Raw genomic sequence first — 265671 nt, 5'->3', positions numbered from 1 at the left:
GGGCAATACAATGACAGTGTAATGGCTCTCGATGCTAAGTACAATGGAGCAATACAACTGTTCTGTTGGGAGGGCAATCAAAACCCGCTGAGAAATAAACAGGAACAACTAAGAGCTGATTTTGTTTATTAAAGACAAATACAGAGAGTTGTTCTATGAGTGATGGTGTTTGAGCCGGCTGTCGGGAAATTTAAAACGAGCATCAGGATCAAGAGTTTGTCCTGTTGACATTGGTGCAGAGGCGTATCAGCAACGTAGACATTTACAATACAACCGGACGTTCTGGTACCAAAGAGCACATGGAGTCCAACTTCAGAGTGTAAGACATACTTGGAGATCATATACTTTTTTTTCAGAATTTCAGCCTTAATTGACAGCAGATAATAGAGACAGACAGGAAATGTGGGGAGAGAGAAGAAAATGTTGGGACATCCCTAGGCAGAACCAAACTGCAGATGTTGCAAACCGTGAGAACCACATAATAATACTACAGTTCTAGTTTCATTCAAATTATGCAAAAGTCTGAAGAGAATTGAAATGGAAACTGAGAGTTTGGCCAAACGAAATGTGGATCAGTGCATGTTCCCATCAACAATGTTGGTGTCCATTATTTTAGGAGAACATTACAAGATTATATGATATTAATACAACTTTGATCCACGTGTACAATGTTGTGTTTTTATCAGCAGTTATGATGATAGAAAAAGGGGATGGCATAGAACAATGTCAACGGACCGTAAGATACACAACACTCTTTTTATTCTTTATTTATTTTATTTTTTTGCAGAGGACATAGCTATGTTATGGTGAGTGGCATCAAGACATGACTACTTTGTTCAAATGTGTTGTTGTTAGCGTTTATTGCATTTTGAAAATGTGTAATGTACAAATATTATTTGTATGTATATACATATATATATGTATGTATGTATGTATGTATGTATGTATGTATATATATATATATATATATATATATATATATATTTTATGTTTTATATATATACTGCTAAAATGTATAACCATGAGTGAATGAAAAATATATTTCATATTCATATTTAGAGTTTGACCACAACTCTCTTCAGCCTTTCCAGTAAACTAACAAAGAGTTGTTCTTTGGCCCGACTCACTGATATTTTCCAATAAATCGTTTCCTGCCTCAGACAAACTGTTGTGTTACCAAACCAACGAGATGCTGCTTTCAGAGACTTAGAATGCAACTTTTTCCAGTCGGCATCGAGTTAGAAGAAAGTCGTTTAGAAAAACTTCAAAACTGTGCCAGTGGTTTGTTTTATGTGGAAAAGTGGTGCCCATTTAAGTATCCTCTTTGGTTTCCCTCTTAAAGATCAAAGGATCTGAGCTAATCTATTTGACTGGGCCCTGCTGTCTCCATGACAACAAGATCACAGACAGGAAGCCTGTCCTTCCTTCACGGGACCTTGTCATCAACAATGCAACCACTCAGCAGTGTCTGACTCTCCCATAAGTCACTGTGTATGTGCATGCATGTCTGTTTGCATCTCTGGGTGCACGTGTGTGTAATTCAACTCCACAAAGCATCAGAAGCTTTCCCATTTTTTTTTTTAAGTGCGTGTTTGTGCATGAGGGCATGTTTGAAGAAATCTTTTAGTTTTGAAGTGATACACAATCTCTGTTACCACCTGTCTTCTTATTTTCAGGTGTGTGTGTGTGTGTGTGTGTGTGTGTGTGTGTGTGTGTGTGTGTGTGTGTGTGATGGAAGAGTGTTGAGTTCTGCTTCAGTGACCCAGAAAGCACCTTCTTAGATCACGGTGGAGCCCCCTCTGTGTGCCCAACACATGATTAGAAACAAAGACTAAGCTTTTTTTTTCTTTGAATCAACCAAGGGACAATGTTTTTTTTTTGGAAGGAAAGTTATTTATATTATGGGATTCTTGCATAAAGCTTTCTTACAAACTTTTTACAGACTATGTGCTATTTTTTAAGTCGTTTTCTGTACTTCTCCGTAGTCTGCTGGGGAGCAGCATTGGAGCCGGAGACACCAACAGACTCACTAAACTGGTGAGGAAGGCCGGCTCCATCATTGGCTGCAAACAGGACCATAAGGAACAGGTGGTGGAGAGGAGGACACTGAAGAAATGATTGTCCATATTGGATAACCCAGACCACGGCTACGGCTGATAACCGTTCAACTCTGGCATCTTCGCACTACCGTTGCGTCCACCCTCTGGTTCCCCCCCCAGGCTAACACTGTTAACTGACAACTGAGTTTGAAAAAAACCCACCAAATTGGTCTGTTTGAATATATAGAGGACGGATATACGATTATAGAGGAAGATCTTAAGTATCAAGCACAACCTTGTATTATTAAAGTGTATAGTAATGCTAATGTATTTTCTGTAACTAAGCAACCAATCTAATTACTGTTTACATCGGCACCCACAAGCCCAGTGTACGTGAATAGTAATGCGATATTCGCTTTCAGGAGTGTTAGAAATCATTTCTAAAATGGTGTTGGACCCCCGAGATTGTTTTTTGTATTACTGTGGATGTGGCCTAAGTTAACACCATGTCTTTTTTATTTTACAATTGCTGCGTAAAGTGGCCATGGATTGAATGGACCTGTACTTGTATAGCGCTTTTCTAGTCTTCTGACCACTCAGCGCTTTAACACTACACTACACTACTATATGTCATCATTCACCCATTCACACCCATTCATCCAGTGATGGGCCACATCAGCCATAACTAACATTCACAAACATTCATACTCCGTAGGCACAGCTACGGGAGCAATTTTGGGGTTAGGTGTCTTGCTCAAGGACACATCGACGTGAGCTAGCGGAGCCGGGGATCTATCCGCCGATCCTCTGATTGAAGGACGACCCTGCTCACCACTGAGCCACAGTCGCACAGTTGAAGGTTTCTGAAAGATGAGAAAACTGTCAGAAGCAGATCCTTCAATGCCAATCTCTGTGCGAGATTTGACAATCCGACAAGCAGTTTGTTTGAAGCATTTTGACACCTTCATGGAAAGGTTTAGACTTTTTCAAGTTTATCTTGAAGCAATAACACATGCCATACATTGAAGTCAACCATTCCAGTAACCTTTCATCTTCTCCATACTGGTCACGAAGCGATGCCTTTGCACTGAAAGAAATGGAGGACAAAATCCACAGTCCTTGTTTGTACAAAAAGGCAATCTGATATTAGCCAATGGAGTTAGTCTTTACAACAGATTGCATTCATAATCAGAATCGGGGACAAGATTTTGGTATTGAAGCGTTCTGACTTGCTAGTAGTGTTGGCCAATAACGTCTGAAAAGTCTTTGGTTGTATGCAGGTAAATAGTTTATGTGGAGAGCAAAACGAGCTAAACGCAGTTTTTTTGCAATCTTCTGACCAATGATTTTATTGGTTTAAAATGAAACTCTTTTTCTGGCTTCTTATGAAACAATCCGGTTGTACAAGTCGTCTCTAAACTCCAGCTCCAGTCTCGCATCTCAAGTTGCTGATTGGACTATAAACAATGACCAGCGTAAGGAAAGGAAGTCTTGGCCCATGATATTAGCTGGCTGCTCCGAATCCACATAGCCAGTTACCCCCAGAGGCTTATTCGACGCACTGATAGTCAAATAAAATATGTTGTCAACCCTGAACTTATCTAGGAGCTGTTTGTGAGAATGCAAATGTCCGACTCATTCAGCCGGACATTAAACAGAAACTGAAACTGCTCCAAATTAAACTAAATGGAAGGCTTCAGTAGTTAACTACCAAAACGTTTACTAACCTCATCCAGCCATGCAACACAACTAATTTCCTTCCCCAACTCTTTTGAGCTCCTCAAGATTTACAGTTACCAGTGAGAGTGTGTGTGTGTGTGTGTGTGTGTGTGTGTGTGTGTGTGTGTGTGTGTGTGTGTGTGTGTGTGTGTGTCACAGACTTCACATTCTGTCATCTTCGGACTGTTTCAAGTTGAACGTGAACAATATGATTTGGATGCCTGTGGGCCTTTATGGACTTGGGGAATGTGGAGTCTGTGTCCCATTAAGAATCAGTTATAATGTTATGATTGAAAGATGGAGTGAGGCTGTGAAAGCTGGGGGGATCAGCTGCAGCACATTAGACTTAAATCTTGACAGATCTTGCTCTTCTGGGTCCAAGAAATAGATTCCATGCTGTCCAACTAAACAGATTTGTTCCCTCTCCACTCCATCTTGTTTGCATAACACCAAGGGCTGGGCAAATTGAAAATATAATCCCTATTCTTTTATGCATTACTGTGGGGTATGTGGGACTTTGTGCATTGAACATTGAATGCGAAGCAGAGGCAGTGGGTGTGTGAAGAGGACATTCAGTGGAGGCCCCATTTGTGAGCTGGATCAAACAGCATCCACAAATAGTTTTTATGGCTTTTTGTACAGTACAGGGTGGTTTTCATTTTCATTTAAAGTATATACACAAAGTCATACATTATAAAAGGTGTATAGGTTGGTAATAATGGTTTTAAAAATGGTTAATTATGATTTACAGATCACCAAAAGTCATTAATAAAAACAACATTTGGGTTGCCAGGTTGTAACAAAATCCCTTTGAATGAAAACCTTCATCTACAAAATATCAAAGTAGTTTTGTTAAGTTTCTATGTTGCATTTAGGAGCCATCTATTGACATAAATGGAATGGAATATTAATATGTTTTCTTTAGCATATAATCACCTGAAAATAAGAATCATTGTGTTGTTCGTTACCTTAGAAGAGAAATACCAGAGAAAGATTAATTAGGACATTCACATCGGAAGTCATGAGACAGCGTCCGGCCTCTGGATATTTTTTTTTTGTACCAAGGACTTCTCATGGAATTATTTTTATACATATAAAGTATTATCAAACCTATAACCTTTGGTTAACACCACCTTAATTTCTTGGAAATGATTTGGGTATGATTTCATTTCTACTTCAAAACAACTGGAGGTTTGTGTCAGCAACCTCACACTGGCTGCCCATCAGAGAGTTCCCTCACCGTCACCATCTGAAGTGAAATAGTACGTAAAGTCTGGATGTCACTTTTAGAAGACGCTGATTAAGCAAAGTGTCTCAGAGCCTCGGACTCAAGTTTATTAATGACCAAGCCAAAGTGTTGTATGACTCTTACAGCCGTTAGAAACCTGCAAAGGATTTGTCAAAGAGCCTTAAACCACATCACATTCTTCCCCCTCCTCCTCTCCAACGCGCTCTGTTTCAAACACTTCATTACTGATGAGTTGTGAGGTATGGATTTTCAAACATTTCAACTGACTCCATCGGGCCGTCTTGTCTGTTCCCTTCAGCAGGTTGGAAACAGATGGGAGGAGTGACCCAGGAAAATGTCGGACAAATATCTAAACTATCTCAAACACTTGCCTCATGATCTGTCACAGTGCCTGGAAACCAAAGTGCAGCTGCAGATCTTAGTAACAGTTATACTTAAAAGCTTATTCAGATTAATGCTTGTCCAGCTCTGTTCATTTGGACTTTAAAGCAAAATAATATGTTTTTCTATTTTCCATGATTAATGGAGGGCTGGTAATATGCTTCAGATTTCATTTCATTTTATTAACCGTGCAGATTTTGTAGTTTTTCTTCTTCTTTGTTTGTTTGTTGCGTGCAGTTTGGAGAAGGATATCGGACTGATTTACATATTTCGGTTACACAAATGCGAGTGGGTTGAACCAAGCGATTCAACATCTACAAACATTTGGTTTTCATTTTATAAATCATATCAGATGTATGTAAAGCACAACAGAGTCCACAACATTCAAGTTACTTGTGCTTTGCTTAAGTATATAGAATTTATACTACTTTCTTCTTCTACACCACTACATCTCAGAGAGTAATATTGTCCACTACATTTATCTGATAACTTGTTGCATTTCAGATTCAGGTTATTAATACAAAATGTAAACTAGAAACCATCTTGCGATGAGGTCAGACCAGAGACCCAAACCCGCTTTTCGTATAGTACACTATTTTGTGTACATGATCCAAGAGAAAGTGATGCATGTCAGCTGCAAATAGTTTTTTTTTAACTAGCTGTCTGTGTAGATAAGGGTTCAAATAAAAACATATGTATGTGTGTATATATATATACATACATATATATTTATGTCTCTCTCTCTCTCTCTCTCTCTCTCTCTATATATATATATATATATATATATATGTAGAGCGTGTTTACATTAGCATACATATACTTACATATCTTGAGGTTTATGGAAATGATATAGAGTATAAATGTCCTGAGATTTCAAAAATATTCAAAGTAAATTCCTTAAAGTTTTCAAGCCTGATTGACACACTGATAAATATTTTTTTTTCTGTTCTTCTCTTTTCACAGTATCACAAATTAATGGACACAAAAACTGGATTGACAGCAGGCCGTCTCCATTCTGTTTCATTAAAAGATATCAGCGCTCAAAGGGAGTTATATTTAATAAATATAAGTCTCATCACATTCAGCCTCCCCTCAATTAAACTGGATTTGTATGCAGAGTTCTCCTTGATAATTAACAGACATCCTAATCACTGTGCTTTATGTAGTAAAAGTCTACTAAAAGCGTCTCTGTCCTTCACAGCATGACTGCTGCAGGGCTTCAAACACTGATCCAGAGTCAGTCCAGCATTCACGCTGTCATCACGCTGTCATCACGCTGTATTTCCTGGTTGTTTGACATCAACATGTCACATTCTTCCAGAAAGGAAACGGCAAGTTAATCTATTAATCTAGGGCAAAAGGCACGTAAAGGTCTGGGTCCACCAAGGCCAACGTACCCTTGAAAGGTTATGTTTCAAAATGCAATAGTGTTTATGATATGTTAGCAAATGTCCATACAGTAAGTGGAATTGGTGACTTTACAGGAGGTCCAAACAGAGTACACAGACCATACTTTATCTCCTTGTCTTTGAAACTGATATTGTCATCCTATAAATACACAAAACAAATACAGATATTCATTACCAGCATATACATAATGTTGTACATTTCAAGCTGTTTATTAACAGTTACAGACTCGTTTTTATTAATTTACTTCATTTATTATTTTACTAATAATTTTCTGATCGAGGTAATTGATTTGTGAAATTCTGATGACGAATGAATTGTGTCTTTTTGACTGCATCCATCACAATTTGCTTAAAAAATATATACATACACAAAAACTGATTAAATCTTTGTTACAAAAAATGCTTAAAAAAAATAATTTGAACTTTCTTTTAAAAGTATTTGTAACCTTTCATTTTCCCTTTGATCTTTATTTTGCAAACAATACTGACAATATTTAGAGGATTATAAAGCAAGGACACGCTCTGATGTTTACGCTCAATATTAAATCATGTAGTATAAAGATGCATTTTTACAGCTTAAAGGCCCATCATGTGAGTTTGGAGGTGGCGAGGTTTGGGTTTTGAAGGCCATATCAGATAATGAGCGTCAAAGCAATCTATGTGAGCTCAAGGCAAACTTTCAGCATTCATCATTCTGGGGCGGACCACCCAAAAAGAGCCCCATGCCCCCCCTCAATCCCTTGTAACCCTCCCCTCTGTCTCGGGTTACAAGGCATCGCTGGTCTCCAAAAGAAAATGTCACAAAAAAGGAACTTGAACTTCAAAAGGCGACTAATCTGAAGTAGCCTGAGTTAATCGTGTGCATCTGTTTCACCCTCAGGAGTCTCGCTCTGCCGGCTGCTTCCCCGCACGGTGAGCACCAGACACTAACCCAAAGACTCAGGGTTAGGACCAAGAACCTCTCTAAATGTTGACAAAGCCACATGGAGAGGTAGACCGTCATCTGGAGGTTGGCTGATGTTTACTTCCAAAGACAATTAATATTGGTAACATAGAAACACAACGACAAATAAACGCTACTGTTTTAGTTTTAATGGGTTTGCAAAGTGATACGTTCAATGCATTTGATTGAACTTATCACACACAACACAACCGCACAAACAAGTTCAGGCCTGAAATGCTTCCCTAATTTCAAAAATACCATCCTCTTGGTAAACAAAGCAGAGACACAGTCAAAGGTTTGCATGAAGGAAAGCCGCAGATAATCTTTTTGGTTGCCAACATATTTCAGCTCTGAGATCGGAGTGATGAGATCTGTCCTGACGCTGCTGCCTCCTCCTCCTCCTCCTCCTCCTCCTCCTCCTCCTCCTCCTCCTCCGGACGATGCTAAACAAGCAAACTTGTTACAAACAACTCTTCTGTATTGCTTTCATCTTATATTTACACAAAATAGCCAAATGTAGACAGTCTGGAAAATAATCTTTGCAACTACAGTCAGCACAAATTGTTGACTCTCCTGTCAGTCCCTCTGAGTCTTCTTCAGAGGCTCAAGAACATTCAGCAGCCGGAGACATTGATTGTAGAAGACATCATTCACCGTAATGTGAAGCCAGCACAAGAAAATATGTTGTGTTTTGAGTTCTTTCAGCACAACTTTATTGTAATCAAAACATCTGTATTCCACAACAAGCATTCTGGGAAATGTAGGATATTCACAAAGTTACAATCTTATTTTATTTTAATTTTGAGCTCATCATTGAATAACTTCTTAAATATATAAGGGTGGATTACCTTAAATTGAAATTAAATGTGTTTTTCTCAAAGCTCCAGAAAGTCATGCTTATATTCTAGTGGACATCTCAAAGTTTCCAAAGACAACAAATATGTCTGACTAAATTACCGAACATGGTGATCTTATCTTGACTCCGGTTGCAAAAGGTGTCTTTTTAATCTGACCAGATGTTCTCCATCTCTGCAGCGGAGCGACCCAACTGCCATCATACGATATGACACACAGGAGCCAGACGTCACTGACATCAATAATTAGATTTCTCTTTATCTGGTACGACAGACCCCCAACCAAACTGTCTGCATTCCTCTACGTGGGACAGAGGAAAAGAAAACTTGGCCTGGCAGGTATAACTACAGCACCATGTGGCCTGCCATTGAAGACTACCCAAAACCACATGTGTGAATCCCCCACCCCTCACACACTCACGCATGCACGCACGCACACACACACACACACACACACACACACACACACACACACACACACACACACACACACACACACACACACACACACACACACACACACACACACACACACACACACGCACACACACACACACACACACACACACACACACACACACACACACACACACACACACACACAACCTGTGGTCGTTGAAAGGGGGTTATTAGGGGGAAGCCAAAATCAAAGGTACACATCTTGCAAATTAAAGGACTTGCAGACCAGCCATCTTGTCCTCTCTCACGCAGGAATGCTTCTCATTAGATGGCTGCCTAAATGTGAACCAGCAATCTGCAGATTGGATTGGGTGGAATGTCTTCAGTGTGTCTAGATTGGTTTATATCTGAATGTAACAGGATGTGTTACAGGATCAAGGTGATCGCTGTTGCACTAGGATGGGGAGTTGCAGACAAATGAAATCGATCTATAACTAAAGAGTTATTTCACCTAAATCACTAAAGGCTAAAGATATTCCCACTTAACACTAGTGGTTTCCTGCCATGCAACACATTTTGTAAATGCCATTTTTGACTCATAAAAAAGTTCCAAGGTCCATGGCTGCTTGTTTTTTTTTGTCTCTCAAAACAAGAGAGTGCTGCAGACGGATGACATTGGTCCAGGACATGTCTCTGCTGGAGCTTCTTTTCCCCCCGTAGGGCTACGACTCACCAGACAATCTGTCAAACCTCTGAATAGAGCAGACATGGCCAGACACAGATTACGATAACATTTTGTATTAGTTCCAACTTACATAATGGGAAATGCAATGAAGCTGCAACATTGCTGTCACAGTTTTCAAAGGGACTATTTCTTCGGTAGAATGCAGCTTCTTCCCACATGAAAACAAGCTGGATATCTCAAAACCTCTTCAAAGAAAACCAATTTGCATGAACTGACCTCATATAATCAATTGTAGCAATACGGACATGAAAAGCATATTATTATTTGTATTAATCTTATTGTTTAACTGCGATAGGATTTTTCGAGCAGTGGTTGATTAAAGCAACAGAAGGTTCAACTGAAACCAACTGACGGAGATAGACTAAAGCAAACAGAGCAGGTTGATAAAAGAGCTAATAAAACAATAATTAATGACATAATCAATCAATCTAGTGTTAATGACCAGCCTTGTGACAGAACCTAATTTGTCAGTGTCTAAGTTAAAAAGATAACGCTGATTCATCTCCGGAGGGGATATTTTCTTACCTTATACCTGTGGAAGAAAAACAAAAGTCCCACATCTGAACATGTGACGGCCATAAAGGGGTTGTCAATGAATCGCAAACACCCGCCCCGTCTTCCTCGTCCCTCTGTGTCCGCGACATGATGGATAGGAAGCACTTGAGAGGGAAGTCAACACATAAGGTACATCCACTCTCTTCCTCCGCCTCGAGTTCAGTGCTCTTAACTCGCATTAACTTTATCGTGCTGGTAAATTATTCACCGCAGGAGCCATTTAATCTTCTGACTTTATTTGACCTTTCAGAAAGCCCGCCCAACAGCCAACAGGGCCGTGTCGTAGGTGTGTGCACACTCCAGGGAAAGGCATGCGCTAAGTGAGTCTGTGTATAGAATTAAAGTCAGCGGCGCACCCTGTGTACATTCACAGGCTCCCACTCATTAGTAGTCAGGTGGAGCTAATGGCCCCTCGCTTCACTATGGCATTGCTTTGGAGCAGCGTTAGCTTCAGCTTTACTTTCTTGCAGATGTGTAGAGAAATAGGAGCACATGGCACCCCATGTTAGCCTGATGGCACCGTCATCGCCACTCCACCTGTTCCCTTTTGGGCGTTCATTTTGTGCCGAAGAAGCAACTGTTGGGCCGGAGGGGGGGTCGAAATCCCTCTGAAAGCGGCCTGCCGACCTTCTCCCCACGAGGTGTTTATGGCAGCCGGTTTGATTTTAGGCCCATGAGCTATCTGACCCCACATTCATATGTAATAACGGTCCGTTCATTCCGGCAGGAGCCCGTGCCATCGCTAAGCCACAGTTTGTAATCTTATATTGTGGGAATACGGCAGAGAAATGTCCACCTTTCATCCTCGCTTACATCTAGAAGTGTAAAGGACTCAAAGGCACTTCTGGTCGGATGGGGATGAATGTGGCTTCAGATGATTTTACAGGAAGTATATGTGAACGTAACAACTGCTCGTATCTTACCGCTCTCTTTGTTCTATTTCAACCATTCAGCGGACTGGCAAGCGCTAGCTACCATTTCCTTTGAGCATGTCAGCCACAACAACCAGTCTGATTGAATAATCACTTCTACTGAACCACCACATTACATGATGTCAGGCGGTTGTTGCCAGATAGTGAGTTCAAAAGTGCTGTTGACCACGTGTGATGGTTTGGAGACAAGGCCTCCCCCTGTTCACGGGGCGGCTCCATGTGCATGAGGAGGCTACAGCTGCTGATAGCGCCGGCTCTGGACTGATTTGAGTCATGTGTGACAGGATGAAAGCAGACGCACTGAGGGTGAAGTTTAAAGTGGTAATCTCCGGATTCGTGTTGCTTGTATTTTAGTGACATCTGTGGTGCAAAGCGGTCATTGCTGTGGTGTTTTTTTTTTAACCACATTTCCCAGCAAACACATGTCAAACAGAGGCTTTAATTCTGTGATTCACTTAAATGCTTTTGATGTTGAGAGGAAAAGTATGCCATTGTTTTATTAGATCTCTTGTTGGTTTTTTGGGGGGCAGGGGTGGGTTGTCTCTACAAAGCTGTGAGAATATTTTAGCTGTATGCTAACTGCCCAGCCCCAAACAGCAGGCAGACACAGTTAGCAACTGGAGCTTTGATTCTCTGCACTAACCTAGTGCAGTTTGTGATATGACTGAACATTTGGTTGCATATCCTTTAGAGAGATATTGGTGTGTAAATGACATTACTGAGTAAGTTCATAGCTCTATGTATGACTCTTTCCCTCTTGTGCTATCGTACACATGTAAAGTATATGTTTTCATATCAGATTCCAAAGAAACGTGGCTTTAGTTAAAGATGAATATTTTCCGAGACTCCCACTAACCTTGTGTGTAGCCAAGTGAGGGTCCTGCGGTCTGAGGGTCCGGCAGACGAAAACAGAGGCCCCTCTCATTGAACACCAGACCCCAACACGGCTGGCTGACATCAAAGTTTGCCTCCGCACTCAGACAGAGACAAGGCAGAGAGAGAGCCCAAGCGGACAGAAATCGATGTGATACATGTATCATGTATTTTCCCTTAGCGGGGACGTCTTTAGATTAAGCAGCAAAATATAAAAAAGCCTCCTGGAGCCACAGACTAAAGAAACAACCACTGATAATCGATATTTGAACACCTGCTGAGAAAAAAGGAGAGCAAGGCTCTCAACTTCAGGCCAACTCATATACAGTTAAGTTTGATCACAGCTCTTGTCCACCACTCCTCTACCACAGACTGACTTAACATTCAGCTGAATGAGAGGTTTTCTCCCCTTCATCTCTGCTTCGATAGGCCTTTATGATAATGTTGCCAAGACAGCGAGAGACACTTCTGAAAGTAGAGGCTGACTGTGGCCCTCTTCCCCCCAGGTCAAACCAGAGGAACTTGTGACGGTGGAGTCATGATGTGGGAGAAGACAAGAAAGTGGTCTTTCTTTACCTCAAGATATTTCTGGGGACAATTACATTTGGAGCACATTTGTAAAGGTATCTGACTCTTCCAAGAAGCTTTTCTGTGAAATGCAATTTGTATCATTTCTTATGGCATGCATTCAATCAAAGCTGTCTACGGAGAGCACACACATCTTTCACAACTGACTCTGATGTGAGGTTGAAGGGACAGTCACTCAAGTCCTGTCATTGGTTGAACTCACTGTGTTTATGTGCTGGGTCAAAGGCCCTATTTGGAGTTCATCATCGATTCTTTCTAAGTTTCAGTTGAAATATGTTTGACCTGTTTTATATGGTACATTTATTTAAGATGTTAACCACCTGCTCTAACAACATGGAATAGGATGTATGAAAATGTAATTGTGAGGCCAAACAGGAAGTAGATCAGATAGCTCCTTTATTTCAATTAAAATCCAAATGAGATTGAATAAAATTCCAACGCAGTGAATAATTACAACCCTTGTCATATAGCAGCATTTAACATTCAATTAAATACTTAGATGTGGCCAGGATTTTAGAAATATACACAAGGTTTAAAATATGTTGTGGAAATAGCTAAATGTTCCTAATTTTTTATTTTGTCGGATAAGGATATTACAATTTTTTCAAGAAATCTAAAAGTAGTCATTGCTGTGGTTGAATATCAGATAACTGCCCAAACTCAACTGTCCTCCACTGGGCGTGTCAGGTATCTACAATGTCTTTTATCTGCTAAATGTGTTGGTCTGAGTAACAGATTCCAGGTTGGGGCAGATTACAGATAACATTTTTTAATAATCAGATTACAGCAGCTATTCCTTTTCATGCCCTCAGCTACTCCCCAGATGTGCTTTCCCAAAAAATGCTGCCTTTAGATCCGTCTGTGTGATCACTGGGGGAATTTCATTAGAGTAAGACCTCCATGACTGACACTGATAACAGCAGAGAGCAGAGGAGGAAGAAGGGGGAAGAGGAGAACAGTGTGGACTATGTTTGACCAAAGACAGCACTTAGTTGTTTTGTGTGAGGGGGGTGAGGAGAAGAGAGGAAAGGAGAGGAGAGTTGAAAGGAAGCTGGGGAGGAGAGATGGGACCAAAAAGAGAGAGGAAAGCGAGAGGGGAGCAGAGTGGGGAGAGAAGGGAGGGGAGAGAAAACATGAGAGGGATGGAAAAGGAGGGAAAGGAGAGCATAAGAAATAAGGCAACTGGGAAAGAGAGGGAAGAATGGAGTAAAGATGAGAGAGGAGGACATAGGAGAGAACAGGAGAAAGGAGAGTTGAGATAAGAAAGAAGGGAGATACAAGGAAAGGGAGAAGGACAGGGGAGAGGAAGGGGAGAGTCACAATATGGGAGGATGGTAGGGAAGGGGGGATAAGAGGATAAGAAAGGAAAGAGGGAGACGCAAATGAGAGGAGTGGATGGGGTAGATGGAGGGGAATATGACGAAAAAGCTCAGAGAAGAGAATAACGTTAAAAAGAAAAGAAAGGAAAGTTAAGGAGGGGAGGGGAGAAAGGGAAAGAGGAGGAGGTGAATGAAATGAGAGTGGAGAAAAAGAAGAGAAAAAAGAGAGAAAAGAGTAAAGGACAGAGGAGAACGGGAGGATGAGGAGAAGGCAGGGGAGTGGAAAATATAGGAGAGGATGGTAGGGAAGGGATGGATTAAAGAGGGGACAGAGTGAAGAAGAGGAGAGATATGTAAACGCAAGGTGAAGAGGAAGAGGGGGAAATGAGGAAAGGAAAGAACAGGAGAGAGGACAGGGTGAGGAGACCTGGACTCCTCACTGAGGAGTGATGCGATGGTAATCTCTCAGCTGGAGCATCACAGCGATCCTCTAGGCCCTGCAGAGATAGCCCGATAACCCGCCTGCACCGGTCAACGCCATGCCGATCAACGCCATGCCGATCAACAAAGACATACCTTGCCTGTGGATGCACCAGGTCACGTTTAATAAACCTGCTTCTATGTGGTGTCATGGGAAAGGAAGAAGCTGGTCAGGGAGGAGCTGCCGTGCCGAAGGTGATGAGGGACACATTCCTCACGGATCCTCCCTGCATTAATGTGACTATCCCTCTGAAGATGAGCCGGTAATCGAGTGTTATGTTACAGTTCTGTCATACTCTAAGTGCTGCCATATAAATCAGTGTAATAGCCCGAGTGTGTTCGTACAGTAACTGGAGATACGCAGTTGTAAGGTGATTATTGCTTTGTCGTTTGTTTAGGTTTAAGATCAGATCAGGGATATAAAATGTCTCCTGAAAAGACATTGAGGGACAGAAAAACACTGTGACCATGAAGTCCTTAAAACTGAAAATTTTCCAGATGGCGCTCAAGTGGAGGACGACATCACAGGAGACTGTATGCTCATGAATGTTAGCAGCTCTGATTAAAAGCCATTCCGCTGGGGGCAACAAAAAAAGACTGCTGGCTTTTCCTTTCATGCCCATTTATCACATGGAATTGTTTGTATACAGTTGTTTTATTCTCCCAGTGTGTGTGTGTGAGTGAGAGAGAGATGAATGTAATTAAAGTTTTTTTAATTAGACGCTGTTCTTTTCTGGGAAGCCTGTGGCAGCACTGGGTGGAGCCAGAGCGGAGACAGGAGGTTTGTGGTCTGGCTGAGGGAACCACGCCGGGCCGGGGTAATGGAAACCGGGTGTTCACTGTACATATACACACATATGCAAACACACTCGCTCCCACGCACACATAAACCAAAGCTGAAGAGAGAATAAAACACACACAGAAAGCCACAGAAAGTTATGCAGACATGAATCTGAACGCACAGCCCCCACAATACTAATGTATACCACACACGCACACACACACACACACACTCGTGTGACTACCTGCATTATAGAATTCAGCCTGATGACACGTAAATTCCCTAAATACTGATGATGTGTGCATTTGCATGCACACACGCAAGCTCATGCATACATCAAAACAAATATGGGCCGACACACACACACACACACACACACACACACACTCCTCCATACTGATGCACAATCCTCACGCACAGGCACGGATGAGTACACGCAGGGAGGCACACGCATGAATGCACATGCACGCTCACCTCGCTGCCTGTCACTCACTCATGGACGTGCATGTGCACACACACACACACAACTCATTATAGATGTATATATCGCACACCAACATATACACACTATCCGATGCAAGCACATCCACGCGCATGAATGCACACTCACACTCTCAACCCCGACCCCCAGTCATTACACATGCATACACACTCGCACATGCGTGCACACACATATAAAATGCACTTAGGCACAGGCTTAAGCTCACACATACAAACACAATAAGCCCTCATCACTCAAATCCCATGGCCCGCACACAAACACACACCAATATATAGTAATTAATGCACACAACATGTCAAACCTCTACAAATACACAATCAGTCACTCACGACACAAAAGGCACACAAACTCAGCCCCAATCAGTCCAACAATGAGATGCAAAACCATAACCTACATCATTCACTGGCTGTAATGCACTCTCTCTCTCTCTCACTCTCACACACACACACACACACACACACACACAGAAAACGGATCCCGGGCATCTACTGACATCAGTGAGGCGAGGCCCGCCTTTCCCATTAGACACTGACGTCCGTTTTCCACAAAACTATTTTACCCCAAACTACAGACGATCAAACTCTTCCTCTGTTGACAGTGAGGAAAAGAGCAATCTGGAGATACACGAGGACTCTTCTGCAAACGTTCTCCCTCCCGACCGTGCGGACAAACTCTCGTAAATAGGCATCGCCATCAGACTGTCGGTGCAAACAGAGCGCCACTAGATGTATGTAAATATATGGAAAACAGTGAGGTGTGAGAGGGCATACATTTCACAGAGCCACCATATGTGCTTTTCAGTGAGGGGCGGCTCCCTTGAATAAACCCCAGTAACACTTCTACTGTGCGATCAGCTGCTTCGGTATTCTTTGAGTCGGTCAGCATGAGCGGGTCACATTGGGCAGGAGCAGGTCACTCGCTATGAGCAGGGCCCCATCTAGTGTCGCATGCGGAGTATGAGAGAGCTTCTGCTGCTTGACGCTGAAGCTCAGCCATGTTGGGCGTGTGTTGGACTTCTCACTTTGATGTTGCCGTGCAAAGTGTTTCTGTGAAACACTGGGGTCACCGAGAGGTCAGTTTCATGTCGGAGTCAAACGTAGGAGCTGAAACGGAGCTGAACAAACCCAAAAGGTGCAGCAGACTTCCGGGTTTGGGGGAGAGGGGGGGGGGGGTGGGGGGGGGGGGGGGGGGGGCAGCAGATGTGGCTGTTTGCATAGGCCGGACTAACAAACAAACCAAAGGCCGAGGCACCGTTTCATCTCTGGATGGAAGAAAGATTCATGATTAAGAGCTGCAACTTCCATCATCAACGAATCTGCCGATTACTTTCTCCATGCATCTTTTAATCCTTAGTTAATGCTGAAGAATATGCACCAAAAAAAAAGATATTCGGTCTACTTTCACATTATAAAAAGTAACACCCCAAAACGATAAGGAAGACAGAAATTGATGTATTTCGCATTGATATTTAGTTTCATTTTAATTCCAAGTCAATCTTTTCAGCTTTTGCTCTCACAATCTTTGTTATTGGAGCTGCAACGATTAGTCCATTGACAGAAAAAGTATTTGCAATTGCTTTTATAAATAAACAAGTGATGCATCAGACAGAAAGATTGTCCCAGTTTCTCAAACGTGAGGATTTGCTGCTTTCTAGCGTGATATAGCTGAATATTTACAGTCGCTCAGACACAGCAAACCTTTCCCCTCTGGGACTGAGAAACTGAGATGGATATTTTATGGACCCAACAATGAATGAAGGAAGTAAATGATCATCAACAGCGGCCCTGGTTACAATATTGTTGTCCCATGTGCATCTTTGTCTGTTTCACTTCACAAACACTTTGCAAGTCAATCAGTCTGCTGCTGCACACACACCTGTCATCCCCTTAACAGACCATCATGGACCTTTTAATTATTAAATATATTGTAAAACCAGAACGGTTTAACTTTACATGTTTAGTCTTACCCAAGTGAACACTTGCCACCGCCAGATCCGTTCATGCTTTAAAAAAAGAAAATAATTAAAGTCCACAAACCTTTTCACCACAACAAACCCAAGACCTCAACATTTGACGAACTTAATCAATGTGGCAACTGCAGAAGACGGATGTCTCTGAACACCTGTGATATACAGAACAGAGTAATCTTTCAAATCTGATACCGAGTTTTCGGGTTCCTTTGGGTGCAGCGCAGAAACCGCCACTGATAGAAAGAGAGACTCTGGATGGTAGAAATAATGCTCACTGAGCTCTCATCAACAATAACCAAACTTGGCAAAGACAATAAAACACAGCAAATGGTGTTTATTGTCAAAGTGTAGGAGTAGGACAATGTTATATGTGCATATTTTGTTATTGTGTACTCTAATTGTGCAACAAACTAAGCTACAGTATATACAGACATCATTAACCGTTGATAGCTGGATGACAGTTATACTGTATAACAGTAAATCTAGTTGGCCGGTTGCTTGAGCAGGACAGCCTTCAAAGACAATCCGTCAAATGCCCAAGACTTTGGTATCATCTGCATCAAATGCAAAATGGTGACTCTTACTCTTACAGTGTAATATCAATCAATACAACTAAACACATCCATTAAAAACATCCACATGAATATACTCAATGCAACAAATGTTATGCAGAAAAATCTCTTTTCTCCCCCCGCCCCCTCCCATCACTCGGTTTCTCTCTTTTATCTCCCTAAAATCCAGTAAAGGTTAAACAAACATTTAAATGTTACATATCCCATAAAACATAAAAGAGAATTAATGTTATGAGAACCCCCAATCTACATAGCGACAATGCTTTGTGAAAAATATACGTATAGTAGAGTGAACTAAACATTTACATGATTTTACAGGTGGAAAGAAAACATCGTTTTGACATAACTCTTTTGAATAATAATAATAATAATAATAATACAGCCCCACAGTCTTATGAACATGCTATGGTCTCTCGTTACTCACTCCGATCATAGTCCATGTGATGCCAGGCCGTCAGCCTGTCACAGGGTTGTGGTTGTCAGTGTGTACACATGTTTTTAAGTGACCGCTGTGGATGTACGCACGTCTATGTGTCAGTATGAGTGTGTTTTGGTGCGTCTGCAGGCTCAACAGTCCCCTGAGTTATGCGAATGTGGCCCGGTCTCCATTTTCCAGTCTCTCTGGTCGGTGGCCTCTGCCTGGCCGTGCTGGGAGGCAGCGGGAGACAAGGACATCTGTCTGCGGGGGTTGCCGCTGTGCATGGTGTTCCAGTGGCGCTTCAGATCCGACGCTTTGATGAAGGCCTTTTCGCAGGAGCCGCAGTTGAACGGCCGCTCGCCCCGGTGCTGCCGTTCGTGGTCCTTCAAGTGAGACTTGTGCTTGAAGGCTTTTTCGCACAATTGGCATGCGAAGGGCCTCTCGTTGCTGTGGACCCTCTCGTGCCTCTTCAGGTCGGGGCCCCTGATGAAGGCCTTGCCGCACACCACGCAGCGGTGGGGCTTGAAACCGGAGTGGATCTTTAGGTGCTCCTTGAGGTGGGCGGCGGTGGTGAAGGCTTTGGGACAGTGCTCACAGGCGTAGGGGCGGTTGGCGGTGAGCAGCCGTTCCTTTTTGGCGTTGTGATCCATGGGCTTCGCCCCCGTGCTCTGGCAGGAGCCGTGGTCGCGGTGGCCGTACAGCAGGTACTCCAGCTTCATGTCGCTGGAGGAAGAGGAGCCCCAGCCGTGGCTGTGAGGATCTTTGCTCATGTTGGTGTTGTAGTTGTGCGGTTGAGACACGTGAGAGCCCCCGGGCCCCATACTCTCCATCCCCTGATCGTAGAAGCTGTTCTTCCTCACTTCCTCCATGGCCAGCTCCTTCAGGATGGCGTCCTGAGCTCGCATCCCGTGGTCCCCGGGAGCCTGGTTCTCCCGGGTCTTCATGTTGGTCAGCTCACGTTTCTGGGTGCACAGGTTATCCAGGAAGTTGATCCCCAGGATCTGGCCAGATGACATCATCATATTGATGTCCTTCTTCCTCACAGCGAGCCTGGCTGTGTACATGTAATTGAGCACCTCCTCAAAGATATCGGAGCGGATGAAGTCCAACTCCACGATGGAGTTGTCCTCGTCGCTCTGCTTCTTGAAGAGCTTTTTGAAGTAGTTGCTGCAGGCTGCCAAGACACAGCGGTGAGCCCTGAACTCTATGTTTTCCACCACCACCACCACATCACAGTGCTCACCTTCCATCCTCTGCTGGTTGAGCATCTTCAGAAAGGTGGCTTTGTGGTCATAATCGATATATCTCAGTAAATCAGACATGTTGCAGGTCAAATTGGAGCAACCTGCAGAGGAAAAACAGTGAACAGTCAAATACTTTGCACAATTAGTCGAGCATGAACATAACCAGCACAGCTGAGCTCCACTTGCATGCTTCTTATAATACATATAGGTTGCTTACAGGTTGCAAACATTCACACACACAATTACAGCAGTAACTTGCAAACTAACGCGGTGTCGCTTTTGCTGAAAGACGACCGTTAGAAATGCAGAGTAAACAAAAGTAGCTAAATCAATCATGCAGAAATTCTTATGAAAAGAAGGGGGAAAAAAAAAAAAAACACACACACGCGAAAGGCCCGACAGCAGTAAAAGCCGCAGTAACGCTTGTAAAATTATATAAAATCAAACAGAAACAAACAGATGGGACTTTTCTTAACTTAAGCCATGCGTTTTAGCCGCTGAGGTCGCGTGACAATCGCGTCGCGTGCAGAAAGGATAACCGTAGCAGGAATATTTCACATTTCACTGCGCCCAGCCATTTTGGTCAGCAAGCCTCCATTGGCATGTTTCTGGTGTCTTTAAAGCAGTTCACAAACAAGCGGAGCGCGGGTCGGCGGACGGGAGGACGAACGGCGGAAATTAAACCGCCGCGTGGTTTCCTGCTTCGTCCCAAGCGACCGAAGACAAAGTAAGAAATGTTAATACCCGAAGCCCTGAACGCGATCCTTGTGTTGTCACGCAAGGCAGTCGACGACGATCCAGAGCTGTCGTTTTTCCTCTTCCTCCTCTTGTTGTGACTATTGGGCTTCACAGGAAACGGCGCGTCGTTTTGCTGCCACCTACAGCACCGGAGCGGGTACTCCGCGAAGATCGTCTATGTCGGGGAAGATGATACGATTTTCGTTTTCTTGATTCGACCGACACATTTAAATATGTCCCTCGATTTTTTTTTTTTGACAAACTTTTGACGGAGCGTTTTGTCAGTGGCACTATAAAATAAACATGTTTTAAAGCGGGGAAATTGAAATCCATTCTGATTGATTCCGTGCGTCTAAATCCTACACAAAACGGCGGTCCATTCTTAAAACAGAAATATTGTTTTTCGGACTCAATGGAGGCATTACTTTTTATATTGTAATGCATGCTTGCATTCTTATACTTTGTACTGAAACTGCCACTACACAAATTTCCTTTTGGATAAATACTTTTCTGTCTCATCTACAAGGATCACTTGGGCATATAAAGTACATATTATATTATATTAAACATTCAATACTAATTTCCATTGCACTCTGCAGTCTTGCACTATTTACAGTGTTTATCTGTTTGTCTATTTTTATCACTTGTGTGTATACAGTCAAAGTCCTCTTATGTGTGCACATACTTGGCCAATAAAGCTGATCTAGATTCTGATTTAAAATGATAACCTCATCATGTCTTCCCTTTATTTAATAACTGAAGAAGCAACTAATGCCATTCGTAAAGCGCCAAATAACCTATAGTTTAAAGTCTTGAGTATTCATTAGTATAAATCATTCTTGAGCATGACGATACAAAGTTTGTTAAAGAAACATGGAACTATGCATTACAGGTTTAACACTCAAAAACTCAGCTAAACTGTTTCATCAGGATCATGGGGGTATACTTTGATAGACAGTGGTCTAGCAACACAAACAAAGTTATTACTAAATCCTAATCCTGATATTTTCATCACTGGTTGCACACCGGTAAGAAAAACATGGACAAAAGCAGCACATACATTAATCTCTATGGAAATAACTCCAAACTCTACAATCTTTGGCAGAAACAAGTGACTGCAGTCACTTGAAAATGAATATCCTGAAGGTTGTTCATCTGTATAACTAAGGTCTAGACTAGAGGTCCATTTCCAAAATAAAACGAGACAATTTTTGCCAAACGGCGAGATCACACACAACTGTAAAATTGTATTTTTTTGATTTAAGCTCTAACATTTGATCAACATTTGTATTTACAGTTTAGAGACATGTTGGTTACCGAATACCTACAGATATTACACATACTCATGTGTGTTGCCATTGTTAAGACAGCTCATGCAATGACTGAGAAATATCCTAGTTATTATTTGTATTGCACTGCAGGCCACTGAGGCAGACATGCCATCTCCTCTCATTTGTCAGCACGTGTACAGTAGGTCTTCATTTAATCCCATTAGTTAGACACAAAACAGAGATGGTTTGTGGGAAAGGGATTTGATTAGAAAGATCCGTGTCCTCCCTCCTTGCGTTGACCCCGTCGCACCCAGCAACAGAAACAGAGTGCGACATCACCTCTTTAGTTTCTCTTTGGCACACACGCACGTTCACAGCGGGCGGAGCTTTAAAAGCCTGCGTGCGTTCAACATAATTACCTTTGGCTGTAAAAAAATCCTGTCTTAATTACCCAGAGGGCGCTTCTTTAAGTGGTTTAATGAATAATAGATCGACTACAATTTACAAATGTAACCACCTCCCATCTATATTTATATATTTTTTAAATTCCCGTTTAAGCTTGAAGATTTAAATGATCACGTGTTGTCCATCAGGATATTTCAGTGCCTGAGGATATGAAATCCGGGTTAGCTCCTTTAGCTCAGGTTGATCCCGAGATAATATATTCTAGCGTATCTTTTATGGTTTTTTAAAAGTAAAGATTGGACCAATGATTATAAAAACATATCCATATTTAAATAAAAATGGGTTCAGTGTCACAAGCTACAGTTTAATAAATAATGTGTAGGCTATTACGATATGAAGCCATCAAATAACTAGTGCCTTATATAATGGTCACAACCAGTAACTAAATCCCTTATTTGAATCATCACTCAGAACACTGACTCAATATCTCAGTGTTAAAAGACATCAATACTCAAATCAATGGGCCCAATGGTGGCACGTTTCAGTACTATGGTCAACGTGTTAAGAGAAAAAAACCCACTAGATTAAAACAAATGCATTTGCCACTTTTATTTCACCATTTTGAGGAAAACATGGCTGTACACAAACAATACGCAGTTATTCAGATAGAGTTGAACAGATGAGGGAGGCATATAGATGACATGTTCTGGAAGGGGGGGGGGGGGGGGGGGGGGAGAGGAGGAGGAGATGGACAGATCTCTCTTGGCTTTGCATCTAATTTGAGCTGAGCTCGGCAGTCTGAGCCCTTCGCCTCACAGTCACACAAACCTGGGCCTTGTGGCGCTGCAGCCGATCGTCCACCCTGGAGAACATTCAAAGCCTGCACAGGCACATTACAATATATTTCTTGCACAGAAAACTTGATTCCTTGGCATCTGCCAAAACGGACCGTGGTGGAATCAAATCGACGAGGAAAACGACAAAATACTGAAATGATCATAAAAAGAAAAATGCAATTCAAGTAGACGTGAATAAAATCAAGGGTGAAAGATAATTTGCTATTCTCCTAGGAAAGCGTTGATATGTACAGAACTGGGCTGTAGTGATTTCTGTAGTAGTGGCATCCCAGACGGAAAATCATCGGCTTGTTGGAGGAAGTGAGGCAATGCTTGCTGGCAAATGAGGTTGGCACTTTTACAGCTAAGTTAAATAGCGTCTGCTGCCTAAAATATACAGCGATTTAAAGTTTCTGGAGTGATGGCTTTATTTCATAAATAAAACGTTGCTACAATAATTATTCTCAATAATCATAAAAATGCATCAAAGTCATAAGGCAGTGTAAGCAAACAGTTTGCTTGCTGCACACACGGAGATTCGGCGTGCAGGTGGATCGAGAACCACGTTTAAAAACGTATGTTTTTCTGTATAATCTGGCCATTTAGTATGATAATGCAACATTGCGTCCTTCTCATGCAAGATGCATTTATTTAATTTGCAGGTGATGGCTGCGACTAGCGGCGGGCTGCAGCATTAGGAGAGTAGGAGCCGTTCTAGTCTTCTGAGAGTCCCGGAGTAATATGTGGAGTTGTGGATGTTGTAATGTGGGGAGTTGAAAGGAAAGCAGCCCACAGTGTTACTCCTGGAAGAACAGAGGAAACAGCAGTTAGTACATCCTGCTCATTCCATCACGTATGAACCTTCAGCGCCACAGTGCACCCTGCAAAACACTGAAAATGGGCCTGATTAAAAGATTACACTAGTTTTAACACCATAAATAGATGCACTGAGGGACTACAGAGTTACAAATAAAGCACACACACACACACACAACATAGATACACACAGGCTTCTTGGGTACATTCAGGCTATAACTCACTTACTAACAATGTTCAACTATTTTTAATTGTGACTACGGGCAATGAGTCACAAAGGCTGGAGTCCCCACTGAGGGACAAACAGAAAACTTGTACCAATTTGATTTCAATTAAAATGTTAGTGCATTAAAATAAAACACGTCACACAACTCTCCGACAGCGTGCCATGCGTCACAAGACAAATCTGCTATCTGGCCCTCATCACAGAGGGGGATATTTGAAGGAATTGCTTTTTAACAGCGGCATTCTGGATTTCACAATCAGCACTTTAAACAAACAATTAGAAATTCAGTTAATGTGTTAAATTCAAAAGCAGACCGACTTTGAGATTAGTTAGGGTTATTCATACACTATCAGTGATTGAAAGGGATTAGAATCTAATAAATGAGGCTGAAATTCATTTGTTGCCGAATATAAAAAAACTGATTTAACATGTTTGACTCATTAATGGCCTAAATTCATTGTGTACAGTTGAAGGAAACCATGAGCCTGATGCCGGAAAGATGTTTGAAGACCTTTGGTGAATAAATCCTTTAAATTTGGACTTTAACTGGAGGGGACATTGGTCTGCACCTCACTGCGTGTGTGTGTTTAATTAAACAAAACCGGGTTTATTCCATTTTAATTTTTGACATTGCTACTCCACATTTTCCTGACACTATCTAGCCCCAAACACTCTGTGTGTATCTATTTCAAAAGAGGCAAGCGTCCAAAAAACCAGAGAAGAAGCATTTAGTATCATGTTAATAGTGCTACTCACACACAAACAGACACACACACACACACACAGCAGTTCTGACACACAGATATTAAACAATACGCACACACGCACACTCAAAAGGACTGAGGGCAAGGCTGCAGAAACAAAGCCAAGCATTCCCATCTGGTGAGTCACGCAAGGGCACACATGCACGCTCGTCATCCCGAACGCCTTGGGATCGTTTCAGTTAAAAGCTCGTGAAATAACAAGCGTTCGAGCCGAAAAGGTGAATTAGAATAAAACTGGACAATTCCAGTATCCAGATTGAAAATGCTTTGGAGAAAAAAGGGGTCGAGGTTTTAACGATGACATTCTGCTCTGGATCCGATGGGATGAGAGGTTCCCTCACACGGCTCCACGCCTGAGATGATCCTCACAGTGCTGCCAGCGGACAAGTTGAAACACAAATGGCTGCATTTGTGAAGGTTGCAAAAAGGACTGCTGGTCTATCCCCCCCACAGAAAGGAAGAATGTAAACTGAAAAAACAAGTTTGGAAAATGTCAGGGATTCACCTGATGCATAAACATGCCTCCCTATCAAGACTGTCCAGCTCGGCTGCTGTATGGTGCACAAATATTCTTATTATTTGTTCTTAATCTGTTTCGCCTGGCTAAATAAAGTTTAAATAACTTTAATAAAAGTAGCATGAATTGACATTGGTCAATACCAAGTGCTCATTTACAAAGCTGCCCAGTTAGAGGATAGGATTTGTCTTGTAAGAACAGAGTTGAAAATAGACCGATAGCAGATCTGTGTTCACTCAAGATCAGATTTCAGTCAATATGGGTTCCTTTGCAGACACAGACTGAGCGCTCTGAGAAGCAGAAGCCGGTTCAGCCGGTATTTAAAATCGCTCATCACTGCCGCGGCCCTTTGTGAGGCTGCACAATATATATATATATATATATATATATATATACATACACACACATATATATATATATATACACATATATATATATATATATATATATATATATATATATATATATATATATATATATATATATACAGTCGCTCATTCTCTTCTCTCCCTCCCTCATCTTTTAAATATATAATATAGTGTGTGTGTATACACACACACACACACACACACACACACACACACACACACACACACACACACACACACACACACACACACACACACACACACACACACACACACACACACACACACACACACACACACACACACACACACACACACACACACACACACACACACACACACACACACACACACACACACACACACACACACACACACACACACACACACACACACACACACACACACACATAGATATTTAAAAGATGAGGGAGGGAGGGAGAGAAGAGAATGAGCGACTGATAGAAAGAGGTCTGTGTTACATGTTCAGTACACACATCAGCTCTAACAATGGAATTGTGTTTCTTTCCAGCAGGGGGAGTGTTACAGTCAAATTACAAGAGCTCACATGAGACAGCCAGGAGCATTGCTGTACAGGGGTTTTAAGCCTCGTCATTACGAGTTGAGACTATAATATCCGGTGTGTGCGCGCGCACGATGCATTAGCCGTAAGTGCTACAGAAGCCGGGCTGTCTGTACCAGTGAGAAAAAGTGCTGATGGGAAAAGCAGCATGCCCAAGAATGGAGACCAGCTTGGAAAAAAAAAAACAGTCCGACCAAATCAAAACCAGACCAGACTAAAACGGACAGGGCCGGGACCAGGACTGGGACCTTGTTGTCTTACCTGGGTCAGTCCTCCCCCTCCTCTGGTGTGATCTCTGTCTCTTTATGTACCACTACTTTGGTCACTGACATGTCAGGATGCTGTTCTTTAGCCTCCTTTATGGCCTGAGCCAGAGCCTACATACGGGAGTGTAGTGCCAGAAGAGATCACCAGGGGGAGACAGAAAGTGGAGAAGGCAGGGAGGGAGCAGGGATGTTTCATTGTGAGTCAATATGAGCCAACAGGGAAGCCACTTTTAGTCACATTTGTCATACTTCCAGTATTTGTTAAACTCACATCACAAGTTAATGCTTTGTGCAAAATAACACATGCTAAGCCCGTCTATATCATGTGGCTATGCTCGCTAAGTACAAGATAAGGTCCTGAGGGGTCACTTGCATTTTACTTGTTCATGTTCTTTGCTCAAATCCATGTAATGATTTAACAAGCAAAGAAAAATAACGAGGATAGAGGATAATAAATGAGAATCAGTATGAAAATCTTAGAGACCTGATCGTGGTCGATGTCTGTGTCTCCTGTGATGACAATCCTTTTCTCAATTCTTGTCTCTGATATTCCTCCTTTAACCGTCTGCCCAACAGAGAGCAGAAAGACGACTTAAAATTCAATGCACACACAAAAACATACGGCAACAACCATCTTAAAGCGTGATCAAACACAGTGTTTAGGTTTTATCCTGCTATATACTTATTTATTTGAAAGTAACCTTTTTTTTTTTAACCTTATGTTTAAATCCTTGAATGGGGCCAGACGACCAGAATGTTGTGTGAATGTAAAAACAAATAACATCCTTTCTGGTCGTGCACAAGTCAATTACAAAACAAATAGATTGATACATATTAAAAAGGGGTGACATTTTTGTAACAAAACTCCACAAGTCTCAAAACTACAAAGATACGCACACTTCCTCTCCTCACTCTCAAGAAAGGCTCAAGCAGACATGCACAGAGGCTGCAGTCCTGCCTGAAGCTTCAAGTGTTATGAGAACGAAAGGGACAATAGGTGAACTCTCACCTTTGTGATGTGTGTGGTTGTCGTGGTGCTGGTGGTTTCCGAGGTGATTGTCTGAGCACTCAGCAACACCCCAGGGTCTACGTCACCATTAGTGTCCACCTGTTGACAAGCTAACCACTCAGTACTAGATAAAGTGAAACTACCCCACGATAACAGACTTAATGGGTTCCTATGAAATATTATTCAACAGTAATTTGTGGTAAAGCTGCATTAACTGATTTTTTGGCCACTTGTGGAGAGAGAAAATAGACAGTGTTTTATTTCTAGCCACCCGCGGAATCCAATAGTCACTGTTTCCTTTGAGTATTCTTCTTTTTAGCTGTTAAAAGCTGCACTGTGTTCACCAGCAAGTCACTCACGTGTGCTGTAATATAAGAAATATGAATTAATACTTTAAAGTGTCCATCTTTCATTCTCACTGCTCTCAGTGTTGTTAACGGCTACAGGAGGCAGCAATTTTCAGAAAAAAAAAAAATCCCACATTACACTTCCAGCCACAGAAGAACCGGTTGAACACAGTGAAGCATTTAGCCAGAGGATTCCTCCAGGAGGAACTCTAAATAAATACTAATAAAGCTCAGAATCTGCTGTGTGAAATTATTTTTAAGGGCAGATTTCTTAAAGAAAAAAAGATTACAGACACCATTCTTTAAGCCTAACCATCTGTCATGTTATTCAAAATAGTGCAAGATGTAAAATGGAGGTAATGTCATCTTTTGTACCTCTGCAGACTCATAGGTGATAGTCTTTGTCTCTGTGTGGACGACAGGCACCTCTTTGGTTCCCACCTCGACGACGTCAATACCCTAATGGACAAAAAGATAAAAAGGGCACAAATAAATGCATGCAGAAGGAGTACAGAAGTACCAGCTAAATAAAAAGTGCTCCAATTCAATTAACTGTCACGTCGAAAACTAATTTCGGTAAGTGTTCCCTGTTAACTTTGTTCTTAGAAAAGCTCCACCCTGTTGTACACAAAATCAAATTAACACAAATAAATGTTGCATGCTAATAACTAAGCCAAAGGCCGTCATTGAAGAGCTTAAATCTAAACGAGCATGCAGTCATGCATTAGAGTCCCGGATCCAGTGAAGCGGTGGATGCAAATCACAAGGTTTCAATCAAGTGTGTGCACCACGTCTTATTAAAAAGGTCCCCTGATCTGCTCCGCAGCAAACTGTGAAGTTAAGACGCATTTCCATGCTTTGGGTCAAGTCTCGCCCTTGATTATTAGTGGCAGATTGTGTTGGCAGGAGGGGAGGGTGGAGGTGAGGTTGCAGGGCGGCTGAGGCCACCGGAGCTGATGCAGGGTTACCTCCGACTGAGACACGGCTGGAGGCGGTTGGCTGAGCCGGCCGTCTGAGGGAAAGGGTTCAGTCAGAGTCACTTTGTGTGGGCTGGACTTCTGCTCTTGTTCCTCTTTTTCACTTTTTTCTTCAGCTTGGACTTTTTCTTCTTCCTTCACTTCCTCCGATACCATATCTTCCAAAACCTTTACGTTCAGTTTCAAATTCAGCTCTTCCTCATCAGGCTCCCCCTCCAGTTCTTCCTTCTTTCCATCTGCTTCTTCGTCCTCTGCTGTCTCCACTTCATCTTCTGAGCTGTCTATCTGTGCATGGTAGTATTTCTCTTTTTCAAAGGGCAATGATTTCAAGATGTCTGGAAAGCTCTTCTGACTTTCAACCCCTGCTGGGGAACATTTGTCTGTCTCTTTGTCCACCTCCTCAATACCATTTTCTAACTCGGAGGGAAACACTTGTTTCTCGAAATACTGCACGTGGTTGGAGAACTGGACTCTCTTACCGTCAACGTCTGTGCGCTCTCTCTCCCCTGTGTTTTTTAAATGTAATAATTCCTCTTCCAAAGCCTCTAAACAACTCTCTGCAGCTTCCTCTTCATTGTGTTCCTTGTTTGTTAGAGGCAGCTTCTCTTCCTTTTCAGAATATCTGATGTATGTAGGAGCAACAGTGAATCTGAAACTACAATTTTCCTGTTTTGACATAAAAGCCTCCCCCTCCTCACCTGTATCCTCTCCCTCATCCATCACTTCCTCATGTATTTTTTCTGCTGCTGAGGTCAGCAATGCAGACAGAATCTCCTCCACCTCTGAATGTGTTGCTACTGGCTGCATTTCTTCTCTAAGCTCTACAGATGCACAATGTTGAAGTGGCTCTGAAAACGGTGCAGTGCCTGGAACACCAGATAAAGCTGGTGGGTCTCCTGAACTGATGCCACTAATATCTTCTGGTAACACATCTACATTATCTCGCTCCCCCTCTGCAGGCTCTGCTGACATTAATCGGACTGTGAGCTCCGCTGTAGTGTGCACTGGCTCAGCCTTTGCAGCCTCTGTGGACGGGATATTCACCGTAGGCCCTGTCGACTCGGCCGGTGCCGCTTCCGTCTCCGTGGCAACCACCATCTTCTCCTCTGGTTCAGCGGATCCCTGTGAATGATAATCGTACCATTAGAGGATGTTTCTGCTTCACCATTACACAAATAAAGTACACTCAGCACAATGCTGTTTCACATCACACCTGATAGAGGAAAATGGTTGTGATGGTTATACATTCGCAATATAATTACATTCAATAGGCATTAATATATAAAGACATTTTAGGTTTCAGTCACAGTTACAGTGTTGTATTTTGAAATCTGTGAGGACCAGAGGGGAGTGGTCACCTTTTCAGAGGAGGAAACCCATCCCAGCGTAGACTGATATGACAGAAGGATGGACGGACACAAGAACAGAGAGAAAGGAAAAGAGAGGAAAGTCAAAAGTCAGTGAACACCAGACAAAGAGTGAAAGGAGGGAGGGTGGATAAATGAAAGGACTGAAAAGTAAATATTGTATGGAATACCATGGTGGAGCAAATCCTAAAACCTCAAATTAAAATCAGATCGCTGGCTCCACCACCAGCAAATTTCACCTAATCTGCTTTTGAAAAACAGTTACTGAAGAAAAGTGAAATCTTTTTTCAGGTAGACCCATACAATTTCTTTTCCTGACTCGTTCTGGAGGCAGAAGGGGATTTTGGAGGATGAAGTTGGGAAAGCTGCAGCTGTGGCACTGAGCCAGGGCTATTAAGTCACTGCTTTCAGGGAACTGATAACAGACCTGAAAGAAAGGAATGGCGCAGCAGAGCAAAACGGTAGAAAACAAACAGGAGCCAGACATCTCTTTCCTTATCAGCCGTGGGAGCCAGCTGCTAAGGCAAGGCTACCACTAAAAAACAAACCGTTGTATCAAAAGTGAAGCAGCGGGCTTGAATGCAACAGAAACCGACGCTTTGGGACATGTGAGCGTAAACGCTGGGTGTTAAGGGGCCGTTAGCCATGCAGAGCGCTTGGTTACACTGTTAGACTGGTTTGGCTGCTGAAGAAAAGGCAATGGGGTAGGCTGAGGGTGGAGATATGGAGGGAAGCAGCCAAAACAGAGCAGTTGCTTTTAGTTTTCATACAGTACCACTGCTAAGGATGTAGTTGAGGATTCAGAAACTGTAATTGGAGACAGGCTGGACTTTGACTGCTCTGTTTGGACCTCTTCGAAGGTGAAGATTTCTTCTTCCTGCTGCAGGGCGTCAGAAGCTTTTGTCTGTTTCACTTCCTTTGTTGACTCACTGATGACCTCGGACTTCACCACTTCAGATATCCAGGATGCCATGGCCTTTTTAGACGAGTCAGTACCTTTAATCTGAGTCATGGCATCAGTTTTTATCTCCATCTTCGGACTCTGCGTCTTGACTGCAGTGGTTTTGGCTTCGACAACAACAGAAGTGTCTTCACTGATAGATTCTTTCTCTTTAGAGGTAGACAGCATTTCGTTCTCCTCAGCTTTGGCCTCTTCAGGGATAACAGGCTCCTCTTCTTCACCTGCACCACTCGTCTCTTCGCCCTCTGTGTCTACTTTATCATCAGCCTCCTTCAAGATAATGAGCGTCCCTTTCTTGTCACTGATAGCCTGGAACACTTCCTGTCTGACAGCCCCGGGGCTGACCTTCATCTCGGCCCTCTCCGACACCTCGTCCACCTCCCTGAGGGTCCCGTCCATGAAGACATCATCGTCCATAGTGGTTGACAGGCTAATCCCGTGAGGCCCAGAGGAGGTGGCCAAATCTGTTGCGATACTATCGACCACATATTTCACCAGATATCCTGCCGCCTGGGGAGACACTTGGCTTATTGAAAATGGATCGATCAAGTTAATAGACAAAAGGGCATCACAAAGCCAAGACGACCACAATAAGCTCAAGAGACTATTGACATAGAAATGACACATACAAAGGCTGAGCTCCATAAATACTAAGACAGAGATGCACTGTTTGGATCTAGTTTTTAAACCTAGTTTCTCTCCACATATGTGGCTCTAACAGAGCCATGAAAGGGACGTTTTCTGTTTTCTGTCTTATTGTTTTCTGTAATGATACTTTTTTTTTATTGTTGTCACCCCTCTGACAAAATTAATTTCCTCTTTTGGATAATATTGATATTCTTATGTTTGGGCTTTTCAAGCTTCAATTAAAATGTCAGCAATAGAAAAAAGAGCAGATAAGGAAAACAAAGTGGAGAAATTGTACATGTGAAGTAGTACAAGGCAAAATACTGTGCCAGTGTCTAGATGTGTCTGGAGCGACATAGAAACAAAGGGAAAAACACAAAACACCCCCACAAAAAAAAACAGAGTAAGCAGTTTACCTCAGTGGCTTCACGTTCCTCCTCTTTTGGCTCTTCTCCTGCAGGCTGCTCATCTTTAGTCTAAAGAAGCAAACAAATAAACAAATGAATGAAAAGGTCACAGAGATCGAGACAAACAAGGACACGTTGAAACGGACACGATCCAGAACCCAAAGCGGTTCCAGTGAATCTGCTACTTTTCATTTCAGTCACATTGATGCCAGTGATTAGTCCTCAGACTTTAGAGCCGCTCATTTGTCCATTCATATAATGTAACACAAGAAAAGAAAAAGGATGAAACTGCTAACTCCAGCAATTAATGTCAATGAACAGTCGTATTACTGATTGATGACGGCACCATCCACTACAGAGACAAATTAATAAGTTTATTATCAGCTGCTGTCGAGATATAAGGTGATAGTGGCGAAGAATATAATAAAAAGAATAGGCACTCGAGCTAATTGTCATATGAATGCACTGCACCAGACTTTTTATGATTATTTAATTTACCGCACTATGACGCAAACACTGATTGACGTCTTTGTTTATGCAAAAATCTCCTGGATGATGTCATCCTTCACACACACATGCCGTCATTCAGTCTGCTGAGGACTGCAGCTTACATCCTGCAGCTCCAGTGGCTCTATCATTGGTGCTTCTTCTGCTCTGGGCGAGCGCGCAGGGGACGAGGAGAGTCTCTTCTCCCATTCCGTCAGGCCTGCCGCGCTCTCGCCCGTCTCTAGGAAGGAGCGCTTCAGTTCGCTGATGTTGGTCTGGTGTTTGACCATCTCTTCCGGAGGCGAGGTCTCCTACAGTAGCCGGTCAACCATGATACAAGGAGGTGAGGCCAGGAGCAGCGCGGAGGGAATGACGGCCATGCTTTATGTACGCAACGGTAGCTCGCATATCCAATGAATTACCCCAACTAAATAAAAAACTTTGGGAACCCTTAAATGCAGTTCTGAAAAAGTCTGGAATCAACCAATGCAGACTTAAATGAACTGCATTATAAGCTTCATTGTATATTGTTCGCTGCAGGCTACCACAAACAGCAACACAATGGCAAAATGTCCACTCACATTGCAGCTGTAACTAAGAGTAGCAGCTTGTACATACATGCTAAAAGGAGCATTTAGGACAAGCTTAATTCAATGAAAATAAAGGATATTCATGCAGTGATTCACATATTGAGTTTTACAGGTTTAGTTAAGCACAGCACTCCCAAATCTGATTAGAAGTTAACACATCCACAAAAACTGACTTAATTCAGTTTTATTTGTGTTGCTTTATCCCTTACAAAAATGTATTTGGATGCTCACAGCAAATAAATATGTTAGATAAAATTGTAACAAGAACTCCAGAAAACAGAATGTAATACTGGCAGAGTTACTGGTACGTTAGACGTATTTGTTATCAGTTACTCTTCTTACAAAAAGCACCTGCATGCATATTTCGTTCATGCATTGTTTTCTTACCAACCTCTAGCATCAGATTACTATGCTTGATAAAAACGTTTTCTCCTTTTACTCGCCTTATGAAACTATACTGTAAAGACAAAAGAGGGGAGATGAATTGTAGTTAAAGGTGCTGTGTTAAATTTAGACTCCTGTTGGGAGATATTAGGAGCTTTGTCTACTACAATATAACTGTAAATGACCCGATGGCTTTAGTCAACTCACTATAAAAAAAATCGGACTCTTGGTTGCAGCAACAGGAAAAGAAACACGACTCAACCATTTACAAAGAGTAGCACTTGAAAATGAGCTGGAATGATGTATTTAGAAGCAGCGACAGTTTTGCAGCTGAAGTCTGTGTAGTGAATTTAGGCGAGAGTGAATGTCAGTCTGGTGTGCGGCCTTGAAAGTGAGCATGTAAACAGAAGCGGTGGCAGGCAAGCCGAGGTGGAGAGACAGCACAAAGTGACAACGCGGCTCAGTGCATCTAACGGCGGTGGTGGAGCGATGCACTGAGCAGGGCCATGAAGCGAGCCCAGTGTACCTGAGTCCGCATCTCAGAGTCGTCATCCGCGTCCGACTGACGGCAAGCAAAGAGGGGAGGACAGAGAGCGTGAGACAAGGAGGTAAAGGGTCATTAAAACAAGAAGAAACGCATCGGGGTGAATCAGGTGATGGGAAAGGGAACGTGAGCAAAAAGGAGCAGCAAGCAGAAACATACGAGAGGGTTAAGATGGCGGGTGAATTAAAAATGTAAATATGTGAGCCTTCACTAAACTCCTCCCCCAAACAGCATTTGTCCAATCATAGCCGTAGCAACCACAACTAGGCCTGGCAGGCCTGTTTAGCTTCAATTTTCCCTCTCAGGTTGAGGTGGTGTGCAGAGTTCAAATAAAAGCCAAAAGCAGAAATGTAAGGAATAGATTAGACAATGCGTTTCTTTGCTGCAACCGCTAGCATGTGCAGCTAATTAGCTTACTACCAGTTGAGGAGCAGTAACAAACTATATTAGGTTGTGAGACGACAATCCACAAAAAACAACCGTGCACAAATTTTTTTCTTCTTTTTACTGTGTGGATGCCAGTCTTCGTTGCTATCAGAGTTTAAGGAAATGTTATTTGGGAAAGTTTACTGCAACCAAACTCGTGATAGTGTTGGGTTTGTAAAAACCTCCTCAGTCTATAAACCTTTACCGTAACCTTTTAAAGTGAAAACAAACTGTTTAATAATACAAACAAGTATGTAAGATAAGTGGCTAAACAGGTTAGCTGATGTTACAATTAAATTAGTCTGATCCAAGTGTTTTCCTTTTAATACTTATAATAATTATCAGTATGCTGATTTGCTGGGACATGCAGCTTTAGGCACAGCAATATGAATAATAATAATATATATATATATAAATATATAATAATAGTAACATAATACTAAAAGACTAAGCATCTCAGAAGATTCTCACAAGAAAACTGAAGCTTGAACGTTGTAGCAATGTTCAGTAAGGGAGCGATGTCTAGCTTTTGAGCCAAAGTGAAAGGGTCGTCATACTGTAAGGTCGTCGGTGGAAAAGACATAATGATATACACAGAAAATGTGTGAATACATAAAAAAAAAAAAATGAACAAGAACTAAATGGGCATAACAAGATGCAATGCATGTGTTGCATGCAGAACTTCACAAACACAAATTCTACTAAATGTTTCAATGGGCATGACATCGATGATTCAGCATTCCTTTATTTCCCTTTTTCATGCCTTTAATATGAAGTCTTTCCCTGATGTACAAACCTCTGTGGCGGTCATCTCTCCATCATAGGCAAAGTCGGTTTGTTCGCTGTCAGTCTGCTTTCGCGAAACAGACCAAAACCGTTCCGAGTGGCAAGCAAGAAAACAACAAGAACCCAACTTGTAAAACCCTTGAAAATGCATTCATCGTCAGAGATTTTTTCATAACCACAAATGGAACCAATAGAAATGCACTTCTTGTTTCTGTAAACTACACATTATCAGACAACACTGCAGATAAGGTTGGGGAAAGAAAAACAGAAGTAAAAAAGCAAATGAAAAGTAAGCAAGCAAAACAGACTCAGAGGAAGGTAAAACCCTCGGTCAGTCACTTTGACGTTTAAGTGTAACATTAAATTTGCTCTGGATTTGGACATGCCTGAATCCTGGTAAAAATATGTGCGTGAAACATTTGCTGTGTGCTGATAGTAAAAAATTGATATGACGAACAGCACCCTGACTTTCAGGCCCTCCTCCCTCCTCTCCATGCATGTTGACACTAGGGGTGATCTGGATGCATTCAATCACAGTCTCTCTGCAACACAGCATGGTTTACAGTACATCTGTGATTCAAAAGGGTGTTTGTTGCTTGCGGGGGAATAAATATCTTCCAGTCTACAGTCAGCTGCCTTTAGCCCTTTTCAGCTGTTTAAATTTAAATCATTCATTCTACTTTGTGCTGCTTTGCTTGACTCAGACAGCAATGCAGAGAGACTGAGTGCATCGTGCTTCCATGCAGCAGCAGTTGATTTTGTAGCAGTCACTTTCTACACTGTGATACCATGAATGTGGATGATAACACTGAAATGGGTTAGGGACAAAGCTATGCTTTAGAATATGATATTTGAATTAATGAAGATGGAGTTTTTCAAATTATCATTATTAATAATGAACACGCACAGTCTAATATATAAATATTTACACAATTAACTGTTTTACACTGTGCATGACAGTTATTTCATGGTGATTTGTTAGTGATGCTTAATAAAGCTTATGGATACATGTTGTTAATGTCTAAAGAAGATGACAACATTTAGGCTGATGCGAGTAAAAAGTCTCCAATATTTGTGTGTAACCAGCTCGTTAAGGTGAAATTAAATGCCAGCCAATCAAATATGAAAATGGTGGGACTTGCAGGTTCATCTCTGTGTGATGCCGATGAGGACGTAGTCTACAGGATGAGAGTGTGACCGGGCAGAGATGAGGTTCTGAAAGTAGGAGAACTGACAGACACTGGGACAGACAGTCTCCAGGTCGGCTCTGAACTGGTGAAACAGCAGAGCGGGATACAGGACAGGATAATAGGGGTTAACTGTTGTAATGAACTATCAATCTAAGCCAGAGGCAGGTACTGCAACATACAGACGTACGCACACACACCTCCTCTTCCTCTGAACTGTCATGGTCATGGTAGCCCTGGGCTATGGAAGCGGTCAGGGAGGCTGCCTTGGGCTCCAGGTAGCAGAGGCACAGCGCCAGGGGGAAAGAGAGGGTGAGGGCGTAAGGGACGGAGAAGGAGGTGGATAGCAGGAAGAAGAAAATGAAGAGGAAGCAGGGGATGAGGGACGGTGACTTAATAGGCAGGAAGTTCTGCGCGCACATAGGGAGGAAGCGCATCTCTGACATATCGGGAAAGGAGATGTAGCCGTCCTCATCCAGCAAGGTGGACATGTCGGGCAGGTGCAGGGAGAAGGAGAAGAGTGTGCCGCCGCGGCTCTTGCCCTGCTCCAGCCTCTGCTTGCGGGCCGAGAGTAGCAGCACCTGCTCATCCAGCAGGGCGGCCTTGCGGTCGGCGTGGGCTTGCCGGCGGCGGCACCCAGCGGTGCTCTTGGCTGGACTGACAGACGAGGCCCGTTTACGCATGTTCTCCCTGCGCCTTCGCCGCACTTTAGGTGATGAAACAGGAGATGAGGGGAGTGAGAGCTCAGAGCGGAGGGGGTCGGTTGTGTACACATGGGAGGAGCACTGATGGAGGGATATGTCAACGAAGAGTGTATAAATGGAGATGTGCGAAGGGGAAGGGGGCGAATACGCATGAGCAGACACACACAAGTATAGTGTGGGGTCAAAGGAAGGACAAGAAAAGAAAAGCTAATTAGTAAAGCGCACACAAGATGAGAAGAAGCACTTAGGCCTTGTCTGCTGCAGTGGGTTAAGCTGAAAGCAACTGGGAAATTCTCATCAGCCTTTAAAACGTCTAATAATAAAAGAAAACGTTAAAAGATCAAAATCGCAGCAGCTTCTAAGAAACATATTCTGTTTCTTTGACAACCTGATAGCATATTTGCATACATTCACTCATCATCACTTTCTTTGAACCAAATACAAAAGACAATTTAAGCCTCTAGAAAGTTCCTTTGTCCAAATTAAATGCAGCTCTACCTGTACTGAACCGATAAGAAGGCAGTTTACCTTTGTGTCATGTCTGAGCGGTGTTGTGGCAGTCGGTTCCTGCGTCTCAACAGCATCCATCCGAGCGTCCTCCTGCTGCGCCTTCTCTTCCTCTGCCTTCTTCTCCGTCGTTACCGTGGTGATGATGTCTCCCTTGGTGATGATTTTGGTTGCCCCATCAGCAGCACTGTCCTTCATGAGAGTCTCATGGTTCTCCATAATGGGTGCTGGAGGACAGGAAGACAAAGCTGGATGTGATGGACTGGAACCAGAGATGTTTAGATACATAATGATAATAATGCCAGGGAAAAGTGTGAGCAGTGGAATAAAGGGTTTGATTTGCTCCTGCACATTGTTATCAAATACCCATTGTGGCTTATGCTGCCATTCACACCAAAAGCTTTACTCGCGTGAGTTTACTCGCTGGACTATTTGTGGTGTATTTGCTTCATTCGCGCTAGACCCGCCAGGTAGGGGGCGTGACTTATCTCTGTGGAAACAGTTATAATTTCCACCTTCCGCTTTTTACTTGTTGTGGAAATCCAACAAACGTCGGAATATCAAACTCTCTCGTGTTTGGGTTCATAACATCATCTGTAGGCTCACACAGCTCGGTTGAAAAATGTCAACTTTTTTCTATTTGCATCATTTGCATCCATTCGCGTCTGTGCATTGGAATCTACTCGCGCAAAAAAATGTAGACGCTTTTTGGTGTGAACGTAACATTACTGCATTGCATAAATGTCCCAGACATGTTATCTTTGCAGGCTTTCAGGTGCAAAGCACATTTTTCTTCAATTTCATAGAAATAAAAAGAGGATCAAAAAATTCAAAATTCAAAAACAGAAAGTAACAGCATCTTTCAGTGACAAAATATTTCAGAAAAGACACAAACAATCACAACTGATATAAGGAACAAATAAAAATAGCGTCTACAAATTTCCACTTTAGTCAGATATTTATCAAAACGCTCAACTGCTCCTCACCTCCATCTAAGCTGAGGGACATGTTGTAGCGTTTGCTGGAAGAGCGCTCGAAGAGCGGCGCAGGTCTGATGATCATGGAGCTGGCCCTGCGGGTCTGAGCCTGCGTTCTGCCGCTGTAGCGAAACTTGGAGCCGAGGCTCAGGAACTTCTTCGGTAGAGACTCGGGGGATATGAGCCTGTCAGAAGTTACCAACATTAACATTAATAAAAACAGAAATGACACAGTTCAAGCTATGCACTGTAACACATTGGTACTCCTACTCATTTGAATGAACTCCAGAGGGCCCTCGGACTTGGCTCGCTACTCAAAAGAACCCAAGAGACTAATTTTTGCTTAAAGCAGCACAAATCAACTTCACATGCTGTCCAAATGACAACAAATACCAACACACTGAGCAGTGCTTCTATTGCACGACAAACACATCCTCCCAGATGATTATTAGTAAACTTATGTTTACAGGAGTAAAGACTGTGACCAATCTGTAACAAAGCATGTCAAAGACCCGGGAAAACAAAGTAGCTTTTGTTGGCGGGTCCAACTCTGGAAGAAATAGCATATTTTTGTCCTTAAGGGAAATGCTTTTGAATCATTAATTACTGCCAGTGGAAATAAACCTGATACCAGAACAGGACAAACAAATGACATATCAGTTATGAGATACAATGAGATTGTTCTGACAATATAAAACACTTTATATTAAGCTACATGCAGCAGCTTCAAAAGCTCTTTGCTATCACAGTGGAAGGTCCTCTGTTTCTTACCTGAAGAAGGTGTGGTGCTCGACACAGACCTTCCACAGCCTTTTGGCAGCGCGATGATTTGGAAGCTTGAAACCAATTGTGCTTTCAAACTGCTCAAACTGTAATAGGAATAAAACACTGTGGTGAGATTCACTACATACTACATTGATGCATGTGTCAATGTCTACATGTTAACATGTTGTTTACATATGTAAAAAAGTAACTGCTTATATAAATAGAGAGCCAGTGTCCCAGTACTTTTGCTACAGATCTTAAAACCTCCCCTTTTCATATATATATATCCAAAATTCATATATACTACATTAAAACAGCTCTGCAACATCGACATAGCAAATCTAAAACAGTTTATATAAAATATGCAGCATCACAGTATTTCCTTTATAAAATATCAGTCAAGTGTGTTTATGTTGGATCCAGAAAGACAGAAATGTCAAAAATTCAGAAGCAAATTTCAATCAACAGCAGCACTTTAGAGGTTTGGTGCACCTGTAACAGTCTGCTGAAATAGAGGATAAGGATTAGCTCAAACAAAGAATCAGAGGTGGATCAGGCTGTACCACAGATACCTATTGAATGAATGCCTATATTATCCCCCAGCTCCGGTCATATACTACATGGAACAGTTATTTTCAATGCTTGTTTTTGTTCTCACCTCGCCGGGCCGGATTTTGATGTAAAAGTTGTTCCTCTTGTAGGAGATCTTTAGGATTTTGGGCCAAGCGAACCGGTTAATTCGCAACCTGTCTCTGTAGATGAGCAGGCCACTTGAACAAACTCCCAACATGATCTCCACTCCCTCAGAGTCCTGAAACAACACACACACAACAAGAAATGGCAAAAAAAAAATTCCTTCACAATGTGACAATTTGGTAACAAAGGATTCCTGGAAATCTCAAAGAAGAACATTGTTCTTCGTTTTAAGCTTAAACTTAAGCTTCCATTAACTCTACAGTATGTACAAGAGGTCCAGGAGCCAGTGCACAGCAGGGTAAAGAATAATTTAACAGAGCCAAGTTTGTGATAAAAACAGCGTAGAGCAGGCAAGTGGAGAGTGGAATCAGGCATATGGTACTCTTATTTTCTCAATGCAGGCTGTGGTTACATTATATAAAGACGAATAAAAAGGCACTGAATGGCTTAAGCAACAGTGAAGATTTGGGAAATGGTGAATGAAGCACAAAATGATGCTCTTCGCTGCACAAAGCGCGAGATGAGCAGGTGAAACCAATGTTTTGAGAGGGAAGCGTCGGTCCAAAGCAGGAACAATCGGTCTTAGTGGGATGTTGAAATGACAACTTTGTATGTAACCATGCACGAGTAGAAACCAAAACACACACACACACGCGCAGGTAAGCACATGGGATGCAGCCTCTTACCTCTCCCTCAGCTGGAGCCAAGCATTCATAGAGACTCCCTATCAACTTTGCATTTAAGAGAGGAGACAAAATAGGGATGCTGGTCTGATACGTACATATTTTTCTTGTGTATCAAAACTGACTCACATATCAAACGGTTAGCATTGATGTCTACTCAGTTTGATCATGGCCGCTTCCTCATCTCTGTCATCTCCTCTATTCTGATCTAAATCTGTGAAGGCAATATCCTCTCCATCGCTCATATCTACACCCATTCTGACCTTCAAAGCACTTTTGATAACGGATTCATATCAAGACTGATGACTGTAATGTTCTTCTATGAAAACAGCGGTCCTGCAGTTGTTGTACAGCTCTCTCTTTGCTGCCTGTGTTCTAATGACGTGTTTGATCCCATCCGGCCGGCGGATTAGAAATGGCAAACAAATAGAAATAAAGTCAACCCCTCCAACCTTCAGACCCCCAGATCCACAGAGGCAGCATTGACAATGTGTCAGTCAATCAGCGAAACAGAGGCATGTTAAACTGAGGCGTTACTGTGGCAGCCGGCATGTTTTTGAAGCAGCGGTGTTGTGGAGGCAAGCGTCACTTTTGACTGCGTGAGTGGAATGTGTTAGTTTCATCTCGCATGAAAAGAAACATTTATGTTTAACATATCACTTGCACACTTCTTAAAATACATAGTTTGGACACTCTTTTTGGTGGGCCTTTTTTAGGTGGCAAAACTACGTTTTGCTGCGGCCCCCCCCCTGCCCCTTAGCAGAACATTGCTTTGTTCCCGAGCTTTCTACAAACTGTGGGTGACTGTCATTCACTGTAGTGATACAGCGAGTATAGGCAGGTAACTCAAACAGCCCCACTTCAAATAATCTGAATTATCCCTTTAACGCATCCAGGAAACAACTAATATTACTGGAGTCTTGAGTGCCATTCTAGTATACAACATAAAAGAATAGTTCAACATTTTGGGAAATAAACATTACATAAAAGAATTTCACCTCCTTGTCAAGGGTGAGATATAAAGAACGATTTCATGTCTGTACTGTAATCATGACGCAACAGCGAGCAGCTGGTTAGCTTAGCACAAAAACTAGAAACAAGGGGAAAGATCTAGCCTGGCGGTGTCCAAAGATAAAATAAAGTTAATGAGTGAGCTTTAGAGGTTCTGGTATACAGAGCTAGGATAGATGTGTTCCCCTTTTTCTTGTCTTTGTGAAAAGCTAAGCAAACAGACTCACTGTTTAAAGTACAGACATGCAGCAATAAAGTGAACACGTGTAACTCTCGAAATGTCAAACTATTCCTTTAAAGAGAACACAGACATGTATATTACTTTCATTACATATACATTCTATATGTACTTTTTACGAACCACTTAAACCAGTTCCCTGACAAACTAGTGAAAGGAAGTAACAACTTCAGTAAAAAAAATTTTAAAAGGATTTCCCAATATGATATTAATTTTGAAATGTGGAAAACAAAAACTTGACATCTACAGCACTGATGAGCTGTATCCAAATCATTGTTCATTTTCATTAGATATTTAGTTTGACTTTTGAGAAACAAAGTCTGTAGTGACTCGTTACCTTAGCGTGGTGGAGGTCCACGCCGTACATGGACAGCTTCTTGGCATTTTCCAGGAAGTGTATCTCTGCTTCGGCTGGTGTCATCCCCCTGATAGATTAGAGCAGAACAGGTCAGACAAGGTCAAACATGAACAACTATAGCAAAGAGATTTGATGCTCTCTGACCAATGTCAATATGCAACACTTGAGAGATAAGAGACCAATACGATCTAGAACAGGGATTATTCAGTTTTATCGCATAAGAGCTTTTGGTCGTTTTTATGGATGCTTTTAACTGAAGCGCGACAGAGTAGCTTGAGTGCAACCATTTTTAGCAGAGATGGGTCTTTAGAGAGACTGTAATCTATTGCCTTGCTCCTTCCAGTAGGCTATGCAGGACTGCATCAAATAATTGGAAGACAGGGACAACGAATGGCTCAGACAAAAAAACAGCCAGCTATATCCATTTATAGGAAAGCATGAATCTAATGTTTGGAGACAGGCTGCCTTTCAGAGTATTATTCCAGGCTGTAATCATTCCCTTATGTGCTCTAACTGGCTTGGTATACTCAGATTCAGGGCTTAAAGGCCCTAAAAAACTATTTATCAATGTCATTAAACTAGATAATATCTCAGATTTTGGATGCCGTTTAGTGGCTGGCTGGATATATATATATATATATATATTTATGGGGGAATAATTAAAACTGAGGAACTTCATATTCCTCTCACTTTTTAAATTCATATTTTTATCCCATCCCCACTTTTTCAACCACAAAAATCCAGATGAGAAAAGCTCTGAGGTGATACTAATGTTGATATACTCATCCGAATGGCCTTCTATTATTATCGTTCTCACATCAGTAACCTTTATACATTTTTAATTATGTCTAATATCCATTCTTTTTTCAGAGGCAGCACAGTGCATAGCTGAAGAGGACATTCTTGATCCAAAGTTACGTCCAGCAGTTCAAGCTCAGCATAAAAAGAGATTGGGTAATGATGCCAAGACTAACTTGTAGGTCTTGTGGAGTTCCATGACTTTCTCCTCGAGCTCTTTGGTTTGGTTGGGTGCAAAGCGCAGTTCGCTGATGTAGTCGCTGCCTAATTCCTCGGGGTCGTAGTCTCCCAGTTCAGACTGCACTGTGTAGGAGCCCAGCACCGTGTGGGTGGCAAAGGAGCAAGGCAGACGGCCTGAAACCACGTCGTCCCTCAGCTGCAGACACAGGTAGTACCTGAGAGAGGAAGAAGAGGCCAATGTATAAGTTTTTTTGTTACAAAATAGAACATCTGGATATTCTTAGTAAACCTTCAGAGTTTAAAAAGAAAAATACAATGATCTGCATAGTTTTAGGTTCTCCTTATTAAGATGCATGTTTAGGCATTCAAATAAATCAATGCCAATGAAACTTGAAAGAAGGATTAAAGGATTTTACAGCGATACATTTTTAAACATTAAATAAGCAAATATCCTTCAGACATCACATACTACTCATCAATTCTAGATTAGCCGCTGACTCACCTTGTGATATCCTCAGTCAGCTGGGAGGGGTCTGGAGGGTAAAATTTGACATTGAAACCAAAGTTCCAGGGACCGGCTGAGAAGTAGAAAGAACATTGAGTTATCAAAACAGCATTTTACCATTGCATACAGCTCGTTTGGCTGTTCAAGACTAAACACTCGAGCGGCTTTATTAGATTACTAGACTTACTCCTGATCTGCTTCTTTAGCTCCTTGGAAGGGTCTAGCCAATTCTGCAACAGACAACCACAGATGAGACACATTTATTAACAAATTAACACAAAACAATGTTTCTCTTCTTCAAGTGCACTTTAAAAAAAGTTTACACATTATTCAATAACCTTTAGCATATTTGACTCTTCCATAACCTTACTTGTATTATACAAGTCTTACTGTAAAAGTAACAATTTCAAAAAATAATTGATAATTAGCACATTATAGATGTTCCTTTACCTTCTGATTCTCTACATCTCTGCATGTGATACCAAAGTAGTCCTTCTCCAGGAGATTGAGGTGGTCACATATTTTATCAAAGAGAACTTGGCCCTTTGCTCGTTTCTGTGAGAAAAAAACAAAAAATCAACATATTTAACAAAGGGTACACTGGAAGTCATCACATCTTTTACACCTTTCATGAACAAGACAGTATCATTTAAAAAAGGATTATACCACCAGCATCAGGGGGTTATATTGAATAACAAAAGAGTTTTCCCAATGTTATGGCTGTTAATATTTGTGAACTTACACCATATTAACAGTTATGAAGACAAAACACATAAACAACAACATCATGACATGAAAACTAACCAAGACAAAATAAAATAAAACAAGAAAACATAACCGACTGCATACATTTTACTATCTGTTATCTAAAAATGTCATTGGATGTATTACCCTGAGATAATTTAACAAAACAAAAATCAATTGGATGTCTCGAGCTGAGTGCTGGATGTCAATGGCTGGAGCGCTATCGTCTCCCCAGCTGGAGGCGGTTGGACTTCACAGACTCATTCGGCCAGCTCACATAAGATATTTTAATGCCAGAGTTAAAGGCAGCTCCTCATGGCTTGATTTATTGAAAACCACTGCCAGCTTATTCTAGACCTTCTGTCAAATTCTTATGTCAAATGTAGCCCATGCCATGAGAGTCCAGATGAAAATAAACACACATATGTTGCTGGTATATAGAAGTAATCAACAACACATATGGTACATTTATTCCACCGTCCACCCACCCTTTCATCCCACGTAAACTGGTCATTTTTGTGATGAGGACTCTGTAGTGTCTCTGCGTGATTTATAACAGAGCCATAAAGCCGCTGGTGGCAGAGAGTTAATCCCACCAGAACATCTCTCAGGGAATTAGTCGTGACAGACTATTGCTGGCCTGCTGTGACAACGCAACACTTTGACACACGCACACGCGCCTTCCCTCGGGTTGTTCAAGAGATTGATATCAGAAGGAAATTGGAAATAAGAAAAGAATCATCAATCTTGATCAAATTAGGGATTTAATTTAAAAAACGCAAACAGCACTGGTAGCTGCAGTGAGTTTGGATTCACAAGGATTAGATAAACTTGCATCACCCAACCAACTAAAGGTACTAGAGGTAGGGGAGGTTCAGCAGTTCTATGTCACAGAAAAGGATAGGGCACGATTAGTGCAGACATCTTTCAGAGTTGAGCTGAGAAAACTACAAGGTCACGGGATAAAAGTGTCAAATCTTAACTTTCTGGACCAGTTTCAAATAGGATTGGGAGGAGGAAGAGGACTGCAATTTCCCGAGAATCCTCTGACCTCAATTGTATCAGTGTAAAACACCATAAGCTGACCCATCTTATGTCTGCTGTGTTTCAGCCTCAGGACTCTTTCATGCAATGTTTTTTTTTCAGGATGGCACTCCGACATGTCGTGAATGTGCCTTACTTGTTGCTATGACAACTCATCTGGTAAGCAAACAAGTAATTAGCTTTGTAATTTTACTGTGATTAATAATTGTATATATATATATATATATTTATTTTAAAGAAACCCTCTCTCCTCTCTCTCAAATCCAGTGATGTCAAGTTATCTTATTTCTATTTTACATTTAGATAAAAGAATAATGAGTGATAATAATAAGTGCACATGAAAATATTAATTGGAGTGCAGCTTCCTGAACAAATGCATCTAACCCATCAGCACTGCCAATATTTCAAGGGCAAGAAGTCCAGACTGACCCCAGTTTCTAGATCTCTGTCCTTAAGAATCCTTCCTTGGCCACAGTGGGGCATCAAGTAATCGTGCCAACACACAGACTCAATGACACCGATTCCCTCCAACAAATGCTCTCATTTCCCAGTCTGAACCCCCTTACCACCAACACGAGAACAGACAGCTAATCCCTCTCTCCAAACCCCTGGTGGGGAGGAATCTGCTCAAAAGGAGATTTGAGAAGGAGCGTCTGGTACTCCCTGTTCAGCCTGCACACATTTTGAGAATGTACAAAGTTTAAAGACTAAGAACTTTGAGAAAAGGCTAGACTTTCCATTGTGAATCACAGAAATAAGTCAAAGTGAAATGTCAAATAAGTTCGCTATTCAGATTTTTCCCTGAATTGATAATGATAATGCTCTGAGAGAAAGAATGACTGTTTGAAGGCAGAAAGAAGCGCCTATGTTGTGGACCTCGGACACAAAAATACTCTACTTGTATGAGTGGGGTTACTTCTGACCACTGGAGACTTAAATCTATAGACAATCAGAGTAATTGTTTCACTTAAGGCTACATAGTGCTGCTTTGGGGGAAAAGTAGCCTTACAAAGCAATTTGAGACACGATAAATGTATATGGGTAGTGAAATCCACCAAAACCACTGTTCTATCCCGGTTTCCACGCTTCAGTGAACTAACCATCTTGGTCAATTAAAATGAAAACATTTCACTTTTGATACCTCTCTTTTCCTGCAATGGCCAGGGCATACAATAATAAATCTATTCAACACCTCACCCTTCTCTCACGTTCTGACCCATAATGATTAACAACCAACTCATGCTGTAATTCCTCTCTCCACAAAACAAACCATTTCCATATTTATTTTTTCCACATGAGGATAAAAGCCTTGCTGCTGGGGTGGCTGTGTTGCAAGCCTAACATTTACAACACAAAGACACATGTTTTTCCACCAATTGTTGGCTCTCCTTTCCTCAGAGGGTTTATTTCTGCATAGCGGATGAGCTTTGAAGTTAGAACTAAACATTTAAGAACCGTTGTATGAATTATTTTCTCTCTCTCTGAAGACTACATGGAGAAGATTTGGAGGTAAGGCAAATTCCACACAATACAAATGTAAATGTGTAGTGAAATCCAATAAATCCAGACTGCGTAGAAGGGCTGTCGAAATAGCCGTTAAGGGTGCAGTAGAAGCCGAACAGCGTTAGTGGCTCAGCTCCTTATGACAACGTCTTTGTGATCACACTTTTGTTTTTACATCTTAATGCAGTAATCAACGTTGCGGCCGTCTGTCAACCATCATTTTATGTTTTGTTGTCTGTTTACTTAAATGATTATAACTTTTCCAGGAACCCTGTTCCACCCTTTTTGCAAAGAAAAGTGCTGATAGTTTTGCTAATAACTGAATATGCCTTCAGACTCCAGACAAAGCAAACAATTTGAAAAGTGAATGTCGTTGCAAACTTAAAATCTGTTTTATCCTGAAATAGGCTAGATGCCTTATATGGGTTACATTCCTCCTTCCCATGTGACAATGTTTATCATAACCGTCCCTATTAAATGGGTGGCACTTGCTTTAGGATACTTCTACATGTGGTCAGGAGGAGTTGGGGATTGAATCACCACCCTGAAGTTAATGGGAGAAGAGCAAATAAAATTGATACAGAACAAAAACCCTGAAAATACATTTTAGTAATTATAATCATTGTAAACTGACACAAATATCATTAGTGCTGCTGCACAACAACTAGCTGAAGTGAAAAGTGCTCCTACTGCTCTTTTCCCCTTCCAGCACTTACTACCTTCGAACCAAAAGTAACCCGCTTGCTCTCACCTCCACATTGAGTGTGAAGTCGGAGCCATCCAGCAGGGCGACTTTACACTCCATGATCTTCGTCTTCTTCACTCCTTTCAAAGGAGACCTGGAGAGACGACTGGTGGACGATCTGCGGGATACCTGGTCCCCCTCCTGCTGCTCCTGAGAGGAGGAAAACATGTTTTGTTTCACAGTAATTTGTTGAATGATGAATTACATTTTTCCACATTTCTGCATTGGACTTTTCGGTTGTCTTTGTTAAAACGCAGCGAAGGACTGAGACGATTCTGAGTTTATTTCACTGTATGAACTGGCATTTAGTAGATTTAAAGTGTTCACAAATCAGAAATGAAAAAGACCTTCTGTTCACCATTTTCTTACCTAACTGCCTCCAACTGCCCTTAATGTCAGTTACTTAATGTAGTTGTTTTTGACAAATTCTTTCACGTGTCCAAAACCTAAACTTGGAGACTGGGACACTGTAAGTGTAATCTGGTCCCACTGAGTTGGAGGTGCACTGCCATTTTGTTTTAAAATAGAGAAAATCAAATTTTCTACTTTGCTGAACACAAAGCCAAAAAAAACAAAAAGACGCCTTTCATTTAAACTTACGAAAAAAGTGGATTTAATGCCCTGGTTCATGTATATATTGAACATGTATTATTTTATCGTTATTGAAGAAATTGTACTTGCTTGATTCTTGTTGTTCTGAGTTTGGACTCATGGTTTAATGCACTTATTGTAAGTCGCTTTGGATAAAAGCGTCAGCTAAATGACATGTAATGTAATGTAATGTAATATTGTCCTACAGGCTGTATCCCTTACATTGCATCTATCTAATGGAGCTCATGTAGACCCCTTTAGAACTAGTGCTTAACCCAAGAAGAACATTTCAGTCCCTTTTTGAGAACATAAAAGTAAACAAATAAAAAACAATAAAAGGAACAGCCGAATTTTAGATTTGATTTAGTTAGAAGTCACAAGAATTACCAAATGATGTATTCAAAACCTTTACGGATTATTTGTGACCGATACAATACAAATGAAGTGGCCCTTTTACAGTTTATTACTGAGATTTGATACATGTGCACCCTGCTGGACCAGAGAAATCTCTCAGCCTGAGCATGTGTCTCAGAGGAAACACAAGGGTGCTGTGATTTCTCTCAGCTTTGTTCCTGCCAATTCACACAGCTCTGACGATGGCAGAGCATCATCCATCATCCGCTGTGACACGATGAGGGCTGTTTATTGTAGCTACTGGGATGGATTAACTTAATGGGGGACACCTTAAGTGACTAAAGGAAGTAAATTAAACATTAAAAAAAATAGTTTTCAGCCATGCCAAGTGGCTCTAGGGAGGTCGGTTGGTTGAGCCGACACTTTGATACCGATTGCAACATCTTAACAACTGCTGAAGGGATTACCATGATTACCATGGGTGTGTGAGTGTGTGCGTGATAATCGTTGGTTACTGCACAACATGCAGCATATGAGTGTAAATTTGATCAGCAAAAAAGTGGCTATATCTGAGACCGATTGACCGGTCACTGTGTTACCTCAGTATACAGAGTATGGAAAAGTCTCTGATGTTCACAAAGTTGAATAATCTCAAGGGAATGCATCATCATGTCGGCCATGCGCAGCTTTCTATATTTTTCATGAAAATTGTGGTTGGATTCTTTTGCTACATTGCTCAGCCAGGATGTAATGAATCTATCCATCACCTCGCCCGGCCTCTGCTGCTCTCTCATTACAGTCCATTAGGATTTGTGTGTCAACTCATGCTCTATTTCTTCTCCTCATCAAACATTTCCATACTTAAATTTTTCCACATCGTGATAAAAGCCACACTGCAGGGTCAATGGGGCTGTGAGCCCGAGCCTGCTTAAAATGCATTTACATGCTCAAACACGCAGCAGATGACAAGAAAGGCAAACATTTTTTACTGCCTGTCCACATCTGGCTGTGGGGACTTTTGACGGCTGATTGTAAATGACGTTTATCTTTTTTCCAAAATTCTCAAATATAGATCACCAGCTACAAGCTTAAGGAATAAGCAGGAATCTGCTTCAAGTCTGAGACAGCCCTACTGCAGTTTAGAAACACTGGAAATTCAATCTGTAGAGTGATTAGATAATAGATTATTTGGGCCAAGCACTTTAGTTTTTAACCTGAACTGGAGGTTTTTCACTTATCCATTCGGCCTCGCCCATTATTCCCACTCCTGCGATTTAAAGCAATTGTTATTTGGAAACCTTCAGTAGCTTCACTGTAGCGACTGGATGGTTTTACATATACGTTTACACATCCATCAGTCATCGGTGACTGGGAGGACAACATATGAAAATCACATTTGAGCACATTGTTAATTACTTTAGTGTCTCTTGGTGTAGATGGCTCGGATATAAGGACCTACAAAAGACCGAAGCATATCAGCACACCCGGCAGGCGGACTTGGCATACAAAAGCAGTATTTTTTTAATTATTCACTGCCAGGAGGGTTGAAAAGGTCCACACAGAGAGTTGAAATTGTCTAGAGAGCGAATTAAACCAACCTGTGTGACCGCTAATATCGCCAAAAAGGTTGTTCTTGATTACATTTTTGATTTTGTAATACCCCATGCAGTGTGGACCTGAGTCTACTCAAAGTCTACTCAACTGGAGATCTCAAACCATGAATCGCTAAAAGCCTTGAGGTTTTCGTCATCGGTCTGTTTACTCATTCTTCCCACGGCTGTGTGAAGTGAATCAGTAAAATCAGCCTCAACCGATTTTCCAAAATTTAAGCGTAGAGCACTGACTGAAAGAAAAGTTATCTTGTCAACAGATGCATCTTTTGTGTGGCTACAAACGCCACTGAGAACACTGGGGTCATGTCGTCAGTTTTTATTTTGTTCATTTACATTTTACACACAAAGACACAATTCATTCAGGAGTGGGATGAATGGCATGTATGTTTTCTCAAATTCAAGCTAATATGAAGGGATACGCACAGTGTTTACACCATAAAAAACACCTTCAAATATAGGACTTAAGTGTTGGTTAGTAGAATATCGAAAAAGTGTGTTTAAACGGTGACTGATTTTCGCTGAATTCAAGCTGTCACTGACAGTGGGGTGACTGTAATTACGAAGAGGCTGAGAGGCTGACCTGTTCTTCTTTCCTGGCCGGGGTGCTGTGTCCGGCGGCGGCGGGCAGCTGCTCCGGCTGGTTCTGAGGCGAGGTGGGTTCGGCGGCTGCTTTAGCTTTAACCTTCTCCGTCTCCTTGTTCTCCTGCGCCTGCTTGGCCTCCGAGTCTGCGCCTGATTCAGTTGTCATGGTAAATCATGCTGGGGGGGGAGGGGGGGGGGAATAGATAATAGGAGATGAGTCAGCTGACTAGTTATGAATTTATGCAGTGTCGCTTTTTTAGCCCTGTGCAATGATACGCTCCTTTCTGATGCAAATGCAGAGATGTGGATATTGTATGACAAAATTAAATTAATGTAAGTGGCTTTGGGGCACTCAAGTCTCGTTTTCAACAATCTCAACAGCTGATAATGTAAAGTGCTTAGACTGCTGGTGCCCTGACATCCAGTTTCTACAATATACTCTTTCCCTCGAGGTTGAATGCTTTTTGGGGGGTGGGAGGGTTGTTTTGTTATTGTTGTTCTGACTTGAGGGGGGCGTTCATTTTCCTATTCAAGAACTCTTTTTCCGACACCATGTTAGTGCAGTGTTAACATCACACTTCCCGCCTGAACACCACGGTTGAATTTCAGTGTGTCTGCACGTTTTTTGCAGCATTCTCAACATTGTTGAAACAGAGCAGTCAATATTGGTATCGAGAGTGTTTGAATGCTATCTCACTGTCCACATTTCCCCCCTCGGTGAAACAGAGATCAAAAAAGAGAGGAGAGTAAATGGCAAGTAAAGACAATAAATGGCATAAATAGATACATCAAATATTTACTTATTTAGTATTCATTCTTTCTTGTATGTCATACACATAACTGGCTCAAAACACTCACATGGACTGTAACTAAGGATCATTGTCATTAATGGTGTTCTCTATTAATTGTTAGGCCTCTAAAATGGCAAAGAAATAGTCAAACATATACGTATATGTATTTTCCTCAATGCAAGCTTAGGTCTTATTATGGTCCAAAACCCCAAAGATATTCAGTTTGCAATGGTATAAAACAGAGAAAAGCGCACCTGAGAAACAGAATATTTAGTGTTTTTGTTTCAAAACATGATGTAAACCATTAGTAAATTATTGATATGTTGATGGACTATATACATAATGTTTTGGCTTAAAAACAATCAATTAAGCAGGAAGGAAAAAAATCCTTAATGAAAACAACATGTCTACCAAGGACATAAAATACACTGGCGAAAACCCTGCAAACAACCATCCAAAGTAAATGGTAAATGGACCTGTACTTGTAAAGCGCTTTTCTAGTCTTCCGACCACTCAGCGCTTTAACACTACATGTCATCATTCACCCATTCACACCCATTCATACCCTGATGGGAGGGGCTAAGGTTCCACCTGCACATCAGCAGTAACCAACAGTAATACACATTCATACTCTGTAGGCACAGCTACGGGAGCAATTTTGGGGTTAAGTGTCTTGCCCAAGGACACATCGACATGGGATAGCGGAGCTGGGGATCGAACCACCGATCCTCTGATTGACCACTGAGCCACAGTCGTCGTATATGAACTGCACCAGTAGCACACGTCTTTCACAGCATGACCTTCCCTCTGTGAATAGCAGCATACCAGCGACAGATGCCGTCCCAAGGGCCTAAAACTGTGTGACGAGAGGAAACATCTAATAAATAGCCAGTTTCGCCAAACGAAGATGACAGATGGGACATATTGCACTGGGGGCCCCTGTCCTCACCGTACCCACAGACTTTGACATTGGGATGTGGGGTCTGGAGGGCGTGTGTGGGTGTGACAGCACACTGGGCTTCTGCTGCAGGGGAGTCTGGGATTTGTAGTGTGGATGCCTGTCATTCTGCTGTTGGCCTGCTTCTCCCTGAGCTCTATTTATAGGGCTGTGTTTACTCCGGGAGGATTCAGGGGAGGCTCCCTGACTTCCAGCCAGGCACAGCCACTGGATCAACAAAAGCAACACTGTGGGCTGAGGTGATCCCCAAAACGACGGCCATGTTAAATTAAAAAAACGAGGATAACTACAACGAGAAACTATGCCTATAAAAACAAAGCAGCAAAGAAAAGAAAATATCACTCGGTATTGATTGTTTTGAAACAGCTCAAGCAAGAATTTGCTTTAGGGGGTCAACATACATTCCAATTTGTAATAAGAAACCTGTCTCAGTCTTCAAAAATTCTTGAAGCTTTTTCAAGGACTAAATTCGTCCCACATGCCTAACTCCACGTGTCCTGTTGTGAACAGGACATAACTGGATTTATTAACAGTCCATGCACTCATCATGCCTGTGTGTTGTTTTGTTCATCTTACATTCTGACCCATGCATTGCTTTAAAATACTTTGAGCTGAACTAAAAGGAATGTTTTGTTGTCTCCTTTCATGGGTGTGATTATTAGCATGTAGCCTAAAACAGCATTACATCTGGAACATCAAGGATCCCTGAATGCAACATGCTGATCAAACGCTTACTAATGTTTAAACTTCAGGAACTTCATGCGCCATGAAAAGGCCGTAAAAATGGGCAAATGTTGATTGCAGGCTTGAGAAGCGGAAACGTGAATGAAGCCACAAGCCTACCAACCCTGGCTTTTAAAAGACCATGTTTTCCAAATGAGGCCAACTAATGCTAAAGCACCACAAAGGCAAATTCAACTCGAGTCCTTTTAAAACCGCTCTGCTACTTTTTTGTGTGGCAGAGTTGAGGAGCGGCGCCGTAATCAGTGACGGCTGCACAGCTAACCTTTGCTTCTCTTAAACTCGATATGAAACAGGAACTATAGGAGGAGGGGAGGAAAGGAACATCTTTGCACCATAGAAATGGAGGAAGAATACGTTCAGTCACTGGTGACAGGCACTCTTCACAGGGCCACACAACGGCCCACACAGTTGCCTTGTGTGTGGCCCTCACCATGGACTGGCACATACATTACGCATTCAGAATGCTGTATTCACAACTCATTTAGTGTCCTGGATTACTGCTGGTATACAGGAGCGGCTGCTTATTGTACCAATGCAGCCTTCTCATGTTGACCAAGACATTCAGCTTGAGACAAAGTCTTTCAAATCAAATCTGTCAAGGGTTTCTAATAAATAAACACGTGCTTTACTGCTCTATTGCTGAAAAATCTTGAGGAAAAGAGATTCGACATCTCAGGTCAATAAAGCTTTTACATTTGCGGTCAGAAAGAGCTGGTGTTTGGTAAATTAGTTTTACAACAAAAATACTCATGCACTCAGGACGGTATTGAATCTACTTATCAAATACGAATAATTTCAAATCTATTATTGGGTATACCTAAATATACAAAACTCAAAGATGTCTAACTACCTTTTGTTGGCTGAGAAAGCAGAAACAGCCTAATTACAACCTGTACCTACAACCTAAAAATCAGAAGCAGCTACCCATGACAACAATTAATCAAAATTGTACAAAATCAAAACATGTTTTCAGAGTTGTACTTGCAGATATAAACGGAGGAGAAACCATATATCTACTTGTCTTCCTCCAGAAACAAACTTTCCTCAGAAGACCAATTACATAATTATTAATACACGTCCATTTCTTCTTTACAATATAAATCAAGTAACCGGCAGTAAATGTGCCAATAAGCAAAACAATTTAAATCAGAAATCAAATAACATTCAGACAGACTGCAGGGACAACCCATTGCCATGGATAATGATGACAGGCTAAAAGCTAAGCTGGGGTTTAAAGAAAGAAAGAAAGAAAGAAATGTACACTTTTATTGATCCCATGGGGAAATTCTTCTTTGCATTTGACCCATCCTTAGTTATTAAGAAGCAGTGGGCTGCAGTGAAGCTCCCGGGGAGCAACTTGGGTTACAGTGTCTTGCTCAAGGACACTTCGACGTGGGGAGAGCGGGGATCGAACCGGGTACCTTGTGGTTACGGGACGACCACTCCCAATGAGCTACAGCAGACCCAGTCAATATTTATCAATATGTAGCTACATTACATCATTGATCACTGACAATAAATACTGTGGCGCTGTCCCATGGATGCAAACTTCCATTTTAAAAAAGGTCCATTTGTGATTGTAATGCATACTGTTGGAAACTAGCATACACGCACACACACACACGCGCGCACACACGGACACACGGGATTGCCATCTGCGCTGAGTGCCATTAGCCAGAGTAAACCACAGCTGGGCCCATCCCCGTCACCCCTGCCCTCACACCCCCTTGAGGAGCTTATGGAGGTTACATGCAGGGGAATAGTTGGCGTTTTTTGACAGGTCTAGGCCCATCCTGAGTGGGCCCGCAGTTTATGATGAGACCCCTCTACATGACAACATTAGCTCTGCCTGTGAAAGGCTGTCCCTTCTCAGTTGATTAGTCAACTAATCTGTTGTTGGTTTTAGTCGACTATTATCTTTTTAGTCAATTAGAATGACTTAATCCCAAGGAACTAGTGAGCACATCTCTGGTGAACACAAGATTTAAAGTGGTGCTTTTGCGTGATTCTTTAAAGAAAAACTCAGGTTTTACAGATCTGTCTATTAAATCAACTAACCAATTAGTCGACCAAATTGTATGAGCATTAATCGACTAACAATTTCTTTGGATTAGGTCAGCCCTAATAGAGAACCACCATTGATTGAAACTTTAACGGTAGTAATAACGGTCACAATAACTGAGTAGTTTAACGGTCACAATAACTGAAATTACTTTTGAAAAACTTTTATGATGAATAAAATGTCCTTGTCTTACATTCTAGTAAATTTAGTCTGCATTTTGGATTGTGTTTGGTTTGTTGGATGATCAAAACAAGACATCGTCTTAGACTTGTGTAATCATTTCTGATTGTTTTTGGCTGCGTTTAGTTTTGTTAGGCAGTTTTCTACTTGATTAATCAAGAAAATATTAATGAAATCAATGCGGGAAGTAATTGTTACTTGCAACCCTGGAATAAAGTTTGACTGGAATGGACATAGATACATTTGAACTGGATTGGACAGCAGAAGGGGCGGGAACAATGACACTAACTGTTCGACTTACCTGGTTGTCAATCCACCTAAACTGGTGTAACAAGCAACACCAGAAACTAATTATTAGCCTGGCGCTCTACAGAGAATATTATGGTTTCTCACTGAAAAACAGAAAAAACAAGTGACTGATCTAACGAACAAGCTACAATATAAGGATAGACAATTTGACAAAGTTGATTTAGGCAAACGACAAGCATACAAAATGTTTCTCAATAACATCTCACAGCTTTGCAAAGTTTAGTTCCGCCTTTAAAAATGCAGGAAATATAAACAGCCCAGATCTGTTCTCTACCTCGGTGGGTTCAGCCAGACTATTCTCCGGCTCTGGTGCAAATTAAGTGTAGAGACAGTTCTGGCAACTAATATTTAACTTAGAGCCAACAAACAGGCCAGCCAATAACACGACCCTTGATGAAAAAAACTTCCTACGAAGCTACACATTAGAAAAATGGTAGCATCAGTGACGGAGCAAAACATCTAAAGACATATGTGCCATTGTTTTTATCTTTTCTTAACATTGAAGTAGGGTTGGGATAAAGACACATTTCAGACATCCAAATGCCAGTTTATTAGGTACACTTAGTTAAATGTGAACATCTCTATTAAACAAGAACTGAACATATAACCTTCATGAAGGTAGAATATATTGAACATCTGCTCTATTAGGCTGCATTTGTTTTAGATAGCTGTACCTAAACTGGCAACTGAGTACACAAGCCATTAATATCATCCACTGCTTAACTGATGGTTATTTTCTAAAAAAAAAAGTACATGTCTCAAAACAGCTGCAACAAATGTGTTTTTGCACTTTTTAAAATGTATTTAGTAGCCATGTCAGCGACTTTTCAAAAATCTTTTAGTTGAACCCTTGTCGGCTGAACAAGACTAGACACTCCACAGCAGCAATTGGGGAAGGGAGACTGGTCACATGAAGGTGACTCCAGGCTGAGAGCATTTTTGCTGAGGAGGCCATAACTCGTGTAAGCTTGCTGCGTTTACATTCTTAGCATTACGGTCACTGGCAGCGAGGCGCTCAGGGATACAAGAGACAGACCAGCTAACTTATTGTTATCTCAACTTGTGCACTGTATTATTTGCCACATTTGTTGCCGGGCAGTCGCTTAAGGCCAGAGTTGGTTTCCTTGAAAGCCTAGCACAAACATCATCAATGAGTCTGACAGGGAAAATACCTGCAATTCATGTATTGCAGCACTCCGTTTAGTTGCACATCACATTTAATAAAAGGAAAATCCCTTGTTAAATTCAAAAGATCAGAACTAAATCTTGGAGCTAATAACTTCGGGCCAACAGGGATTAAGCATGTAATGCGATTAGCTATAGGTAATCAGTAAATTAGCTGTGACTTGATAACCAATAATGTCTGCAGTAGAGCATCATGTTAAAATGGGTTGTTGACCTTCAGCTGGGACATGTCATCACAACATGTCATCACATTTATAGCCATTTTGGACAGTGTATGCTCATTGGAAAATACTCCAGCCTCACCGAGGGATAAATACTACTGAAATAGGGCCGAATCTAATGAGTATCACAACTACCCAGAGCCAAAGTTGACATTTTCAAATGGCTTGTTATATAAAACCTGCCGTCCAAATAATTAGTTTAAAGTCATACAAGACAAAGAAAACCAGCAAATACTTACATTAGAGAAGCAGGACCCAGTATTATAAAAAAAATGTGGCTTAAAAAACAAAAACAAAAAACTTAAAAAACATTAATTGTTTAGCAAAATCCTTGTCAGTTTATTTACCTTCTATTGGCTAATAGATAAATCGTTTCAACTCTATATTGTATTATTTGGAAGTCTTTTCTGCCGTACAAAAAGCAGTCACAGCTTGAGTGGTGGATGGTAAAATGTTGACCATTTATAGAAGGAGTAGAACATTTAATCAAGTTTGTTGACCTTTTACAAAGAGACCTAATTTAAATAAGCTGTTGCTCGTTTCCTTTATGCGAGACCACTCTGTCTTTGGGCATTTCCATTATCAGTTAATCTGCTAATCATTTTCACAATTCATCAGTTGATGTCAGAAAATAGTCACGAGTTGATGTCATCAAATTCACCCTTGTTGACCTTTTAAAAATAAAAAACAATGCAAGAGGCTGTTACCTTTAAGTGGCCCCATTGTGTCTCTGTGGTGTTCAGTAGTAGGTTTACTGTTACCCAATCACATTATTTGTAGTTTTTCCTTATCACCGGTTTAAGAAAAAGGGGTGTCATATGTTCCAGAAAACCAAAAGCTCTAAAAATAAATAAAAAGGTCATTTGGATAGAATGGGTGGTTTTAGCCTGTAAAACTTCACTATGCCTACATAAGTTGGGTTTTGCAAAAAGATCATCCTGAATATGTAAAGCATGTCAGCTGTTTTTAAGAAAATGTGTGAAAGAAAGACAAATCATCTTCATATTTTTACACACCATTAACAGGTTAAAGACAATTCATGCTGGGATCTAAAAGACACACTCTTAAGGCATACACTATGAAAGCCTGAAAACAAGGCCCATGATTTTGCTGCCTTCAATGCTACTGCAACAACAGCTTACTGTGCATTCTAATTAAATCGTCAAGTCAGACTCCGGCCATTGCATTTCGTGCTTACATCCTCGACGTGAGGATGCTAAAAGAGGATCCAGCCCGTATCATCCTGCCCCTAACCACGCCTACCGCACTGCAGATCAAAAACACCCAAGAATGTCGTCTTAACCTTCCGACAATTCAACAATTTAAATCCATTAACTGTCCTCAAATATGACCGTGCCTGCCAGTGACTCAGCACTGTCCTTCACTGATGTAAAACACGGGGGGTTTAAGGTTGACGAAAGCAGATATATCCTCCTCTATTCACCCATTTCCCACTTTCTACTTCGAAACTGGAGCACATTAGCCTACTGTACCCTGAGCGGCGTGTTGCTTTGAACTATTCGACTTTTAGCTACAAAATAACGGCCCCTGCACGCAGCTCATTCAGCGAAAAAAAAACGACATGTCGCGAAAATGTTACGCAAAGCCTACAATGCAAAACAGCGGGATGAAAAGGTTATGTTTCGGACATGGTTAGCCACGTCCACTCGACTTTTCCGCCCGAGTGAATACAGTAGAAGTATATTTTAATGTTAAGTATCTGTCATCGGCCGCGGCAGTTGTGGTCGGACGACCCGAATGTGGCACAAGAGGACATTATACGGAGAACGGAACCAACCGGGACGCGTGCACGTCTCGTAAGACCGCCGTCGTGTTAGACACGAGGAGAAAAGCAGCAAAAGAAGAGGTTTATTACCAGGTACACCGTCCTCGTTCAGCTGGTTTACGCGAGTTGCATTCGTAGTGGGCTTCTGTTTCCTGACAGCGGTGCTACTCTGCTGCAGTTCCCCCTCTCCACCAGCCTCAAACTCCACTACACCGGGGAGTAGAATTGTGGGATATCAGGACAGCAGGGGCATTATTTGAGCAGCACACCCCCTCAAAACACACGCATACGCTCGCGCGCACGGACGCACATCACGCCAATTAATGAAATGAGGTCTGTTGTTTCACTAGGGCAGCGCATGTGAAATGAAACTGAATCAGTGGTGAAATGTAAACATATGCATTTACTCAAATGCTCAAATGAAATATGATGCTATAGATTAAGGTATTCAACAAAAAATAGCTCACCCTGTACCAGCCACAGAAAAATGCACTTTAAAATATTTAAATGAAAATCATAATCCAAGACATATTAAAACAAACAATAGTGAGCACATGAACACACGGTTGTGTGTGCGCAAATACAGACATAAAAGCACGTTTTTAATTAGTGTCTGGGTTGTTCCCTTTGGGGATTTTGGGCTTTGGCCTCCCGCCTCCCAGTGGGAACTTGACCCAACTCGGTCACCCATTTGACTTTTCTTTCATCTAATTGCTTTCATACTCAAGTAGGATACCACATGCCAAAACAGTACAGTATATGCAAACACACAGTCATGCACATTACTGCTTCAGAGAATTTTCTGCTGCAGTCATTCATGAATTTTTTAAATAGTGACAGACACATAGCAGGCGTGCTTTGCAGATAGAAGATGGGGAAATGAAATAACGCACACAGTGAAACTCTTATAGGCAGCATGACAACTGGCTCCTCATTCAGCCTGTAGATTATTGTAACACAGCTCATAAAAAACAAGCTCACCAACAGCAACAACAATGAATGGGTTACATTGAAGACATATAATCACATTACAGTCCAAAGGAATTGAGCTACTGCATGTGCAAGTTTAAATTCCTAAAACACCAATTCTACAAACAACCATCAGCGAGGAGAGTGAGATTTAGAGCTGCAGTAGTTAAACAAAGGATGTAACTAAATATTCCTGCAACTCTCGATGGCAGTGAGGAGGAATAATAGCCGACGAAGGCTGTCAGGGCGATAGTGTTTTCACTGTGACACGGTAATAACTCATGGCAGTATTTCTGCTGAGTCTAATGTCATAGCTCCAGTCACTATAAAAGGTCTAAGAATGTGTTTTTACTTAGGTGACAACACAAGGAACGGAAGCTTTATAGCTACTTTGCTCCAAGTTTTTGCTACAATTCAATACTAATTTCACACCCTGTTATTCTAACATTTCTCTAAATAGGTTATTTTACTCCCCCCCCCCTCAATTTCTTGTGTTTTTAAGCACGAACATGATTATTGTAATAAACTTTGCGTAGAACATCACTGCAATACATCTCTCTGAGACATTAAGCAGGAACAAATAAATTAGCGGTCGTCTGCACAGCCAAACAATAGTTATCTATATTTAGAGCCGGTGGAGTCTGGCAAAGTATTGTCATGACCAGACTTATTGTCTGAGACATTGCTCATCGTGGCCCGTCTGGCCAGTGGGTGGTGACTGTGCGCCGCAATGCAGAGAACAATCGTAAATTGTATATGAAGGATTTGTTTATCTCCAAAAGGAAATGTCAATCCTCCCATATTGGCTAATTGCAATGGAGCTTTCATTTATCAATTCGCTAGAAGTATTTGTCTGACTTTACAGATAAAGTCAGGACACAAGACGGAAAACACGTACAAGAGAGCACACACAGTAACACACACACACACACACGCACATGCACACGCACACGCACACACACGCACACACATGCCACTTGTATTGTATTTATGTTTGATGGAAGTAAATAACAACATAGACCTCTGCTTTTAAATGTTTTGTAGTCTTTATCTTTATTTTTTGTAATGTAAAATGTTGATGATGATATCCTGAGGAAATAATCTGTGCTTTACAGGAGTTGATATGCTAACCCACTGTGCTTGATTGACAAATGATCTTCAGGAAGTTTAGATTAAAAGGGAATACCTTCCAGATAATTAACACTTTAAGGAAATGTTTGCAGTAAAAAAAATAAAAAAACTCAGGCCCACACCTCATCAAACATATCTAACACTGAGTTTCTATTGTCTATGAGTTCTCACTCTCTGTATGTATAGTGACTTGCAGATAAGTGTAAGTGCAAATCTCCTCAGAGCCTCCAGAACCGCCCTTGGTCAGCAGTATGATTAATACAACACAAGACAGACAACATGTGATCTCTGGACTCTACTTAGCTCATGTCTGCTTAACTCTTCACTTTTTTCTGCTGCGTACAGACACTTAGTTCCTGTGCAGCTCATCTGCTTTGAAGCCGACCTTGAACTCCGATAGCCTTGAATTCTAATGTCTTTCTCTCTCAAGTAGGAACAACATGGTGAAATATACGGTTATATTGTCCTTTTTCACACAAAGTTAACGAGCAACGCTGCCACTATCTCTCTCTCTTTTTTACGTGATTTACAGGAAGGAAGTTGCATTATATTAATCCCTTGCTTACACAGCAATTTGGCATTTAGTGATTCAAATTAAATTAAAGTATATCAAATGAATGGATTTCAAATTAGTGGTGTATTTAAATGGTAGTGCTGCAAGGCTAAGATCTGGAAAAAACTTTAAATGCTGGTGTATACACTCTAAAATCAGTAACAGTATGAACCTCATTACAGCAATCACATTTCCAGTGCTGCGGTCAGAACAAGCAAGCTGGCACTTCATCAATACATAGTCATATGGAGACGTCCCTTACAATACTTGGCGAAGGATCCACGTGATCCAATTAAAAAAGGTCAGGGGGAAAATAATTACTGGTCAAAAAAGGTCTGTGCCCAAACACGGAATTGCATTTCCATTTTGTCTTTCGTAAACAAACAGTGACTTTACCAGGCATTTTTTACACCAACCTATGTTGTTCTGAAATAAAGTGATTCATTATTAGAGCACTCTCAGGGTGATGTTTCAATCTCAAAAAGTTGTACTATTTTAGCATGGAGACTTCACAGTTATGTTAATGATGTGTTTTTTTTTAAAATTAGTTTGAACTCAATGAACTCAGAGTGAATTGGCTTCAGCTCTGCTTTCTGCTTCACCTTTAACTAACCAAAGCTACCATCCCCTGCTGTCCAGCTCCACTCAGCTGTAAATGCCTGCACTCCCAAAGGGCTACAGGTCAGCAAGCATGCATGCCAAATCAGTCTGATTTTGACACCCCCAATTGGGCCAAAGCTCCCAAATCGACTCCCTATCTTGAGCACACTCTCTCTCATCACACGTCACCCTCCTTTTTCATCTTTGGCTCCCTTTCATGTAAAGTCAAGGGTACATAGTGCAGATTAATGTGAAAAGGAATTATTAATAAGATAATGAGCAGCACTCCCCTTCTTGTTTTTTTCGTGTAGGAAACAAATCTTATCTTGAGGAATCGTAAATGTGTTCAGTATTTGTAACCTTTGGAAAGCAGTAGGCTAATGATTGTGCCCGTCAAGTGATTGTAGACCAGGCATTTTGAGAGAAAGGGAGGGGCACATATGTGGTTGGTGAAAAAAAAAAAAACTGCAGCAGCATTTTAGAATCATTCTTCCCTTTAAGAGCTCTCTATGGATTGTCAGCATTTTAACTAAGAGGAACACTTTAAACAGTCCAAGCTGCAATGTTGAGGTAGTAACATGATTTCATTTTGACAACACATTCTCTTTTCTTTCGAAACCAAAAAGGACACTATATGTTCAATCTGGCTTGTTATGACTATTGTTGTTGTGCGCTTAACCTAAAAAAAACTAAATTGAAATACAACAATCAGTTCAGTATTTATTTTAATAATAATAAGGGATGTTACACATCGGGGAAATGATCAGGGGCATGAGCTACACAAAAATGCTAAATACTTGCTAGTGAATATTTTATGTCCAGGGCTTTTATTGTGAAAGGTAGAAACGGGAGGAGTGAATCTGAGGTCTTTCTCATTTCCTGATTTTGTGCCTCCTCGATTCCTTACTCCTCTGGCATGTGACACGGAAATCAATCTCGGAAGGACATTCAAATTCCTGAAATGCATCTCGAGGATCAAGGAGGCTCCTATGAGCTATGAGCGAGGGATACACAATGTATCCTTTGCGGACGTGTTTTTGGCACCTGTGAGGTATAAAAGACACACAAACATCAATACCAACATTGACTAGTATGGTTGGGCTGTAATGCATCTGTATGTTTTCTATGGTTAAAAATGGTTTCTATGGAAAAAAAAGAATGTGGTACTTGTAATAGTTTATTTAAACTAAGGCGAGGACAAAGGGAAGCTCAGTGCCTGGATGTTCATCGGAAAATAGCACATTGGAACCAGAGCTACAGAGTTTTTGGCAGGAGACTAATGTTCCTTGACAATAGCATGTTTGTGGATGCCTGGTCTGAGGCTAACCCCTGCTCTTCCCTATAAATACCCTGTGACTGTCATAGTGCCATCCCATGAGCCGTAGCTTTATAAGGCAAAGCAGCCTCATGTTGCTCTCAAGTGATCAGGCGACACTGGAAGATAACAAAACTCCCATCATGCTTATCTCCTATCTCTCACTCGACAAGATTGAGTCGCTGTTATCTCTGCCAGCCCCCGAAGGCTGCACTGCACTCACGTGTCGAGTTCAGCTCACTTCAACTGACTGAATGACGGCACACCTGAGGGCATAAAGAATCTATGTCGATGGTTTCATTTGCATTTTGCACTTCGGGTTGATGCAGTTCAGTGTGTCGCTCACGTCTGCTGTTGGTGTAATCCAACTTTCAAATTCACAATCCTGATCTCACAGAGTGCACTCTGTGGGAAGGTTGAGGGCATAACGTAAGAACTCAATATTCGGCTCAGACATTTTAGACCAAAGAATGCCATGAGAAATTACTTTACTTCAACCTTTACATGTCTTATCACTAAATCTTGACAATGCCAGAGATTTGCTGATTATTTCTTTTGACCTTTAACCTCTAGTTCTGACTCACATGGGCACTTCCATAACCTTCATTCTATAAAACACAGAACAATAAGTTGTACCAGCAAAGACTATCGTGTAAAATAATGTCTTCACCTCCACTACAATGCCAGCAGCGTGATTCAAAAGGCAGAGATAGTCTTCATCACTGGCATCACTACATCAAAACAACAGTAGGAAATATCTCCTATAGAGACATGTCTGCAGCAGAATGAGCTTTAATTATGATGAATGATCCGATGATGAACGATTCTGAGAAAAGGTCATTGGGTCCACAAGATGCCCTCTACTGTAAGTCACCAAAACTGATCTTTCAATTGGAACAGACACTTTTGTACATTATGTTGCATTCCAGTCAAAGTCAGAGTTTGGAAATTCCCTGCTGCTCACCCATAATTGCAACCCTCCTGAGCTCAAGTGGCCGGGCTTTGACAAACCAGACAAGTAAGATGGTCACCCACAAAATTAAAATACACTTTCCCCATGTTACAGCTGGTATGACGCAATTTACAGGAGATATATATATATATATATATATATATATATATATATATATATATATATATATATATATATGACAGTGTTTGCTGGCTGTAATCAATGAGTGCAACTTCCCATTTGAAATTCAAAGCCATTTCTCTTTCAGTCTGGTTTCTTCTCACCGGCTCAGTCAGAAAACCTGATGTCAGGTACTTCCACGCACCAATCAGGGTGACAGTTGATGGGGTTGTACAGTCACTGTCAATAAAATCTGATCAAACCTTGGTGGCGCAAATAGCGTATTGAATCCTAAAACCTAGGAAATGAGTCAGCATTTTTGCATTTTCAGTTCCCTTCTTTCAAAGTCAATGTTTTTTTGGAATGGGTTTTGGTTAGATGCCTGGAATAAAGTCTGTGGTTAACGAAAGCTCAAGATATTTTAATGTTTTGTTCACAAAATATGTAAAGTTAACTTCCCACTCGTGAATTTAGAATCTTATATGCGTCTTTAAGAAAGGCAGTTGCTAACAAGTGGAAAAAAACTTCATCTCGCCTTCAGCTTTGTGGTGGTCAAGTCATGTGATCTTGTAGCATCAGCTTTCACTTCACACTTTAAAAATCATAAAGGTAGTGTTCATTTGTGACGATTATCTTGCTGGACAAAATGTCTAAGTATCATAAACACTTGTTTGTTTACTATAAATCAATACTATTATTACAATGCATCAAAATGATAATGTCTGATGTGCCCTCTTACTGAGAATGATCCCCCATAAGCAGCTCTTGTTTCATAGTGAGTATCAGTTCATTGTTTAGCTGTAGCCCACCGTGCACTTGCTGCTTGGCACCAAACAGCAGACAGACAACATAGTGGAGCATTTAGCTGATAAAGAGACAGATATTTCCCTCAGACATTAGTTTAAATTCAAAGAAAAGCTATACAAAAGATAATATCTGACCTAAATTAAACACAAACAGACTCCAAATTAGTGATAATGTTGCCCTGTAACTGCTGGATGTGTAAATAAAAAACAGTTTGCGAACAGGTTTAAAAGGTGATGATCACATGTCAATTTTCATAATTAGTTTTCACTGCTCCCAAGAAGACAAACCACAATGTTATTGTAGGTTCAAGGTTTGAGGTCACATTTTCAGGGGCTTTTTAGGGGCTACTTTGTTGTTATTTCTGACTATTATATCTCTAGAACGCTTGGGTCTTTGGGCTTTTTGAGAGACCGTTGACTACATTGAAGAACAATTTTAAGGAGCAACCAAACACTCTTCTATCTGGGAATCCACTGTCATTTATAATGAATCTTTAAATCTTCAGGCAATTACAAATAATATAACATCAGTATAGAAGGAAATAACACTACCTCCCCTGCTTATATTGCGCAATATACTGAAAGTGCATTTTGCATACGAAGAGAAGTAAAGTCAGTCATGGTGACATCAAAAGCACCAGCTCAGCAAATGCTGAAAAAAAAAAAAACATCTACTCATGAACGCTTTGCAGAGAAACATGCAGGGCTTACATAGTACCACCAGCCAGTGAATATGACAAGTCCCACAGACTTTGCCCGGCCTTATCTCCCCGGTCCTGTACAGTCACCTTCATGAGGCACTATAAAATGCAATAGTCCATCTCAGAATATATATTGCGAGTTCATTACAGCCATATGGATCTTGGGTCATTACAAAATGTTTACAAAAAAAATCATCACACAGTTAAGTTTAGGTTCCTCTTTTAGTACATGTGTACAGTAAAGAGTATTACATCAAAGAGCTCTTCAGCCATTGATTCATGCACATTTCTATCTCTTTGGGGAGAATACAAGCGGAAACACACATGCTGTGATGACTTCCCATTTCCGAACTATCTGCCTGTGCCCAGCAACGTTTTGATCAGGTGTGTGTGTGTGTGTGTGTGTGTGTGTGTGTGTGTGTGTGTGTGTGTGTGTGTGTGTGTGTGTGTGTGTGATTCTAACTTAGGCTACCTTTATTACACATTACAGGCTTAAGATCAGGTAATTTATGAAGCCTTGTCCAATTGGCGACAAAAGATGTGTCCCCATTTGGGAAAAGGATGATTTCGGGGTAATTGGTTAAGATATGGCCAGTTAGGTTAAGTCTCACGTGAATTAATGGAAGGTCCCAAAAAGTGACCTAAGTGAATATCGTTGAGGGTTTGGTTTAGTTATGTTATCAACAGAAAGTCGAGGAGTAGTAGTTTGAACTTTTCTTTTACTACACCAACCTTTTGCACGACCCAGTCGTTTAAAGAAAGTTGGTAATGCAACATCTGTGATCCCAGTGACCCTTGATCCTTAAAATGACACTTTGGCCTCCTGTTTGACCTTACAGCCTTAATTAGTGGCGCTGAAACGGATGTCTCTCTTCACATGCCCAGTCACACATGTGTCTTCACCTATTATGTGTGAACTGCCTCAGTGTTTATGGAACACACTTCCCACTTTCGTGAATAAACGCTTGTACTCACCATTGCACAGTCCAAGTCACACGCAGGGGAAAGTAGCAGCAGGCGCGTCAGTGTGTTGGAAACCCCGGTGTTTGAAACAGAGAGACAAATAAAATAAAATAAATGAAACGAAACATTTATTGAGTGGGTCCCCGCGTATCAGGTTGTGGAAATTAAACTTAAAACGGTGTCAATGGCCGCTAAATGAGTGTCAATGTTGCCCAAATCATGCAAAGCTCAGTTAATTCACTGTGAAGCGTTGATACGAGGTGAAGTTGAAGTGAAACAACTGAAAAACACGCGTTACCTGAAAGTTATGAGAAGAACCAAAAGAACCACACTGACACCCGTGTGTGTGTGTGTGTGTGTTACCGGAGACCAGGAATCCTGACGCGGAGCTCGTCCGGGTGAAAAGGACCAGACACCTGTAAGCGCCTACTTTGGCAAACCTTCCCAGAGACCGGATCGAGATAACCCCGCCCCTCCTACGTAGTACTTGTAAACGGCCACGCCCACGATGACGACGCGGGGAGCAAAGTCCCCAGTGCCACCTGGTGGAGAGGACGCACGTTTGATAGTCATCTCTGTGTCACATGACCACTAGGTGGCCTCGTTAGCTTGAGCTACATTTAGATGCTTCATGATTAAAGTCTGCAGACCAAAGTCAATGTTCCTGAAAGATGACTTAACTTAATTAGAGCGTTTGAATGTGTGACATTTAGTGGTGGAAGAAGACCTCAGATGCTTCACAAGTAAATGTACACCATTATGAAACGCCACAACCAGTGAAAGCTTTGTATTCATTGTTACAAAAGTAAGACTATTGTAAGCAAATAAGCTGTAAGTATCACAAGTAAAAGTACTCCTTCTGGAGCAGATTGGTCCTGTTGGTGTTTGTATTATTGTATTATTTTTTAGTGATGAATATAATAGCATTGTAATGCTATTGTTGGTCAAAGTGGAGCTATCTAAACTGTTTTATACTTTATGTTTGTACTAGCCCATAAGGTAGTTTAAGTCTGTAGCATCACACCCAGTTGCCTACACAGCAGTGCTGCGATAAATCTTGAACCTGACCCTCCAGAGGGTTTGTTTCACATGTAAATGTGATCCCGTAGTTATCAAGGTATCTTGACTACAGTGCACCTGTCAAGTTAATGTAATGGACTAAAAAGTACATTGTCGACTCTTAAATGTATATTATTAAAGTAGCAACAATTAGAAGTAATCCAGAAATGTATCATACAATTCAACCCAAGTATTACTTGGAAACATGTCCGGTTAATTTCCATCAATGAAAGCTATGAGGAATGTATTTGCATAACAATACACACAAGTGCAGTAAAACCATGAAGAACAGCTGACGAATTAAAGAAAACTGCTGAATAAAAAGAGCAGAAACATAATGATTGCAGATGTTTACATAGGGTGTATAAAAAGTGAACCATACGCTTTTGCCGTCGCAGTCACCAGATCTCAACCCTTATGAACCTCTGTGGGAAATGTTTGGTGTTGTTCTAAAAACACTTTGTTAAGTACAGTATCTGAATCAGCAGATAAGCTTCTGTTAATTTCCACTTTTTAACTGTGAAGCAAATTATTAAAAGTGCTGTTGTAAATGTCACCCATATCTTACTGCTCTCAGTTCAGTTAGCACGGACAGTGTAACATCAATACCACTGCAGTCTTTCCCTGTAATGAGAAGAAGTGCTATTGAAGGGCACACAATCTAAATCTATACCATCTGCAGGATTACCACACACTTAACCACTCATAGTCCCACAGCTTTACCTTTTTCAATTTTTTTTCTTTTCTAAAACCTATATGGAGCAAACAAACTACTTGCAATGGCTGTACATAATCTATTATCAAACAAGGACAACTACGAGACCCGGCAGGAGGAGTGTTACAGTCAAGTTTATTCAACCATAAATGTTTCATATAAACAAGTGTGCACAGGGAAGACCCTGTCCTCAAGGTCCTGATCCTAAACCAAACGTCTACCTGAGATTCAATTCAGTTCACCTATTCACGTGGTATTCACATAACGATGTAGAGAAACAATTCTAGACTATTTATTTTTCTGTGGCATATTTCAATGCTACAGTACAACATGTCAGACAATAGTTCTCAGTGACAGTTTTGGCAATTCTACAGGCTACATTGTTTGCCCTACTGTTATACAAAAGAAACATTTAAACTCATCAGATCAGATTTTCTTTTTTTGTTACAAATCTTTACTAAATCTTCTTACAAGTCTTTAGTATTGCTCTTGCTACATTGAAAAAATAGAAAAATTACATCTGAATATTGAGCTGTGGATGTGGTATTTATAAAGAGCCTTGCTCTTGTGTATTCATGGCTGTTTTAATAGTCCTTACTCTGCAGATGTCCATTACTCTGTGATGGCCAGCTTCACATCAGCAGTCAGAGAAGAAGGTGCGAAGCAAAGAAGAAGACATCAAAGAGTTTTCAAAGGCTCTTCAGCAAAAAGTCTAGGATTCTGCAGCGGTGATGGATGTCACCAGATTGTCCTCTCCTTGAGCTTCTTCCCCCGCTGCTGCTGCTGCTGCGTCTGTTGCTACTTCCTGTTCGGTTGCCACTAAAGAAGTGTCCGTGTCGGGGGCTTCGAAGGACTCGCCCCCCAGATCAGCCAGTTTGATGTAGCCCTTACTGTTGGAGCGCTCCAGACGGGGGCAGCTGAAGCGCCTGGCTCTGTCGCCTTGACGACCCACAGACACAGACAGGCTGCAGCGGCGTGCAGACCTGGGCTGATCTGTGAGGGAGTTGAGCGACATCCGTGAACCCATTGCCCTGGCAACAGGTGATGGAGGAAACAGCTGGGTCCAAGGTGGCTGAGGCTGAGCCTGTTGCGCCCCTTGTTGGTCAGCTGTGCCTGTGGTTATGTCCTCGAGGCTCTGATGAGCACGGGGGGAATCCGTCGCTGAGGCGTCCTTCTCCTCGGCGTCAGTACCAACCGTCGGGCCGCCACTGGTTTGTCCTTCCTTGCTAATGGTTTCAGCTGCAGCCTCAATGACGACCCCTTCCTCTGAGCGTCCCTCTGCTTCTGCTCTCTCAGACTCCTCCACCTCACAGTTGTTCAGTTTGATCACAGGGAGGGTGAACGCGTTTACAGAGGAGGTGACGATGGAGGTGGTCTCCCACTGCCGGGGCGGCCGGGGCTGTGGGGCCTGCTCGCTGCTATTGCTATAGTCTTTGTAGATGCTGTAGACGGTGTCCGTGAATGTCTGGACATCTCGGGACCAGCTCCGAGGCCTGCTGGCCAACGACGGGCGTCTGAAAATGTCATCGCCGCCTGACTCACCCTGCAAACCGAGGCCAGTGGAGGGCCAGGAGCTGCGAGTAAGCGTCCCACTTGCAGGAAACGAGCCCGACTGGACCTCAGCACTCCTCGACTGAGTGTAGTTCACCAAACCGTTGAGGGGCGAGTACTCCTTCGACCGTATGCTGTGTAGATCTATAACTGTGGAGTAGATATCCCTCAGGTTGATGATTTTGGTTTTCTTGTCTCGGTTTTCATGGAGGACTGCATTGGCGCAGATGAAGAGGAAAATGCCGATTCCCATCACCAGCGGCCCAAAGACTTTCAGATTGTCTGAGTACAGGTAATTATTCAGGAAGTCGCACAGGAAGCCACAGTGAGGGGAGGGGTCAGGGGCGCTGCTGTTAGAACGGCTCTGGTTGAATGAACCGTTCTGTCCAGAGGGAGGCTTATTGTGGGTCAAGTTAGAGGAAACAGGCAGACTTTTGGAGTAGCTCATCCTGTTGGATTGGTATCCTCCAGTTCTGCGGCGCTCCTGGTACTGCTGCTGGCTTTGGCTGGGCCAGTAGCCCAGCACCGCCATGGAAATCCCCACCATGAGAACGATAACTCCCACAGCTGCCACAAAACCGGCAGGGGAGCAGAAGTTGAGCTTCCCCTTCACCACCACCACATCGTTCTTCTTCCTTTTCTTGGATTTCCGCTTCCTTTTGTTTTCCGCCCGGTTTTTAGAGCGGAGGGAATCCTGGCGCCTGTTCATGCGGAGCAGGCCCCCAGTGGCTATCATGGTGACGATTGGACCGCAGGCTTGTCACTCAACCTGAAAAGAGAAAAGAGAAAAGAGAGAGCATTTGTTTAATGATTTGAGAATTATAAGAAAAATGTTTAGACATTTAGAGCCACGGAGTGAATATGTTCATTTCCCTGAGATTACACATGTAATCCAGATTTATTATACATACAAGGATTATCAACCAGTCAAAGATGGCAACTAACCCTCAGGGACCACGGAGGTGCCAGGTTCACTTTTAGACAATTATGTCTAGCGATTTATGGCATACAGATCTAGTTCTGGTAACTTTTGATGCCTTGAGAACCTATTTTCTCAGTCAGCTTCTCACAATAGTGCTGGGGTCCAACATTAACAGACATATTTCTGAGAGACTATTTCCATATTTCATTTTTTGGTTTGCTCCTCTTACTGTTTGACATGGTATAGAGACTCAGTTGGAAAAACACAATGGCACGTACTTCTGGGCACCAATGCAGGGTTTAGCAACATTTTAATACAAATCTGATTGACAGTTAGCGGGTTGTTTGTCAACCAAATCGGATAAAACAATAACCACACAGGCGTGGAGCAGTTTTTGAAGAGTTTAAACTTTCAACAACTCCTGTTTGTTGTTTTTTTTTTTTTTCTTTTTACTTTTTTATCATGAATATTTTATGTCGAAGAGAAATACTTGAAGTTAAGGTTTCAGGGGCTTTAATATTCCAGCGTGGGAATATTTTCTGGGACAAAAAGGGTTGAAAGAAAAGGGGAGGCGTTCCAGGATCCACGAGCGAATAAATCCGGCCCTGTATCTGAGATTGAGGTAGACTATACACTGCTCCTATGCACCAAAGGCAGATGTAATATTAGTCATCAGATGGTCAATAAACCAACAGATAACATCCATCTGCTGATGCTGATGCTGGATCTATAAATACAATGATGTAAGAGAAAGAGAGACAAATACCCAACTTGACAGTGGAGGACGAGGAGTACTATTTATCTATATTCAGCTGTGCCGGTGCGATATCAGCCTATGAAAATGTAATGTGTCCAGACAGGAGGCCAGCGGGCATGTTCTCTCCACCTCACTCTCGCTCCCACTCTCCATCTCATTCTGCCTCTCCTCTCTCGCACCAACCTCTCCTACCCACACTCTCCCATCTCCCGCTCTCCACCCAAATCCACTTCACCATCAACCAAACACGGCCGCGCTTCAAGATGACAGCGCCCTTCACATATACAGCACCTCACAAAGGGCAAATATGAGCCACGATCCATTTGTTTACACACCAACACGTTCCGGGCCATGCACGTAAGATGTTTGCCGTTGTTTTATGATCATGCAGCACAATATGGAGCTTCAGTCCAAAGGGCAATGAATGCACAAACACTAATCATGATTGCAGACATCAGCTGATGAGTTCCAACCACATGTGGTGAATGATAATCGGAAGACAAGGCTGATTAATTAGAGAGACTATAGCATTCCCTCCTTGATTGTGCTGATAGCAAGGTATTTAATTTGACTAATCACGCCTAATTGTGTATGACTTAGGGCTTATGTTCATGAATAACTTATTCCACAAATTCCTTTCAGAGAAGCAATTAAAAATACGTTTTTATAGGTTGCTCTGGGTGTTGCTCTCTCAACCCTAACAGTGCTTGACATCCCTTTATGATCCAAGTTATTACAGGCAGTTCCCACGGAAAGTAGAGCACAGGGCTCTGCACCTGAGCCACAGCAAACAACCCACCGGTACTCGGCTGCCGTTTATAACGACTTTCTCTGTATATCGCCTCCAGTAAGCACTCGAATGTCTCCCGGGCGAGAGCGCGTCAAACTGCTCTAAAACTGATAGCGCGTAGGCGGACCTGTGTCTCCGCTTGAAAGGAGAAGGGCAGCTGTAGCGTGGACCAGAAGTGGGTGTGGACGAGTCGGACCGTGTCTCTGTCTGCGGTGCTGAACAGGAAGCCGCCAACTCCTCGGTTATGTCTCCCTAAAGAAGCTGCTCGTCTGGCAGGATGGAGAGGAGGCCGGTGTCGACGCTCAGTCCGTCCAAGCTGCGGGGGCGCATATTTTCGCGCAATGTTGCATGAGTAATCGACTGTTGACATTACAGCGCATCTGTTTCCCTTCTGTTGGAGAAGAAGAAGAAGAAAAAAAAAAAAAAAGCTCCGTGAAGCAAAATACGATGTGCTGTGGAGGTTGGAGATGCCCCTGAAAATAGCCAGAGCCCCAGCGACGCATCTCGCTCCAGCACCAAACCAAACACTGTGTTTTTTTTTTTTTTTGTGGAAGCTCACAAGGTGCAGACAAGATGACAAACATCCACAGCTCTTCCGCGGCCTGACGAAGCCCATTCTTTCATAACGGTTGAGCTGTGTGGTAATAATTACACACCTTTATCTAAACGCACGATGCCGGTCAGTTCACTCATCACCAATCGGTATTTAAATGCAACGTCAATGTCGTGAAAAAGTTGAACTGGATAAATAGACCCGCCTTTGGAAATATTGCTCATTCCACCACCTTTTTCACTTTCTGTGTATCGCATATTGGAAATATGCAGCCAATCAAATATCCAAGACAGAGCGATATATCACCATAAACTGCAACAGCATTCATTATGTTAATCTCACGGATATACACTAACGCCACCCTGACATCAAAACTCTTGTCCGTCAATGTATTCTAGATCAAAACAACTAAACCTATTCTGTTACACAATTCTAGACTTCCCAAACCCTTCTCTCTACCTCGATACATTCTGTTAGGAGTCGATGTGGAATCAGACTAAACACAAAAAGGAGCTCGGATATTCAGTTGTGCGTTAAGACGCAGGAGGTACAACATCATGAAATCATAAAACAACATTACCAGAAATTGTGTCTCGACAACCAAGCATCTTCAAAGGCGCACTCCTCGTTCAGCTGTGCATGTCGTGGTGCGCCACTTTGGTGCGGAGCCTGGAAGAGTGGTCTCCAGTGAAACGCGTACTCACAATAGACCGGCAGGGGCGGGCCAACTGCATTTCCATTGGTGGTGATTATTGGGCAACGTGAAAAAGGAGGGTTGCTGAGGACATGTATCATACTGTGCGTTACACCCTTCCAGATCCTTATTTACTTACATGTTCGGACACACAATTATGAATAACCTGCTGATTTAAACTAATAATCGCCTATTATACGAATGTCAGTTGCATTTTGGCCACAGTCTATAATTGCTGCACTATGATCTCGTAATTTTCTATGGCAGCAATGATAAAGTACATGCACAGGCTCCTGCATATGCATCGCTGTGAGAATTAGATGGAGAATACAATGCATTAATAAAATAATAACAATAATTGCATATAGAGTTTAGGTGAGGTCAGAGAAAGGCACAATTTAAAAACACAAAATTAATCATCTCTTACAACATTCACCTTCCTCTCCGTACCTTTCTCACCTGGGTTGCATTGCTATAATTGCTTGTATGCTGAGTCCCCATGTTTAACTAAATAAAATATGACAGAGTCCAGATGTGTCTCAGTGTTGTGAGACAGGGGACAGAGGCAGCAGCTACACACATGGCAGGAGGGGGAGCATGTATTACAAAGCTAGCTGATTCTCCAGAGAGCTGACTACGAATTTATGACCCAGAAATATATCACGTTTATGGCATAAATTAGAGGAAAGGAACACAGAAGAATTGAAGTGTGCATGCTGCAGTAGGGAGTCAAAGTATACACGGTCATGGGGAATAATCCTGGGGTTTAAAGAGCTGTCTTTAATCCGATGTGTCAACCACGTTGGTCTGGAGGTCTGGAGCAGCTTTCAGTATAGCTCTAAGCTCATGCAATATAGGAATGAACTGACAACAGATGTTTCTGAGCTGACGGGACTTAATATTTCTTTGAACTCTCTTACTGCGAACAAATACTGCAAAATATGTTGTTGTAATATCCTGGAGAGAAAGACAGCAGCACGTATTCCAACATCATTGACTAAGATTGGTTCACAGTTTGTAGAAATACAATATTATATACTCAACTGAATATAGGCCAAGTGGTTGCACATGTGGAGACCTCATACCTTATACCCGCATCTCACTCATTTAAAGTAGCTGTGGATAAGCAGCTTGGTGCCAAATAGGCTATTTTTACTGTATAATTTGAATATTATACTTTCTAAATATACATTTGGAAATAAATGCAAAGCCCAAACCCAAGCATACAAGTCGACACCCTTAGTCACATCATCTCGGCATAAATCCCCCAATCTCATATTCAAGATAACCCTGCATATCTTGATTCCAATCACTTAATCAGTTTGAGAGCACACTCACGTGACATATTTACTACTTCCTCAGTATTTCAAACAAGGTCTGATTCAATTTCACCGCCCACAAAACGAGGTCTTGGATTCAATGTGAGCTTCCTAAAATTGATCTTTGTTGACATTGGTTAATGTGCTCTGTGCCAAAGACACCTGTTCTGCTTATTAATGAAGTTAATACATTAAAGAGGATGTATGGCATTGGAGAAAGAAGTATGTAATGGGAAAAATGCAGGTGTTGTGAAGTATTCACGTTATTGCCATCTCATTGTTATGTGAAGTATAGTTTCCGTGACCGACAGGTGAATGGAGCTGGATTGCAGACTCATTAGGAGATTAGCATGACTTTCTACAGACTTTCCAACTTTCCCTAATGACTTTACCCTCAAATACTTAATAATTTCTTATTGAGACATCCCCAGGTATTAAACTCACCTAGTGCATGGTGATGATGTGGGCATTCTCAGTCATGGAAAGAGAAAGAAAGGCAATGTAAAAAAAAGGGAAAAGACGGGCGAGTGACAGAGAGGGAGCCACAGTAGAGATTCTGAGCTTTTTTTTTATGTCACACATTCCTAATACTGGGTATTTTTTAATTGTGAGGGGAATTCCCATCCACACGGCAGCAGTAATTAAATAATTAAATTTAAACCTCAGTGATCATCTGTCACAGTTATTTAAAACACCTGTCTCCAGTCCTGTCCGTCTTGTATGATATGTCTGATAAACAGTTTGGCTCCTATACCATTTATTGATGCTTTAAAAAGAAAGAAAAGAAGATCATCCCTCACACATCCATGCTCCCAGGGGACGGTGCACCATGGTAGAGCTCACAAATACTGTACTGTCAAAAATAGTTCCAGTAGATCTCCTCCTTAAATCTGCACAGCCAGAGCACAGGAGGCGGCCTTCATTTTGCCCCCTGGCTTCCTTTACTTGTCAGACACTCTTTCTATGTGCAATAATAGCTAATATATATATATATATATATATATATATATATATATATATATATATATACAGTATATATATGAAGCAGCCTCAGGGGCTGCAGGGGGTTCATTTCTTCAGCTATGAATATATATATATATATAGTATATATATGAAGCAGCATCAGGGGCTGCAGGGGGTTCATTTCATTTCTTCAGCTTGGGCTGTACTGGCTAATTGGGGATGTGGAAACTTGAGATATGGGCCTCAGTGAGAGATCAACTCCCTCCGGGACACTTTTTCATCATTACGTCTTATTTGCTGCAGGAGTCAGAGGTTTTTGCAGTAGAAGAGATAAAAGTGGTGCTTCCTTCAGAGGCCTTAGAAATAAAGCCACAGCAGCTGAGAGCTTTTACAGATTTGAGGGAGGTGATGGGCCATAAGTTTAACTGGAAACAACCAATCTTGTATGAGTAATTGAGGAGTGAAAAATGTGCCTCCTGTCTAATTAGATGTGCAATCAGTGCCCTCAGAAAGAGGCTGGCATATATTTTCCTTATGTCAACAAAGCCCATGAAAAGACTAAAACCCAACAATGCATCGGCCCATCTCTCAAATGGTTACTACTACCCCGTCTGTAAGGCACCAACTGAAGCTTGAACAAGAAGTCACACATGTTAATTTATAAAGTAGGCTGATACATTAACTGTTGGGCATTGTAGTTTTAGAAAATGTCTCTCTAACAGGAATAGATTGTATATTAATAAGGGACTATTTTCAGCTGCAGATTGATACACATTTGCTGCTAGTGAGCATTGCATTATCAATGGAGCTCTATAGCACAGAAGATTACGATGTGTCAGAAACACACACACAACTTCTCAGTGAGATCAGTTTATTGCTGGTTTTATTCACACTTATCCTTTAATAGAACCCATTTGTTATACCTGATCTATTTTACAACATGGATTATTCGTTAGAACTCCATGAATTCCCCAAAGGATCACATGATCAAACGCCATGCATCCTCCTGCATAAATCACAACAGATGATATCAGTGCACAAAACAGGGTCAGGAAGAAATAAGTAGTCTCCTTCACTAAGCCAGAATGCTATTAATAATGATTTAACGAACACACATCAATTTATTGACCTTCAGTTTTGGACTATAGCTGCACCATGTTCATTATCTTGAACAATGGCAACTCAAACAATGGAATGGAGGACCTCCTCATAAATCACGCCAGTTTCCCACTGTAAGCATCATCTGCACCATTGTCTGCTACTGTAGAGAGAATACCTATTTTTTATAAATGGCCATTACGATCAATCTGCAGTGTCAAGTTGTATCCAATGAGATAAGACATATGGGCATTCCTGGTCCATCCATTTCTATGTCCGGCCGCCATGGTCTCTGACATCACGCGGAGCACTGGAAATGGAACGAGACACCCAGTTGTGCACATGACCCAGAAGTTTGGTTACCAAGGACAAAGGATTAGGAGAGGGTGCACGAGTGGGAGTGCAGAGCAGCAGGTGGACACTTGCTCCCAGCAGGTAGCCAGTTTCCACTGGTGACCTTGTTTCAGTTCCACAATAGAAATGACTGATGAATGGGCAACCAAAGACCTGCACAGGAATAGAGGCCAGCATTACCTCACATATTATTTGCTGGTAAAACTAATGGGAACTCATGGGTAAAATATGGAAAACGTAATGGAAGATTGCCCTGCATAGAGAACTTGGACATCTCCTTTAAGACCGAGGTTGCGCTGAAGTTTGCCAAAAAAGTAAACACTTTCTAAATTTCCACTCCCTTCTCTGAAGATGCCTATGAAGAGGATAATAGATAGCGATGAGCAGAGTGTATATTATCTAAAAAGAAAAAGACAATTACAATCGTCAACATCAAAAGCTTTATTGCTCCTAAACTGCGGGATCATGAATCCTGTCGGCTGAACAAAGAAGCAGTTTCCCACTGTTTAGCTCCATGGCCACATTTTGCACTGCAGAGAGCCAGTTGTGCAAACAGAGCTAAATCTCTGGGTTTGTAAGATGCTAGCTTCATCTCAAGAAAGCCTTCTTTGATCTCCCATTCTAGATAATATAGGTCATCTCTTCAGGGAGAAACAACAAAGACCAAATGAGGCGGTAAATACCATTGAACCACCTCGCTGGAGCAAGAAGCAAATAGTCCCAATGCAGCTTTACAGACCACAGCACGAAGCCTCACAGACCCGCTTTCAGGGTCATTTTAACGCAACTGCTGATCAGACCGTGCGCTGACGAGAGAAAAAGCTGTTTTCTTTAATGTAAAATATTGCATCTGTCATTTCCTATTCTGCTGCCTTAATGTGGAGCCTGTTCAGACTGGGTCGCCATGGCAACCGTTTTATAATACCTCGTTTTTATCTGGGATGGAGGGCTGGTACAGAGGCAGTGAAGAATCAAATGAGAGGGTAGAAGTGACAGCTGACGGGTTTGTACATAGCATTTGTTTTGTCAGCTGACGTCTTTGTAAGCTGCACCGTCAAAATGCGTGACTTTCAGAATGGCAAAGGATATGGGAAATAAAGAAAAGAGCGCGCCCTGAGAGACTGGAGGAAACATGATGAAATAAAATAGTGTCAGCTTTTATAACAGGACCACATGTCAAGGGATGATCTTTCGGTTGCATATTTAGAGGTTCTGCTAAGAAAGATGCCATCATTGCATGTGATTCACTGAGACATTCTGGCACGGACATCCACTGTACAGGAGCACGGTCTCTGGGTCCTGGAGGACGATTCCAGTCATGTGGAATTCAGCAGGCATGAGCGTGATGGGAGGGAGGCATACTGCCAGCTGGGTCTTCTGCAGGGGTGAGCAAGAGCCCATGCCAGGAGCTGACAGGACCAGAGCTCAGGCCTCATCCATGCATGCTAATCAGCCTGTCAGAAGAGCCAGGGTCGAGGGCATCTGCAGGGGTTCATTGCCATGGATACAGCAGCAGTCACATGATATTACCTGAGCAGGTAAACCAAGTGGAAGGAATGTTTCGTCTCGGCGTTGGCTGTATGACCTTCGGTTACGTCACAAAAGCAAAGATATTGACATTATTTGGGCATTTTCTCGGATGCCTAGTAGCTGAAGCATTCCTTCATTAATGAAGGAAAACAAAACTGAATATCGTTTCAATTTTTTCTCTCAAAACAAGACCATTGGGTCTGCAAAAAAGAATAACACTATAACGCAGAGTTTAAGAATATGTAGGCTATGACAAAATAAGTCGTGCATCATTTCAGCACAACCCTGTAAGTGGATTTTTGGCAAATGTGGCCAGTTTGTCTTTTTCACAGCTTCACTACTATTTCTATTTTCAGTTGTGTGACACATATGGTGTTACCTCAACTTTGTGTTTTTGGAGACTATAGGTGGTTTGATGGGAGACCAACAAGAGAGCTCCCCAGAGTGTTTTCTTCTTTTGGTTCTTAAATCATATTAAAAGGCTCCACTTAGTCACCAGGGTGAGTGACACAAAGACATCAGTAAAAGATAGATGGATGTGACTGCTGGGAGTATTATCTTGATTTTGGAAAGTCAAATATGCTTTAAATTTGATGACATGGGTTCTCTCCAAAAACTGATTTGCTTATTTATCAGACAATACAGTATTTTTTCAATCCATATATTTAGCACATTAATCACTTATCTCCATCACAACATGTCCCAGTTGTGCAGCAACTGGCTGAAAACGTATTTTCAATCAAAAGAGTTTCATCTCGGTGGTCGACCTAACACAACCACTTTTGACTGCTTTTATCTGCGTATCTTTGAGGTCATTCATCTTTTTATATGCTAATATTTTAATCAGCATTTTCCAATGAATTAAGGCTTGGCAGGGCTCAGACTCATTTGTGTTATCGGGCAAATTAACCTTTACTGCTGGAAGGACATTTGAAAATCGTAGCTGTCAGAGTGTATTCAGAAGCAAGTCTATATAGATTTTCCTCAAAAAACTGAATGATATGAATTGTGACGGCATGTCTGTCGTATTCTGAAAGGAAAAGTCTGCTTCCTCTACTAGCCATAGATGATATCTTTCCAAATATTGGATTATTTACCTATATTCAGACATTTATTAACCAAGAACAAGAAATAAAATGAAATAAATGAACCATAATCAGTATGACTGTGAGCTCACTTCATTACACTGGTAGCATTATTGAGAATAAATACATATTAGGAGATATTGTTATATGTCTTCGGGTTCAGAAAGAAGTCAGAGATCTCATTGAAACACAACCTGTTCTGTCATTGATCGACTGTAATGAAAGGAGACATAAAAAAAGAAGAGAGTGGTGAGTGAGGAAGAAACACAAAGCAACTCAGAGTACAGTTTGATCAAAGAGCAAGAAGAAGAAACTTATAGACGGCATTGTTCTTGGCAAGGAAGCAGGCAACATCAAAGGGAAGGAATATTTTCAGTCTGTTTTTTAACAATGTTGAAACCACACTAATTTATTTTCAGCCAAGATGGGGCGGAGCAACATGCTGTAAACACAACTCTGACATATTATTACCCTATAAAGTGATGTCACCTATATGGTGAATGTTGTAGCAAACTATTGCTTATTTTATCATCCAGCAGATACAGAGTATTATTATTAGCATCTGTTTGGTGTTGTGTTTCTGGCTGTTGTGCTCTTGTTGAAATGTGGAAAGGGGCAAGAGTGAACTCAAATGGTTTGAGGCCGCAAAACCAAAGCATTATCCCCAGAGAGGGGAAATTGAAATTGTTCATAGCAGTGATACCATGTACATTAGCAGTGAATGAGTTGTATTGCATTTAATGTTATATATGTATCGTGAGCTGATAAATGGACTGCATTTATAGAGCTCAAAGCGCTTTACAAAACATCAGCGGGAGCAAATACACATGCACACTTTGGATTCAGTATCTTGCCCAAGGACACTTCTAGATGTAGTCTGCAGGGCCAGGGATGAACCACCGACCTTCCAAATGGTGGAAGTCCGCTCTGCTTCCTAAGATGTAATAGATGTGAAGAATAGCATAAGTCCACAGCATGGCCCCCAAATTGAAATGTATGACATTGATACATTTCTTTATATACTAATATAATATTACCATCTGGTAAAACATTCCAGCAGCTAATAAACTATAAAAAACAAAAGCATCCGAGGAGGAGGACGTTGCAGTGATTCAACCGACAGGTGGAACATTTACATTTCTCTGCAGTTACGTGTCAAAGAAGTCTTTTACTTCCGCTATATTTTTTAGCCATGCTGGGATAGCGATGTCAGTCTGTTGGTCGGTCCACCACTTTGGTTCTGACTGTAATATAAACCATTGGATGTTCGGATTGTTTTGGTTAATTTGGTGACGTGGCTGTGGCATGTAAAGTCCTAATAAAAAATACCCAGTTGTCTGACCTTTGTGGTAAACACAACACACATTTTGTCACAGTGATGGTTATTATAGTAAACAATCCCCACTGCCAAACATCCTCCTTACATAATGCCGCCAGCAGAACACGTTGCGTAAAAAACCCACAAAGACATGCCATATGTACACTCTACTGTTATCACCTTCTGCTGCTCGGGAGAGTGTAAGTGAGAAACAGAAAGCAGGAGTGTGCAGTCGGTGGAAGTGAGCCAACCACAACAACAAAGCAGGCTGTACACTTGCCGAAGAGCAAACAGTCCAGTGAGAGTGCCGACTCATCACTTTCCTCTGAAACACACTTAGAGCAGTGGAGTGTGGCAGGACAATGACGGATCGGCTCTTTTGTTTTAACTGCATTATCGACACAGGCCGTTGCTTATGTGCTCTGACTTTGCTTTATGTTAATGCACGGAGCGCCCTGGTTGTGCATCGTTAACTCTTCACCGTATAAATGGATCTTGTGTTTACATAAATCAGTGAAGAGGAAGTTCATAGCTGTCCAGCATATATATTTACGCTAAGTTTCACTCTAACCGCTCTCATAGCATTGTTTTGAGCCACAGCAGTCAGCTATGTTTTGTGAAAAAGCTCTAAACACCCACAGTAACCTACCTGCTCAGCACCACATGACAGACAGACACAGTTAGCAGCTGGCTGAGGAACATGGTGGAGCATTTGGTGGCTATAGATACAGATATGTCCCTCAGGAATTGGGGAATTAGAGGGAATTTATATTCAATTCACACAAATAATGTTGCACTGGATGTGTAAAAAAACAACTGTTTACACAGTTTACCGCCTCAGTTGTCCGGGCTCCAATACGAGGGTCCTGGTACAAAGGGTGTTGTATGTTGTACAGATTGTAAAGCCCACTGAACCAATTTTTTGATTTGACCAAAAAATGTAATTACATTTTTTTATTATTAATTTAAAAGGTGTTCTTACATCTCTATGACTTTAAATTCCTCACTGAAATATATATTGTTTCTGCAGCATTGTCACAATAGCGCTGAAGATCATGGGAAATGTCTGCCACAGAGTAATCCAAAACAGCTTGAATCGTTTACGGCATGGTGAGAGACTGCACTGTTTCACAGGGATCTTTGTTCAGCTCAACTCAATAGCATCATTCGCATCCTGCAGAGTTTTCAGCAGCAAAATGTGGCTGAAATTAAATGTTGTTCATAGGTCTATTAATAAGTAACCTCACTCTGTCAACAATCAAGAGTTTAAAAGATCTGCACATTCAAATGATGCACAAGTGTTACATTACCGCGCGACAAGAAAAACCTCTTAGCGTCATTGTAGTACAGCCGTCTTTGACACAAGGCTGGATAGTTCAACCCGTTCATACCGTTAAGAGCAAAATCTGACCTGACATCAGTATCTTGTCTTGAATTGCAACACATCAAAAAAAGCAAACCTTTCTCACTCTGTCAGCGCTGCGAGTGTAGCTCCGTCTACTTGTTCATAGCTGAAGGTGAGTGACACATTCGTCTCTAAGGGGCTTAAACAGCTCCTTTCAGAGGGCGGAGTTGCTGAAGGCAATTGCCCCTGAGGGGCAGACGAATGAAGCACCAGATGTGTCCTCTTTACATCTGCAAGGAAATGCTTCAAGACAGAGTGACCAAGGACCTCCCTGCACAGCCTGACATAATAAGATAGATTGCTCACACATACATGTGATAGTAGGATGTGCAGAATAAAGCCCAGCAGATCATACTGATGGATGGATGTATATGAGGAGGGGAAGCATAGCTTTCTCCACCATGGAAAGACTCACTCCAAGGGTCTAATGGTGTGCGTGGGCTGAAATAAGGATCTTGGGCCGTTCTCTTCTCTTGAGGGACTGGAAGATGCCAAGGTTTTGCTTTCTATGGCAGATGTTGACTATCCTGGAAGATAACTTGTCCATCTAGGCTGGAAACTGATTGACATTTGTTGATTGAAAAGAAAATTGCACTTAGAAATTAAGAAACTCTCTAACTCTCTAAACTACTCTACTTCAGAAGAAAACATTCTAGTGCTACATTTACTTGACAGAGAAATGTCAATGGTAACACTGTAGATTCAGATTTTACGTAAATGTATGTACGTTGAGCTGGTAATGCCTCTCTTTCACTCTTCACTTGAAGTAAATTTGACTGCAGTGCTTTTAATGTGGAGTATTAAGAGTTTTACTATTAATAGTTAATAGTTTTACTTCAGAAAAAAAAGTTTTGAATAGGCCTAGTTCTTCAACCCCTTTCAAACTAGCATTCATAGTTAGAGAAATGGTGAACAGTAGAGCAGAACTGGTGTCAGAAAATCACAATATCTGCCCCTGAAATACACCCACATCTGGATACTCTCAGTCAGAAACACAAAACATGTGAAAACTAAATGACGACACTTATCGGAGGTAATTTCTACATACGCATATTAGTTTCTTGTCTTGAAATAACCACTGTCATCATAAAGTAGAGCATATTTTTAATTAGCAAAGGTAAGGTTAGTTTTAAGTCACCAGTACACCATACAGTCTAACTCATGAGGGGGGGGGTTGCAGCTTATTCACAGTCACATCGATGAAATACGCTGGTTTGATTCAGCCTCCAGTTGGCTGGAAATATGACAAGGCAGGTCCTACTAACAACAAAAAAAGATTAAAAAAAGAATTGACTGACATTTTTGACTAAGTTGCCACACGGAATTGTTCATCTTTTTACTCTGTATGGGCCACAGGTCTCAACTGCTAAGAATTGCTCTTCTCCTCCATGTTACGTCTGCAGAACCAGAGACAGGAGCCTTAACACAGAGACACTCTTGCCATTAGACATCCACACACTCCATGGCGATGAACATAATCTTTTACCATATAAGTGGTTCCCACCAGAAAAGCCAAAAGGACGGAGACATCCTTTAAGAATACAACGATGACGCTTCTGTGGTGTGAGAGAACTACAACTCTACATGTAGTTTTCTTCCTCCTCTGAGAAGGCCCGGGCAACAGCAGCAGCGTCGGTCTGGGAAACGATTCAAAGAGCCAAACATGAGTCATGCTCAACCTCCTCTTTGTCCTCAGCGAGGTTACCAAATGCTGGGAGCGATGGATGTACTCCCAGCACTGCCATCATGTCGCTACAGGCAAAGCCCGGCACACGAGGATCCACAGCAGAGAACAGCCTCCGTAGGGTTGCATATAGGGTCATCTTGATTGGATATACTCTCAGAGCAATGAGATAAGCACTTGCAAAGCACAGCAACATTCATCTCAAGGTAAACAGGTTATGTAATGTACCTTGAATGTTCCTAATTAAAACTCAAAGTATTGAAGTATTTTCTCTTTGAGCCTACCGTGAGAAAAGCTGTGGGGAAACAGACTGCTTACTGTTTATGTTGCCGCTCATTTATTTTCCCTATGTTTAAAACATAAACATCCGAGGTCAATCAAATTGCAACAATAACAAACATGTTTTTCAAAGTTATTAACAGGTAATAGACGTGCGGGTATAGGTTTTATTTGTCGAGGTTTTTGAGATATTTGTATTTTTGCCTCCAAGCCAATCAACAGACGCGACGGGAACTTCTTTTGTGTTGCTCAAGTGGAAAATGACATATGAAAAATTAAACATAAAAGAAAACAATTCTCCAAAAAAACAGCACTTTCTTTCTCCCGTGGAGAATGTAAACTGGTCACAGTTGTCTTTTCTAAATAATCTACTTTCACACGTTATCACAGCAAATGTCACGTGAGTGCACACAACCACTCATTCTAATACAAAGTGAGACATTTGGAGCGTCCACTCCAGGTTCCCTGGTCAGGCATGTCTCCCCATCATACGACGTCTCCGTGTAGAATTAGCACCCGATGAGCACGTTGCCCGGCTAAGCCGAGCACCGCTCCAGATCTCAGTAAAGATACGCTATCTTGACATCTACCTTCTCCCCCTTCAACTCCCTTTGTCTGATCACCGTGTCGCGAGTGCCGAACACAGGCGAGCACAGCTCAATATAATGCGTTGGAAGATAAAGGGACTGACTCCCTGCCATGCCAAATCTATCCAGAACGCTATTATGGTGCCATGGCAACAGATGAAGACATGCAGGCCTATTTGGATGGGGGCACCGCTGGTTCACTCATCTTCTCTGCTAGACTGACTGGCAGGAAAGCTCTACGGGGCTGCTATGGCAACAGACTTATCATATGTAGAGAGGGGAGTGTTGGCTGCCACGGTAACATGGGGGCCAAGTCGTTGGTTTCCCCGTGAGTTGCAGAAAATTAGATCGACTTTGATGAGGACTTGACCTTGGGCAGATTCCCAAAATTATTTTGCATGCTGGACCCACTTAAAAAAGGATTAAAGTGATGCAATATTCCAGCCATACACCAAACTAGGCTATCCACTTGTGGGTTGACACTAAGCTTGCAACTTCTAAAATATGTAGTCTCAAACTACTGAAATATGTATGTCACATCTGTCCCCGGGAAGACTGTTTCTTCAGCCTTTTCACATGCAGCCTTTAACCAAGAGTACTACAGCACCAGCAAACTCAGAAGGCTGACAATGCAGTCACATCAAACTGTCAAGGGGATAGGAACAATGTCAGGGGAGCAGAGACATTTCACTCCCTCCCCTCCATCTGCATGGAAATGGAGGAAATCTGAGATATGGATTTGCCTCGGATGTAAGACCTAGACAGGGCCGCTTTTTTGTATGTTGAGCTGGTCCATTGATTGATTGCTCGCTCCCCCTTGGTAAACGCTCGATGGCAGGGCTGGAACTGAAAGCAAATACCCTGAATTATTGGAAGTCAGCTCAAAACAGCTGCTGCATCATTCTCCAAAACAATAACGCGGATGTAGAATTGATTAGAAGCTTTTGCGATTTTTACCAAATGAAGATGATGTGAGAGGTGATTTAATGGTAGTAAATCTAATCATATGGCCACATGAAGCCCAGTCTGTTAAGTTAATTAAAATATACAGAATTGAAAGCCACGTGGGCAAGTGGAGGCGATGTCCACTTCTGTTCTCAGACAGATTTGCCATCCAGTCTGTGCAATTGTTTTTGTGGTAGAAAAGCAAGCGGGGGGGGGGGGGGGGGGGGGGGGGATGAAGGCCGGCTGAAAGAGAGAGAGGGAGGGCTAGAGAGAGAGAGAGAGAGAGAGAGAGGAATAATCCCGTCCCTGGAGATTGAAACAGGCTGTTGTCCTCCAGTTGCTTCAGCTACCCTCTGACCTGTGTGTGGATCTGCAGATTTTGCATGTGTGTGTGCACGTGTGAGAATCTGCAAGGCTGTATGTGTGAGTGCTGGATAGTTGCTTTGGTGGAGGCTGTGTCCTGCAATTCAGCGAGCATCTTGATTATGAGAAAACACACCACTTAATCTTTCATCAGCAGTTGGCGAGTCATTACATATTCATTGGATAATTTATTACATTGTTACATTCGCACATGGGAGACTGGGTGTGTGGACAATAATATGATCGTGACTTACAAATGCATATTCATAATGGAGACCAACATTTTTAAACACTATATTTATCTGTGACACACATCTAGATGTGCTGAATGATGGTAGTTAAAATACTGAATGAAAACAAATATTATATGTCAGCAGGCCATTTTATATATTATATTGTATATTAACTCTTTTCTGATTTCTTTACAGGATTTATGAAGTGTTCACTTTAGGGCATAACATGATAATTACTTGATTTGAACATGAGCTTTGAGGCAAATTGAGTATCTAACAGAGTGCTTAATAGAGCTCTCCACTAGCTGACATTGTGTCGCTGTGAGCTTTGTCTGCACTACAGTGCCACCTGCTGGACAGGCCATGCCACATCGCAGTGCCATCTACAACAACGACCTTGGGCCTCTCAATTGCAACTCATAAAACATTCATCCCCAAATGTAATGCCTACCATTTTGGAAAATGTGAAACTTGATTCTAGCAATATTATGTCTGGGCTGAACTCACTCTCATTGTCAACATTACAATCAAGCTTGTGGAATAAAGCTATGAATATTGATTGGTTTTCCCTCTTTATGGTCGTTTTGAGTCTCCGCGGTTGAGTTGAGTGTCTTTGTGGTCATTTTTCATTTGCATCACTTTGCGGTTATTTTGAATCTCTTTGTGATCATTTTGTGTTCTTTATAGTTGTTTTGGATCTCTTTGTGGTCTCCTTGCATTTCATTAAAGTCATTTTGAGTCTCTCCGTGATTGACTTGAGTGTCTTGCATTTGCATTTCAGTGATAGTTCTGATTACAGCTGCGCTGCCACATTGCTTCCCACCAAAGAGAGGCGGGCCCAGCTGCCCCCATGAAGGCTACAGTGTTACCCTGTGAATTCAGGAAGAAATGGATATAAATAGTTTTTCTCATATAGGCAAAATCAGTTGCAATATGTGAGTATTTTAGTAGTCAAGTAAGTTTACTTAACAACTCTATACTTGTTCCTATCCCTAGTGAAGAATATCAACAATAAATAAGTGCTTACCTCCTCTGGATATTCAATGTTAAACACGTAATATGACCCAAAGAGGAATGCAAGAGCAGAAGTGCAATCTGAATGTTCACTTAGTTGGAGGACAACTGTGCCCTCAATGGAGAGCATCCATTTCTGGGCTCCCAGAATGGAATGGCCTAAAAATGATGTTGACAGTGCACAACATTAAACTTGAGGGTTTAACATTTCACTTAAAAAGAAGATTCACATTGCAACACTTAGCAATGCAGCGTGCATTGTTGAATCAAGCACACTTGGATTACATATATTAAATATATATACACGTCACTTCCATAAAATCCTCTCATTCAGTCTTCAATGAGCTCATGACTGATTTCCAAAGTTGTCAAATAAATCTGTGTTTGGGACGTCCTGAGCATACGACTGGATACTGGAGACTTGTATTATACATTGTCACGGAGTGACAGCTTTTTAAACAGAACTTTTGAACGACATTTTGTCGACAAGACAATTTTCATGCATAGTCATAGCCCCACCTACTGGCAACCGGAAGTCAGTGTTATGTGACAAACAGCATCGTGATTTACATGACACTTACATTATGTTGTCTACCGCCATACAATGCATACAGGAAGTGGTGTAGACTGTTTGCAAAGCATACATTGCAGCATCGCTCCATGGAGGAAAAACACGTCTAACTGGACGCGTTGTCCGATGGTTGCAGACCAGGTGCGAGTGCCCGTACATCGCTGCGTGCAGCTTTAATTGTAGTTCTTAATTAATGTATGTTTTTAAATGTGTTTAATATGTTTAATTGTGCATATACCTAACTCTTCTTTTGTTTCTTTGGGCTCTTGTGATATGTTTAACTCTCTTTAATTTTGTTCTAATTATTTTCCAATTTGTTCCTCCTTAGGGCTCTTGCTATATATTTAATTGTGCACATCATTAACTCTCTTATTAAATTGGTCTTATTCCACCCCCCCTTAGGGCTCTTGCTATATGTTTAATTGTGCATATCATTAACTCTCATATTACATTTTTCTTATTGATTCTGTCACAGGACTGTTACCTCATGAAAAGCTGCCTAAACTGTGACGTGATGTGATGTACAGCTGGTAAAAGTGTTCCGGAAGGAGCGACTGGAGAAAGGATCGTTGCACTTCTTCATTCATGTATATTTTTAAATGCATATGTTTGATTGTCCTTATAACCAACTCTGAACGCAACGCAAGGGACGCGTAACTCACGCCACGCCTCGATACCAGGAGCAGCCCCCAGTCTCCTCCATCTCCCCATACCCTACTGGCTCCTTGCTCCCACCCATCGGCTCCAAGGTCTCCTCGTGTGCACAGAGAAATAATTCAGCAGCAGCGCTGCAATGAAATATGAAACCATTCCTGGTGCCACAGCGCCCGCGTGGCTCTGACCGACTGGAACAGTTTGTGAGGGGAAAAGATGAGACGTTCAGCTTCATTGAAGATGTGCCAAAGATTCATACTTTCAGAAATTCCTCAAGGCAACTGCTGCAGCATGTATATCCAAACCAGTGCATTAAGTGCCAACACAACACAAGCCAGAGTTTTTTTTTTTTTTTTAAAGAAATGGAACGCTTTGAACAAAACATTGCCACGTCTAAGGCTTTATTCCTGGGATTATTAACAGTAGAATTGCAAAAAGATGTACGGTTTGCACAATAATAGGCTCAATTAAAACAAGAACCTTATCAAACCATATATCCAAGTCTATAGGCTTATTACTTCACTATTTCATAAGAGTAGCATAATACCAAAATGAAAAGCATGTTTACACAGACCTCTTGTGGTTACTCGCATCATGTGTGTTGCAGCATGTGGTCAGAAGTGTGCTGTTGCAGCTCTAGTATTAAGGTGTATATGTATATATATATATATATATATATATATATATATATATATATATATGAAGGTATATTTGTTAAATATGGTAAATTTGGTATATTACAAATATCAAAAACATTTTGAGAGCAAAGATTTTTGATCTGCAGCCAACAATTCCATTATCATAAACAAAACTAATCTCAGTTTATATATTTTTACTTACAAACAAGAAATTTGCTCTCAAAACATTTTTTTGTTTGTTTGCCTAATAAAGACATACCTTTTGTAAATAACAGCTAATTTATAACCAACTATATATATTAATAGCCCACTCTTTAACTCTTTAAAAATAAATGGAAATATAAAGAAATTATTCGAGATTTCTTTCCTTTAAATGTTATGTCAGAAACACTTTTAACGTTTATATCTGCTGGCCATAGTTCCAGGGTATAATTAAGTTTGACCTTGATTTGACTTTCCCAACAGGGAAACGTCATGTACAATTAAAATATGTGTATACATAATATTACAAGCACTGTACTCAGTTATAAAACCGGAACACGGTACCACTGAAAACTGTTTTGGACACACACACGGTCACATGAATAAGATGAAATGTTGCAGTACAGGAGTTATTCTGGGAGAAAGAACAGGAAAGGTACTGAGGGACGCCACCAGAGGGAGGCAAACCCAAATTAATCAGATGGCACAAAGGGCCCGATAAACATTGATTGAGATTTGACTGAGACAAACTGAGAAATGTTTTTCTCTAATAATGTTTTCACAGTTGTTGACAAGCTTTTTCGTCTATTCGTACTCTGAAAACAAACTCAGGTCTTCTTTCCAGCAGTTATAGGATAACAACTAAAAGCTTGGTGTCAATCTTTTTTTCTTCTTCTTTTTTTTAATGAATAATTTCTTAGAATCTGACGTGTTGCCTTTGATTCCAACTTCTCAAAGTCACCACACAGGTAAAACTGTAAAACGTGTTTTTTTACCAAATTTATTTTTGAGAACTAATGTACAGACGGTCCGGATGAAAAGCACTAAAGATTTCTCCAAGGTTAATACTTGTGGATTTTGTTTAAAAATAAATAAATACAGGGAGCAACTTTACAGTATGATGTATCCCAATACACCACCAATCACCACCTCTCCAACATTTAAAACATGTACCATGATTACCCTCAAACCGGTAGCATTAAGTAAGTTTAGAATAGGATTTGTGCCTATTCATTGTACAGTGCACATGTATACAGTATAGAGTCGTGTAAGTATAAGGTATTTTTGTAGGCCATCCCCGGAACGTAGCATCGCACTGGTTCCTTCCACAAAAAGCCAGTGGGATATATCCATTTGGGATGATTGCAGAAAGTAAACGCTGGCAAACAAAATATGTGAGATACTTACATTGTGTTCAGTGACGTGTTGGAGAACTACAGCGTGTTGGAGAACTACAGTGTGTTGGAGAACTACAGCGTGTTGGAGACGTGTTGGAGAACTACAGCGCGTTGGAGAACTACAGCACTTTGGAGACGTGTTGGAGAACTACAGTGTGTTGATGACGTGTTGGAGAACTACAGCGTGTTGGAGAACTACAGTGTGTTGGAGAACTACAGCGTGTTGGAGACGTGTTGGAGAACTACAGCGCTTTGGAGACGTGTTGGAGAACTACAGTGTGTTGGAGACGTGTTGGAGAACTACAGCGTGTTGGAGACGTGTTGAAGAACTACAGCGCTTTGGAGACGTGTTGGAGAACTACAGTGTGTTGGAGACGTGTTGGAGAACTACAGCGCTTTGGAGACGTGTTGGAGAACTACAGCGTATTGGAGACGTGTTGGAGAACTACAGCATGTTGGAGACGTGTTGGAGAACTACAGCGCTTTGGAGACGTGTTGGAGAACTACAGCATGTTGGAGACGTGTTGGAGAACTACAGCGCTTTGGAGACGTGTTGGAGAACTACAGCGTATTGGAGACGTGTTGGAGAACTACAGCGTGTTGGAGAACTACAGCGCGTTGGAGAACTACAGCGCGTTGGAGACGTGTTGGAGAACTACAGCGCTTTGGAGACGTGTTGGAGAACTACAGCGTGTTGGAGACGTGTTGGAGAACTACAGCGTGTTGGAGAACTACAGCGCGTTGGAGAACTATAGCGCGTTGGAGACGTGTTGGAGAACTACAGCGTGTTGAGAACTACAGCACGTTGGAGAACTATAGCGCGTTGGAGACGTGTTGGAGAACTACAGCGTGTTGGAGAACTACAGCGCGTTGGAGACGTGTTGGAGAACTACAGCGTGTTGGAGAACTACAGCGCTTTGGAGACGTGTTGGAGAACTACAGCGTGTTGGAGACGTGTTGGAGAACTACAGCGCTTTGGAGACGTGTTGGAGAACTACAGTGCTTTGGAGACATGTTGGAGAACTACAGCGCTTTGGAGACGTGTTGGAGAACTACAGCGTGTTGGAGACGTGTTGGAGAACTACAGTGCTTTGGAGACGTGTTGGAGAACTACAGCGTGTTGGAGATGTGTTGGAGAACTACAGCGCTTTGGAGACGTGTTGGAGAACTACAGCGTGTTGGAGACGTGTTGGAGAACTACAGCGCTTTGGAGACGTGTTGGAGAACTACAGCGCTTTGGAGACGTGTTGGAGAACTACAGCGCGTTGGAGAACTACAGCGCTTTGGAGACGTGTTGGAGAACTACAGCGTGTTGATGACGTGTTGGAGAACTACAGCGTGTTGGAGAACTACAGCGTGTTGGAGAACTACAGCGTGTTGGAGACGTGTTGGAGAACTACAGCACTTTGGAGACGTGTTGGAGAACTACAGTGTGTTGGAGACGTGTTGGAGAACTACAGCGCTTTGGAGACGTGTTGGAGAACTACAGCGTGTTGGAGACATGTTGGAGAACTACAGCGCGTTGGAGAACTACAGCACTTTGGAGACGTGTTGGAGAACTACAGTGTGTTGATGACGTGTTGGAGAACTACAGCGTGTTGGAGAACTACAGTGTGTTGGAGAACTACAGCGTGTTGGAGACGTGTTGGAGAACTACAGCGTGTTGGAGACGTGTTGGAGAACTACAGCGCGTTGGAGAACTACAGCACTTTGGAGACGTGTTGGAGAACTACAGTGTGTTGATGACGTGTTGGAGAACTACAGCGTGTTGGAGAACTACAGTGTGTTGGAGAACTACAGCGTGTTGGAGACGTGTTGGAGAACTACAGCGCTTTGGAGACGCGTTGGAGAACTACAGTGTGTTGGAGACGTGTTGGAGAACTACAGCGTGTTGGAGACGTGTTGAAGAACTACAGCGCTTTGGAGACGTGTTGGAGAACTACAGTGTGTTGGAGACGTGTTGGAGAACTACAGCGCTTTGGAGACGTGTTGGAGAACTACAGCGTATTGGAGACGTGTTGGAGAACTACAGCATGTTGGAGACGTGTTGGAGAACTACAGCGCTTTGGAGACGTGTTGGAGAACTACAGCGTATTGGAGACGTGTTGGAGAACTACAGCGTGTTGGAGAACTACAGCGCGTTGGAGAACTACAGCGCGTTGGAGACGTGTTGGAGAACTACAGCGCTTTGGAGACGTGTTGGAGAACTACAGCGTGTTGGAGACGTGTTGGAGAACTACAGCGTGTTGGAGACGTGTTGGAGAACTACAGCGTGTTGGAGAACTACAGCGCGTTGGAGAACTATAGCGCGTTGGAGACGTGTTGGAGAACTACAGCGTGTTGAGAACTACAGCACGTTGGAGAACTATAGCGCGTTGGAGACGTGTTGGAGAACTACAGCGTGTTGGAGAACTACAGCGCGTTGGAGACGTGTTGGAGAACTACAGCGCTTTGGAGACGTGTTGGAGAACTACAGCGCTTTGGAGACGTGTTGGAGAACTACAGCGTGTTGGAGACGTGTTGGAGAACTACAGCGTGTTGGAGAACTACAGCGTGTTGGAGAACTACAGCGTGTTGGAGAACTATAGCGCGTTGGAGAACTATAGCGCGTTGGAGACGTGTTGGAGAACTACAGCGTGTTGGAGAACTACAGCATGTTGGAGAACTACAGCGCGTTGGAGACGTGTTGGAGAACTACAGCGTGTTGGAGACGTGTTGGAGAACTACAGCGTGTTGAGAACTACAGCGCGTTGGAGAACTATAGCGCGTTGGAGACGTGTTGGAGAACTACAGCGTGTTGGAGAACTACAGCGCGTTGGAGACGTGTTGGAGAACTACAGCGTGTTGGAGAACTACAGCGTGTTGAGAACTACAGCGCGTTGGAGAACTATAGCGCGTTGGAGATGTGTTGGAGAACTACAGCGTGTTGGAGAACTACAGCGTGTTGGAGAACTACAGCGCGTTGGAGACATGTTGGAGAACTACAGCGTGTTGGAGACGTGTTGGGGAGAACTACAGCGGCTTCCATGTAACACAAAACCGAGAAAATCTCTGTTGAGCCGGTGTTTGGTTGGTCTGGTCTGCTGTAGAAACATGGCGGTGCAACATGGGGGGACTCTTAAGGACCCGCTTCATAAACTGTATGGATATGAAGGGCTTGTTCTAAACTAATGTAAACGCAACAATTAGTTTTAGGTGCTGATACTATGAATGTTGTGAATACTATATTCCTTTTCTGCTAATACATCTTCCTCAGTCCTAAACACTGTTCCTTTAAAATATCTCAAATATTCCATATTATAGACCTATACAGTCTGTTCTTAGATGTTGACAAAGCTGCAAACTGGCAGTAACAATACGCATTTTGACCAAATACTCTTCAACGTGATCACAATGCTACATTTGCTACATTTGTTACTTTCACTAAACGTTGAGTCAGCATGGTTTACCTGTTTGTCGTGGTTTTGTTGTCCAATTAGGGTCCCGTTTTATGACTGTTCGGCCTGTGTGAACTTACATTTATAATTTCATTAGAAAAATATGCTTTCAAAAAAGGTGTCCATTCGCAAGCCATCATTCATGTAGCATAACATTATAAATAAAGGCATGAAAACGGATCAATACTGTGGCACTTTTAAAAGTTGCAAACATGGAAGTGATTGTGTTATTCCTCACCTCTCCAACAGATGTCCCCCTAATGTCATCTTTTCCAGCTCCACTCACAAGGCAGAAATACACAAGCCAATGTTTATATTGTAGATACATTTATATAATATCTTTTTTTCTTTACAGTGGAATTGATCTGTCACACAAGTGACAAAAAAAGCACACAATACAGTCAATAAACCAAACCTATAGAACATATGATTGTCACTTACTGCGAGTCACAAAAAAAGTACATACTGTGAATAAATAATCTACAGAAATATGTACAATATGCACAACAAGAATTCAAATGGCAGAGCAAATAAAGCTTTGGATACCTGTACAGGAAATAAGGTAAGCAGATGTAGACTGAGCCAGCTGTCCCCAACATACAGCATTAAGCATTAACCATCTAGAAGTCAGAAATTTACAGGACATTTAGTAACATTTAGGCTTTGAGCTCCTGCATTTAATGACTTATAATAATGAAAAATAAAATAAAATCAGAGAGAATAAAATGAACACGTTAACGCTATGTACAGTATCGCATTCCACGGAAAACTGGAGAATATTTAATGCTTATCGTCCAATGAGGATCAAGGCAACAACCACGGGACTACAGGCGGCTGAGAGAGAAAGAGGCAGAGAGAAAGAGACTCACAGCAGAGGAGAAGAAAACAATACCCTCATTGTGCTCCTGTTGGCGTCCTTAGCCGGTACTGACAAACACTGGACAACTCTGTTACCTTTCCCCATCGAAAAGAAGAGAGCTGGTCAAAGATCTGCATGTCTGGTTATGTGCAAACCTCTCTCCTGTCGAGTCGGTAAGACACACACACACACACACATGCGCACACGCGCACACACACTATGCACACATGTGAGGAGCTGCAGTCTTCTGTAATGTCCCAAACTTTAAGTCTCTGGTGGGTTCAGTAGCGAGTTACCCAGAGTTCAAGTACTCCAGTGCCACTTCATAGCAAAACTTGTACTGGTCCTATGAGACAAGAGGAAACAAACAACAACATTAGCTAGGCGTACATGGCCAGATCAACCTGCTAGAGGGCCCAGAGGAAAAAACAAGAGCATCCGGGCCCCTATTAGTGTCCGAAGCTATGCAGTTCTGACGGAGTACACTTGCAGTTTTAACCTCCCCTTCCTCCCCAATATACCCTCTCTGTAAATTATTTTACTTTACTTATTCATTTATGAATATGTACCGTGTAAACATAGATATCATCTGAAATGAAGTTTAAAACTACATTTTGACAGGCCAGGGCCCTTATCAGGTAACAGAGCAGGAGGCCCTTTCATCTCAGATATATTTCTTCATCAAATTGTGCTATAGTATTCACATTATGTGTACACACACACACACACACACACACACACACACACACACACACACACACACACACACACACACACACACACACACACACACACACACACACACACACACACACACACACACACACACACACATTAATTGAATCATCTACTGTGATCATCAAATGGTTCAGATGTAAACTATCTCAATGCAGGTATAATTTAATGACTTTTAAAGGGGCGATCCACCCATTTTGGAAATGAAGATCAATGATATGACTGCAAAACGGATGAGCTGTGAAATGACATAAAGCGTTAGAAATTAGTGGCGCAGAGCTTCAGAGAAGAATTTACCAGGGCATTTTTTCTTCCCCCAACTTTATTGAAGTAATATAATTTGCTGGAGCATCCCCTTTAAATAGCATCAGGTTCTATGGGAGTTTATAATAAACTCAAACTAGTCTGACAAAGTACTGCTGCAATGCTCCTCACCAGTAGGTCCACCATGTTGGGTTTATTGTTCCTTAGTGTTTTGACCGCATGGAAAACATCCACAGAGCGCTGGTGTTGAAGCATCTCGCACACAATGCTGATGGCACAGAATGTCCCACTTCGGCCGCCTCCATTCCTAGAGTTATAAAAAACAAGACGTACATTAACACATTTAATATAATCAAGGTTTTGTTTAATACAGAAAGGTAAGGATTTGACAATACAGCTGATTGAGGGATGATGAGTTTTTGATGCAGTGGAGCTCTTCAGTCAGTAGGTGGAGATGTTTCATCTTTAATGGCCTGGCTGACTGAACTTCCCTCTGCACCCAGTACAGTGATCACTTACAGACAGTGGACCACGGTGCGTCCCTCGCCTCCGTCATACTCTTCCTGCCACTTGTCCACCTGTCGAATTAGCTTGAGGAAGGAGCGCTTGGACATGGGCGTGTCTCTGTACATGGGCCAGCCGAGGAACTGGAACTGCTGCACCATCCGGTAGCCGTCCTGAGGCTGGAGGGGAAGGACACACTGGTTATCCCAGGTTAACACACAGAGTAGAGAGGGGGGGTATGTTGATATGCAACAATGCAATCAGATGTAAAGATGCAGCTAAAGCTAAGCCTTGATGGGGGGCAAGTAGGGCAAGAGATGGATCTGGGCAAGAGGAGTCACTGAAGAGATGAATGCGCGGATAGATATGTTGATAGATGAGCTCAGCCTCAGCTGGAGACAGATAGTTAAGAGCTACAGACACTCTAAATCACACTCAGACATATCGATCAATAACACTTGTCAGAGATCATGTGTGATTAGATTGTATTCCACTTAACACGGTGGTGGTGCCTCTGCCGTCGAGATGGTGTTATAACACGGCGACATGAGGAGTGATTGTTGACAGTGGGCAGACTGTGAGGGTAAGGAGCTTACGCAGGTGACGCTGGCGCAGCTCAGGACCGTTACTGCGCAGGGATGTACGGTTAAGGTTAAAAGGTCACTTCTCCCACACCAAAGAATACACAGACAGACCTATAGGTATCTATCCATGCATGTTTATATTAGAGAAAGTTGTGAAATATGCATCTCTGAAATGTCTTCCTTCACTCCAATAAAAAGTGAATTTGGTTTGTGGCGCTCATGTATTTGAAATATGACATTTAAAAGAGTGTTTACCAACTTGTCTTTCCATAATCGGCGTGCTTGTTGCTTTTGATGGTCAACGCGCTTTCAACAGCTATCATAGGAACTATTTCTTCATTACAAAGTACTTACAATAAAAATGTTCACAGCCAGTGGACACTGGAGGATTAATTTTTATGGTGAAATATAGAAATCCTTCAAATAAAACTCTAAGAGTAAGATCCAGAGTAACAAGGAGATTGTTTCTGAAATTAAAGGTTGTGTGTTTTGCATTGAATTGTGGTGGAAAAGGAAATCTTAAAAAACCTAGACTGATAAAAAACGAAATTATTTACATGCTTAGATATTGATATAATTCGGATGGACTGACCCTTTGGGGTAGATTCATGTTCTACCCAAAGGGTGTTAGTTGAATGAGCAATCATGGAGTTCAACTTCTACCTTTTTTAACTACATGTGAAAATGTCTCAAGCTGTCTCAGAGACATGTGACTGGAGGCGATCGCACCTCGGTCCAATCACTTGAGCAGTGGCATAGTTAAAGAACAGACCGACTCTGCCACTGCACAGCTTGAATGGACAGGCCGGCGCGTGAGTGGGACGTGTGAGGTGTGCAGCCACAGAATAAATTCGCTGTTGCGATGATAACCACAGAGAATACAAACTAGTTCTAAAAGTAAAAAAAAAAAAAATGGCCAGCAGAGCAGAAACACTACATGATCACACAATGATACAAATGACTTTCAGTTTGAATTGTGACCCTCACATGTCACCGTACCCGTGCTGCATTGTAAATCCGAAATATTCGGCTGATAATGTCCTCCTCCAAGTCGGCGGAGACAAACTCCACCTGGATGGGTCCGTGGCGGTGGACTCCGTTTTCTGGCCAGTACTGTGGGCACAACTAAACAAAATAGGCACGTACACACACACACACGCACACGCACACGCACACAGACACAGAGAGAGAGAGACACAAACATGGAAGATGATTCATTAGTTTCGGAGTCTGAGTTTGAGGACGTGCATGATGAGAAACCAGGGGTAGAGAAAGAAAAAGTTAATTCATTCAATGTGAAGTGCTTTCTTTTTACAATATGATGAATTGCTTCTTCACAGAAGAAACTTTTATTTTTGATTGACGAAAGACTAAACATCATTTGTTCAAGAAATTAAACTGAAATTCCTGGAAAACGTTGACTAATGTCACACACACACACGCACATCACTCACAAACACACGGCAAAAAGCGAAAATCTGAGAATCTGCTCTGTGCAGAAAAAAGGTAATCAAAAGGTGGTTGATTGATGGAAAAGTAATTGGTTGTTTAAGATAATTTATTAACAGTTTAATTTGGCTATCTATTTCAATAATTGATTTATTACTTTTAGCTCAATCAACATTTATCCATTTGCTATCTATTTAAAAAGTGTATCCATTACTTTAGCTTATCATTTCAACTGTTTATGCATTATCCATCTATTGTAACCATTACTACAGTACATTACTTTTAGACTGCTCAGTTTGCAAACAATTGCTCACACACTCTAAACCATGGCGTTCAAATGTTACAGCTGACCTATTGCAATACATTTCTTAATTAAACCCCAGTTGTAGATGTCACCTTGGGTAACTCTGATGTGTTTTTCCTCACTATTTCTGAACAGTTTCAAGTACAGGATTGGTAAATCTGTTACAAAAACAATCAATAGATCGATGAAGAATAAAAAATAATAAGTTATTGACTGGTCTGGCAGCAGAAGAAGATATAAAACCCTGGGACAGCATCACGAGAGCTTAACACTCTCCTCTATAGACGCCCCTCAGGAGAGAAAGCCCGATGAAGGCCCCTGCAGAGCTCACCGCTGGCATCTCAGCACTTAATCAGACAAGTGGAAGTGAACACGCACAGATGGACAGACGAGCCTACATGCAGAGTTATGAACAACAGTACCTGAGAGGAATGCAAATAACAGACTATGCATATAAATGGACACATGAATAAACACGTATATAAACATAGAAGAAAAGCACAAACACATTCAAAGTCTCTGTGGCAGCGGGAGCGCCACTTTCTAGCCTCCTTTGAGAGCCTGTCAAAATTTGACAAATTCAACAGATGCAAAAACAAAGTTGCCGATGGAGAAGATGGTAAACCTCCACCTCCCTCAACTCCATCAACGCCTAACCCCCTTTCCTCCCTTCCCACCTGTGCCGTTTCTTTTACTGGCTGGCTACAGTGAGAATATTGAATGAAAGGCCCTTTCTATCCAGCCAGTCAGTCAACCAGTCAGTCACCTAGGGAAGGGAATTTGGATGGGGAGAGCAAGCCTGGCTTCAGGCTTTGATCCGCGGGTGTTATGACAGAGCCTCAGGCTGAGAAATCTGGATAGGCTCTTCCACAGGCCTGTCTCTACATCTACCCACACTTTCATGGCAAGTCCTCTTCCACTCCGCAGCATCCACCTCATTTCAAACATATATTGCATGTGGTTTGCCAGCAGAGATGCATTCATGTTTTTTTCATACCGAAAGAAAACAAACAAAAAAAGCAATATCTCCCTGAATCCAGTTCCCACGCTGTCCTTTTGTTTGACTTTATAAGATACACAAAGGTACTGCTTCGTCGGTTTGTCGGCGTGCTGCTTGCAATATCTCTGAAGGATTATTTTGTGTAATGTATATGTGTGTTTACGCGCACATATCAGGTCGGGTTTACCTGGGCTGGGTCGACATCGTTGAGCATTACTATGGATGTGCAGTGGTAATCCAGAACCAATCTCCAGAAGTCCTTCACTGTGTTTGGTAACGGGTGCTGGGTCACTATGAATGCAGAGGGCTGCTTATAACTCTGGAGGAGAGCAAGAAAAATAGAAAAGGGGAAAAAGAAGCAAAAGAAAGATTTGAAACACTGTCGCTACATACACCTCATGCATATTATATAGTACGTAAACTGACAATTTACCAAGAATAAACCAATAACCATTTTAAAATGACCTCCATCTTTTGACCTCCCTCCCACTGAGTGCTGTTTTAATGGAGATTCCATGTCTGTGGAGAATATATTAGGCCGCTGCACTTTTAATGTGGTTTCTGGCTAGCCCAGTAGTGACGGAGAGGATCCTGTTCCTGAAAGGTCGCCTTCTCAATCGAGGCAAGAGCCAAAAAGTCCATCAATGGACACAAGCTTTGTCAAGGTGTTCTTTGTTAGGTCTACCCCGAATACATTTAACACTTGAAAATTGCTATACATTGCATTTTGGGTATATTTTGTATTGTCCTGTAGTGCATTTTAGTTATTGTACACAGCTTTTGATTTGAGTCCAAGTCAGCCTCAATTTCGAAAATTGAATCTAGGGTTTGTGATGTTCTTCAAAACAATGCTCCAACAAAAGACAAAAGAAAGACATCTGATATTTGTGGCTGTCTCTGGACTGTAATTAATCAGAAATGATTGGAAAACAAGGTCCTGGCTTTTTTTAATGAATACTTTTCATACAAATGCATTTAAAAAGTTTTATTTCAAAGCCCTGTTATTACAAGTTGATAAAACAAAATATCCCAAACTGTAAACCTTAATTCAACTGTTAATAGTGCAAAAAAAGTCCTTGGAACAAAAGCTGAAACACCAATGCCACCACTCACAGTTTCCCTAATCGACCATAATGTTTTCCATTAACTTTCAAAATGAAAATACTTGCTTTGACTTTACTGATTATACAAGAAAGGCAACATGTGGGGAAGTTTCAGCTCACACAGAGAGAACTGTAATTACCTGCCTTGTGACTCATTGTTAATTTACCACTTTAACAATCACAGGAATTCAATTAGCAAGAATTCCAATAACGCTGGAGTGCTCCTTTAAGTGACCCTGTGAGGTAACAATTCTTAAAGCGTGAAATGTTCTGCACAGCGTTCGTCTCTTACATCCATGAGCGCAGCGTTGATATAGTTGGAGCTCTCCCCGTCTATGGTGATCAGGAAGGGGAGGCAGCGGTCTGGAGGAAGGACGTCCATGCAGCGGTTCTTCTCGTGGTTCCTGGGCAGCAGGGCGATGCTGCAGTCCTCCACTCGCAGCGTGGGAGTCACCATATTCAGAGTCTGTCGGGGTCGAAGCAGAAATACGCACTGTCACGCCAACGCTGGAAGGTAGGCACTTGAGTCTTGAGTGTGCTAATTATCTCCCGATATGGTAATTAACAATGCAATTCTTTAATCAGTTACATTAGCGATAGCTCTTACTCCCCTGATGTGACTGTGATGAAACTTAGGGGGGCCATGCATCTCATATAACACTGATTGGTCCAAGGAGGGGTGCTACCATTACAGATTAAAACAAGGTGATATATTTGCTACTGATTGGCCCAGAAGGGGGCCGCGCCACTCATGAAGAGAAAACATGTTTACTGTTGTTTTCAACGTGTCCTGCACTTGAGTTAATGCTTGATTAGGGATTTGCAAACAAGTTCCTTATTGTGTTTAAATCTCCTCACCCTAAACTCCTCTTTAATGGGGCTGGAGTTGGTCTGCGGGTCCAGGCGGTTCATGTCGTAGTACACAGAGCGGAGCTGACTGGCAGGAATGGTGGTGTCGCCACAGAGACATGCCTCCAAGATTGCATCGTGGATGAAGACATACTGCTCCTGCAAAAAAAACAGCATCCTCATTGCGGATCTATCAGACTTCTAGGCCTCATGACAACCAACAAAATATGATTTTCTTTTTACCAAAAGCAGAAATGCATGAGCGAGTGTTCCACTGCATTTTTGCTAGAATAATTCAATGACCTTTACACAACCTTCCCATGATTATTCTTTACCCCTGAGGCAGTTTCTGTGACTAATATTTGTCATTGTCTGTCTTCAAAGGTTACATTACATAATTGTGCATATTTTTGGTACACAGCTGATTTAACTGACGATAAAAACGTTGAAATATTTAGAGGCCTGGAAGAAAGTGTATTCTTAAATACCGTGACCTTTTCAGGTTTTTCATGACCCTCTCAAACCTCTTAGTTAAGTTGAAACTTCATCGTCGCGATCAAGGCAAGAACCAGGCCGACGTCTTCAAAACTAAAAACAACCCATGCTGTCCTTAACTTCATGCAGAGCAAAAGTAGAAAATCGCGACGCATCTCCTCGTCCTCACATCAGTCAGTCAAGCAGTCGACATGGTGACACAGCTTGAGGCTTGACGCAAATCTATTCTGAAGTGACATTTTCAGCTGACACTCCCTTGTCACTTCGGACCAAAATCCGCACACATGCACAGGGGTCACTGATTTACAGATTTACAGAGAAACGTGTGTTGCCATTTGTTGAGTTCTAGTGCAGAGAGTGAGCTGCTGACCGGAGCGTTTGACTACTTTGGGCTGGGTCAGCGGGTCGGCGGCAACACGGTGCTCAAACCAGAATCCACAGATTGATAGATCCTATCTGAGCTCATAAACCATAAACAACAACAAGGCTTTTCATTTCCGCGAACAGATTAAACCACGTTGGAGAGTTAGTGTCTGGCCGCAGGCTGAGGAGCCAAGCCAACGAGCCTGAACACCTGCAAGGGAAAATACACACATACACACACTTTGAAGGTCACTGAATTTGAGGAGAGTGACTCAGGGTGAACAACATTTGGTCTCCAGTTACTCAAATCACAATTTGGATGTCAACGATGAAACATTTGCCCATTAAGTCCAATGACGCCTGTGATTTAAAGGGAATTACGGTGAAATGATGCATCCAACGAGACTATGGACACCTCCAGATGGCTGGTGTTCAGGGAAGTCCTTTGGTAGCCCACACTGGCATAGAGACGCAGGATGAGCCAGGTAAGCTTTCAGCCATCAATATGAGCTAAATGCTTTCAGTTACAAGCCTCTAAACCCTTTGATTAGAGCATGTATTGCCAAGCACTTGCGCTTAGCATCCTGGGAAATAGTTGGGGTGAGCACTTCAATAAATGTCTTTGTGTGAAATGATCACACCAATGTAAAGTCGCCATAAATACATCTGCTGTAAATATAAACACAATTCATCTGATATTTCAAGCAGTCTTAAACCAGCACTGAAGAGCACTTGTGCTACAGCTGTCACATAGAGGTCAATTATAATGTGGATAGTTTAGTCACAGAATGAAATATATTCCTATTGTTTGAGAAACGCGACACTTGAACTGGCACTTGAAAAATGAAAACTAATTACGCTGCATTTTAAAAGATAATGGGCATCATTAGTCACTGGCAAAATGGGGGGAAAAAAATCTTTACAGACAAGATCTCTTATCCTGTAGAAAAATTGACTAATAAAAGTCAGGAAATATATATATTTTTTGCCACGAATTGTGAGCATTTGTTCTGGGGCACCATGAAGTATGGCTTATGCTCGCAGATACTAGTTAATCCACAGCCTGCAGATCTGCATCCTCACTCTTCCTTTTACTCATGAGCCTCTGTGGGCGGGCCCTGCTCCTCTGGGGCCACTGTGGGACCAGAGCTAGCGTACCTCAGTCTGGACCATGTTGACCCTCCGGGAGCGCAGCTCCCTCACGCAGTTGTAAATGTCCACCACACCCTCTCTCTCCGCCATGTCCAGCATGATGTCGATGACGATGAAGCAGCCTGTCCGTCCCGCCCCGGCACTGTGGGGAAACCCACAGATTATTAACCTCAGGGGTGCAATAGAAAGCAGTTTTTATCCAGAGGAGTTGGACACTTAGATCTTGACAATGTAGCATCATTAAAATATGTACAATATTTTTTTTTGTAAAATGTCTTTTTTGCTTTATTTTTTGCTTTCGTAGCCATATTTTAAAAGGTCAGTTCAACAAAATCCACTCAATTTCAAACATATCTCTAGTGGTATCTGAATATAGTAAATTACATTGCAACATATGAAAGATGAAATTACGTATTCTTTCCCTTACAAATGAGCAAACCAACACACTAAGATGTTTTACAACTACAGCCTGACTTGATCTGGTGTGAGCACTTGCGTATGGTGGCGAAGTCAGTTTACTGAGACTGCGTTTGGAATTGCATACTAACTAACTATTCATACCAAGTATGACGTCAAGTAGAATATGCTGTGTGCGCTCCCACTGCATAGTAATGCTAGATTAGTAAGAATGTCTGAGTACTAAATAAAAACTGTGGAGAATACAATGGAAGGACAGAGAAGACGGATACATAAGTGCGCACTGACTAGTGAGGCAGAGTAGGACCAACAGTATGCAACAAGGTGGTCCGGTGCACACCAACCTGCAGTGAACCACCATGGGCCCAGCATTGGTCAGAGTCTTGGACTTGACTCTCCTAATAAACCCAAGCAGGCCTGTGGCGTGATAGGGCACCCCGTGGTCCGGCCACCCCGTGAAGTGAAACTGCCGGATCTCCCGGATCTCATGAGCCCCTCTCTGAGGAACAGAGTCATCATGTTAAACACACAAAGCGCAGCAGAAGACGGAGAGAACGTGCTGAGAAGACAGAGGATACAGTGTGCAGACGATATGAGAGGTTCTTCTAAAGCAAATACAGAGTTGGATTGAATACAAACACACGCTGCATGGTCAAAGTGGAGGAGGGGAGATTGATTATTTATGTGCAAACAAGATGTCCAAGACTGCATTATTTCTTTACCGCCTGTCATACAGGATTACATGTTACGTCCATGATCTGGACACCTTGAGTTTAACATATAAATAGAACCTTTTGCAATTTTTTTGGAGTTCGTGTTTTATAGGTGGACTCATTGCCTGTTGCTTAGGATTAAAAAGAGTCAAACTTTAATAATTATATCCATTTGTAACATTTGTTATTCAACATGAATTAATATATTTTTAAAGTTAAATGGCAGGAACTTAATGGTGAGAGAGGGTCTCAATGGGTCTCCCTGGAGAAACTCATTCATCTCAGTGGGATCTGGGGCGTGGAGGTTGGGAGCTGCATGCATTGCTGCCTACAAAGCAATCCAAATGTCAATACTGTTAAAATTCTTCTTCTTACAACAAATGTGTTTATTATTAAAAAAAGCAGGGGGGAGGGAATGCTGCTTATTGTGCAGGATTATGCTGGTTGTTGAAAACTTGAGTAATTTCAAAACAGCATTGGACAACCCATTTGGCAGGACAAATCATATGCTATAACCTTGATAACTCGTAATAAAGGACACATTTGGAAATGAACGAGAAGACCTTACACTGCATAATCAAGTCACAGGAGTAAAGACATTTTTAAAAGGTGCTTTAAGCACATAACCTGTAACTTCTTCAAATAAACTGTTCAATAGCCAAAGGTTGAGGTCGAGTACCGAGCACAAGTATGAATGTTTTTTCAAACCTCTTAGTGGACAATAGAGATTCATAATTGTACCTTCTCTACAGCAAAGGTCCTGATGACGTACTCTGACAGCAGCTCAGTCTCTATCAGCGTCACCTTGATGTCTCTGTAGATTTCAGTGTCATCAGGCCAGTATTTACAGCACTTTACCTGAGAGTGACAAAAGTATGTTTTAAAACCACATGCACCCAATAGATTATGCTAATTGCATTGGATTCACATTTGCATACACACAATGCTGTATTTCACTGCACACTCAAAATTGCAGGCCATCATTTTTTTTGCCCGATAAAGATAATTGTCATGCCACATTTGCTACCTGATATTTAATTCCTTTGAAGTCAAAATGAGATCTGCTTTGTATTAGTTTCAACCCCTGGTCAAGGATCTGCTGTAAATGGGAATCTTTTGTAATGATGGAGAGCTCTTTCTCACATTATTACATTTTCATTCTCACATCGATAAAGTAAGAATAACTCTAAAGGTAGACCGGAGGAGTAAGATTTGTCCACCGTAAGTTTTTGACTACCGGTGCGGAGAAATAGGACAAAACATAAAATATAATATTGTACTACAATTGGATGAGGGAGATATAATAACATTCCAATAATGATATGACATAATAAACCCTTAGTTGTTTAAAACAGATTTCCCAACAGAAACCTAAAACACCCCACTGGAAATATTACACCCTCCCCCACCCCCCAGTCCCCCGTTCAATTAAACTGAAGATACTCGGGGAGTAAGGCTGGTGAAAAAGATTGAGATCATGGAGGTGTATCAGAGAATGATAATTTTTGATGAGGGATACATGTGACATCAGCCACAACTAGATTCAATTTTTATTTCTGGAGTCTTTGCGCTGATTAGGAATGAAATGAGATTTTCGGTTTGTGGAGTGACACAGGCAGAGGGGGACGTTCAGGCCCCCTCTCTCTGACACCCCTGATGACTAATCCCCAATGACAATCACAAATCCACCGTCCGCTTCCAGACAGATTGATTTAGGCAAAAGCCATTACGTTATTAGATCACTGAATCAGATGCCTGGTTTGGGTAGAACTAGCCTATGGGCTAAATTATGCCGGCATACACACAGATGTTCTTTTCCGTGGGCACACTTATGACAGTGTGACTGTGTGTGCGTGGCACTTGAACTCATTCGCTCACATGGACAAAGTGTCTGGAAAAGAAGCACAGGTAGCATCACCTCATCACACACTACCTTCCAAACCAAATCTCTCATACATCAAAGCATGCCGAGCGCCGCCTCTGTGTGTGAAACCAGCGGGACGCAGAGGCTGTGTGTGCCAAGATTTCCCAGAGTTCATCAGCAACTGTGCCGAGCAGATGGCCCACTGTGATATGGTGGAGTGATTTTATGGGGCCCTCTGAGGAGCCACCGTCACTGGGACCAACTGTGCCTACCGCCCGCCATTGGACAAGGATCATATAACAGACGGTTTGGGGGCCGGGCCCACCGGGGACGGCACCGCAGCTAAGCAGGTGTGGAGAAGGTGTGGGGCGGGCTGGGGCGGGGCGGGCTGAGCTCAGCTACTGTAGAGGAACGGCCTAATGAGGTACCTGGAGATGGGCCCATGAATCATTATCAGCTCTGCTACATTTAAGCGCCACTAAAAATGCACATCAGCGAAATCAAGGTGTGCCTGTGTTTAAGGGGCTGTCAGTGTGAACGTGTTTGAAATTCGTGGAGAAAATCCCCCGGCAGTCAAAGCATTACACTGTACTTTAAGACCTCCATTTTCTCTTGATTGTAACCTAATGGGGAGGAACTTCAGTGCAACTTAAGTGGAACAAATTAGGACTGAAGTCGCTTTTTCTTTCTTTTTTTCGAGGCAGACCACATGCTAAAGTGAACAAAAGAAGTCAAGGATCTATCATTAGTTTAAAACTTATGAACTATCCTCACTACTCAATACCAGTCGCCTTTTATCCAATGAGGACAACATTAAAAGATGTTTCTCGGAGGAGCTGGCGGCTACAGCGAAGTATAATCTCCTTTTATAGAGCCAATCAGATGAAAGAGCACTCAGTTGCCTCGATGCCTCCCTGGTAATGAAGGCCATCAATCAGTTTCTTCTCACTTCTCAATGATCAGATAGATGGAAAAAGAGCTGGCAGCACGCAAGACCCATGCCTCAATAGGAGACACACACACGCATGCACACAAACACACAGACGGGCATTGATGTCGAAACACACAAAGGCACTAAAAAAAGATGGCTCCGTTTGCCTCGAGATACAATCGACTAGGGGCAAGGTAATCTTATTTGAGATATGCGATTAGAGCTAACATCTAATTATTACCCACCCTGCCCACTTCCACCAGGTTGGTCACCATGACGATGGCTGCCGTGTTCTCCTGCCAGACCATCCTCCAGAAGTCGAAGACCGTCTCCTGCATGGGGCCTTCGAGGGTGAGAGAGAGAGGGAATGAGTATTTAGTGAATGACATGCAGCATCACTCTTTTACATTCTCCACTGATCCCAGTTTTCCGATGGCCGATAGACTCCTTTCCCACTGACAGCAGACCAGCAGCCTTTGGTTCGTCACATTCAAATGTCACTGAGACGCAACAACTCAAGCGGTGATACCGTGACAGTGGAATTTTTGCTGAATATAACCTTTCCAACTGAAGACAAACACCAGATGTTTGAAAAAAAAGCCCTTGGAGGCAAATTCGTAATTTGTGATATTGGGCTATATGAAATAAACTGAATTGAATTTAATGTTTGTAGGTGTTTTTAGCCCAATGGGAAAGGGACTTAAGAAAACCTTTTCCTTATTGAGCTGGCTTTGTGCTCGGGCCTTACTCAAAGTCACATAGTTGGAATCAAACTATTGCTTAAAATGTTCCTGTACACCGAAATATTAAGATTTCTAAAGATGAACTAAAGGTTGTTGCCAAAATATCGGGAAAAAAAAGTAGAAAAGTATGTGTTTTTTTAGTATGTGTAATGAGTAACATCTTGCTTAATTCAATGCACTACTCTTTACAACTTTAAACTCACACATCTTTTTTTTTATTCACACGTGTTTTGATCATAACCTCATGCAATAGCACATCCGTCTCTGTCTTCACAGGCAGACAGAGAAGCAGAACAACCCGCACACAATATACTGTACACAGGGGATTTGGAGGTATTACAGCGCTACCGCAACAATGCAGTTTATAGAGCATTTCCCCTACATTTCACTCCTCGGATCGAGCGTTGAACAACATGTCAAACCAAATGTATTTATAGTGTTCCTACTACAGATTTATAGCAAAGTGCTTACTCTACAGCAAAGGGCTTAAATAAAGATGAAAACAAGAGAGTAGAAATAAATATCACATTTGAAGATGAGGCTCTGTGCATGTGTGCGTGTGTGCAGGTGTGTGTGTATGTGTATGTGTGTGTGTGCAGGTGTGTGTATGTGTGTGCGTGTGTGTGCATATGTGTGTATGTGCAGGTGTGTGTATGTGTGTGTGTGCATGTGTGCAGGTGTGTGTGTGTGTGTGTGTGTGTGTGCATGTGTGCAGGTGTGTGTGTGTGTGTGTGTGTGTGTGTGTGTGTGTGTGTGTATGTGTGTGTGCGTGTGGCAAAGCTCAAAGTAATTACCACTACACCTCATCTATTCAACGGCAACCTTTCCACTGAACCAGATCCTAACGTGTCTGGTGAACATCAAAATAAATGAGCAGCGAACCATTGACTGCCTCCAATATTTAAAACTTCACTGAGCAATAATTGTGGATTGATAGGATTTTAATTATTATTCTGGTTAATTAAAATTATTAATATTAGTTTTAATCAAGCACCAAGTGGGGAAAAAAAAGACTTCTGACAAATTAATTAGTGAATGCAAATCTCTGCAGTTGTGCATTCTGGCCCAAATTACCTGGAGACATGACAGATTATGCAGACACACAGAGACACAGTCTAAGACATCGCACAGAGACACACTATTACAGATTTTCTTTCTTTTCATCCATGTGGTAAGGAAACGCAATAACATTTAAGCCCTTGAAGCCCGTTAAAAAACAGGTGGAGGCATGCAATAAGAATTCAAGGAAACGCGCGGTGAGTAATCTCCCGCTGTGGACGTTTGTTGCCTGTCCTCCACTCTTACTCTCTCATTCTGTATCTCAAAACAATCAAACTATCACATTAAGGTAATATGCCCCATCAATAAATGAAGGTTTTATTACATATAAACCATTTGTAATTGTAACAAGAGAAGCTATTAGACACAAGTTGCAGCAGCTCTCGCATCCTTTGCTATTATTGTAGAGTTTGTGGTCCTTATTGGTTTATGTTTTCTGCAACAGCATCTTCAGGGCATCACCAAAGTGGCATCACCATTTTAATGACTTGAATGATCAAGCCATGTTTGATTTGCTCTCCGTGGTGCCTAAACAGTTCTTGACTGTCTCCCCTCCGACTGTAGTCAAGCACAGCCTCATGTGACAGAGTTTAAATCACTTCAATTTTTCACAAACTGAGCAATGAAATTTACGAGACTTTTTGCTGAAAAAAAGATGGATGATTGAAAAGGAACCATCATCTCCACATCAGGTCTCTGCTGCGAGCCTGTTCCCTTTGGAAAATAAGAACATTGTGCACAGTATACTAGCTGTATATTTGTAAAATTGAGAATTGGACTTCCGCCGACTTTTTTCCATCCCGATTGGATATCTAGAAATTTGGAACAAAGCTCCTCAATAGCTTCCATTTGAATTCCCTTATTTCCTCTGCAAGAATCGTCTCGATTGTAACTGTAGGACCTCAATCTCCAATTCCAGTCACTTCCAGTCTCTCCAATAACTACCCAACCTGATTGAGCCACCCACTCTGCTGCCTCCTACACTTGTCCCCGAGGGAGGATACACACTGCTGAGAAGTTTGGGAGAGGGAGACTGAGAAGCATGACAGCTGGTGTGTAGGACTTCAGTAACACAATAACACTTGGCATTATATGGTAAATCATCCAATGGGAGGCTCCTGCCAAGCTTCAGCCAGCCAATTTATGTTTCATATAGAGGAAGAGACAGAAAATAGGTGAGGAGAAGATGCTGGGCAGCTCTCGACTTGGTGACAGTCGTAAGGAAATGAATATGGCTCCTCATGAATCGTTGGAAAAGAACAAACAGATCTCAGTAGTGGAGAGATTCAAGCGTCTTGGTGAAAGTCACATAGGACACTCAATATCTTGTGGTTCTACCAATTTTCCTTGAAAAAGATTTTTTAATCTGTTTGGGAAAATAAACTAACACAATGTTGTGAAGGCATTGCAAAACCTCTAATGACGGACATAAGGGCAAACCATGTGTGTGACTTTGAAATGGAAGATGTGCAGATGTACTGGTTTTAATTAAAGATGCCTCAAATCAACAAAAGTGAGTCACCGAGGGAATGCTTTGCATTCTTAGGTTTTAGCCGAGAAGAATAGTTTAGAGAGCTCTCCGCTCTCTCGAGAACCTAGTTGGAGAAGTTTGGAGGAGGCACTTCACAGAGGAAGAACACCGGTTCCTCCAGCTGTCAGAGGGCGAATGCTGCAGCCGACGCTGTGTTCCTCAGTTCCTCCTCAGATACGAGGAGTGTGACAGCTGCAGAAATCCCCCAGCCAGGTATGCCGCAAAACTCCCGATCAACGTGTGCGCACAGTCACACAGTCACACACAAACACAGATGCGTTCCCCTCTTGCCCATTAATATTACATGCAGCAGATCCTCCCCCCCCGTGACATTTGGTGCTTGTGAAGGAGGGTAGGGAGGAGCATAGAAGACCAGAGGGGAAAAGCTTGATGAAATTGAACCCTTTCCCGCGTTATGAATATTTTTCGCATCACCAGCAGGAAGCAAGGACTTATCGGAGCTGTTTGCACCCCGGCATCGGTGTAATTCACAGTCTCGACCAGGAGGCAGCTCATGTCTGATCGGTATTTAAACGATCTGCGGGACATAAAAATGGACAGAGGCAGGGCGGCCAACAGGGAGGGTCGAGCCGCATGCATATGCTCACTCTGTTAAGTAGGTGAGCTGCAGTTGGCGCTGTGAATTTCTGAGACTCAATTGCTGTATTGCTGCAGCGGAAAAGCCCTGGATGAGAGAATGACCTACATAATGAGGAGCGGAGCTTGGGTGATGAGGCTTTTATGGAATGACAGCTGTTCTACCTGCAGTTGTCACCTTGACAGAGCAAAGGGACTCATCAATAAACCCCCAACTAATGAGTGTCATTGTACTTTATAGCATAAGGGAACAGGGACAACGGTATCCAACACGTCTGCCATATTAAGCACATCCTCAACCACCCCCACAACCAATTTATGACGATTTCTTTAGTTTATCCAGCACTATTGCGGGTATCATCATTTTCCGAGTTACCGCTGGTCCCAGTGGACTTGAGTGTCACTCACTGAGAAACTTTACTGGGGGAGAGAGACCACTAACTCATTTTCAGCAACTGTGCCAATGCCCAGGTGCTCTTCTCAGGTGCTACAGTATGCAGTTTGTCTGACTGAAAGAGACACGTCTGTGTCTGGCTTTCCTATCATCTCGGGCTGCTCTCTTGCCTCAGTGTCAGCAGACTGAGCCTTCCTTCCTGTCAGTCTGCCGGAGCTGATGATGAATTATAAAAGGGCCTGCTCTCCCAGAGAATACAGATGTTTCCACACACACACAAGCACCTCCCCTCTTTTGTACTGGAAGGCTCTACACAGTGCTTGCGATACTGTTGTTGCAAAGTGAGGACTAATTATGCAAGCTCAATGAGAAAACCCCCAATGAGGGGCTAATTAATTTGAATGGAAACACGTTTGGCTTCTCAAGCTTTTCATCTTAGAGAGGGGGCTTCTTTGACTGTTGATCTCCATATGCATATTTTTAAATGATATATGGAATGCTTTTAATGACTCTAGGACAATTATAGTCTTAACCATCCAGCTGAAAGAATCGAAAGTGCCCGTTACTGGCTTGTTTTTGTAAACCCCGCAGTTGGCACTTGACAGGCGTCTTAGTTTTGAATGTTTGACTCGGTGGTCAGTATAAAGCAGGTGCTGTGCTTACTGCCTGATTGGTATGCCATCTCTTTCTGAAGTAAGAGCAAATAGAGGGTTGTTTTAATTGAGACACTGCGGAAGCGAGGCAATGCACTAATAAACAGGTAATTATGCAACTCCCAGCTCCGCCAAAGCAGATTGTGAATCCATTAAAGCCTCTTCGCAAAACCGCCTCTTTCTTTTTTTTGTTCCTTTCCCTCCACTGGTTTTTCTTCTTTTTCTCTTTCTCCAAAGCGGTATGCAAAATCCCCATGCACGCAGCCCCGTGCTGTGGAAGTGAGGCTCTTGACGCAAAACTCATAACAATTAACCATCAATCAGACTTAACCTCTGGGGTCATGGTAAGTGCTCCTCGCCCTGCGAATCTGCCCGCCAGATTAACACAGTGACAAAATGTGCCTGTACATGTCAGATAATCCATTTATTTATTCAGCTTTCTCCCAGACGGTCTGATTAATGGCTCCCACACCACCGATGGAAGGAAAGAGGGAAGAGACAGCGAGAGAAAGCGTGCTGTTCTGCTTCCTCAGAGGTCCATAAGTGTGTGTCGGCATGTGTGTGTGTGTGTGTGTGTGTGTGTACACTGAGCAGTACCAGATTCCCTGAACACACAGTTGACTGAGCATCAAAGAGGAGTTTGCAAGAGCGTATGTAAACAACTATGGGGATATTCTGAGAAATATTCCTGAACACCTGCACACATTCATCCCCCCAAACAAACTAGACAGCCTTAGATTCTCACCGCCCATTTCAACCCAGAGTGCCTCTCAATTTTTTAGAAAGTGTGGTTCTTACCTTGTGTGGCGATGTAGTGATTTGGTCTATGGTAGCCCTGAAAACAGACAAAAAGTGGGAGAAGAGTCATTTTACTTTCTACTCGTAGAAGACCAGCTGTCATGGAGCCGTCTCTCTAGGAAAACACACACTGTCTGTTGACCTTTGCATGGACACCACTGATCAGAAAAGATTTACACATATTCCAGTTAACAGTTTCAGATGTCCCGTTTCTGTAGCAACAAATTGCTTCACTGTTGCTCCACCTTGAGAGAAATTGTTTGTGCGTGCCGCTTTCAAGAAACACTGTGCACGGTCTGCTGTGCACAGTGTGTACCGATATCTGACTGAGTGCGGTAAATGCACGACTGAGAGCTAGTGATGGATGCTGCTGGATGCAAGATGCATAAACACTCTCCATCACAAATTATATATGCAGCACACCTCTGGAGTAAGCAGCCAAAGTGTTGATAATCCCCGAGATACAACTAACAGCACTGATCTTCACAATAGGCGCCTGCTTTCACGGATTACTCTAATCCCTTCAAGTTTTATTTGTCCAATTCCTTGTCTTCTCTCCAGAGATATAAGGCAGGAAACAAAACATTAGGACTTAAAGGCTCTTCTCCGGCCCTGCCTCCTCTTGATTGTCTTCTCCCCCCCTCCACCCACCCCTGCTGCTCTGCTTATCTCACTCATATTCAATTTAACTTGGACTGTGATTAACGCTCCTCCAATGAAGGGAGAGAGACACAAAGGATATTTTCCTCTCTCTCTCTCTCTCTCTCTCTCTCTCATCCACAGGGCTCTTTCAGCTCATTCAAACTGTCCTCCATTTTTAATGACTTCTTTATCTCTGGACTGAGGAGGAGATTTGTTTGTGCTTTCATGTAAGTTCTGTCAAGTAAAGTGGAGGCCCAGGACGCTGTCGGATTAGAGGAGGAGAGACTGGAAGAAAGAAGGGCCCTGACAGTGACTGTCAGGTGAGTAGAGCTTACTATAATTGGACTCAAGGCTTTTTAGAAGCATGTTAGGTACATAAGAGTGTTTCTTCATGATCAACACAAAGAGATAAACACAGAAATGTCCTTGTTGAAATTATTAATTGAACACGCTTTGATCCCAGGGATGTGTAAATTACTAAAGGGGAATTAAATATGTGTTATGCTCTTTGCATTTTGCTGCATTGCTCGTAATAACGATTACATTTACATTCATTCTTTCCAGTAAAAGTGGGCTGTAAAATGTGTAAATATGCAGCATGAAATGTTTTTGCTTGTGGGCATGAATTCAGCCTGAATATTAGATAGCCTACTCTTGCTCATCTGGGCTGCTGACCCTGTCACCTACAGTACAAAATACAATACTTACCAATTTGGTAAAATATATGTTCAAGTATAAAATAGGTATGCTGCACAGAAGTCAAAGGGGAGAGCAAAGCTCGGTGAGAAACTGCCCTGATGCCCTCGGCCCTAAGGGGCGGTGTAAGCCCCAGCTTTTGTGTGTGTCAGTCGCTTTGTGGTAATTTATTACAATTTTGTTGTTATGCACAACTAATGCACCATATAAAACTAAACCGTTAGGGGCTTAAGGTGTGTTCTGTAATGGCCGTCGTGTAGAGCAGGAACCTTCAATGGGGTCGTATACTTTTGTCTAGTATTTCTTGTCTACCTCTGGATATTTACACCTCTTTTAGGCCTAGAATAAATAATATGTGTAGCAAAACGAACTCCTGATTGCTCATGTTAACATTAAACTTAGATCTGTGTAACGTATCCTCTTACAACGGTTTGTACGAGACTTTGTCCTGCGTTCAGTGAGCCTGCACATCTCACTGTTCAGTGAGATGTGTATTTTGGACCCTTTCATCCACTTCCATCACCTCCATATGCAGACTTTGTCGCTTTGCATACTATGTGAATTACTTACAAATGAATTACTAGTTACTAGTTAATTAATTAGCAAAACTTTCTCTCCACGTTTGAAAAGCTTCGTCGATATTGTCACACTCGTCTTAGTTGTTGTGGAGGCAGTTGTCGGCAATGCTGCAATAGCAACCTGAATCAGGCTGCCACCCTCTGATGGGACGTGCATGCACATATTGTAGAACAGCCAATAGAAACACCCTGTGTCTGAAATGATTTGTGATTGGCCAACGTCTCCCGTCATAGGCTAGATTTTATGCCAATGCTGGCAAAAATTGGGAACTGCTGTTGTAGACGGCTCCGTGTCAAAATAATTTACACCATGCGTATTTATATCTACATCGATCATGCTTCAGTCGTCAGGAAAGCTATTGTGGGGAAAACCAAACACAATTTGTTGATGGTGAACATTTAGCAGATACATTTAGTTATAAAACGGTTTGCTGTTATGTTCAATGTAAATTTAACTGTAAAGATGTTTCATCGCTGCATTATTTTAGTAAACTCTACACAACCCCAGAAAACCAGTGTTTGCCCTGTGTGCACACAAACACCACTCTGCAGACAAAAGGCTATAACAATATGTTTCCTGCCTCCTAAATGCTTATGAAAATACTCAATCAGCTGCAGAAAAAAGAAACATACCCCACTGGCTCTGCTTACTCGTACATGACTGGAAATAATCGGCAGTATAATAGAGCACAATAACAAATACTGTGGGAAATGTTTTACACATAAGAGTTTATTGGGCAGGACAAGCTTCTAGATGGGTTAAAAAGCTTTCTGAAGAGCAAAAACATCATTACCCATCTGCCTGCATTTCTACTAAGTACTTTTTCAATGAAGCTGGCAGTGCAGTGGAAATCCTTTTCAATCAGAGCCCTCTTTAATATGCGTGTATTCTTATCTTATAATGGGGACCGCTCCATTGTGAGTCTTCTCTGCAGCGCCCCTTTCGCAGCATAATGGCCCATAAACTGAATAGTGTGAAAGGTAAATAATTTAAGCCGCCTGCATTTGCCGTGGCACACCTTGCATTATGAATTTATGTTTGAAGGCGTAACAAGAGATTACAAATTACCACATTAGAGGGGCGGGGGAAGAGAAGATGGGAGACGGAGTAAGAGTTCTCTCCTGAGCAGAAAACCACTTAGAGAGTCAGGAACATCAGCAGGCCATTACTCATGGAGGCGGAAGCATCTGCTCAAAGAGGCCAGTGAGCTGCTGTGATTGGTCACATCCTGCTAATAACACTGCTATAAACAGCTAATCAGGTCACATCAGGAGGTTCTATGTTGTGTGAGTTAAGTGGGTTAGATCTGTTTTCAACGAAAGGCACGTGTCACGCCACTTTTTAATGACTTTTACTTACTGTAAAGGTATGCTTAGTCACTTGAGTGCATGCAAGTGCTGTGGTGCAAGTTCTCTCCTGTGGTAAGACGTATAACAAAACCTCTGGAGATAGCTACGGCGTCTGCTTTAATAAACTTGGAGTTTTATCAGTGTCTAACAGTAGAGAAGAAGGCATCCGCCTTATGAGGATGTGAAGCAGAGCGAGGCTGTAATTTCTCAAGACCGTCCCAACCAGAAAATGACTTGTTGCTTGTTCAATTGTTCAAAGTGACAAGACGTAACAATGAAGATGTCACATAATGACCCCTTCCATAAGCAAAAGCTGCAGTCAGGTGATGAAATCAGAAAATCCCAAAAATGTTTACATGAAGAATTTGTTTGTGACAGCAATATTGTCCGTCATGGAAAGCAAAGACAAATTAACTAATTTTAGGATGATACATTAATTAATATTTCCCTTAATGAATATAAGTTGGCAACATTATATCCAACAGAGTAGTTATAGATGCCACATGGACAATTTTGACTTATTTTAGGGCCATTTCTGTATATGTTATTACATTTGTGAAATTAAAGGCACCATATTGGGCTCTCTTTGTGTATCTTGTATTCTTTTTTTCACTTTTATCCATCGTTATAACTTTGCTTATAAATCATCCATGGAATTTCCCCTCCTTTTCTTCTCAGTTTGGGTTTTCACATCGTGTTCATGCTGTTGTTCAAAGCAAAGTCCAAAACTATAACCTCAGTATCCCCTGTGTGCTGGTTTGCCTTTTTTCTCTCCCAGCACTGTCAACCTCTGATCTTCATTCCTCTTAATATATCCAACGAATAGAATGATACAGCAGCCCTTTAAAGTTTAATATAAAGACAGTGTGTGTGTGTGTGTGTGTGTGTGTGTGTGTGATGGGCAGGCAGTAGGGGCTGCATTGTCCCTCAGGCCCCCCGCAACGGTGGCACCAGCGCCCTCTCTCTCCCCGAGAGGAAGCGCAGTGACCTTTGCGTTGGTGGCACTGGCTGGTGTGTGTACTTACATCAACGTAATTTGCATTAATGTAATCGGAGCTCTGTTCCCCCTCCAGGGCCTGCAGCCTGACACGGGAGTGATCATCTGGAAGAGAGGCAGAGAGGAAGAAACCAGCGTTGAATTAATCATATTAACGAGGGCATCAGGAGAAGAAAAGCGTGAGAGGGACGGAGAGACCGACGGTAAAAGAGAGGAACAGGAAGTGGTGATGGAGGAGTGACAAGACGGGCTCCTTGCTGTGGTACAAATGAAAACAGAGCGGTGGAAATGCAACATTGCTCATGTCATGTGACTGATCCTGTATGGAAAACACAATGATGCTGCTGTCAGTTTGAAACATTGATGATGAGAAGTTAGGAGAAAAATAAAAATATTTCTTTGGGAATTCACTGATTTGAGCCATTTGAAACTTTCTTAATGGAAAAACCTTAATGGTTAATAAGGTCACCTGAATACAATTATTTCGAATATGAACATGCATTTATGTCAGACACATCAATGAAATGAAAACAATGCAGCCTTGACTCGACTTGTGTTCATAGTCAAATAAATATAATTTGTTGCAGTTGTATCTTCTGCTTGACTAGATTTGTGTTCATATTCAAAGCAATGGAGATTGTTGCAATTGTATCTTCTGTACAATATGTGCAGTCCAAAGTTAAGAAATGTAACTTTAAAGTAATTTTATTCAAGGTTTATTTCTGTGACAGCAGTGATCAAAGAAGGCTAAAATGAACTGTCACAATAGGCAATAATTAGCACATTTTCTCAAGTTTGGAAAGACGATGAATTCTGATATAAAATAAACATTTCTAACAACATTGCAGAGGCATATTATGTGCCATTATGCTGCATGGCTTATTTCTCATAACTGAAAAGACATTGCAGGAAGATGAATATAAAAGTAGATTGGAAAGGTCAAAGCTGCTCTCGTTGGCTGATAATAAAACTCTGTTTGAGCAGCTTATAGTTATCCAGAGTCACAAGCCTGGCCAATAAATCAGCCAGAAGAATGGGGACGACACACAAAAATTCATGAGCGCTCAGGAGGTGCTTTGTACACACATGCAATAATATTCCCATATCGGTTCTTCATGCGGTTCTCATCCTTCTTGGCAGAGTCCCATGGCGCAGACTGTCCTTCAAAAAAGCTCTGAAAAGACAGAAAACAGAGAACAGAGAGGGGGGAGATGAAATATGGTGTCATGTGTGAGCACTCTAAATGATAACCAGGCTAAAGAACACAATCTTCCTCTTTCAGCTCCACAAAAAAAGGGAAAGGGAACATTGGCAATAGAAAAGAAGACACGGGGAGAGATATATTCACATCATTATTAGACATGAAACAATGAGAGGGTGGTGGATCCTGGGGAGGTGTGTCAAACAGCTAGTGCCATTAGGACAGAAGCGGCGGGTGTCACACTCAAACCTCTCCCCCTGTGCCGCTCAGCCGGGCGGCGCCACCGCAGTGGCTGTCTGTCTGCCTCTTCTGAAGGACTCAATCAGTTCGTCGCGGGGAAAAATAAAGCCAGCTCATCGTCTGCAGATCAAAACTGCGCCGCTCAGATTACCCTCATGAAATATGTATCATCTCTCGCTGGGGAGATTTCCATTCTGATGGCACACCAGGCACAATTAAGCCAAATTATGAAAATACGTCTCCACTGCCAGTCCACCGCTGTTCAGCAGGAGCGGGTGGGGTTGGCTCCAAGCAGACTAGCCTGGACAAAAACATGTTATTGTTCTGGCTTTAACATATTCGGCTAATGCACATTTAAAAAGTCTGCTAATACATTAGAATGCAGAACATCTGAAAGTAAGGATTCGGAAGCATTTATCTGAGCTTTAACAGATTGTTTGGAGAGCTTCTTTTAGGGTGCCGAGCCAGTCGGAGAGAGAGAGGGGGCATTGTCTTCAATCATCAGTGTTCCAGGACTTGATCATTCATCTCAGTGCTATACTCCAGGCACCGGGCCGTTTGTCTAGCAAATAAAGGCCTTTCGGATACCGTGCAAGGACACACATTCCTATATTAAGTCCAGAGGATTAGTGATTTCACTGAGAAACAGCTTTAATAGGCTACAAATATGTCCCATCCTTCCAGTGAAGATGGGAGCATGTCTCGGAGATGGATTACTTAGGCCTTTCCTCCTGTGGAAGTATGTCTTGAGTAAGCGCTTGGGCCAACGTCGTTCTCTCTGTCACTTTGAAGGATTCAGGTCTAACATCAAGCATCTGAAGACAAATCATCTTCAAGCCGAAAGGCTTTACCTGCCAACAGTTCTCGCTTAAACTGAGTGACCCTGCCTATCTCAGATGCTATTGTATCTGTTTAGAGGCTGAATTCATAATGAGGCAGAGATTATATGAAAGCTTTCAATTAAAAGGCTATATACCCAGACTGGGAATACTTGGCTGCCTAAAAATCTCGAGACAGTGATTGAAACTGCCGGCTCTGCCTGTAAAAACTATTTTGTAGTAAAGGTTGGTGTTATATTTCATTTTAGTGCATCTGCTGGTAGTTTTTCACCATCCTCAAATTATTCCCATCAACCCAGATCCAAATTGGTATGTTTTTAATTACAGGCTAGCGGCTGTACTCCAGTCCCAGCTCTGCTCGGACCGTAACCACTTTATCTGCGAACAATCACTATGGGAACACCTACATACAGTATAGTGACAACAGAGCACTTGACATACAATACACACTATGGCAAAGCAAAAGATGAAATAGAAAAGGATGTTTAACACAAAGAAGCATAATTGTTGAGTGAGTTGCTTCTGGATTCATGAGTTAGTGTGTGAGAAAAGGAGACTCATTCAAACAGACTGGTGTTCATTTGTGGTTGGAGCCTGTAGGATTAGATTAGACTAGATGCAACACATTCACATGTAAGTTGACGTGCAGAAGGGTTTGGACATGCAAATACGTTGTGATAGTTTATGATAAAGACAGCTTTATGAAGCTTTTGCAAAGTACACAACATAAAGTGTGAAACGGGCAGTCTCCCTGTTTTCCAATTACCAGTCTTATCATCTGTTTGGTCCACATTGTAAATTAACTTTGGGATTTGGTGGGTTCGGCTGTGTGATAATAAAACACACTAATGAATTTGTAGACCCACACCTACATTTGTAATTAACTAGTAGCCTACAATGTCTGCAATTGCTGGTGGGAATTATGTTATCTTACAAAAATTTTACATTAACACATTACATTACATTTTTTTTCCTTTTCATTTTTTTATACATTGTACTGGAGTGGTATGCTTTTGAAAAGCTTGGTAAAGAAATATAAGCATTAAGTTATGGAGCATTTATGGATCTAAGATAAGTTTCTAATCTTACAAAAAAGAAAATGACTATTTCACACAATTTATCATCTGCGGACTATCAAAAGCTTTGGTTACTGCTGTTGGTAAATGCCCTTTTCAGACTAGATCATAAATGTGAGATGATGTAATCCCACAGGGATTTAGAAATATCCAGCAAGCACCATCCATCTGTCAAGTTTGTGACATCATCTACAAAAAAATCACAAATAACCAAAAGTTTTGGCTTACCTCGTTTATCTGATCCAAAGTTAACGTACAGAATAACAAGAAGCATGGGTCAGAGAGAGATATAGCACAGTGTAAGTCAACAGGTTTAGAGGTGCACTGAGCTCCAATCTCATCATCAATAATAAACGGTTAAAAAGGGCATTAACCTTAAGACAAGATTGATATGAAGAAGACAGCAGCGGAACACAACACACAAATGAATCGCTCTAGCCAAGTGAGAATGAGCCCCATTACACGCTTTAAGCATCCCACAGGCCTTTTGTTTTACAACAGGCTGAGTACAGCAAGGTAAGGAGGGTAAGGAGACGGGGTCCAATCAGTCGTTGGCGTTACATCCTTTTGATTGACTGTTACGCATCCATGCGATGCCGGCCGCGTGAACCCAAAACACCGTTATCCATAATGGATAAGGCCCGGAGGGCAGCCCATAGCACCCCAGCCCTTCAATGATCTGATGCTGCAGGTAGCAATGGGAGGCTGCATTATTTAATTCTGCAGTCATGAGGGGGAAGTGGGGAGTTAATTACTGATAAATCTGGCCCGCATTTAGCAAGAACTAAGCAGGGAGTGAGATGACGTGAGGGAGAGGAAAGCAAGGAAACAACGCTGGGAGGAGTAAATAAGAAAGTTACTGAAAAAGAGATGAATCAAAAGACAGTTAAAGGGAATACATTCTCTGGGTGAAGAAAAAGATGTGATGTCTGATAGAAAGACTGGAGTGATACAGATGAGATATTCCAAAAGACGGATGTTAAAAGTATAGCTTGAAGCCAGTCTGTTGCAGCGTGGCATCAGGGTGAGATGAGGCCTGCTAGTGTGGTGCTGAGGGATGGCGAGGAGGCTGGAGTACCGCCAAGCCCTGCCAGCCTCCAGACTAATGAGAGGAAATGAGAGTGATGCTCATCTGGGGCAAAATCTTTTGTCTTGGTATCCGATTAGGAACGCTGTAATGTGACAACAGCCTTAAGAGAGCAGCAAGTGGACCTGATTCAAGTGAAGGAGGGGATATGGCTAACACATGGTTAGCTGGAGTGTGTGTGTGTGTGTGTGTGTGTGTGTGTGTGTGGGGGGGGGGGGGGCAGCAGGGGTTGCATTTCACGTTGGTCTACACAGCTAAGTCTCTGAGGGGAACTGGGACAGCAACACACGGTGCACAGTGCTCGCTGCAAACAACAAGGAACAGATGAGCAACAAAACGAATCACACCGTAAACACACAGAGACGGGGTACATTAACAATTTATCATAAAAGTGCATCTGGTGAGAGACAAAACAGTTCTGCTGCGCGGTGCAAAACAGAGAGAGACAGAAAGAGAGAGAGACAGTGACAGAGGCATGGGACCTTACACCATGACACAGACGAAGCCTCGCATTAGACCGATACACATTTATACTCGAGAATGTCCGTGGAGAAGTTACAAGTCTATCACCAGGCTTTATTTGTGTTTGCAACCTGGGTTACGTCCTACCTCGTACTCCTCCTTGAAACCGTAGCCCTCGGCGCACTTCATCTGGGTGATGTGCTGGAGGAGGTCCGCCACGCGGATCGCCGGGTGCAGCTGACCCGTCTGGTACGGCACATCGACCGGCTCCCGCTTCCTCAGCGAGTGGGTGTGCGACTGCACCAGGCTGCTGGTGTCGCTGCCCATATTCTGGCTCTCATCTGTGGGACACAACAACAGGGACAGGCCAGAGCAGGTCAGGACACAGAGGTTTAAGCCAGCATCGCATGATAAACCCGTATATTGTTATCAGATACATACGGATGACATAATGCTTGAAGCAGTAAATGGCAGTGGTGTTTTACGAGCTAAATGGCACACAAAGTGGAGTTTGGTTGCCTAGGTGTTGGTGTCCCATTTCATATCTCAATTACAATTGTTCCCATTAACAGAACACATTATCTCATTTACTGTTAAGCATTATGTCACCACCCTCCAGATTGACAAACAACTCTCAACTAGTAATCTGTTTGTTATGGATGGTCACAACAACACAACATCATTGAGTAATAGGATGAGTCATGTGGTGGGAAGGTTCAGGTCCATCTGTCTCAGTGTGTGGCTGGAAAATATGTAATATTACAGGCCTGCTGTCAGACAGCATAAAGCCATTTATATATGAGGCCCTTTAAGTACAGCACTTACACTATTAGCATTTAATATGGTTACTGTCAGACTAAAATGAGTTTTCAACTGCAAGAAACAGTATAGAGCAGTTGTAAAAGTCTGCATGAAGAGCTGTAAAACAACAAGTTTACTTTTTTTTTACTGGCAGTACAGTATGATGGTTTGAGATGCAGCTCATATTGAGAGTCAGAGTCCATTCCAGCGCTTTCATACTGTAATCCAGTCAGTGGCAGACATGAGGCACAGATGCTGTGGGGAGCCAGCGGACGATGGAGGGTGTCCAGAAACATGGAAGAGGAGGATGTGAGTGGGTGCGGTGGGCCACAGTGAGCATGTTCAGAAGCATCACACAAACACAGCGAGGATTCAACCCCTGCCACCCGTTCGACCCCCGAAAAAATAAATAAATAAAATAAAACCTAAAAAATTAAAAATAAACAGGAGGGAAGCGGAGATGGGAGGAAAATGCATGGGGTGATGCTGCCATGGGGCACTGTACATACTTTGACCATGCTAGGCTAATGGTGGCATGGTGCGGAGGGTGGTGAGATGCTAACATGTCCACTGGTCATGCAATAAATGTCGTAATGTCCATGTCAGAAGCAGCCTCTCACTTTTGGCTTGCTTTCTGAGTAAACACCACCTCCTTCCCCCAAACCCAGGGCCCACTTGGGAAAACTTACCATTAATGGGCACTTTTTAGATAGCAGATAAATAGGAGGTTACGTATGTAAAGAGAAGAAGAGGAGAAGAGAGGAGAGAGGGGATAAGCAACAATACAGCATGAGAACCTGTTACAGTAGAGTGTTTTAGAGCTACGCTACAGGGCAAGATCACATGCCTTCTGACTCCAAATGGCCGAGGTAGAAAGCCTAGTCAAGGGGGATGTTGAGTGGATGGATGGGGCAATTTCAACAGTGCAAGACAAAAGTAAAAGAACAAAACAAGGAAGTCATGGATTTCAAGGGAGAAATTAATGGTGAAATACTGGTTGTCTTAAAAACAAGTTGTAATTGTTTCAAATCTTTTTCTTTTTTTTTGTATTCTGACATTTAGGATTTCTGTCTCTAATTGCTATAATTATGTTTGCATGTGGTAGTGGTAACACCTGCATTTGTAGCAAATCTATTTATTTATTTTTTAAATAGGGGTGTGCGATAAAAATCCAAAAAAATTACCACTCCTCTATGATCTAATCAGTTTTGATCATTAACCTCAACTGATGAGACAACTCTGTGACTGAATGTGTCGCAAGTGAAAGCATGTAACCTTTTCTGGCTGACAACTTCATGTTAATTGTTTCATGCCTCATTAAATGTGGAACTAACATAAGCAGCTGTCATACCATTGATGATGAAAGACACTGCTTTAAGTTGCAGTCATGTGGAAGGAAAAACTGAAAGTGTTGTACTTGTTAAAGCAGTTATGGTGCTTGTGGTGGCGCTGGAGTAGAGTTGCTTATTGCATCTTTCTTCGTGGCCTTGAGTATTAAATTATTACAGTTCTAGTGCCCCACTTAGCAGCTACATCAATGTGCTCCTCCGGTATAGCAACGCATTCTGCTCATTTAAGATGCTGCACTTTGGGCTGATGTGCATGTTCAACAAAAGCCAGAAATAATTAACAGAAGAAAAAAATACTTTTTTTTATATTTCTATTTTATCACTGAACAGGATGAATAAACACTGGCAAAACCAAAACCAAAACCAAGTAGGTCACTAACAGTTAGCCAAAGGCATGGGGGAGCGACATTAAAAGATAATAGAAAAGGTTGTTGTTTTGGAGGGAGGGGAGGGAAGTAAAATGCGTAGCGAGGAGAGAGGAAAGGGAAGGGGGGCATTACAGCTAATGCAAGACTTTAGATGTTCAGACCGAACGCATCTCGTTTTTGAGATTTTTGGTGAGGGGGGCCAAGAGTTTAATTTCTGTTTGTGTCTCAGTGCAGCTGCTCTGCTTTCAGCACACTGTAACCTTGGCGCTGGGGAAAACTGCCCCCCCCCCCCCCCCCCCCCCCCCCCCCACCCCCACTGCCCCCCTTAGACACTCCTCCACATCCAGTCCACATGTCTGTCCATGCATATGAGAGGTCAAACATGTATGTGACATCACACGCACGACACGCAATGCGGATGGGATGGAGTGAAGGCAGCCTCAGCACAGGAGAGCCCCTCGTTTGACGAGGAGGGAGAGGAAGAGGAGGGGAAGGATGAGGAAGAGAGAAGGGGGGGGGGGGAGAAGCAGCAGGCAGGTATGAAGGTGAGGAAGCCATCTTTTGTAAAAGAGCCAACCAAACCAAAAATGAGAAAAAAATAATAATCTGTGCTTTTTTAGTCCTCACAGTTTTAAGTCTTCAAAACAGCCATCTTATGAATGTAATGCACTGTAATGTTCTCCAACGTAGAAGTAAGAATACATAATCAACAGCAATGGGAAAAGGAAATGTGTCTCACCTAAGATAGCAGTTGGCACAAAGGGATCTGCTCATACCCCCAACAAGTGCAGAAGTTGGAGGAGGAAAAAGAATTGCAGTAAATGAAAGAAGCCAAGATAAATCCACAGAAAACAACAATAGCAAAAAATAACAGTTTGCCAAGACGGCATCATCATATGTCCCCAAAAAACAGCTAATTATACACTACATTTAGTTGATTATAAATCTAGCCTTAACTTCATCTCAGCTATGATCTGATTACATAATACATACAATTAAGCATATTTGGAGAAATTAAAGTCATGATTGAACAGCTGAGAATATAAAAACCCTTTCTGTTACAGGCCACAGATGTAGCAGGGTGTAAAACCCATCCAAAGTCAATTTATCTACCTTCTCATTTGTGAAATTGTTTTCTAATTTTGAAAGCACTTAAATTCATTCATACCACCCATCACTTTATTAGTATGCATTTACATAAAAATAGGTCTTACGATGAACATAAAACTAATTATTACTGATTTGGTTTTCTCTCATCAACTCATCCCAACACCTCTGAAGGTGTCATGACATCTGCATATCACACCTTTCCGGTCTCACTCTCCACCACTGCTTCTACACTAAACACTGCTCTGTTGACCAACAGATTAGTGTGAGGACATACAGTGTGTGTTTACCTGGGTAGTAGGCGTTTGTGGGGATGGAAGCACTGAGAGTGTTGGCTTTAGGTAGCGTGAAGGAAGAGGGCGATGATCCAGCTAGCCAGGAACAGAACACAAGACAATCAATAGTCTGGCATTGCTTAGTGGTGGATTTAGTAATCACGACTTTAATAATAATGTATTATCATGTTTCATGATGCTGTATATATTCTCAAAAACACTATCAGATTTTAATTGATAGTTTAAATGCAAAGATTATTACAGTTGAAATATATAAAAAACAAGTTTATAACCATAACTACTGACGTATTGTCATCTTCTCTCTTAACATTGTTAGGGTTCCTCATGCAGTATGACCAGAACCAGCTACCGTGCTCACAGGGTTTGGGTTATCAGTGCAGTATGTTCAGGACTATAATCTGTCAACCCGAGTGTTTAGAGCCCAACTGACATGATTGACAGCCATGTAAGGTCACAGAGAGCGTGAGAGGGAGGGCTTAGGTACAATATTGAAGGCATTACACTGATAGGCAGAGTCAAAAGTAATGCATTTAAATCGCTAGCGGACAGAGGGCCAGATTTGAACATCCACGCTAACAGACAGTTAATCAAGGTCAGAGCATCTTTGGGGCTCATCCCCTCCAGGGGTGTGGAGACAGAGGCTGCTGGGGAGTTTTAATCTGATGGTTTTGACTGGGATTATACCAGGTCAAGCCCTGGGTGCAGACAGTTTAGCTGTCGATCAACAAAGTATTAACTTTAACCTGGGACAGAGAAAATGAATAGGCTATGGTAGCAGAGCACATTAAATAAGTGTTGTGCTTTTCCTTCTTGGATAGGACACAGCAGGGTGCTGAGTTCAGGAGCTCGCAACAGACTTCTCAGCTTTCTTGTTTAAGCTTTGAGGTCAGGTTTGGGAATTCAAGCTGCCTTGATTATTGATAACAATACACAACTTCTATTAGCACAGCAATATAGTATAGTGCTTGTATCAGCAACTTCCTAAAAATAAATTATTAATATTGCTGACTTTCATTTACTTTTAGTTTATTTAACAAAAATAATTAGAGAAAACTAAAGACATTTAAAAAGGGAATATGTAAAAAGGGTACAACCAACCCTTGAGGGCCTGCGAAGAAAAAACGAAGAAGATCAAGATCTTCTCAAAATCATATCATAGTCCTTTTTTGTCATATGAAAGTGAATTATATTCAACTGTTATGAAGAAGCTGGTTCCCCATTGGCTACCAATAACACTGGTAATAAGGGTAGATGTTCAAAAGCTACACAATCACTGTAAAATCATTTGCACTGGTTGAATAGTCTGAATTTGAACAAGGCAAAAGAAAACAAAGAGGCATTGAGACTGTTCTTCATTAAAAATCCATTTTACACTAATTTATGAAATTGGATGTGGTAAATTACAAAAAAGGAGAAGAAAGAAAAAAGTAATACGGTCTCAGACAGAGTTTTGAGAACTATTGTTGCAGCAATTCTACAATTATTTTTGTAGCAAGAGTCAACACAAATAAGATTCCAGTCTTAAAAAGCAAAGACAGCTATTTCACATGGCAAATAATGATTTAATACCGTTTTCCCCCCACTGAATATGTGCCTAAATCCCCAGTTCACTTGGAAGACTCACACGTTTAGTGTAATTATTTCCTGAGCAGTCAAGTCGGAATTCTTTCCCACCTGACCAAACCAAATAAATTGCCTCCACCAAGCTCGGTGTGTGTGACCGTAAAAGGTCGGCTGATTCGCAGCAGTCTTACCTCGTCCGTTGAGCGTGAGCGCGAGCGCGCACATCGCTGCGGCCGTTGAGCGTGAGCGCGCACTCGCTGCGGCCGTTGAGCGTGAGCGCGCACTCGCTGCGGCCGTTGAGCGTGGGCGCGCCCTCGCTGCGGGTGTTCAGCGTGTGGTTGTGTGTGTCCATGAAGGACAGCGCCTCGTCACAGTTGGTGCCCTGCTCCGTGTAGCTCTTGTCCATGGAGTTGACCATCACGGTCATCTCCTGGCGGGTGCTGTTCAGCGTCTCCTTACGCTTCTTGGCCAATTTCCTTTACAGGGGGAAGAAATTTAAAAAAAATCAGACGAAAGCACAACCACTGTACTTGAATTGATCTGATATGATGATGGGAGCAATGACTCGTAGATGTAATGAGATGGCTGAGCTAATGTGCCATGGGTTGTGGTCCTATTAGGCTTTATTAGACTCCAGGTGCTTTTTCAAGGAGTGCAATATAAGAGAATGTGGCAATGTGTGACACCCTAACCCAAATACATCAGGGCCCTGATGATTTAAAATAGGTTGGGGGCGGAAGAATGAGAGTTATGAATGGTGAAACTGAAACAGTCAACCTGCTTTTCTTGACCTACTTCACGTCGATATGCTGATATGCATTGTGAGAACACACAGAAAAAAGAAACACACACACACACACACACACACACACACGGACAGCTCACGTCTCACCTGTCCTGTCTTCCTACCCTTCCCAGATTTTACCACCTCATTCATCACCTATAAAGCTGTGCACAATCAGATCAATGTCTATATTCAGGAACTGTTCACCCCGGATGCATCATGTGAGACTTTAAGGTCTTGGGACCAGGCCTGCTGTTTGACCCTGGTCAAAACACACATCCAAGGGTCACAAGCTACTCTTGTTGTGGCCCCAGTCTCAGGAGCATCCTCCTTATGGACATTAGATTGATTAACACTATGTCCACAGAATCTTTTCATTGATCTTGTGTGTGTGTGTGTGTTTTCTAGTCCCAGGCCCGTAGAGATCACCCCTGCAGCCCCCGCACTGCGGGGGGGCCTCGCAGTGACAGGGGGCCTCGCATGGCGGCTAAGTGTCGGCTGACTCGGCTGTGTTCCGGCTCGATGTGGCCAAATGTGAGCCACCTTTGGCACATTTCACTGTTGCCATGTCTGGCCCAGATGTAGCTGTTACGGACATGGGCAGATTCTGTCTGAGACATAGCAACCGGTTTATCGGCTGCCGAATCTGGGCCGAATAATGTAATAAATAAATAATATTACATTACGTAATAACATTAAGATATCCCTCAAAGTTGTCTCTCTCATATAAAGCTACACAATAAAAAAAATGTATTTTAAACTGGCTTTATAAGTTTAAATAATAGTTGTAAAGGCAATCGTAACAGGCAACCAATAGGGCCTCCTGCTACGCGGACTGGTGTTATTGTTGGGCCGCGGTGCATTCTGGGAGAACTACGAGGAAATTTCTCTTGAGGAAAAATGAAACGCACATTTAAAAGTGGTGCCCAAAAGCGGCATTCAAAACAGAAACTTTCTGAATTAAATGCCAAACTTCCCAAAATTACAAGTCTTTTTCGACCAGCTGTGAAGGATGCACTCATCTGCCAGAAGAGACAGGTATTGTACTGTTTTGCTATAGCTAACATTACCACGTAGCTAACGTTATACTTTGACAGCTGTACTGCTCTGTCTATGTGTTGTGCTTGAAAATACATTAACCTTATTAAACCTATGCTCTCACTATACCCCCTGCGCCCATTATCGGACCCCGTCCTTAATTATCTCCACAACCACATCGTTGTTTAACTTATTTCACGTTGTCCAACACTGCAACCCTTTTGAGAAGACAACGGCTCTGTACAAAATAATAAAAGTAACCGTTAAGTAAGAAACGTCATTTTCTAAGCTAAAACTGATCAAAACATATCTCAGAAGCTCCATGTCACAAGAGAGGCTGTCAGGTCTGGCCATCCTTAGCATAGAGAATAAACGTCAGTTTAGATGTAAAAGAGCGTGGTTAAAGACTTTGCACACAGATTTGCTAAAAGACGCGCACATGTGCATTCAAATGCAAACCTGTAGAAAGTAGCCTACCGGTGTATCGACTATATGTAGGCATATTTGTTATGTTGTTGTAACATATGTTCTGTTTGAGCTGTTTGATAGGCCCTAGCATATGTTTTGTTTCTGTTGGAATACATTTGTTCTCTGTTTGAGCTGTTTTTTCTGATTGAATAAATTCCCTCAAAAGAAAAGCTTGGGTCCTGTTCGTTTATCTTTGGATAACGACCGCCGGACAATACATTATCCCTTACATATGGGGGGGGGGGGGGGCCCTCTCAGGGTTATTCTGCAGGGGGGCCTCATGTGTTTCCCGTTACGGCACTGTCTAGTCCCCACACATTTAGTCTTCTCTCATTGATATGTATGAGGTGGACTACATGTATAATGTAATAATCATATCAACTTAAAGAGGAACACCACCTGATTTTATTCCAATGTTATCTCCATGATCCAAGAAAGTTTAATCAATATTTGTGAACAGAGCTACTTTCTCTCAAAGCCAGAAAACAGAGACATTGTAAGATCATCAAGTATAAAGTCTAAAGCTCCTTAGCAAATAAAAAGCAAATATTCTGGGGGAATATTTGCTTTTTCATTATCTAAATGAGCTTTATTCTATTATAGTGTTCTCCGTTTTTATAGTGTTCAGAACATTCCCCTGGGTGCTCTCAGTGTTGTTGGTTTTTGGATTTCTTTTAGGAGAGAGTTCATGTTTACCAATTTTGTTGGACTATCTAAGACGATAGGAATAACATGCATGGATTTTGAAAATGGGCGTAGTTGGACTTAGGAAAACATGATCTTCAACAACAAAATCACTGAATAAATATCCAGCAAATTAGAAAAATCAAAGATTTGAAAACCTCAAGATTTTAGCTCAAAACTGCTTCCCTCTATTTTTCCCAACACCTGACTGGGAACTGACCCTGATCCCCCAGAAATAGGAGCCACTTGCTATACGGTGATAAATAATGCATCACGTTATCACTCTAACTCGCAGTTAAACCTGCACATGTTGCACGGTGGCTTGTCAACAGAAAAGCGGCAACCAGCTTGAGCGAGAACGCACCGTAAGCTAGAACCATATCTGATGTCTGCCGTTGCTCGGGAGCTGGAGGGGAGCGAGCGCTGTAAGAATTAACCATGGCAGCCCTGATCCTCGCACTTTGTTACTCTCTGTGTGACCCCTCTCCCTATTTGAATTGCAGTCTCTCTCACGGACAACTGCGGTCTAATGATGCACTCCTGCTGCTTGTTTTCGCAAATCTCCTCTGTTTATTCAATTTTGACGCCGCCTGGTGCCATATGGCAACAGCCCCCCTCCCTGCCCCCCGCTGCCTTCAAACAGTCATTTGCTCTGAAGGCCGCGACGTGAGGCTAATAGTGGATCCGTTCCTCAGAAGGCAAAGTGACAAAGTAGCGACATTTTCATCTGCCGGACTCACTTTTTGTCTTTAATCTGCAATTAGAGTGGGGAACAATATGGAAAGCTTGTCTCCTGCCTTACGTTATAGCTTCATATTGTAATGGGGAGAAGTGAGGAGGGGAAGCTGTATGCACCCCAGGCAATATTAAGAATGATTCGGCACTGTGTGCACTCATGAGGAAGTCTATTAAGAACCACTATAATCCTAGGTTTTAATACTGTATCCCTGTTCTTATCTGTTAGGACTTGGATTTCCGCTTTCCTGGCCTGTGTAACAGCTGAAGAGCAAACGCTGGAGATAAACGAGGATGCACAGACACCAGTGCCAAAAGGAGGAAAGCACCAGCAATACTGTGATGTTTGCAAGGCACCGTGGGTGTTAGATGAAGATTAATTGGCATGCTATTCTCTCCTCATTTTTAAGAGGGGGGAATTTAATGATAGATGACTATATTACAGGGTCTGATGTGCCGACAGAGATAGTACGAGGAAGTGTACATCGGAGTGTTTGTGCATCTTGATGAATGTGACCATTTATCATGTCCCCTGGTAGTTAGCATACAGCTACACGCGAGAGATCCCAACAAAACCTGTACGGGACTGACTGCTTGCAGGAATGCCCAACAATAAAATGGGAATGTTTTTTGAACAGCATTGAATGTGCATCTGAAAAGGGGAAGAGACAGACAGATGGCAGAGGTGTTTGAGGAAGTAAAGACCGAGCAAACACTCCAGGGCAACTATATTAGGTAACTCTCATTAGAGGGATTGTCTGCAGTTCTGTACACGACAGGCGTGGCGCATCTCGGATCTAAGTGAGCCGAGCTTCTGACGCCACAAGTTCAGCTACGACAAAAAGGAAGCCGCGTGAATTGTATGTCTGTGCGCGTTTGCCAGAATCTCTGTTCTGTGGGAGGTGATGCTGAAGCAACTTCTAAAACAAGAGCTTCAAAACCTCAAGCTCAGCATGGTGGGCCTCATTTCAGCGGTAGAGCCGCCTAAACCTTGTGACATTGTGACAAAGAAGGCTTCATTAGACGATCAACACACATCCGCAGTGCATGGGTGTGTGTGTGTGCGTGTTAGATGACTGACACGCAGCTGGGAGGGGCAACAGAAGCGTCTTTGATTCACCCAGTGGGGGCATTTCAGGCGTTGTTTGCACTGTGTCTCAGTCACAAACTTCTCTCCATCTTTAACACATTCTTCCATTAAGTCATCCCTCCTTTATCCATTCCTTCATCTTTATATTTACTTCAGTACAACATTACAGAGAACTAATGGAAACTGTTTTTTGAATACAGACTGTATTCAGGGAGCCACAATACTTGTTTGTCTGCTAAGTTGATTGCTTCATCAATTCATTAAGACAGTGTTTTTTTTGTCTTCAATAGAATTAGATTGTCCTTCAATAACCTCATCCATCCAAAGAAAGAATTTATTGAACACAAAAAATAGCACTGAATGAGTACAGTTACAAAAAAGTAGGATTATGTTTAGTGTAATTATAGAAAAAAAACTGTGAAAAATATATGGAGAGGCATAATAGAGGGGTTTGAATTATTTAGTATTTTAAAGGTTCTCTAAACCATATTTAACAACTATTTGCCCTGTAAAGCTATAGTGGATTAATGTCTACATGAGTTAATAAAAGTATCATTATTTTATTGACAACATATACTTAAAGTTACTGTGGGGAATTTTTAACTGGTTATGAAACAATCTCAATTGACATCAGATTTCTCCCTCTATCGCAATGGCACTGTCGGTATTATTCAAATATATGTTACATGTAGTTAAGTAAAAAGCTGATGAGAACAACTCTGTACAGTATAGTGCCAAACGGTGACAGACAGATTTGAAAATGACCCATGTTCAAATGTATGCACTGAAACTTCATCATTCCATGCATGACATGCGTTTGTCCTGCTGCTCTTCCTCCTTCCCCTTCCTCATCAACATTCAGAGCTCGTAGGTGCAAAAATCTGCAAGGCTTGTACCAATTAATGTGATTCTTGCTGCATGTTCGGCGGGTGAGGTTTAATGAAGGTATTTGCCCTGAGCACATTGTGTTAAACATGGCGCGCTCAGTAGTCCTCCCATGAATGATGATTTGTATGACTGTGTGTGTTTTCAGTGCAATTTAAACATTTTAAGCAATTCTTTTCTCTTCTGGATATATCATTGAAAAAGTTTGATGAATTGCGGTACGGAAAGTGGCATACACTTTTATTTACCAACAGGGCCACTCAATTAAATGCATGCGCTCATCATAAAAATCAGGGATTCATGATATTAGACCGCCTGCCAGATGGAAATGGAACTGGTCGCTCCCGAATGAAATATATTTTTTATAAGCTGATATAATAAAAACAGAAGGAACATCAAGCAATAACACCAATATTTATAGACTAGATTAATGAGTAGATATTGTTGTGCAAACATGTCATCACATTTTTATAATTATGTTTTAATGTGTCAGTGTAGAGAAAACATCAAACTGCATTCAGGCCTCTGGATACCCCTCCGCTCACATCCTCCCCTCCCAAGACCGCTCAGGAGAGGGCAACCGCTTCGGACGGTGGCGAGCGTTACCCGCGGCTTTGCACTCTGTTAGCGCATTTCACAAGCGTGTCGGAGAACCACAGTGGCCTTGAGTCTCAGCAGAGCTCACCCCCCGGTTTTAACCAGAACCACGTCTGCTGGATGTGTTGCCGTATCAAACTTATACAGCATATGAAATGCAGATGTTGTTTTAACGACTTGATTCCACTGCCTGAAAATGATCCAAAACACTGTTATTGAGGTCTAAAGCTTTTTTGCTGTAAACAGCTGTCTGCTGCGACTGGACACTAAGCTGTAAGAGCAGGGAACCAAAACAGTGAAGTTGTTGATGGAACTCCAAAGGCCAACATTTGTTTGATAGTACAGGAAACGATATGATTCTAGATCCAGGTCACTTGTAGTCACATCAGTACAGTGCCTACTGAAAGGTCTTACAGTGTAATACAATTATGTCCATGTTTGTTCCTTTCTGGTTACATCTTCAAGTTGTATAGGTTTTCCACTGAAGGATTAGTTTAGTATTATCTTACATGTTGAGGATGACATATTTGTAGTTATATAGACGACATCTTCACAGTCAAATCACATACCTGTGGATTGAGGAGCACTAGACCAGCCTGACAAAATCAGTCACACAGTGATACAATAAGTGTGCTTGTATTTAGCATTCCTGCTACTTGATGGATGAATCCACACTCATGGGAATAAAGACCCAATCGAAAAACCTTGCCTCTGTCATTGATCTGTCTTTCCCCACCAGCAGTCACAGCTGCCTGTAAGGCCACCTGATTAAAGGATGGCCATATAGTTTGATCACACATGTAACTGCATCCCTAATGAGGCGCTCTGACTGATGTTATGTGTTGGGAACTAGCCCCCGCAGCCACCTCTGGCAATGTACCGAAAGTGCATATTTTGGCACTGCAGGATGTTCTCATGCCTTTAAAAGACTTTGATGAATGCATGAGAGCATTAATGGGGGTTCATCAATCATAGAGGTGTTGTAATCTCATAGCTGGCAAGAAAGCTGTCATCAGAACTGCAGATGAATGCTCCAGAAGAGAGTATATTAAGAAAAGCAGTCTATAAGTGATTTGATAATATAAACTTTGGGTTCATGCAACACATTAGTCCATATTTGTGAGCTGACCTTAAATACCCTAAGAGGTAAGCGTTAGGGGTAAAAGGGACTAAACGATCTGTCTTACAGAGCAACTCTGGTGGTTGAATGCAACATCATCAGCTTCTGCCTCAACAGCTTAAGGCGCAAATCAATATTTCCAATTAGCTAACATGGTCCTACGCTCCCCTCACATTGAGTTGCTTCCTTGAGTCGACCAATGACTGACACAAGAGACAGATATGAAAGAAGATGGAAAGATAGGAGGACGATGGGGGAGGTAATAATGGACTGTATATACTTGCTCACTAATAAGGATTGCAATGAAAATATTTTTTTATTGACTTATCTTAGTTAAATGATATGTAAGGGAATCATATTCTCAAATTAACATACAAGAAACCCTCCATGTACCTCCTGCAGTACTCTAAAGCGCCGTTTGAGAAACACTACCATACAGTCATAAACCGACAACAAACAACATTACAGGGCAGGCGAATAAAAATCTATCAATCTTAATTAATTTGTTGTCAAGTGAATTTCACCCTTTTAAATAATGTTTTACACCATGAATAAATGGTTTAAATGGGCATCTTGCCTGTCCAAAATGCTGCAGTTTAGATTTTCCATTACAGAAGTTGCGCAGAGGACAATATCACTTGTTAGAGAGATTCAGGAATCTGAGGAGCTCTTTAATATATTTTATTATCTATTAGGCATTTGCGTGCTGTCATGACACATTTCCAAATGGCATCATTACTCCTTATCCAACTGTATATTATGTTGTAATCTTGTCGACTTTAGACAGGAGTCTCAACATGTGCATCCTTCTCTTTCGCTTAAAAAAGAAATCTAAACAGTAAAACCCCCAATTTATTTGACGCCTGAGATGTAAAAAAAACATGGACCTGATGCTGTCGAAGTCACACACACATACATTTTTGAAGGGACGCGATTTGTCTTAACTACTCAAATACATCCTGTTAAGTGTTTGTGAAACATACAATATCCAATTGGCGAACCTAAAACCTGTCCATCAAAGCAAATACGCCTCAAAACAAAACCCTCTTTAAGGCGTTGTGTCCTTCAAATGGAAGAATCCCTAACTTTCTGTGACAAGTAATTCAGACCCCTTTTATTGTAGACTTTCAGATTTATGCAAATTACCGAAAACTATTGAATGTAACACTTAAATAACAAAACTGATAGCTTTGATTGTTTTCTGACAACCTGCTTAGCTCGGTCAATGTGTGTGCTCAGCTTTGATGACAACACTCCTCCAAGTCACTGGAGCCTACTATCCAAGTCAGCTGTGATCTAATATGAGTGACCACGCAGGTATTCAGAGTCGTATTATCTCCAGGTGCATTCTGAGATGTTCTTTGATGTGAGGCAGCCTCCATTCTCTCCTCTGATCACAGCCATCTCAAGACAGATTAGTTGGCATCCATCACAAAGAGCACACAGAGGGAGCCTGTGAGCTACAGCAGTGACGGTAGAGCTGCAGAATAAGCTTCTTTACCATTCAGAGGTGACTTGGAATTATCGGTTCTATTAAGAGCGAATGCAGCAGCACTACGGCTCTTGTTTATGATGTCGGAGACATCTGAATAGAAAGGAGGTTATTCTGTGATCACATCAGCTTGTTCAGCGGGGGAAGCAAACGCCTTGTCAGCTTAAGACACAACTCCACCATCACCATAGAATCAATGGGATGGATGTGCAATAACAAAAACAAAACATGCTGGAAAAAAGGGAAGAAAAGCACGAGATGGTTTGATGACAGAATGAGAGTATGGAGTAGGGGTAGAGAAAGATTAGAAAGTATCACATGCATATGGAGCCAAATTGATAAGATCACCATGTTAGCTCATGCTTTCATTTTAGTGCAACAACAATAAATATGGTCAATCCAACAGAGCTATTGAGTGCATTCTGCAGAGTGTATAGATACGTGTACAACATGTGAAATATTTGGAATAGCTCATGCCTTAGTTCTGGCACAACTAAGGCATATAGATTCACTGTGATACACACTTCAAAACATCTAACTTTGACAAGTCAACAGCGATGAAATCATTGGAGGCGAATGAAACATTCACACTCAGTAAAATGCAGTAGCTTCTGCATTGATTATTATTTTTTCTTTCACAAAGATGAGTTTGGCAGCCGGTACAATCATTAAGGCAGTTTAGTTCATCATTTGATAAACAAACTCCTTAAAAGTCTAGCAGAAATAATATTTGCACTAAACATTTCCGTGGCAGGTTTATTCGTGGGGGTGTAGCTTTCGTGCTTTCGGTCAGAAATCGTGCCAATGTGACATACAGTATGATGTGCTCATCATGTGGAGATGCATTGGAGTGGCGTCCCTCCGTTTCCTCCAGCAGAGATTACAGTTGGGCCTCTGTAATAGCTCTGTGCAGGAGGAGGATGACATGGCTCTTTGCATGCATGGGGAAACAGCATGTGGGTGAGAAGCATGGCACTAACATTACACAAAGTGGTTACTTACAGGTAGTAAGTGTAGGAGTGATAGGTTCTCTGCCGAGTGAGGGTGGTGGTAGGATTAAAGCGTGGAGGAGGGAGGGGATGGAATGAAAAGGAAAGAAAAAGTAAAATATATTAATGTTTGAAAAAAAGAGTAGAAATGAACAGAATCAGATATGGTGGCATATGTGGAAGGTAAACTAGTGATCTGAGGCAAAGGTGATCGCTTGGAGTCATGTCATGCTTTGCAAGGGAGGGGGGTGGGGGGGGAGCTCAGTACAATATAGTTGAATACTTTCTAATTATATTGATATTGAGCCTGGTCTACAGCGTAGGCTGATAAATCAGAGACAACCACGCTATGACTAAAATACCCCTTTTATGACACATCATTTTATACCCCTGTATAAATTACCATATCTGACCTCCAAGGTTGTAGCTAAATGAATGGTTTGAATGTCTAAAACACAACTCAATTCCCCATTGGTACAGTAATTACACAAAATTGCAACCAAGGAAGTCATCTCCATCTCTGGTTTGATTAAGGCTAATTGAAAACAATTCCATTACTGAGGTGCTGATTTTCACACCCACCCACTGATCACTGTGCTACAGAGACAGTTTTTGCAGTAAAAAAAAAAAAAAAAAAATTCAAGAATCTTATCTTCCTGTCAAAAATTAACATGGTTCATAGTGATTATCTTAGTACACAACTATGCCTCCTCCCTCAGCTCCATCTACTAAACTCACCTGTACTCTTTAAATTTTGAACAACAATTAAGTGCATAGTTAAACTGGGGAATTATTTTTGTTCACAATCAAGATATTTAAGGAAACCAGCGGGTGTCCACCAAAGAAATCTCTGCAAGAACTGACATTGTATTATTTCAAGCCTTGCTGTGGACAAAAGGGGTTGATATTTTTCTGGAGCTTTAGCTCCCTTGATTCTTGGGATATGTACAGGGACTCCTCCTCCAGTATGGGGTCCAGGGCTAATGTAAACTCAGCCTTCAGCTATATGGTCATCCGCTTTCCTTCTGAGCCTTTCATCATATTTTCTTTCTTATCTCCTCCCCGCCTCGCTCCATACCACAGGCCTAAAAAACAGTTTTCCTCTTCCCATCCAATGTCATTGAAGCGCTGCGCATTTGTTTGAGGGTGCCGTGGAAATGGATTAATTTTTCATGGCACACTATATCTCATGGCTGTAAACAGCCCTAATGGGGCGTATCAACATAATCAAATTAATTATTTAGTGTGACGCTGACAATACTGCCATTTGGGGGAGAAATATACAAAATGATGAAACCAAAACTACTTATTTGTGAGTAGTCTGCAAGTAAGTTCAACCTCAGTAGTATTTCAACGAGTAAGAAAGAAGGCTTACCTTTTCTTCATGAGGAGTACCACTCCTAAAAAGATGATGACGAAGAGGAGGATGCCAGCGATGACCCCGGCGATCTTCACCGTGTGGTCCGTTTGTTTCTCTGGCTCCACTGCGTCGGGTTTGTGAGTGGCTGCTCCTGAAAAACATGACAATGCATTGAGATGAAACAAAGAAAGAGCAATTCATCAGGCAGACTGTGGGACCAATCTAATGACCCTTTGCTTTTGTTCTACATGCACTAAACAGCAGAGTGCACATCCATACTTTCCCTTTTGCCTCTCATTGAATTGACCAAGTGGATGACGGAGGTTGATTAATCAATGCACTGATATTCGGTGGCATTCTGTGGACCATTAATATCAATACACATTCTCAGAGTATTGTGTATTACAAAAGGAAGTGACTCCCTCAAACTCCACCTTTGGCTCCGTCCTTAGTGGACATCCGCTCTGTGTGAATCAAGCTGCACTGGGAGAGATAAGTGTGAACCATCTTTACCCTTGGTTAATCATGTTTGGGGCAAATGGCTGCTGGGCTGTAAAAAATGTAGGATGCAGGGCGGAAAAGATAATACCCAAGAAGATAAAAAAAAAGCCTGAAATAACCAAAACATTAAATATCAGCTTGTGGAGGAGATAGCCAACAACAAGAGACACAAAGAGAGAGGGGCGAGGGGGGAGGCGTCTTGTTTTAACAGCATACGCTCCCTGGGAAGTGATAAGAAGCCCTAGCAGGAAAGCAATGTTACTGGAATGACGACTGTCCACCTGAACAACACCATTATTCCTTGTCACCAGGGGTAAATTTAGAATGATAAATTGTTATGTCAGACCAAATCTGCGAGAGCGAGCGTCCTACTCTCCTCAGCGTTGCCATTTTCTTGCTATAAAGAAGGAAACTATCTGTCCCAGGCTGGTTGTGACATATTGTTCTTGCTCTGGTGTGTTGTTATCAACAGCCAGGCCTTTATTTAGATATACGTTTTTAAGGCGGCGCTGTGGAGGATCTCCAGACTGGTGACATATTAACAATTATGTCTGAACGAATGGAGCAGACCAAGTGCCAATATACTGTTACAGGCTAATCTCACAGAAATGCTGTCAGGGACAAATCCACATTTGAGCTGTGAGTGCTGTATATCCGCTGCTACAAGTCAATATTCTTCCATCCTAGCCTGAGAGAATTTGAGACTCTTACACACAACAAGCAGAAACTGAGCAGAATTTTAAGTCACACGCTACACTCTTGAAAACTCTCCAGATCTTTAGGAGGAGCTCTTCAGCATTCTTTTGTGTGTTCACAGTTGTCACTACTGCAACAACCAACACCTACCAACACTTAATATCCCAAAAATAATGAGAAATATTCATGACAGGGGATTAACTCCTGTCAAAAATCTCCAACACTGATACATCAAATGACAACCGCACCTCAAGCCGGTCTTTCATGTCCAGTAATGCTGAGAGGATGAAGGTAAAAGACAATGTCTTTGATTTAATCACACAAATTCTATGCAAATAGAAGGTAAATAAACAAAACCACACACATGCAATATGCCACTTGTTTGTTTTCCCGTGGAGGGATTCGTCATTATGGCCGCTACATTAAAGTCATAGTGGGTAAAACACTGGTGTGGACAGAATAACTGAGACGGTCAGAGGATGTGCAGAAAGCTGCAGGTCTGACCTGTTAGTTGGTTGTCACCGGCCGCTGGGGCGATGCGGATGTAGGGGGTTGTGAGCTGAGTCACGAGTATGGCGGCTGAGTAGAGTCAGTGGATCCAAGATTGCATGCAGTAGGGAGAGAGAGAGAAAGAGAGAGAGAGAGACAGAGAGACAGAGAGACAAGCCACACTGAAGCTGAAAACAGGCAACCAACAGTTATCATCATCAAGCAACATTGAGGCAGAGAAAGACAACCATTACAGTATTAGAAAAAAATTGCCAATTTGTTTAGTCAGGTTAGCAACAGCAATCGTTTCAAGCAAGTCCATATCTTTGTGAGCCAAATGCAGTGCATCAAAATGTATCCCTTCAGGTGAGAAATTGCTTATATGATCCTTCCACTTCTAATGCATGCTATTTTACCTCAGCCTATTGAGCCATGTAGATGGATATCTGGAAATCCACACAAAATCCATAGTGGAGCCGCAAAATATAAGATTGTTGGAGCATGTGACAGGACCTCCCATGGCCCAGAGCGGAGTGTGGCCAGGACTCCCTCTGGCCTTATCAATTCTGCTCCCGGATCAATGGTGCCTTAAATTCATCAGCTTTAATGTGTGAAGCAGGACGTACAGGCAGCATAGCTAAGTACCCACAGACCTCACTGGGCACAGGCAGCCTCCCAGTCGTGGGAAAACGCTGGTTCTTGGTAAATGTATTGATGTGAAGACCGCACCACACATCTACAAAGGGTAACTACTCGTATTAGAGCCATTACAGGTAAAAAATAAAAACAATTAAAAAAGTTCTGAGAATTAAGAAGTCCTAAAATCTGGGAAAAACATTTATTTTTCTTTCAGATTAAAGTGGTCAATTTATATGGTTAACATCCAGAATTCTGAGTTGTTTTTGGCAAATATGTGACTTTAATTTCAGATTTTCTTCCTTGAAAATTAAAAAAATGTATTACTTCATAATAATCTCGGACAATATTTTTTTCTTGGAATATTACCCAAAGCAAACATCTGATCTATTCCTACCTTTGGTAGCGACTCGAACACAGTCAATTTTGGTCTCCTGTACAGACAGAAAAATCAAGTGGGAGAAGAGAACAGAAAGAAAAGAAGAGAATCAGAGTTTAATATGACACACATGCACAGACAGGAGACACACACTTTCAGTGGCAACAACACCTATCTAAGAACCCATGGTTACCACAAAACAGCTCGGCCAGTTCCACGCTGTCCCCTATCATCTGTTGAGCTCAATGACTGTGACACAAAACGCAGTTAGGCGAGAGGGCCTACAGCACAGATTAGTGGTGCTGAGCTGCTGATTTGTCAGCCAACAGCGATCTGTCGGCCGCCTGCAGCACGAGGTGGTCAGCCACTGTGGAGAAACTAGAGCCCTGTGACAAGCGACACCAACCCGGCATGCAGGGCTCCAAAATGACACGTCAGGGAGCCTTTCTGAATATGTAATGGAGTTTGAGCTCTGACAACAGCCTTCAACAGCATAACAAAAAAAAAAAAAAAAACACTGCTCTCGCTTCTGGCAGAGAAGTCTGTTGTCAACAATGGTCTGGTGAACAGGAAAAAGGACACAGACAGGAACGGGGAGGCGATGAGTAATACAACACAGAAGACATGCGAGCTGTGTCCCTGTGCTTGACCCAGCCAAGCTGTCCAATGAGCAATGAGCACACATGGGAGCGACAGCATTTGGAGGCCACGACAGGCATAACGAACAGAAGGAAGAAAACATCAATGTTTATGGGATCCTGGGTGCATGTGTTTTCACATTACTGCAGCTTTTAAGCCGTCAGATGACCCTGCCATTGAAGGCAACATAACAAGAAGTTATATTTTATTTGTATTTGAATAGAAGAAAAAAGAAGAAGAAAATAAATCGTTGTATGGATGGCACTCACCTCCTCTAAGTGCTTATTTAGTTTTAAAGGCCCAAATAAATCACTCCAACATCATTAGACATTAATTAAAGCTTGCAGTACTATCCATTGACAGTGATGGCTTAATGAAAGAGTGCATTTGGCCAAAACATTGAATATAAAAATAACATCAGAAATGTCAATCACAAAGACAAGGCTTCATGCTGCGTCAACAATTTACTTTGTCATTTATTTTGTGCAGGGAAGAGCACTACCAGCCAATTCATATCACTCAGCGATTCGTCCTGGCAAGTTTCAGACCGCCAATTCTTTACTCTCAAGAGCAAACTCGCTAATTGGATTCAGCCCTGCTGCACATGTTATTTCTATCTCCTCCTTAAAGACGTGCTGGTGTTTCTCAAGGAGGCTGTTTTATGGTGATTCTAATTCAAGACCACAATCAGTGGTGCTCTTGAAGTCGCCATCGAGCTGTCTGCCACGGCTCCCCTCGGAGGGAGTGCAACTTGACGACAGAGGCTGCGACCTGTGCGATCGGTAACCCTGTTGTTGTTTTCTGCCTCCCGCACTAAAATGCTGCTGGGACGCCCGGCTCTCCTAAATGCTGTTGATCAAAGGCTTGTCTGGCTTTTGACACAATGCTCCATAGGAAAAGGCAGGAGAACGGGGCCACAGTAATGGAGGGAGAGCGCATGTCGCCGCATGGAGCTCTGTATTCCACGCTTGACCCTGCTGTCGCCCATTGTGAATGGAGACAGTGTTGTTGGTACATCCCACCAGAGTACTGACACATCTATCAGAGGCCGACTGCAATTGTGCTGCTGCGTGCATGTGTCTGTCTATGTGAGCAGTTACTGTGTAGAGTCAGGGACTGGTGTACTCAGCCACTTCAGTCCCATTCAGTGGCCCAGTCAATCAATATGTCAGTCTGCTTTTCATTCTCATTAAACCCAGCATAATATCCAACATTGTTCCATCAACACAGTGGATATGCATATAAGAGAGGCGAGGTTTGACTTGGCAGTATGTTTCAGTAAGTCCTCTATAAAAAAGCAGCACAAACCACATTCATTTTTAAGTTGCATGAATATTTTCTGATGTCAGTGCTCGTTTGGTTAAATTAACTACACAAATTAGACATTCTCTGGACTGCGCTTCTTGTCTCGTTGCTGAGGTACTATATATACTTATTAGCACAGCACTGTAAGACATGCGGTAAAACAATAAACTGTCAACCTGGCATGCAACACACAACATGTATTCTAGAGAAAGTGTTATTTTGCCTCTCTTTGTTGTCTTTGTTGTTATTCTTTGGTTAAAACCAGTGGAAGACTTATTCAGATACTTCACTCAAATATGAATACCTCAATGTCAAGATCATTTATGACAAGTAACAGTACTCATTATGGAAGGTATATTATTAGAAATTTTATAACAGGATTATTGTTATTGAAAAAAAATATGCATATGCAGCTTTTAAATATTTTTTGTTGATTGAGAAACTACGTCTTATTTTTCATATGTTAAATATTTATATAAATTGTCAAATAAATGCAGTGGAGTAGAAATTACAATATTGACTTCTGAAATGTAGTAACTTTGCAATATAATATTCCTATAAATCGATCTATAGATCTACTTTCGTTTTAGGAGATTTTTACTCATTTGTGTTTTTTTTGTGTTATGCCCGCTGCTTTCGTAGCTTCCTCTTGGATGCGTGCTTACAATCTGGCACCTGGTTGCTACGTTTTTCTAGAGGTTAACGCCCCAAACATAGCTATATAAGAAAATATATCAAATAAATCCTACTCATTCTTCCTTTACGAGCAGTAATTAAGTAAAAGTACTTGGTTGCTTCCCACCACTGGTTATAAAGAGAACACTGACTGGCCATATTTTTTGTTTTAGAGTCCCCTTGGAACAAAAATTGCGTGAATAAAATAAAAACTTGAAAAACACCCACCCCGTTGGCTGTGCTGACAGCCTGGAAATAGACGCTGTAGCTTTTCTGAGGCAGCAGAGGGGCGTTCCAGTAGCCGTTGTAGGTCTTGTTGTCCCCCACGGTGAAGGGCTGGGGCGAGTGGATGCCGCCGGAGGGGAACTGAGCTGTGAAGTAATACTGGGAGTTGAGGAGCGTGGCGTTCTGGAAGTGAATGGGAACTGGGTAGCAGCGCAGGATTTCTGCCGTTCCTCGAGCTCTGCGTGGACGTTCCTCCTCCACCACCACCTGGTACGCACTGCAAACATAAGACACAAACAGCATCAACAGACTCCAACGGGCAACACTGTTGGGAATGCAGGCCTTTGAAAGCATTACAGAGTGTAAGAATTGCCTCGTTATGTATGGCACAGAAATACATGTTGCAACGCTCCAAATCTCAGAGTACACCAAGTCTTTAGACAATATTCTTTATTAGACGGGAGACCATTGCATATCCAGCATATCCATTTCAGATTTGCTCTTTAAAAGTTTTAGAACCAAGCATGACAGTATCGTACTTGATCCTGTACATGTGCTCATCACAGGCTACATTATAAATAGTTTACCTTTCTGTGATTCTTCTTGGTGTACACAAGTCAGAAAACAAGCTGCGAGCTTTAAGCTGGAATAGGTTCATGTAAACAGTGCTACTGTATACAAGCAGTTACAGGAAGAGTAATCACTCTTTTACCACCAATATCACAATACTTTGTTGACAACAAAGTTCAGTTTAAAATGCATTAAAGAGTAGAAGGGTAGAAAATACTAGTAATTAGTGTACTGGCATTAATTTACATTTACATCTACAAATTATTTTTTATGCAATGATCAAATTATGAAAAATAAATAAATTGTATCTAACTGAACAGATTCAAAAATACAGTGGAAGCTAAATGAGCAGTGACACAGGACTGGGTCTGACTTTGTTTGCATTTGCATTATTCAACAACTGAAAAGGGTAACGGCTCCTTCCATTTCCTCTCCATCCGAGCCTTGTGTTTAGCTGAGATCAAAACTGCAGCCCTCTGTGCCTCTGACAGAGATGACATTGTCTCTGAGCCGGTCACTTGGCTTCAGGGGGAGACTGACTGTCTTATAGACGTTCATGTTAGTATGCATCTCGCATCCACCTGTTAAATCTATTGAGTTGCTGAGTGACAAAGAGTCTGTTTACAGCTGCCACGGAGAATAACCAGCTATGATTGGGGACTAGTGTTCCATTTCCAAAAGAGTCATGCAAACAACACGTTATTATTACAGAAGATGGAGCAATATTGCTCCCTGAATGAATGCATGACCACATTTATGAATGATTGAATACTATAACATGCTCTGGCTCTTTTGTTTTGAAAAGTTGATTTCTGAATTTGGCACATTTTTTCTTCTTCTTCATTTTATATGTTTCTAAATGGAAAAGAAAGCAATGAACAAATAGATATATTTTAAATTAAAGTCACTGGAGTTTTTTCTCCATAAGTAGCGCAATTGGGCAATTTTTCAAGAGTGGGTCCATGTTTTGTTTGTTTCGAGCACATACATGAGGACACACATACATGAGGACACACATACATGAGGACACACATACATGAGGGCGCACAAGCAAGCGCACGCGCACGAGCATCGCAATATTATTCCACTAACCTACAACTGGGGCAATAAGCTTTGCCATTGTCTGCAAATGAGGAAGCAATTGCACTCAACATGTTTGTTAGACCTCGAGGAAACCAACACCTCAATGGTCCGTTTACACTTGGCATTAATACAAACAGCTTCTAGCTGCGCTGATCACAGATTAGATGGATTAGTTATTAATATGAATAAATAAAAGATTACAACACAATACCATGCACTTGTGTACATTGCTCTCTTCATGAGTTTGCCAATTTACAAGTCTGTTTCCCAAACAACCATCTGAAACAGTGTGAAGTACTTGTATTCATCTAATCATTCATGTCATTGTGCCATGCCATACAAAAATGACAGTGGGTTCAGCTTGGCAGGATGTAAAGCTTCGATGACCCTGAACATTTTCCCTTAGCCCACATTATTAGAAAATGGGCAAATAGAAAAATCTGTACTAGCTGTACTCTTAAGCTGAATAGTCTCAGTACAAACAGCCCGAGAGATGATCAATTGTTCCCTGCAGTTGGTACTGCATGATTAAGTGTCCCTGTGTGCATACGGCATGTGCTCTTTAACCCCTATAGTTTATCATAAGGTGCTTGCAGTGTCATTAGAAAATCCCCCTCTGCTCTTGGTGGGTGTGTCCCAATTCCTTAGAGCTCTCGATTTAGTGCTGGGTTGGGAGGTGATGAAATATTTAATCCTGCCGAGAGGCTGCAGGAGAAATCAGCCTTTAATTACTGTCCTCTATTGAGAGCAGAGGTCAAAGGGCAAGTGCAGACGGTACATGGGAGCCCCTTAAGTATCTGCAGAGTGGCAGAGAAATGAGTGATGAGGCCTCAGCAAAAAACTATCAGATGTCATTTAAAATGCTCTATTGCCCATTATAGCTCAAATCAGATGTCAATCATTAATAGTGTAAGAGAGTGTAAGAGATAAACAATTACTATTGAAGAAATGTGAAGAAAGAGTTTCATTCTAGAATTGTGCGATTCCAAGTACAAATGATGGCCTCGAATACGATGCTTCTGTTTTGCTGTAGAAATGCATACTTATACTTAGAGTTTGCCCATATTGGTATTTTATATTCCAAATCAATCTGCAGATAGTGAAAAAAAAACAAGAGCTGGCTCCCCATGGGTGGCTCCTTATGATATGATGATGTGCCTGTGCCATGAGTTAATGATAGACACAATGTGAATGGTGCTGCCTTTCTGCCTCGGGCAAAATACCAAGTGCCATAGGCTATGAGGCTCCAAGGGTAAGAATTATTGTAATGTGGAAACATGAACCATTGCTTTACTTTCACAGAATATTCACTGCAGCGGGGAAATAAAAAGTAGCTCACAATCAATTGCAATTTAATACAAATGTTTTGTTCATCTTTGTAACAATAATACTCACTTTACTGGTTTCATCTCAAGCATCTTTCAGCGGTAACGTGCTGTATGCAAGAAGACTTCCCCTGTGTCGGGAAAATATACTATTTTCACCTCAACTGCTTCTAAAATGTAAAAGTGACTCATGACTTTAATTTTTGCGATTTCAAAATGCAATGATTCCCTTTTTTCATAATTCCTGATGTCATGTTAATGTGGCTTTTAGCAGCTGACACCTTGTCACCTCATGCTGAGTGCACAATTTACACAATGACTCATTTTGACAGACCAGAGACCTTTCGTCACTTTCATGATTTAGTATGACATGAATGAGCAAAGAAAAAACAACAAACAGATGAACAGCAGCGGCTTAGTGGCAAGAGCAAAACATCCTTTATAGCGGATGTTTCAAATGGTCCGATGGCAAACTGAGAATTGCAAATGACTTACATTCATATTGATGATAATTATTCAGATGTGGGGAACATATTGAGATCATTTACTGAAGTAAAAGACCACGGGGCAAGAACTACTCCATTACAAGAAAAACACCTTGCATTCAATATGTTACATAAAGTCCAGGTGAAGCAAAAATAAATATGTGTTCAATCAAACTCCCGACACATCGGGGTCAATCAAAACAAACACGGACCCTGTACCTTGAACATGACTGACAAGCCCTCGGGGAAGCTTTTTTTCTTATCGCAAATGAGTAGGCTAACTAGTAACTATTGTTTTTGGAGAAATGTAGTGACGTAAAAAAACAAACAGTATTTGCACTTAAGTACAGTATTTGAGTAAATGATTTTCTGTGTTTCCATAAATATGTCCCATTAAATTTGTTCTTTTTCCACTGCTCTTTAGTCACAATGTTGAGCCAAATGTTAGATCCTCCTGGTAACAGACAAACCTTAACCTTCACAAACATACACATCACAGATCTAAAGCAAAGGGAGAGGAAACCCACCGCTCACACCACATGCCAATGTGAGGTGTGGGATTGTACTTAATTCCAAAATTGCTGAAATCCTCAACTTCTCTCCCCAAGAAGATGGAAAAACAAAAAAAAGGAATGAAGGCAGATGCTGAACGAGCAGAATGGTATAAGCTGTTAAAAGTGGTCTGCCAGAGGGGCCGGCAGGGCAGACCTGTATTCCTGCAGAAGCGCTGCAACCTGAGCTGACACCAATTAGGCCTCCTCCAGCCTCGCTGCCCGATAGATTTCAGCCCTGCCGCCATGTGACGCCAACCAATTATGCCGGATTGACTCGGAATCGACTGGATTGTGACCTGAAACTCAGATTTATTTTTCATGTGGGCTGATAGGGGAGAACTCCGGGCTGTTTGAGCAGATGAGGCAAGGGGTATGGGGAGCATTTCAATCACTCTCTCTCTCTCTGTCTCTCTCTTTCTCTTTCTCTTGCTCCTCTCTCTCTCTCTTCTCTCTCTCTCATGCTAATCGGTTGGCTCTAGATGCCTACATGTCTGATTTAAGAGCGGTTGTAAGTAACACACTTCTCCTGACCAAGCATCCTTCCTCCATGTGTCTGTCTTCTTACTTCTTTATATTTCCCTGGTGCCCATAAAGCTATAAAGCAAACAAATTAGAAAGTGCCATAGATTACATTTGCCGTTAAGTCGTAAAAAGCATTGAGCTGTGTCACGTTTAGGCACAGCTATTAGCGTTTGCTCTGCCGTGATCAAAGAAAGTTAGTGCTTATTTTAGGACTGTAGACATTCACTTAACTGATTTCAGGCCATGGTTGCGCACAGATAATCTGATGCTACAGGGTAGAAACTTCACCCAAACTCAGTTTCCTCAATATGCTTTTCACAACGCCAGAAACTGCTTTATTTTATAGCTGTTTATTTGTATGTATATATGTGTGTGAGCTTGCTTAAGGCAAAGGTTATGTCAGGGAAGAGAGAAGGGCTGATTTGGTGGTGTGAATGATAAGGAGAGCATCTCAAATCATTTATTCTTGCAGAAGCATGTAAACATTTATTTTGATGCTGCGGAGTGAGGAGGCGTATTCCAGCCCTGACGAGAGGCCATTGCAAACATTAGTTTAACACGACATGACTGATCGACAGTTCACTAATCCTCTTAAAGGAACAGTGTCCCCTCTGGGAAAAATTGTTCCCGGCGATGCATCGTCCTCAGAGATTAGAAACCAAATCCAAGTTGGAAATGTTATACTGATTAGCAATTACACAAATATGGGGGAAGAAATGACTGCCTCCCCCCCCCCCCCCCCCCCCCCCCCCCCCCCCCCCCCCCCCCCCCCCCCCCCCCCCCCCATCAGTGACTTCTGCCGAAATCTATCTAAAATATGATTTGACTGCAGCATGACTGCAGGATGCTGAAGTGAAATGGACGTTTGTCTTCTGTTACAAGGATGTCTTGATTTTTTTATGAACCGGCGCTATCGTGTCATCTCCCAATGTGTTCCCCTTCCTGCATTACAGCAAAACATCTGCTGTTTGAAATGTCTGGAGCTCTATTACCCCCCAAACCCAATCAGCATGCAAGATTGCGTTATCAAATCAAGCGTCGTGCTGCTCTGCTCTGTTGTGCTGCAGATCAGCGGTCTCCCTTGTCAAATGCCTATTTCATATGGGCTTTAAAACTGATTTCATAAAGTGTTCAATTTCAAAATGAGCTACCCACCACTCTAGAAAAGTGATGGCTACTCTTGCAACACGAGCAGGAGCACAGCATTAAATCTATCTATGGTGTGAAATTTAAGTCCTTGGTTGACAAAATGCTAACTCTTCCGTACACTGACTGGATAAGCCTTTTATCAGCACTCCAGGTCATGGAAAAACTTGGAAAACCTCTCTTGGATGTGTGTCTCAACTGAAAATGTCACGTAGTAATGTTTTTCAACCCTTTCAACTCCAAAACAGATTTGAGATTGTTATTATTTTTCTGAGCTTGGTAAATTCAGATGACTACATTTATCATTATATGCCAGACAGCAGATCAAAACAGACCGACTAACCTAACGCCTCTGAATGGAAGCTACTTTAAAGTCACCCTCAATTTTCAAAGGCATCATGTCACTTGAGGTGGAGGTGGAAAACACCTTCAAAAGCCTGCCAGTATCACGTCGTAGGCCTGCATCATAATCTCTCCTGTTTGCTCCTCTCCACCACCTCCTTTTTTTTTGCAATTCATATTTTTCCAGACATCGGAAGCACACATGAAGGCAGTATGCTGGCCTTTGTGTCCTGCACGATTTAAGAGAAGGGAAACAAATGTGTACCTGAAAACCTCCCAAAGTTTAGACGTGGCGAGGCTGCTCTGATCAAAGGATGCCTCAATTAGTTTTTAGCTTCAGTTGTGCCATATACTGAACTTCACTGATGAATGATGGTCCATTTTCTTTATGAATTATCTTGAGAGACTCATTAAACATATCTGAACCTTAAAACTGAATGTCTGGATGTAAACACGTTCTTTTCTCTTTTTCTAATAATAAACAAGCACTGTCACTGAGTTTATCCCAATCTAAAACGGAGCAGATGACAATCCTCACGTTTATTAGTGTAAAGTTATGTCTCAACTCAGTCAAACAGAAGGAAGCAGGTCTCAAACCTATAACGTTTTTTCTCCAAAGACAAATCTCTTTCATCTGCTGAGGAGGTGAGCATGCCTTCGAACGGTAAACAAGAGGAGCCCAGCACGCTAATTAATGGAAGCTCCAGATTCATGACACTCTTTTAATTATAATTAGGCGTTTGTAATGAGCCCACTGAAAGAATGGCAGTCTGAATAAGGCCTTCTGAATTGTACCTGTGAGGAGATTAAAAAACGATGGCTCTGTCTTTCTCGCTCAGGCCTCTCCGCTTGGCGCTGGGGCATTAATCCGGACAGCTGCTCATACGGTAAACATGAGCTGACAAGCCTGACGAAAGACCTGCAGGCTGCGATCTTTAAAGGACTCAGATGAGTTGAAGGTGTAAAATTCAGTTTTACTCTGAGCACAAGTGTTCAAACCACTCGTTCAGGATCCTGCCGACTGAAAGCACCACTGTTTCTTTGGGGGGGCGGCCTCTTCTTTCATATTGGCATGGACAATTCTCTTCTCACTGCTAACGCTCAATTTTGTCCAAGGAGGAATGTAGTAAGGCTTAAGATCATTTTATTATATATATATATATATATATATATATATATATAGAAAGAGAGCGAGAGAGAGCTCCATATGCTTTAACATTTATGACATTTATGTTGATATCACATATTATACAATGTTATCATCTGTAATTAAAAGAAACCTGAAGAAAGAACTGTTTCAGTGAAGGCTGCTCACTTATAAATGGAGAGGGCTTCACAGACTGAATTGTGGTATAACTAACCAACTAATAACTGATACTGACTGACAAAAAGAAGATGGCAGTATTCCTAGCAGAAGCCCCCTGTGACCTTCTGTAAACCAAAATGATGACTTCTGTCCAACAGCTTGGCATTTACTGTACACAGTGCAGCGGCACCATGTCCCTAGTAATGATTAACAAATGCACCGTCGTGGTGGCTCGGTGTGGGCAGCCAGGTACATGAAAGACATGTAACGGAAAGGGATCCTGAAGTTAGCCCTGGCTGAATCGCACCATTTCGTTCTCATCTTCAAAGACCGTGCTTCTTTTTCACAAGCTCAAAATCCACAAATAAAGCTCAGAAAATGAGATGCATACAAGGTACTGAATTCCCTGGCAACTATCCTCACGGTGGGGTATTGATAAACACAGGCGCTTTGATAATTTGCTGTTGCTGATGGTGGTTCCTGGTGTTTTAATATGCTGTTTTGTTGTGTATACTCTGTGCCGTGTGTGCGTGTGTGTTGTGTGTGTGTGGTTGTGTGTGTGTGTCCATACCTCACAGGTGCACCTCTGCTTTGGGCAGGTTTAAGCAGTACAGTGACTGTGCTGTCTGTTTGGTTCAGAGAGGTCTCCTGGTCATATGCCGGCATGGAAGGAGCTGAGAAGAAAACCAAAGGGAAGGAGGTTTTACTACACAGCAAAGACCGACACAAAACTGTCCAGTTTTGGTCAGCATCATTTTGTATAATGAGTCATTTAGCCCAACACTTAATATAAAAAGGAAGCCAATTTTCTCACTGCCTCCTGTCTTTATAGCACCACAATTTAGATCATTAAATATTGCAATAACAGTGAAGTGAAACATTCGCTGCTGTCACACAAGTATTGCAGTATCTTTTAAGTAGTGCACATGGATCACAATTGCTGCACTAACTAGGCTCATGGTCATTATCTAAATCAATCCGGGCCATGCTTTATGGGAACTCTAAGCATAATTTGTCCTTGGCCTCTCAGGCAATTCTGCTAAATCTAATAGAATTCGCAGACCAAAAAGCCTTGATCGCTGAACCAGCTAGGTGTTTTGTATTTGGTTTGGCACATCTATAGCTTGTAAATTGTATTGGTTTATTTAATGTGAGGTGGTAGGATTTACCCTTTTGAGGCTAAAGAACGACATCAGGTAAATATATTTGAGTTTTAATCAAGTTCCAATTACCATTCACATTTGAACATGAAAATCTCCAGCGGCAGTCGGTGTCACTCGACTTATTCGGCATCACCCACACACTGACCGGCCATGCTTTTGACCCTGCTGACCTGAAATCTTGGTGGTGAACTGGGTGATGATGGGGGGGCCGTAGCCCTTGGCTGTGCTGGCGCGGAGGCTGAAGGAGTACGTGGAGCCCGGGTAGAGGCCTGTGAACATATGGGTGGTCTCGTTGCCCAACTTCACAACCTTCCCACTCTGGTTGGAGAGGTCCAGCTCCGGGTCAAAGGAGCTCACCGCCTTATAGGAGATCTAGGAAGGATGGAAATTAATAATATTCTGAGAGTGGGCTCTGGTACTCCGAGCTCAGCTCTCCTCAGCTGAGGAGGATTTTAATTCATACAATGAAAACGTTTTAGGTTGGAGTCATCCCTCGGATGCTCAGCATGCTAAAGCATTTTTCTGTACTCACCATGTTGAGGGTTTCCATCCCACTCACACTGGGGAAAATGACCCTATTTTTTATATCTCTTTCCCCTCTGCACTACACACCGAAAGCCACACAATATATTGTAATATATATATTTTTTTTTAAGATTATGTTTGACAGTACCTTAGCATTGTGATTGTTAGCATGTTAGCATCACGTGCATCACTAGCACGGCTGTAGAGTCACTTTGTACAACAATAACATGATATGGTCATGTTACAAAACTCTCTCTCCTGTGTACTTCAGAACAATCTTTAAAAAGCCACGGAAAAAGAAGAGTTACATATTTTTCAACCAAAGGTGATGCAAGCTTGTGGTTTCAAGGAGAAAGGAAATACACTTAATGTATTCCTTCCCCATGAATAAACACAGGGAGCTCTGAAGGGAAGCATTAAGGTGAGTGTTTTTGCTAATATCCATTTTGAATAACTGTAAAGTCCCACTTTAAGAAAATGCCTCTGCTCGTAAAGGAAAAACCTCCATTATAATTCAAATTAAGGAACACAAAGAGAGTTAGGAGTGCTGTATAATTTGTGTCCATCAAGTTTTGAAATGCTTCGAGGCCTTCTCATTTAGTCTTTGTCTGTGAAATGAGTCTGTGATGCCAAATCCTATATTTCAGGGAGAGGAATTTGAAATGACTTGTCAACACTGGGCACATGGACAGGTCTTCACAATTATAATGGAACCAACGGGAAAAATAATGGAGAATATTGGAGCAAATTAATTTGGGCTTGCTTGGAGCTATTACTCGATCTGATATATCAAGCTTTTTAAATTGCATTGGAATTCATGAAGCCTTCATAAAATATAAATGCCTGCATAATCTCCAGCACCTTTACTCGTAAAATAGTGAAGAAAGCTGCTGTGTCCTGTTACTCAACTGAACTTAAGATTTTCAACTCTTAAACTAAAGTAAATTAGAGTGATGAAAGCGGCTGACGATTTAAAAGGGTGATTAAAGGAAATAGTATAACTTAATAATAGTTGCCTTTTGCCTCAAAAGGTAATGTGATGAACAACTTTTACTTACCATAGCAACACTATGATAAACAAAATGCTACTTCACATTTAATTTCCGTTGCTACATATGACTGATGAACAAGGAATATTTGGAAAATCTGCTGTATACCTTCAAAGAATAGCTGTCTCACGTTGGTCTGAAAGGCTGCCAATAAAATTGCATCCACAGATCTCGGTCGAAAAGGAATGGAGCTGAAATCTCTTTGATATCAGGCCTTGTCAGATGCATTTCACTTTGAGTCCTTTGATAATGTCAAATCAAAGCAAGGTCCTGACTTATAAGAAGCAACTTCTGTGGAATACCGGCAGAATACGTTGTGGTTTATTTTATAAAAGCAGAAAGTCAGACTTCCTAGGTTCGCCTCATCTCCCACTCTGTTTAAGACAAATGTTATGAATATGAATATTCTTTCTTACTCTTAAATAAATCCTGTTATTCTACGTTGTATTATGAGAAATCTATGATGAGGCTTTTGATATGTTAATACCAGAAAATTGTCAGCGAGGTATTGTTTACTTTAAATACACAAATAACTGTACTGTTAAGGCTTTCACACACAGATAAGTAATTGCCGCAGCATATGAATATAATAGCCTGGAGTGGGTATTTCATGAAGTGAGGCACATTTGCCTCCACGTAAATATGAGTGAACCTGACAAAGCGGCAATGCAAACCAAGCCATTTGTTCTGAATGCTTTTTCTTGTTCCATCAAATTTTAAAAAGATAAACAACTGAAAACATGTTGCTCTCAAAGTGATTAAGTGAGCAGTTAACCGACCATCTTTTCCTGCACTCTGCCAGCACCTCTTAGTGCCATACAGCTGTGCACAGGACACAACATGGGGATGCACACTTTTGAATAAACGAGACCTTGTTACGAGTCCGGGGACTGAAGGACTTCCCTGCTTGGATTGAAATGTCTGCCGCTAAACAACAGCGTATATGATATATTTCATACACCTGATGGCATGGCAGTGGATAGAGCAACCGCTACAGCAATCCTGATTGCATTGCCATCACTATACAATCTGTTGTATGTGAAACAGCTCCGTCGATGATCGCTAACCTCGTCAAAATATCAAGCGAGAGCAAACGGCTTCAACAGAGAGAATCAACAGACGAAAATCAATCTGTGGGAAAGGCTGGATTACTTCCACCGTAAGCTGGTTTAGATCAATGTGTACATGTATCGTCAATGTGTGTGTGTGTGTGTGTGTGAAGACAGTTTCTATTATTCAAGACTCAATGCAGCTCCTGGACAAGGCTGACAGGGGCTGTGTTGAACCGTATGTCAACATTTGCTTAGTGCTGAATCGAAGCGTGTTTTAGGGTTGTATTTTCTTTAGAGGTCGCCATGTGTGGATGGACAGAAGATGACGGCAGATTGCAGATTCTGTCAGAGTAAAACACGAGAGTGGTGCTTCATAAATGCGGCTGAAAAACCCTTCTTGAGAGAACCGTACAAATCGATTTTGGTTTCAGCTGCTCCACAAATCTTTAATGACTGTAAAACGCATTAAGAAGGTGTTGAAAGAGTCGATTGTTGTGACTCTGGCCACCAAGCCGCAAATAATCAGCATTTAAGAACATACAGAAAGAGTCTACTGCAAGTTGATATTATTTTCAGCAGAAACTAAATAATGGCATAATAACTGCCCATTCTGTTGATTTCTGGTTTCAACTCAGTTTGCGCCCCTTACACGAGCTGGGTGCAAGTCCAGAAAATATATTTTTTTTCCAGGGGTGCTAAAAGTTAGCTAACATGTCATTTTTTTAATGAGAATATTGAAGGACTGCACAGCCCTTTGAAGGAATCATTCTGTTTAAGCGTGAGTTGAACTTAAGCCGGAAAATGACTGACTAGACCAAGCTTGATGTGAAACAATAGATTTCCAAGGTTAATTAGTTCGAGCTTATCCAACATAAAATAAGTACAAATACTGGAATGTGCCTGGTTTAACTGGTAATCTCACAACATGAAATACAGTACATCATCTTTCTTGAGAGGATCTCATCTAACTAGCAGATGCACACAAGCTCTAGTCCAAGAAAATAAATTGATTCATGTGATTTCTCTTGCGGCACTGCACACTTCTGCCAATCACTGTTGCATAAAAGCAAAGATATGCACACGATTCACAAAGAGAAAAAAACAGTCTGTTTCCTACTCTAAGGGGTGTTTAATATCGCTCAAATTTGCTAACAGTGGTGCAAGTGTACCTCAAACTGAGTGATGATACCGTAGGTCTGTGCTGGTTCTCTCCACTTCAGGATGATCTTCTCCTCATAGGCACTGCCCTGAATGGACTCCAGAGGAACAGCCCCTGGCACTGTGGGAAATCATCACAGACACAATTCTCAATACTGGTGGAAGAGTGGTATTTTTCCAGCTAGAAATAAGTGTATACAAATCCTACACAGTAGGATTTCTTATTGATATTGTCCGCATCTTCTGTGCATGTTAATCAAGATAAGTTGTTGTTGATAAGAGTTGGATGAAAGCTATGATTTACCGAGGACCTCGCACTGATGTGCATAAAACAATAAATAAAAGAGCTCTTCAAGGACTTACAGTACACAAATGGCCATGAGCCAAAGTCAAATGCCATAATAGGAATTTGAGAGAATATTTAAAGTTACACACTCTGACACGTTTTACAGCAAACCTGAACACTTTTCACTTAGATAAAAATGTGCCGCAAACAAAGATGAACTAGTAACCCCAAGGGAATAATGGGAATCTGAATATTTCTGCAATGTTTACTTGTACTCAAATACTGCCAAAGAGATCTGGTCCTTTAACCCCTCATGTGAATAGCTTTCATTCTGTAAGCGAAACAGAATGATGTGGAAATTACTTTTTGTTTTCTCCAAGATTCATCTTCAAGAACGCAACTACAGCTACACCCTGTCTGTAAACCTGTTCCCATGGGATTCTAAACACACAGATCCACAGACACACAGAAGTCAGAGAGTGAGGAACAGTTGCCACTTTCAAGTTTCCAACCACAGAGATCTGAGCCAGACATGATAAGACTCTCTCTTTTCGTCAGCTGAGCCTGTTTATTATCTGGTGGCCGGGGTTCCTTGAGACTTCTATAGAGTTCTTTTCCTGTATCTGCTGAGCAACACGGAAGACCTTTTATCTTTGAAGGAGGTGAAACAACCATATGACACAGAATGAGCCCTCCTGAAAACAATTGTTGCAGAATCTCAACGTTTTCCATAATGCAAGCTACTTAAGACCAGGTGGGAATTATCCACCCATCCTGAAGATTAAAATGTCACAACTCTAATATAAAAAGCAGTTTTTCTGCTGTTGGAGAGCAGACACGCTTATACAATCCTCTACATAAACTACCAACATTTTGCAAAATAGTAGTTTAAATTTAGTTGTTAAATGTCGTGTTGTGTTTCACTTCTCTTTTTTAGCTCTCCAGAATTTAAAAGATATCCAATCCAGGATCAGTTTACTCAAATCACGTGTCATTCTTTCCAGACCTGGACAGGAAGTAACCTTGAATAACACCTACCATCCTCATCAGTCTGGACCTCCAGCTCCGTGCTCTCCTTGACCCCCTCTGGATTGCGTAGCACCAGCTTGACACTGAGGTTGGTGAAGGGCGTCAAGTTGTGGATGGTGTGCTGAGGGTCACGGCTCTGAGTGTCATAACACACCTCCTCACGGGTCTCCTCCTTGCCTGCCACCCTGGACCGGTACTGGACGGTCAGGTTGTAGCTGTAGCAGCGGGTCACATTGTAGCCCAGAGGCTCCCAGCGCACTGTCACCTGTTTGGATTGGATGTCCACCACTTCTAGCCGTTGTGGGCCGTGCATTGGCTCTGGGAGAGTGGACAGAGAGAGGAGTGTGAGCATACATCAAGATAATCAATTAGGCGATATAAAATGGCAGGTAGTGCAAAATAGTTTCAATAAAATCAAGGAAATGATTGAGGTCTATGCCGGAGCACAGAGAAGGCGGTGTTCCTTTGAGTCAAAGAAAATCTACAACTACTATTTTTCACAACACTTGAGACTTCTTTTCTTTCTATCTCCTCTGTTTGGAGTTCATATTCCCAGAAAATATTCTAAACTTTCAAAGCCACAGCCTGATACTGAGCGTTGCTAACTCGGTCTCACTGTAGCTGCACGCACCAAGACACCACCGGTCTGTTAGTGGAGAACCTCAGCAGGCGGTGTATCATCGCTTCAGAGCGTGCCGTCGCTCTGCTTCGTCTACCTTGTCCTGTGCCTTTCCCTCTCTCTTTTCCATCTCGCCCGTCGGCGGTCAGCTATTAGCACCATACTGATACAGAGTCAGCCAGTCTGCCAATCCAGGCAGGACACAACCCCCACCACCATCCTATCACCTCTAATCACATACACGCTGTTTCTCCCTGCCTTTTCTCCCCTCTCTTTCCATCTTACCATCTCCTCTTTTCTCTCCATTCCCTTCACTATTTCCTCTCATTTTTCTGTGGCTCCCACATTTCTATTTCCCGGTCTCTCTTTCTTCTCTCTGCTTTCCCCATCTATTTTCTCTCTCTCTCTTTCTCTATCTCTCTCTCTCTCTCTCTCTCTCTCTCTCTCTCTCTCCTACCGATGGGAGGAAAGCAGCCCAAGCACAAGGTAATGGGATCAATTTCCATTCCAGGTTAAATTCGCAGTCCATTTCTCTGGAACTTAACACTTTACCACCTATTAGGAAGAGCCAGGGCTCAATTTCCCCGTTCCCCAGGAGACACAGTCCAGCAATTCAGAGGCAGCCACGGCGGCCATGTTTAACATTCTGGAGGTGCATAGGGGAGACTGGACTGGAGCCTCAACATGCTGTTCATTTCTACAGGTTGTACAAAAGACATGACAAACAAGCAAGAAACTACGTGGACAACACAGCTGTCCTCCTTTGTATGTGATGCCCACTTACATTTATGAAACAGCCTCGAGAAAGATAATATCCGACTGAATTTGTGCTACTGTTTTTTTTGCGAATCCTTTAAAAAAATGCACAAGAATGATTAACAATGAGAATAAGTGTGTGACGCTACAGTACAGCCATATTTGTATTTTTCCTGGAACTTAGGTCATAACAAGTGACATGATAGAAGAATAATGCATGAAGGAAAACATTGAGAGAAAATGAAGGCGCCTGCTTGTTGAATGAAGAATGCAACACTTTGAGATTTCACAAGGACAACGAAACGGATGTGATCTCTCCTCTGCATTTTATAGCGTGGATGAAATAGAATTAGAAGGGTTGGAAGGAGGCCGAGGGAGAATTGTTGAAGATAGATGTGGAAAGGGATATCAATGTGCAGCAAACAGCACATCAAGCATACACGAAGGGCAACAAATAATAAAAGTATGACAGGAAAATAATGGTAATGACCTTCTCTTTAAGAAAGATGGATCACTATTGATCTACACAGAGGGAAACAAACTACTAAAATATTGTATTAGCTTTTAAAACAATTTAAACGAAAGCTGGGAAAAACAACGTATTTTACTGGACAGACTTGAATATAAATGCTTAATATCTTTTGAGAAAGCTGTCTGTAATACTGTGTAGGTGTATTCCTTTGAATATGTGTCATCTTCAAAAAAAAAAGGGTCCTCTAGCAGTACTGACTTCCACTGGTTGTTGAAATTTGAAAGAAATGTTAATCTTTGGTGAAGACTGGTATGCAAGACATCTACCTTCAAAGGGATCAGAAACTATTCAGCACAAGTGCTAACAGACAGTAAGTGAGCCGACTCTATTCTTGTCCCAAACTACAGTCGGGGGATGAATATAATAATTCACAAAAGAGATCTGCCGTTTTAAACGAATGTAATCAAACACATAAAAAGGGATTCTGAAACAGAACAGGGAAGAATTGCCGATGGGAAACAGGCGTCTTCAAATGGGTTGCAACGTTGGGAAAGCCATCCCGAAAATAGAAGTTTAAACCTCTTTATTTGCGGAACTATCTGTTGGCCGCACTCAGTAGGCAACGGTTACACTAAAAGCACAGAGAATTGCAGGGCGGCCAGGCACAGAAATCAAATTAAACCAGACGCTCTCAAAGTGACAAATGCACCAAAGTGTAAATCTCAAGCAGTCGTGCACGAGCGGCTGGCAGGAAGTCTCATTTCTGAAGCGTTCAGGGAGAATGTCACACTTCCATCTTTGTGGAACATCATGGATATGGATAAACTACACCCTGATTCTGGCCAATGGAGAGATGCCAGCATGAATGGGAATCACTTGTGAAAAATATGATTATGGAGAGAAAAAGTCGATATTTATTAATATATACATTAAAAAAATCTTTTTTGGTATTAGTGGTGGACAGATATATGTGCTATTGCACCAATACTAATACTGATGGTACATAAATGAATATTGGGCATTTAGTAATCAGCTCTTATGACTATTCTATAGCCTCTCCCTGGAGTTTTGTTGAAAAAAGGCTAATTGTTTGTTGCCCCTTTGGCTCCCTGTGGTGCAAATGCCAGCTGTCTGATGGAGGCAGTACAATGTGAGAAAAACGCGGCGGACAACCAATCACAACTTGTGCCCCGTGACTCAAAATGACATCATCCGTTTTCTTGAACAACAAGGTGCCTCATCCATGTCGGAGTCTTCAAATGGTCATGGTTGACTTTGAAGAAAGAGGAAAGAGGAAAAAGAAAAACACCCTGTACCCTCCTCCCCCACTTAATCTCAAATGAACGGGTCCAATGAATGGCTGATATCCTTTATACATTTTTTTATGGGAGGATCTGCAGACATTTTGAAATAGGCCCAGAGGCCCATGAATGACAGCTGATGAGATGAGCCTGTTACCTCAGTCTACTGTGACTGCTAGTTTCGTTTTATTGACCGAGCAGTAAGAGGCTCACTATCAAAGGCACAAGCATAAATCACAACAAGGAATAACAAGGCTATCTCTTGAAATCCATACTATGTTTTTTTTTTTACATTTTTTTTTTTACAATTCTCACAAACTATCACACACTGAGGGCAACATTGGGGTGAAAGTACTAAAATTGATGACTCTAATATCTTTCCAGTATGGCATATCTTTCTAGTGGAATAGAGTTATAATAATGGCTATGAAAGCATCCCTCGGAGCAGGAAATTACTGAGGTCTGTCTTATGCCAGGGCACACCCAGAAATGAGTTCCAGTGAGGAGCCAGATTGGTATTCCAAGCGGTGGACAATTATCACCTGCCCCACCACTCGCCGATGTAATTGAATAATTTGAATTTGACATTTACATAGAAACTATTAGTGATGACATTACAGCGTGACATTTAAATAATGTTTTTTAGAAATTATCAGCACGTTATTGCCTCTTGGTAATTTGATGGGCCCTGCACACACGCTACCACAGCTGAAGTGATAACATGATTTCCGAAAAACATGAACACAAAACAACAAATAACCGCATGTTGCAGCCGTCTGTCCTAGAGGGGGCCCTCAAATGGTGCACTTAGCCCCTGGGTAGAGGGAGACATTAGTCCTGGATGAAAGGAAACAAATTGGGCATGTCCGGAGCATAGCCACTTTACTGGGAGACAAGTGTGAGTATGTGTGCGCGTTTAGGTGCGCGCGCACGTGTGTGTAAACCATGTGTGTTTTCTCGCGTGTTAGCGGTCTTATGTGATTAAAGTGAGTGTCCATACGCGTGCACAGCAGCGCAGATCTGGTTCCTCAGCATCTTACTGGCTAAATGCACAGAAGAACGATTTACTTATCAGATCTTCCTCGGGCTTTGCAGCACACGAGTCATTCAGAAAGCCCGAATCTTTATCAGAGCCACATCGATTAAGAGCAGAAAAGCCTGGGCTGGCATACACTTGCATCTTCCTGCTCAGCAAACACAACTGGGACGGGGGAAAGAAAGGACCATTCCTTCAATGATTAGAAACCACAAGTCAATTCAATGCGGCTCCTGAGCCCGGGCGCTATCTCATCAGGATGAAACGGTGCTCAGGTTGAGGAGGAGGGAGCGCTGCCGTTTGGAGATGGAAGAAGAGAAAAGCATCGACTCTCACAGGATGGCATGTAGACTGTCGGATTCCTTGCCGGAGAACGGCTGCTGGGGCTCGTCACACGCAGGTGCCTTCAATGTTGACAGTACCAAAACAACATGACAACGACGAAGATTAAATTCTCGTCGGATGGCTGTTTTCATGTGAAGTGTTCCATTCTAGGCATCGAGGCCTCCTATTGCAGTCACTTATCTCTCCATTGCTGTGTGTTATTCACCCTGTTCTGTTTGAGCTGGGAGGCGAGCACATTTGTTTGCCTCTTTCTATTACATCTCGGTGATAGCACTGAGACCATTGAGGTAATGACATGGGTTTTACACTTAGGAAATCATTTTCATATCCCGCAGAAGCGAGCCGTAATGATAGCTTTTGATAACCGACAATCAAAGCTCCATCACCCTCCTAGAGTGCTTCTCTATGCAATCCTCTGGAGGAAGAGAAAGAGAAAGAGAGAAGGGAGGGTGTTAAGGAGGAGAAATGGAGGGAGTCAATGTGTGGAGGGATTGGAGAAAGAAAGCTAAAACAGAGGGCGGGGGGGGGGGGTCAAAGCCATCCAGGCCTTGGGGTTGACACGTGTACACACCTTATAATTGATAGCACTTTAAAAGGCACTGTACATGGACCTCTTGTGTTATAATATCACCCTCTACACCCATTACAAAGTCAGAGACAAATGTCCACATGCTCAGGACACACACACACACACACAGACAGACATTCTGCCCATACACCTTGGAGGCGTGGATAATCACAAGGATTTATTGAATGGTGGTGGTCGCTCCTCACTCTATCAAGTCCTTCTTTATAGGCATCATGATGAATGAGACTGCCATGACGGGTGAGGATGAGGGGCGGAAGGTGCTGGATCGAATTGAAACCACAGAATGAGCCCCGGCGCTGGGCCGGGCTCTGCTGCCACCTTGTCTGATGAACCCCCTGAAGCTGTAGGGGTGGAGATGAATGGGTGAACGCCTTCCTTCTCACTGCACTGAATAGGAAGGGAGAGCAGAAAACATGAGAGGGAAAGTAAGATAGACCTCTCCAGCACAGGAGGATGATGCATGACAAGACTCAAGGCTGTCAAGTCCCACCAAGGCGGTTCTCGTCTTTGTTCAGGATCGACCTTACTGTGCGCTGCACTAAAGAGAGCCAACAAGCTCAACTGTGTAACAACCAATAGGTCACTTTCGCTTCACTCCCTTCCTTATTGTCTGATTTCTTTAACTGCTAAAAATGTACTTTTCGTCAAGTCCGCGCGAAGAAAAGTCACGTTACTTTAGCTAAGTCACGTTTCTTTATGCACATTACCCTCCGATATACAGACAACAATCAACTACATTATGTTGGATACCGGAGTAAATACTTTAATGGGATGATTGGGAGATGAGATCTAAAGATAGAAAGAGTGCCTTTCTTGCTTGATCTCTAAACTGGTACCTGTAGGTTTATCCTCACTGGACATCGGAGAAATATTTGTTACTGGAGAGAGTAGGTTCTGTAGTTCCCAGTAGTATATGTACAATGCATGCGTTTCTGTTAAGTTACGTTGTGTTCTGATTAATTACACTAGGAATAAGGATACTTTTTATTAATGCAGAATACATCAATCTAGTGCTAAGGGTTTAAAAACCTATACAAAGGAGTATATACTGCCCCTCACACCACTATTGCTTCCGCTGATAATCCATATTATATACACTGTGTATTTGCATAGAATCTGTAATTTCATGAATTAATATGGTTACTTACTCCCATCATGTTTTGCATCATACTGGGAAAGTGGAGTAGTTTAAAGCCCACTAAAGCTAAAAGGGGTGCTACAGTTAATGCATCATGACGGCAGCATTTAGTGGGGTGGCGATGAAGTAAGTGCTGAGCTGCAGAGTACAACAATGAAGCACTTGGCATTGGAAGACCTTTCTACAAGATGCAAACAACATTATATTAAAAGTCACACTTGTCGATTGCAAATATGGGAACATTTGATTTAGAAAAAAATAAAAAAATTAAATGGAATAAGTAGCAGGGTATAAATTGTCAGGGGGAAGTCTTTTCTATCACTGACCATTTAGAAGGATTAAAAAGAACAAACCTAGCAAGTCTGGCTCAGGGTCAAAAGGTGAGCCCACCAACCGGATGGAAACAAATGGACAGCCAGTTGATGGGAAGAGCACAGGCAGCGAAGGTGGAACTGGTTAAATCAATCTTTCATTTCGTTTCCACCAATATGCTGTGCGGTGATTGGGGTCAGAGTGACAGGCAGGAATGACCCCCCCCCCCCCCCCCCACCATCGGTCTTTAAACACACACGCTTGTCCACACACTCATCTCTACTGTCGGACACGGCTTCGTCTTTTGTGTTCAGGTTCCTGGGGAAAAAGCCTGTGGTTAGAGCTTACACACAGGAAGAACACAAGCCCTCATTTACAGACGGGCATGCAATCTCCACGGGAGCAGTGGGAGGTTACCACGGTGATTCTTTAGCTTCAACACGCCCGTGTGGCATTGTCATTTGTCGCCAAAAACCTGCATGTGTCGCACTCAACTCAGGGTGTTAACCAGAGTGTAAATCAAAGTGGAGCGCTTGACTTTGTGAAATGGTTGCTGCGTTTTCGGAGCCACCTACTTAGGAGATATATGGGATCTAAGATCCAGCTATCGAGGTGGGGGAATACGGGATATAAATCGCAGCCTCCCTGACATTCCTGTCCTTTAGTTGAGGAGGAGACGCACAAATGTTCTTGAGTTGGAGTTATACAACCAGACTGAATGAGTGCTTCCTGGACGCCTTGCAAGGGGAATGGGACATCTATAATTCAGCAAAAGGATGGAGAAAATCTGTGACAAAAATTACAGCAGATAGACCATGAATAATTAAACCCGAGGAATAGAAACATTTAAAGACCTTGAGAGGCGTTTCAGTTCAAATTTAAAAACAGCAGAAAAAAAAAGATCTTGCCAAGCCTGACTAAACTACAGCTATTTATCATTCTCTTGAGGCTGAAGAGTTGATGCTACCAACAAACTCAATGATAATTGTTTGTGAGAAGCTGAAGAGGCAGCTCTGGCATAAGAAGAGACTACGTTTATGTGGATGTCACCAGAGTATCGTTTGTGCACATCTGTTATCCGAGTCTCAAGTCGTTGGTGTTTAGGGAATAGATAGATGGAGATGAGGGACATAATACTAATGAAACGGTTATAAATGCAGAGTCTCTCTCGCTCTCCGTCTCCCTCCTTTCCAACAGCAGTTTGAAGACTTGTCCTTGAGAAGAATACAATTTGCCTTTTGCAGAGCCAAGATCATTGAAGACAATTCACCATTCTATTTCCAACTGTCTGTGATTTAAAAAAAGACCCTCCTAAGCCCTCACATAACCTTCCTACACATCAACAACTCCATCAACCCTGTTTTCTCTGTCTGACAAAAGAACACAAATTCAATGGGCCTCAAACCAAAGCTTTTCATTCGCCTTGCGACAATATATAAACCCTATAGGTCACATGACAGCCAGACCAATGTTCTCTGAGATGGGTAGGAGAAGTGGTTTTCTATTCATGCCTTAAGGCAACAATGGTGTTCATAAGATTCATCAAACCTAGCAAACATTTTCCTTTAAGAGCCGCAAGATCTACTCAATCTCAGTCGTTAAAGACAGGAACCATCTTTTTAAACCTCACTGAGGCCTATTGTTCTGTAGACATTCACACGGCTTTAGAGGGGGAGAAAAGGCAGATGTAGATGGCAGATTATTTTACCATTGTTGATCAAATGTTAGACCTTGGTGAGACAAAACTGGCGAGGCATAATATGCTGAAGTTTGAAATAATGTAAGCTGATGGAGCTAACCTGGTTAGAAGGCTAACAATAGAGTCCCACAGCTTGAACACTACACAGCTTTGTTGCAAACAGTACATGTTGTCAACTCACATTTTTGTCCTTGGACATCTAGTAACAGCTATGCATCCTTCCTCTGCTTCTTTTATTCTTGCAGTTTCAAGATATATATACACAAGGATATAAACAATCAATTATTTCTGAAGGAAAGGTCTGCCACGTTGGTTTTCACATCGTCTGGTTCAAAACACGTGAAATGTGTTATTTGCCAGAGCCCGCTAAAGCTTGATTTCTTGACAGCTTAAGGATACGTTAGGGGGAAAAAACTTTTTATACTGTAGATTGCACTTTTCAAAAACCTTTTTGACAACAATAGCTCAAAAGAATGACGTTAACCTACCATTATTCATTACTTTGTAAGGTTTAACAGAGAAAATGGGGAAAGAAATGGTCGATTTTTCAGTGTTAACTGGAGAGCTTATATGATTATATCATGCTTATACAACAGGGTGTGTGATTAAAAAACGTCTATACTGATGGTATTCTTCACACAGGATTTATATGGATAATATCGGTCAGCACAGGACCACTTTCATAATTTAGGTAATGTATTTCATTCTATGTAGAATAACTTCCTCACAGCACGCTGCACCAAGAGTGTACTGCTCACACCTTATCTAGTTCAAACCATAACGGTATGCATGAATATTACACCTTTTTCCAAAGCTACCCTCCATAACATTTGCCTACATAATAAAACAATTGATCTGATCTGGTTTGTATGTCTACATGAACAACATGCTTTCCTTATCCTGTTTTAGGATACACTGAGCACCTATCTCCTCTTCTCTCTTTCCTTATGGATGAATTTACATCCCTCCATTGCACCTTACTAACTCTGCTTCCTCCCCGGAGTCTTTGTGACTTTACGTCTCATAGGGTCCATTGGACCTGGCTGTGTCTGATGCCTGGTGACCCGGCCCTGCTGATGTGCCCCCCCCCCCCCCTCCTCTCTACCTCCTTCTGTTTCATGGATTGGAGTTCCATTCATACATTGTCATATTCATGTAATGTGTGTATGTAACTCTGTAACGCTGTTCATTCTGTACACATGACATCTAATGCATCTGTCCATCTGGGGAGAGGGATCCTCCTCTGTTGCTCTCCTGAAGGTTTCTTCCCTTTTTTTCCCTGTGAAAGGTTATTTTTGGGGAGTTTTTCCTGATTCGATGTGAGGTCCTGGGACAGGGATGTCGTATGTGTACAGATTGTAAAGCCCTCTGAGGCAAATTTGTAATTTGTGATATTGGGCTATACAAAATAAACTGAATTGAATTGAATTGAATTATCAAGTACCTTATTTTACAGGGGCTAAACACGTATTTCAGAGCATATCTCGTTCCTCCAAATGGCTTTCAAAACCGACACGTCGGCTAAGAGGGGGACGCTGCACTTCTAGAAGGACGCCGCTGTATGAGCGTAGTGTAGAGCGGCGGCCACCCAGTAGGGCACGACGGAGAGACTCACATGCACCACAATGCCTGCTCGGCCGGCCTGGCTATGTAAACAAAGCACAGAGAGGAAGAGCTAATTCATTCTCCGCTCAGGTAGCCATTACTAATTTATATATTTACTCTGCAAATAGTTGTTTCATAACGCTTTTAATAGACATACAACATAGAGCTAATTTTATCCACCGTAAATGATGTATATGTTTCACAGACGCATCAACTCTTGTTGCATATGGATGAGAGCTTTCTAAATGCACAGGTGTATTTAACAAGATATACTTGATTAAAAATGACCTTTGAGGAGGTTTAATAAATGCTTTGCTTGGTAAAGCTAAAAGAAACACATCATTGTGAAACACCTCAATAGACTATAGTATACAGTCTAAAATGTGATATTAATGGTGGAAATTCACATGATTTTCTGAATACATGTAAATATTTGCAGGACTTTTCATAATTAGAAGGAGCGTGCTGGAAAATCTGCATAACATTCGCACTTCTCTGTCAAGTTTGTCCCAGCACCAATGTCACAGACAAATGATTGCATTTGGCAAATGACGTGATTCTACTACCACAACCTTTTTCACTTTTCCAGACACTGGCATCATTCTCATTTGCATCACAGCAGATCCCGTTTTTTTTAACCAGTCGGCTAAAAGCAAATAACCAACCTTGGTATGGGTGAACATAATTGCGCAGCTCCTCCCTACTCACCAGCGTTAAAGCAAGAGCTGATCCCTGATTAACACTCATTCCCTTGTGTTTAATAGCCTTCAGTGCAACAGAATGGCAAAGTAAAAACAAACAGATGAGACTACTCCCACGTGGTACCAGAGCGCAGATGGAGAGAACTTATAGATGTGGACTTGGCAGAGGCTGAATTCTGAGCAGGTGTTTGGATCCAGCATAGACATCATGTTCTGCCATTTTGAAAGTACGAGAGCCAGGGGGACCGCAAAGGCCAAAGGGCGGAGAGAAGGGACATGGGACACTTCTTCCATGGAAAATGCTATGAAATTATCTTTGCTGTATTAGAAAGATATTCCTTATGGCTTAAAAAATAAATAAAATCAAGTGTTAAAAGTATTTAAAGTTTGAATGCAGAGATTTGGAGAAAGAAAATGTCCCAAATATTAGCTTCTAAAAGTGGCGTGAATCCACGTTTAAAATGTGCTCGTGACCTATTACAATGTGAACACTTTTCCACACAGATCCAGACTCAGACTGAAGTCGTTGTTTAAGGCGTGCTCATCTGACTTCCTAGTAAGGCCTGGAAATGGTTTCTCAGTATGATATTGTTTCTCAATAGTGTTGCTGAAATGCAGGGCACCCTGCTGTGATCCTAGGGCACCACCTGATAAAACAGTGTCTTCCTTCAAGTAGCACTTACCAAGCGTGGAGAACTCTGAGGTGGTAAACAACTTCACACGAGTACACATTTCACATGCAGGAGTGCAGTTACCAAATGCTTTTTCTATTTTAGCTTAACAATGTTTGCCGAGTCATTTTTGCTGGGAATAAATGAGGCAAATAACAAATGTTAACAAGCTGTAAAATTCAACATTAACGGACGAAAGGTTCTTTGAATCATTCTGCAAAACCACAAATAACCCTCCCAGCAAAACAGAGCCTTGGATAGGACATTCTTTTGATGTTCACTAGGAAAGCAATGGAAGGGCTTCGTCGGAGAGAAAACTTTTCAAAGCGGGCCCCTTTCTCCCTCCTGCTTCTGAATCGAAATTGGTGGTGTCATGCATTATACATTCCCTATTGTACAGAAGATTGAATTAAAACATCCTTTGTCATCAGAAACATTGCTCAGTTTGCGAAGTGACCAAGGCATGGCTATGAATAATTATGGGAGAGAGCGTGCTCTAAAGTGGCCGCAGATTTTCATTAGCGCCTCCAGACAGCGGTGCCGGGAGAGGGGAGCGAGTCTCCGGGCCAGCCTGTATCAACAGTGATGTATCACACAGCCCTGTGAGTCTTAACCGTTCAATTAGGAGGACTGCTGAGGCCCGGCTTGTCAGTGGGAAAGACCAGCAGTGTGCCGGACAAGATCAAGAGCTGCTTCCTCCAACACACTTCAGGAAGCGGGGCCATCAATCTCCCCGACTGTGACCGGCAGGGTGGCCGAGGGGGCAGGACCCCAGTAGCTGGGCTGCACAGGTAGGGCTATTCATCCCTATCAGCCAGACTAAAAATGAATAAGCTCATGACCTTCATAGTTGGGAGAGGGGGTTACACCCTGGGCAGGGAGGGGAGAAAAATCTCATTTTCATCAGCATTTCTCCGGACACCAAACAGCATTAGCCGGAGAAAATGCTGAGGCTAGGTTGGTTTTGTTACCCTGAGTTGACATCCTAGCATGGGAATTTAGCTGGTTAATGTTGTGAGAAGGGCAATTTGTACAATATCATTAGGCATTCTCAAAGCCTTTATGTACATGTTTGAGTTTGAATGCCCACACTTCAACAGCAATGGCATGATCCAAAGTTAAGGTGCCACTCTACCTCACACATGGTATCAATCTGTGTTGTTGATGAATAAGAAGTGTGCAAGGACTTCAGAGTAAGAATCACACTAAATAAACAATGAAGTTATGAAGTTAACCATGTGGCAGAGCAGTTTTCAGCTCGATGTCTGGAGCAGCGATAAATCATGTCATTTATTGTGGCACGCAGCTGTTCACAATAGCAACGGAAGTTAAGAGTTTATCTGAACTTGCTACTATTCACTGGATCATTGGTGTTATCAGTTTTCTGTTAAATGTAATGCTTAAACAGTGTGCACATTTATAATTGTTCTAGGAGCTCAGATGGAATACATTACTTAGAAAAGAGAAAAGTTACGTGCGTATGGCAACAATCTTAATGAAGATCTATAGGTGGAAACTGAAAATACAGAGGCCATTGTCTACGATAGAAAAAGAGTTACCAAAGTAAAATGGCAATGATATATGTTGGGCGATTTGCTTCAAATGCAGTGAGGCTTTAGAGGAAACACAATGAAGCTCTACCATCAATGGAGCCATGATGACTATTTATTTATTGTTTGCTGGTAGTGATTTAAATGTTTTGTTTGTAAAAGTAAATTGGGGATGTTTCTAACTCAAATACAACAAACCTAAGGCAATAATTATAAAGTAATAATTAAAAACTCCTGGATTAATGGACTGCTTTGACCAATCTTTCCCAGAATTGTTACATATTCCAGTATCTCTTTCTCTATTTTGTTCACTTTTGTTTTCTGTTATGTCACAGAGAGTCTTTGTGTGGAATTGTGCATCGAGCTGACAGTGACATTGAACCTTGGGTTTTTCAGTGTCACAAATAAATTTGTTATAGATATTTAAAGCTACGAATACTGCTCTTCCCTGGGCATCACATTTGATGTGTAATTAACGAGTCATTTGTGTTCAAGCTAGAGGGCTACAGCCCCCATGTTTTGTTGCATGGTCTGTTACAGGAGTAATCTGACTGCAAAACTTCGGAGAAACTTATATCAAGGTAGAAAGAAGAAATAGACTTATATGCACTGCCCATTTCATCCAATAATATAACGCCAGCTCATATTTTGGTTATAAAGAGGTAGTTCCTACAAATAAATTGTGAATTGGCAGGGATACTACCTAAAGACTAGTTAGACTGTCGTGTTTTATAGGTTTTTAAAGTTCATATAGCTCAAACATACATCTTAGACTGTAGGAAGTCAATGGCAACGTTTACAAATACACTATTATTATGACCATGCTTTCATCAGCTTTGAGGCATTTTTTGTTCCTGTAACATATCTCTGGTGGCCTTGAATTGCTTTGCAATACAGTATATACGTGACGCACCTCTATGAAAAAAGTGGAAGTAGAGATAACTCAATGTTAACAGTTATAATGAATATGTATGAATATGTTGTGTATGTAAACCAATTCATTGTTAACTCCATGCTGTATGCCATGGTACAGTACATATGCACATCGCAACCTTAGCCACATGGATTTACCTTGAAATCTTTGAATTGTTGAGGTATCCTTCTTGATTTAATATTTTTCTATTACAATCTTAAATCTTACAATCCTTGCATGTACCTCTGTACATACAACATAAAATATAGTCGGACTAAACATTGGAACTTTAGATAACTACGCTTCCAAAAAGGCAAGAATTGTAGGTTCAACTTAGAAAGACACAAACCCACCTTGCAGCACATTTATCCTTTGAAAATAAATGGATGAAATGCATGAGAGTTCATGAGGATCACTACATTTAAACATGACTAGCTCTAGATCCACAAAACCAGCCTGAAAATGAAGAAAATCTGAAACGATCAACGGAGCAGAGCCAGATCGTTGTCGGACCCACATTATGATACAACATAATGTATAATTTCGCTAAAATCCCAGTGGCGCTCTGTAATGGTTTGTTTGGCCTCACCAGCACATCTGGTCCTGGCCCTCAGTGGCGGTCCGGGAGCTCCGGTGCCTCCCTCCAGAGGTCTGGTCAGTAGAACACTGATCTCGTACTCCGTGTCTGGATCCAGGTGGCCGATCTTGTGCGTGGTCTTGTCTACAGGCTGCAGGTCGTACATTGTGCCGGACACGGTGCGGTATTCCACCTCCCGGTCGATGATCGGACCATCCCCGTTGATGGAGTTGGCGTTCAGCTGGATCCAAAGGTAAGTGGCACCAACAGCAGTCAGCTGGGGTGGTGCGATAGGCACCGGAGGCTCTGTGGAAACAAACACATTTAGTTTGATGTTAATAGATAATACATAATGGTAAAATGCTGGAAAAGCCTTGACAACACAAAAAAAGTAAAATTTAATTTGAATTGTGTAAAAAGCACTGGCATTCCCACAACACAACTGTTGAGAAATGCTTATAACAAGATGCTGACAATCAATCTCTTCTTTCAAACAATCAACCTCATCCAAATCCTTGTGAAGCACATGAAGAACCTGTTGGTTTGTCCTAATTATCAAGGTATTCAAGAAGAGCCACGCAACAATCAATAGTTCAATCATGGTGGCGAAAGCATCCAAACCTCATCAAATGTTGCATCTTTTGATCAATATATTGATTACATTCAGAGCACTCATAGAAAAACCCTCTGTTAATTAAGAACTACTATAGTTGTCATCTCTCTTGTCTGAGGAAGAACTCAACTTATTTTATTAAAAGCAAAGAAATCATTGATGAGAAACCCTAAAACACAATTTTTTTGTGTGTTAAGTCTTACTTTGACAACACAATTCAGTCTCTTATAAATTACTTTAGTTATCGAGTGCAGATAGTTTAATAAATATCTTAATATTTTTGGCAGTGAAAAGTCTTACAAATATACATTGAAGAGCAAGCCGTTCTGTGCACAAATCTTTTCAACTGATCTGAAGTGCAGTTAAAGGTTGCCTTAAGCTTTAGACCTCTAGTACTGCTATGTAGCTGCTCTTTGATTAGTAGGTTTCTGTTTTGTTTATCTTGTGCACGAGGACTCAAATGCAAGTGACATGGTACAAATTCCTGACCCTGTCCCACTGAACGGTATAACCTCTTAATTAAGATTAAGACGGGGAAGAAGAAGACTGCCTTTTGGTAAATATGGATGTAAACAATGCTGGATAAAATATTGTTTTTGCAAATGTTTTATGAAGGAGATGCATTTGTCACATTTGCTCGCCCTCCTAAACTTAAACAAGCACTCAGGACGAGGGCCGGCCCATAGTGGCGAAACTGTGGAATTACAACTTGTTTTATTTATTTGTTTATATATATATTGTAAAATGAATAAACAAAGAAGTTCAACATTGAGTTCTCTCTAGTTCTACTTTTTCCATAGAGGTGCAGCACGTATATACTGTATTGCATTACAAATCAAGGCCACGAGAGATAAATATTACAGGAACAAAAAATGCCTCAAAACTGATGAAAGCATGGTGATGTGGTAGCTTGTAACATAACTATCTTGGGTAGTTTAATCTATAGCATATCATCAAATGGTATGAGAGAATCATATTTAAAACCTTGATTTGTAAAGTAACTACAGCTGTCAAATGAATGTAGTGCACTATAAAGAACAATGTTTCCCTCTAAATCACAGTTGAGTAGAGTTAAGTACAGTACTTGAGTAAAAGTACATTTCAGTATTGATGTTCAAAAGTTCAAGGCAAGAGGAGACAAAGAGCAACATTCTGAGCTGTAGACATTGTTTTTCCCGAGCAGACTAATACTCGCACTGCATTTCAAACAGTTTCAAAGTGTTTTGTCCTCCATGTTGCTGCCTTTGTGTCAACCAGACTAACTGTGTAAAGATAGAGATCTTCAAAAAATTATTAAAAGGTTCACAATTACAACAAATCATGTTATTTTTAATTAACAGGAAACCATAGTCTTCGAGAGAAAGAGAAACATCACCACATACACAATTATTTCATGAAGGTAATGTTTTTAACCAGAATAAATATTGGAAATGGAGCCATTTATGGTCCATTAGAACCTTCAAAGTGTCAGAAATGTAATTTAAAGTTCTTAAATATGAGTTAATATCTTTCTGACCAATATGGTGTTCAATGACAACCGTAAAGATTAACTTTTTTCTTTCTGTTACGTCACCAATATGTGGCTAACCCTACTTAACCTTGTGCCATTTTCTGGTTATAATGAGGCTTTTCGAAATGTCATTTTGTTATCGAATGTGGGATATTTGCAGGATTGCATTATTATACCACCAGGTTAGAAAAAAACTAACATCCACAAAAAATGTTTTATACCTTTATCCTCACTTTTTAAAGTCCCATTTTACAAAATGCTTCTTCCATGTTCTCTTTCGAAATAGGGACACGTTCACCATCTCACGATGTCTCCTGGTGCAACCAAAAACCAGCCAGTCAACAAAGAGCTGTGACTCACAGCCGAGGCACTGCTTAGGAATCTACCCTTGTCACGTCCTACAATAGCGACACGTTCCAGAGGCCACAGTGAGCATCTCTAATGAGCACGCACACGTGTACCAGAATAACGCCATTAGTCATCTGGCTGCTTCTCATGAAGTTGTCATGGAGAGGGACAAGTCTCCAAGCACATTAGGGCCGAGGTGTCCTTCAGAGCATTGGAGGCTCTCCTTTAGCAGATGGTTACCCGACGGTGACCTAAGTCTCAGGTCCTTAAATTCCCACTAATCCAAGCTCCGAACAATGTTGCTGTCAAACATCACCCAAAGCGAACCAGCTTATCCAGCAGGTCTTCTGCTGGATTTGCACGCATGGCGCCCGTCTGGGTGTCAATGCCAGACGAACACAATGAGGTGATCCGTAGTCTGACCTCAGCCAAAGGCTTGTTTTGATGGTCCTTTATGTCTTGAAAGGGGTTTAACTTAGTTAAGTGGCAATATGCTCAGATTACTTTAAACAACAGAAAGCAGCACAGGCATCAGCATCTCTTAAAGTACAATGGAGTATTCAAAATGCTTGTGTGGTTATGGTGTTTGTCATTTGTCATAAATCAAAACATGGGGTTTCAGAGAACAGAGACCTCAGGTTTTTACGGAGATTGCATGTATGATTTTAAGACCAGATGCTGATTGCTTAATAATCAGCTTTATTGAATAAATAACTAAATTAAAAGTAAAACAAAGTACAACTGAGAAGTATCACTGTTTAATAAAAAGGCGAGTGTAGGTTGTTACCAGATTTTATTGACACATTTGTCAACACACTCATTCTATGACACCTTGTGATCCAAAACATGAAAATATTTCAAGCTGCTGACTCAGAAATGACTGATTCACATTGTGAGAAACTAATATTGCATCTCATGATTATCTGGTTTTATCTGCATTGTCTTATATTATTCCATATGACACCAGTGTCAGACTGTGGGATGAACATGTTAAAGTTATCACTCATTCAATCACTTCTCCTTTTCTATAGGGAACATGCTTTTTATGCACTGCTGCCATTCAATCCGGTTTTGCTTCACCTGAGACCATTTATATAACAATACCACTCAGCATCATGATGTATTAAAGCAACACGCATTTCATTTAACTTTGGAAAGTTACTGCTTCACACAAAATTCCAGCAGCTTACAGTGATAAAATAATTCCTGTAGGTGCAGTAATCCTCTGTTCAACAACCATCGCAGACGCACTGAAAATAAGGGATTACCGGTGTGAAATACACTCAAGTGCTGGAACACTTTAGGATATTAACAACTCAATTCCCACTGTTTAAGCCTCACGAGGCGGCTTCACAGCAGTGGGGCTCTGGAAAGGGCTCCGAACTGAGATCCGTGTTGGCTGGAGATGGGTGACAGCGTGCAGATGACAGTGGCGGCCCATACGCAAGGGTCAGCGAGCAGCTGTTGTCATGATGTTGACCAGACAGGCAAACGGCCTGGCGACAGCTGCGTCCTCGTCGACACGGCAGCACCTGCCTGCCAGAACGCAATCACACGAATGCACGCTCGTGCATGTAATGGAAAACTGGCGCATTGGCAATGCGCACGGACGCAAAGCCGACAGACATACGAACCAACATACCACGGCTGCAACGGTTTATGGTGGTGACTTGAGGATGTGTGCTTTGTTGAACCAAAAGTCTAAAGCCAAGTATTTTTTACTTTACAATAATACGACACAGAGGAGAACAGCAAATCCTCACATTTGAAAAGCTGGAACCAATGAATATTTTTGCTTGATGAATGACTATAATGATTAATGCTAAAGTTGGTAGTTTCAATAAAAATAACTGTCAGAGCCGATGAGTCTCTTATGCATGTCACTGCTTGTGGAGCTCATTTACTCCGATCAAATTGTCAAACTAGACAGTGCTGATCAAATATGAATCAATAATCTGTAACGGCATGGCGACAGCTGCGTCCTCGTTTTAGCCTTAAATGTTTTCAGAAACATATTTTAGTGTTATTGTTTAGCTGTAAAATGGAACGTTTTTCGACCCAGCCGCCATGTTGAAAACATTCAAGCCCAAACCAAACACCGCCCTCTGGCCGCAGTAAAAAAAACACATTTTACAGCTAAAAACCTTTTCTGAAAACCTTTTAAGCAAGAAATAGGCAATAGTGTGGCAACATCTTACAAAAACAATTTGAGCACTAAAAGGAGTCAGAGTACTACTGTCTCAAGTACTACTGTCTCAAGTACAAGTACTACTGTCTCAAGTACTACTGTCTGCATAAAGCGACAGTCTGAGCAAATATGCCAAAAAATTAACAACTGTAGCTTTATTCCGTTCTCAAAACTGTAATTAAATTTTCTTTCCATGAATCAATACAAGACCTTCATAAATGGTACCTTCATACTTATACAATTCCACGCACACACGCACGCGCACGCGCACACACACACACACACACACACACACACACACACACACACACACACACACACACACACACACACACCATTTGCCATTCCCCACACAGAGAGCAATAATAAGAGCTGCTGCTCTGTTGTTAGACGCTTTATAAATCCTTCTTTTATTTGCCCGTTACATCCACTGAGCCTCTCCTGCTAAGATGCAAGAGGTCCTCATTACGTTGTGCGCTCTCCTAATTGCGCTGCTGAGGGTAAAGAATTGATCTGCTCCTGATAGGAGAAGAGGCGGCCACAGGAAAATGACGAGCTTGCCTGGTTGGCCTTCGATTTTTGGTGGCTTTTCTCATTAGTGCTGACACGGCCACATTGAGTCGGTAGCATGGCCCAGAATACTATGTTGGAGCACAGCGAGCGCTCTGCGGGCTCCAGGTGATTCTAACCAGGCCAAGAAAGGAGCCAGCACTTGGACAGGGAGTAATTATCCCCCTTTCAGAACCACTGGCTGCACTACAGGAGAGTCCATCACAAGGAGGGGGGTGGGGAGGGGGGGAGCACGGTAAGGGGCTGCACTGGCCCAATTGGTATGGCGCTCTGGAAATACATGCAGTGCGCTCTCCACATAGGCGCATCAATCTGACTGAATACTGGCATGAAAGGCAGAAGTGATTATCTGAGATAATCAAGCATTCACTCTCCTCATGTTGAAGAAAAAAGAAGAAAAAAAGGCAGTGTATGGTAATGAGTGGAGGAGGGAGAGCGGGCTGCTCGGCGACTTTAGCGGGCTCATAATCCACAGAATCGCTCCGTGGTCACTCCTCCAAAAACGAGTCACGGAAGCGGTGAATACACATTTGAGGAGGATTTACGACTCAGACACATTGCTCGGAGGGTTAAGCACTTGTTTTATGACTTGTACGATAAGAGGAGATATCAGCCTCTTTTTATGCGTGACACTCATAACCGTGAAAACGCCTCTTTTCTTCCTGCGACGAGTTGGCTTATGTCGGAGTCATCGAGGTGGGAAATCTCTGCAGAATTTAAAGCGGGATGCATTAAAAAAAATCCGATAACTGCCCAAATCTAGAAAATTATTTTAAATATTTATGACAGAGGCACTTTACACTTAACTGGTTTGTCTTCTGTAGAAATATATCTCGTCACACACTGAAGGCAGCGATCAGCAAAAATATTGCTGTCTAGTGAGTATGTGTAAGTACGAGGTTGTGCAAGTGATTGTGTTGCTCAATTTATGCACAAGTCTGGTTTTGAGTGCCTCCAGTGTGTCAGTAAATTTTCTTTGAGTACACCACTGAAACCCACTGATACACTAGGGCAGAGAGACTTTATCTCCCTCTTCACTCTGCTGTGTCTGGGCCTGGCCATTCTCGCATGATTGACAGACCTCGATCTGGACAGCCAGGATTAAACCTATCAATCACATAAAGCTAGGAGACAAAAAAAAGAATGAAAGAAAGAAGAAAAAAAATACGGGGCAGTAAATTCAATTGAGAGCACAGGGAGAAAATTGAGGTGAAGAAATATAGAAGGCCATTACCGGGCTATAGGGCTACAGGAAAGTGAGGCCTTGCAGGATTTAGTTTCAGACGACTCCATAAATTCATATCAAATGACTGCAGGAGTGAAATATCAGTGAGGTTACTGTAAACCCTTTGTGATCTTTTAGGTGGAGTTGTGCTCAGTCAAGGACAGCCTTTACAGGGAAAGTATCAAAGTCCTCTGAATAACAAATCAAAATATAAAGCTAGTATTTTTAGTATCGCCTTAGAGGACATTTTCATCTACAAACAACAACAGCAGCATTTCCTGTTTTTCTCCTGTTGACTTTGCTGTGTGCACAGAGGTCATGTGTGCGTTTGTGTTTCTATCTGCTCTGGGACCAATACTCACGTTTTATGGTTAGTTCTCCGTAATTGGACACTCCAACCCCTTTGTCTGAGTGGACGATGCAGCGGTAGCGGCCCGAGTCGCCCTTGGTTGTGTTCTCTACATCGAAAGTGCCTATGAAGCGCCGGTTGTTCCAAGGTTTAGTGGCTTTCATCGGGGCCTCCCGTCCACCGATGCCCTGTTTTGGAACCATGACAAACACACAAGTAAGCCTCCAAAATGGAAAGGTTTAATAAGCAAAGTGACCTGACCTTGTGTGTTTCAGAAACTCTGGTTGAGTGTACTTGTTGTCTGTTCTCGGGTGCTTTTGTTTGTGTCCTACCATTCCCATCGGTGGCTGATGGTAGGAATACATTTATCACACACGCACACACACACACACACACACATGCACACGCACGCACACACACACACACACACATACATACACACGCAGTGGACCCTCCCCAGCTGTCACCCCTCACAGCAGGCAGATGGGGGACATTTGTTCATTAGAAATATTTCTTCATTACTGTCATCGGGGGACTTCACTTAATGTTTGTTTTCCAGCTCCTGTGCTAATGAGGACGTGTTTGTTAAAATGATGGAGTACCTGGCAGAGGACCTTTACCCGGCGTCATGCTCCCACTGATCACATGTGTGACAGTGTGCTTAGCAGCAGAGCTGGCAGGGTTATGCCTGCCAGATGCACTACCTTCGCTGCTCAGAACAAGGTCAATTGAAGACTGCTGAGCAACTCAGTTGTGCCGGATAAAGTACACAGTACCCACAGAGCCCACTTGTGTATAGGTTAAGACCATACTGCAACAATCTGAAACACCTGTAATCCCCTGCATCCCAGACACAGAGGTCTCTGGAAAACTGGTGAGTAGGTGAACTCTCAAACACAAGCGCACAATGCCATGTGTAAATGTCTTAGATGGAACTTTTAAATGGTATACAGTAAACTACAAAAACGACTTATATTTCCTGAAACCAACTTAAAAATTAGTATTTGATGTATTTCGAAATTAGGAAGTTGCTGTACTTTGTGTAAGCGTGGAACATAACATGGTGCCATGACGTATATTTATATTATTTAACGTCCCCCCCATCCCCCATTATAAATCTTCTTCACATAGTTGTTTCATCATATCAATTCTCATTTAAAGCTGTGGTTGAACTCCAAAACGGTTTGAGATCAAGTGTCAATTAAAGTGGGCATCTGCTCGCTAATCAGGAAAATGGCTGAGGTGGAACAGCTCCCATTTGGCACTATGTAATATGGGGTTAAACATGTTTAAAATAACAAAGTACTCTTGTCTCCTCTCTTTTTTTAACCAAACTCTCCCTTGACTGAGCCATTTTGAGTCATTAAAGAAACACAACTGTATCAGTGTCTACAGTATTATGGGTTGCTCTGTAATGTTGATTGATTACCAATTTGTATCCATCCATACAAAATGGTTGACGATCTTTACCCTCTGGCCTGATTTTACTTAAAGTGTTGATTTGGTAACCATCATGAAAAACACAGTTATCCCCGTAAACCAGATGTTGATCTTCTCTATTATCATTATCATGAAATGCCAAATGCTACATTTCTAATTTCCACATTTAAAAAGCCTGCAGCCTTCTTAGACAACAGTAATACTGCTGATCAGAAGATTACATATTCAGACAGTAGGGTCTGTTCAGTAAGACGCATTCATTTCCAGAGGGCCCACTTTTTACACCGATTACACCCACTGATCTAGGCCTTGATCTCGAGTGCAAGTAAAGGAAGAAAAACGGATCTCACCTGAAGCCAGAGGCGGAAATTGTCCTTTTTGCGTCCATTGACGGTGCAGTGAAAAGATGCAGTCTGTCCAGCGTTGACCTCCACCCCCTTTATAGTCAGGAAGTGAGGTGTGTTCACTATATTAACAAAAATGCAAATATCTATCAGACAGCTGCGGAAAAGTGATATAAGAGTGCATGCTGAGGTGCAGTGTGCGACATCACCAAAATGGATATGTATTTAATGAGAATAAATCACCAGAACTGGGTGCGAGAGCAGCAGCTCAACGGCTGCATTAAGATCTACGATCCTGTGTCCACAGATTTCCCAGTTACCCACTTTGATACTCTCATGCCAAGATTTGCATGCACAATTGGATAGTGCTCTTTCTTACACTATCTGATACCCCTCAGCGCCGGAGGCCGGCATCGCTTTGTGAGGAACATCCCACCAATATCCTTGAAATGAGACACCAGATCTCGCACCCAGTTTCTGCTGTTTCCTAACTGCATCTTTTCATTGATTGAGGGGATTTTTTCCAAAAGCATTATTCTCCTCTTCAACTGTGCTCATTACCAGGGTGCACAAAGACTGGGATAGTCCACAGAAAGTAACTTATGTAGAACATTTTTGATTGGTACCGCTATTCTGCATAGAAAAATAGGGCAATTCAGAGGAGCGACCTTGATTCGAAACATAAGCAAATCTCTAAAGACTTGGCAAAAGCTAATTCTATCACTTTCATCATCAAGACTTTCACTTCTACTTAATATTTTATAACCTCGTCTTTGAAATACACCACACCTCCTTTATAACTTTGTCCCGTCAATCCATCCGGTGCCAAAAAAAAAGAAAATTTTTTCTCATCGCTAATGTCTTAATGGTGCAAGGAAAGGCAGACCACCCTGTAGCATCATCACACCTTTGTGCAAGATAGTTCAACTGGTCTTATAAATAGAAAATGAATTGGCTGTGCTCCACTGAAGACTTGCTCTGATCACTTTGCTTATCACTCAAAGAAACCCAATTGCCACTGAGCAGGGTATTGATCCACTCACACATTTGCGCATTTAAACATTGATCACGTCGCAAGGCCTCATTGATTTACTCAAATACATTTATATGCAACACCTATCGCTATATAAATCCATCTTATTGACATAACATTTGTAGGATTTCAGCTGCATTCAAATGGTTACCAGGTCATTAGCGCCAAACAACCAGAGTATGATACTTCAGCTATGAGGGCTAAAGTACAAATCAATTGATGAAAACCCGTGGGGTATTGATTTTGACTTGGAGTGTAGAGTGTGAAAACCTCTTATAAGGAGTGCCTTATGCACTAACACGACTCTCAGCATAGATATTACGAATCCTGAAGAGCCCTCGTCCTTGTTTTCCCACGGCAGCATCCTATCCCAAAAGCTGAAGCAGAAAAAATCTAAATATGCTAGAACATTACATGTTCATTAGCTCTGGTGCGCACTCTGAAGTGCTTATATTCAGCAAGGGAAGCAGAAGGCGGAAAATCTGAGAGATGAGATCCTTTACTGAATATGCTTGAGGGAGGAGGAAAATTGGGGAATCCAAACACAAGCAGCAACAAACTGCACTGTGCTATTAGTTTTGTGTGCCCCTTTTTGGGGGGATTATTTCTCACCATCTCTCAAAAGGGAAAGATATAACACATCCACACCAACATTAAATCCTGAGCACACTTCAGCATGTCAACTGTATGCTCATAAATCATCAGGGAGCTAGCGGGAGGGAGGTTTACACTTTGGATTGACTGTAGCACTCTTTGAAGGCCTTTTGTTTGAATGGGGGGCCTTGCATACAACAATGATACAGGTATTTGGGAGGGTCATGGAAGGGACAGTGAATGTTTGATGATATTCTTTTATGGTGAGGAAGAAAAAGGACTTACTGCACTGGTGGCCCTGGACCACGACGTCTTTGATGGCCAGCAAGCCACGCTGCCCTGAGGATACAGCTTCAAACACAATCTGAGGAGGAGAGAGGAGACTCATAACACCAATGATAAATGAGCACATGTCTTCAAATGGCACTTGAGTGAGGTGCACAGAGAAGTCCGGCTCCTGCTAATGCGATCTGCTCTTAGCTGGCCTGCAGCTGGTCACACAGCTGCAGGCCACTGACATTATTTCCACAATATGTCACAGTTGATAGGTGTTATGACATGCAAGTGTTAAATTAAGTTTTAGCCCTGAGATTAGTACACAGTCTGTGACAAACATAGTGTACCGTGGATGAGACACCGCTGATATACCGCCATCTAATTCTTTCATTTTAGTGGTCCAGCTGATTTTTGCCCTCACCTCAAAACGTGTCAAATGTAATTGAAGGTGATCTTGTGTGTGCATAGAACAATTATATTATAAAAGTTCATATTCATATTCCCAATCTCTAAATGTGCTACATTCCCCATAACACTCTTATAGACTACAACATAGTTTTAAACAATGTCATGTGTGTGCTATTAAAAGTTAGGAAATGTTTTAGCTGGTAAATAATCTTCAAACCTGTAGAATCCCGTATGGGATGATAAAGGGAGGGAACTTATCGACAATCCTTTGTGAATCTAAGTGTAACTTTGTTTTATTCATGAAAACATTGGAGAAATATGAGTGTTTCAGGGTTAGCAATATTTATGTAGAATGAGGGAAAAAGAACAGTTTTAGGTAACCGAGAACTAACGTTTCTAGCATAATGTTTAGTAATTTTAGGTATTTTTGTCAAATGTAATTTGAAATCATTTAAGTTTACATAATTATTAAACACCATTTTGATCAAGTGTCAGGTCAGTTATATGTTAGGAAGCCAACGTTTGCCACTTTGCTTGGCAGCTACTGGGTGAAAATATCTAGTGACAACTATCATAATCTCTATGTAAGAAGGCATTTGCAACCTGTTTTAATTTGGTAATGCATGAATCTTTAGGAAATGTTAAAGTTGCAGCTGGATAATCCACAGACCCAACTGTCAACTATTTATATGTATCTATTACTACTGACTAGGGCAGGTATCTCAGACATGAATACCTCAAAACCTGAAATAAAACCCCATCTGTGTGGATAGATGCCACTAGAAGTAAGTGTGAACATATGTGTAGCCTTTAACAGTTGCTCTGTGTCTAGTGTTCCTTGTGCGACATGTTTGTTGTACAACTGCACTGTATAGTTCTAACATGACCCTATTTTAGGGGCCATGTTCGCCTGCAAAACAAATGTCCGTAAGCTCCAAGGGCGTGTCCCGGCTGAATGTCAGAGTTATGTACTCGCTGGTCTGCACTGGGATAAAAAGGGAACCAGTATGCTGGCCCCTTCCCAAATCCAGGGTGTGGTACTAAGACCCATTACACCGCACACACTCATACTGCACATGTTTTGCATTCCATCATTCATGGAATATAAGCCCATATGTTGCAGTGTATATATTAAAAGTTTACCCCAAAATCAAAATTACACATTTTCCCTCTTACCTGTGGTGCTATTTTTCAATCTAGATTATTGTGGAGGGGGATGTTAGTTTTGGAGTTATCGGCTGTAGAGATGTCTGCCTTCTTGCCAATATGATGGGATTATCATTTATTTTGTGTCTCTCTAATGTTCAGTATGTGGTCTCATACAGACAAGTGTGTTCTGCTAGCCGTAGCTAAGCTGCACACACATCATCTGTGAGATTCCTTTTGTAGCCCGGGAATGTGGAGGCGGAGATAGTTACCATTGTCATCTGGGAGGCAGGATGCCTTCAGATAAGGCTGTCTAATTATACATTTCTTTTTTTGTCTCATGAAATATGAAAGTGAACGTCTTGGGTGCCAATTATGGCCTCATTACAGGCTAATTTAAAGGAAATTAAAAGGCCAACCACTTCATATATCGCCACCAGACAAATGAACTAGCCCCCACTCTCTAATTGAAATCCTTTGTTTGTGCAACAGACATCAGTCAGCCTGCCTAATAGCTGTGATATAATTGATTCCTACATCAATGATGGTGCAGTGCATAATTGGGCCTGACCTACAGACTGAAAATATTCACATGGGACGAAAGCTGTTGATGTCGCAGGAAAGTTCACCGTTCTCATTTGTCAGAGAGACACACAGTGAACCCAACATTTAATGTCTACATCACCGCACTGGCTATCCCTAAGGGACTTGACTAAGTACTCCATTACAACAGGATTGATTAGCTCTGTCATAGCTCTACTGTATTCAAATCAAGATAGATGAGGATATTGGTGTACATCTTTCGCACAAAGTACATATTTTGAGTAGTATGTGCGGAACATATTTTGATACATTACATTTATTGAAAAGTATAGCTTTTGCGCAGTGTGCAGAGATTTTTGAAATGCATGACAATCTCAATTACAAGTTTTAGGGATGATCTGACAGAAGAGTAATTATCAAAGGCTGAAATGAAAGGCTTATGATGACTAAAAGCCTTACCAGTAATTAAAAAATAATTTCCAAGTATCAGGTGGCTTCCCTTTGACAATTGCGTAGGTTACTATGCAATTAAAGATACCTATAATTAGTGCCATGTTGTTAATTAGTGACAGTATTAAGCATTAGTTTTCTCTTTCTTGAACTGAGCATCCTTGCATTTAGCCATGTTGTCAGCTCGGTTGAGGAACAATTACAAACAGAGACAGACCTTCAGCTGGGGCCTAGAAGATAACAGATGTTGGGAACACACTGGAAAGCATTACACATCATTTTGGGCATAAATGCTCAGCGATCTGCTGGAAAACCACAAATAGAATTTCCAAATGTTCAAGCTTCCCTGAACTTCACTTAAGAGTCCAAAAGGAAAGTAAAACATTTTTTTTATTTATTTGTTGCAATGACGCAGCGGCTAAAGTGTCTGCACTACGCAAAAAGAAGCTGAGCTTCTTAATTTCAAAACAGAATCAATGAAGGCTAGCGCTTAGCTTACCTAACCCTTTGCACAAGGGGTGAATCCAAACACAAACACAAACAAAAACAATTTGACAAGACTGGCTTTGCATCATCATCATCATTATGTCACACGAGGGTCACCATCTTCTTTCCATACCCCCTCTTCTCTCTTTCTTTTGTCCAGGTGCCTCTCATTAAGGCTCCTATCTTGCATTCAGCTGAGAGAAGCTCAGCGGTGTCCCTTGTTAACTAAGATGTCAGGCTGGCTCTGAGGAGCAAGCAGGAGGACTCCCCTCAGCTTCACCGGGGACCAGCTCTGCCAGGCCATAATGAAATAATTTACCAAGGGAACGTCTCCCATTGGGGGGTTAAGGGGTCTCTCCGCATCAATTAACATGCGGTGGACTCGTGGAACAAGCCCGGCGAAGACTAATAGCCAGGCAAGTGTGAAATCACCTTGCCTCTGCTAGCAGTCATGTGCATTGGTAAGTGAAAATGAGTTTTCAGAATTGGAAAAAGAGAACCGTCTCAGATGGAAGGGAGAGAACAGATTACCATGGATACCGAGGTAGCCCCTGAAATCAATAATCTTAGGTGTTTTGAATGGGCTATTGTGCAATTGTTTGGATCTTCTTAAATAATAATTCTGTCTTGCTCCACCCAGTGAAGAGGGATTTAATGACTTTGGCCTGACTATAAAGGCTGCTTACAACGAGCAACCTAGTTTTGTGATGAGACATTATGCAAAAGGGAGCTGGATTCAGAAAACATATCCTCACCTGGTAGAAGTTGGGCCAGTAGGTGCTGATGGCCAGTTCTACCTGTCCCCAGGAGCGAGTGGCTGGACCGGACACATTCCAAACAGGCATCCCCATGGGACTGTTGTTTTCTTTGATATAGACATTAAGGTGACCGGGGTGGCTGTTGTCTCTGCCTCCTATATAGTAGTGGAAGGTAACGCAGTGGGTGTCATTCTCCCTCAACTGCGGTGTTAGCAGTAAGGCCTTCTGCCCGGCAAAGCGTCCAGATGTGTTCATCATCATGAAGGCTGAACCTGCAACATAGACAAGACATTTCAGGAGTTGAGCAGTGTCAGGTTAGGGCTCGAGCTGATTGGCAATCAGAACTTATATTGACGAATGAAATGATGATCGATTGCTTCTTATGGCGCCATCAAGGCCATTCTAACCTACCATCTGGATTAAGATGTTATGAAAGAAATCTCTAGAATCTGCAACCTAGATACATTTAAGGGTGGATCAGCATTAACCGTCCGCTGACCCTCGTTAATCAGCATGAGTTCTAAGTGAATTTTTTTAATCCTTAAACCAGTTTGCCATCTTCCATCGATCTGACAACTGATATCTGGTCTCCACATGTCTGCTCACCAAAACTTTGATAGAGTAGTTAACGTTGTGCATAGACTGTAGGCCTATCGCATGTGATTTCTTTAAATTTCAAGCATTGGATTGTGGTTTGGAAGTTTGAATGGCCGTCGTCATATTGTATGATGTCTTCATCCTAAATAAATGGAGGAAATACTCTATTGTGTGTTACTGTGGCAATATACATTGTATTTATGGTGCGGTAAACCGTAATTCAGAGCATTATTTTGCAGCAAACATCTATTTGCTGGCCACCAGCTGACTCGTGGAGAAAACCTCTCAATCATCGATATGCTCTGAATTTTTAAATTAGCACCTCTATGTATGAACTTGGTTTAAAATGGTCAACTGTAAAGTAAAAGCAAATACTAAATTTATGTATTTTATCTTCAAAGAAAGATGCCCAAGACTATTGTGGTACTCTCCTGTTAAATCCCTGGCAAAGGAGCAAATATAACTTGGATCAGTCGATGCTTAGAGGTGGGTGGTAACTTAACAAAAATATCTCCAAGACAAAAATCTGATTATTACTATCAATCAGGGCCTCATGTTTAACAGTAACTAAATAAAATGCCTAATCTCATAAGAGTATGTAGAAAGCAGGTAAATAACTGTGCAGAGACCTTTTCTGTTCGCATTGGGAATACCAGCATGTGACCCTTAATAAGACAAGGCTCTTACCATTGGATTGATAGAAACTCTCTTATCATTATAATTCATAAAAATAAAAAAATCGCAAAAGAATCCTTGGTGTTTGAGTTAAGCGTTTCCCCCCCCTCGATGACAGAGAGAAGGGAAATGATGAGAAATCAATAAGTTAAAATCTATTTGCCAACCAAGCCCCATTTAGATTTTATCGCTTTGGTTCAATATTAAAGGTTAATCTAATTCTCTCCCCTCTTGCCAATAAAAGACAAGTGAGAATTATTGTGTTGGCAAGGATATGCGGAACATATTCTATTTGTCATCATCCTATTTAGCTAGGCTCAATAATGAAATCGTAACAGCATTTGAGACACGGCCAAAAAGACTCTGTTTATGTGAAATGCATTTTCTTTTGGAAGTGTGGCAATGATTGGAAAGGGCACATTTCGCTTAGAGGTGAAACAACCTGTTTGCGAAAGCTCTCAGGCTCTCCTGTGTGCGAAGACAGCTGAACCCCAGCGGATGTGAATTCTTGCCATTAAATTTAACATCTGGTGATTCACTCAGATACGGTGTTGAAAAAGGGTGAACAGCGTTGACTAAACAGACAGGAATCGGTCCCGAGTGGTGTCAGCCGAACAGCCTCTCACAAACCCCTATTTGTTTCATCAATGACTCGAGCTTGCCCACTTGTCTTGTTGTGCTGCACTTGTAACGCTCACCATTCCATCTGTCTCCATGCTTCAGATACCGAGTGGGGGGGTTCTGTCCTGTTTAACACAATGAAACAGGAGGAGAGGGAGCAGAGGAGGAGGAGGAGGAGCAGTGAGTTGTGATGACACAGAGTCAGCCTCCTTGCTTTGTTTGTGAGGTGGTAGCAAGTTGTTGTTTAAAAAGATCTCAACATGTGGTTGGATCACATGAGGGGCTGCATTTATTATGAACTTCTCACCACACAGAGTGGAATCATATACACATACCAGTGAAATCGTGACATAATGATGGTGAAACTAGGGCAATCTTAAGTGCACTGTATATTGTGACATACAGATTATGAGAGGCGCTGGCTTACATTAGGCTCTCACTTGTCAAGAAATAACTTGTTTTAGTCTAACCATTTGCCATAAATGCCTTTTGCTACTGAAGCAGTCGTGAATCACCGCAACCGTGAGGGGTCCTACTCATGAGTACATGAGCTCCAAAAATATAAGGCTGATGAGGCAAAGTATGCAATGCTATACTAGTCATGGACAGATGGACAGACACATGCCCACACGCACACACACAACTGACCGCATGATCTCCCCACAGGCCTGGCTGAGATAAGAATTGTCAAATTAAAATTAATGAATTACATTGGTGAGGCATTAAAGGGTATTGTTGACTGTGGAAAACAGTAGTTTGACTAAATAATTGCAAACGGAGGGTTCACTTTCTAGTTTTTATCCCAGAGCTTTCGACTGAGTCTCATGGGCTTTATCAGTGGATGGCTTCATCAGTGGAGATATCACAGTTGTCATCAGTGTGGAACTTCAGAAGTACGGAACTGCTTCCATGGCAACTGAGCAGTTCCAATGTTCCATACTTAGATCACATGATGCAAAACGGAGATATTGCCATGACAACTGAGCAAACTCTATGTGCTGAGGAAGACTGTGAGATGTGTTTGAGAGCCCAGGAAAAAAGCTAGTCATCTTTGGTTTATTTTTACAAATAAATAAATAATTCAAATAGATTTGAAAAAGTGTTTCAGTGGTTTATGTGAGTATATTTTTTTCAATCATGTCTGGCTGGGTTAGGGCTACCGGCCCCTTTGTGTGGGTTCACGGTAAATTGCCATTTTAGAGGATTGTGGCTTTCCTGTGTTGTAGATTGCCCTGCACAGCACGATCACTCTGTTATGATTCACTGTTGCGAGTATTATTCGCTTTTAGTTTGTCTGTGATTCAAGTGTTGAGGATCATTATTTCTGAGGCTATACAGGAGGTTGTGTAAGGTGCATGTAGATTCTACATGCACCTCCCTGTCCTTCTAAGGAGATGAGTCGACTTTGAGACACTTGTTTGTCCAACCTCAACCAGGTGCCTCTATATGAGGGCCGTGAGGTCTCTTGAATAACATTCAGCTGTCTGCTCAGGTGCCCACAACATTTGAGTTTTTTCCCCTTTGAGGTGTCAGCATTTCTTGTTGTGATGCGAACCAGCACTAATAATCAGTTGATGAATTGTTCATTGTGTACTAGCATGTTACAGAGACAAAGATGTTAGCGCCATCACTTCCTCGATGATAAAACACAGGCTGTTTATTTCTCCTTTCACAACAGCCATGTTGTGACAGTGAACAGGAGATTAATGCACAGCACTGCTATTTGTTAGTAATTAGAGATGAAAATATCAGATCCCTCATGCGGCATTTGTACATTTCTTACTACTATGTTAATTAAATATTAATAAAACAATAGGTACTCCTTGTACGTAGTCAATTCTGGTTTAATAAAAGCTAAATGCAGTGACTGTTAGTATAAAGTGCCATTACCTGATATAAATACATGTAAATATTTGAACATGTCCTCTCTACCAGGCATGCAGAACTATAACTATGACACTGTGACCACATTTGAGGCCTACAAATTGTCTTGCTTTGGGTCAGTGAACCCGAACACAACAAGATGGAAAATACTTTTCTTTCCTCATTATTGGCCACCATGAAACACAAGAATACAGTATTTTGAGTGACAGTGTGACGCCTCATCGTGCTGCCATTGTCACCGTCTAAAACAAATTCAGAAGATGACAGGGGAACACTGATTTTCATTCAGTTTAGATCCTAATGACCACATACTCGGCAGGACCTGCCGCACCAAGACAAGCTAATTAGCCAGTGAGACTAAGAGCAAATTATAATGACACTATGTTAGTGCTGTGCTAATGCGCTAGTGATGCACATGGGTGTTTCCTCCCCCTCTCCTCTTCTTTCTCCATCTCTTGTTCCTTAACAATGGAGTGTTCAAGACCAATTAAAAATAGAGAGCTCTTCGGCACACTCAAGGCCCGTCTCTGCAACTCTGTAAAGGCCAGGGCTCTGCTATTGTCTGAGGTATTCAGAAGAACAGATTTATTATTATTCCAATGTAGGCCACCTTCACCTTCCATTACAATGATGGAGAACAAGGAGAGACTGGTATGAAAAATGAATTAGTAAAAGATGAAATGTTCCTGTTGCAGATGCGAGATGCAGGACATCTATGTTACTGTTCAGAAATGAAGAGCACACCGATGAAAGAGAAATGTATGACTTTCATTAGATTTTAATATTTTATCCATTATTGTGCCTGAATGAGGGCTGTTGCACAGTGCACACTAACCACACATTGATTATCAGACAATATGTTATCAGAGGTCGTAAATGAAAAGGTGTCACATTTGGTTGTGATAGGGGTGTTGGAGTGGGTGGGAAGTGGGATTGGCCACGAATATTTGTTTTTGTTTGCATTTCTTTGGATTTCCTAAGTAATTAGTTGGGATGCATCTATACCTCTTTTTTTAGTAGTACACGTTTATTTGAGTATTTGCCGATACCAAATCCCTATTTCAGTACTTAATAATACTATTACAGTTCTAACAATAACTTTGAAAACATGTATTTTTATCAGATGTTCCTCAATTTCTGATTGTAAAGAATTATATATACAACATGATACTGTATCTGACATTTTAACATTCAACTTTGTGTTTTCCTGATGCTAACACATCATAGTTTGCAGTTGGGATGTTAATAATTAACCATGTAACCCTTTAATAAGTTAAACGGTAAAAAGAAATGTTAAAAGAAATATGAAAGCTGAGCGAAACTCAGAGGTGTGGCTTGTCACTTAAAGGAGAAAAAAAAATACATTAATGTGGTATTTGACATTAAATGTATGCACAAACACCATACATAAATGATTTGGATGATGAATACCTTTTTAGCAATTGTCAATGCATAAATGTTTAGGTTCAGCTGGACATTGAGTAATCCAAAATGACAGCATTAGGAGTTTAATGGTCTAATGAGCCGTTCAGATATAGTCCAGGAGACGTCCATTGGGTTAATCCTTTCACCCGTCAGCTCATTTGTACTGGCAGAGCAGGTGGGAGTTGGTCACATAGCTTGTGTCAGTCCTGGTGACAAACTGGTAATCACTAAAGAACTAAATACTCGTGATGGTTTTCTAAAAACTTATCATTCATAGACAATAGGTCTTGTGCATTGGAGTCAATTTTACTCCTCTGACGTTATCCTGAAGAAACAGGCAAAAATGAAAGGACCATAATCCATTCCAAGACTCACAAGTGATATAGAGTATGACCTCCTTCATGTATGAAACAATTAAACTCAAATTTAGATATGACAGCTTTTCAGGATTACAACAATGTGACAAAACCACGTTCTAATTTCCTAATTTCCTGTAATAAAGTCTCATGTCTTTTCTTTTTTGATAATCATTGTAGAGAGCAGGAGGAGGATTGGGGTTAGGAGAGAAGTAGACAGAGAACAGTGACCTGAGACAAATGTCACATGAATCCTACGAACCATTTCCTACAATATTTATTTTTCTTTGTTTGACTCTGGGAATGAAACGCCATGAAGACCCTACTTAAAAAAGACTGGCATCCAATGTGTAAATAGGATTTTCCTTCAAGACACAAATAACACACAAGTTATCCATATAAATGCACTGCACAGTAGGAAATGCAGTGTGATATAATGTAGTTCGTACAAGTAGGGTACTGTCTAATCCTACTCATCAAAGTTCATAAGCTGAAAGTATTTAGATTAATTATCAGTTGATTGATGGTCTGAGCAGAGGATATAATTTGCAATAATGACTAGCGCTCATTATTTCTCCTCCACTTAGGTCCTGAACTCTGTGAAAATCATTATGTGGGGGAAATCAGAATGAAGGGGCACTCTTTAAACCCAAACCCTCCAGGTCTCATTTGCTAATAAAATTCACAGAGGTCACCACCGCAGAAAAGCACGGCCGCCGCTTCGGAAATGTCAATGAAGACAGGGCTATTCTCACTGTCTGCCACCAATCAAAAAATCTCTCGCTGTGAGGGGTTAGGCTGTTAATGTGCACAGCCGTGGCCTCCACTCAATTTACCAGAACTTTCCCTGTGTCCTTTGAAACATGAAAGGGTCCTGATAAAGTATCACTGAATAAGTTTGGGCTGTCCATATGAAGGACCTGCCAGGTTTCTTTGATGATGTCAAACAGATTCACCCAAACCAATTCATCATGCAACACGTATCAGCCCTGTCATTTGAGTCAGGTGGTACAACTGACCCGTATTATGTTCCATGACAGCATCCTTTGTGGCTGCGTGTCAATCAACAGCTATGCTTAATAGCTTATTATGTCATTGTAATATGCAGTACGCTCTATTGGCGGTCCACTGCAGTAAATGGGTCATACAATGGCCTCCATCATGACAGCACAGTGTGCTGTCATAATCCCTTTTATAGTTGAGGATGCAAACTGTTTTCCTCAGACCACACACAACATTTCTTAAGCCCACAAACATGCTAAATTGAAAAATTGCAGTCTGTCATCCCCAGGAATTAATTCAGGAATTGATCAGGCGTTGTAATTTGCTGTTTGGTTTCATGCCCTAATCATATAATAGGGTTTCTCCTTAACCTCACAACCTTGCCAACACCGTGCAAGGTGTGATTTTCACACAAAGTTGCGAATGGCTCAAAAGCAATTAGCTTATTTTCAGAAGACGGGACCCCTTCCTCCTCAACAGCAAATCCCATCTTTTGCTGATGTGATTTTAAATTCTGATTAAATTTCTGACGTCCTTCAGTCAATGGCTGTTCTCTCCCCTCATATTTTAAGTGGCTAGCCTCCTCCTCTTGAATTTGAACAGCACACACAGCGTCGTAAACACCGGGCAAGGCGGAGGGGCTTTGTCAATTCATTACCTCCAGATTGAAATGGTCTAAAAAGGTGTAGAGTTTGACTTTTCAAAATGATCCGTCTTATCCATATGCAGCAACCACACTAACAAAAGGCACCCTTCTGGGTTCAAGAGTGAGCTGCATTTGCATGAACGCATTATGAATATGACAAGAAATAAGCAGAAAGAGAGAACATCCCTGTTACCCTATGAAGAACCTCATTCTGCGAATTCTTCAGTATTGTCGAGGTGTCATTATCGACCAAGGACGTGCTATCAAAACAAAGACCCCATGCAACAGTAAAACAAAAAATATTTCCCTCCCACAACATATTTAGAGCACACATTAAGAATACAACAATAAGTCATTTAGCCGGGGCTGCTTTTGCTATTGTGCAGAGCATAATACAAAAACTCTAATTAATCTCAGTTAGAAGACCTTCTTTCTCCTCCTCCTCTTGTCATTATTCCCCAGAACGAGTCCCAGAGGAGAGTCAGGGAGCAGCAGCCCACTGCTGGCAACATCCACGACACCATCGAGAAGCGGCAGCCTCTGCACCAGCTGGGGCACACTAAAAGCAGCTTCCTTCTTAATGGCATCTGGACACCCTGTTCAGCGCCACACTGCAAAACCTCACCAGAAAAGCTTCATCCATTGTTCTCTCAAACCACTGCACCATGTTGTGTAAAAAGATAATAAAAAAGAGAGTTGGGTGAAAACTCTGTATTTGTAATTTTCTCTTCAAATAATATGCAATCCAAGCCAACATCATGACAGAAGTGCATCCAACTCCATTCTCCGAGGCTGACGGAGTGTTGTTTTGGCTCAAATGCTTTATTATCATTGTCCAGGTCCGATTAGCCTTGTTGGTAACAACGGGACTGACAGTGACAGTTCTGCTGGAGGTTTCTCCAGTTGGCTCCGGAGAGGGAACCCACTTGGGAGCACCCTAGCAGACACGCAGAGCCTTAGAACTGGGCTGAGCCACCCTAGAGGAGCCGAAGCATGCAATCAGGGCCGTGCGGAGGGATAAACAAGACTTCTCTCTGTCCAGACGTAGCAATTAGGTAGGGAGCGGATTGTCGTCAACAACCAAGAGTTTCAGGCCCTGCGTGTCTCTCCTCGCTGTATGACCAGAGGGCTCGCTTTCCTTGTTGCGTTTCATTGGGTTTTCCTTTCTGGTACTCCTTTGTTTACATGTTGGGATGGAATTGGGCCAGTTTGGTCTTTGGTTGCAGTATTAGCTTTTCCCAGGATTAAAAAGTGTCCTGACATCAAATTCTGCAAAAGGCGTCTCATGAGTTTGTTCTCTGTACATTATACAATGACACAATGACACAGCGCTTTAATTCAGGAGGTTTCCTACTGATTCCTGAAGTCTTTGATACATGTTTTTGCAGAATATGTGTAGCTTTCAAGTCTGACTGTTTTTAAGCTTTAATAGAAACAGGAAAAGATATAATTGCATAATGGACTCTGTATTTTTTATAATGCTATCGTTCAAATGTAATTGTGTAAGATTAAGGATTTGGCCAGTAACTTGAATAAATGCAGTTGTTTGAAGGGACAGATTTCACAGCAATATAAAATAAATATTAGAGGGAATTATGAACAGCTAGCTCTAAGCAGTGTATAATACAAAATTACAACTTCTAATTTTGTTTTTATGAAAGCCCATATTCAAATAAAAATACAATCATCCATTTCATAATAGTTAGAATTGTATGTTTTGATACAAATAACTACTCGAAATGGATAGGGTAAAAGGATCATATTTAGAAGTCTCGATGGTTTACACTATTTCAGGACAGTTGAAATTATTTGTCCAGGCAGTGGTGAAAAGAAGTTTGAAACCCAGACTATATGAAACGTGCACAAAATGAGTTTAGATTTGCTAGATAATATTATTGGAGTTTATTAATTTGGAGCAATTTAGCCTTGCAGAATCGTCCAAAATGCCAAGCGGTGTTGGACTTAACCCAAAAGCTAGATGTTTGAACCTCTGGAATGATTTGATTTGCCCTAAAAACTCCAGTTTTTAATCATCATTTAAATCACACATTTACCTTGACATTAAGAACAAGCTTACTTAGACAGATAGTGTCTACAACCAATTTCAACGCATGTTTGAGGTAGCAACGCCTTCTGTTCGGAACAATCTGTTCTGTGAGTATGATGAGGTCGTTTTGTCAAGATTCATAAGCACAGGTTGAGAGTGAGATAGCAATCAGAGGTGAGATAGCTTTCCCTCAAGTGTGCCTTTCACCTAAATGCATTTCTACCCATCAACCCCCTCTCCAGTAGCCCTAAAACAATTTCAGCCGTCAAGTACACTACATTTCACTTCCCTTTCAATGCGGTCAAAGAGGAAAGATTACAATTTCGCAAGGCAGGTTGAGAGCTCACACTGAGAAATGGAGAAAGAGCTGCAACCTGTTAATTACGTACAATTCAAGGTGCACATGTAGAAACCAAGCCGATCTGAAGAGTACTCAGCCTAGGAAGCACAATCAGGCACACATCTTAGCCAGACATGGGCTTTTAATCAGATATGTTAAATTTAGACCGTGCACAGTGTTCATTTGTAGGTCAAGGCTTTTTCAGATTTCCCTATAACCTTTGCCCAGCCTCCATGTGTCCCGACATTAATCAATTGTGATAGAAAAAGCAGACACTTCCCCCTCCATGGAAAGTCATTTCTCTGGGGCGGTTCGCCACACATCATTCCGATGTACACACAAACAGGTCTGGGCACTGGCTGCTTAAAATTAGTGAGGGCCTGCTAATTAATTCCCGCTCTGTCACTGGGGGGCAGTGGAATCTATCTGTGATGCAGCCTTTGTGAGATTAGGCGTCAGATATGGGAGGAAAACAATATCCATTAGTTTGCAACGCTACCTTTGTTATAACACAAAAAAACGTCATTCCATTAGTCTAATTCCTTAGCTGCCTTCTGCTCTGTGGCGGTGATATTTCAAATCAAATGAAAAGCGATCAAAGGAACATTAAAGAGACAAATTGTGTGCGACAGACACAAAATGCAGGGAAAGCATTTTAATGAATTTTAATATGTAGCTGACGAGTACACTTCTTTGATTAAAATAGATCTGGCTATTTAGATATCAAATGGTGCTTTTTTGTCTCTGTTCATGTGACGGTCCCAAAGATCTGTGCGGTAGATAGTCAGGTGGAAAGAAGTTGCACGGACATCTCATATTGATAATAAAAAAGAAGAAACTAGAGTTGGAACGCTGATAAAGAATGTAGAGGGCTGTCAGTTTATGCTTACAAAATCAAAAAGGTAGTACATGTCCATATAAGCTGTAATCAATATATATTAGTCTCTAATACTAAGTTGTTTTCTCATACATTCCAATTATAGTCAGACACAGTCTATTTAGAAAAGTGTATCATGTTAACCCTAAATCATCAAACTGAACAGGCCATTTGGAGATATACATTTAATTTGGTGGAAAAACCATAACAGATCAAAAATGTGTCATGTAATTGCTCTGTCTAAATAGTTGTATGTTATAATCGTTGTGCACATAGCTTGCCCACTTGACTATACAAGGAATACTTACTCCTTTTAAGGATACTGTTGAGTTGTAGTGGATTTTATATACACTTGCACATGTAGATAAGAGAGGTTATGTTTTAAATTAATACATAAAGAAAGATATGATCATTAATTTGAGGAATATTCTGAGGAATGTATTATGAAGCATAAGAGAGGATCACTGTTTTATTATTCTGTTTGTTAATGACAAATGTAAAGATTCATTGTATGATGCATGGGAATGAATGGATGTTTTATTGTTTAGACAATAGTTAAAGGGATGCCGATTGAAACCTGAGATGTTGCTTTTATTCTGTAGGCAGGATAATAGGGTTTTATTCTGAAGGGGAACTTCCTGTCCTTGACCGGAAGTGTGAGCTTTGACCCCCGCTAGTTTATCGATTTGAGGCATTCTTTGAAGTGGCCAATGGAACTAACCTTCAGGTGTGAACCTTATGTCTTATTCGCTGGTCAGCGTAGCATGCTGTGTCTCTGAAAGGTATTTGCATGAATACCTCCACTAACCAATGGGAGCTTAGCTCAGCGAATGGACTGCGAATAAAACTAATTGTGAGACGTGAATTTGGTCTCTTACGTGGTGACGCCAGACAGAAACTGTTGGCTAAGTCAGGAGACTGTGGAAGCGAAGCCATGTGAGCGCGTCCGGGCCTGGACCATGTATGTATACAGATGACTCTTGTTTGTTATGATTAAATAATGATTATTATTATATATCTCTGGCTTCGGAGCTTCTTCTTCCAAGCACAAGGTAGCTCGAGACTCTCTGAACTCTTACAATACTCTTAATCATAGTGGATGTCATGGTGGATGTCAAATAATAAGGAGGAGGAGCATATCTGATCTTTCTAAATGGAACAGCTGTGTTGTATGATGGGGACAAAATGGTAAAATCCGACATGCTTTTCAGTATAACAACTGGGCTTTTGCAATTAAGGAAATAATATTCTATTATGTGGAAAAAGTCGAAACAGACAGTTGGAAATGTGCAGACTATTGCATTGATGAAGTCTCAGTATGGGGATGGAATCATCATTTCTCTTCTTGACGACCCGGTGTCACCATCCTTACCTGAGGGCATCCATGGATCCGATGAAGGCTTCTCTCTGGTGTTGATCTGCTCCCAGTCAAGGTCATCGTCTCGGCCTTGGCTGTACCCATATGCTGCCAGCGGCTTTTCAAAGTTACAATCGCCTGTGATAAAAGGAAGAAATTCATATGGTGATAGAGTTTTTTTTCCATTAACTTTTTGTTCAAATGAATGAATACATAAATTAACTTATTTTTTACCCAGCGGTATTCATAATGCAATACGCCAGACAATGAGATGCATTTAAGTGAGACAGAGTGAAGGATTACTGTAGTGGGGGAGGCACAACATACATTACCATCATTAGCAACACGGCAGTCCAATTTCACAATGACAAGTATGAAGTGTCCAAACTCCATCATTGTTAGGCATTATGTTCCAAAACTGCATCACCATCAGGGATAAATTGATTTATTTTCCTTGCCGGCCACATAACTTTGCTGTTCATGCGCCCTTATTCCACAGAGCCACTCTAATCCTTTTTACAAGCTGCTTGCAAAATGACAGCAAGCTACCATTAGGGCCAGGCTCCAACTAGGGTTGGCGTGTGATCGATTAATACAAATACTCCTTTATTCCTCGCAACTTAAAGGCCACACAGAGAATGTGAGAGTTGAGCTTGTTCCCCCCCCCCAAAGTGCTTTTCAATACACTAATAAATCTGCAAAAAAGGCATGTCAGACCAATATGTGGCTGGAGGGGAGTAAAACACATGCGTGCGTCATGTTTCACATTCTTTGTGAAACATAAAAGGTGGCTTTTACACAGAGGGAGGTTGGATTCAGAGCAGCCAGATGACTTGGAGCAGAATTGTACAGAATAATATTGTGCTGCATCAAATACATGATTGTATTGGTTCTGTGTGCACTGTATATCAGCTTGCTTCTCGCCAGAATCCAAATGTTGAAACTGAAAATGTTTGCCTGCACCTTCCTAATAAGTTTCTAAACACAGATGACATACAAATTGCATTTCAACTGGGGATGTCCTTTGAGGCAGCAGTCATGCCAGACCAAAACCAATATCTCATTTCTTACAAGCTCCCTCTGACATTCTGCTGCATAAAGGCTACGAGCTGGGGTTTTTGTTTTCCCATTTATCTCTGTGCTGACATTTACAGTACACGTGCAAATGAGTGGCCAAACGAGCAGAACACAGGATAATTAATATCTAGCTCCATTGGGCAGCTACTAATGATATATTTGCTGCTTTGTCTGTTTTTTGAGGGGGTGGACATAGAAAAAGCAACTGATTGCCAAAGTACCACAGCTAAAAGGTTGAGGGATTGTTGAGAGCTTGTCCAGAAATGCATTACCTCCTTCAGCAAGAAAACACATCTCCAAATCAATTTGTTAGGATGAAAAGCTTGTGGAACTGTAACCTCACCTGTGCGTTAGCTAGGTTACCTGCTGAGTGGAAAAACAGGGAGAAGCTAAGTGACAGTGAACAAAGTCAAAGCAATACAACTAAAGAGAGGCATTATTCTCAAGAGTTAGCGCATCAAATTAGAATACAAGACAGATTTTGGATTGTGTTCCAAAATGGTTTAATTTAGCTTGAAACTGGATCTTTAATCGAACAGTGAGTTTTTCTTAATACTTTGTGTATTTTGACATTCTAATATCAGTAATGGTCATGCATTCAAAATGTTGCTTCAGTTAAAGTATTTCTACACTGTGTTGTTGGTACTTTTACTTCTCTCCACATGTTTCCCTCTATATGCATTAGTGTTTCCCTCCTAGCTAATATGCTAAGCTCATTAAGTCATTTCTTTAACAGCTGCTAAATGCCATTGAATAATTGGGTCTCAGTTAATTCCATATTCTGTGGAGGCTGTTAAGTAAACTATCCACATATATAGCATAGTACATAACCTGTACAACCTGCAATATTAATCAGCAACAGTAACACGTGGCTGAAAAGACTACCTGAGAAGGCTCTTAACCCCCACCGGTTCAGTTGTTGTTCTGTGGCCAACACTCGGACAAGCAACTGTGTGAAACTCTTAAGAGTACGAAGGCAGTGCTGAAAAAGAGCGTGCACTTTATGCTTTCTCTCTAAATAAATAGAAATGGTTGTGTTGGCAAGTTGTAACTTGGAGAACATTAGCATTAGTCTTTGGCTGCATCGTCACAGGGACTGGCTCCGTTCCATCAATATTTTCACTCAATAGTTCCAAGATGCTTTGCCCCATGCCGCCCACCTTCCTGCTCACAGCATGGCGGAGCTCAAACAAACCCAAAGAGGTGGCTTTTATTGGTGTTTGATATTCAAATTGATGGCATTGGCGAGAAGCGAAATGTATTCCATGTCAGTGGGTAATGGGAGTGGAGGGAGACTTTTTTCAACACGGAGCAAAGAAAAAAGGCCTTCAAAAAACATATATACTAAGCAGAGTCCTTGTATCATTCAATAATAAATCAGGAAAATGAGAGTCTAGAGGTTTCAAAAGACTTCGACAGATCGGTTCTGTTAATGACGCTCTTGTTGCTCAGTTATACCGAGGAGATTAACTAAATATACTGCTTATAGCACCAATGTTATCCCACTGCTCATCTGCAGTTGCACCTGCAATTGTAATCTAACTTTTTTTAAAGAATGTAATGCCACAAGTTGACTCAATGTTAATTAAAAGACTTACTTTAAATACATCCAGCGATTATAAAACCAAATCACGTTGTATTGTCTCTTGGTGACTATGTTTTCTTATTGATTCTCTATAAATCTAGTATTTGAAATCAGTGGGTGGAACAAACTCAGACAGCTTTTTCATTGACAACACTGAAGAACCATCCACATGCATTGCTTTAGCTGAACTCTTTTGACCATTAAGACAACAGGGTGGAAACAAGCAATAAACCGATTTGCGTTGTTTTGATCATTAAACAGGGCTCTTGGTTTCAGACTCCAATAACGCCTGCAACTTGTTATTGATCTGCTGTAGAACGGTTCTGTCCTGAGGTTAAACATTAAAGCATCTTATTCAACATAAACTACATGGCACCACAAGCGTTCTTGAATAGGGGACTTCACCAATGTGAGTGCCATAAATCAAAAGCAAAATGTGTCACCAATCACTTGTTGCATGCCATCAATACCGAGCGCTGCTTCTGAGTGAAGAGATCGTACACATGCATGCAGATGAACGCATCGATCAATACCATCATAATAGTCCTTCTCTCAGTAGGAGGTTTATATCGCTGCCAGTGTGTGGCACAACCCCCATATAATCAGCCTTGACAGCTGCTGAAATAGATATCCCAACGAGTGGCTGCCAACTCTCTGAAGGAGATTTAACTTTCAATAAAAGCTTCTATGAGGTGTGGGCAGTCTGGGACTACAGATGAATGTGCTCCACCCTGTCAACATTCCCCTTTCAAGAGAAGCAGGCAGCTTGAAGCTAAAAAGGTGGCCACAGATATGTCATGAAACAATTTATTCCTGAGCGAGAACACACAATAGTCTTTATATTCTCACGCAGAGTGCATTTCAAAGAAATCTATCCATCTTTTCCTGGACTGAGCCAGAGGCCAGAATCAATACCTCAACCCCTCAATGCTCGAGCCAATTTCTCCTAAAGATTTTCAAGTCAGACTTAAAAGGCCTTTTGTTATTGTACCTGTAACAAAAGTAAACTTTAAGCATTAAACGCTGTGTGTGTGCGTGTGTGTGTGTATGTGCGTTCAATGTTTGGTGCTAGTGGAGTGCTATTCACGCAGCCCTCTCTCTGGATGTCAGTGCAAGAGGAACGATAGTGAGGGTAGTAATGGAATATTGAAAAAAAACTAATCTGTGATAATGTGTGAAATGGAAAATAAGGTGTTTTTGAATATTTTCAGATAAGAGCTCCTTGGCGAGGTAGTAATTGACATTGTCCTGTTCTGTTTCATAGCATTTTTGTTTCTTTGCAAAAATTACATTTGTAAAATTCTTATATTCTTGTAAATGCTTGCTTTCTTAATTTTGGTGTCACTGTTTTAAAGAAAAATATCAAATTCAGGGATGCTAACGAATGCAAACAGATCCTTTACAAAATATATAGTTTGACAGTCTCTTATGTCACGCTCAATAGCTTAGCATAAAAATTGAAAACAGGGGTTTGATACAGCTAGCCTGGCTGTGTCCGAATGTAACAAAATCCACTTTCCACAATTGCCCAATTCCTAAAAATAAAAATGAACTAAATGAACTCAATAAAATGCAAGTGTGAGAATGACATGCAAAAATTAAGTTGTGGTTTTACAGGTTGTTATGTAGCAGGCTATTTCTTGGCCTGATGCAGTGACTTCCTGGAGTCTAGTTGTCACTAGGCACCCACAAACTCCAGGAAGTCAATTATATAGAAAAGCAGATAAAAGTATTTCCAAAATATTGAACAATTCCTTTAAGATTGTTTTATTTGGTGGATTTTATGTGAATTTGAGAGGACATTATACAGAGAAAGAAAAACTCAGGACTTTGTAGGTACTGAATATTTTTGGTACCTGAAGCCACGAGGGCATCTGTACAATAAGTACTAGCTACGACATAATTAGTGGTGATTTTCTACCCGGTAATTTTGAGAGAGTTGTATATGCCGCAATGCAAAGCAAGCAAATTAATAACAGTACTACCATTAGTGTGGTGTGTGTTGTAGCTTGTATGGCTTCAAATAGAATATCCTCCCAGGGAGGTAACTGAGCACGTTTCGAGCAAAGCCACTGCTTCAGTCCCAGTGGCAGATATCATTGCTGGAACATCTCCTTTGCCCCTTTGCCAATTCTGCAATTACCAGCTTTACAGTCTTTTCTGTCTGGCTAGGAAATCGCAGGTCTGCTCTTTGCCCCAATCTGCCTCAATGTCTGCACTTGTTTTAACAAACATCTTGTCTGCTGGCGTCCCCGCAGACTGAAACCACAAGGCAATCTTGGGTAATTTAAAACCAATGTCGACTATCTCCCTCCACCACTGCCAGTTTTGAGCTTCAGAATCCTGCAGCTAAGCCCCTTAGGGACTGATAGGTCTTTTCACTCTGGCCCTATTTCACTTATCTATTGGCAGCTCCTGCCAAATCCTATCTCTGCACTGAATTGCATGTATATAAACTATCTGTTTGGGGACTTTGAACTGAGGGAAGGGATTTAGACAATCAATCTCAATATCATTATCAATCACGTCTTGCTGTTCACCACATTGATTTGGGCGGGAAATAAAGAAGTTGGAGTGGAGATTTCCTCAGATAATCTGCCTGGCTGAGCCATGCACTTGTCAGCAATGTTTTGCAAGACAAGACCGACAAATCACATCTGACAAATCCGGGCAAAAAGAGAACATTGTATGTCTGATGATGTATGAAGATTTTTTATCTTTTATTTAAAAAATAATGTATTATTTTAAAAGAAATACCCCTTGGCACAATGTGTAGCTCAAAACCAATCGTGTTATAAAAACCTCGACATTTTCTTTGTCTCGTCAACTAAATATCAACTAGATGAGTGTGCTTTAAATCAGGAGTACAACAAAGCTCCCGATCAAATCCCCTCTTGTGCATGGTTAGATGTACATCCAAGATGACAGGCAGCCTTCTCCATGGATATGCTAAATTTTGACAGATGATTTTCAAGCTATGTGTGCCAGTGCAGGGCTTGACGTTCTCTTCCACTGCTCCTGTCAAGAACTTCCAGTACATGACTTCAAATCCATCTCCATTCTGGATAACCTGCCAGGCACCAATTAAGATAAATATGGAATCTAACTCTGAGACATGAAAGATCCCCATTGTAATTTTTCTACAAGCCATAGAAACGAGGACTACAGTCTGTCTGCAGAGAAGTATCTTGTGGTGGTAAGACCAAAAATTATGCCAGTTTTTCCCATAGCAGAGGTCCATTTTGAATCACAGCGTGCAATACATTTTCAGGAATGTTAATGTCAAATAATGTAGTTCAGAGGCCCAAATAAACTCAGGCAGATGGGCTCCACAATGTTGAAGATTTAATAAATGTCTTCCTTCCCTCAGTCTTAGGACTAAGGGAAACCCACCTGCTGTGCTTGATGTTAAGTTCGTAAAGAGGTGGCTTAGGCACAATCTGACTCTGACTTGACAGCAATAACTCTAGTTAACAATGACTATTGTTCTCAGCATACTCACTCTTGTCTCTATCCACAGAGAGAGCCTGTCTGTCTCAGTGCCTTTGCCCTCCAGAGCAATAGACAAAGAAAATAGTGCCGTTTCCCATTCGGCTTAATGCCTGTTGATACAATGAATGTCGAAATAGGCTTGTTTGGTTTCCCATTCAACATGCCCCCAGAAATGATATGGTGACTGAGCATAAAAGGCGGTTCATTAAAATCCCTGTTTAACACAAGTTAAAACTGTGCTGAGGAGAAGATACATTTTGACCAGTGAGCTAAGGAAAAGCTGAGAAAAGTTTGCGAGTCAAAATAGCCTAAATTAAAAACTAAAGCAAACAATCCTGCTACGTCTGAATGCCCGGCAATTGTTGATGCGTAACCTGTGCTGCAGAATCAACTTGTGAAGATGGCTTGAAGTGGAATGTACCCAATGCATTGATTCACAACAGAGTAGTAGCTCAATACTATAAGACTGGAAATTAAACCTTCCTCCAGCGTGGTTTCACATTTGATCCAGGTGTGATGGGCCACTGGCCTGAGCTTTAGTCAATGAAAGACAGTATAAGAGAGGAAAAAACCCTGGTTTCCAGTGGAAAATAGATCCACCCCTGGACATGGAGCCCTCAGGAAGAGAAAGGAGAATAAGAGCCTAGTCTGTGCTCAAAGCTAAAACCCCCTGGCTCACCCCTGACCATGCAGACTGAACCCCTTCAATCCTCCCAAAACCTCCTAAGTCAGCAAACCTTTGAATTCTGCCTGAGCGTAACGAAGGAGGAATGAAATGCTAATGTCGGTATCAGTAGCTCCCCCCTGTTCTCCCAGAGTTTCCCAGAGTCTAATTTGTCAAACATGCAAGTAACAATGCTAGAAATTAGCCCAAAGGGAGGTTTCCTCCAGAGAAGAGAATGATTATGTTTGATCATGGAATAAACAAGAACATTATCATGCTTTGTTGGTTTTCCTGAACTAGAACAAAAAAATGCTTGTTTTTATGTGGGGAGGAGGGAATAATTCAAGGTTGAATGTCAAAGAATTAGGAAATCACTAAGGCTAATTAGAAAATCTAGAAGAATAGAAGAAAGGTTGAATCAATCCCTCTTGAGAAGGAGAGACAATCTAGGCCACAAGGCAGAGTGTGCGCGTTCAAGCGGAATTATCAGCTTGATGAAATATCATTACTTGGCTTTTGTGTGGTGACGTATCGTCAATCACTTATGCAGTGCGTTTAATCCCCCGCCGCACACATCCACCTCAAGCTCGGAAAGTCTCACCAACATGTGGGCCGACGGTGCGCGTGTGGAAGGTGGATCCCGGCCCAAATGAAAGGTTCCCGTGTGGATCTGAGCGCCACCTTCACAGGTGTGGCTGAAGAGATTTCAATCCTAGTGGGAGCTTTTTTCAAAGTGCAGTCTTGGGGTCTTCACCTGCACACTTCAAACACATTCAGACCCTTTGTTTTTCTGCTGAAGCCCAATCAATCAGCTAGCTGAAAGAAAAACTCCATGGCCCGGCTTAATCCTCCTGGGTGAGGAGGAACCAACATGGAAGGCATGAGGCACTGAGCCCTCGTTTTAAATGTACTGCGTGTGCCGAGGTCTTGTTGTGCTTGGCAACAGGAGAATCTGAAGACTGGTCAAAGCTAGTGGGAGGAATCTCGTCTTAAGGCCTTTACGCACCGGAGCCATTTTCCTCTGTGAGATTAGTTCACACACCAATATATATTTTTTAGAACTGTTGTTTGTGTCATGAGTACTTTCACAGAACATGTATATTTAAAAAACAATGGGATTTTCAGAGCAAGGTCAATTTTTCTAAGCTTTGACAAAAAGGCATCAGCCAATCACATTGTGCGGAACAGACATATAAAAAAAAATTCTATATTCTACAAAAATATTGATTCCTCAGAATCAAGACGAAGACGAAGGCAGCGCAGACCAGATCCACTCCTCCTGTTCTTACCTTTCACAATAAAAGTCAGAGATACTGTATATACAGTACACTGTGAAAGTGTTTACCAGAGGAAACTCAATTTCATTCCAAAGAAACTCAATAAAATATCTTAGAGTAGCTTAATAGCTTAGAATATATAACAACTTACCGCAGACGGACTGCCAGACACTCTGGGTCAATAGCTTCCTGGTAGTTATAGAATATTTCAATGCATGTTGCATAAATATTTTTGATGCATAATATTCAGAGTATTACACATTTTTGTGTCATTTATTCTTCACGGCGGCGGTGTGTTAAGGCCTTTACTTTGTTTAACTACAGCCCCAGTACTTACAGCCGTAGATAATTACACCAAAATTGATCACCAACAGCATTTACCGTGACATTTCTCTCTCCTTTGTTAAGCCTCACCCACATGATTTTGTCTTTGTAGCCTCAAGCCATCTATGCAGCTGGCAATACAGTCCATTACCACGGCGTCAAAATGCTGTCCAGAATCACAGTTAATTGGCCATTGGTCTGTTTCCAATCAGGGATGAACCGATCTGATTGTTATTACAGTCGGATAAGAAAGTTAGATATAAATTAGGTGGTTTCTTGAAGAATATTTTTACCACTGTTTCAGTTATCTACATTGAACTTCCTTCCTGCCAGGTGCCATTGTTTTGTTATCATTGTATTGCATATTGAATTTGTCCTTACAAGGATGCAATTACCACAAAAAACTTAACAACACATAGTGGTTGTCCCCCTCACCTTTATTGTCTCTGGTTGAATATCCTATCTCTTAAAGTCTCTCTGAGCATCGTTTACTTACTGTCCTTCCAGCAACTATCTTAACAACTACTAATCGGAAGATCGGTGGTATTGATTCTTGGCTCCCCAAGTCATTTGACATGCAGTCAAATGACTGAAGCATTTAGATTAGACCCTGATGAGCAGGTTGGCATCTTGTATAGCAGCCTCTGCCTCCAGTGTGTGTGAAAGGGTGAATGTTGACATGTAGTGTAAATCACGGTGAGTGGTCGGGAAGACTAGGAGGACATTTGGCGCTTTGTAAATGCAAATCCATTTAGCTTAAATCTGATTTCATTTTTTTTTATTTCAACTTTCAACTGGGAGCAGCCAACACACTTTTAATATGATAATACATGCACGTGTCACCTCTATACAGTGAGTGGCAGAATAACGTCAGACAAATTAGACTTTTCAGCTGGTTTGTTATCAATATAGAGTGTATGAATAAGTCAAGGAAACAAAGGAATTCCCTCTCTCATTAATATTATTAATTTTTAAATCCAATTATTGTATGACTGCTCGTGACCTATTTTCTGATTTAAGTGTCCTATCAAAACCTAACACATCACAGTGAAGTAGATGGTAGATGGTTCTCAAGCTGCTGCAGGGCGCTCCTCTGGGAGACTTTGGTCCTCCAATCTTGGCCGCCTTCTGTCGTGGAGAATATTACTATCTAGCTACTGTACCATCCGGGTGAATGATCGCAGGTATTAGTACAGAGCACACACACTTCTGAGGCACAGCACCTCTCTGATCCCTCGTTACACTGCAGGTTCTTTCATTAGGAGTGTGACAAACGTCCGTACAAAGTCATAGTGCAAGCACATTCTAGCTGGACGGAAGTAGGAATTTACAATGCGAACAGAAGTCGGGTCCCGTGAGCTGAGCAAATGTGCAGATTGAAGCAAAATAATCCGATTGGTTGCATGTAATATTTAAGAAGCTGAAAAAGACATTTGAAAAGGTCATCATGTGTTTAGAAAACAAGGGATGGACATTTTGTATCGTCTTTTCTGATGTTTTATAGAACAAATAACTAATTGTTTTATGATTAAATAATAATCAATTGTGAACATATTTAGCAGTTTATTATAAAAATAATTGTTAGTTAAGCCATATTTAGCACAAAACCATATCTATAAAACCAGAATTAAACCACCATATAAGTCTATATTCGACATAATTAGATAACAAAGGTGTGTTAAGATACAGATCAGATTAGTCCAATTCATGAGAGGAATATTGGACAAAAATGTATTACGTTTTAAATCTAAAATAGCATAATAACTGAGCAATTCAAAAACAGGAGGTCTTTAGCAGGTCTGTACGTAACTCAATCGACATATTTCTGTGACATTTACATTGTCTCAGTTTAATGTCGCTGAGTTCCTGGTCAACCCGTCACAAACACCTTCTGGCTCTGTGAATAAATACTCTGTGGGAGTACGTATCCATAATTACATATTGCAGCATATGCTGCTTATAGTTGAGCTTTCATACGTCTCTGCAGTCAAAGCAACTGCAGCCATAAATTAAATGAAAGATGTTAGTCATCACTCACTTTATATTGTCTCAGCTTGAAATGTCACTTGTGTAATTTTGTGAATACACTGTCATTTTCTCAAACAGTAGGTGAATCTCTCAACAAAATTGAGCATGATGAAATATGCCAAAGTAGTTTACCTAAAAAGTTTTATTATTTGCCGCACCTGCAAGGCTCATCATTCATAAACACTGTGACATCTGTCAATCTGTCTATCTGATCCCTCAGGTCGTTCTAAAAAGGTGTCATTGTGCGAGTGACCAGAAAAGGTCATAATACTCACAATAATCCTGCGTTACAGGAGAACGTCTCATCCAGTCAAACGTCACATTGCGCCATCTGCTCTGCTCGACCAGCCCGCAGGCCATTCCGCCTATATTGGTTTGGCCAGAAGTGCTAAATCAATCATAAAACAAGGAGAGCTGCCAAAGCCTTTCTTCACACCCCAATACTGCAGCCCTCACTGCCATGTTTAGGCTATGGTGACATGGTCTCAGAAATGTCACAGACATCATAAACTGGGACAGCATGCAAAGGCTGCAGGGCTTGTGGCTGTCATGAATACGACCACGAGACGATCGAATAAGAGATGGAAAATATTGAATGGCACTGGGACCAAAACAACCTGTTCAAACGGAGAACAATTCAAATGAAAGAAAAGTTCCACTTTGTGTGAAATTAGCTTCTTCACGTGAAGGCTTTCTAGACAGGTTCAGTCAGGTGGACATCAAATGCTGCTAATCCAGAGCGGTGAAAGAAATGATCCCCTTGATGGAATTTCACCACGGCACAGATCAACAAATTGAACCAAAAGACAAAACACACAAAAGTAGCTCCAGGCAATGTGAGATTAGCGAGAGAGAGACAGAGAGACAGTTTATCATTTTTCAGGAATTTAGATTCTTAATTATGTGACTGGAATTTATTGATAATACATGAGAGACACACACCGTGTTGGATCGAATACCTTACTAAGACTTCACGTTGGTTTTCCTTTCATTTGTCACCCATCCCTCGCTTTTATACAATGTGCTGACATTTGGAAGTCATCCACCTTAGTTTGCCTTCCTCCTCGGTGCAGCTAGTCACACACACACATAAAGCAGGAGAAAGGTACACAAGGTACAGCTGGTGGTGCTGTGTACCTCCCATAGGTAGATTACAGTAGTGGTATACATCAGATGGCCTGAGTATATAGACTCACATTCACATATTTAGGAAATGTTATTTCATCTATTATTTTGACTTATTATATATATATGTATATATATATATTAATTTATTATATAATATATATAACTTATTATATATATATACATATATATATATATATATATATATATATATATATATATATATATATAATAACTTAGTTATTGAGACTGAAAGACCTGTGACAAAAGAAACGCAGCCTTTTGGTTAACCTTGTGTATCTTCCATATGGCAGGATTCATCTGAGCGAGTTCATGGTGCAACACAAAATATGGTCAGCTAGACTCGTCTGAGTGGATATAACTCCAACAGCCAGATGTTTAGACAAAAAACCAACAAGGAATGTTAGGCTATGACCATCAGTAGTGCTGACCTGACACTACAGGGAGAAAAAAAAACACTTCTGGCTTTCAAAGCATCTCAGTTTGCATCTCGTGCAATTAAAACTGCACTTATTCCAAATACAAATGTTGATTTTGTGAAGCACAAACACTGGAAACTTTTAACTAACACTCTGTGGGATAAACCCTATGCACACACAAACTGCAAAATGCACGAAAACACAAACATATCCAACAGATTGAGCATTGGCAAACTTCCCACAGCTTCTCCATGACAAATCAGAATATGATGATAACTGGCGCCTGGGATGCATTTGCTTCTTAAAAATTAAAATGTGAACATTCAGCTGTATTTCCAAAAAAGATACACACATAAAGGCATTATCCATCTCGTGCATACAATTAACAAGCTGTGCCTTATTTTGAAATTCACAAGCTTTCATTTTCTAATGATTAAGGTGAGGAGTTGCAAAGTAAGCGTTATACACTTAGCACTGCATCATGTTTGTGGCTCGTGCCTCCGGCTTCGTCGCTTAATGAATTAGATGTTTGAAACTTTTCGAGAGCGCGTCTTCCATTTCACACACACATTTCATTAACCTGTAGTTCATTCATTATTACTGCGGGTGTGGAGGAAGGCAGCAGCCCCAGATATAATTGTGTTATTGGGGTTGTAGGGCTGTGCCTAATTAGTGGCTGAGAAAACACAACATAGGCACTTAGACATCAGTCTGATGGAACAAACCACAATGGCTTGTGACAAGATAGCACAGTAATTCATGACTCATAACAGAATCACATCATCTCCATAGCACGGGAGATGACACAGGGACACTGAAATAAATCGACAAGTTTACTACGGCTCGACTGAAAGACCGGATCTGACAGCAGGCAGCCAAAACAGGAGGAATGTTTTACAAGAAGTCAAAATTTAGATTTATCTAAACAACCACGTTCAAGAAACCAACAGCAATTTGTCACGGTGATGTGGCTGCTGCACCACAGTGGTGATGCTAACATGCACGGAGTGACCTGGATGTGGGCCATCGAGCCGTTAAGGTCTTATTTGAGTTAAGTGGTTTACACAAGCCTTGATACCCTGAAACTGGGTCTCCTCGTCGCCAGAATACTCATGGAAAACTGTAGCGTCCTCCCCACAGTCCACCAGCAACAAGAGGTAGAGTCAAGTCTATGGTTTAGTTCATATGACCTAAAACGCTTCATAATCAAACATTTGTTATCAACATTTGTTATTATGCACGAAACACAAATTACAGCTGAGGCTAATAAAAGACAAACTGAAATATTTATCTGATGAAAATGTCATGGCAATTCATCCCATATGTATTTCAATTTACAAATATTTACATCTATATATACAAAAAATATGATGTGATGATATATTTGATATGATGAATATGTGATATTTCCGTGCAGACCAATGTGGTGCAACCAGTAACCAACACACTGATATTGCCATTTAGAGACACACCTCTAGCTTGGATAATTCTAATACAAATGTAAAAAAGTATAAAAACTACCTTATCCATAAAAAAATCTCTAAAATAGAGGGTGAAAACTAAGTTTCTCTTAGTTCTTAAACTGAACCTTATTCTTTGCAAAGCTAAATAATGATAAACCAAAACCATATTACTCGAGTAACTGGGCTCTGACAGATTACACAGCACTGTGGAGCATACTGACACACCTGTTAAAAATACAGCAGCACAAAGGGACAATAAAGGCACTCAAAGGGCAGTTTCATTAATATTTCTAGCTACATTTATGATCCATGTTCAACAACTTCAAGTTCAGCGGCGCACCAGGCAATACCCCAGTGGTAGGTCATGCTTTACTTCCAACTGCATTTTGTCTAAACTGTGCTTTGGAGTCTTAAAATTGGTCTCAGTTCTTTTCAGCCTATTCGTTTGAAAACCAAAGTAAATGGCCGACATGAATGGCGCTTATCCCACAAGTCAGAGGAAGCTGAGGCATTGTCTGTCACCTGGCCTCTCTTATCTTCTGGCCAACACAATGTCTGACTCACTGCAGCTCTGAAAACTCCACATTTGAAGCTTGAGGAAAGCGCTTTGGACGAGACATACACAGCAGCGTATTTCCTCACAATCAAAGCTTTACAAAGGGAGAAAAGGAGAGCGCAGACGCTTGAGAGTTATCCTCATGAATATCTGTCTTTTTTTTTATCCTCCTGTCAACAGCTTGTCTGATTCTTATAAAATCCATCCTTCACTCATGCGTTTGTCTTTTATTGAATTGACTGGAGATATCTTTTCCACTCATTGACCTTGAGAAACAAACTTCAGTTTTCAACTGTTGGAAAATTCAAATAGTGAAGCACTCAACTACAGGCAAATCTTGATTGGTTTAACTTGAAGGACAAATAAATGGAAAATCTGTGACAAAAAAGACCAAAATGGAAAATCTCATCTAAATCTTTCTCTAAAACACTCTCTGCGAAGCTCAGCAGCCCCAAAGATGCTGGTGTCGAGAAGCCAAGCTAGACTAGTTTATTTTCTCCCTGCCATTTTTATCTCTCTGTTCACATGCTGTTCATTGTCCATTTATCCGCGGTGAGGGCTTCTCCTTGGCAGGAACGATCACTTTCAACAACAGGCCCTGCGAATCAGAGCGACGTGTCACATCATTCCAGTGACAACTAACGACTACCAATGTATCCGGGCAGAATGCCAGTGCGCTGGGCTAGGAACAGCCGGGGGGGTGGAGGAGACGATGGAGGTGGGGGCCTGCACGCTCCAAGGAGAGGGAGGTTTAGCTCATATGTGGCAGCATTAAAACCTCCCATCACATCCCTTCAGTCAACAAAGTTCCTTACATATCATCTGCCGAGCGATTCAATCAATCTGCTTTGAGAGGCTGACTCTGATACTGCATGTCTGGTGGCCGGCGGAGACAGGAGTCAGAGTCTAATAACCGGGCTGAGAGAGGGGGGGGCTCGGAGACATGGCGACATGGGGGTCATCGGATTCATCCAACAGCCAAGCCCTCTTTCCCTCTCTTTCCCATCTACTCATTTGAATTCCCAAAGTCAGCGGGGTCGCCAAAACTTTACTTTCCATATATTTTTTGGCACTAAGATTGAGGGGAAAAAACACACTATCCCCATAAATAAACACTAATTGGTGGCTAATTTTCTTAGTTCTTGCCTGGTTGATTCATTGCCTCTGGGCTAGCATGAATTATTCATCCAAGTGGCAAAACAGCTTTATGTAGGAACCTACAAGGCACCACACCACATTCATTATGCTATCACGCCGAGTAATTCAAGGCACTGACTGCTGGTATTAGAATAATATGCATATTGGGTATTCTTTTTTTTCCCGGGGCATTGGCAGGCATTAATAGCGCTTCTGTTGGCAGCTACTGAGAGGGTTGCAACACCCCTCATGGCTGACAGAACCCTCTTGTTTTGACAGAGGATTGAGCGTGGGGGGGAACGAGTGTTTCAGCTCTGCCCTCGTGGAGAGAGGATTAAGCAGCGTGGTCGTGCTGCTGGGAGTCGCTAGGCTATGTTATCATGTCAATCCTCCCTCCCGTGGTACCGCAGATCTGCGCTGCACCCGTGACTCCAAAAAGAAGCACCTGGCCTGGCCACGGGGAGCTCATCAGGCTCACGAGGCTCTCCCTCGGGAGCAAGACTGCATCGCACCTTTCCGCAGTATCCAAAGTGTGGCTGACTGCAGAAGAAGGACAACTCAAAGGCGAATATATACTGCGAGGCCACAGGTTTCTGTGTGTGATTGGGAATAAGCTCTGCCGTGCTTTTTCTGTACACAAGTTCACGGCGACAGCAGCAGAGCAGGGGCAATGAGTCGGACGAGAGATGGTAAAACAGAAATGTCAGTTCGGAGCAGGGTGAGACTGTTAAATGGCAGCAGGCGCCTGGCTGAGGGATCCGTCTTCCCAAGTGTTCCCTGTCTCCGCAGATCTGTCTCCGCGCCGGAGATACCTTGCCTCCGGTGGCCCACGCCATGTCCTCAGGCTATGGCAACATTAGCGTGAGGAGAACACACAGGGAACCGGGGTGGGCCACAGCTGCTTGCCTCTGCCATGTTGATATCACAGGCAGGACTAGGAGCTTCATAGTAAGAATGATGTCAGGTTAAAATACATCTAGAAGTGGAGCAAATTTAGGTAGAAAAGTTAACTTGGTAAGTTTGTTTTTCCACATGTTGTTGGGACACGATTCACACTGAAATATAGACATTGTAATGTCTTTGAAACAATAGAGCCTTGGCTTCAAGAAAGATTTCACTTTTCGACCTGATTTTGATTGTCTTTCCAGCTAAGTTTTCCCATATCCAAATCCGATGTCTAAGAATAGAGGTTGTCGTAAACAAAGAATAAATATATTTAATATAGAAATACATTAACTTGACCTGCATTCACCACATCGATGCTACGGGGCTATAATTCACCTAAAGCCATAAGCAAAATGGCGCAATTCTTAGTTTGACATTTTACCAGCACTAATTCTATAATTCTACTTTTCGTCCACTGGTCTTAAAATCAACAAACCACTTCCACTATCTTATCAACCAAAGTTGTTTTTTGAAAAGGTGAAAAGACCACAGACATTATTAGTGTACAGTTCTCTCCCTCAGTGACAGCAGAATGCAGTGAGTACAACATAAAACAGGCTTATTGCAGCCTGTTTGCCACGCCTGGTATCATTTAAGAGATCTCAGTCAATTTGCCATTGTTTTGTTGGCACCGAAATTCACTTGTTTGTTCCAGACCTCACAACAACAAAATGTGATCTGTCTAATAGAGCATGCATGTTTGTATTTCAAGTGTTTTCCTCATTATACAGAGCATCAGAGGGTGTGCTGGCAGATATTATGGGGCATCAACATCATGCATGCCCACCGAGGGGGAATTCAGCCCGTCTCTGGACATAAAGTGGGAGCCTTTTTACATGACATTAATTTCAAGAAATTAGACAACCCAGGGCTTGGTCGGGGGATTGACTCTGCCTTGCAACAAATGGGCAGTCTCAGTCTTATCAATCTGTTATATAGTTGTAACTACATCCTGTAATTGGGAGACCACTTTTACCAAAAGGAGTATTTTTGATTCAAGAATACAGATGAGGAAGGACAATAACTTTTTTCTGGAAAATCATGCCTGGAGGACAGCTGCTGTTGACTCTCTCCTATGAGAGTGATAGTGTAGATATATTAAATATGTTAAGCAAATCTCTGCATATTCCCAAGTAAATTAAAAAGATGTTTAAAAACGTATTAACGGGCAAAGGATAATATCCCTCCTGGAATTAGGGATTGACAGAATTGGAGCAAGTCGGGCGAAACATTAATTAAGCGCAGGGGTTGGAATCTTCCACCACTGCAGCCAGCGGATTGTCTGGCATCCAGTTCAACTTCATCGCAAGAGGCCTGGATGCAGGCCTGATGCACACATCTAAAATGTCAATGCATGTCGTCCCGATGATTGCATATTGCGCACATTTTAAGAAACATCAGGGTGCAAGACCAAACTATTCAGACAACTCAATCTTTATTCTCGGAGGGCAAATCTTACAAGCCATGACAGAAAGTCACACACTGGCAGAGTGAAACGGTAATGAAACATTGTGATGGAATCTGGATAAGAGTGATATAATAAATCCAGAGGCAGAAACCAAAGGTGAATCTTCAGAGTAAATGTCAGCTCCTCCCACATGAGGATAAGCCTCTATTCCTCGCTGCTGTCTCTGCTCTGTAATGTGTGTGCTTGTGTATTAGTATGAGATAAGGTGCGCAAATCCGAGGGCGTCCTATTTAATTTCTGAAAATAGAACCTTTTTACAAGTGTGGAAGATGAACTCCCACCTCACCAAGCTACTTACGACGATTAGAATGAAATTTCAAAAATTGTCTTCTACCACAATTCTAGATAATCGACAAATGAGCACAGAAAACAATGTGACCCCCTTTGCTGACCCTCTTTGTGGCAGGGAAATTGTCTCTAATGACATGCTGTAGCACCGACACATTAAAACGGATTTCTCTTGCAGCCTTGTCAATTGACATCTTCTGCCATATTCTCCACATGCCATAAATATGGTACCCACTGTATCAATGTGAGTGTAGCAAAAATCCATTTTTGCCCAAAGCAATAATCTTGCATCACTCACTCTAAATCATAGTCTAGTACCTTGATGTAATATGACAAATACACATGATTTTGAATGGAATTTGGAGGAGGAAATAACCTAATTTATATAGAAAGGAGTTGAGTGTGTTCCTCGATGAATGCACTGCTGGAGTTGCAGCAGTACACTTGGGCATATAAAACCACGTAATTATCTTGGAGAAAATGAATGTGCGTGAATGCATTTACAAAAATTAATATGACTAATCCTAATCTATCTTTTTTTTAGTCAGGTGCTCCTGGAAAAGCTGGACAATCTCTGGGGGATTTCTTCAATTAAAAATGTGACACTAAAGCTCAGACCTGGTTATTATAAATCGCACCCCACCTTCGTTTCATCTTAGAGCCAAAATCGCAGCTTTTTCTGTTGTCACTGCCGAAGAAGGAGCTAATTACAACTCATACATAATCTTTTATGTAAATGTGTTTTGCCTTCTTTGATCTCCCCATGTTTTCGAGGACAGACAGATCACAGACTTGGGCTAGATCTGTCACAGAGGGAAAGAAGTGAAGTAGAAGGAAATCTGATTTGTTTTGGTGTTTGTCAGCCCATGAGCACAGAGGATGTTTGATCAGGTCATTACATGTACGGGTCTAAAACAACATGGTCAAACACCCTGCTCTTTCATCACGATCTTATGGGACATGTGAGCTTAGCCTCAGATGTGAACCAGTGAAGATAGAGGATAGACACAGATTTGAACACCTTTTAGTCTCTGGATTAATCTTTCTTAAGCTGGAAACCAATCGCTTCTTTACACAGTTCTTTAACTTAATGAAACGCTGGCTATATGTTAGAGCAAGTCATTTTTCATAATGAACTTTTAAATGGCTTGTATAATTCTTAATTTCAATGATAGATAATGATTGGTGCAAGAAATAAATGGGGCGAGTATAGGGGCCATCAGTATCTGTGTGAGACCAGCTGAGCAACACAACTCATACTGTACCTCATTTGCTATTACTCAAACATAACATTGGAGTAGCCCCCTGTGGTCCTTTCTAAAGCATCAACACAGATGGGGGCATGACAAATAGAGGCCGGATGTATGTCCCCCTCCCCTACCCCCTACCAACACTGAAAGGTCAGCTCTGACACCCCAGAAGGAGCCCTCAAGCTCTGGTGGACATGTGGAAGCCAAACTGGCTTTCTATGAGGCCGGAGGTTCAGGCAGCCAGCCCAGAGCAAGGCAGGAAGAACTACCGACAACCTCGGGCACTACCATCCAGTCCAAGCTCAAAGGGTTGGTTAACCCAAATTACACACGACTCATACTAACCCGCTAGCCCATAGTGATGTCTAAGTATGCAGACGTGTACGTGGGGTTTTGTCATTAAATATCCATGTGATATTTATGCAGCGTTCATGTAACTCTTGATAGATTGGCAGAACACCATTTCCACAGATTCTATTTATTTCTTTGGTAGTCATTTTTCTAACTAGCACTAGCCACTATACATTATTGGCCATATGAAACTAAATATGGCTGTAGAGGTAAAACTCCTCATTGTATTAAATTGAGTACGGGTGCATATTGTTTGATTTGAGAAAGTGTGATTTTTTTTTCTTCCAAATGTAGTCTCCCTTTACAGCCTATTGGCTTTTGTTAAAAGCACAACTCACCTATGTTCCCTATATACATGTGGAGCCATGATAAAAACCAAGCACGAAGAATAAAAGAGGACATGTTTCATCCTTGCCAAATCTAGCTCTTTGAAAGTAAGAGCAAAAGAGAAAGACTTGCCATGGTATGATGAAAAGGAGAAGATGGAAAAGGAAAACTCTGCTGAGTAGAAAATACTGTTACCAGGGGCTATCGACCAGCGGGGAATTTTGCATTTGCAGGATTTTGATGAGAAGAGTGTAGGTGTTCCCTCCTTCTGTGTACTACAAATGAACATGACGGGCTTAATTGAGTGGTGTGAGGGCCACACCCGCCGTCTTCTCCTTTCGTCTGGCCAGTCTGGTTACTGCCTCTCTCATTCCCTCACACTACGGTGTCACCAATTAGCCGGGGCCCAGATTACATTAAGGCATCGCTACTGCCGCCTGCCGCCTTCTGTCACATCCCTGATAATAAGCCTGAGATGGGGTCCGCTATCCGACACACAGGGAGGAGGGAGGAAACCACAGTGCACAGACAAAGGATTCCAACACTGGCTATGTGCGACAACACACATCGAAATGCACACTTGTGGACAGTCAAGACACACACACACACAATAAACACAGGCTACGTGTTTATGTGCACAAACGCCTCCACACTCGCACGGACGCAGCTGATCTGTCAATGCTTGAGCGTCTTTTGTTCAGATAATTATAGAAATGAAGGCTGAATGATGAAATGTAGAATGATAGGAAGAGGGGGGGAAAACAGGAAGAACATTCAGCATGGATCTCAAACCAAAGTCAAGGCAGCGCTGCGATTGTTACGCACCAACCAATGACTTTTTGTTTTGTAGCGCTGGAAGGTGGAGCTTAGAAGAACTGCAGACCATTGGAAACCGTCACTAGTGCGACATTCTGCACAAACCCGCCGTTTCTAACTAGTCGAGCTACCTTCAATGGCGACTGCATTTTTTATTCACCTAATGCCTGCAAAACTTTGCCTTTAAATTCACGAAGTGCAGACGTTTGGTTGCTGATGAAGTATTGGATTAGCGATGTTGTCCCGCCTCCACTGAATGGGTACTGTCTGCAGTGGAAAACGAAATAGCGAAAAGGACCCACCGAAAGAGAGTTGAGCCAATTCAAGCTGAACCATTCAGTGGAAATCAGGCATATGTTTTGGTCGGGATATCGCTTGAAAATGTTCAACACTAGGGCAAAAAAAATACTGGATACAAACATGGGGTACAATTTACATAAATAATTCCACAAGGTGCCTTTGTAGCTGTTCTCATCCTTTACACATGAACCTCCACTGGATGGCTAATGTGGTGACATACACACAAAAAGGTTTCGATGCCCAGCCCTATCTATGTTCACACTTTTCTCAGTATTTTTGAGTCCAGCCACACCACAGCCTAGTGTACACTGAGTTGTGTCCTCGGTTTCCTTTTCTTTCATCCCAGCACAGCATTCTAGCCACGGCAATGCTATTCTGACAGTTTGGAGAAAGCACAGCTGGGGTGATGCCGGGGTGAGGTTTTCCTCAGGGAAAGTAACCTGGTGGATTGAAGGGGAGAGATTTTCAGACACACAGGTGCTGTTGAATATTAGTATCACGGCGAGAAGTCTGGGCTCATGTGAGTGAATTATTCATCCTCTGAACCCAGCCCGTGTGCCTCTGCCTCACGAAGCCACTGCAATCTTGATCAGCACTGTTTGATGCTGCCGCGACTTCCCAGGGACTAAGTAAGGCTGTGGAGCAACACTGGCCTGTCCGAGGGGGGCATGGGGGTATCAAATTCACAGATATGAACACTTCATTCTGCTCACGTTCATACGGTTTGCTTACGAGAAGCTATATGCAGCGACATCCAGTCCACGGATGTCCTTCTCAAGTAAAGTGAAGTACTACATTATTACTACATTAATTAAATTATTTAATTAAAACATTATTTAATTTAAGTCACAAGGCTGACATGGACATGAGTAGGATGAATATAAAATCTGGCACTGAAATTATTCTTTTTTGGCTTCAACAAATGTGTTGCACAAAAAAAGATAACAGTGCCTGCTATCAAAGGGGACACACGGAATTTGCTAAATTACTCGTAATATAGACCTAAGTTGCAAAATCAATTTGATTATTTAATTGCTGTTCAAAGGTAAACTTTTTTACTGTGCAGAGAATGAGAAAATCTGAAAGAAAATTTCAAGACCTCACATTCGTTGGCTCTCGTCAATTTTACCCTCAAACTGGCCAATCAAAGCGTAGCATCGTCCAGCTGTGATTGAGGTTCCGACAACTCTCATGCAATCGTTTCTGATTTTCTTTATTTTCAGGCTGGTGGTTTTGTAGATTTAGAGTTAGTTACAGTTAAACATTGTATAATATTGCTACTCGGAGAGGTTGGAAGGAGGTATACGTTTTTCTAAAATGTTAAGTCCCTTCTCTCTTGACGGGTTAGCTTGACGAAGAAGCAGTAGGGGGCGGGGCTTAGCCAAGGGTCAATTTGTAGGACAAACAAAGTAAATTGAAATAGAAGTACAGTCACAAATGCCATGATAAGCAATATAAATGTAAGTAACGTTACACAAAGAAATATATAGGTCTAGTAGTTGAAGGCTCCATTGTTTGTCTTACATTATTTTTCTTTTGTTGAATGTTAGCATCATGGTAACCAACATCTAGTAATTCTAACCACTTCGACAATTTAAAAGAAGATAAATGGCACATTACAGCAGGCAACACAACCACAAGCAAAATAGACAAAAGAAACATTTGGGTAAACAAACCTATGTAGTGACAAAACAGGAAACCTGAAAAAAATACATGATTCTGGTGTGAATACAATTTGTTCTTGTCCCTGCCTCATTTTATAAATGTCTCTACAGCCTTCCTTCAGCTGGGATCCTATTATGAATAATGCCCCATTTAGAGATCTGGGGACAGCAATAGGGAAATTCTCTGTTAGCCCTGGGACTTGCTCAAAGACTTAGTAGGACAGGGAAAAGATATGTTTGCATTCTAGTCAAACCATCGCTTCAGCAGTGGGTAATGATATTCATACACATTACAGAAAGATATTCACATAGTGTTCGGAGCGTTTCAGTTGTACTTCTTCAGGCTATAGGGGACAGAAAGACAACTGGACAAACTGCTTTAAAAGTAGTAATCAAATAAAGTAAGATTTCCCTTTAATAGTTTCTAAGAAATATAAAAACAAGTTAATTATGTTGTTACTGGTTTCTATGGAATGCTATTTGCCATGATACAGTAAGCGACACTGTGGCACGGCTGATGATAACGTTGGTAAAAAAAACAACTAATGCTAGAGGCTTTCCACATTAATTACTCGTTTGCCCTGATACCAATAAGTCTCTGAGACATCACATCCAACTGAATTTATTCTCCCGGCCGCCAGCGAATTATCATTATAATCAACTTGTCAGACTTTCACCGGTTTGTTTATTCGGATGTGCATTATTCCAAAAACATGCGTTTTCAACTTTGTTTCCGTTTGCGATGCGCAGATGCAGCCGCACTTCTAATGACTCCTGTTTCCCTGTAATTTCTTTGGCGTGACAAACTCTGATTACAGGGTGGGAGTCGAGCTTTAAGCCAAGCATCTTCCTTTCTAGTTATTGTTTTGTGTTTGCTCTGTCTTTAATACGGGCCCTGCAGCTGTGTGTCTCAATAGTTGTTTCGATGAAGTAGTGTTTAACACCAAAGTGATTTAGTACAACGATTCCCTGCACTACAGCCCCTGGCTACTGATTTCCAATGCATTTTTTGCTCAGATATGCTAATATGCAAATTAAACAAGGATTGTGTTAAAAACTGAGCCGAAATCGGTGGAGCCAGGTCCAGCAGTTAGATGTCCCCAGAAGACTAATGCACTTGTCTGGTGAGTAAACAGACAGGGACAAGCACAAGTGAGAATATAATTGGTTGTGATAAGAAGTGTGCCACATGGTTGAAAACTAAAATGGTGATTGGCATTAAAAGGAAAACACCTCTCCGTCATCAGATAATTCCGTTCCCTCCAGATAAGGGGCACAAAGGGGCATTCACGTTATCAACAATCGTTTTCTGCAACATCGTTCCCACCGTCTTATTGGCCCTCTTTCCCTCCATTTCTGAAGGCATGCCCACCCCCTTCTGGCCCGACAGCTCCGGAGTGACCACCCCGCACAGTGTGGAGCGTACAGTAATGGCATTAAACCTCCCCGTGGGGAATCAGTCACGCGGCGGTTTGAGCTCAGGGCCAATACAAAAGAGACCCTTTTGAAACGGAGCCAAGCCCAGCCTGAGGAGGTCAGAGGGCTGTTTACAGAACAACAGTCTCTTATCGGCCGTGAGCTTCCCCGAGGAGTCTCCACCGCAAACAGATAACAGCCTCCAAATAGGCGCCGGAGTGTGACCGATCGGAGCATAATCAGGTGCATTCTGGTACAAGAAGTGGAGGACAAGGGTGGATAATGGTGTACTAGGTTGTTAGTGGTGAGATCATACGCGAGAGGGATACGGCTTCAGTAAAAACATACAGTCGATAAATTAAATGTTGCTTCACTCTGCCTTCTTCTCAAATGACCATGAAAATGTATATGATAGTGAATGTTGGTTTCTTCTCGTCCTCATAACCATTATTCAACAGGACCACTGAGGCCTGATTCATCCTCAGGGATGGCTTTATTATTGAACAGTTAAATGGTCAATAGGTTCAGCCAAGGCAGCTTTTAGCACAAGGGCAAATAGACAGTGTAAAAGCCAATGCAAATAACTGGCACTCAAACAAGGCCTAATGCATTAATGACTGCATGACGTGTGCTAATGTGACGGCTACAGATTCAGACTGACAGTAATGGAGAATGTTGCCCCTGGTTATACTCATAAAGCCCGAATGGGGAGAGGAGGAGAAGGGATGTACACCTGCCTTCTGCCTGAGCCTTGACAGAAGCCTAATAAATAACAGGAGACAAGGTGAAACAGCAGGAGCAGCCCCCACCTCCTCCTCTCACTGCAAATACCTGCACTACAGCGCCAGTTGTGAGAGGAGCAGCCGTCTATGTGGACAGCTTTTTGGCATGAAACAGAATCTCCTCCAAGTTAGCAAAGTGCATCTGTCCCGTGAAGGAGGCAACTTGAGTTATTCATGAAATTATACCAAAAAACTGTGCACCTTTTAGCTACGTGACCCTGGCGTCAAAGTGGTGGAAGGAGTTTTATTTGACAAGACTTGAAATTAAAGCTTCATGCACCAGGACAAGGCTGTACGCTCACCTAGACCACATATCAAAGTGTGCTGTATCAGAATCAATTTCAGACTACTTACTAACCCCTTGGCTATAGGCGACAATGCTGAATAAAAACTAGCTGATTGAACAGCAGCTTTTGAAGATAAGTGAGGTATGAGCCGGGGTCAGGATCAATTCAATCTGAGTGTAAAACCATCGGTCATTGCCAATCATTGGTCTCTGATATAGATTTCATTATAAGGATAGCAGGAGCTTTTCAAGTTAAAAAAACAAACATACTTTTTAAATATTCTGAATAAAAGTGAGCTGCCATCCCCAGATGGCATGCAGATTTAAGGCCCAACAATCAATAGAGCAGAAACGCTGTAATGATTTAAAACTGCTTCTCCTTCTCCTCCCTCGTTCCCTCCTCCTCCTCGTCACCATTAATAACAATTGAGACCCTTGGAGCCTTGATTTGTGATATTTTCCTTGGTGCCCGGACTACACCTACACAATGCAGACTTTGGTAAACATGATCTGCTGCATAGTAAGTTGTTCTTTTTCTACCGAGGGTTGTTGTTTTTTTGGGGGGTTTTAGACATAGTGATGAGATCACAGAATTGTTCAAGCATGCCTTACACACACACACACACACACAGACACACGCACACATGCGCACACACATGCACACACACAAACACACAAACACACAAACACACACAAACACACACAAACACTTCCTCTCTCTTAGAAACACTCCCCTCTCTGTCTCTCACTCTCTCTTCATTAGGCAGCCCCTGCACTGGCCTGTGTGTGATTCATTAGCTTTTATCCTCTTCATTTGAAGAAGGAGCTGTGTATAATTAGAGCTTCTCTGTTTGTCCAGCATCCTTCACACAGTCACATCTCTAGGCCAATTATCATTCCATTGCAGAGCTCCCGGATAACATATCCACATCAGCCGCCTCGAGAACCAACTTTAAACTATTACTCCCTCTCAAGAATGTAAATAAAATCACTTGCAAATCAACAGCTAATGATTGAATGTGGAGTGGCACTCAAGGGATATGAAGATGATGAACCATATTGGTAAGACATTGTGTTCGCAGATTTGAAGTGCCTGCGATAGGCCAACACTTAACTTAATTCCCATACTTACAGTGCAGTCTTTGAGTGTTTTGGACAGTCACATGTTTGTGTCGTTGTGTTGGCTCTGTACTCATGCACTTTACATGCAAAGGTTATTGTTTTATTTCAAAGTGCTTTCAGTTTTAATTTAATCTCCAAGCCTTAAATTGAGCTTTACATTTTGGTGAACAGTTGCTATTTTAGACCAAGCCCTGCCCCCCCCCCCCCCCCCCAATCTTAGGACAGCGCAGCAGGGCGATGATCTCATGACGTAGAGTGAAAGCTCGCCAAGAGGTTTTCATGGTCAACAGTGTCATGTTGTTTACAGGCCAGGTCATCTGACTGCGTCTAAATGATCACGTGTTCGACTAGCTGGAGTCAGCTGATGCTCGGGGGTCATTGCTCAGAGAGGATTCAACACCAAATATCAAAAGGCAGATGGCGTGTTGGGGCGTGGTCTCAGAGTGAAAGAATCTAACCAGAACAAAAAGTGCCATTTATCGGCAAGTTTACATGCTGTTTAATGTGCTGCAGCCGAGCATCGAATTAGCTAATTAACAGCCAAATGCTTTCCGTGCCCTAAAACGGGGTCTAAAAGGGCTGCACTGTGCAGTGTTCATCTCATGAAGATGTTACCCCTCCACATTAAAGCTGCGTGTTAGGACAAACCCGTCGTCAATCCCATGTATTTAAGTACAGAGACAAAGAGGCAAATAGACTGCACTTTCCGTGACCTTCTTAAGCCAACCCATAATGCCCCCTTTATTCACTTTTAGTTTTTCACAGAAGTTAAAAACTATTTATGAAGCAAAAAACGTTCACAATGTGACTTAAATGAGAAAAATACATCACCTGTTTCCCATGTGAATAGAGTTGTGTAACAGACCGGCTTATGTACCATTTAAAGTGTCACAAACTGGGTCTATAATACACGTTTGAGGAGGACAGCTTCTGTCCTGATTTAATCTCTACATTAGTTATGTTACCTGCCGCCTAAATTAATGGGAAAGTTCACCCTCGGTTGCTCGCTATGCATCATCAGTGTGTGACGTTAACGGTGTCTCTGTAGTTATTTTGTGATGAAATGCCGTTTGCTTTTTTCGACTTTTCCTCAACCTCCCTTATCTCCTCCTTCACTTACTGATTTCCTACATTTCCAAGAATGCCTCGTGGCAACTTCCAGAGAACAGATGCTGACTTCTCCCATTGAGACAAAGCTGAATAATGCGTCAAGCTGTGTGCCCTTTGCTAAAAATGCAACATGTTTTCTTATTCTGTTATAATAAATCTAATGAGGATAGCAAATCATTAGATATCTTATAAGATGGATTAAACAAAATGTTTGTGAAGGACCTGTTTCTGATAAGCGCTGATGATGCTTCTTATAGCAGATTACTTTAAGATAAGATAAGATATTACTTTATTCATTGCCAGGGGGAAATTTCTTGAAGCAGCAGCAAACATGTTTACATATATACAATGCATTAAAATAAAATATTATATATATATATATATATATATATATATATATATATATATATATATATATATATATATTATATTTAAGAATTTATATTTTATTATTATAATTATTATTTTGCAATGTGGATGGTCTGGGAATATATTGATTTAATATCATGTTGCATGAAATAAATGTTTAACACCATAAAACCAAATGCAACTTACAGCTGTTTTGTTTTGTGTTATTGGGCGTTTGTTATTGACTGTAAAACTAAGATGCACATTTATTGACAGGCCATACAATGTGACATATGGTACTGAAGTCCTGTACCAAGACCCAATAACTTGTTATGTATGGATAACACTCCTGGCAGTCTACTTCAAACGAGTTGTCTCAACTCAATATTTTCAAGTTCCTAAAGTTTAGTTTTTAAAATGCCCCACCCCCCCCCCCCTGTCGACCAGCTGTGATCAGCCCTGCTGACAAACTCAGCAGACCCTTTTTGAGGAACTCACACATGTACCCGCAGTGTTTGAACAGCTTCAGTAAATCCATGTTTCCACCGCATTCATTATCCTCATAATAAAAGTGTCTGAAAAAGCAAAGTTACAGAAGACTGTAGACACCTCACTTTCTGTTTGTACTATCATCAATCACATTCACCACAGAGCTTTTTTTCCCCTCCTCCAACATTGGTTGAAGCCATCGAGAAATAAATACATTTAAAAAAAGAAAAAAACCATGTGCATATTTAATTTCATTCTCCACTGGCTCACACAAAGGAAACTGCCACCCTTCAGGACACCTTTCGGAAAAGTCTCTATTAAATCTGAGTCAGCTAGGAGAAGAGAAAGGAGAAAAAAGAAACATTGCATGAGTGAAAAACTATCTAAATTATTGCCAGACTTCAAATGAAGTGCCGTTTATCTTCCCAAGCAGCCAATGTATTGTTTTACTCCTTAGTCACAGCTCCGATGACAATCAGGATCGGTCAACCAGGACGCCATCGGCAGCAGTCACTCCGCAATGACAAACTACAGCTCTACACACCAAGCGTGGGCATTATTCTCAACACACGGCTCACCCCTATCAGAAAACAAGGCAGGTTTTATGGCGGCTGGAAAAGGTGGTAAACATAACAAAGCGCACAGCTCCATGGAATTTAATGTGCTCGGGCAAAAGACAGAGTATAGATATCAAAGGCCAGACCTTCTAGAAAGAAAAAAAAACTGTCCTCACAGAAGCACTGGCCATCCACAACAAGTGATTTATAGTGATGCAGTTTTTTTTGTTTTTTTTTGCTTTCTCTCTGAACCTGGAGCATCCAGTGGGCATTGTCAATGCAACAGGGGGGAGCAGTTCATCTCTACCATGCCACTGGGAGCAGACATGCAGGTGCATAAACAAGCTCACAAAGGAGGGAGATGAAACTGATACAGAGTGATCCTGATTGTGGAGTTTTTTATGTGGAAATTAAAAGACCTCCAAAGGATTGTTTCTCTGTGATCAAATTGAGGCTGCGCTGTCACAAGGCACCGATACGGCACACTGAAGTAGACTGGGACTCTGGTTACCTCTGTGATCTAATTATCACATGAGCTGTTATCACATACTCTCCATAACAAATGACTTGAGCCGCATGCACAGGCTCACATTTAGCCTCTCTGTCCACGTGTGGCTAATCCATCACCTCGCCACAGAGAGCAACACACATCCAATTGATTTTCTCCTGGTTTACATATTTACACACACACTCATGCAATTAGGAGCACATTTATCGATGGTTTGGGCCCCACTAGGAGCCCTACACTGCAGCCCACTCCAATAAATCTCCCAGTCCTGAGGCTGCCAGCGAGAAAGACTGATGAACCTCACACAGACATGGACAGGGAATACTTTGGGCTGCAAGGCAGGAGAGTTCTCAGTCACTAAAATTGACCCCCGGTGATCTCACTACTTGATTAAAACAGTTAATTTATGATGAAATCATTTAATGCATCTCCTGTAGGTCTCTCTTATATATGCCCCCTGTGAAAAAGTCACATATATGAAATTGAGCAGCTGGAAGAAAGTGGGGACATGTAAACAAAACAAAAATTAAATTGTTCTAGTTTGTTTTGTTTAATCAGACGAGAAAGCAAATTTTGTGCAAATGCACTTTCTTTCCAAAGTGCATCTGCATTCTGATTCGGTGTGTCCGACTCGTGGTCCTCCGCTCAGAGCAGCTTGACTTCATCATATGGGTTTGATATTATATGTGTGCCATGCTGCCCCCAGCAGGCTCCGCGAAAAATGCATCAGTTATCTGTTGAATCCCACGGCATCCAGCTATAACTGAAGCCACACAGAACAGAGCAGCTTCACCTCACACACACACACACACACACACACACACACACACCGCTCCCTCCAGAGTCTAAGCAGGATAGAAACACAAACAAAACAAAACACATTATGATATGGGGCCACATTTGATAACATTTCTAAATGCAACTCTAATTGTATTGGCAGTATATGGATCACCCTCAGACTGGACATTCATTGTCTCTATATTGATTGGCATGAATATAGGCTAATGGACCATTTTCCACATAGATAATGCCATTGTGGAGATAACAGAATGACCCCTTAAGGGGCTAAATTAGACTCTGAATATTGAGTCCTCCTGGGCAATCTACAGCCATTACACTGAAAGTGAAAGTCTGCTCTATTATTTAAGTAATTTTAATAAGTCATATGACTGTATCATACTAATTAACCTTTTCTTTCTCCACAACGCTTTGAATAGACATGCAGCAAATGAAGTGAATCTTGCATGATGTCGAGTAGGAGTGTTGTGTTTGTAACTACAGGATATAGGGGAGGCCAGCATCAGCAATCAGACAATGAAACAACAAATCCATCAAATATTGCAGAGAAACTCTGAGAAATGAGACAAAACAAACACTTTTCAGAGACAACCAAAAGCATGCAAGGGAAACAGTCAAATATAGACTTTTTACCAGTTAATTAAAATAGCTATACAAAAAAAGAAAGTGCATGACATTAACCACATTCATTGCATGCACCTATAGTACAAAATAAATTACAAAAATAGCGAAATCAAAGAAATAAAAAATATGTGTCATATATAAACTACAGGGAAGGTGTATGACATATTGCATTTTATATGATATATAAAGAAGTAGCATTGTGTTTGGACTGAAAAACACTAGGATGAAGAAACAAAATAAAACTGCCCACCAAATATAATTCATATTCTAAGGCTCGAGCTCCACGACAAAGTGACTGCAATGTCAACATGGTCACTGGGACATGATGGATTAAGTTCCCTCGGAGTTGACGGTGAAACAATGACGGTTTAAGTCTCGTTTGGCTAATCGCTCCCCGCATACGACCAGCAGCACACGCGCAGCGACGCGTCCCTTGAGGCTAATCACACCAGACAGCATCTTATCAAGACAAAGTTAAGCAAACATCAAACTCCTTCAACTTGTTTTCGTGTAAATAACGGCATTGCCAGAAGCGCAGCCCCGGAGCCGCTCCGGTGCCAGTCACGCACCTGCTCGTTACGCACAGCGGCACAAAAAGGTGAGAGTAACCTGCTCCGGGTGAGAGGAACGGCGTTGTGACGGCAAACTGGCACAAACGTGAGCAACATTAACGTCGTACGCTCATTGTGTCTCCAGAATGCCACCCTCGAGTCACTTGCGTTACTTTCCCGATGGCACACATGCTGGCAATTTACACCACACACAGTAGACAAGGCTAATTAAAACCACAAACATTCAACGACGCAAATTCAAACGCACAAATCATAAGTAATAATATATATATATATTTTTTTTTTTAAACCTCACAATTGCGAGTGAATTATCAGACGAAATAGAGGGCAAACTGACTTTAAGTGCCTTTGCCCTCCACTTCGCCTCGCGGATGAAGCGTAAAACAGGACTGCGCATATGTTCTGGACGTGTAAACATGTGCAGGTAATCCTCCTTACCTTTAAAAACTTCCCCTCGTACCGACAACAGCAGGGTAATTGCAGCAAACAAGCAATTGACAACTTTATCCATGTCGACAGCGCCTTCGCAGCGTTAACCCCCAGCCGCGGGGTTAACTGGCAACTCTTCTTTCTTTATTGCAACTTGAATCCTCCACCTCTACTTCTAGGGCTGTGAAATCTAAAGTGCCTTCGGCCTGCCCTCCGTCCCTGGCGTGCTGTCGGGGTTTGAGAGGACACTGTCGCCGACACGGCTGCTCCTTGCCGGCTTGCTCCACACTTGGAGGAGGAATGTGTGAGTGAGTCTTGATTCCGGTATTACGCGTGGATTGAGAGGTCCGGTAGCTCCAGGAGCGCAGCGGCTGTGTGCGCGACGTGCGCCCGGTAGAGGGCGCGCGTCAGCCCCGCCTGTGAGGAGAGAAGACGGGCGGAGTTGTCCCCTCCTCCCTCCCGTGACTCTATTGGCGTTTATTGGGACCAGCTGTGGAGAAGTTGGTTGAGGCGAAGTAGTGCAGTTAACCCGAGACATTGAAGAAGCCGTCATTCATTTACGGTAGTGATAGATCTTTATTAGTCAGTGATATAGCTTACAACAGTTTTAGATTATCATAAAGTCATATCTAACATTAACAAAAAAAGAAGAATTCTTATTTTCATATTTTCTTAAAAAACAAAATATGTAGAACAGTATTTCCATGGGTAAAGCTGCGGGTTCAGACACCCTAAACAGAAGTAATGTATCATTTTCTGTAGCAGATTTCAGAAAAATATTTTCAGTTCAGAATCATGTTGATAATCAATTCTCATTAAATTAGTGAATGGCACAGCTTAACACAGTTATAAAACAGACCCAAATGTATGTTTTCTGAACTGTTAAAGAGGGCCCCGCGTTCTCCAGGACCCCAAACAGAACTGTAGAGGATTAGGACCCAGCATCATATTTATGATACGAGAGTATCCAGAAACCATCGGCTGCTTTATTAATCAATCAGATTGATGACAAACTGATGTAAAACAATATAAAACTATACTTCTCACTTGAGGTATGAATGTTTATTTTTTTTCAGAAAGTCATCATTTTGAATGTCAATAATGAATTAATGAATCACAATCTGCTGATGAAGATCATGTAATATAAGGAAAATTATGCCTTTTTAATGCTCGACTTGAAATCTTAATTTATGAATATAATATTTCCTTTAAATCTTTTCCCAGGTACATTCTTAATCACAGTTCACCTTGTGTGTCCTTTCTGATTTAAATTCATGCATTGATCCTATTAAAGGGAAACTCAGGCCAACCTTCAAGAGGAGCTCAGTGGTTGACATGTCATAACAGAGCCACATCGTCACACACACACACACACACACACACATACATACACATACACCTTTCTTTCAGCTTCGATGAATCAATAATGAGGCCGTACTTTAATATATGCAAATATTTGTTCAAACTTAGTCTTATCTGAGACGGCAACCGCAAACAACTGGAGGGTTTTCTCAGAGCAATGTCAAACAAAGGGATGGGGAAGCAACTAATGACAAAGTCAACCAATGTCAATCCCTTATTGTTTTTGCATGCATAAACACACATGGTGATTTCACTTGTACCAGCAATTTTCATTGCTAATTAAAATGCAGCTGAATTGACATGGGTCTACATTTAGTCTGAAAATGACCTTGTGTTGTCAAGGATATATACTGTAGCTCCAGTTGTTGTTTTTCTTCATGAGTTCACAAAACAATGGCTGAAACATTTCATAGAAGCGCCAGGTGTTTTTTGTTGTTGTGGTTTTTAGGTATTGTCTCGGTTGCAACAGTTATGTTGCCAGGAATGCATGAATGCCAGTCTGAGCCGAGCTGTCATGGGAATTCATGGGAATGTAAACTCCTCCGATTGGATGGAGGAATGAATGGATAGCATCATTGCTTGTCCTCGCCAATACAGAGAGAGAGAAAGAGAAAGAGATAAAGGGAGAGAGAGAGAGAGAGAGAGAAAGGGAGAGAGAGAGAGAAAGGGAGAGAGAGAGATAGAGAGTGTGTGTTTGTGATGTGAGTGTGAGATTGAGGGCTGTGTTTTTGGTTCTTCATAAACAAGGTCCTAAATTTTGTTTAACAAATTGGCCTATATCTAATAATATTTCAAACCTGTACTCCCACAGCCCTTTGCAGCAGGCTAATTCAACACCAGCCATAGCATTCCAAATAAAACATGTTTTTATTGGTTTTAAAGTGGATTTACATGTCAGGTTTAAATAGGTTTTCATTTATACTACTTGGAGAAGCCAACATTGGTCATTTGCCACAACGTTGATTTAGTTCAAACACAGATTCAATGCTTAGCTATTTCATTATTTTGCTTTTTGACCATTCATGCATTACTTTTAGCCCCTTATTTCAACCAATTATCCATTACTTTTAGCAAACTAGTTCCACAATTATTTTAGCTAACTATTTCCACCATTATTTTAGCTAACTATTTCCACCATTTATCCATTACCTTCACTTACCTTTCCTACCTTTTATCAATTGCTTAGCCAACTATTTAGACTTTTCCTACTGCTTGTTAGCCACTTTTCAAGCCCTATCAGTCACAACATGTAGTGTTCAAATGTTACAGTGGGCTCAATATGTGTGTATTTTAATTTCTCAACCAAATCTTGCTTTCCATTGTGTCAAAGCAATTGAGCTGCTGAAGTACTTTTGTATTGGAATCAATGAACGACTTCATTTGTGATAGCAAAAACAAGCCCTGTGCCATGAACCTGACACTGTGTTTTTACCCAGTAACCTTTCACAAGCTTAGGCTACTTTCATCGTGCTCTCAAGGCAAGATTCAGAAAGGCTATGACATTACATTGATTGGACAGGAAGGAAGTGGCTCCAAAATTGATGCCAGATCAGGATCAAAAGATTCCATATATGCCTCAAAGGTTATTTCAGTGGTCTACAGTTTCAGTGACTCACTGTTGCTGATTTATGAACAACATACTGTGCTATTGAAGAGGAGATATTGACATTTCCTTATGGAGAACCTCCGCCAGCAAAGGAAGATCCTGTCAGCCTTCAGCAAATCTATTCTCACTCATATTCTTCCCTGCAGGAACAATCAACTAAACATAAGAATGATGAGCTGAATAACATGTTGTAGTAATTGACGTAAGTGGAAGCATAATGCTTTTTGTCAATAATGCCAATCACCTCACCCTATGAGGAGTCTCAGTGGGACTGAATAAATCACGGAACTTCAACTGCTCTCCATAGAAAGTCCTATTACGCTTCTTCTCATGTGGCTGCAAACAACAGTGATTTTAACATTTAATTCTATTTTGATTATCCCGTGCCTTGATTGTCAAAAGTTCAATATGAGATTGATTAGCTGTCCTTCATTATGGGAAGTCACTGGCTGGTGGTGGTGCTAAACAGTTGTCTAAGCTTTGGCTTATTAATGCAAAATACCTTTGAATGTCAATCTGTTCTTACCCAGTTGTTATATTTTGCACAGTGTCTCATTATAAAGCAAAGTTATTGGAGCACGCAGCAATTAAATAGGATCAGCAAATTCTACAAAGCCTGCTAAGTGCAGTCATGGGTGATCCCCAAAGTACAGTTGACCACTAGTGAGGTGGATCGCCAGAATGGAAAAATTAATTGTAATAATTGTCATAGAATTGTGTTTTACTTGACTGTACACAGGTCAATGTTTACATTCCAAAAGTGGATCCCTGACACTTTGATTATTAAATCAGAATAAGACTGCTAGTGATGGAATGTTTCTGTCGACATGTATATATGTATATATATATATATATATATATATATATATATATATATATATGTATATATATGTATATGTTCACTTGATGTTGAACAAGGGACACAAGACGACAAAGTCATTGTATATTGTATTATCACTAAAATAGAAACATCACCACATTCAGGTCGCCTGACTCACATACTATGCATTTTCTTTATAGGAGCTTTATTTGACAACATGTTCCATGATCACTATCTAGGCCAAAGACTTATTCAGGAAGGCTCCATCTATCATGAGTGCATGGGTTGTTTGTATGTCTGTGTGTGTGTGTGTGTGTGTGTGTGTGTGTGTGTGTGTGTGTGTGTGTGTGTGTGTGTGTGTGTGTGTGTGTGTGTGTGTGTGTGTGTGTGTGTGTGTGTGTGTGTGTGTGTGTGTGCGTGTGTGTGTGTGTGTGTGTGAGAGAGAGAAATAGAGAGAGAGAGGGAGGGTGAGTGGATAGCCCAGCATTCACTTTAACTAAAGTAGTAATTGGTACACACCAACAGAGGTTACTTTTTTCTATCGCACCTTCAATCTTCACTGTGAGTGTTTAGAACTTTTTATGACAATCCTAAAGGGTGTGATATCTAAACCTCATTCATATGTGGGCAGCGAGGTTGACACAAACTGTATAATTTACACTCCCACTATTATACATTTGTTATTTTACATTGTCATAATCATCACATGGGGAAGCTGCTTCTCTGCACAAGTAAAGTCACTTGACTTCAAACACCTCAATGTAAGTTGAAGAGAAGTTAAGTGTACAGTGCTTTGGATAAAAACACGTTGTCTATGCTAGAGTATGTGATAGTTAAAAATTCATTAAAAATGTGGAACTTTACATGATGATTATATTAATTAATTATTGTGCTTATCTTTGCTTTATGTATATTTGCCGTGCTATTGTAATTGCTGATCCAATTTGTCAATAACTGCATACATGTAACAAAATAATCTAAAATCAAATGTCCACTTACTAGCTTCCTGAGCTTTAATTACATATACATTTGCTTAAAATTATTTGAATTGAGTTGAAGAATTTGTTCCACAGTACACAGTACATTTTTTCCGAGAAGCAATTTTCAATCATGTTTTTTTTTTTCCATCGCTTCATATGGTTTGTGTGACAACACACGGCAACCCCTGAGGAGCTGCCGCCCAGCAGCCCTGCTCTGATCTGACGGAGTGGAACAACATTTAATCAGAGTTTAAGTCCCTGTTGTGTTTTGTTTTATTATTTTGCAGATCTTAAGCCCCTGTCCATCGTTCTTTCCACTGACTTTACACACCTGATCCCCATGACCTGAATCCAACAAAGAGGCTGGTGATATGTCGCTGCACTTACCCCCGTCTCCTCTCACGGCCACAGGCCAAACAAGATCAACTGACCTGTAATCAGCCCCCAAATGTAGACATGTGAATTTTTGCGTGAGCCCAGCGACTTGTCCTGAACCCTTTGCTGTGGATTAACAAACATTTAGACATGACACAGCAGTTACTTGTTGTTTATTTTTAACCCATCTTTTACATTACATAAAAAAACAGGAAACAATAATATTAATACTGAGTACTGGTCATTTTTGTTGAGTGCTAGTATCTTAATACAATCAGGCAGTTTGTGGCAACAGCTATGGCTCACAGCATGACTACCACGTGCCGACTGGTGCCAACATCCCATTATGACTCTTTTAGATGCACACCCACACGCACACACACGCGCGCACACACACACACACACACACTCGCACACTCACACACTCACACAAATGCACACGCAGTAGTTCCTCACGTGGGCTTGAGGTAGTTATAGAGGGCACTGAGTCCTCCTTGCAGCACCTCCTGGATAGGCTTGAGGAGGGGGTTGTGGATAATATGAAGTCCTTTATCCATTGGGTGGCAGGCCAACCTCCCGAGCCTGCTCAGTAGGTACAGTTCCATTGGCACATTTTGCAGGTCATTGAAGTCAACATTGAGAAGTTCTAAAGACTCCAGGAAGCACAGCGTCTTAGGCAGTGTGTGGATACTGTTTCCCTCCACAATGAGGATCTTCAGGTTAACCAAGTCCTGGATCTGGTCCGCAATGGTCTCCAGACGGTTGCAAGCCAGATGAAGAAACACCAGGCCCTTCATGCTGTAGACGCAGGTGGGGATGTGTACAATGCGGTTGTGGCTGAGATTAAGTTTGGTGAGGTTGTGCATGGCTGCCAGGCTGCCGGGAAGGCCTGTGATCTGGTTATTGGCCAGACTGAGCACCTCCAGGCAGGTACAGGAGCCCAGCTCCTCGGGGATCTCGCTCAGGCGGTTCCGACAAGCAAAAAGCACGCGTAGCTTCTTCAGGAGGCTGATCTCGGCCGGGAGGCTGGACAGGTTGTTATCCCACAAGTTGAGGATCACCAGATTGTCCAGCGCGCCCAGGGCAGGGGGCAGAGAACACAAGCAGTTCATGGACAAGTTTAGCTTCTGCAGTTCCCGGAGCTCCCACAGCTCAGAAGGGGTTTCATCGAGGCCCCGCATGGCCAGGCTGAGGGTGCTGTAGCCAAAGTGCACCGTGGCGTGTCTGCGGATCCTCTCAGCAGCCGAGGACAGGCTGGGCTGGTCTTCTTTCCCAGAGCCCTTCCTGCTTTCACGAACACTCACCTCATTTGGCTCCTTGTTGGAGAAACTACGAGATTGCTTTCCACCCATCGTCCTCGCAGTACTCTTGATTCTGTCGCCAATAACAAGATGTCAGCATGCGATTAGCTGAAGCACCAACAATAAGAGGATCGCTGAGGATAATGGCTGCTGATTGATCCCCAAAGTTCTTGAACCGGCCACGCAGAGCATGATCAGTTGTACAGGTTGTTGTAGAACTGCTGATGTTTGGCAGCAGTTTCACTGAATCCTGGCTGAGTTTTCCTCACCGAGTTGAGTTGCAGGCGGCTGTAATTGAACGCTATGGGGGCTCGTGGTCTGCCTCTCCCACACCAACTGCCTGTCTTACTGGATTTCATACCCCAGCTGGTCCTGTCACTTTGCATGTCCACAGATAGCACCCTGCTCCCCTCCCACTACTGCAGGGCAGAGCTGAGGATAGGATGCGGCGTGAGTTCAATCAGATGACGTCACTGCCGTGATCACATAGCGTAGCACACAGAAATACATTGGCGCTCACGTGGTACACATTATTCTATTAACTACACCTGCTATCTTCTCTATGTGTATTGCATTTTGCACTTAAAATAATTTAATAAAGATATTTGACATACCGTTGCGTGCCGACCATAATCTCCTCATACTTTCTTCTTCCTGTGTCGGCCACTGAGCCGTTGTGCATGATCTCTTGTCTCAACTTGAATATGCCACCAAGCCGACAGCCGTGAAAACACTGAATCATCTCTCCAAAAGGAACAGTTCTGAAAGGTATTCGTGGAACCCTACGCACAGACATGCGCTGGCTTAATCTCAAGTGCAAAAGGACATAGAACATTCCAGTGTGTTCCTAGAAAACTCGACTGCTATTCAAAATCTCATTCATGTGGCCCCGAGGGGAGAATCTCTTCATGTAAAAGTGTACGCTGTAGACCAGTTGCACTTTTGAATTTGTCTTTCCCCGAAGCAAGTTACACACTGAGGTAAAAAGTTCTTCCTGCTTTTTCTCTAAATAGTTCTGTAAGTACCCACGTAGCATTCACCGGATGATATTTGTTCCTCTTTCTTTTAAAATGTTAAATTAGAACAAAAGATTAGAATATTATAATAAGAGTCGTGTGATCTACTTTCTTCCGTATGTCTGCCTGATCAGGCTATAGCCACGGGTGGTGGAGATATCCCATCATGCATCTGTTGAGAGGCAGAGTCATACATAAAAACACATTCACATCTACAGTACTACAGGGAGTATTTCCATTTCATGCTACTTTATACTTCTATTGCACTACAACTCAAAGCACTATATTGTACATTTTCTTGCAAATTTCATGACACAGACAGGTCCCAAATGGTCGGCTCTATCTCAGCTGATTTACAACAGTATATGGCGTGTTGGGCAATGTTGAACCCATATGTTGCAATTTCTGTAATACATTTCTAAAGAAATGTCAATATTAATAACAGCATTGATGTTGTTTCATCAAAATACTGTCATATATTTTAGTTTACAGCTCAGCTCAGTTAAGTGTGCAGTACCTCTTTTAGTGAAAGCTGCCAATACTTCCTCCACCACTATCCACTTGGACTGTTGGAGGAGAAACAAAGTATCTGGAGGAACAGCCCCGCAGACAGGGGAGAACATGCAGACTGCTCATTGCGAGGCCCCAGCTAGGGTTTGAACTCAGCTCCTTCCTGCTGAGAGGCAACAGCGCTGAACACTTAGTGAAGCCAAGTCTTTTTCAGCTCCAAATCAAAGGTTGGTTTCTAGAGGGTTTTAAAGTCATATGACACTTTCCCTTACAGGATCAATTCAGATAAAACTAAAAAAACCTGATGAACCCAGAAAGAACAACAGAGGAGGGATCCCTCTTTAATTGGCGTGTACATTTAGCTGCTGTGCCAATCATACTGCAAATTTATAGGCTCTGTAAGACTGTTCTTCAACTCTAGTAACCATATAGTCCTTTCTTGTTATATTCATATATATAGTCTCTATTCTCAGTTTTGTATTTTCCTCTATTTAATTGTAAGCATGCTTAATGCTTATGCATTATATAAACATTGTAATTGTAGAATTAAAGGCAAATATAACAAGGATATTTTAAGTATTAATGTTTCAACTATCATAATAACTCATATGAAGACTTTTTTCATATAATTAAGTTGGGTTATATTATATTGTCAGGCATTATCTGTGGTAGCATGCAGTTATGGACGTTCAAGTTGTTGACAACTTCATCAATAAACACAAAATAATATCTAATTATAACTACATCACAATGTGTTATAATTAATGTATTGAATATGTTTACAAATGCTGAATAGGTAGGTTGTATAAAGTGAAACTTTCTCTTATCATTGTAAAACAACTGAGAAGTATAATTGTAATTGTGTTCAAATAAGGACCAACATTGACTTTAGTTTCTCAGAATAATTGTTTTATTCATATTTGCTTTATGGCACCAATCCTTTTCTAAAGAGGTGTCACTTAAGTAATGAACAAGGTATTTGCAACATGAGGTCTACATTCATGCGCCATATCTGGGTAACTTTGTGTAGAAATAAGCTTCTGGCTGACACTTTATCACAAAGTCTTTATACAGCCCTCAGTTTGTGCTGTTCTTGTGTGCCGCAGTTAATTTCACAAACAGCAGGATCGCTATAACCTGCCATCCTCTATTTACATGAAAAATGACACCTCGACTGTAACCGTCGGAGCATCCCTCCCCTGTGAAAACACATCCCCAGAGTGGCAACATGAGGCTCAGAACACATGCTGTCAAATATGCAGGAAACCCATGGCTTCATATGCATTTCAATCCTTATGGGTTACCTGTAGCGTTGGAAAAAAGCTGAGATGGATTGATGGGCGGACGGAGAGGGTGGGATAGAAGCTAGATGTCTCGGTGGATAAATGGACAGAGCGAATAATGTTCATTTCTGTGACAGAGAGATGTCATCATGACATACTTCCCCATAACACACTGTCGCCTAGCACTTCATCATAATCCTGTGAGGCATGAATCTTCATTTAATGCTGCTTTTTTATCCTGTGCGTGTTTTTTTTCTCTCTCCAAAAGAATCTTCCTTTCTACCAGCGGAACAGATGTGTGGAAACAGCTTGAGCATTGAATTACAAGAAAAAATGGGATTTACCATTCCCCTTGCATTCACACAACACCTTAATGCAGAGTCCCATTAGCACCAAATGAGGATGAGTTATTCACTCTGAGAACAGTTACACCCTCCAGTCCTCAGGGTGACTAAAATGGTCTCATTTGAGAAAGCTCATCTGGTTATGTGGCACCATAATGACTCTGGATGAGCTACCTTCAGAGGCTCAAGTTCAAGAGATATACCATTATTACTTGTTCATTACTGTGTAGTCTCCTGGCGATGACAGATGATATATGGCCTTGCTGCCACCAAATATGCCATAGGTGTCTCTCCCCTCTTGAAATGTAAGGAGTACCTGCCAAGACCGTAGGCTCTTTAGAGTCTATAGTGCAGTCACGCTCCCTGAAGCCAGCACTCATATTGAAGAATATGTTCCCTTCAGACAGAATACAAGATAAGATCAGGTCTAAGAGACAAGATATATGCACTTTGCAAGCCTATTGAGTATTCCAGAGAAAATTAGTGCCATGAAATGGGAGAGAGCATGAGTATGGGGTGGATGACCAGCCATCTGAGAAGATAATTGTCTATTATTCAGCAGGTGCAGATGTGGATATTCACACCACTGGACACTTTCCACTTTCCATTTGTGCATGCGCACACATCCCCCTAGTTAATGGATGTGAGTGGTAGCAGCCCTGCATTTTAGTCAAAAATTGAGGACATGTCACACATTTGAATTGCCATCTGGAAATTGTCTGTAACAGTGCTCTGCCCAGATCTCCAGGTGACACAAAGGATCTACTTAGCAATGCAAATGAGTTGGAGGAAATTGGAGGGAGTGTCCAACAAGTCAGCTTGGAGGCTGAACACGAGGCCAAGAACATTTCATTACAATGTTTCAAATGTTCCTTTATTTACCAGTTTGGACACATTGAGGTTTGCCCCTGGCTGTTTCTGCAAATTGTCACTGTGGTAATGACTATTTATCAAGGCAGTTGTAATGTATTCAAGCCTACTGTGTAGACAAATATATGCTAAAAGAGCACAAACACAAATTCATTCACCATTCTGCATCTACTTGGAATATTTTTCACCTCGGTATCAACTCTAACTCGAGCACCTCCGCTGAGTATCTAGTAATCTCCTAATCTCTCTCCCCAGGCCACACACCAGGTATCTGTAGTTAGATCTGTAGTGAAGCAGCCAGATTCATCTTGAGATAAACTGGGACAACATGACAAATGGGTAATAGAGACACCCAGGGGAGAGTGCTATCCGGGTTAACTCTGCCGCATAAAGATACCATTTGTAATGATGGCTGGAATCAATGGGGAAGTGCAGTGAGCAAAGCTGGCCTCCAAAGTGACCAAATCAGTCGCGACTTTGCTGATGCAGCACATGGGCTGTACAAACCAATTGTAGCTGTGACAACAACAAGCGGGGTGATGAAGTATCACCGAGCAGCCTATCTGGGTCTCACCTGCTCACTGCTTCTCCTACAGGCCACTGAGGGTGAAGCAAAAGCAGCCGTACAGCGAGCGCAGTTGTAGAGTAATCATGACGAGATTACCTGTCAATGCTTGGATGGCAATTAGGTCCATTGATTTATTTGGTAAGGCTCTAACCTCATCACTCCCTGAAAGCTAGGGAGACCTAGGAGTGACAGTAATGAACTCCTCCTCCAAAGCTGCATCAGACCCAGAGCCTGATGCCAACTAATTTGTGAGGCTTCTACTGTGTGTGGGGCTTCAGTCGCCATGTGGCCATTCCCCTCAGACCGCTATGGGGAAATAGCATCTAGTGAAACCTCCGGTAAAGTACCCTCACCAACCATCACAAGTAATATACTGTAAAATACACAGAGGTTGAGTTGGATGAATCAAAACAATATAAAACAATCAAATGCACAGAGAAATGAATAACAAAACAGATACGAAAAAATATTTCGCTGCTACAGTTTGTTCTTGACCTTGGAAATAGTAACAATAAAAAAAGATTTAAAGTCATTAACTTTTGTGGTTGCATCCAATCAGAATGAGTTTTATTGGCATATATAAGTATGTGTATATACAAGGATATTACACAAGGTAAGCAACACAATTAAATATATTAAGAGTAAGACAATAGTGCAAATGGCGCTGGTGTGCTGGAGTGAATGCTTAGAGTTACAGATCTTTCCTGACACACTAATGTTAACTGTTAATCACAGTGACGGCCTGTGGAGGGAAATGGTTCTTGCTTCTAGTTGTTTTGGCATACGGAGCTCTGTAGCGCCCACCAGAGGGGAGAAGCTGAACCAGGTTGTGTCCAACATTTTGGACTCAGTTTCATATATGTTTCAAACACATTGAACGGCTGGTGTTTGCTCATTGGACATGGCGGAGGTCATCATGTGACCTAACTTTTAAAATCTTTTGGTACAAGGTCCCAAAGTCCAGACAGCCACGGCCCACAGATAGCACGCTCTGTTTGTGGCTTGACTGCTTGTGTGATGCACGACCAGCAAATGGAGTCTGGGACTGACACAATTATTATTATCACTGAATTAATGCCCATATGTTGAAGTGAGAATGATGCAAGTGTATTGTCTATTTGCACTGGGCTATAGGGGTGTGTTCAGTGTGTTGCAGGAACCCATATTACAAAGTTTTTATTTGGACCACGAGCAACAGCACGGTTTCATCACGGGTTTCATCACTGATGACTTTTCCACTCATGCCACCAAAACTTGAAACAATAGGATCTGACATGCTCTGTTCTATAAATTAGGATGCTTGCCAGGCCATCACTGCCAGCAAGACATTAATGTTTCATGTGGTGCTGATATGGTAATCATTTGATCCCTACAATGACACCTTGTGAGAGTTGGATAACGATGGCTGTCTTTCAGGCCTGTGTGACTCTGGACTAGATCCAACAGCTGAGGCACAGCCTGAACTGTGAATCTGCCAGTTAAAAAGGCTGTGTTTCACCCAATAGGTAGATAAAAGTCTCAGAAATGAGGGAAATGTAGGTGCAACTGGTGCCCTCCAGGTACCATGCCGACATCCAGCCTCTCTGGTTTAAGATGCCACACAAATGCACTCCTCTTGGTTAAATGTGCATTGGGTTTCATGAGGTTTGCGAGTGGGTCCAGGTGCCCGTTGGTGGCACAGACCCAGCTGGAGGATGTGGCTGACTCGCTCCGCTGGCGCTCAGGCTGGCATACTAACAGAGCCAGGGGTGCTTTCACAGCGAGTTGAAAGAGGCTGGCGCCGGTGCCACACACCCAGGGTTCAGAAACACGAGCTCCAGCTGCAAGTCTACTAGCTCGCATATAAGAAATTAGAGGCAAATCTAAAGTCAATTGTTTAACCTGCAACATGGTTCGTTGCGAAAATATCGATCTCATGACATTCACAATCAAGCATCTTAATCACATCTCCATCTCGATGCACGCGAGATTCTGTTAAATAATTGTTTGGGTGGAAAAATTAATTTTCCAAACACAAGAGATGAAGCTACAAAAGGCCAACATGTCTAAAAGAGCTTAATATATTATTTCTCTGAGGCTTGTGTAAGCCTTTTACTAATGTAAAACAATCTTGTCAGACACCTGTTGTTCTCACAGGGGTATTTATTGTTGGCCTTTGTCAGCCCACAGTAATCCCTGGCTAGAAAATGGTTGTATTACCATTGTGACCTATTCTTGGTCATCATAATTTCCTGAGACCATGTCTGCGCGCGTGAGTGTGTGTGTGTGTTTGTGTGTGTGTGTGTGTGTGTGTGTGTGTGTGTATTTCTGTGCGTGTGTGAGAAAGAGGGAGAGAGATTGTAAGAGGGAGAAGCAGAGAAAGTGCATGAGTGTGTATCTATGTGTATGTGTGTGTGTCCAGTAATTGCAGGCCAAGGCACCCTTCAGCCATTTCAGTTAAGCCTTTTTTTTTTTTTTTTCTTCTTCTTTTTTTTGACACTCAATGTCATGCAGAACAAATCTCCTATTGCTGACACCAGTGATTTATCGTCAGTGCTGAGAAGTGTGTGTGGAGGCAAAACAGTTGGGTCTTACTGACGGGGAGTCAGACCTTTCTGTGATTAAGTGGTAATAGCCCGGGACGTGACAGGGAAACAGGGGACTTCATTGGTCACAGGGCGTGAAAAACTACACGCCCTGGGGTCTATGGGCTATTTTTAAGAGAGTAAATAATGACTTCAAGAGTTTTGCTATAAAACTCTCTAAATTGACATTCAAGCTGTCTGAAAGAATTATAGAACTTCTGCAAGAAAATGCTGTTTTACCGAGTGCATCATTGACGTTTGTGCATTACTAAGAAGGGATTGACACACATAAGAAGCATTAGTTTTTAAAAAGCGAAAAAAGGACTCTCATCATCCCACCACCTTCGCCACGCCTGCCTTGAATTCCATGGGCTTATCCCACTAATTGAGGACTAGGGTATTGTTGCATGCCTGTGGTTGGCTTTAAGGCCACAGTTATATTAAGGCCTGGGTATTTTAACTTACCATAACGCAATACCCTATCAGCTCAGATAATCAGGGGCGTGTGTCATCTGATTTATGTGTGAGGTTGTTGAGGTACAGTGTTACAGTGTTAGTCAGTTTGAACCAAAAACAAGAGACGGATGGAAATAAACAATAATTATAAGGTGATGTTTCTGTTGAAATATATAATAGTTTGAGCACGTCCACACAGTCTTGTGGCAGTTTAAGTGGTTCCTGTGAGAGTTATAAATTGTGTTATGGGGACATCTACTGGTGAGAGTCGGTGAAGAGCTTGTATGCACTCCATCATCTTATTTATTCCAATCCTCTGGTAGAATTCCCAAAATATTATTTTCGTGTGTTGTTAATGTGCTATGAGATCTTATTGTCCTTATTGTACCTTTAGTTCTCTCATAATAACATTATTTTGTTAATACTTATTTCCAACACGTTTTGAGGGTGTGTATGTGTGTGTATGTTCAATTATGGAATGAAAACTGCTCCTCAGATTGATAGGATATAGGTGATAATCATGCAAACAGATGTATAAGTGTCTACTTAACATCCCTTAAGAAGGAAAAATATTAAAATGTTATTCAACACACCCACACCCCGCACCAGCACCTCAGACATTCTCCGTCTCTCGCCACTCTTTAAACTGCACTTAAAACTAATTTATTTAAATCTGCTTTAAACCTGTGATGCTAGTTAAGTATGTTTTTGTTTTGTTTCTTACGTTGTTTACATTTTTATTGCTTCTATTCTGTTTTTACCATGTAAAGTGCCTTGAGTACCTTTCAAAGTGCTATACAAATAACAATAATAATAATAATAATTATTATTATTATTATTATTAGTATTATGTCTCATTAATGCACATTACTGACTTTGCTTCTTCCCCGGAGTCTTTGTGCTTTCTCGCCTCACAGGTTTCCATGGATCGTGGTTCTGGACTCTGGTCCTGCCTGTCACCTATTGCTATTATCGGTATTATTATTATTATTATTATCATTAGTTGCATTGCTATTACTATTGCCGATACAATTACTGTTTTTATTATAATTACTATTCTATTACATCCACTGCTGCTGTTATTTTTGGTCATACCTACCACTCTCATTATATGAATAATTTCTGTCATATGCATTGAATGTGTTGTAACTCTGTTATGTTGTTCATTCTGTACATATAACATCTATCACACTTCTGTCCATTCTGATAGAGGGATCCTCCTCTGTTGCTCTCTTGAAGGTTTCTTCCCCTTTTCTCCATGTGAAAGAGTTTTTCCTGATCCGATGTGAGGTCCCGGGACAGAGGATGTCATATGTGTACAGCATGTAAAGCTCTCTGAGGCAAATTTGTGATTTGTGATTTTGGGCTATACTAAATAAATGGAATTGATTTGAATTGAAATTGAATGAACAGTTTAAACGACAATAAGACAGACGTTAAAAAGATGTCACAATTTTAAAAAATGTACCGACAACACTTTCTAGGATCTCTTATTCAGGGAACCGGTGTTGCTCTCGGCTGCATGCAGCAACCTCAAGAGGACTGACAATGGAGGGGAAAATATACACTGAAAATGTGACATTTTTTATTTTATTGTCAGCCTCATATTCCAATGATTGTTTGTTGAATTGAAGTGTGATGACTAAAAAGAAGTATGTTATGAAATTTGACAATTCCAGTTTTGAGTTTTACCTTCTGATGCTGTGTGCCCTCTGTTGTCTGGGAAGGCTGGACTAGACAACAAAGTACAAACAATTCCATTTCTAAGATCTGAAATGAACCTGAAAAGAAAGGGTTGTTAAGTCGATTATAAACATGCAAGACTGTTGGAGAAATGTCCTTGTCTTCCTGTCAGTACAGAATACACTTTACTGACTTTACACACACACTAAGGCAACTGTGTGGCTCTACTGACACAACAATAATGTAAGCAATAGATTCAGCCTCCACGGTCTAAAGCTCACGACACAAATAAAAAAAAGGACAAATAAGAAAAAAACAGTAGCATCTCACTTTTGAACTGAAGCCCTGCAGTGTGATTGCGTTCCTTTCTTTTCTCCTCACTAGTTCAAGCTTGATGCCTCCTGGGGAGGACGAGAGAGACGGGAGCTCGGTCACTATCATCAAATACATGTAGTGGAGCATCTGAACTGTAGTGGAGTAGAAGTAGCAGAAACTGAAAATACTCACGTCAAGTACCTCAAAACTGTACAGTGTTGTACTTTCCTGTCTATAGGAAGTGATGCTGTGTCTTTGATACTGAATAATGACTTGATATTGATCTTAGGGTCTTTCAGGGTTTTTCAATTCTATATTTGTAGTGAATTATTTTGTCTTGCTGAGTGTCATTACAGAATTACTACAGTGTGTCCGTCTAAAAAAATCAAATATATACAAATAATGACGTCTTAATTGGAGCAGTAATGCCGGTACCCGCTGCTCCTTGGCCGTAAAGCTGTGAATGACATTGCACCTCACCACCCGGCACGCGACAATGCGCGGAGCAGCCAATCATATTCCAGAAAGCGGGCAGGACTGCTTGACGAACAGCTATCTCATCCAATCAGAGTTTTACAACAGGCATCAGTGCCCGCCTTCACCCCGCTTGTAGCCAATTAGGACGCAGCAGTAATTACTAATTCATCACATTGCAAAGGGGAGTGACGCAGTTATTGTGGACCTGCAGATACTCTACGCTTTCTTTTTTTAATATGACCTGAAATAACGTCCTTTTCCAAGCCGTGGACGTCAAGATCGTCATAAAAAAAGCAAAGAAGAGCAAAGAAGAGGACCTCCTGCTGTCATCTGGCTGTATGTCGAATCTCTCCACCCCTTGAATTGTGGATGCCATTCCGGTTGGAGGTTGCGGTACACCCCGAGGACTAGATGCGATAACCAGGACGAGATATGCCGCAGCCCAAATCACGAAAAATCGCCATCCTCGGGTACAGATCCGTAGGTGAGTCCCGACCATACGACGCACATGCAGGGGGGGGGGTGGCACCGTAGGGGCCTCGGGGAAGACGCTGAGGCTAAATTTCATTGGCCTTTTGTGTGAATTTAAGTCCATCATGGGAGCCGTGTACGCCTCCCAAAGCCCATTAGACGTCAATCATAGGAAGGAATGCATGCGGACGTCTCACAGCGGGCGATGAGCGCCACCAGGTGAGACGCGGCCTTGGGGTTTTTTATCACATGAGGCCTCCCGTTATGTGTCCAACAACCATATATATGTATATATTTATATATTTGGACCCTTATTGAAGTGTTCCCATCAGTGACCCTAACCCTGGGATGAGTGCCATATGCTTTGTGGAGGACCACCAGGATTTGACGCATTGCTGTGCGGTTCATTTTATATTATCTGAAACCAAAAGGAGCGCAATGTGTATGCGGCGGAAGGATGTGCACGATGGCAAGATGGCACACGCAGATAGAAGAAGGACTTTAGGCCCAGCCACCATACAAGCACTGGCGCTAACCTCAGTAATATTCCCACAAAGACATGGATTGTGTTCATGGCTGCATACCTACCCGATAAAACATGTGTGTGCGGATTATTTTTGTAGGCTTTGGTAGGCCTTCTGAACTTTCACTGATATTCTGATGAGCATTTTATTTTTTTTAGAATGTGGTTGTCATAAATCCCTTTGTCATCTTAAAGCTGAATATACCCCTGAGCCACAGCCCTCTATTGATGAACACTCCCTGTGAGGGACTGCACACCAATATTTGGAAGCTTTTAACTATTGATTTCCACATTTCAAATGATATTCCAATATGTAAAAGGTCCCTGTTTATAATATTCCTTTGTGTTTTGCAGGAAAGTCCTCCTTGACTATTCAGTTTGTGGAGGGACAGTTTGTGGACTCCTATGACCCAACAATAGAAAATAGTAAGTGGCAATTTTACTTGATATACAAACAGGAAATCTGAGCTCAGTTTAGTTAGTAGACGACAGTCTGAAGAATAGCCACACTTGAATACACCAGATTGTATTGCATTTAATAGTCCGTCTGCTCTTTTTGACTGTTATGTTATATTTCATAGAAGTATACAAGTTATTTTTATGACATAGGTGTGGTCTTAAGGAAAGGTGTCCACCTCCCATATGAAACACTGTTGAAAACCCTGATACATTTCTTGACACTTAAATGTGTATCTCTTTTTTTTTTGTGCAAACATGTGAGACACTTTTCCTGCTGTGATTCATCAGTTAATCATGTGTAAAGTCATGTTTGGTATTCAGGCGTTTGGTCAGAGCGCTCTATTATACAAAGTTGCCGTGGATGGATTTTGAATGCAACATAAACTACTGCAACTAAGAGTTATTTTCATTATCAATGAATTATTTGTTTTATAAAATGTCAGTAATTAGCAAAAGTCCCAAACTCAAAAAATGCTCAGAAAAGCTCAAACGAACTTAAACAAATCAATATTGTGTAATTATATCGCCTCCGTTTGACATTTTATCCGTTCAAACTGACAGTCATCCTGTCTTTTTGTTTTCATGTAAGGGTTGCTAGTTATCATCAGTATAGACATCTCAACTGTGCATCCTGATGGATCTATAACATGATGTCACTGAAAGAAAAAGAATGATAACAGAGAGTTGTTACCCAGCAGGGCGTGATGGTTCCAAACACGACACCAGCTGATTTCACCAGTTTCCACACAGAAAGAAACTTCCTTTTGAGGCACTTTTGGGAAGTCTGCTGGTCCTAAGTGGAACAAGCTTTGAAATCCCTGACTTAGAGAGTGAACTTTGCTTGAATGTGCTTCCACGGTACATTTTGCCCAAATGAGAGAACACACTGTAATCCATCAACCTCCTAAACACACATATTCCCAGACACCCCAGAGATTTGAGTCTAAACTTTACCTGAGGGCTGTTTTTCTTTTTCCCGACATGTTCGCTCACATATAGCCCTGCGTTTCTCGAGTGTGTGGTCTGTATCTATAAATATTCTCTGGGTGGTTAACATAAAGTGGAGTGTCAGCAAGATGCTGCAGGCAGTGCAATCCCTCAAGTCCTGTAGATAATGTGACCCATCTCCAGGCAGATATCGACATTCCTGTGCTGGATGAACTCAGTGGTACCAAAATGGATCCGTAAAGAGATCTGCACACTGAAAACGTAGAGTAATGAAGATGCAGTGTAGTACTGTATCGTAGAGATGGTGTTGTATTTTCCAAATGTATTACTCTTGTTTTAAAAGGAAAGCGTTGCTCTCCATCCATTAAAATGTTGGATTTCTAATTTCTATCATATCTAATGTGTCTTTTCTTTTAACCGTAGCATTTACTAAAATGATCACGATAAATGGACAAGAGTACCATCTTCAACTGGTAGACACGGCAGGACAGGTATGCTGATTGATTTCCATTTAAATATGTGTTAGGATTGTGTTATGCCCTAGTCTAGTGTACATTTTGCTTCATTAAAGGGCAACTACGCCCATTTTTTAAATTCATACATGTTATTTCTATTGTCGAAGACAGACCAAAAATATTAGTAAGCATGGTCCACAAAATCAGTCTCCCAGTCATTGTTTATGGGGCATCTCTAGACTTTATGCTGGATGACTGTTTGAGACTTATTTCTCTGGCTTCTGGTTTTGAGAGGGACGTGTCTCGATATTATAAATTACAAAAACTCTGCCCAACGACCTCTCCTGACTTTTCAAGGTCAATGCCTGACCTTAACTATCTTTTAAAGGTTTTGCAAATTGTGGGGTGACACCTAGCCACGACTTTTGAGAGCTCACAAATGTTCTTTGACCTTTCCTAGTCCATAGAAATAACATATTGGAATTTCTTAATTTAGGTGGCATTCCCCTCTAATTAGTCAGAATTACTTAAAATGTATTATCTTCCAAATACTAATTTCTTCCCAACGTCTTGCTCTATAGGATGAGTACTCTATCTTCCCACAGACCTACTCCATAGATATCAACGGTTACATTCTGGTCTATTCCGTTACATCCAATAAAAGGTCAACTTTTACTTCCCCTTTTTTAAAAGCAAACAAATCGGTATGAAGTTCTGGCCAATGAGTTGAAATGCTGAAGAAGAAACTTTCCCCTCCTTTCTTCCAGCTTTGAAGTTGTACAAGTTATCCATGAAAAACTATTGGACATGGTGGGAAAAGTTCAGTAAGTATTGCTGCTGCTTGTTTTGCTGGCCAAGAAGTGACATACATGACAATGTGCCGTTTCCTTTTCCCTTTAATGCAGAGTTCCAATTATGCTTGTCGGAAACAAGAACGACCTACACATGGAGCGGTATGGCCTACCACACACCTTCATTGTACATACGGTCCACCAGAGACCAAAAGCTTGAGGGCAGACATACACAACTCAACATTCCTGACATCTGACACACAAACAGAAATACAGAGCAGATAATATTTGGTTCACAGGTGATCCAAAAGCAATTTGCCATTTGTACCAACCAGGCTGTGTGCGTTTGTGTAGCCCCGCAAAAAATATACCCTACTCAGTGGAAGCAGAATTGAACTCTGTCGCCTTACTTTGAAACATTTATGCGTTTCATCCTGTGTTTTCTTTTTTTTCCTCAGGGTAATCAGTTGTGAAGAAGGAAAAGCATTAGCCGAATCCTGGAACGCTGCCTTCATGGAGTCCTCAGCTAAAGAGAACCAGGTAAGAGATCATATTCAGCATCAGGCGTACCGAGGCTTCCATATCTGAGTGTTGCTGCCAGCTTGATGGTTGCCACCATTTCAACAATAACTCTGGAAACAAGTAACCACAGGTGTTGCAAATGGATCCAACGACTTTGTGTAATGTGAATGTAGAACTATGACCCGGCTAGTTCCCCTCAGCCTAAGAGTGTCGGTGTCTTTCAGCTGATAGTTTTGGATTAATGGGTGATTAATCAGCATTGTTTCCAGCCACAGCTATTTAGTAACAATGCTATTTTTGGCAAAAAAGATTCTTAAAAAAAAAGAAAAAAAAAAGAAAACAGGAACCAAAGCTGAAAGAGACTCCAAATGAATGCTAATGCTGCTCTGTGTCTTTTGGAAGTGTAAATAACACTATACACTGCCCCCAAGCGGCCACAAATATGAATTCATGCACATTTTACAAAGGTTCAAAGGTTTATTCACCAGAGCCTCCAAGATTCAGCAGGTTGCATTTCCCTCCTTTTCATCCAGGGAGAGACTGAAAGTCAACAACAAGACCTCTCTTTCCATTTTTTCATAATCAGGAAGTCTGTTCATCTGCTTCAAATCAAGTTATCAAGTGTGTGTGTGTGTGTGTGTGTGTGTGTGTGTCCCTTTCAGACCGCAGTGGAAGTTTTCCGGAGGATGATCCTGGAGGCAGAGAAGATAGAAGGTGGCGTGCAGCCAGGAAAAACGTCCTGCTCCATGATGTAGAGCCGCCCACTCAACACACAGGACACTGCACTGGGATATCCCGTTACTTGAAGGCTAGCTGCCAGTTCTCCTCCACCTCAGCTGACTCCACCCCTCCAGGGTCCTACATATCCAACATTGTCTATTTATGGCTCTGATTCCACTGTTATTTATCAGTATGTCCTATTCCCTTTTGTCATCCTCATTTTTCTTTTGTGTGTTTGATAAAAGAAAAAAGGATGAGTGGCGGTTCCCCTGTCTTCTATTTACCACAATCCACCCCTCCTCCATCTCTGTGCTCGGCGCCGATGCGAAACACAGAACTTGGGTGTATCAGAAAAAAGGTTTTCCTGTGTTGGGTTATAACGACCACTGTAACTAAGGCCAGAGATAGTAAATGGCATGATGCATCGTAGCTTCTCATTATGAAGCTTCCATATAGGCAATGACTCCTTCTCTGTTTAAATAACAAGAGATAAGCGAAATGTCATGTCTGCCATGCATACGCTCTGAAAATGGATAAGTAATCACAGACGTTTCTTCTGATACATCACCAGCTTTGTGGTGCCTCCAATATATTCAGCTCTTTTTCTACTTAATCTCCACGCAGTACCCACTTCTCTGTCCCTCAGTTTGTTTTCATAGCGGTTACTGTCAGCCCCAAAAAATCTGCATCCATTTTCTAATGTTGAAAATGTTGTACAAATGTTTTTGATTGTAATCATTAAAGCAAAAAGTGGTTATGTAAAGCAGGGTCAAGTGTGGATTTTTTCTGGCTGATGAGGAAGATTTTTTTGTCACCTGGGAGGCAGAGCAAGTTTATTTTGTTACCTTTAATGTATAATTCAAATTGCTTAACAGAAGGGATAAAAAAAGACTAATAAATACACTAGATGCACAACTTTAAAAGGATAGAATGCACAGAGGATAGTGCAGAATGGATAATACATTCAGAAGCAATAGAGAAACATTAAAATATTGTATTTATTGAAACCTTGTTCTACCTCTGTTGAATAATAACTAAATGCTGCTTTTCCATATTGTCTTTTGAACAATTGGCATACCACTAAGTGATGACCTGAGAGGTCACATGTAATTGGCCTATCGATGGTACATTAAAGACGGACGAGTATTTTAAAAGTTCTGTTGTTAACTGATGTTATCTCACATGAGAGATGTCTGTTTTCTGTCTCTGCTCTTCTCACTGGTTTGAAGTGGGCGGGGCTCGGTTAGAAAAAAAGGTGATTTTAGATTTTAAAATCTGAATCTGATCAAACTTTGAGGTAGGTCTTGGACACGAATATTAAAAGTAATTAAGGAATGAGGTCAAGGGTCAGTCCTGTGCTCTGAATTAGATGAAGCTGTCTCAGCACCTGTGAGAGAAAAGACCATTACAATAACACAACCTGCTGAAAATGAAACTCTTGCCTTAACCTGAATCCTCTAACCGTATGAAGACTTTGTTATTGACTTGGAAGAGATAAGAATAAGAACAGGCACGCGCTCTTTGTCAGACTGTTTTTATTTGTCAAAGGAAAGGATTGACAGAGCAAATATAGTTTTGAATTCAAACATGTGTTTGCCCCTCAGAGATAGTCCAATTCATTGTCATTTCAAAAGGTGTTGCACATGTCGTCTGTACAACACTTGATATTAATGTAAGAGTTCATTTTCAGCATTTCACAGTCGAACAGAGCCATGCATTTCTGGTATTGGCCGTCTAAGAGAGGAGAAAGGAAAAGGAATTAAAAAAAGTAGAGCCAATGCACAGTATCTGACATCTTGACATGATTCACAAACATCTGCCCAACAGTTTTAGTTTTTTACATGAAGCTGACTTTCTACTGAATGTTATGATGCCTGCTACTGTTTCGCCACAAGAGGTCTCAAGCTGTTTTCTGACTTAATACCATTGGTGCCCACGGCCTTAGTTTTGGCACCATGCATGCACACATTTTTATTCAGGGAACTTCTCCTTTTACTTGACTTATGATTTCCAGGAAAGATAATGTTAATACTTGAGTGTGGTAATCAGTGTTTGTTAATAATAGAATAGCTTGCGTATGTGTAGAAACTCACATGGTGCTGCGAGGAAGCTGGCAACAGCACAGGCATCCTTCTCTGGTTTACAGGTCTCGACAGTGAGCTCACAGGTTCCTCCGGCCTTCCTGGAGACACACCGGTGGCAGTTCAGGGCTTCACCTGAAAAAACAACAACAACATTTAAGCAGTCATTGTGTTTCTGCCTCTGTGGCCTGATCATAAAATAAGATAATCCTTTATTAGTCCCGCAGTGGGACTAACGTGTTTCCTGTCTGAATCTCTCCAGGAACTTTTGCAACTTGTCAGTCAGATTGAATCTTTTCAGATATTAGAAGTGTGCATGAAGCGACATAAAATCATACTGCGCTCACACAGATGACTTTAATTCCTCAGATAAGATTACAAGAATCTGCTGCAAATAAAAGAGCGTGTGTTTGATTGCCGGAGAGGTCGGTGAGTATCGTGTTCCTGTACAGTGAAGACGTCCCTATTGCACAGCAGGAAAAGTTTGTGTTTATTCAGCGGAGAATCAGTGCCATGACTCACCAGCTGTAAACAGCAAGGCGACGGTTAAGGCCAAGACCAACAACTTCATCGCTCTGTCCAATACTGCAGCCTATAAGACACACAGCACATGTTTGATTATACCAGACAGAGTGTACAATACTTCCAGTTTCATGATATTTCCCTTTGAACAAAGTTTAACTGTGAGACTCTTAACTAGAGTTGATTATGTCATGATTTGTATATAACATATGCAGTTTAAATGATTAAAACAAATATTTCACATGCATTCACAGTGATATTGACATCTGATATATGTCAAATAAAATGTCTATTAAATATTGTTTCCTGTGTTCATACCTTGTAGATTTGTCTCTGTTTCTGCTGACGACTGAGATGTGTTCAGCCCCCTTCCCTCTTTATATACCCGTTCATACTTTGGGCCGTCATGGTAACGTCCTCCTCAGTGGTTTTTTCTCTGTTAAGTCAATATGCTCAGCACCTCACTGGGTACACTGTGCTCGGTCAGGGGTTACCGTTTCCCAATGCTTCGATTCCTGCATTATGCAAGAGCTGTCCACCCATTGTCCACAATGTATATAATTTATGAGGCTTTTGCAGATAGTAATGTGTGCGTTTTTGTCACAGACGCAGTTAAAGATGTATATTAGCTGGATTAAAACCTTAAGACGACAAGAGGATATTAGTGAAAGGAACATAATGTTTACTCGAGGTGGATTATACCTATGACCTATATGAGGTGTAATACCTTTGGCTCAGTGCTCTTTAACTAACCTCGGCTCCAGCCCCATGAATTGACTCCAAACAAAGCCAGAATGGACTTGAACTAGCACACACTAATGAAAGAGACTGAACGACTGGAACCCTCTCTCTCTCCGCTGCCATACACATGAACTAAATGTTGCCCCAAGAGACCAACTTACTTCATTTGGCGCAGGAAATTACCTCGATTTGATTTGACTGAAGTCCAATACAACATGATTTTAAAATCTACACACCCAAGAAGACAATATATTTTACATTATACTTCTTGCTTTGATTGACTGCTTACTGTGAATGCCAACGCTTGTTGAAATTTCTTATCTTTCTTAGCCACTCAAGTGCATGAAATACTTTCAAATTGTGTGTTTCGTGTCCACTCTATGTCCCTGTAGATAGAGTGAGAGAGATAGGGGCGCTGAAGTATATTATAGAGTGTTTTTATCCTGCTCCACCTGCCGAGTCTTAAAACTGGTGGCAAATTTGGCAAAACTAAAGGAAATGTTCATGGGTCAAGGTCTAAGTAGATCCAGGGATCTCGTCCAGATCAGCATCAGAGAAACTTCAACAGACAATGATCCGTAAAGAAAATCTGGAGGAAAATCTGCTCTTGGAGTAGGACATCTGTGCTGCTCTGCTCATCCCGCAGCCATCAAAACTAAGACAAGGACCACGTCTCGTGATTTCTACATTTTCCCAGTTACTTGACCAACTTGTCAGCTGACAGATTATTTCTTGTGCCGGGTCATACATGTCCTTTTTACCTGTTTGCCTGTCTTACCTCCCCTTGTCTTGACCACCACTCAAATATTCTTTCCACCTTTCTGCACTAACATCCCCAATTTATTGTCATTGTTGTTATTTTTTATATATTGGTCATACATGTTGCTACCCTGTTGTCTTTTTACATTTATCCTGTCATTTGTAATTTAAATATGTATGTACTTTGAGAGCGTACGTGTAACTGGAGTCAAATTCAATAAAGCTGATTCTGATTCTGATATTATTCAGCCACTCCGACTCAGTGGAACATCACTCCCAAAACCCAATCGTAGCAAAATCTCTTTCTCTCCCTCTTTTGTTTTGCCCCCCTCAAGCCAAACTCCAATATCAGCACTAAGGGAAAGTGTCCATGTGGCAAAATGTCTAAACCCCCCATTGTTGTGCTTTTGTTGTCTCTGCCTCGTGATACCGCGACACACTCTATTGGCCATATATATCTGGGTGTCCACATATTTCAACTCTTAGACTGTGTGACTAGTTTGGAACAGCTAACAGTGGAAAATGTCTCAGTACTCAGGAAAGGTGAGTAGCACAACAAGGGAGTGTGATGCAGCGACGGTGGAGCCTTCCCAAACTTAATACAACCAAAAGGCATTACTGTAGCTGACTGGTCCAACTTGTAACGGTGTTGAGTGGCATCTTTCTGACTATTGATTGTATAAGTATTTGTTTGGAGAAAAGTATTTCAATCTTTACAGATCGTGTTCTATGAGGGAAAATGTTTCACCGGGAGGAAACTGGAGATCCGCAGCGACTGCGACAACTTCCAGGACCGTGGCTTCATGAACAGGGTCAACTCTGTCCGCGTGGAGAGCGGGGCCTACATCTGCTTTGACCACCCGGACTTCAAGGGCCAACAGTACATTCTGGAGCACGGAGAGTACCCCGAATTCCAGCGCTGGAATGCCCATAACGATCACATGGGCTCCTGCAAGCCAATCAGGATGGTAAGAGTGTGTTTGTGAGAGAGAAAGAGAGAGAGAGAGACCCCAGGGACGGACACATATTTGGTTGTGAAAAAAAGAAAAAGAAGAAGAAGAAAAAAAGGAGCATGGCAGACTGGCATTTGTTCACATCTGTTTTTCAGATAAACCAAAGTAGTGATGCACAAAGTAGTCGTAGTCGTAGTAGTGCAGAGGCATATTCACAGCTTGACACATCACTTTCTGATGTCTAAGAGCACTTGAGACATACTTTGTAGACTGTGAGCAAGACAGCTCGCCCTCCATGAACATTTAACAATTAGATGTCAATAGGCACAACTGTTGGTGCACTCAATACAGCGCCTTTAAGAGAAGACCTCGAAACTCGGCAGCGAGTTGAAGGCAAACATGTCTGCTGTAACTCAGCGAGAGGCTTTGTCATTATCCTCCACAGCATGGAGAGCACTACAGAATGGAGCTGTTTGAAGGAGACAACTTCTCAGGCCAGTGTGTGGAGCTGTGCGACGATTGTCCGTTCCTGCAAGCACGAGGCCTCACCAAGAGCTGCGTCAACTCACTCAAGGTTTATGGAGATGGAGGGTACGTATCTCTGCAGCAGGAGGACATCATGTTACGTTTAACTTGCTGTGGGCACATAAGCAAAATGTGCTAGAATATTCTAATGTATTCAATGACAGACTTCTGTGAAATAGATTGAACCGAGGTCTACCTTTTTAAAGGAGAATAATGTAATGGAAAGGAGAATAATGTAATGATATATATATATATATATATATATATATATATATATATATATATAAACATGTGCATACCACAAGTAAGACAGTGTGTGGAACATGGAACATTGATTTTAGACACTATATAAGCAGATAGAACTCTATCAGATATAGTAATATAAATATAACATATATATACACTACCGTTCAGAAGTTTGGGGTCACCCAGACAATTTCGTGTTTTCCATGAAAACTCAGACTTTTATTTATCAAATGAGTTGCAAAATGAATAGAACATATACTCAAGTCATTGACAAGGTTAGCAATAATGATTTTTATTTGAAATATTAATTTTATTCTTCAAACTTTGCTTTCATCAAAGAATGCTCCATTTGCAGCAGTTTATAGTGTATAGCTTCTCTCACTAGCATAACTGTTTTCAGCTGTGCTAACATAATTTCACAATGGTTTTCAAGGGTTTTCTAATCATCCATTAATCTTCTAAGAACACAATGTACCATTAGAACACTGCAGTGATAGTTGCTGGAAATGGGCCTCTATACACCTATGTAGATATTTCATTAAAAACCAGACGTTTCCACCTAGAATAGTCATTTACCACATTAACAATGTATAGAGTGTATTTCTGATTAATGTAATGTTATCTTCATTGAAGAAAACAGTGCTTTTCTCACATCACTTTCTATCCCCATGGCTTACATGCATTATTATAACATGTCACTATTCAAAGTTTATTTTAATGTTATTCCTTTATTTTTGCAAACAGCTGGGTGCTTTATGAGGAGCCTAACTACCGCGGCCGCATGTACATCGTGCAGAGAGGAAACTACTGCACCCACATGGAGTGGCAGGCGGAGAACCCCAACATCCAGTCTATTCGCAGGGTGGCAAACTATTTCTAAACCATCTCACCGTCACAGGCAACGTGCCAGCAGAGATGAAGTCATCCACGGATGAACAACACACCACACTGTCAAGTCATCTCACGCTGACTCTGTGGGGCTATACATTAATAAAAGATAAAGCACATGTTTGACATTGCTTGTTGTTTTATTTTTCTACGAAATACTTCAAAGGCTGAAATAAAGTAGTGACCCAACAAAACTGTCAATCTTATTTCCATTTTCGCTCCTTTTATGCTCACTGGGTGTGGAACTCTTAACATTTGTAGAAATGTCTGCAGGCTATGAATCCGGTTATTGCTCTTTCTTATACGGCATGACTACAACACCTTTCCCTCATACTAATGGATCCATTACCAAGTTACATGAGATACTCTGGGTGCCTACCCTTTTATTGAAAAAGTCTGGAAATAAAACCTACAAAGAAAGAAGAAAGCATCATACAAGCGAAAGTGTGACAGTCAGCCGTAAACAATAGAAACTGTGTGTCCTCCCAACAAACACAGGGTAAACATCAAGAGTGAAAGAGAGATATTTCACATATAAGTTGAAACATATCCGCACATGCCCCGGGAGCTCTGCTACCACCTAGTGTCATTTATCTATTTTACTGTGTGGTCGTGACATTCACCTCAGGGTTTTCAAAGTCACAATGGAGATTCTCAACAGCAGTGACACAAACACGTGAAAAATATGGGAAGTTTTTGGGATTCTTCCTTGAATACGAATGTTTTACGATATCACGCACACAACATGTATTGTTACACAATCGTTGTATTAACACAGCCTTTTACAACATTATTAGCTCATGCGTTCATGTTTTTTATGCCCCACTGCATCATTTCCCCCGTGCTCTCATTCTTTTAGGAGTCACACTATGGTTGTGTCCAGTGGACCTTTAATGACCACTCATGTGCTTTCTCTTCCAACTGTCATGACAACAGAACACCTATCTTTACAATGTTTCACTCATGGCCTCTATCAAGTTACAGGGTCAATATAGGATAGCTTAATCAGGAAATGCTTGGTCTTGAGTTACACTCAGTGCACTGAGCAAAATTGGTAGTGTTACTTAGTGTTAAATTTCCAGTGAAAAATATTTGGAGTTGATCAGTGTTGTTTTCCGTGTTCATTAAGCACTTGCAGTGTTGAAATCGCTTTGGGGGCTGAGTTATTTCGGCGAGTTAACGCAATGCAATGCAATGCAATGCACTCCTGACTGAGTTATCTACACATTTTCGCGGTCTTTCTTCAACTGACGGTGCCAGTCGAGAGAAGTCGGTGTCCGGAAGATTATTTCAATTCAGGAGGTAAGAACGAAATATAACGTTATTTACTTATGCATGCTGTTTATCTTTAGCCTTATATACAATTATGTGTTGATGTCAAGTGTGGTGCAATGTGTTTTATTTGTCATTGAGCCTGGTGGCTAATAGCTATCTAGCTAGCAAGTAGTTAACTATTTATTTAAGGGGCATTTTCTCTGATAGGATTGTCAAATATATTGTTCGCTAGGTGTGTTTCAATGTTATTTGGATGCCCAACGTTAAATGGTTTGCTATGCGAAAGTTAATAATTGTCAACTAGTTAGGTTAGCTAATTAAAGTTGTAACTAATATGGTTAGCTCATATAATGCTAATATTTAAATGTTAGCTAACTTTATCTAACATCAAAACGTTCTGAGATGATAAATAAGTAACTGGTCCAGCATATTTCACAACAGGCCAAAACAATAATTGGCCTTTTTGCATTTTTAGAAAATGTATGTGACAATATTTTGCAACCATCCAACGTGACACGACAGAAAGGCTCGTGCCACAGCAGTCTCGGCGGTTAATGGGTTTGTGTCACTGCCGTCTCGAGCACTGCTCATGTTGCGGGACTGCCCTCTCGAGCACAATATTATTTAACGTTACTGGCTTCTTGGCACTGCGGTCTGGAGCGCTGCTAGTTTGTGCCTCGGTACTGCGGTCTCGACCACTCGCGGACTTAATAGTTTCACGGCACTACGGTCACGAGGGTTACTGCTTTCGCGGCATCTTTGTCTCGAGCGCTTCCGCACTTGTTCCTTCACCTCCTAGCGTTCGTTCCTTCACCGTCTTTAACGTGTTAAACACAGCGTCCAATGTCTATGTGCGCGAGCGTGTGCTAAACAGCTAGTTACACTGACAGTAGAGGACAGCAGCAGCTTGTGACTCATTGATACCCAAAACGGTAATTATAGACCTGTGTAGTTTAATTTACAACATGAGACTATATATACCTTTATAGCCTGTAACTGACCACTTGTTTCACTTGAGATATGTTTAATAACTCCTTGCCTCGAGAAAGTTGAACAGCTAAAGTTTACGTTTGTGAGACAAGGGGCTAGATGACTGGTCAAACTGGTGGATATATTAAACTGTCAAGGAACAGCAAGTACCAATGTGTGGCTGATAATTTGAACTGCCACTCTAAGGTGTTTGTTCTGTTTTTTTTAGTCATGCTGCAGCATCGTTGAACACCTGCAGGGCAGAGTGGCTGAACAACCATACATCCTTGCTGTTGGCCGAACCCAAAACCAAATTGATGCCTTCTACATCGTAGTGGACAAACAGCTCATCCCGTGCAAAGCCACCAGCTCGTTGGGTGCTTTTGATGAACTGTTTAAATCCCACTATGTGTTCAACCTGTCCTATGATGAAACCCTTGTCCCACTCTTCACCTTCGTGCAGACAACTGTCTACAACATCGATATTGCAACAACAGATGAGTCTCCAAGAGTCCGTGAGTTAAGAGCAAAAGTCTTAAACTAGGTTTAAAAAGATGTTAAAGTGTTTCATTTGTCAAGCTGTCCATGCGGCCTGCCAGGACTTGATAACCCATTTAAGAATTGATCACAGTTTCTATCCTAGCACCAGGTTTAAGTTGGTATGTGCACAAGGTCGTTGTAGGCGTCAGTTTTCAACATTTTGTGGCTTAAAAAAACATTTAATTCGAGTTCATGAGAGGGATTTTAGTCAAAGTGGTGATGCAGCTAACTCAGAGCCATTTCAAGCAGATTTTCTCAGTCAGCAAAATACTACAGAAGCTGTTGTAACAAGTGCCACACAGAGCTCAGAGGCTGTGTGTTCCGAGGACAACGCATCAGGCCTTTACAGAGAAAATACAAACAATATTTGCGCGTCAATTATTGCTAAACTCCAAGGAAGTGGTATGGCAAATAGTTTGGTTTCAACAATTGTTGGCGATTTGGAAGAACTTGCTACTGGACTGCACTCCCAAATCAAGCATGATATACTGTCTGCTGTGCCTAAAGATGAGCTTGTAAGATCTACATTAGAAGAAGGTCTTAAGAATTTTGAAAACCCATTTGTTAACTTTAATACTGAAACTAAAAGAATGAAATATTTCAATGACAAATGGGGGGTTGTGGAGCCAGTAGAAGTAATGTTGGGAGTTCGATTTGATACCAGGCGAAACAAAATAACCGGTACTTATGACCAAGTCCCAGTGAAAGACACCTTTGTATACATTCCAATTTTGGAAACAATCAAATTTATGTGCCGCAATTCTGATATTTGCAAACTGCTTGGGGATCCTTGTGTGTCAATAACTGACAGATATGAAGACTTCTGCAATGGAAGTTACTTTAAGACACATGCATTGTTCTCTAAACACTCAAATTCTTTACAAATTCAGCTGTACTATGATGACTTTGAAACTGCTAACCCACTTGGTTCAAAACGTGGCGTTCACAAAATAGGTGCTCTCTATTTTGTCCTCAGAAATCTTCCGCCAAAGTTGAACTCTGCTTTGATAAACATTCATTTGGTTGCACTGTTTCATACTGAAGATGTGAAAAAATATGGCTTTGATCCTATTCTGCAGCCTCTGATTGATGACATCAAAACACTTGAGAGTCATGGCCTTGATTTGCCTTTCTCCGCTGAAAAGGTCCGTGGCACTATATGTCAGATAACTGGGGACAATTTAGGGATGCACGCAATTCTGGGTTTTACAGAGTGTTTTAGTGGTCATTATTTCTGTCGTTTGTGTTTGATTGAAAAAGCTGATGCACAGAATGTTTACAATGAGGATGACCCCAAGATAATCTTGCGTGGAAAAGAGCTTTTTGAAATGCACTGCAATGACTTACAATCAGACCCACAGAAGTTATCCGTGTTTGGTTTAAAGAGAAATTCAACTCTTAACAGCCTGCAGTTCTTTCATGTTTGCCACAATTTTTCTTTGGACATAATGCATGACATTCTTGAAGGGGTGGCTCAGTATGAGATGAAGTTATTGTTAAACTATCTCTCAGAAAACGTTTTATCAAAACAAAATATATTCTCTAGGATTTATGCTTTTGACTATGGGTACTTGGAGCGCAAAAATCGCCCTACAAGGGTTAACTTGGACGGTAGTGGCAATAACATAGGACTCAATTCTGCTCAGTCTCTTTGTCTTGTCAGAAACATTCCTTTGCTTTTTGGTGACATTGTGCCAGAAGGAGACCAAAACTGGACTTTGCTGCTGCTTTTACTGCAGATAATCAACATCACATTTTCTCCATCTGTTACACTCGGCATGACTGTACATTTAAAGCACTTAATAATGGAACACCATGAATTGTTCAAACTGTTGTATCCACATAGGAACCTGATCCCTAAACATCACTTTATGATACATTACCCAGCTTGTATGAGAAAAATCGGACCTCTGATACACATGTGGAGCATGAGATTCGAAGCAAAACACAAGGCCTTTAAAAACACTCTAAAAAACTTCAAGAATATAACAAAATCTCTTGCAAAAAAACATCAAATGTCCATAGGATATCATTGGGAGACATCACCTTTAAACCACATTGAATATGGACCTTTGAAATCATTTGTAGACCATAGTGACATGTTTGCTCGAGATCTGCATGCTGCTGTACCCAATGACCTCTTCTCTACCAACTGGGTTAAAATCAGTGGGACAGAGTACAGGACAGGACTAATCATCTGCAGTGAGATTGATCATGATATGCCTGGGTTTTGCAGAATAAAGAAGATCGTTTTAGTCGACAGTGTTATCTACTTTGAAGTGAACAAGATTGTGGTTGACCATTTTAGTGAGCATTTCCATGCCTACCAAGTGTGTGAAAGTGATGAGAAAGCTGTAATCAAAGCAGACAGTCTTGTAATATACAAGCCCTTTGACCTACAAAGTGCTTATGGTAAAGGTGAGAGCCTATATATTGTACCGTTATTTTCTTTGTAAATGTGCATTCGGTATGTAGTTAAGTTGTGCCCATGGTGCTTGGTATACATTTTCTGAATAAATGGAAACATTTGTTGTATGATTTGTTGTATTTGTTCACTGCTACTTCACATTTTAACTAATCTAAACACAAATACACGTTAGTGTAAAAAATACACTTTCATGTGTCATAAGACAACACCGTGAGTGTTG

At 41.6% G+C, this 265671-nt stretch overlaps 8 protein-coding genes across 9 annotated transcripts; 2 read left to right on the top strand and 6 right to left on the bottom strand.

Annotated features, from left to right (window-relative positions):
* Nucleotides 1–18051: 18051 nt before the first annotated feature.
* On the bottom strand, nt 18052–20820 carry LOC117746963 (zinc finger and BTB domain-containing protein 14-like). Of its 2 annotated transcripts, none has more exons than XM_034556327.1 (2): nt 20716–20820; nt 18052–20072 (listed from the first exon to the last, which is right to left on the bottom strand). In XM_034556327.1, the coding sequence occupies exon 2, from the start codon at nt 20047–20049 to the stop codon at nt 18877–18879; it is 1173 nt and encodes a 390-aa protein (XP_034412218.1). In that variant the 5' UTR covers nt 20050–20072; nt 20716–20820; the 3' UTR covers nt 18052–18876. The 2 variants fall into 2 exon arrangements, with proteins under 2 accessions (XP_034412218.1, XP_034412219.1); XM_034556328.1 differs by lacking the exon at nt 20716–20820 and adding an exon at nt 20447–20709.
* A 2159-nt stretch (nt 20821–22979) lies between these two features.
* On the bottom strand, nt 22980–59927 carry LOC117746189 (band 4.1-like protein 3). Its single transcript, XM_034555146.1, has 25 exons — nt 59784–59927; nt 51456–51634; nt 48324–48467; nt 44732–44836; nt 44469–44511; nt 44279–44354; nt 43773–43991; nt 42778–42865; nt 40471–40623; nt 39819–39916; nt 39057–39232; nt 38092–38297; nt 37060–37644; nt 35683–35736; nt 34443–34478; nt 33068–33253; nt 32466–32525; nt 31237–31932; nt 30453–30485; nt 30139–30216; nt 28493–28576; nt 27771–27869; nt 27246–27326; nt 26757–26872; nt 22980–24024 (listed from the first exon to the last, which is right to left on the bottom strand). The coding sequence occupies exons 2-24, from the start codon at nt 51621–51623 to the stop codon at nt 26762–26764; spliced, it is 3579 nt and encodes a 1192-aa protein (XP_034411037.1). The 5' UTR covers nt 51624–51634; nt 59784–59927; the 3' UTR covers nt 22980–24024; nt 26757–26761.
* Nucleotides 59928–69692: 9765 nt separating this feature from the next.
* LOC117747032 (transmembrane protein 200C) lies at nt 69693–74829 on the bottom strand. The gene is made up of 2 exons (XM_034556418.1): nt 74731–74829; nt 69693–71897 (listed from the first exon to the last, which is right to left on the bottom strand). Exon 2 carries the CDS (start codon nt 71862–71864, stop codon nt 70290–70292), a length of 1575 nt encoding a protein of 524 aa, XP_034412309.1. The 5' UTR covers nt 71865–71897; nt 74731–74829; the 3' UTR covers nt 69693–70289.
* A 21185-nt stretch (nt 74830–96014) lies between these two features.
* LOC117746248 (receptor-type tyrosine-protein phosphatase mu-like) lies at nt 96015–232187 on the bottom strand. Its single transcript, XM_034555273.1, is given in 38 exon segments — nt 96015–96905; nt 97730–97865; nt 98078–98241; nt 99646–99771; nt 101587–101718; nt 102795–102968; nt 103361–103510; nt 105368–105503; nt 106123–106277; nt 107233–107349; nt 109532–109629; nt 115062–115098; nt 119353–119429; nt 120411–120498; nt 122909–122917; nt 124377–124570; nt 125720–125731; nt 127487–127513; nt 128145–128225; nt 129905–129935; nt 129937–130189; nt 139609–139637; nt 140340; nt 140971–141106; nt 142657–142731; nt 143675–143711; nt 146504–146777; nt 154405–154507; nt 155167–155368; nt 158792–158901; nt 160105–160413; nt 174392–174685; nt 181196–181370; nt 182973–183088; nt 184879–184957; nt 188658–188932; nt 200503–200625; nt 232115–232187. Coding segments are annotated over 38 exon segments (4662 nt in total). The 3' UTR covers nt 96015–96851.
* A 5513-nt stretch (nt 232188–237700) lies between these two features.
* LOC117746893 (leucine-rich repeat-containing protein 30-like) lies at nt 237701–238600 on the bottom strand. Its single transcript, XM_034556225.1, has one exon. The coding sequence runs from the start codon at nt 238598–238600 to the stop codon at nt 237701–237703; it is 900 nt and encodes a 299-aa protein (XP_034412116.1).
* Nucleotides 238601–248805: 10205 nt separating this feature from the next.
* rheb (Ras homolog, mTORC1 binding) lies at nt 248806–254284 on the top strand. The gene is made up of 8 exons (XM_034556509.1): nt 248806–249119; nt 249984–250055; nt 251460–251527; nt 252073–252155; nt 252259–252315; nt 252397–252444; nt 252741–252822; nt 253467–254284. Exons 1-8 carry the CDS (start codon nt 249068–249070, stop codon nt 253557–253559), a joined length of 555 nt encoding a protein of 184 aa, XP_034412400.1. The 5' UTR covers nt 248806–249067; the 3' UTR covers nt 253560–254284.
* Nucleotides 254285–255044: 760 nt separating this feature from the next.
* ly97.3 (lymphocyte antigen 97, tandem duplicate 3) lies at nt 255045–256552 on the bottom strand. The gene is made up of 4 exons (XM_034556194.1): nt 256446–256552; nt 256128–256197; nt 255618–255740; nt 255045–255258 (listed from the first exon to the last, which is right to left on the bottom strand). The coding sequence occupies exons 2-4, from the start codon at nt 256174–256176 to the stop codon at nt 255152–255154; spliced, it is 279 nt and encodes a 92-aa protein (XP_034412085.1). The 5' UTR covers nt 256177–256197; nt 256446–256552; the 3' UTR covers nt 255045–255151.
* Nucleotides 256553–258125: 1573 nt separating this feature from the next.
* On the top strand, nt 258126–260231 carry LOC117746827 (gamma-crystallin N-A-like). Its single transcript, XM_034556138.1, has 4 exons — nt 258126–258170; nt 258347–258595; nt 259026–259171; nt 260096–260231. Exons 1-4 carry the CDS (start codon nt 258150–258152, stop codon nt 260229–260231), a joined length of 552 nt encoding a protein of 183 aa, XP_034412029.1. The 5' UTR covers nt 258126–258149.
* Nucleotides 260232–265671: the final 5440 nt, after the last annotated feature.

This window comes from Cyclopterus lumpus, chromosome 17 (genome assembly GCF_009769545.1).
Source record: "Cyclopterus lumpus isolate fCycLum1 chromosome 17, fCycLum1.pri, whole genome shotgun sequence".
Taxonomy (NCBI): domain Eukaryota; kingdom Metazoa; phylum Chordata; class Actinopteri; order Perciformes; family Cyclopteridae; genus Cyclopterus; species Cyclopterus lumpus.
The sequence above is the reverse complement of the archived record's forward strand: the minus strand, read 5'-3'. Positions and strand labels throughout refer to the sequence as shown.

Bases quoted from the DNA above. Each gene is read 5' to 3' on its own strand.
- LOC117746963 (XM_034556327.1), bottom strand. From the start codon at position 20,049: ATGTCTGATTTACTGAGATATATCGATTATGACCACAAAGCCACCTTT.
- LOC117746189 (XM_034555146.1), bottom strand. From the start codon at position 51,623: ATGACAACTGAATCAGGCGCAGACTCGGAGGCCAAGCAGGCGCAGGAG. The intron at 40,624-42,777 runs GTAACGAGTCAC...GTGTTGTTTCAG, and splicing joins TGGACCTCCACCACGCTAAG to GACTCTGAGGGAGTGGAGAT. The intron at 28,577-30,138 runs GTGAATATCCCG...TTTGTCCATTAG, and splicing joins CCGAGTCGACAGGGCCTACG to GGTATTGACGTCGTCGAGGT.
- LOC117747032 (XM_034556418.1), bottom strand. From the start codon at position 71,864: ATGATAGCCACTGGGGGCCTGCTCCGCATGAACAGGCGCCAGGATTCC.
- LOC117746893 (XM_034556225.1), bottom strand. From the start codon at position 238,600: ATGGGTGGAAAGCAATCTCGTAGTTTCTCCAACAAGGAGCCAAATGAG.
- rheb (XM_034556509.1), top strand. From the start codon at position 249,068: ATGCCGCAGCCCAAATCACGAAAAATCGCCATCCTCGGGTACAGATCC. The intron at 249,120-249,983 runs GTGAGTCCCGAC...TGTGTTTTGCAG, and splicing joins CCTCGGGTACAGATCCGTAG to GAAAGTCCTCCTTGACTATT. The intron at 252,156-252,258 runs GTCAACTTTTAC...CCTTTCTTCCAG, and splicing joins TCCGTTACATCCAATAAAAG to CTTTGAAGTTGTACAAGTTA.
- ly97.3 (XM_034556194.1), bottom strand. From the start codon at position 256,176: ATGAAGTTGTTGGTCTTGGCCTTAACCGTCGCCTTGCTGTTTACAGCT. The intron at 255,741-256,127 runs GTGAGTCATGGC...TTGTTTTTTCAG, and splicing joins CGCCTTGCTGTTTACAGCTG to GTGAAGCCCTGAACTGCCAC. The intron at 255,259-255,617 runs GTGAGTTTCTAC...CTCCTCTCTTAG, and splicing joins CAGCTTCCTCGCAGCACCAT to ACGGCCAATACCAGAAATGC.
- LOC117746827 (XM_034556138.1), top strand. From the start codon at position 258,150: ATGTCTCAGTACTCAGGAAAG. The intron at 258,171-258,346 runs GTGAGTAGCACA...CAATCTTTACAG, and splicing joins TGTCTCAGTACTCAGGAAAG to ATCGTGTTCTATGAGGGAAA. The intron at 259,172-260,095 runs GTACGTATCTCT...TTTTGCAAACAG, and splicing joins AAGGTTTATGGAGATGGAGG to CTGGGTGCTTTATGAGGAGC.